Source organism: Boleophthalmus pectinirostris, unplaced genomic scaffold, assembly GCF_026225935.1.
Source record: "Boleophthalmus pectinirostris isolate CB_2022bp ecotype Guang Dong unplaced genomic scaffold, ASM2622593v1 HiC_scaffold_22, whole genome shotgun sequence".
NCBI classification, from domain to species: Eukaryota; Metazoa; Chordata; class Actinopteri; order Gobiiformes; family Gobiidae; genus Boleophthalmus; species Boleophthalmus pectinirostris.
In genome coordinates this window covers 24255129-24543486 of record NW_026571190.1, presented here as the reverse complement: position 1 = coordinate 24543486, position 288358 = coordinate 24255129, and the positions used below count along the sequence as shown (strand labels likewise).

The 288358-nt window shown below is 38.8% G+C and overlaps 14 protein-coding genes across 27 annotated transcripts; 6 read left to right on the top strand and 8 right to left on the bottom strand.

The window, feature by feature from the left end:
• The first annotated feature begins 1655 nt into the window (after window positions 1-1655).
• On the top strand, window positions 1656-16954 carry pex6 (peroxisomal biogenesis factor 6). Its single transcript, XM_020931451.2, is given in 21 exon segments — window positions 1656-1906; window positions 2877-3112; window positions 3961-4203; window positions 4679-4969; window positions 5090-5253; window positions 5724-5747; window positions 5749-5802; window positions 6220-6322; window positions 6867-7000; window positions 7202-7304; window positions 7724-7920; window positions 8677-8866; window positions 8951-9027; window positions 9294-9411; window positions 9794-9999; window positions 10102-10163; window positions 10499-10607; window positions 10759-10872; window positions 15251-15328; window positions 15901-16040; window positions 16292-16954. Coding segments are annotated over 21 exon segments (3021 nt in total). The 5' UTR covers window positions 1656-1665; the 3' UTR covers window positions 16429-16954.
• A 4377-nt stretch (window positions 16955-21331) lies between these two features.
• LOC110166092 (potassium voltage-gated channel subfamily H member 1-like) lies at window positions 21332-50066 on the top strand. The gene is made up of 13 exons (XM_020931289.2): window positions 21332-21404; window positions 22784-22907; window positions 24331-24437; window positions 24662-24790; window positions 27892-28010; window positions 31133-31525; window positions 33398-33577; window positions 34928-35177; window positions 37038-37237; window positions 38222-38474; window positions 42015-42211; window positions 48296-48769; window positions 49725-50066. Exons 1-13 carry the CDS (start codon window positions 21332-21334, stop codon window positions 50064-50066), a joined length of 2841 nt encoding a protein of 946 aa, XP_020786948.1.
• A 15196-nt stretch (window positions 50067-65262) lies between these two features.
• On the top strand, window positions 65263-77099 carry rcor3 (REST corepressor 3). 2 transcript variants are annotated; one of them, XM_055158056.1, is made up of 11 exons: window positions 65263-65555; window positions 68184-68318; window positions 69028-69080; window positions 69468-69629; window positions 69856-69980; window positions 70071-70149; window positions 70724-70939; window positions 71900-71977; window positions 72294-72351; window positions 72469-72710; window positions 75225-77099. In XM_055158056.1, the coding sequence occupies exons 1-11, from the start codon at window positions 65435-65437 to the stop codon at window positions 75285-75287; spliced, it is 1332 nt and encodes a 443-aa protein (XP_055014031.1). In that variant the 5' UTR covers window positions 65263-65434; the 3' UTR covers window positions 75288-77099. The 2 variants fall into 2 exon arrangements, with proteins under 2 accessions (XP_055014031.1, XP_020787066.1); XM_020931407.2 differs by having other exon boundaries at window positions 74145-77099.
• On the bottom strand, window positions 77099-82647 carry LOC129410315 (zinc finger protein 177-like). Its single transcript, XM_055158057.1, has 3 exons — window positions 82267-82647; window positions 80930-81050; window positions 77099-79613 (listed from the first exon to the last, which is right to left on the bottom strand). The coding sequence occupies exons 1-3, from the start codon at window positions 82400-82402 to the stop codon at window positions 78914-78916; spliced, it is 957 nt and encodes a 318-aa protein (XP_055014032.1). The 5' UTR covers window positions 82403-82647; the 3' UTR covers window positions 77099-78913.
• A 282-nt stretch (window positions 82648-82929) lies between these two features.
• On the bottom strand, window positions 82930-96203 carry tpcn3 (two pore segment channel 3). Its single transcript, XM_055158629.1, has 20 exons — window positions 95995-96203; window positions 94456-94544; window positions 94066-94180; window positions 93868-93996; window positions 92711-92827; window positions 91971-92089; window positions 91406-91507; window positions 90454-90580; window positions 89203-89410; window positions 87672-87816; window positions 86525-86710; window positions 86387-86451; window positions 86205-86292; window positions 84795-84864; window positions 84526-84690; window positions 84371-84425; window positions 84095-84185; window positions 83908-84021; window positions 83737-83843; window positions 82930-83419 (listed from the first exon to the last, which is right to left on the bottom strand). Exons 1-20 carry the CDS (start codon window positions 96067-96069, stop codon window positions 83298-83300), a joined length of 2289 nt encoding a protein of 762 aa, XP_055014604.1. The 5' UTR covers window positions 96070-96203; the 3' UTR covers window positions 82930-83297.
• A 6086-nt stretch (window positions 96204-102289) lies between these two features.
• Window positions 102290-108314, bottom strand: pgap4 (post-GPI attachment to proteins GalNAc transferase 4). 3 transcript variants are annotated; one of them, XM_020931455.2, is made up of 2 exons: window positions 108110-108314; window positions 102290-105861 (listed from the first exon to the last, which is right to left on the bottom strand). In XM_020931455.2, exon 2 carries the CDS (start codon window positions 105844-105846, stop codon window positions 104665-104667), a length of 1182 nt encoding a protein of 393 aa, XP_020787114.1. In that variant the 5' UTR covers window positions 105847-105861; window positions 108110-108314; the 3' UTR covers window positions 102290-104664. The 3 variants fall into 3 exon arrangements, with proteins under 3 accessions (XP_020787114.1, XP_020787115.1, XP_020787113.1); XM_020931456.2 differs by lacking the exon at window positions 108110-108314 and adding an exon at window positions 107676-108035; XM_020931454.2 differs by lacking the exon at window positions 108110-108314 and adding an exon at window positions 106726-107110.
• Window positions 108315-110327: 2013 nt separating this feature from the next.
• LOC110166275 (myelin and lymphocyte protein-like) lies at window positions 110328-118072 on the top strand. The gene is made up of 4 exons (XM_020931507.2): window positions 110328-110487; window positions 116567-116734; window positions 117311-117436; window positions 117859-118072. Exons 1-4 carry the CDS (start codon window positions 110398-110400, stop codon window positions 117931-117933), a joined length of 459 nt encoding a protein of 152 aa, XP_020787166.1. The 5' UTR covers window positions 110328-110397; the 3' UTR covers window positions 117934-118072.
• Window positions 118073-120776: 2704 nt separating this feature from the next.
• Window positions 120777-143686, bottom strand: sh3d19 (SH3 domain containing 19). 7 transcript variants are annotated; one of them, XM_055157990.1, is made up of 23 exons: window positions 143590-143686; window positions 135601-135640; window positions 135023-135063; window positions 134902-134947; window positions 133812-133914; window positions 133171-133282; window positions 131815-132753; window positions 130768-130827; window positions 130612-130671; window positions 130446-130499; window positions 128914-129021; window positions 128190-128299; window positions 126495-126535; window positions 125552-125759; window positions 125410-125478; window positions 124750-124890; window positions 124588-124651; window positions 124131-124261; window positions 123990-124045; window positions 123488-123717; window positions 122321-122364; window positions 122065-122246; window positions 120777-121938 (listed from the first exon to the last, which is right to left on the bottom strand). In XM_055157990.1, exons 1-23 carry the CDS (start codon window positions 143636-143638, stop codon window positions 121917-121919), a joined length of 2910 nt encoding a protein of 969 aa, XP_055013965.1. In that variant the 5' UTR covers window positions 143639-143686; the 3' UTR covers window positions 120777-121916. The 7 variants fall into 7 exon arrangements, with proteins under 7 accessions (XP_055013965.1, XP_055013962.1, XP_055013961.1 ...); XM_055157987.1 differs by lacking the exon at window positions 143590-143686 and adding an exon at window positions 142887-143033 and having other exon boundaries at window positions 130612-130668; XM_055157986.1 differs by lacking the exon at window positions 143590-143686 and adding an exon at window positions 142887-143032.
• fhip1aa (FHF complex subunit HOOK interacting protein 1Aa) lies at window positions 141137-173817 on the top strand. Of its 2 annotated transcripts, none has more exons than XM_055157994.1 (13): window positions 141137-141290; window positions 153393-153452; window positions 155717-155916; window positions 160032-160703; window positions 163083-163241; window positions 164018-164104; window positions 164942-165109; window positions 166031-166110; window positions 167089-167273; window positions 167876-168790; window positions 169554-169732; window positions 170809-170941; window positions 172146-173817. In XM_055157994.1, the coding sequence occupies exons 3-13, from the start codon at window positions 155812-155814 to the stop codon at window positions 172346-172348; spliced, it is 2886 nt and encodes a 961-aa protein (XP_055013969.1). In that variant the 5' UTR covers window positions 141137-141290; window positions 153393-153452; window positions 155717-155811; the 3' UTR covers window positions 172349-173817. The 2 variants fall into 2 exon arrangements, with proteins under 2 accessions (XP_055013969.1, XP_020787030.2); XM_020931371.2 differs by having other exon boundaries at window positions 141138-141290; window positions 170821-170941.
• Window positions 173818-177923: 4106 nt separating this feature from the next.
• On the bottom strand, window positions 177924-211937 carry fhdc1 (FH2 domain containing 1). The gene is made up of 13 exons (XM_055158709.1): window positions 211806-211937; window positions 199538-199608; window positions 193405-194565; window positions 191379-191440; window positions 189542-189644; window positions 189353-189438; window positions 188038-188138; window positions 186489-186559; window positions 185819-185926; window positions 185486-185556; window positions 184057-184174; window positions 183416-183580; window positions 177924-182054 (listed from the first exon to the last, which is right to left on the bottom strand). Exons 3-13 carry the CDS (start codon window positions 193837-193839, stop codon window positions 180057-180059), a joined length of 3318 nt encoding a protein of 1105 aa, XP_055014684.1. The 5' UTR covers window positions 193840-194565; window positions 199538-199608; window positions 211806-211937; the 3' UTR covers window positions 177924-180056.
• A 1920-nt stretch (window positions 211938-213857) lies between these two features.
• arfip1 (ADP-ribosylation factor interacting protein 1 (arfaptin 1)) lies at window positions 213858-230696 on the bottom strand. Of its 4 annotated transcripts, XM_020931381.2 has the most exons (10): window positions 230421-230696; window positions 228827-229170; window positions 222048-222149; window positions 221684-221771; window positions 220915-221016; window positions 219933-220045; window positions 218406-218627; window positions 217811-217968; window positions 217011-217185; window positions 213858-216232 (listed from the first exon to the last, which is right to left on the bottom strand). In XM_020931381.2, the coding sequence occupies exons 2-10, from the start codon at window positions 229166-229168 to the stop codon at window positions 216074-216076; spliced, it is 1461 nt and encodes a 486-aa protein (XP_020787040.2). In that variant the 5' UTR covers window positions 229169-229170; window positions 230421-230696; the 3' UTR covers window positions 213858-216073. The 4 variants fall into 4 exon arrangements, with proteins under 4 accessions (XP_020787040.2, XP_020787041.2, XP_020787042.2 ...); XM_020931382.2 differs by lacking the exon at window positions 220915-221016 and having other exon boundaries at window positions 230421-230695; XM_020931383.2 differs by lacking the exon at window positions 228827-229170 and having other exon boundaries at window positions 230421-230694.
• A 491-nt stretch (window positions 230697-231187) lies between these two features.
• fam193a (family with sequence similarity 193 member A) lies at window positions 231188-257230 on the top strand. The gene is given in 24 exon segments (XM_055158726.1): window positions 231188-231576; window positions 233364-233438; window positions 234713-234952; window positions 240610-240785; window positions 241299-241466; window positions 241586-241820; window positions 242130-242254; window positions 243164-243311; window positions 243883-243957; window positions 244036-244110; window positions 244180-244286; window positions 245932-246174; window positions 246236-246386; window positions 247018-247152; window positions 247419-247502; window positions 247504-247707; window positions 249218-249440; window positions 250259-250546; window positions 250967-251246; window positions 252157-252343; window positions 252963-253202; window positions 253432-254272; window positions 255288-255369; window positions 256417-257230. Coding segments are annotated over 24 exon segments (4683 nt in total). The 5' UTR covers window positions 231188-231369; the 3' UTR covers window positions 256511-257230.
• A 4323-nt stretch (window positions 257231-261553) lies between these two features.
• On the bottom strand, window positions 261554-269464 carry tnip2 (TNFAIP3 interacting protein 2). The gene is made up of 6 exons (XM_055158727.1): window positions 268928-269464; window positions 267652-268056; window positions 267029-267100; window positions 265590-265853; window positions 265102-265218; window positions 261554-263779 (listed from the first exon to the last, which is right to left on the bottom strand). Exons 1-6 carry the CDS (start codon window positions 269243-269245, stop codon window positions 263489-263491), a joined length of 1467 nt encoding a protein of 488 aa, XP_055014702.1. The 5' UTR covers window positions 269246-269464; the 3' UTR covers window positions 261554-263488.
• Window positions 269465-276137: 6673 nt separating this feature from the next.
• On the bottom strand, window positions 276138-278371 carry sfrp2 (secreted frizzled-related protein 2). Its single transcript, XM_020931294.2, has 3 exons — window positions 277873-278371; window positions 277254-277334; window positions 276138-276442 (listed from the first exon to the last, which is right to left on the bottom strand). Exons 1-3 carry the CDS (start codon window positions 278369-278371, stop codon window positions 276138-276140), a joined length of 885 nt encoding a protein of 294 aa, XP_020786953.1.
• Between the last annotated feature and the right edge of the window lie 9987 nt (window positions 278372-288358).

Here is a 288358-nt window from a genome sequence, read left to right as displayed (position 1 = left end):
CCGTCCAATCACAACGCACTCTGAGGAGTCCTGTCCAAACAGACGCAGCCTTGAAACAAAACCCAGCATCGCAACAGACAACAGACTGAACTAGAATTTTATGAATTTTAAAACAAATATAATATAATTTTGAGTGAAAGCGATGGACTGAGGAGGGACTGTTTAAAGCCAAGCCACTGTGGCCCCTTGAATTCTAAAATACATAATGAGTAGATTTTGCCCAAACAAGTGAGCAGACAATACTATTTTTTACCTGGGAAATTTTAGAGAATCGTCAAGTGTCACCACAACTACCAAAGTCTCAACCAAAATGCTCTGAAATTCTGATTTGAATAAAAAAAATGTTGCCTGGGATTCAGAATACTCCAGTACTTTCTGAAGATGTGAGCCTGGTCATCAGAATCTCCCAGAATTCAGATTGGCAACAGGATTGATTAGCCAATCAGAGAGATGCGTGGTCAAAACCAAAATATTGCTGCTTATTAGGAAAAAAAGGGGGGAAAAAAATCACAGGGACTAGAAAAAATAGCAGCTTTCCGCAGGTGCAATAAGATGTTTGTAAATGGTGACCAGTGATCTCCTTTACTTGACAAGCTTTGCTGAATAAAACAAATCTGTTTGGATTATCATGTTTGACCTGACTCTAAGCATGACAGAGCCAACCAATCGCAGTCCAGAATAAATTACACATGTATTTTTTTTTTGCCTTTGATTGATTTGTATAATTTATTGGAATAAAAACCTGATGGATGAGAATGCATTTGTTTTTTGTTTTGTTTTTGTTTGTTTTTTTCAAAATATTAATTTTAATAAGATCTGGTTACGAAGTGAAACATTCGGAAGTCATTTTAGACCACAATGTTCAGGTAGAGATAAAACAAAACTCCTTTTCTATCGAAAAAGAAAGCCTAATAATATTTGCACAATGTTACAAATTACTTTAGATTCCAGATCAAATCCACATTAAGTTGAAATCAAGCAAATTAAAACAAACTGAGAAATGCACACAAAGAAATCTTACCTACACCCTGAAAAATGTTCAGTACTCCTGAGTCCTGACCAGGATCCTGACTCAGATCTGAAGATGGGTCCAGCTATTTTGCCTGGTAAATTAAACACAATACGATGTATAAATTCTAAAAGGATTCAGCCTACAAACCACAATTTCCCAAATTTACCTCCTTTTCTCCCCATGAATGAGATGTTCCAGCAGGCGGCAGTAAAGCAAAGAGCTTGCCCGCCCTCCACAGCTGAGGAAGCCAATCTGAGTTGCCAAATATGCATTTTTATAGCGACTTTAGGCTTCTGTTTTGGAAAGTCACATTAAGATTTTGAGTGTTTTTTGAGGCTTGCTCTTTAGCAGCGCTTTCATACCAGAAAAGCGACTCTTTAGTTATTAAGTCTGTTACGTGATAATAAACTGTAATACAGTTTTACAGGCATTCATAGTTTGTGTGGCTTTTTAGCTGTCTAACGGAGTGATGAAATTAAAATATTTAGACTAAGACTAAAGACTAAGACTAAGAAGTTTATTTTTTGATTACTAAATCCGATGAAATATTTTTTATTTATTTTTTAAATGTATTTATTTTTTTATAGCGGTTTTTCAAAGGCTTGGTCCTTGGATTCCCTCAGAAAATCTGGCAACCCTGATCGTAGTCGGTGATGGCGGCGCAGGCGGAGTTGTGCGCACTGGACCCGTTCCCCACAGGTTTCAGTCCGCTAGACGCGCTTCTGCCCCGTGTAGAGCTCCAGACTCTGCTCGGCGAGGGTCATGAAGCGGACACGGACCTCCAGGTTGCGCTGCTATTCACTCCACACCGGGCAGAGAGCAGCAGAGCCCGGACAGTGTTTCTGCGAGCCGTCGCGACCGAACTGGAGTTGTGGAGAGGAGCAGGGGGCACAGGTGAGACAGAGGGAAAGTTGTTAAAAATTACGAATCCAATCTGTGAAATGAAACGTATTTTATCAGAAAGGGGTTTTAGGGATAGTCCAACCGCAAATGCGTATTTATTACAATCTGTGCAACATTAAAGTGCACTACAGCTTTTCTTATCTCCATGGAGATGTTATTGCTTTGCCTGAAAAGTTCCACAGAAGCCTGTGGGGTTACCTCTCCACAGATCTGACATGTAACTTGGCCAGATGATGTCACCCGCTTGCCTCCATGGAGATAGATATGTTTAATGTCATACTGTGGACTTTTCCAGGCAAAACAATAACATCTCCATAAGACAAGTAGGCATTTGACCCTCCACTAGAGAAGTACGTAGTTCACCTTCAAGTGTGTGGTCTCTGCAGTAAACATGTTGGATCTAGGTCTATATCACTGGTTTAAAATATGCTCAGTTGACTTAAAACGGGTGTGTCAAACTCAAATTCACAGAGGGCCAAAATTAAAAACCTGTGAAAAAGTTGCAGGCCAAACTAAATATTTATTGAAAATTTCAACAACATCTACATGTTTTCTCTTCTATCAAGATATGTAATGTTAAACCTTTTCGTATTAAAATAAATGTTTAATGCTTTTTTTTTTTAAACATTGAATCCAGAACAAGCATAATATAAAATAATAACAAAACTTTAAATAAATAATGTCTCTATAGCCTATCTGTAGCCAGTGGGCCAGCTCTAATACATATTTGATATGATGTCGTGGGCCAAATATAATTATATCACTGGCCAATTTTGGCCCCCGGGCCTGAGTTTGACATGTCTGACTTAAAAGCACAGACTATGCAGTCCCCTTAAGCTCCTGCATCAGTTTATATCTACCCATACTGAATGACACTAAATAAGAAATCTTTTTCACACAACCCAAGACTAAACCAGGAGTGAATCATATGCTGCCTGACTCCCCTGCTCTCTCTTTTCAGACAATGTATTGCAATTGTGGGTGAGTCCTCAGTTCCTCAGCCTACATTCAGACCTAGGTCCCGGTTCAGTCCAGATTCTAGACCCTGTTAGCTTGGACCAGGTGGTGCTGGGTCTCAGGCGGGGATCTGGACTCTGTCCCCAGGATCGGAGCCTCGTGTCTTGGCTGCTGCAGCGCTGTGGGCCCCTGACGTTGGTGGAGAGAGGAAAGCCACTCCTTCTCACAGACACAACACAGGTCAGGAGCAGTCTCAGGTTTTCTGTAGACTCAATGTCACCATCTTTTTGTGCAATAATCACACCCCCACTGCTCATGTACTACCAAAAAAAAGGCAGAAAATATTTAAATTGTTTTGGCCTATAGAATGTTGTGACACTTACCACCTTCTGCTGTTGTTTTAGTCTTTTACAGAACCTTAAGAAGTCACAGTTGTTTTGTATTGTAATTAGGGCTCCAATATATGACAATTAAATCTAATCAAATACTTGTATATAATTTAATGTCCTTTGCAAAGGACAAACAAAATATCAATTTTTTAAAACAGGAAAATCTTGTTGTACCTGTGGTTAACTGAAAATACTGAAAAATGTGCCAGATAAGATATTGACTTCCAAATATTGTTTTAGTCGTTATCCTGAGTTGACAAATACATTGATGTAATAATAATAATTTACTGGTCATAGTTGGCTCAGTCTCATAATGTTTTAACTTTCATTTTAACTAAGCTACTCTGTAGTTACTGAAGAGATAAATAACAGCTACAGTATATAACACTATATAACATATTTGAATGAGTTTTGTCTCATTTTGATTTTGTTTATAAAGGAAATAAATGCTGTTATTATTCTCTGCACTGGTATTTATTAAAATCAGGCAATGGCAAAGATTGAGCTATAGTATCAAAATCGGTATTGAAAGTGAAAAAGGTGCATTGGAGCTTTTTGAATTTATCATTCAAAATTTCTGTCTTCTCTCAAATGTTTATGCTCCTGGAGTTTTTTTTACAATGTGCACTCACAATACTCACAATTCTGTTTTTTTCCCCCAAAATCGTGTGGCTGTAATTGTACTTATGTCTTCCTTAGACCTTAGACTTCCTGGTTCTGGACTGCAGCCCTGTGTCCAGAGGGCAGGTCACTCCTCAGACCTGCGTTGTTCTGACCGACTGTTCTGACTTGCCAGACTCTCAACAGACGCCGCCTCCCTCGCCCTCTCAGCCAATCAAACTGTGTGTTTCTGACTTTGCGGTGTTGTCAGAGGGGCTGAGTGGGCGGTCTCTGCTGGAGCGGCGCAGGCTGCTGGAAGCGGGGCTTAATGGAATCCTACAGGTGGGCACTTGAGACTTTTTGAAGATGCAGTATGTGTCTGATGGGTGGTCTGTTAACCACTGATCTTCATGAAGATAATTTTACATTACTTGGAATGTACCACAGTATGGCATTGGACATATCTATATTGCATTTATTCATTTACAGGCATTTTGTCCTTTGGAAGACATGCATTGTTACTGTGAACGGGATTTAATTTAGTTTTATTAACTAATCCAATTTATTGAGTGATTAAAACCTGTAAAAATTAAAGGTGCGCTATGTAACCTTTTTGGTGGAAGGCACATTAACTCTTTGTCTCTTGTGACGTTTTTGTTTTGCCTAGAATATTACACTATATGGCATTAAAGTTATTTGTCGCTATGGAACCAGGTGACACACCAGGCCGAGTATTTGTTAAGCTTTAAAAACACCTTTAATTTGGAAAATGGAAACAAAGTAGGTGATGAATTTTTTCTTTCTCTCTCCCCCTCAGGCTATGGAGTGCCATGTGGATGTCCTGGTCTCCCCCCTGCTCCCCTTTCTACTTCCCTTTGACCACTCCCTGTTCCTCCCCAAACACCTGATGCTCAAACTCGGACTCTGTAACCATCAGTGGGTGCGTGTGTCATTAGGGGACGGGGTCAGGGAGCGCCTCGTCTCTGTGGCAATCGCAGATAAACTGGAAGTGGACAGTCAAGAGATGGGACTAATCTCAACAACACTGTGGTTCAATCTGAGCGAGGGAGAGCCACTTCCTGTCAACGCCACTTCTCTGCGAATCAAGGTACTGGAGGCTAACCACTCTGCCACAGTAACACACTCCACAGAGATCAGGAATCTAAGCCACAACCTCCTTACTGAGAGGAGGAGAGGGCTAACCACTCTGCCGCTCTACCCTCTTTAGCGCTGGGTTCCTGATTCAATTCCCGGGCGCTCTGAGACTCTCTCTCTCGCTGCATCTCCTCCATTCGCGTCTGAATTGCACCTTCAACCTGTGCACTCACCACTGTACTCCTGCAGTACTCTGAGCTACAACCAAATACTGACAGAGTACTTCCTCACACCCAGGTAAATACAGAACCTGTCTGTAATTTAAAGGTGCACTATGCAGAGTTGTTAAAATTGTTGACATAATCCATGCTAAAAATTGTATCAAAACTAGATATTCATTTGAGCAAGTATCAATACTAAAAGAGTCACATTCCAGGGATGAAAATGAACCTTTCGAGAATAGCTTTAGAATGACCTTGAACTATCAGAACAAATATAAGACCACATAGACTAGTATATGCCCATGGACCACTATGGAACATACCTGGATGACTGAGGGATTACACACATATACGGGCTCATGGTAAAAAAAAAAGAAAGTACAACTGCTGAATGAAAATGACATTCTATTGTGTAAAGAAAAAGTGTATTTGTTGTATTGTATGCGTTCATTTTGGTCCATAAAGATAAAGGACTGTGCACATAAATGTATTTTGTTGCTGTGATTGTCTCTCCGACTTTCTCTCTTCCTCCTCTGTCTTTGGTAGATTGGTATCAGTGGGAGACCTGATGGCTCCCGGTTCAGAACCACCCAGAGCTGGTCCAGTCCTCAGAGGGAGTCCTCAGGTACTTCTTGTCTTTATTCTGTTTCATACATTCCACTTGCCTGACCCTTCTATATTTTGTTCAGTCGAGAATGGTATAGAATCAGGATTGGACCATAGAGCATGAAAAACCTCCAACTGGTCCAACCATAGCTACTAATTTGTAGAACAAAACATATGACTTCTTTTACCTAAGGTAAATAAGAGTTTGGTGCTTTGATTGTTGATTCTAAAGAAATCTGTTTTTTCTCTTCTGTGCTGGTTTTTCACTTTTTTGTGAGCGATGAATGACCCATGTGTCTTTTTGATTGGTTAATCAGTTAATCACGCCCTATGGAATCAGGGAGACAGGATATAGTTCCAGACCCACTAGTCTTTGTAAAGTTTGTCGTTCTGGCTAGATACTGGTTCATCTGATTGTTTTCCTTCTCTCCTATAGGGGTGCTGTGGTGCTGTACTTCAGAGTGCAGAGGGTCTGTTCAGCCAAAGATGAGGTGACAGGACCATACCTGTCTGACAGGGACCACACCTCTCTCTACATGGTAACTATGGAAACTGTCACAGATTTAGAATCACTAATTCTGTAAGAGAAATGTAATTAAAATCTTAATGTGTATGAGTGTTGATAGAGAGTCACATTTGCATTCATGACCAGTAAAGGACCAGAGATGAGAAAGGGCCTGTGTTTTTAACACAAAAGAAAGGAAAAAACTTTGTTATTATAGAGTATTGTAGAGTAAAGTAGTTCAACTGAGACTAAAATAGCTGTTAACTTTAAAACTATCACTAAATTTCATGAAACTGAGCTTTAGAGCTTTGGGGATGCAGACAGCCTGATAATTACTCAAACTTATGTGAATGACACAAATGATGAGGTGATATCATGGCTAAAAGTGAGTTGGTTTTGTATCATGTAAGACCTGGATTAAATGTACAGCAGTTGTGTGTATTTAGTCATTTATTTTAAATATGTATTGGTGAAATAGTGCTTAGTACTGAAGCCTCACAGCCAGCAAGTCCTTGGTTTGATTCCCAGATTTTTCATCTATAAACAGTAAAAACAGATTTGTACCTTTTGTGTTTCAGGGTGTGGCCACTAATAGCCCTGCCCCCTTTGTCTGTGTGGGTGGCGCTTCTTTCTGGACTCGGGTGGACCCTCAGGGATTGACCCAGTCTGTGGAGCGTCTGTGTGAGATCATCAGCCCTCATTTTATACACAGGTCTGTCCTAAAGGAACTCTGGTTAACACTGGGTTAGACCAGGTTTAGTTCTTGGTTAGACCAGGTTTAGTTCTTGGTTAGACCAGGTTTAGCCTTGGCTTTAGCAGGGGGTAAGTGGATAGAGCAGTGGTTTAGGCAGTGCTACTTTAAGAGGAGATTTTGTATTGTTTATTTAAACCTCTTTTCCTCTTTCTTCGTCAGCTCTCTGGGTGTGTGCTCTGTTCTTCTCTGTGGTTCTAGAGGAATTGGAAAAATGACAGTGATCCGAGCTGCAGCGCACAGACTGCACCTGCATCTGTTAAAAGTACTACTACATCAGCTACTACATCAACTACTACTGCTGCTTTTGCTACTACAAATACTGCTACTAGAATTAACCAGTGTTGGGGAAGTTACTCAAAAAAGTAGTGTTTGCTTGTTACTCGTTACATCTTTAAAAAGTAATCCCTTACTTTACTTAGTTACCCTCTATGGAAAGTAACTTTTTTCATTACCAAATTTGTAGTAGTAGCGCGTTACATTATTTTTACCCCAAAACATGTTTAATATGAATCAAAAGGGTTTACTGTAAATATACTGTTTTAAGGTTATAAAATAAATGGCATAAATTAATTTAATTCATTGTTTATTTTGATATTTTTAAAATCAACCTATCACCATTCAAAATGTGTTATTGTGAGAGGCCTATGTGACAATCCTCCAGTTGATGTGTGTGTACTCTAGGTGGACTGCGTGTCTCTGTGCTCCGACTCCCTCGCCGCTTCCGAAAAGAAGATGTTGGCCATCTTGGACAAGGCAGAGGAAGTGTGCCCCTGTGTGGTGGTGCTGAGGAACCTACAGCTGCTACTAAGAGCCAGTGGAACTGAGCAGGGACGACTGCAAAGCACTCTGGGAAGACTGTTGCTGCGACTCTCCAACAGGTGAGGTCCAACTGTCCGAAAGTTTGAAGTATAACCCAAATGAAAGCCCTGTGGTTGTTGTTTTTTTTCAATAGTACATTTTAAAGTAAAATTCAATGCACTGGTAAATAATGCATTTGGTAAATAATTCCTGGAGTATGAACATTGGAGAGAAAACTGAAATATGAACTGAGAAACTAATACAATAATACCATGCATTTCAGAAGTGTCATGTTTAGACAGCTAATTTGCAGGTTCGACTAGGCCTTTTTTCTATAGAAACATAGGTTCTTCTTCTTTGCAAAGGACTTTCTACTATGTAAATGCACAATTGCAGCCTTTGCCAGCCTATTATAATAAGAGGTGGGTAGTACTCAGTACTCAGTCAATGAGGCCAACGTCCACAAGTGACAAAAGCTTTATTTTAAATGATTTGAAGGTTCGTGCTTCCTGCACTGCTTCTTCAGATATGTTTTAATTTCTTTTGTTTTTGTCTATCCTTTAAAGATACCAAATTTGTGCAATAACATTTAGTCCTTCAAATTAAATCACTTTAAAGTTACTCTTACTTGACTAGCACTTTTCACGTTATGCTACTTGAATAATTTATTTAGAAGTAATGTTACTCTAAAGTACAGTTTTTGGCTACACTGCCCACCTCTGATGACAGTTGCGGCAACAGAGATTATTAGATTGCTCTTCATTGTGGAGCCCTAATTTGAACATGCAGTATAATAAATGTATCTAATAATACTCATGTCCTCTTGATTCTCCCAGCAGCGTGGCAGTGATCGCGACCGTACCTCAAGCCACAGACCTCAGTGCTGCTGTAGTACCATTTTTCCTCCACCAGGTGTCACTGCAGAGCCCAGGGGAGGAGCAGAGGAGGTCCATGATCCAAGGACTGACCCAAGACCTCAGTCTGGGACCAGACGTAGACCTGGTCCGTCTCGCCAAAATCACAGCGGTAACTAAGGGAGGGCATCGGACACATGTAGGGAATCTGACACACAGGATGATAGGAGGACATCTGATATTTTCCTCTGTTCAGGGCTTGGTGTTGGGGGACCTCATTGCTCTTGTCGCTGAAGCGAGTCGAGAGGCGCGTCACAGACTTATACAGATCTGGTAAAGACATAATTGTGCATTTGTCTGCTATGTAGTTATAATCCATGACATCCATGGAACATTATCTTTAAATCACAATATTGATCTAAATAATTATTAATAAAAGAAACATGTCTGCTGACTTCCATGCTATAAAACATCGGTGTACAGTGGGACTTGACTGGGATTTGATTGAGAAAATATCAGCCATCTGATATATCAGTCTATCTCTTCTGGAGCTTGTTCTCATTTTTCTCAGTTCAGATTTTTCTCTTGTTTCTGCTCAGTCCTGGACACAGTGAGGAGGTTCTTGTTCTCTCTGGGCTCTGTCTCCAGGATCGGGACTTCAGCTCAGCACTCAGGACTCTGCAGCACTCCCAAGCCAAGACTGTGGGAGCCCCAAAGGTCAGAACTCACTCCCTCAGACCCCTTGGGTCTGTAATAGTGTTTAGATATTATGCTGCTGTGGATATGTGAACCCTGTGGTTAGAACTCAAATCAAGATTCACTGGATAAGTAACATTTTAAAACATGTTAATATTTTGTCTTTGGTGAATATATATATATATATATATTTTTTTTAAGACCAGTAAAAGGTAACATGGTGAACTGAATATGTAATTTATGAGCATAATTAATACCCCATAGAAGTTTCCCTGGCTCCTCTTCACAAAAGTCTTCAGTGGTCTAGCCTTCATCCCTTAAAGGGCCAGCAGCGTTTTTAACAGTGTTCATGTTTATGTTTTAGTATCCCATGTGTGTTACAGATGTAATTGTTTTCTCTCAGATCCCGTGTGTGCACTGGGAGGATGTTGGTGGTCTGCATGATGTGAAGACTCAGATCCTGGACACTGTATCTCTGCCTCTGACCCGACCAGAGCTTACGTCTCTGGGCCTGAACCGCACCGGACTCCTGCTGTATGGACCTCCAGGCACCGGGAAGACCCTCCTTGCCAAAGCTATAGCCACCGAGGGCACTATGAACTTCCTCAGGTACAAGACTGGGTTTAGAACAGGTTTAGAACTGGGTTTAAACCAGGGTTAGACAAGGTTTATTTCATAGGTAGATCTTATTTATGTTTTTTATTGCTTCAGTGTCAAAGGTCCAGAGCTGATCAACATGTACGTGGGCCAGAGTGAGGAGAACGTGCGCAAAGGTCTGAGACTCAACCAGATTTCAAAAACACATTTTGATAAAATATTTGTATCATGAAAGTGTATGCTTAAAAAAACTGGTGTAATGTGCTGTACTTTCATTGCACACTCATTGTGTTGTGATGTCCCTCTGAAGAGAGAGGGACTTGGGGCTGGGAGCAAAGGGTCTACTAAGGGTCAAAAACAGAAATGAAACTTATTTAACATATTAATACATTGTTTTTGGCAAATATAGCATTTTCAAACCATTAAGAAGCAACATGAATATGTTATGTGTTTGCAGTTAATACCCCATAGAAGTGTAATAGTCCCTCTCTAAATCCTCCTGTGTGTACAGTTTTTACACGGGCGCGTGCCGCTGCCCCATGTGTGGTGTTCTTTGATGAACTTGACTCTCTGGCCCCCTCTAGAGGACGCAGTGGAGACAGCGGTGGAGTTATGGACAGGTCTGTGACAAGGGAGGGCATCCTCTACTTGGGGAGGCATTTGATGCATTGAGATACAGGGGGCCTGGAGGGCTTCTGACTCATTCTTATTTTAATGGGAGGATATCTGAATCTCTCCTTGTGTTAATGGGAGGGCATCTGGCTGTTTCAGGGTGGTATCTCAGCTCCTGTCTGAACTCGACTCTCTTCAGTCGTCTGGAGTGTTTGTGATTGGAGCCACAAACCGGCCGGATCTGATTGACCAATCACTGCTCAGGCCTGGGAGGTGAGTACTACTAATACTACTACTGATACTGCTGCTACTGCTGCTGCTACTGATATTTTGCCTTGACCAACCAGTGCCGTCTGTTTCAATCCAGAACGATTTGTAACTGGACCATAGAGCATGAAAACCCTCCCTTCTAACACTGGGAGCCACTTTGTATCACGTCTACTTCTACTTAATTTACCTGAGATAAGAGTTTGGTGCTTTGATTGTCTTTGATGTAGTGACTTACTTGTAATGTAGTGTGTTCATATGCGGGAATTGTGTTGGTTAAGCTATGTGTTGAATGGTTTAGTACTAAAAATATATCAATAATATGAGGGGCACCTAAGAATTCAAAATGAAACCATAATAATCACAAACCTATCAATTATACCAGTCTGAAGGGGAAAAGTACCCAGTTAGGGACTACGTATTTAACTTTAAAAATCATTAAAACCAGAATTCTTTGGTGTGGTTTATTTGATCAAAACAGGCAAAGGTTAAGCATTTAAACAAATCAAAGTTCTCATTATGACATTCAATCAAACTGCTATACACAAAAGTTTAACACTGAGGTAGTGAAATACAGGGTTCAACTATAATCAGCCTAATGGTTTAACTTGCTATAATTATTAATCGTTCGATGTGGGCAGGGGAAGCAATTTTTATGTTAATGTGCCAACTTCAGCAAATTATAGTCACTGCTTGGGTCAGTGACCATCCCGCAGATGTCTGGGTTGTCAGGCAGTGTCTCAGGCCGGGTCACAGGCACAGAGGTCCGGAGGAGGCGGCTTGTGTGGTGATGGCATTCAAGGTCCCAGCGGCAGTTGTCAGTGAATCAGATGGCCGTACTCACATGCGTTTTGTTTTACCATGAATTCACTTTAGCTGGTGATGACATAACTGGTAGATTCCCTGTAAGAAACTATGTCATTAACATACGAAACATTGTCACAAATACAAGGTAATTGGCATGGAAAGCATTTGGTACACATAAAGATCAGCATGAATTATTATGCAGGATGTATTATTTAAAAAGTCCAAGCAATGTTATCACATCAGGAACATTGAATTTGACATGGGATTGGATATTTATTAGCGAGTTACTGATTTATGGTGAATTATTGATTTAAACCTGCCCATGGTTTGTGGCAAATAGCACCCAGTATTCCCTAGGACGCCACAATGTCTGACTGATAATGATATTAACAGAGGAGTGGGATATATCATTGTTCTGCTAACAAGACATTAGTTAATCTTAGCATTAATCTCAATAAAGTAATGTCTTTGAACCCCGATTAACTACTACACTACTTAAAGGACATTTGAGGTTACAGGGTCAGCTGCTGAGCTCATCAAGTTGTTTGAAAGTGACTCCTTTGATCTGTCTGCAGGAGTGGGGATTCTCTATAGAACCAAGTGTCTCTCTCTCTCTCTATACAGTATGTTTAGATTTGGTCAGTAGAGGGCAGTATGGTAGTACCGTGTTGCCATTGCCTTAAGCTGCAGATAGAGGACACAAGTTGTTTTGCTTCTCAGTATATGGACAGACCATGCTTCATGTGAAAAGCTCAAAACCTCCACAATTCATTGATTATTGATTGGCTGCCGATGGTGGAGTTTAGGTTGTGAAGATTGAGATCCGAGAAGCTCTTTCCAAATCTAACTCCTCCTTCCTTTTCCACTTCCCACTCCTTCACAGCTGAGTGGAGGTTCCTTCATTAGAGCACTCAGAGCTTCGACTTTTCTTACACTGGAGAAATGCACTTGCCGTAGCAGCCCTTAACGTTAAACTATATAAAATATGTAAAACATGAAGAAATTGAAATGCAGTACAGTAACTTGTAGACAGAATTGTGGTGATATTAAAGACCTATTGCACAATTAATTTTACGGTAACAATACACAGATAAAATCCATGTGCATTTTAGGTGCAGATTCATTTGTGCATAATAGCTACAAAATAAACACAAACTCATTCATCTTGCAGAGCCAATAAACGTGTATTTGATCTCAATGCTGTTTTCTGCGAAGAAGTAATAAAAGTGTGTTTGTGCATCCAAATAACAATGGAACTAAAGCTGTTGGTGTGTCTTGCACATCAGGCTGCTCTGATGATGCCACACCTCACTGCTTGCTCCAAACGGCACATGACGGCTCCTTCACAAGAACTTTCACAAGGATTAGTGCTTAGGAAAAGAAAGGGCGAAACAGGGCCAGAGAGTCCTGTTTATGGTTTAAGGTACAAGTATACTTTATTGTCCCTGAAAGGAAATTTTTCCTCTGGACTTGAACCATCCTTTATTGCCGCTGGGGCATCTCAGGAACAGGGCAGATCCATCACCATTATCTTGTTGCTAGGCTTGGGCAGGACTACCGTTTTAGACAGAGGATTGTACGTATGGTCATGGTATCAAACCCTTCTTGCTGTAAAGCGTGAGTGCTAGCCACTTAACCACTGTGCTGCCAAATCAAATGGATTTCAGCACTGAAACAGGCAACTCAAATGAGCGACTCATGTCAGTTGCAATCTGCTTTCTGAATGGATAATCCTCTTGAGAACCAGAAGACCAAATTGGAGCATAAATAAATGGGACATCAAAATCCAATGTTTCTGTAATTAAGAATATATCAGCATTACAATTATTATCACTATACAATGGAGGAAATAAGTATTTGATCCTTTGCTGATTTTGTAGGTTTGTCCACTGACAAAGAAATGAACAGTCTATTATTTTAATGGTAGGTTTATTTTAACATTGAGAGAAAGAATATCAAAAAGAAATCCAGAAAATTATAGAAAATATTTTAATTGATTTGCATTTCATTGTGTAAAATAAGTATTTGATCCCCTACCAACCATTAAGAGTTTTGGCTCCCGCAGACCAGTTAAACACTCCTAATCAAAGGTTTACTGTCTAAAGCAGACTTGGAGAAACTTATCCATCCGTTTGTCGGTTAGACTACTGTAATTGTCTGCTCATTGGTCTCTCCAAACGAGCTGTGAGACAGCTGCAGAACATCCAGAACGCTGCAGCTCAGATCCTTACTCGAACTAGGAAGTACGAGCACATAAGTCCTGTGCTCAGGTCTCTGCACTGGCTTCCTGTAGTCAGAGAATAGACTTTAAAGCAGCTCTGCTTGTGTACAAGTCTCTCCATGGCCGAGCACCAAAGTACATCTGTGACATGTTAGTGTCATATGAACCATCTCGCACTCTGAGGACCTCAGGGACCGGCCTCCTGCTGGTGCCCAGAGTCAGGACTAAACAAGGGGAGTCAGCGTTTCAGGTTCATGCAGCTAAAAGCCTGGAACAGTCTTCCTGAACATGTGAGACAGACTCTTCTGTGACGCTGTTTAAATCCAGGCTCAAAACATTTCTGTTTAACTGTGCATGTAACTGAAAGGTTTTCATTCCGCACTCTTCTCTCCAATTTATGTCTCTCTTTTTTAATTTTAATCTTCATGATTATTTATGTTTTGATTTGTTTTTATTATGATTTTAATGTATTTCTTATTCTGTAAAGCACTCTGAATTACTTTGTGTACGAATTGTGCTATACAAATAAACTTGCCTTGCCTTGCCTAATCAACTCGTCATCTGAATTAGACTCCTGTTTTAACTAGTCAGCTATATAAAAGACACCTGTCTACAGAATCAAGTCAATCAATCAGACTCCAAACTCTCCAACGTGGGAAAGACCACAGAGCAGTTAAAGGATGTCAGGGACAATATTGTAGACCTGCAGAAGGCTGGAATGGGCTACAAAACCTTAAGCAAAAGGCTGATGTTAAGGAAACTGTTGGTGCAATTGTTCGATAATTTAAGAAATACAAATGACCATCAATCACCTCATGAGGTTTCAGTGATCATGAGAACAATGAGATACGTGCCGCAATGGATTAAAATCCTGCAGTGTTTGTAAGGTCCCCCTGCTTCAAAAGGCAGATGTTCAGGGCGGCCTGAAGTTTGCTAATGAACACCTGAATGATTTTGAGAGTGATTGGGAGAAGTCTCTGGACCTAGAAAACCTTTGGAGGGAGCTGAAGCTCCAAGTTGCCAAGTGACGGCCACAGAACCTTAATGATTTAGAGATGATATGCAGAGATATATTTTCTTTAATATTATTTTTTGGATTTTCTTTTTGAAGTTCTATCTTTATTTTTAGACTGTTCATTTCTTTATCAGTATACAAAATTACAAAATCAGCAAGGGATCAAATACTTATTTTCTCCGCTGTATTTGATTTGAACATGTCTGCCTCATATCTGGAGACACAGATCATGTTATAGAATTTAAAATCTAAACTCTAGATACAGTTCCTTTAACCTATGAAATATAATGTTAATAGTTTAGGGATTAATTGTATTTGTATATCTTGTCTTTTCCTTGTAGGTTTGACAGACTGGTGTATGTGGGTGTGAATGAAGACCGAGGCTCTCAGCTGCAGGTCCTACGGGCCATTCTCAGGAAGTATGACACTTCTCATTTTAATTATGAGATGAATTATATAAGACTTGATCTTAAAATCTGCATTTTCATTCATGTGTTTATGTGTAAAATTTAAAAAGCCTATTTTCAAAACCAGTCTAGTGAAGAGACACATACTTAAAAAAACAATGAATGGTCTAAAAAGCCCCATTGTGGAACACTTCATCATATTAAAACAGAGTTAAAGCCCCACTGTGAAACATTTGTTTTTCTAATGTGACTAGTTCATTTTAAACCATTTGCAATGGTCCAAAGTTAATGCATCAGTTTTTTATAGCGCTTTTCTGGACACTCAAAGATGCTTTACAGAGCATTATTCATTCACTCCATAACTGGTGGTGGTAAGCTGCTATTGTAGCCACAGCTGCCCTGGGGCAAACTGATGGAACAATAAAAAGCTTTATAGAGTTAGACGATACCCAGCTGGCTTATTTTGACCTCAAGAGCTGCTTATACAATATATCTGTACGGTAGCAAGACACAGTTTGCTCAAATACATGGGAATAAATCAGGGCAGGCTTTTTAATATGAAACTACCATGCCCCGTCCTCCAGGTTCAACTTGGCACCATGCGTGGACCTAGAGGCCATCTTGGACCAGTGCCCTGGTCACATGACCGGAGCCGACCTGTACGCCCTCTGCTGCGACGCCATGACCAATGCCCTTAAGAGGAAGATTTGCCTCATTGAACAGAGTAAAACTAACTACAGTACAATTCTACCTTATTAGAATGACTGTTTAAAACAAATACATTGTTCTAACATGTGGCTGGTATATCCCCTTTCTTTCTCCTTTCTTTCTGTCTCTGTACTTCCACTCTCCTTTCCCCTCTCTCTCCTTCTCTCCTCTTCTCCTTCTATCTTTCTCCCTTCTCACGTTCTTTCTCCTCTCCCACCTCTCTCACCTTCTCTCACCTCCCTGTCTCTCTCTCCTCTCTCTTCTCAGAACTGGAAAGTGAGGACTCTGCATTGTGTCTTTCTATGGAGGATTTCTTCATAGCGGTGAAAGATTTTAAACCTTCAGTGCCTGAACGAGAACTTCAGCGATACAAGAACCTCCAAAAAACTCTATCTGAGTATTAAGGCCTGCTTTAGTCATGGTTTAAAACAAGATTATACCTCTTAAATAATTTCACAATTGTAACAATGAACAGATTTTGGTAGATGCCTGTTAACATTGTTTGATGTAAATATTACAAATGTAAATGAAAAGTTATTTATACTGATTTCAAACTTGTACCAGACTGAGTTTTATTGTATTCTAGTTTTATTTAACATTTTATTGCAAAATAATACAATCAAAACAAACAACACAATACAGACTGGTCAGAAAACACTGATACTTGACAAAGCAAGGTCAGGGACATTTGCTAGTTTCAAAAGTCCAAAGCTGTCCGTTTGAATCATAGATTGTATATAAAAATGGACATAGCTAACGCGCCAGCCTTCACGTTCCAAATAGGAAGTGTGCCAGGAGGCTCTTCCAGCTCCTTCTGACCATGGCTCCTATTGACTTACATTGGAATATTGTGGCCCCTCTCTCTGTAACTGCGGCAGTGAACCTCGTCATTTTAGTCTTAAAATGTTCTTATTAAATTGCTCTATATGATCCTGGTGTTTTTATTTCTTATTTTGTTCATTAAAAAATAGAGGGGGGCCCCCAAGGATTCAATGGAAAAAGTGAACAATAATGACGACATTATCAGTCTGGGATGGCTCTCGTTGAAAACGTTTGAATTCGCGGAATATCATGATGAGGCACCACAGCAGCGGAACACGCCAAAAATCACATTACATCCACAAAAAAGCACAGACATCTTCTCTGTCCACAAATGCACAAAGCACTTCTGCACCAAAAGGTGAAGAATACAGCTTACATCATTTTGGTCTTAAAATGTTTGCATTAACCCGCTCTACATCCTGGTTTATTTATTTGGTCATTTTGTCCGTCAATAAATTCGTGTTCCTAAATTGGACTCTGGGCTCTCCAAGTTTGCTATGGGGATGTCACATTCCCTTAACCATAAAGTGTATAAAGAAAAGGACTAAGCCATTGGTGCTTTGCGTAGTAATTTTAACCTCACCCATGGACAGGAGAGGAGGTTGATATTCAATGCCACTCTGAAAAGGGGAGAGACCAGTAGCAGAGGAAGTTAGAGTTATGCGCATACTCTTAATGTAAATGTGAACTACAGGATGAAGGGTTGAGACTGGCCACACAGTAGAGAGCAGACTCCAGGTCTTGATAGGTCCTTTTGGTTTGACCATTTGCCTGTTGATGGAAACCAGACGATAGACTGTGGTACAGTGGTACCCAGAGAATTCCTTCCAAACTTGGGAGATAAATTGGGGGCCCATTTGGAAACATTATCAGCAGGGATACTATGAAGACAGAACATGTTGCATCATGATATTATGGTGGCAATAGGTTGAGGTCTGAGCTGACCAGAAGATTTGTTCAGAGAACATACTGTTCTCAACCCATAGTGCCAGCATCTGTAGTAGACCACTAAAATCATGCCATAGGCTCGACAAGGTGCAAAAGGAGTTATGGGACCATTGCAAGACCTCACCGCACACAGCAGATGAAACATAGTCTGAAACATGATCCATTCCTGAGCCTTCTTCAGATTGGCTTCTACTTGCCAACAGAGAGGTCCAAGAACACATTACCAGGAGGAATGGTTGTCAAAGGGTGTGTGACACGATCTAATCCCACTGTGCACAAAATCCTACATTTTACCTGTTTTCTGCACTTTGATTGCTGTGTTTTGTGTGTTTGTTATGTGTCTTCTTTTTTTCTCTCTCTCTGTGGACTATAAAATAAGTACTCCTTACAATAACTACTGTGTGCAGCAGAAGATACGGGACTAAGCCACACCCGTAACCAAACCCCTGGCTTTTTCTATTGGGCGCAACTGCTAGACCCTAAAATATAAAAATGCCCTGATGCAGCTCATGTGAGGAGAGGAAGCATGGAGTAGGCTAAACAGTGAGACACCGGCACCAGAGAAGCAGAGGACGAGGAAGACGCACGGGCCACGGAAACGGGAGGCGCTGAATGAGATAGTCTATCTCATTGCCCTAATGCCCATGCTGCAGGTCCCGCTTCAATGGAGCCATTAGGGCAACATCATCTGCAAACACCAGAGATGAGATCCTGTGGTCCCCAAACCAGACCCCCTCTGGCCCCTGACTGCGCTTAGAAATTCAGTCGCAAATACAATGAACAGAACTGGTGACACAGGGCAGCCCTGGTGAAGTCCAACATGCACTGGGAACAGGTCTGACTTACTGCCAGTAATGTGAACTGCATTGCTCCAGTACAGGGACCGGACAGCCCTTAGAAAAGGGCCCCAGACACCCGGAAGTATTATATTATATATTGTAATGTAGCTAGTCCATTACATAGGCCTAGTGCCAGCTACCAGGTGATATTAATGACAGAAACAAATGCAAAGTTTTAAATGTTTATTTATTAAAACTGTAAGAAAATGAAATAAGTGCATTTAATTAAGTAATTGGGAGTGAAATTAATTATGCTTACCCTCTTCTGTTGTCTGTCTCATATGTTCTGGCTCAAAGAGTCCCCAGGGAGCCGGAGCACTTTAAGAAGATTCTGGCGCAGGTGACCATGTTGTTATGAGGAGGGGTGTACAAAGATTTTAGCTCTTTTCTATTATTAAAACAGTCAGCACTGTTTTTGATATGGTTAACTTTTACCTTCACTTACCTGTATTTTAAAATGAGCTCACTCAATTAAGGTAAAGCAGTAAAGCAGTTCAGGGAACAAGTACATTTTAGTTCTCTGTGATTTTACAACCTGGTACCCAGAAGCTATCCCTCAATCAAAGCCAGAAATGTTGCTAACTATTTATTATATCTGTTTTCTAGGGGGGGGGGATACCAAAGGAGGTTTTGACAGACTGTGGGACAAACTTTATGTCTAGGTTATTACAGCAGGTTTACAATCTCCTTGGGATTACAGGTATTGGGACAACCCCATACCACCCCCAGATGGACGGGCTAGTTGAGCAGTACAACCAAACACTGAAAAATATACTGCGTAAGTTTGTGTCTCACACAGGAGCAGATTGGGACCAGAGGTTGCTGTACCTGCTATTCACATACTGTGAAGTGCCACAAGCCTCAACTGGGTTCTCACCATTTGAGTTACTCTATGGACGCCAAGTAAGGGGGCCACTTGTCCTCCTCAAGGAGAACTGGGAGAAACCTAGCCTATGTGGTAAAAAATGAGGCAACGCCTGGAGGAAATATCATGGCCAAAATGTACTACTTCTCCTCCCCACCTCCAAAAGCACATTTCTCTCCAAATGTCAAAGTCCGTATGAAATCACCACAAGAGTGGGTAAGGTCAGATATGAACTTTATACGCCCGACAGAACCAGCGAGCGAGTGGGGCAGGCTAAGTACATCACCACCTTAGACCTGAGTAAATGTTATTGACAAGTAGCACTGGCTCCAGAGATCTGAGAGCTGACAACTTTCAGAACTGTTTTTGGTATGTACCAATTCTGAGTTATGCCATTCGGACTCCAGGGGGCACCAGCCATCTTTCAAAGACTTACGGACAATGTTCTGAGAGATGTTTCAAACTTTGCAGATGCATACTTGGACGATATGGTCATCTACAGTCAAACTTGGGATGAACTGACTCACCTGAAACGAGTCCTGCAGTGCATAAAGTCCGCTGGCCTAACCATCAACCCTCAAAAATGCTGTCTGGCTTGGAGAGATGTGGAGTATCTAGATTTTGTCATTGGAAATGGCAAACTCAGGCCCCAGGTGGGAAAAATGGAGACTATTCATTCTTTCCCCATTCCAGCCTCCAAGAAGAAAGTGAAGAGCTATGTGATTGTGCTTTCAGGAATGTAAAGGAGGCCCTAAACAACCACACCATTCTGCAGACCCTGGATTTCAATAAACCATCCTTTTGCAATCCAATGATTTTTATGTTCTGTCTTTTTAGCTCTGGTTCTCTCAACTTTCCAGTCTCTCCAGAGCTTTTTGAAACTGGGCCTCCAAAGCACTAATAAGGGGCTTGCTCATGACCATGGCATCTTCCAAATCTGAACCCCTCTACTCTGTTATATCCATCCTCTCAAACTGTCGAGTTTACCAGAGTTTGTTCAAGGGCTTTAGCTTGTCATCCAGCACTCGGCATATATTAGCAGTCAGCTTATCCCCGATTGAGCCGTTTTCATCTTGCTGGTCACTTGAAAGGCCCACATCCTTGGTATTGGCCATGACCTCATCTTGTTGCTAAGGACCATGGTTATTTTAAAAGTCATCCAGTGCAGAGCCAACGCATCACCCATGAGTGTTTTGTATATGTATATATTTGCGCATTCTTTCGTTAGAAATGATTGGATCGTTTTGTGAAGTTGATTTAAATGTGTATAAAAGTGCTTATGACAGCCACCTCTGCCTCAGTTTGCCCTGGAGCAGCTGTGGAGCTCAAAGCCTGTAGGATGGTTATTATTAAACCATCAATATCAGTGTCTGAGCAGAGCTGAGTCACACAATAATTTAGTGTAGCAACAAATGAACCACGTGTTGCTGTGGTTCTATTTTGTCTTTTGAGGAAAGCATTTGTTTGTGAAAACCCTGAGTTTGAGCAACTCCCTCACCCTCCACCCCATCTCTTTCCCTCTCTTTCCCTTTCTCTCTCCCTCTCTCCTCCTCTCTCTCCTTCTCTCTCAGGTTTGTTCTAGAGCTTCGTGCCCCGCCCTCGCCCTCTTGCCGTTACCATCTGCCAATCGGCTGCCTCCAGCTGAGCTCGCTCCGCTGCGCTCACGGAGGCAGGTACAGACGCGTGGGGCCGGAGCAGCAGCAACTTGCGCCGGTCTTAGAGGAAGAGGATGTGAGGAAGAAGATGGTGATGCAGACAGGGATGAGCAGGGGGAAGATGTTCATCATGATGTGAGGCTCGCGCTCCAGGGCACAGCGCGCGTGCGGCGTCAGGATGGCGGGAGGACGGCGCGGGCTCGTGGCACCGCAGAACACCTTCCTGGAGAACGTGGTGCGCAGGTCCAGCGGTGAGTGTCCGCGCACGAGACAGTGTGTGTGCGCGTGTATGGAAATGTGTGTGCGCGCGCGCATGTGTGCCCCTGTCTGTGCGCGTGAGTGCGTGGGCAGTGTGTGTTTGGGTGTGATGGAAGGGCTCGTGCGTCAGGAAACCGCACGTGTCACTGTCAAGATTCTGTTTATGAGTCTGGACCCAGTGGTCCCGGGTTTACACCTGTCTTGTCCTATTTCATTCTGGCCTGGTCCTGGCCCTGTTTTAATCCTGGTTCTTTCCAGGTTTTGTGCAGATTTAGTTCTCCGTTTCTTTAGTTAATGGTTTATTGTTTGTGTCCTAATTATGTGACATGCGACAGCACCGTAAATCCTCACAGGGTAAAAAACATCCAGTCATGTCTTCCTGCCACTATGCGTTTAACATCCGTTATTGAAAATATTTCATCATTTTAATTAATTTAATAAAAGGGGCGTGGGGAGGTCATGCAAAAACAACTATTTATAGAATGCTTACACTATTTCTTTTCCTTTTTGCTGTAGTGCGTATAAATCCTTTTAATCTAAATCAAATAATTAGTCAGTTTGATTGACTAAGACTCTAGGGCTGTACTGATGATACAAGTATATTAACTAGTAACTAATTACAAATACTCACATTGCTGTAATTGAGTAGAGTTTTTTAGTTTTATTTACTAGATCTTTAAACCTTGGCTGCTTTGGCATGCCCAGGCCAACATTGTAAATAAGAATTTGTTCTTAATGTTTTGACTGGTAAAATAAAGGTTAAATAAATAAATCAATAAAAACCTTTATACACCAACAAACACACTTAACATCTCTTATTAGACTGAGCTTAATGAATATGCAGATTGTGGTTTAAAATTATTAAATTCAGGTTTAAACTATTTAGTTGATAGAAAATACTGCTCTAAAATATAGCTAAAAATCTGTTAAATAGTACCATTTTGGAGCCAGTACTTGTATATTGGGTGCATTTTTCACCTTGTAACTGTGCTTTTACTTGAGTATGTGCGTATCTCTGTATTAAGGAATCGAGTCTACAGATACCGATACCGCAATGATGATGATGATGATAATGATGATGATGATAAAATCCATTCTTTATTTAGAGAATAGAATGTCATTAAATCATTGTCCTTTCTTTTATTTTTCCATGTGGCATATCCATGTATCCGTATATGATATCAATGTATCAGGACGTATCTTATCAAGCTCTGACTATCAGAACCTGTATAAGGATATGTATTGTATTGTGAGGTACTTGGCAATACCCATCCCTGCCATAGATCAATTAATCAACAAAACAACAGCTGACAAGTCTAAATCAGGTCTAAACCAGGTTTAAACCAGGGTCTTGTCTGTGTCTCTTTTCCAGACACAAACTTTGTGCTGGGAAATGCTCAGATCGTGGACTGGCCGATCGTCTACAGCAACGATGGATTCTGTAAACTGTCCGGATACCACAGGGCCGAAGTGATGCAGAAAAGCGCCACCTGCAGGTAACTGTCCATCTGACCCTCTCCTTTGCATTCTCTGCTCCATCCATCGGATGCGGATGACACAGATCTAATTATTCTGCCTCAGTAAACCCTTTATAATAATGCATTGGTTTTCTACAGCTCTTTTGTTGTTCCTATAGACTGTATAAAAAAGTCGACTATGGAGAATGATGTCACCCATAGCGTTCAGCTCCAGCCAAGTTAAGCCTATTGAGGCTAGCAGTCATGGTAGCTAATCTGGAGTTGAGTTTCGTATTTGGAAATTTGGGTGCATAACCAAAGGGGGAAGCAGGAGAGGGGTTCTTTCTCTTTCCTGCCTACCAAGCTCAAAATGCCCTGTTCCAGCTTGTGATGTCATTAACTGGCAGCCTTAAAGTATTTTTGGCCTTAATTGAACTGCTTTACTATACAGCACATTAGTATGACATTAAGTTATTGCCTTTTTACAATAGCTGTAGGTTGATTGTTTGGGAATTCTAGGGCTGCAGATTATGCAAAAGATTTAAATGAAGAGCAGCCATATGCTGGATTTGTGCTGGGTGAAAAAAAACTTGCAGATATGTTTTTGATGAGGAAACATTATGACATAGATTGAAAATGTGCATAATATAGGCCCTTTAAAGTTCACTCACCTTCAGCAGACTCCAATACCGTTTTACCAGTCTTCCTTCATTTCTCATAACAACCTGTGCTGAAGTAGCAAAGATGTAAAAACTTAAGTAAAAATGTATGCAGTGTTTCTGCTTTGAATGATACATTATTTTTAATTAAAAGGACTTCCCTGAGGACACAGATCTAGGGCGTTTGAGCATAGCTTTTATTTAATTTAAAAACAGGACAGAACAAATCCACAGGGAGCAAATGTGTCCTGAAGTTTACCTCAGGATCTAAAGTAAACTACAAGTTATGCAGTGTGTTAAAATAGGTAAGTTTTCAGTCATATTTGACTATGTTTTGCACTTTTCTTGAAGATATATGGTATATTGGTTTGCCTGTAATGTTCCACAATAAACCTTTGCATTGCTCAAAATACCTTAAAAAATATGTGTTCTTACTGTGAGCTTTAGAAAGTGGTTAGAAAGTTATTCAACCTCAAAGACATGTTTTTGATGTGATTTTAAGACATCAATTTAATATGACAGGTTTGTGGAGCCAATCCCAAACACAAAATAATAATTAGTTTCAACATTTGTGGATCATGAATTTGGATGTTTCTTATATTTTTATAATAGTAAAACCATGAGTCTCCCATAGGGTTACACAGGCCCCCAGAAGTCAACCTATCAGAGACATTCACAGACCAAAAGGGTGAATTTTTTGTGTTATGTTGAGAGTTGTGATCTTTCAGTTCATGTATGGAGAGTCTTTTAACTGAAATGTCATTTGTCAACAGTTCTTGTGTATTTTTATTTTTTGTGTTTAGTTTCATGTATGGAGAGTTGACAGACAAAGAGACCAGTGAGAAAGTGAGACAAACGTTTGAAAACTATGAGATGAACTCCTTTGAGATCTTAATGTACAAGAAGAACCGTGAGTACTCTTGCTACTACTGCTACTAGTACTACTACAATTACTACAACTACAACTGTTGTTACTACTACAGCTTATACTGCTATTAGTGATTCCAACAGTATGGAATAGATCCTGGACTAATGCATTTACACAGAATATGTGAGGATTTGTGAGATCTGAGTGTGTTTTTTTCTTGTGTTTTTGTTATACAAGAGATAGTTACACTTCCTGTTTTCATTTAGGTCTTCCTGTTTGGTTCTTTGTGAAAATTGCTCCCATCAGAAACGAACAGGACAAGGTGGTTCTGTTCCTTTGCACCTTCAGCGACATCACAGCCTTCAAGCAGCCAATTGAGGATGAGGCTACAAAAAGTAAGTAATAATACTTACTTGCTTTTAAATGTGCAATAGAAATAAAGTTTGACTTGACTGCTACTACTACTACTGCTGCTCCTACTACAGTGTCTCCTCTTGTATACTTTGGGGTATACAATTTTAGTAGTAGTCTTCTCGTATTTCAAGTTTTGAGATAAACAGTTGTGGTGATAGTAGTAGTACTGTCACAATAACTTGATTTTGATACTGAAGAATACACTCGACACTCAATACTAATTCTGATACCATGATAATAGTAAAAAACATTCTTTATTTAGGGGTCTGGTCAAGCAGTAACAGAGGGAAACAGGCAGATTTTTTACATTCAAATAGCTCTTATTCATAAACTACAGGGACTATTGAAATAAGTAAGGTATCAGAATGTAGGAAAGAGTTAGCACTCCAACAGGGTAAAGTTAACCCTGTGATATTCTTTCAAGTTGGTGACAAAAATTTAAAAACTCATGTCGGTAACGGAGGGAATGAAATATGCAGCACTTTTTGGGCAATAAATAAATTACATACGATAACTAGCGGTTCTCACTTACATATCCTTAACAGACTGGTTTGAATATTTGCTTCATATAGTTTTCTACCATATGGTACAAGATTAGGTTGAAAAACCTCTTACTTTTTGAGTAATGAGATTTTTTATTAAGAAAGGTCATGGTAACGCAGCGGAAAGTAACAGAGGGAAAATTGTGCAAGCAAGTAGAAGGTGCATGATTTTGCATAATTTGTCATCTTTTTTCTTTTGAATACTTTAATATTACTTCAAAATGAAAGGAACTATTTTTATAAAATATGTCAGTCCTTCCTAGCTAATTTTTATCATTTTAAATACTTTTTTTTTTTTTGAAAAATCATGTACCTTCATCAACAGTTCAAAGATCGAATAACACAAGATATGATGAAATACATCAATTTATTTACATGATTTGCAGGTCTTTGAAATTTGGGAAATAATTTTTGTTCCATGTTGCATACATGGTCTGTTTAAAATGTATGTAACTTTAGAACCAAAAATGGTACTGAAAAAAGGTAAACAGGTTCATAAACTATTATATCAGATGCATTAACTTGAATTTTTGGCCTTGCTGTATGCTTCTGCTTGACCAGGCCCTTAGACAATACAATGTGATTTTCAACATTAAATCATAGCAACTTCTTGGGTTCTTTTTAAAGACAGTACAGTAGGAGGTCTAGTTACTTTGTTGACATGTTTTGGCTCTAGCTAACCCAAAAAGTGAATGTGCATAAGAAGACAAAATGAATGTTTTTGGATTATTAAATCATAGTACGTTTATATTACCATGCAGTCTTATCTAGATAGTATGAATGTAATCCTTCAGTTGTCCTAGTCTGTTTGGTCTTATACTTGTTCAAGATCAGCTCAGAATCATTTTCATCCCAGCTGCTTCACACTTGGCCGCAAGCCACCTCAGTGCATGTTGCAGGTCCTCATTTATCAGGACAACATTATCTGCATACAGCAAAGGTTAGATTATCTGGTCTACAAACCGGACACTCTCAACCCCTGAAATACAATGAACAGGGCCGGAGGCAAAGGGCAGCCCTGGTTGGGTTCAACATGCACTGGCCTCTGACCTGCTGGCAACGCAAACACAGCTCTCAATTCTGATGTACAGGGGCCGTCCAGCCTTTAGCACAGGACCCTGGACCCCATACTCCTGGGGCACCTCAGAACTGGTCCAGTGTTCTGCACTCCTGCTGCTCATCCTGAATCTGAGGTTTGACTATTGGCCAGATTCTTCTCTGCAGTACCCTGGAATAGACATTAATGAGTAGACTGAGCAGTGAATGGTGTGGGGCAGTGCTTTCTCCTCCTCATATCATATGTTTTTTTGAGGCTAATAAATAGTCTTCCTCCATGGCCTCCTCAAACTTCTCCCAGCTTTGTCTTTTTGCCTCTGATCTCTCAGCAGAGCTTGATAGGACTCCTTCTTCAGCCTGACACCATCCCTTACTTGGTGTCCTGGTGTCCTTCACCGGGATTGCTGACAAGCACCAGAGACCTTACAACCACAGCTACGAGTGATTGCAAAAATAACAGAGGTGGAGTGGACTCCATGTCATGGTACACTTCGGTCTGCCAAGTCTGTATGACTTTCTCTTCTGCCAACACACCAAATCAGCTCTGCCCATCTCTTTACCCGAGTGTCCAAGACACATGTGCGAAGGTCAGATGACACATCAATAAAGTCGATCATCAACCTCCGACCTAGGGTGAGCTGATGCCACGTGTACTGATGGACACCCTTGTGCTGGGACATGGTGTTTGTTATGGATAAACTGAAACTACCACAGAAGTCCTGTAACAGAACACCGCTCAGGTTCAGATCAGGGAGGCCGTTCTTCCTGATCACCCCTCTCCAGATGTCGCTGTTGTTGTCCATGTGGGCAGTGAAGTCCCCAGTAGAACAACAGAGGCCCCAGTCAGTGTGCTGTCTAGTACCCCTCCCAGGTACTCTGCACTGCTGCTTGACCTGTAAGCTGACATCAGCCACACTGGAGGGTTTCCAAGCATGAACGGCCTTTTTAAGGTCATGCCACAGCATCTCAATTGGGTTCAGGTCTAGACTTTGACTAGGCCACTCCTTCACACCAGCAAGTGGACTTAATGGTGTGCTTTGAATCTTTGTCCTGCTGCAGAACCAAAGTGCGCTTCAGTTTGAGGTCATGAACTGATGGCCGGACATTCTCCTTCAGGATTTGTTGGTAGAGAGCAGAGTTCATGGTTCTTTCAATCACAGCAATCGTCTAGGTGCTGAAGCAACGAAGCAGAACCAAACCATGACACTACTACCACCATGTTTCACTGCTGGCATGATGTTCTTTTACTGTGTTAATTTTACGCCAGATGTTACGGGATGCACTCCTTCCAGAAAGTTAAACTTTTGTTTCATCAGTATCTACAGTATGTAGTTTTGATACTAGTCTTAGTATTAATTAGTATCTGATTTTCAATACTTTTGACAAACCCAAGTAGTAATAGTTTGGTATATTCCCAGGTTACAGTATAGTACCAGCGATAGTAGTAATTGTGGTAATAGTATTTTCCTCTCATATATTCTCAGGTTGGGGTAAATTTGCTCGTCTGACTCGTGCTCTCACCAGTAGTAGAGGAGTCCTGCAGCAGCTCGCCCCAGCCGTGCACAAAGGAGAGAATGTGCACAAGCACTCCAGACTGGCAGAGGTACAATACACAACACACACAACTTGAGATAGTCTTGGTCAGGACTACCTTAGCTGGAGGATTTGACATATTGTGCTTTTTTGTCTGCTATATAGTTATAATCTATGACACTATGACATGAATGGAAAAAACAGAGTGCCTGGAGGAAACCCACCCAGACACAGGGAGTATATGCAAACAGGCTGATGTTCTGACAGGGAGCAGGAGCTATTATTTTGTATTGATATTTTCATAATAAATATCAAGACTTTCATTACTACAGTATCATTACAAAGACTATTTAACTACAGTACTTTTAACTGCACCAATATGCGCAGATTGCCTGCACATCCACACATGGATTTACTCCCATTTGTACCAGTAGACGCACCCTAGACTAGAAGGCATATTCCTAAATGAAAATTTGCCACAACACCTTTTTGATGACCCTATGAAGTTATATTGATTTGAGAGGTTTTGAATGTTTGATTAAGTAGCCCCACACAGTTTTTTTTTTTTTTTCAAAGTCAAGAAATGCTTTTGGAGCAGTCAGTGACGTCCATTCTAATAGAATTCGTTAGAATAGAAGAGTTATAGACATCCATGTTGTGTCTATTATACTGGTTGGGTAGTATTTTAGTATTCAGTATTTTGGGTAGTATAATTTTTAAAGATTGATCTCTAAACTCTATGTAGGGTAGTAGTCATTTGGTCAATGAATCAGTCGATGGAATCTTAGTTGACCTAAATTTGTAATAGTCAGCTATTCTTTTCATTTGGATTTTGAGGATTCATATTGGACAGCAGCAGAAAGAAGAAGTAGATGAGTCGCTTAGCTTAAGATTTTGTATTTTTTGGTGTTTATATGCAAAAAGGCAGATTAAACTCTTCTTTCCTACTACTTTTTATACATATATAGATGTTTATACTACAGATACTGTGCTGTGTACACACTATCATATAGTTCTGGTTCATTCAACTTTAAGTGTATTTACTCGGTACTGTCTTTTGCTCTACTCTGTGTTTAATATTTAATGCATGAACTACTCACATTTAGTAAGGGAAGGGAGAGAGAGAGAGAGAGAGCAGAAAGCAAAGAGAGAGAGAGAAATAGAGGAAGGAGAGGGAGTCTTTCCTAGTCCCAGGTCCAAACACTTTCGGGAATACAGCTATAAACCAGTGCCACATTTAGACTCATGGGAGATGTACACCACAAATATTTCAGGGCAGATTAAACACAAGGCCAGGTTCAAAACCAGGACTAAACCTAGACTAGGACAACAACATATAGCAGCACTACCTTCCTTCTAAACAGAGTAGGATTATGCATTAATATTACCCCTACCCTATTCTGGATGAGTCCTCCTCTGTACCCTAGTCTTCTGTGGGCTCTGGCCCTACGGATTTGAACTTTATCTGCAAATGGATGCATACTTGACCTGGACATATCTGTGGGAATGGATCTCTCTTTCACTGTCGTCCTTGATGTTTCTCTTTTTCCCACTGGGCTTTTTTGAGTTTTTCCTGCAGAAGAAGGAACTAAGGATTGGAGTTCTGGGACATTTATCCATTTGCTTGTTTTCTATGAGTGTTGGTTAATCTGTCTGTTTGTCATTGACTAATGTCTGTTTCACTGTTGGATTTTCTTACTTCTGTTGCTTAAATCAATAATATTGTTAAGGCTATTAAATATGCATTATTTAACTTTTGTTCATGTGAAGCTGTGCCTTGAATTTTCCACTGTATAGCACTGGACTTATCTGACTTGTGTGTAATCAATTACAGGTGTTTTTATTTCTTAATAAACCCTTCCAGAAGCGACATGTTTAGAATTGATGTGCACACAGCCTGGTACTGATATCAATATTCTGTCCTGTTCATTTTAATATGACAGCAAAATAAAAACATTTATTCTGACATTTGTAGACAGCGCAGACAAATGGTTCTTGTTTGTTACATTTGCCAACGACACTAACAATAACAGTCAATATCTAACTTCCATCTCCAGTTTCTAAAGTTCACTGATGTCTGCAGGATTTGTGGAGTTTGATTAATTAAATCTAAAATAAAATTGTCAGACTGTTGTAAGCCGCTATATCTTTAGTGCATTATTACCCAGCATAACATTAGATTTAAGAAATTTTTATTTTTATTATTATTGTCATGGTCACGTATACTAATTTTGACGATAATCTCTAAAGTTAATTATCCATAGAAAACAGTGTTACTTGTTGTAGGCCTAACGTGAACCTGGTGTTAATCACATGAGGTTGGTTGTCAGCTGCCAAAACAGACCTGGTTTTTCATAGTTTTTATGTTTGGAGGCTCTCCCATTGAAAACGCACTGGAGCTAAGATAACGGAAGGGTACCTTACAATGCAGGTGTTCTGTTTGCAGACACTGGTAGGGTCTATTGTACTTTCAAAAACTCACTGTGAGCTGGGCTGCCTCTCCAAATCTGACCTGTAATATGGACATGTGATTGTCTCCAAGGAGACCAGGGGTTGCCAAACTTTTCAGCCTAAGACTCTCCAAAATAACACTGCAATAACCGCTGTACGTCCACTGCAGAATTAAATAGTCACTTAAAATAATGTAAATGTTATGTTTATTTAAAATAAAAACTTGAAGTTGTGTCTAACTCCAGCTATGTTCTGTTCCACCTTGTTATTTTTAATCTCAGTTGAACTGCTTTTACCACGTTTTTGTTTTGCCTGTCGTTCAGTTCAGTTTGCTACAGAAAGCCATCAATATCCTCTGATGCACCAAGAAAATAACAAGTTTCAACAAGGCTGAAACAACAACCATGTCTTCAAAGTTTCACAATTCCAGGGATGCAAATCATCCAAATGATTCTAGTGAAGGCATGTAGGGTCTAAAAACAGTGGACTACCTAGTGTATTACCACTTGTGTTTTCAGTCTGAGAGAAGCACACAGCCTAAATGTGCAGTATTTGTGTATTAAATGTGTGTGAATGAAACAGAACGCAACTACATGTTTGTTTTTGCTGAAAAACATATAACATATAATCAATCATAAATTAGCAAAGCTAAAACATCACAATGTAGACATGCAGATTGTAAATTCTTCTCTTTCTTCTTTCTTCTTCTATCTATACCTGACCTGTAGTTCCTGTCTGCAGGTTCTTCAGCTGGGCTCTGACATCCTGCCTCAGTACAAACAGGAGACCCCAAAGACGCCTCCTCACATCATCCTCCACTATTGCCTCTTTAAGACCACGTGGGACTGGGTCATCCTCATCCTCACCTTCTATACTGCTATAATGGTCCCGTATAACGTGTCCTTCAAGACCAAGCAGAACAACGTGACCTGGCTTGTGGTGGACAGTGTGGTCGATGTCATATTCTTGGTGGACATTGTTCTGAACTTCCATACCACGTTTGTAGGTCCTGCTGGAGAAGTGATATCCGACCCAAAGCTGATCCGAATGAACTACGTGAAGACCTGGTTTGTGATCGATCTGCTGTCCTGTCTGCCCTATGATGTCATCAATGCCTTTGAGAATGTGGATGAGGTGAGAGGAGAATGACTAGGACTAAAACAGGACTAAAACGGGATCAAAACAGGACTAAAGCACAACTAAAGCACGACTAGACCAGGATTAAACCAGGACTAAGCCAAAACTACATCAGGGCTAAACCAGGACTAACCATGAGCTAAAACACTATTAAACAAGGACTAAAACAGGACTAAGCAATAAATACACCAGGAATAAACCAGGGCTGTACCAGGACTAAAACAGGTCTAAATCAGGACTAACCCAGCCCTAAAATAGGTCTAAATCAGGACTACTACTTGTACTAAACCAAGAATAAATCCTGGACTATACCAGGACCAGGACAAGACCAAGATTGAACCAGGACTACTAAGAATGGACTAAAACTCGAAACTAAAAAGAACTAAATTACATCTTAAGGGCTAAACCGGAACTAAATATGGTCTGACTCAAAAGTAACCTAGAATTATTCCAGGCAAAACTGTCTCAGAGCAAAGTGTTTACTAGGACTGAGCCAGGACTAAACCTGCAGGTTGTGGGTTAGACTCCTCATCTCTCTGAGTGGAGTGTGTTACTGTGGCAGAGTGGTTAGCCCAGAGGTCCTATTGAAATGCACAGGAGCGGCTTTAATCTGCTGAGTGCTTGTTTTTATTATGTTGTCCCTAAGGTCAAACTGCTGTGGCACATTGTAAAGAGGAACATCTTTATTGAAAGATGAGATGGTGTGAGTGAGAGAGATGCTACCAAATTCAAAACCACAATGAAAATGGAAAAAACAACTCTTAGTTAGACTGTTAGACAATAACATTTTATGTTCAACACAAATAAACGTAGTTTCTTTAAATATACACTTATAGCTTTCATAGGGAGGGTCACCATCTGCTTGTCTCTGTGATGACATTATTGCTTTGTCTGGAATATTCCACAGTTCATCATTAAGTTCAAGTCAAAGGACACAAGTAAGAGATTGTTGGATTGTGTGAAATTAGCAGTTTGTTTTTTGCATATCCATGTGCAAGAGGCTAGCTAAGGAGCTAGCTATGGGTATGTGAGATGCTACAGGCTTTTTGCACTAAATGTGGCAACAAATGTGTGAAGACCTTGCAGAGGAAATACTGTGAGGAAATTAACCATTTGATAACCAACTGAAACATCAGAGCAGAGTAAGAATGTGACCTTTCCTGTTGTGTTAACCTGGTTCCCCTTGAACACTGTTACACAGAGGAGGGACACTTTTGGCCCTTTCCTCAAACTGCCCCAGTGACGCAGGATGTGCAGATGTTACCTGACCAGTCCTCCTGTTAAACTGCACTGAGACCTTTGACTGAGACACAAAAAAGTGACTGAGAAGCGCAGTGTAAATGTTGCAGCAAAACTGCAACAGCTTGAATTTCTCTGTCCAACATGTGATAGCACCAATATAGAGAATGTGTTTTCTTATGTCTTTGGTTCTTTCTTCATTTGAAACCTCCTCTGTGCGTCCTGCTCTCGTGTTTGTGAATGAGAGCATTGCTTACAGTGTTCACTTTGTTCAGAGCCAGTGCGGACTTAATAGTTGTATTGATTTCAGATGGAGCACATTTAGAGCACAGTGTTTGTATTGACACAGAATGGAACAGTGAATGAGCAGAACCATAAACACCACAGCCACTTTAGCCTAGAACTCTGAAATTAATGACATGTCTAAGAGGCAATGTTCTACAATTTGATGTATTCTCAGATGGAGGACATGGGCCTATATAACTCTTTGGGAGATTCACTGTTTTTGAAAGACTGCTTTAATTTTGCTTCAGTCCTGTTCTAGTCCTGGTTCAATCCTGCTCTACTCCTGGTTCAGTCCTGCTTTAGTCCTGGTTTAGTCCTGGTTCTGACTCAGATCTCTCTTCTTAGGGCATCAGTTCCCTCTTCAGTTCTCTTAAGGTGGTCCGATTGCTTCGTTTGGGTCGTGTGGCTCGTAAACTCGACCACTACATTGAGTATGGGGCAGCGGTACTGGTTCTGCTTGTGTGTGTATTCGGACTTGCCGCTCACTGGCTCGCCTGCATCTGGTACAGCATTGGGGACTACGAGGTACTCCTACAGCTCAACTACTCTGCAAGCACACAGTAGTAGTGCTAGTAATAGTAGCAAGAATGTATTCACTATTTGATGTAATCACTCATTCATGCAGGAGTGGTCTGTGATAGAAAAGATGCTCAACCATTTCTATTCAAACAGGGTTTAATAATAATGCATTAAATGCATGTATCTTTTTTTTTGGACACCCAAAGCACTTTATGTTGCATTATTCATTCATGTCAGTGGAGGTAAACCAAGCGAGGCTACAAATCTGTGTCACTGACCCCTCCCACCACCACCAACACTCACCCACCACATTCATACTTGGCAATGTGTCTTGCCATTTTTGCTCCACTTTTGGACCTAGTATTTTCAGGGGTCTTCCTTCCAAGTACTAACCCAGCCCAGCCCTACTTAGCTTTAGAGACCTGATGAGATCAGGCTTTGTAAAGGAGGTCTGGCCACATTTCTTCACCAAAAATAACTTCTTCACACCCTAACAAACACATTTTACTCTCTGTTTAAAATCTGCACCTCACTGTCTTGAAGTGTGATCAGATGATCAACAAGGACATTAAAAGCATGTGCACAGATAACTTTAGGTGTAGCAGTAGCTAGGTCTATAAGGTTAATCACAATCAAATCAAAATCACAATTTGAATGGACAATTAGCAAAGCGCCAAGGCTGCAATTTTTTTGTACGATCATTTCCACCACAAACAACAACATAGTCTGTTGTTTGGCCATACCAGCTTGTCAGAAAGCCTGATCTAGTCTCAGAAGCTAAGCAAGGAGGGGTCTGGTTAGTACTTGGATGGGAGACCGCTGGGTGCACCAGGTGCCACAATGGGGCACCAGTGGCAAAACTGTTGCTGTGTTCATAGGCAAGACACTTCACTTGCATAGTAAGAAAGTGGTGTGTGCATGACTGATGGTGCTCGTCAGAGGGGCCGATTGGCAGTCTCGCTTCCGTCAGTGTGGCCCAGGGCAGTTGTGTCTGTAATAGTGAATGAATAATGTAAAGCGCTTTGTGTGTATTTAAAGGTGGTAAACAATTAATAAATGTATTAATTGTATTCTGCATAAATACCTCTAACCCTGTAGTTTAGATTTGTGCATGTTATGTTCTGAAATGTGATTCTTGTAGTTCAAGTTCAGGTTGTGTTCAGTCTTTTCGCCAATTCAAAACTTTGAAGAGTTTCGAACTATTATTAAAACATAAATCGTAAGTCTATATCATTTCCAATGCTTGTCAGAGAACTCACAGTTAGGTATTTGTCCCAAATTGTTCCGGCCAAGCACAATTAGTAGCACTAGTAGCAATAGTAGAAGCATTTGTAGGAATAATATTTCTTTTTCCAGGTGATAGATGAGGAGCGTAACAGTGTACGCACAGACAGCTGGCTCTTCCTGCTCGGGGAGACAGTGGGTACCCCCTACAGATTTAATGTGTCAGGGTCTAACCGGTGGGAGGGCGGTCCCGGGAAGGACTCTGTCTACATCACGTCTCTGTACTTCACCATGACAAGTCTGACCTCCATCGGCTTTGGAAACATTGCGCCAAACACTGACGGAGAGAAGATCTTCGCTGTTGCCATGATGATGATTGGATGTGAGTCAAAAACAGGACTAAACCAAGACTGAACCAGGACTGGACCATGACTAAACTGGGACTAAACCAGGACTGAAGCAGGAATTAAACAAGAGGAAAACAGGACTAATTATTAATTAATCAATACATTTGTATAGCACCTTCTAAGACACCCAAAGCACTTCACAGTTTAGGAAAGTGCTTTTACAGTACAGTGCAGGACTAAACCTGGGCTAAAAAACAGGACTAACCCGCAACTAAAAAAGACTAAAGCAGGACTGAATCAGATTTTAACCAGGACCTACACAAGACTAAACTAGGTCTGAAAATAGATTAAAGTATGACTGGATACGGGTTAGACCAGAAGTTAAGCAGAACTCAAACAGTACTGAACAAGTACAACCCCAGGGATGAACCAAAAGTGAACCAGGACTAGATGTTGCACTACAACCAGTACTAACCAGGACTAAAACTGCACTCAATGCACCCTCACCTAGGAACCTTCAGTTTAATAAATGATGCTGCATCTCACCTCTGCATCAAAGATCAATACAATCAATACAAACAATCAGAACTGTCACAGTGACTGCAGCAATTTAACCCTGTCTCTTCTCTCACAGCAACTCAAAGAAAAGAGTTTGGGAGAAGGTTGGGGGTTAGATTCCCAAACTATGTAGGGCCTTTCTGTGTGTAAAGTGTGCATGTTCACCCATGTCAGGGTGGGTTTCCCGTGGTTATTCACATCAACCTAAGCATACACAATAATACTCCCACTAGGTACTCTTGACCGGGATCCTGGCTCAGATCTGGTCCTGTCAAGGCAAAAAATACCTGTTAACCTGTGTTAGCTTTAACTTTAGTCTGTGACAGTAATGTGACATGACAGGATGAGTGGAGAAATCCTGCTTGAAATATTTACCTCTACTCTCTCTCCCTGTGCTTCACTCTCCCATCTTTCTCTTCTATATGATTGGATGTGAGTAAAAAAAAGGACTAAACCAGATCAGCACCACAAATAAACCAAAACAGCACCAGAATTAAACCAGGACTAAACCTGGACTGGACCAGAACTAAACCAGGGCTATTTTTTGTCTCTTTCCCTTGATTCCCTCTCTCTCTACCATTTCATTTCATCTCACTTGAAGCCTCCCTTCTTTATTTTTCTCTCTTCATTCTCTCCCTTCATTCTCTCTCTCTCTCTCTCTCTCTCTCTCTCTCTCTTTCTCTCTCTCTCTCCATCTGTCCGTTCCATCCCTCCTGAAGTCTCTCTATCGTGGTCCTTGCTGTTCTCAGAGGAGGCCTGTCACTTAGTCCTGGTTTAATCTGAGCAGAACGTAAAAATACTTGTCCTACATGAACTCCACAGAGAGAAGAGGAGGAAACGTGAAAAGAGAAGAACAAGAAGGAGAAAGAGGAGGACAGGAGGAGGAGAGAGAAGAGAAGGAGGAAGAAGAGAGGAGAAAGCAAGAAGAAAGGAGGAGAGAAAATGGGGGGTAGAACAGGAAAGGAGAGATGAGGACAGAGAAGGAGAAAAGGGAAGAGTGGCAGAGAGGAGAAGGAGATGAGAAAAAACAGAGAGAAAAAGATGAGAATGAGAGAGTAGATAAAGAAGAGAGTGAGAGGAGCTAGACCATGAGAGAGAGGAGAGAAAGGAGTAGGAGAAGAAGAGGGGGGAGAAGGACAGGAAGAGGAGGAAGAGTGGGAAAGACGAGTAGAAGAGAAGGTGAGAGAAAGAGGAGGAGGAGAGAAGATGAAAGGGAGACAGTAGGCACACAAGAAATGGGAGAACACACAGGAATACAGGAGGATGGGAGGGCATCTGATACACAGGAATATAGGAGAACGGAAGGACATCTGACTTGATTTTTCTCTCTCTTGTAGCTCTTCTTTATGCCACCATTTTCGGAAATGTGACAACGATCTTCCAGCAGATGTACGCCAACACAAACCGCTATCACGAGATGCTCAACAGTGTGAGGGACTTCCTGACGCTGTACCAGGTCCCCAAAGGTCTGAGCGAACGGGTCATGGACTACATCGTCTCCACATGGTCTATGACGAGAGGCATTGATACTGACAAGGTACTAAACCAGGACTGAACCAGTATTAAACCAGGACTAAACCAAGAGTAAACCATAGCTAAACCAAGTCCCTAAAAGTCTTAGTGAGACTACATGGCCTTCTATAGTTTTTTTGCAGCCCTGGCCCCTGGCTACAGGGATGGCATTTGAAGTGAGGATAACTGTTAGACCAATCATGACATTCCTTATACCTCCAGACCCCACCCCCCTCATGACGTACTCTGATGGGACAGTCGGCTTTCTCATACACAGCAGCAAAAAACTGGAACATGGATCCAGCTGATCTTAAAACTTGCACTGACTACCACACTATCTCTCATGGGCTAAAACAATGGTTTCTGAGCAGCAGGCATGTCAACATTAGACTTCTTCAAATGTTTAAACATTCTGACTGATTGAACTATAGATGTATTGTGTAGCTGTAAATGTAGTGTGCTTAACTAATGACATTTGTCTTGATGGTGATGATGTTAATGAATTGTATTTTAGAGGATAATAATAATAATAATACCGATGAATTTGGTAAAGGTACATTTTAGAGGCTATTTGAGTATTTTTAGAAGATAATGATGATTTTGAAATTTTGTATTTATGGAAATTAGAATGAATTAATATTGATCATTTTAAATATTTAATGATGAATTGGATAGTGGTTATTTTAAGGAGACATTGTTACTGATGATATGTTTGTTCGTATGTAAATAGTTTCTTTAATGTATTTTGTACCTACACAAGGACTGCAGATGGAACGTAGCTTGTAGCTAAATCTGGCACAGAGCATCTTTTCTTTCCAAGATTAATGTTTTCTATGCACTGTGCTTATTTTAAATAATAAATAAATAAATCCCCAGACACTGCCCAGTTTAGCAGCTCTACTTGAAATGTGGTTTTGTTTAGGTGTGCACTGTCTCACTTTAACAAACTTTTCCAACAGTTCATTCGTGCATGACTCACATTGTTCCTGTTCTTGTGGTGTCTCTTCAGGTGCTACAGATCTGCCCTAAAGACATGCGTGCTGACATCTGCGTTCACCTGAACCGTAAAGTCTTTAAGGAGCACCCCGCGTTCAGGTTAGCGAGTGACGGATGCCTCAGAGCTCTGGCCGTGCAGTTCCAGATGATCCACTCCGCACCTGGGGACCTGATCTTCCATGCGGGTGAAAGCGTCGACAGCCTCTGCTTCGTGGTGGCCGGGTCTCTTGAAGTCATACAGGACGATGAGGTGGTTGCGATATTAGGTAAAGTCCTGATTTAGTCTTGGTTTAATCCTGATTTAGTTCTGGTTTGGTCTTGGTTTAATCCTGGTTTTGACCTGGTTTAGACTAGGTTGTTTTAGAGCAGGGGTCTCCAACCTGTAGCTCAGGAGCTACCAGTAGTTCTCCACCCCCTTCCAAGTAGCTCACCAAAGAGTTTCTGAATTCTATGTATTGTGGGTAATAAGTAAAATTGTATTAATTATGCGCATAATGTATAATTTTGATGTCTAACTTGATCCACCGATAAATGGATTATGGTTTAGAGAGTATACTGATCTGTGATTTGGTTTGTAGGTGTTTGATAATGATTTGATAATTCAAATTTATATTGTGATTGAAAACTCTTTTAAAATACTGTGTATTCTCTCTCCACACTGGTGATATCTTCTGACAGACACATTTTGACTGGTCACACACCCCCAGTACCATCTGTGGTCCAGTGTCTCCTGGGATCATGGTTTGTTACTCAGGATTCTGCCCTGGTAAAATTTGATGGTTAAATGTTCCCTCCTTGGGAACATTTGACTCCTTGTTGACATTTCTTTCTGGAGCTCAGTGTGTTCTACGTCATAAGAGGATATAATACTCCCTACACTAGAAGCATAGACAGTATCAGTGTGTCCCTGTCCATTATCACAGAGAGGGTTCTCAAAAGTATAAAAATTCTATGATAAAAGCCACTACAGAACATAAGTGGACGACTTAGGGATCACACAGATATAAAACTGCATGGTAATATAAAAGAAAATATTATGATTTAATGCTGAAAATATTTCTGTTACTATTACTATTACTTTTATCTAAACAAAGAGTTTACTAAAAAAAATATATATTTTTTTATTATCATCGTAGTATTGAAATCAGTATACCGTATTTTCCGCACTATTGGGCGCTCTGGATTATAAGACGCACATAGAATGGTCTATTTTTGAACTTTTTTCACAAATAAACCACACCGGACTTTAAATGAAACACAACAGTTACATGGCTCACTCAGACTTTGTTTGGCGCGTTCACGGTGACTCTATCAGAATTGTCCAATTGTGGCGATTAGGGAGGGTGCTGTCTGGAACCGCAGGATTGTTGGCGCGTTCGCAGTGACTCAGTTGTTCAGTTGTGGCTAGAAGTGGCACATTGCACTCGCTTTTTCGGTTTGTTGCTCCGTTCCATTCCTCGTCCACGTGGAGTGATGAGTGTGTCTGCGGGTGCTTTTCACTGCGCAGTTGATGTCTGTTTTTTGCGTGTTTGCGTGCGCTGGGGGTGGTGCGGCTTTGTAGTTTACTGAAGTCGTGCTGGGACACCTGAGTGGATTTGTGTATAGGGCGCTCTGTATTGCGGGGCGTGCAGTCCTTTTTTGATGGGGTTGGAGGCTTAAGTGCGCGCCCTCTGATGCGGAAAATACAGCAGTGTTAAAATATAGTTTGAAATGTTGGTATCATGACTAGTGGGGAAATTATACTTCTGTCTAAGGACTCGTCCAGTTTGCTCCTTGTTGACTTTTCTTTGTGGAGATCAGTCTGTCCTGCGTCATCAGAGAGTATAATACTCCCTACAATAGAAGTGTGGGCAGGCCTGAAAAGACAGGATCAGTCTATCCCTGCTATCCTATTATCACAGAGTGTTGAGTGTCCCTGTCTAATATCACAGAGTGTTGAGTGCCCCTGCCTACGGTCCTGGACTGATGTAAACAAATGATGAATCACCTGCCTCTGCTCAGGGCTCAGGAGACTTCTGTTATTTAACACCACAATCTCAGTGTTCCCTTTGGGATAACTCTATTTACCTAAAACATTTGTCCCCCCAGAGAGGTACTCCTCACAGGTACTTATGACTACTGTTGTCATGATACTAAAATTTCAAACTTGATTTTGATACTAAGGAGTAAACTCGATACACTATACTGTAGTCCATGGCCGTATACTAGTTTATATGGTCTTATACTACTAATATTCAGGAAAAGTTCATTTCTGTCCTGGGAAAATGACTTTTTGACTACTGATACTTGTTCAAATTAGTATCTATTGATACTAACATAGATTAGGATTTGATTATTGATACTTATGACAACTCTACTCCTGACAGTTTCTCCTAGGCTTTTTGTTTAGGTAGCATGAAGACACATGTGCCCTGTCATTTCCCAGTTCAAGTCATTCACCAAATTTACTCAGTTACTCACAGTTACTCATTAGTTTGACAGTATTTTCAATATTTTACCAGAAAGTATTAAAAATGTTCTATGTGTCAGTAGTAGCTCCATTCACTTAAGTTCATCAAAGACTGTTTCATAAGGGTTATTTTTAGATTAAGACACATCTCCTCTGTCACGTCACAGGAAAGAAAAGTCCATTCGCTCAGAGCTGTTTGGGGGAAGCTGCCACTACTTCTCTGATAAAAACAGAGGATTTTTAAACATCTGACTGGAACATTAAGTGATATAGGACAGAGACTAGGTTATTGATACTTTGCAGTTATATCACGCTGGTGGGGTTCTGCATGTATGTCTGTGGTGGAATGCTCAGCAGTTTCTATGGTGACACAATGCACACATTAAACACACATACACATTTTTTGGAGCCTGTGATCAATACGGGACATTCATAGTCCTGTTTAGATGTTTGATTTTCAACAAAAAAGGTGAGTGAGACTAACTGAAAAACATATAATGCAAGCTCTGGTGCCTAAACTTCCCATTCAAGTCAATGAGCCGAGCTCAGTGCCGCATGTCTCTGGATTAGCCTTTAGTGGCTCGGTACGTCCGGTGGCTCTCCTGCTCTCAGAACATGTGCAGTATACATGCAAAGGCACATACCACAGAGCGGTGCAAGAGTGGGGCCGAACATAAGCGATTAAAACGTTTTTAAGACAACTGAAGGATTTTGACCTTACAAACAGTTTATGATCTGATGCCACAAAATTCAACCTTTTTGAAAGCTGTAGGTGCCCTGTCATCCAAACACGAGCAGTTTGTGATTACATTGCGCTCTATGGGAAATATATTTAATGGGCAGGAGGAACCAGTAAATGACCACTAATCCAGCTTGAGACAGCTCTAAGCAATACTCTATCCATTTATTTTAATAGATCCAGGCTGTAATGTAATTTGAGAGTGTGAGCTGAGACTGTGCTAAAACAAAGCTGAGATTAAAATCTTGTGTAACAGAGTCTGTCTTCAGACAGAGCAGTGCCTCTAGTTAGCATCATACTCCCAGAGAATGTTGATGACTTTAGCTGAAAAGTATTAAGGAGCTAACTGGATTAGCTTCCCAGACCAGGATTGCCAGACTTCAGTGATCCAATCTGCAAAAGAGCGCATGAAAAAATGCCCCAAAATCTTGCTACTGTATTTATAAAAGTAGAGCAGACCCAATACAGACCCAATAGCCTTGGTGTTATTGCAATATTTTGAGTATTGCATAAGTCAGTATTAACACTTTTGCAAAGAATTAGTATATTGTGCAGACCTAGTATAAATAAATGTTGAAATAATTCTGCTCCTGCCTGATTAAAGGTGTTTGTGTCCAGGTAAAGGCGATGTGTTCGGTGATGTGTTCTGGAAGGAGATGACGCTAGCTCAGTCGTGCGCTAACGTCCGTGCACTGACGTACTGCGACTTGCACATCATCAAACGCGATGCTCTGCAGAAAGTGCTTGAATTTTACTCCGCCTTTGCCAACCATTTCGCTCGCAGCCTCCTGCTCACCTACAACCTGAGGAAACGGGTGAGTCTGGGTCTGGTCCGGGTTTAGATCTCAGTGGGGACTGCTTTAGAGACCTGGTTTATTCCTGGTTTAGACTAGGACTGAACAATATCGATACTAAAACTAACTTTAGGGATTGAGGGATTACACAAATATAAAACCAGATTGTAATATAAAAGGAAGTACTATTATTTAATGCTGAGAATGACATTCTTTTGTCTCAATAAAGAGTGTTTTATATTATCACCATCAGAATTGTCACTGATTAGCAAATCTATTCCTTAGCATCATAACAACACTACTACTGCTTAGTATGCAAGACAGCAGTGAGCTCTGTATCGTTTTTCTGTACCTCTCCCTTCTCTACACCCCTCTCTCCTTATTACACCCAAACTCCTCTCTCCATCCTCTGAGTGAATATAAATGTGCTCCACATGTTTCTAAAGGAGGCGATCGAACCGTGACACAGACATAAATCTGCTCATGCTCTTTACGGGGCCACTGGAGCTATACACCTGGGGGCAGTAGTATATAGTAAGAATGTATGGAGAGAAGCAGGGTAAAGGAGGGGGAGACATGTATGTGTGTGGGGGGTGAGAGGGAGTTGTGTGGAGTGGTGAATACACTTTATTGTTCCAGTATGGAAATGTGTCCTGTGCAGGTTAAACCTGTTACAAGTGGTTGGATGCATCTCCAGATCCAGAGCTAGTCTTGGTCCGGACTACCTTCCCTGGTTGATTTAACCTATTGGGTTGATGGAGGAAATGGGAGTGCTCGGAAGAAATCCACCCAGTCACATGTGGGGAGTGAAGGATAGGGAGAGAAGAAGGAGGAGGATGTATATGAGCAGAGACGATAATTAATTAAAATGTTATTCTCAATTTTCTCAATTTTCAGCTTCACATTGATCAATTACAAATTTCCGATTTAATTTGTATTATGTCTTATTAAAATCAAATCAAAATGGTTTTCTAAACATAAACAATACATCAAATCACTGGCATTTAAAGTTACAGTATTTAACTTTCTGGAGGTGGGATATCACCTGCATGATTCCATGGAGATATAAAGTTAAAACCATACTTCGGAACATTCTCCATGGGGATAGATGTGTTATGTGTTATGACATACTGTGGACTATTATAGCCAAAGTAACATTTCCATGGAAACAAGCCGAAAGGTTTGTGGAGATGTGTCCTTACGGCGAGTGTGCTTAATCTGTAAAGTGCCTTTTAGTGTCCTGAAAAGCACTATATAAATCATTTATTATTGCATGTTTTTCAGTGCCTAAACACAACCAACATTTAAATATGTAACACAAAAATATGATATGACATCAAATTTTCCGTCTGCTACATGCTCTTACTGAATGAGGGTTGTCTTTAGACATCTCCATTTAAAACCACAATCCATTCACTATTAGAAATTAATGTATGCTGATAAAAATTTTACTAATAGCCTAATATTGATGAGGTATAGTATATGAGGAGGGTTGGTGGGTGATGACAGGGGTATATAAGAGGGGTGTTTGTGACTTATGGGGGGGCAGATCACTGTCCCGTGTCCCATCTCTCCCCTGGTCTTAGCTCAAATCGATCTTCAGCTCCGGTTCTGCTTCACTGAGCGATAACCGTGTGACCTCCAGAAGACCCTCCCACCTCAGCGTATCCTAGGAGATAGCTCAGGAATATAAAATTATAAAATATAAAATAACTAGAAGCTCAATACCAATTCTGATACAACAATGAATAAACACTCTTTCTTTAGACAATAGAATGTCAATTTCAACAGAAAACAATAGTACTTTCTTTGATATTATATATACCATGTGGCCTTATAGATGTGTAATCCCTCAGCCATCCGTGTATGCGTATATTCTAGTTTATGTGGTCTTGTATGTGTTCTGCTACAGCTCAAGATCATTCTAAAGCTAATAAAGGACTTACATTTTTTTCACACTACAGAGTGCCGTGGATCTCTACATATTTTTAGTAACATTGCAAAGTAAAATGCTATCTCTTTTTAAATTCCTTTTGGCCAACTCCCAACAGGGCACCTGTGGATATTCATTTGACACTGATGCAATTATTTCTTCAGTTTTTTCATCATTCTAAAGCTATTAAGGAAAAGTTAATTTCTCTCCTGTGAATCTGACAAATTTGTATCTAATTTTAGTATTGATTATTATTTGATTTTTGATACATTTGACAACCGTAGGTCAGACACTAATGTTTATTTCACAGTTCATGGTCAATAACATCTGATATTTTTTTCTACTGTGTAAACTCAGCATTGAGACGGTTTTATTCACTTGTTGGGAGCTTCAGAGGAGAGGGTCCATCACATTCAGACTTCACAGTGCATTTGTATTTCACTCACATCTTTAATTTCACTCAAATAAATCATAATGTCACCTCTACGTGCACGCTGACATGCTCCTCGTGCATGCTCACATGCTCCTCGTGCACGCTCACATGCTCCACGTACACACTTTTATGCTGACTTATTAATCCATCTTTCACCAAAAACTGCATATTAACATGTTTAATAAATTTCACTTTCATATTCTGATGCTCTGAATACTCTGAATTGCTAACTACTCCACCTCACATCAAGTTTGTCAAATTGTTGTGCAGTGTTTTGTATCCTGCTAATGTATATTTACTCAGTATAGTCATATGGGAGCATGTGCAGCATAGTCTTATGGGCTGAGTATTGGACAGAATCTTGCTGCTAACCATAGGAAGGGTTTGAACAGGGGTGAGACATTGCAAGATTAGTCAAACATGAATGGATGACAAATAAAACCACTTGAGGCATGTTTTTGATGAGGAAACAATGTTATAATGTGGTAGAAAGCTCCAAATTATATCATCCATCAATCAATATGGCAGCACTGTGAGTTTAACCAAAACATTCTGAGTACAAAACAATGGAGAGCCTTCCCCATTCTTAGAACCCAAGATCCTGGCTCAGATCTGGTCCACTCCTCCTGACAGACTTAACCCAGAGAGACTGAAGGATGGGGCAGATACAGAGGACACTATAGTAGTCGTAGTAATAGTATTAGTAGCTGCTGTAGTAGTTGTGCTATTAGGTATTAGTGGCAGCGGTTCTGTTGTTTGTTAATTTATCTGCATGTTCACATTCAAGGACACATTTCCATTAAGGGATAATGAATTCCACCTTAACCTCACATACATCAGGCCCTGCACTCTCCTACTGTACATTAGGCCCGTGCACGTGGAGTAGGGGTGTGCACAGGGGCTGGTGCAGGATACATTAGCGCACATTAGCACCGTGCATGCTCGTCTTTCGTGCACGCTCAGCTGCTCGGTCACCTTGAGTTAGAAACCAGATTCAGCAGATCAGTCTGTCATTACTGTTGGAGTACGTGGGCTGGTATCTATCACACTGGGGGGACTTAAAACTATACTCAGACTCACATCACGGAGACCTTCCTCCGTTATAAAGACAAAAATCCATGACATAAATCCTGTATCATTACATCAACAACATGATTTGAAGTTTAGATTTGGTTAGTTTAGATATGGGTTAAAATGGTTTAGGTTTTGCAGGTAGTGACTATGATTCAGGTTAGGATCACATCAATGGAATGTCCCCAAGAAGCATGCTAATCCAACCTATGTGTACAAGTGTGTGGAGGAGCGCAGTAAAGTTCCTCGATCAATACTAAAACATTTGTGGTGTTAAACTCCCTCTTACTTTGATTTGAAAACGGCTCCTAAATTAATTGCTCTTTTGTCCAATTTAATTTGGTTCCTTCAACAAAAATACACCTTTATCTCACCTTAGATTAAGTTTAGTCCTTCACTCATTGATTCTGCAGAAATCCATAATGTTTTTCAGTCCACTGTGATATTGTTTTTCTTTGTTTTTTCCAATACCAATGGACCACGCGTGTCCCTGATTGGCTAATCCACCTGTCAATCATACCCATGTGAAAACTTGGACATTCGCTGGTGATCAGACTCTTCAAGAAATATTGAAGATGTGTGTATTCTAGACCCCAAGCAAAGTGAATACTTGTTATGCTGGCAAATCAAATAAGAGTGCTGTATAATATTATCACTCAAGAAGTCAAAAGTAGATTTCCAAAACATACTTAAAAACCAAGACAACTACTAATAACTACTTACCAATTAAAAAAAAAAAAGAAATGCCTGTTTAAGTCTAATCACTTGTTTTTATTGTACTTGAAACACATGTGAGCACTGTAAGTGGACACAAACCTGACTTATACATTTTCTGGTGGAGCATCTGTCACCTGCTTGTCTCTTTGGAGATGTTCTTACTTTGCCTCAAACTCTCTAAAAATTGAATAATTTTAAAGCAATAAAGACAAACTTGTGCAAGAAACCAAAAAAACAAAGTTAAATCTTTAAAGATATTGCTTAATAATAAACAACCATGTTGTTTATGTTGTTGCGTGACACTTCAGACTTCAGAGTGAGTTATGTGTGCCTCAGTAAGTCTGTATAACTCATCCCTCTGCTGTTATCCTCTGATGACCACAGCTTCCCCCGGGGAATAGAGTACAAAAAAGTCCAGGCAGAATTCATATGAGAGTCCTATTAAATTTAGTGAATTTTAGGCAATTTATTTATTAGTGGGTTTAGAGTACAAACAGCTTATGATTCAACCCTGAATGCTTTTGTTTTTCTTGTCAGATTTCACATGCCTAGGAGGCACTTGATACCTTTATTTTATCAAGTGGATAACAAATCGTCAGCATAATGTAAAGGGGTTAACTATCTACTCCTCATTTATTTGTCCCTCCTGGGTCAATTTGAAAAATATTACTGAAATATTACTAATATTTGTATGGAAAATTAAAATTTAATTAAAATCTGATTTTTGGAGCTTTAGAATTATTTAAATAACATGTAAACTGCAAAATCCAGTGCAAGTAATCAAAGGGACCAGGATCAGGAAGAAATTTGATGATTTTGTTGTTTACTTGTCATTTTAATGGTCTCATAATTCAGTGCATGTAACCGTAGCAACTTCTCTGCGTTACGTAACTGTGACGTGTGAATCTGAGCTTGTTTAAAAGAGGAATCCCTGACTGATGGGAATGCCGCAGGGCTTCATTGAAAAGTCCTGATGTGAAGACAGCTCTACTCCGGGAAAAACCTCTCATTCATAATTCACATGACAGAAGCTTTTTATAGACTCATAAAGACAGACTGACAGAAAAGACAGACTTATGTAAGACAAACCAGAGACCAGGGGTTTAACATAAGCTTTGATTTAACCTGGGTTTGTTTTGATCAGAATGTTGTAAATCTGCAGTGGCAATAAAGCACAATGAAGTTGGCTTTAACTTTATAAAAGTGAATACTTGCCTATCAAATACAGAATGATAACCCTTTATATTTTTGATACAGATTGATATTAGTCTGGTCCGCACAGCCACCTTTGTGTTTCAAGCAAGGCCAATCGTGATTGTGAGATTTGTTTTTGAAATTTGCGAAACTCAGACTCAAAAAGCTCATTGGTCACCTATCACTTCCAAGTAAAATACAGTTTATCTCAGACTAAGAAAGTTTAGTGCTTCACTCACTGATTCTGCAGAAATTTGCAATGTTTTCCAGTCCCTCTGTGACCCCCCCCCCTTCTTTTTTTTTGTTCCCATTACCAACGGACCATGCATGTCTCTGTTTGACTAATCCACCTGGCAGTCGAGTCCATCTTAAAACAGATTCACTGAGACCAGACTCACACTTTCAAAAAATATTGAAGTGAATATTAGTTATGTTATGAAATGGGCTGACCTGTTAAGTCTCACATAAGAATGCTGTATATTATCAGTCAAGGAGTCAAAAATAGATTTCCAAAGTGTACACCGCATTTATGCCCTCCTTCTTCTTCTCCCAAGCTATTCCGGACCATCTGTTGCTGCCTCCTGGTTTTTATATTTGCTTGCAGGCTAAGCCTTGGATGGATTCATACGGCTGACTATAAGGAGGGTTTGATTATGGCTAGGGAAATTGCTAAATTATGACATATAAAACATTATAACATGGTAGAAAAGTCAAAAAAAGTTGATTGAGACCATATTTGTTTTCTTTTCTTATCCAGATAGTTTTCCGTAAGATCGTTGATGTAAAGCGTGAGGAAGAAGAGATGCTGAAGAGGAAGAACGAAGCTCCTCTGAACCTGCCACCGGACCACCCTGTGCGCCGCCTGTTCCAACGCTTTCGCCAACAGAGGGAGGCTCGAATGGCGGCAGAACGTGGAGTCTCCGCCCAACTCTGTGACATCGAAAGAGGCATCATCCATTGTGAAGCCCCATCCCCGCAGATCCTCGCCTCTACCAGCATCGTCACAGTAACCGAACACCCAAACGAGACCGCACCCACCTCGTCCAATGCTCCGCCCATGAGGAATACCAGTCGCAGTACTCAAAATGGTGGGGTGTGTAAGACAGTGGAACCCCCAAAAGCAAAAGGGTGGGGGCGCTTCAAAGAGGCGGTGAAAGCGGAGTCATGGAGCAGCGTGTCCAAAGCTGAATCCATGGAAACACTCCCGGATCGGACTAAATCTCAAGACCAGGTTTCATTTATTTATTTATTTGAACATCTTAAAAAAGTGCATATGGCAGGTTAGGCTATTCATTTTACTAAATCACAGTTCACATATTTAAGAAATGTAATATTAAAACTTTTTTTTTTGTTTATAATTTTATTTTCTTGTCTAATTTGTACAACAGTTATAATTGGACGAATAAAAATAAATGATAACACACACAATTTTATTTTTTGCCATGCCAAAATGTCTTCTTTGTGCTTAAAATGGCCTTTTGGACATAATCTTTGGTGTTGATGACATAGAAGTAACTTAAACAAATTAGATTTTAGCATTGAAACTGGCCTAAATGAGAGATTCATGTTCATGAGGCTCATCCTGTTTTCTGATTGGATAATTGTCTTGAGAACCAAAACAATAAATTATAACATAATCAACTTGGCCCTCATGTCCAAAGTTTTTGTTATTAAGAATAAATCAGCTTTACAATGTTATCAGTTAGCAGAATCTTAGATTTGAACATGTTTATCTAGTTTCTGGAGACACAGATTTGTTGTGTTTTGGGAATTTAACATTCAAATCTTATAGGGTATTCATACTACAAATCAGTAAATGTGGCATTCAGTGATAATGTTGTCATCCACTTAGCAACCCTGGTAGTCTGGATATATTTTGGACCAGTGGAGCAAGTCCCCTGAATTTTTCTGTAAAGCCATTAGCTGCAAAAAGCTCAAATTATGACTAATCAAGAGGGGGTCAGCTGGCACCAACCCATTGCCCACATTTAGTTGAGGTCAGAGCCTTGTTAAAAGTCACTGTTCAGCGTGTAAACCTTTTGATGTTTTATTTTAAATTATCATTTGCACAATTTGTGCATTTTTCAAAATCATTTGTACAATTATTTGCAAACTTGACTGTTTTTACAGTAGTAAACAATTACATGGATTTTTCATAACTTTCACTTAACTTTTTCTTGGTTCAGGTTTCTCTGAAAAAGACAGACTCATGTGACAGCGGCATCACCAAAAGCGACCTGCGATTGGACAACGTGTGTGAGCCGCAAACACCACAGGAGCGCAGCCCGAATGCCACAGACGGGAAGAAGACTCTGACCAATGCCGCATCCGAGCAGCAGATGGTCCACGCAGCCTTCACCGAGCTCAAGCAGGAGATACGAGAGGACATGCAGGCTCTGGACAGACGCATGGGGGCGCTAGAGAACCAGCTCACCCAAATGCTGCGGTTGCTCAAGTCCAGGAAGTCCTCTGGATCCTTTTTCGAAATCTCAAGGCCGCCATCACCAGACTCCGACAGTTTCACTTAAAGGTCCTATATTATGCAAAATTTACTCCTGTGAGCTTTAAGCCATGTTATTTTTTGTTGTTACCTCATCAAAAAACATACCCAGAGTTGTGTTTTGTTCATTCACATGTTTGAGTAAATCTTAATTATTAGTCTGTCTACATCTCCAAATCTTAAATTCTCTGTTCCACCTTGTGATGCCATGAAGCAGTAGTTTTCAAGTGAACAGCTACCTTTTGCATTGTGTTCAATAAAGTTTGGCAGTTCCAGGACTGAAATCATCCATATGATTCTACAGTAGTGAAGGTGTATGAAGCAATTCCTGTTACTGAATTGTGTTTTCTGTTTGAGAGAAGAACCCAGCCTAAATATACAGGGTTTGTGTTTTAAACATGTGCGAATGAAACAAAACACAACTCGTGGCATGTGTTTGATGAGGACACAGCATATAACGTAGATCAGAAAATAGCTTAATATGGGCCCTTAAAAGAGCTTTTACTTTGCACAATTTTATTTTCCCTTCAACAATGAAGGTAAAAATTAAGATATTCTCAGAATGTCTAAAGTCTAAAAATTTTATTTTTGCACTTGGCCAAATCTTTCACCATTTGCGCCACATCTGAATGTTTCAAAGGGCTTATTATTTATTTATTGTATTATTTTTTAGCTATATTATAATGTTGTTTCCTATTCAAAAACGTACCCAGAGTTGTGTTTTGTTTCATTCACACATGGTTAACACACAAATTCTCCATATTTATCCTGTGTAGCTTTCTCACTACACTCTTAGTGTAGCTACAGTCTATATTATCAGACTTTTCCTTTTCTGATGATGATTTGATGATTTCTTTTCTTTTCCTTCTGAGTCTGTCTCTCCTCTCACTGCGTTCACAAAGGCTCCTGTGTCAGCGCTGCTCTGCCTCTTCTGCAGCAGCAGCAGGGACAGACAGTAGCTCCTCGCACACTGCCCTGCTCTTTTTATACACACTGCCCTCTCACGTCTTCTTTCTGGACACTCAAACTACATAGAAATGTCTCCACAGACCGTTTTCTGAGATAAAGTCTGAGAAAAAGATTGCGTATATCGGGAGTCACATTGCAGGTGTGTATAAGAGCGCATTTGATTAAAGCCGGTGTAAAGCCAAAAGCGATTCTGAAGTATTTAAAAGGTAATATCTTTGTCAGTCCTGGTTCTATCAACTTAAAATAAAAAGTGACAGGAAGAAAAAATCCCACTCTGTTAGAATATTTCAGCTGTAAGTCCCTACTGAGAGGTTTTCTTGCTGCATCTGAGGATGCTGCAATAACTGTTTTCCTTTTAGACCAAAATAATTGCAACACAGTGTGCATGGAGGGACACATGCATATCAACCACACACGTATCAAATCGTGTCACCAGTATCAAATGAGTCGATATTATATTGAATATCGTTGCATCTGTAGTGGTAATAGAGGAAGTGCTCCCCTGTGTTTTTAAACTCCATACATTTTCACCATAATAATTTTGATAATTTCAGCTGTGGACTTACCTATCTTTGAAGTTACAGCTATTGTTTTAGCCTCACTGCTTCAGTACCAGAGACTTTCTGTAGTACTCTCCACTGTAGTTACAACATTGATAAAATAAATATATAAATAAATATAAAAAAATAAAAGCATAATTTTAAAAATCCAGGGTTACTCAAACATGTGTGACTGAAACAAAACACAACTCCAAGTATGTTTTTGAGGAGGTAACAACATTTTAACATGGTTTAAAGCTCACAAGAGTCAGTTTTGTGGAATATAATCTCAAGCATCTGCCCTCTAAAGCAATGGCATCCAAAGGCAGTCTGAACATAGCATAACTGCTTAACTTTCTTCCATTTGCACTGTTTTATATTTATAAACAGTGAGGTCTGAATGACACTGTACCACTATGAACCTTCAAAGTGACAGTATAAATGAATTGAAAATGATTGATCAGGACTGAAAACCTGGGAGACTAAGGGACCTAACAGAGATCTTCTGTTTGATAGATATTTTAAGATTATCATTCATGTGAAAGTCATTGAGTGAAATTTTATCTCTTCCTTGGACTGCCCAATTTTAAAAAAATGTCAATCACAATTATTTAAAACTATCATTTATGTACAGTAAAAAATTTACCTTTAGAAAAAGAACAGATTTAATATCATTCATCATGTTTTCATGATTCCTTTTTTAAAGTTGTGCTATGTAACTTTTCTTTGTCAGCCTTCATGGAGTTACTGCTTTGTATGGAATGTTCCACAGTATAGTATTAAACTAATTTATTTCCATGGTTTCCATGGAGACATTAATGTTTCAAGTATTTTTTCAGCAATAAAAATACCTGTAAATTAATAAATAGCATAATTGGATAAGTTTTATGTCATACTGTGGAAAATTCCAGACAAAGCCATAACATCTCCATGGAGACAAGTGAGTCACAAATGAGGGACCAGCAGAAAAGGTACACAGTGCAGCTTTAAAGCCACTGTAGGCTGGACAAGTGGCTTTACTCCGGGATCTGAGGAGCTGTACAAATGCCCATATCATTCACAGCAAAAAGTTTTTTTTATTTTTTTTTTTATTTATTAATTAGAGCAATAACTGTAATAACAATTAAAATATGTACATTGATTGCACAGCCCCGTCTCCTACATCAAGTGTAGGTTATTACAGCAATTCTCCATGTTTGGTCTTCCACCGTTAACAGCACAACAAGGCCAAATGTTGAAAAAAACACTTAGATTCAAAAAGTCTTCCCAGAATTAGATTAAGATATATAATATCTTAAGTCTTCCATAAATAATAAATACAGATTAAGGAGGTTGTGAATTAGACTTCTGATCATTGAGTGGAGTGTGCATGTCCTGTCTGTGTTACTATGACAGAGTGGTTATCCTGTCTCCTCCTCTCAGTAAGGAGGTTGTGGGTTAGACTCCCGATCTGTCTGTACAGGGAGTCAGAATGTCCCATACTCACTGAATGTGATACCACTTAAACAGAGAATGAGGACTCTGTTTTCTTTAGACTTTGCTTCTTCAGCCTTAACTTTGAACTTTGCATCTGGAAGAACTATAGATTTTTTTTTTAGACATTTTTTCATTCACCAGTCTCTGATGTTGACTGACAAGCAACACATCTCTTACCTAAGAGCTGTACATTTAAAGAACATTTGCTTTGAAAACACTTGGATCATAAAATGGTCTTATTTCGTTTCATCAAACAGGAAAGATGAAAGACGATGGACATATTTGGCAATAATTTTGAAGGATTTATATTTGTCTTAAAGCAGAACTCTGTCACTTTCCTCTAGGGTTGTCAAAACCATCGAAAATCAGATGCCAATCATTAGTAAAACTATTATCGAAACTAGACCGATACAAAAAAAAGTGACAGAATTGGGCTTTAGAGACACTGAACACTGTGAAGAAGGAGGAGACGCCATGACGGTCCGATGAAGCAGATGTGAGTGTCTCTCCACTGTGAAGACTGAGTGGGAGCGCTGTAATCTGCTGTGTCTCGTGTTTTCGTCCAATACTAAAATGTATTTAATATATGCAATTGTTGCCATGTGAAATAACCCAGAACTCAGTCGCCACAAGCAAAAGGAAGATTGAAGCTGAAATGTGGACACAACCAGGGCTGTAAATAAGACTAAATGAGAAAAATAATAATAAAATAAAAATCAGTTCACATTTTAAACCCATCTAGGAGCATTAACATTTGACAGAAGATTAAAATCAGAACTTTAAACTAATCCAAGAATCGTATGTGTTTCAGAACATGTTTACAGAGTCCAAACTACAAGGTTAGCAACTTTTACACAGATTAAGACCCCTTGGAGTCACGGGAAGGGCATCTGACACACAGGGGCATTTCAAAACATGAACTGATCCAGTCCTGCTTTAGACCTGGTGTAGTCCTTGTCCAGTTCGGTTTAGACCTGAACTTAATTTCTGGGTCGCTATGGCGACTGGGTTCACATTGAAGCACTTTTGTGTGTTTAAATGTTGTTCGTCTTTGTCCAAATGTTGCATGAACTTAAATTGAGACTGCAACTTGTCCCAGAGGGTCCAGACTGGTCCTGCATGAACCGGACCTGTTCAGAGCCAGGGTCAAGACCTGGGCTAGACTTGGTTTACTTCTGGTTTAGTCTTTTGTTGACTCTGGATTTGAACTGACCCTTGACAGCATTATATTGATAAGTCAGATATGTTTGCTTCTGATAAGACCTGATTTAATCCTGGACTAGACCTGGACTAGACTTGGTTTAGTTTCATCCTGGGTTAGACATTGTTTAGACCTGGTTGAGACCTGTCTTGGACCTGGTTTAGTCCTTGGTTACACCTGGATTAAACTTGGTAAAGTCCTGGGTTGGTCCTGGTTTAGTCGCTTGTTGACTCCAAAGCCCTGATACCACTAAATTGAAGTCTAATGTGTTTGTATTATAATAAGTGTAATATTTATGTGTAAAATGTCAGAGCACTGCACAAAATCCACCTCCAATAAAAGATTTTCTACTTTTGACTTTGAGTTTGACAAAAGACGTGTTCGTGAGTCACTGCAAAAGAAAGAGTTCAAGGGGGTTCAGAATTCCTAGTTTTGATTCATTTAGATTTATTAGAATGTTACAGGACCAACTAGAAAAGCACTCAGAGAGCGCAGACCTCCGCCAAGGACTACCCCCATTTTTTATATAAATTGTGATAAAATCAGTCTTCTGGATCAGATCTGGATCAGCCTTTGGAATATGAAAGAGGATCCCATTGTCCATCCATGAGTCAAATTTCATGGGGTTTGGTCAATAATTAACCGAGATATTGAGAAACTAAATTTTTGGTACCATTTACCACAATGTTAACTAAAATTTCAAAGTGATCCAGAATGCAGGATTTCTTCCAGATCACCCCCAAAATGAAATCACTTCTTCCTTTTCACATTTCCAACAAATCCTGAAAATTTCATCAAAATCGGTCCATAACTTTTTGAGTTATGTTGCTAACAGACAAACAAACAGACAAACGCCGGCAAAAACATAACCTTGGCGGAGGTAAAAAATGGCACAATCATAAATAAATAAATATAAGAATAAATGTTGGAATGTATTATATAGATATACAATACATGAATGCATACATTTTACAGTTCTGAATATATTCATTTATACATGTATTTATTTTAAATAATGTTGTATTATTTATATATTATTTTTTTATTAATTTACTCACTTGGTTCCTCCCAGGTTCAGATAAGGGCTGAAGAAGGGATGGATCTCCTCTGTGAAGCAGCAGTCAGTGAATGAGTGCAGCAGACAAGTGGAGTTTGCATCATTGAAAAGCACCAGCCCCAGGCCAAAGGCCAAGAACTTGCCCACTGTCTGAGCCCCCACCCTGATGCCTTCCTCTGGTCTATGAAAGAGCACGCCCTTCTTTGACCTGATGGACCACCTGACCACACCCATATCTCAGTCCATTTGACCTTAACCCCACCCCAAGTACAAGCACCCAGAGAAGAAGAACTGCTGTGCTGAAATGTGGACCTTCTGTAGCATGTGCAGGACATGGTCTTTCCACTTGTCTCCACAGTAAACCTATTTATCCACAGACTGGACCAGCAGAGGACCAGCCGTGTCCAGGTCCAGGGTTGGGTCTGCAGGTCAGGAACCAGAGAAGGAGGGATGAGATCAGGAACCAGAGCAGGAAGGGACAGGATGCTGTCCAAAACCATCAAGAGGAACTCTGAAGAATACAAGCAAAGGTTGGAGAATGTGAGGAGCCAACAGAACTGACCCCAGTCTGTGTGATTTTGAAGAAAAATCTAATTGCAGTTTTTCTGACAAGTATTGTGATTTGTGGTTTGACATTTGTGCCAACTCAGATTGCAATTTTGATTCAATTCTAGTTAACTGTGCAGTACTAGTCTGCACTGCAAAAACAACTATTTGAAATAATAGCTCAAATCACCTACTCACCTGTGGTGCAGAGCAGGAGGTTCAGAAGGTTCATTTGAGAGGATAACGCGACTGTTTGATCTCAGTCCAGGTTTAGATCTGGAATAGTCAAGGTTTACTGTTGTAGGCTACTGTAGTCCAGTTTTAGTCCAGGTATAGCCTAGCTTTAGACCAGCCTTAGTCGAAGTGTGTGGTATTATCTTTAGTCCACGTATAGTCCAGTCCTTAAAGGACCACTCCTCCCATAGAAATGACAGCTGGCTGATCACACACGTCTGATCACTTTGGTTTAGTCCAGGTATTGTCCTGCTTTAAAGGCGCACTGTGTAACATTCCCAGTTTCTACTATGCTTGTCTACATGGAAATGTGTCTATAGTTTAACTGATCAATCCCTGGAGAACATTCATTTTCATTGTGAGGTGGGTCTTTTCTGCAAACACCTGGCCCGTAACATGGCCTGGTGGTTAAGTGTAATGCCATTCTGTGGAACATTTTAGGGAAAGCAATTACATCTCTATAAAGACAGGCAGGTGGATATCTCACCTGAAAAGTTACACAATACAGCTTCATGAAGAGTTTTAGTCCAGCACTTAAAGGTGGTTCGTCCTCAGATCTCTGACCACACAGGGCTGACCAGTATAATGAGTTCTGTGGTGATGATAGTCCAGGTTTAGTCCAGTTTTAGTCCTGGTTAAGTGTGGTTTTAGTCTTGCTTTAGTCCATCTTTTGTCCTGGTTTAGTCCAGGTTTAGTCCTCTGTAAATGCCTTTTCAGTTCTACTTCTCTCCCTCTTTCCCGCTCCCATTTACCATTTACTCTTTCTCTCTCTTCCTCCTCTCCTCTATTTTAACACCTTTTCCACTTGTCTGTGTTTTGATTTTGACTCAGACTGGAGGCTCCAGCGGCAGCCCTGATCTGACCCCGCCTCTCGCGCTCTGCATTGCGGCTCCGGACCAGATCTGGAACTACAGCTCCCTCTGCTGGACCTGCACTGCTCATACAGCGTAAAGAACAATGAGGGAAAATAAGGTACGGTTCGTATCACATCACGATATTATGTAAAATAAACTTTTCAGAGCTTCCTGCCATATTGTTTACTGTTGTTCCCTCCTTACTTTGTTCCCTGACACCTAAAGAAGTTTTAGGGAAGGAGTATCTCCAAAAGTGGAAAAAATACGTTGTTTTTGGCAAATATATAAAACAATAAATATGTGGTCTAAATATGTTATGTGTTAGTAATTATTACCCCACAAAAGTGTAATAATCCCTCTTTAAATAATAATATGAAAGGTTACAGCTATTGAGAAGCATTTATTTGTTTTTAGATCATCTATTATAATCCTGTTGTGTTATGAATTCAAAATGTTTTATCACGTTAAAGGAATTATGTAAATTTTCTGGTTTGTGACACTCTGCTCTGATTGGCCGCTTTTTCATTCTGGACCCGCTTACTGCCCTCTCTCTGAGTGCCTGATTTACCCCAATGAACTTTTCCATAACTTCTCCATAACTTCACAAAGACATATACTCTGAATCTCTTTGAATTCAGATGGCCATGATTGACAGATTAATTATGGCTGTTTACAAGGAAAAGAAGAAAAAATAAATAAAATTATCATAGGGGACTGAAAAACGTGTCGATTTCTGCAGAATTAATCATCAAAGCACTAAACTCTGAGGTGAGAGAAATGTAATTTTTGTAAGTGATAGGTGACTAATAAGCTCCGTCTTTTTCTTCTTTTTGTCACTGAAATGAACAAATCTGATTGGACAACTCTGTCATAGTTTGACCTGAGACACAGGGGAGGAGGAGGAGGGGACCAGACTTAGGGATCTTCTATAGGGAAAATACAAACAAAACCTCAGGCTACCAAAAGCCTATCTCTCCCCCTGTCCCTCACCCCCCTCTCTCCCCTCTCCCTGGCCCCCAGCACAGAGGCACAGAGTTTGATCCTGTTGTTGTCTCTCCAGCTGAACTTTCTGGTCTCTGGTTCATATATGCAGAGGATCGGGAGCGACGGGGGCAGAACTAACAAATGTGCGGGGTCAATTGGTAAGAACACTCCTCCTCCTCTTCTCCTCTCCTCCTTTTTTTCTTTCTCTCCTTTTCTTCTCAACTGTTGAACTTGGAACTTGACTTGTCTCACTCTGGCATGCTACAGATTCAGGATTTGTCTTTCTGTTTCTACGTTTTAAATTTATGTTTAAACTTTATCTAGTCATTTATCGTGAAATTTCTCTGAATTTCTTGTAAGAGATGTAGACTACAATTTAAGACCACCATCAGTCAGGTTTTTTTTTTCCAAGACGCTGTGTTACATTTAAAAGATTGTTTTAGTAGCTTCTCTTGGTTTTGGTGTGTAAACCTTAACTCTTTACTTAAAGCCACAACCTTTTTTTTTATTTTTTAAATGAACCCACTTTGAAATTCTTTGGATTCACATACATTCAGAATGCTGGGATTTTTTTTTGTCCTATCAATCCAATTTTTAAAATTTTAGTTTTCAGTTTGTCTGTTTTTCATTTTATTTATGATTTTTTTTTTTTTTTTTTTTTTTTTTTTTTTTGCAAATGGATTGGATCTCGGATTTTCACCTTTTTTTTTTTTTTTAATTTCTATTTGAAAATGTTGTTTTTTCCTTCCACACCAGAACCTCTCACTTATTGAACATTTGTAGGTAACAGGAATCTATTTAGTTGTCTACAGGTTTGTTTATTCTTTTATTTTCACTGCAATTACACATTACCACACGTGCACAGTGACCACACACTGGGAGCTTGTAGCTTGTTAGACTTCTTACACAGCTACCACCACTTTAACTTCTTAACCTTTATGAGTCTGCTCACTGGGTCTGGAAATTAAGTTCTCTTTTATTTTATTTTACCCCTTATGTAGATTATCATTCACTTTATTTTTTATGGTTTCCAACTAACAGTTAAAATCTGCTACTTAAATTTGGTAGTAAATGTTTAAATTTTTTCTGTGACAGCATTTTAGTGCTTTGGATGAACATTGTCTCAATTAATGTTAAACTTGATTTTGATGTAAAGCAAGGACTTGATACTAATTTCAGTACAGCAATTAGATTTTTTTTTTTTTTTTAAAGGACACGCTTTTTTACAGTAGGTATATGTCATGCATCAGTCGTTTCTTGAGTGTTACTATGTGGTCTTTGTTCTGATATAGTCAAATTTAGACTGAAAAATATTCCAAATTATGTGTGAGGCTAAGATAACAAGCTAAAACAGGATAGCGTTTAGTATTGCCACTGCTGGAGCGGGGAGCTGTTGTTTTGCTCTGGACAAAGCTCTGGCCTCAGTGAGACTAGATCCATCTGACCAGCACAGCACCGACCATTCTGGACTTTTCTCCCCCCCTCTCCTCTCTCTCCCCTACCTCTTTCTCTTCCTCTGCCCACTCTCTGCCCTCTCTTTCTGCTCGTGCCACTGTATTCTCTTGGTCGGGCTACTCTTTGGTTAAAGGTTGATGTAGGAACATTTCAAATTAGTAACCACATTTCCTTCATGCAGCCCCAGGGCAGCTGTGGCTACAGCGTGGGCTTACACCACTACAGGCGTGACACACTTGAATAACAGGGCTGCAACATTGTCTCCAATAATCCCGTTCTGTCGTGAATGTGAGGTTTTGTTTAGACTAATGATTTAAGGTCAAATTTTCAACATTAAAAAACAGTACCTTTATATTACCATGTGATTACTGGTCTGGTCTTGTATCTGTGTAGTTCCTCAGTTGTACTGTAGGCATAGTGGTCCATGAGCGTGGTCCAAGTCTTTGTGGTTTTATACAGCTTAAGATCATTCTAAAACTATTCAGAAAAGCTTCATTTCTGACCCACTTTGAGAAGCAAGTCAAGCCAATTATTATTTTCAGTGGTTTGTTCCAGAGTGTGTGGATTTTTATATTTTTTGGACAAAATTTGAAAATGTTGTGTTTATCTTCCACACAACTGAGTGATTAGCGCTTCAGCCTCACAGTCTGAAGGTCTTGGGTTCAACACCCAGGCTATCTCAATCTCAGTGGGGCTTTCCTGGTTAACTAGAAGTTAACAAATAAATCCTATCTGCATCCACTTGACCAGAAATAGAAGACAGATTGGTGTCAACTCTGGCAGAACATTATTAATACATCGCAAAAGAAAATGTAGTTCACCTGGACAAAGGTTTTGGAGTGTTTGGAGTATTTGGAAATATGAGTACAAAACCAAAGAGCCAGTCAGAAGCAATGAGGGTCAATAGCTGTCAAACCTGTTCAGGATCATGTAGATGAATTAAAAGGTGATGAAGAATGAGGAGCAGCAGTTACAAGGAGAGGGTCAGCATTTTATCAATACAAGTCAGTTAGAAACAAGTAATGATAATACCTGTTTTACCAGTGATGGCGATAGTAGTTTGACTTTTACATTGAATCTAACTGGGTTTGTGTTATTGTAATTCCCACAGGTTTCCCAAGGGGACGCTGTTGAGAAGCTGGCTCACCAAGTCGCGTCCCCGTCTGCTGCTGCTGATCGCCGGACTCAAGCGGCCTCAGGTCACGCTAATGCGCCGCAAACGGATGAAGCGCACCAAAGTAGCCAAGACCACGTAAGCACCGGTAAATATAAGACTACCAAACCAGAGCCACGTAAGCACCGGTAAATCAGGCCTATTGATACTTTGCAGTGGCATGATGCTGGGGGTTCTGAATGTATGTCTATGGTGGAATGCGCAGCAGTTACCATGGTGGCACAATGTACACATCAGCAAACACTGCCCAGCAACATTTTAAGATATACTCAAAAAAAAAAAAAGAAAAGAAAGAAAGAAAGGAAAATACAAAATGGATTTAAGCAACACATTTTCAGGAGTCTATTATCTATTTGAGTGTTCATGGTCTTGATTAGGTGTTTGAATTTCAACAACAAAACACTGAGAGTGACAAACTGAAAACTGTAATGCTAAGTCAGTTCTTTAAGGTCAGATTTTGTTAAATTAAAGCTCATATTAAAGTGTAACCTGATTAACAAAGCATCAGACAGAGCAGTGCCTCCAGTTAGCATCACCCCCCAGGGAATATTGATGACATAAGCTGCAAAGTATCAATACAAAACCAGGGCTGTAGTAGAGTGGTTCCCAGCCTAAGGGATGGAACCCTATAGGGGTGCCAATACATTAAAGGGCTCCCCAGAGCTTTGTCTAGTCAAAGAGTCAGTTTAAGCTTAAAAAAAGTGAATAATGGTTAAAAAAAAAAAAAAAAAAGTTATAAACAAATATATTTCTGTATAGTTTGTGAAAAGAGGGTCACTGACCATTGAACTATTTCTTATTTATTTGCCTAATCTGTATTTTAGGTTATTTTGATACCTCAGTCATACATTTAATAAAATAACTTTACACCAGTTAAATCCTTTTAAAGTGGAACTAAACACCTAAACTTAGCCCACAATTCACATTTTAGCTGCTAAACTGGGCAGTACCTGGAGGACTAAAGAACAGGTCTACAGGTATAAGGAGCAGTGTGATTGGTCTAAGAGCACTTGTCCACTGATCCAAAGGTTGGTGGTTTGAATCCTGCTCTCGACATTAAAAACAACAACAACAAAAAAAAAAACATCATTGGTTGAGTGGTCAAATCCACTGACCCACAGGTTAGCAGTGTGATTCCAGCTCCCATAAATGCATGCTGTCATTGTATCCTTGGGCAAGACATTTAACCCACCTCTCCCCCAGTGTCTGCATAGATGGGTGTATGAATGTGTGTAAATGAGTGAGTGGGTCCTTGTTGTGAAGTGCCTGGAAGGTGGAAAAGTGCTGTGACCATTTTCCACACTTCAGACTGGGATGTAACGATATCCAAATCTCTTGATACAATATTTTTACGATAAACATCTCATGGTACGATATTTATTGCAATATTTTGTTGAGGCTAACAGAACTGTGAATATGATACTTCTCTGTCATAATCAAAATAATTAAGATTTAAAGCGCTTTTTAAAAGTTATTTCATTATGTATTTTTTCATCTGAAACAGAGCAAAGGATCATGGTCTATGTAGTTCTGTTTTTTTAACTGTTGCTCCATCATAACAATGTATTTAAGCAAAGAAACTATTAATTCATTATATTGTAATGACCCACGATATTATTGTGACACTTTTGATGATACGATATCACAATATTTCAGTTATTGTTATTTCCTTAGTGTAGGGGCAGTGGCCCTATGCCACACAAGCCACTAGGATGCAAATTTTAAAAGGTAGTTCTGACACGTGTTTCCATATAAATGAGCCCAAAAGTCCAGTAAAAGCTCAAATATTCCTTTATTTTAGCATGAGCTTTGAACACGGTCAAAAGACTGTTCCTCATCAATTTGTAACACCTGGCATTGCTAATTAATGGTCTTAAATAGGCAGCAACCCACAGAAAACAAAGACATAGTGCCACACAGTGGCCGGAGGTGCATTTTGGCCGCTACACTTAGTTTTGCGTAATGTCATATAGTACTTGAATTAGCAAAGGCCACTGAAGAAAGCTGCAAATTTACCTAGTTTGATGTAATGATTAGAAACAGGAGACAATACTATTAAAACCCGATATACACAATTTAATAGAAAAAAAAAAGTTGATTAAAGGCCGCCGCACTCTAATTTTGGCTGGGATTTGCTTCTTCCTGTGTTCGCGTAGGCGAGACGTGACTTTGTATCTTTGTGTGCGATTTTGAAGGCACTGCGCTCCTCATGTGTGGTGTCAGTGTGACTCTGAGATGCTCTGTCATATCGTAATCAATCGTAACCACCAAAGAAACAGCCAAAAAACAGCGTCAGGGGCAGATGGAGTGACAGACACTGAGGCGCAAGATACAAACTCAGGAAATAGCAAAACATAATGAGAAGAGATTACTCACCACTTGTAAAGTTATACATTTAAACTGCATTATCTCATCCACATGATCCATAGATCCAACTGTCCTCTGAAAATAATGACAACCAGTGGACAAAACGGTGCTATTAATACAGTTTGAGGCATTCATAGAAAGTGAAAAGGCGAGAGTAGTTCCTCATGTGTGTCTGTTTACATCCACACAGTGCACGGATTTAGGTGAAGCTGCAGATTAGCAATACTGACTCTACTTCCTGTGTACTTTATTGTTTTATATGCTTTAAAAATCATGTATGTGAAGTATTGCACCACATTTCACAAATAATAATAACTCTGTTCTGACTTGTATCTAAACTAGAAGTGCAGTGCTCTGATCTTTTGAACACTTAAGAGTCTCAAAGTGAGTCGTTTTACTCTAGACAAGAAACAGCAGACGTGATCACGCTCACCACTTCAGTCTGTGGTACGCAGACATATCCCACTGCAGTTTCTGCGATCAGGGATTTAAAGGCTCATACGATTCTCCTCATGTCTGTGGTGTGTGCTTTTTGTTGCACGTTTAAAAATCGCTTAAGACCGACAAATACTGTAGTGTGTGGCGGCCTAGTGTTTAATCCCACTTTAAGTTCTCGTATCAAAAATAAAAATAACCTTTATCCAGCCCAGGTCTGATGTTCTTTTAACCCTGTAGAAACAGGATAAACCTCTGCAGATCCTCTCTATGTTTTAAACTGAGCTTGATTTGCCCTTTGACCTTTAAGGCTCATGTTGTGTACTCTCTCCCCTCAGAACCTGCAGCCGGATGCCCCACTTCTCGTGAGCGCTGTGTCTTCCGAATCCGCGCAGCAGAGAAAACGCTCCGCCGACATGTTGGATCAGAGTCCCGCCCCCTACGGACTAGCCCCGCCCCCAGGCCCCGCCCAGTCCAGGTCCGGTCCGGCCCACAGAGATCCAGACCCCCAGACTAAGGCCCAGATTGGGACCGAGCGAGCCGGGCTTCAGAAAGTTCGACTCGAGTGAACCCTCCTCAGAGCTGCTTCTATTCTGTGACTGTCTGTGTTTGTGCAACAATAAACTGTGAGCTCTCATGGACTCTGCCTCTCAATCAGATGCCCTGCCATCCTCCTGTATCCCAGTGTGTCATATACTCCCTCCATCCTTTATCTCTATAATGTTTAACTGAGATGTGGGCAGGTCAAATGTCTAAATGTCTACATCTGCTAATCTGCAGATGTTGTGGTGTGTTTGGTTGGAGAAATACTGAGAGAGAATGGAACTTGTCACTAACAGAAATGTTTAAGGAAAACATTATTAGATTTTCCTTTTTCTTATGAAAATACCAGAAAATGAGACATAATACTTGCTAGCTGGTTTAATCTGAAACAGTCTGGAATTAAAAGAACTGCATGTAGATCTGTCTTACAGTCTTAAAAAAAAGAAACTCAATCAAAACTGAACAGGGGTTGCCAGTGCCTTAACCTGCAGATAGAGAACATAAACACTTTTTTCACATACATGTATATGGACAGGCCATGCCTCATGTGAAAGCTCAAAACCTCCAGGATTCCCTCCCTGAGCTGCAGAGGCTGCACTAGCACTCATTCATGATAGGCTGCAGGTGCTGGGGTTTAGGTAGTGACAATTCAGATCAGAGAGAGTACTTTTAGGTTTAAAGTAATTGGATTGCATCAGCATTAAACCTGACAACCCAAATGAAAGACTCATGTGAGGCTCATTCTGCTACCTGATTGGAGAACCAAAACATCATATTATAACAACTTGACCATGTCCGGTGTTTTTAATTAATAGGTTCCTTTAAAAAAAAAAAAAAAAAAAAAAAAAAAAAAAAATATATATATATATATATATATATATATATATATATATATATATATATATATATATATATATATATATATATATATAAACACTACATTTTAATATAAACTGCATTTTTACCCCCCTTCTCAGACCTCATTTGATCCATGGAGTATGTCTACCTCTAGTGGACATTTGCAGTAATGCGGTGAGCCTGTCAAAGCTGTGGGAAACTAAAAACTCAAATAACATTAATTAAAATACATTCAGATCAAAGGTTATACTCTACATAATCTACGATTTAGCATTTACCACTATTTTAATGCATAAAATTATCGTAATTCATCTTTAAATGACGCTAACCGCTCTTTATCGTTGTTTGTGTAGTCAGCGGAGGGATACAGCACAACTCAAACCGAGCAACGGATCAGCCGTGCAGAATCCGCCCGCTGAGTAAATTAGACCCAGGCGTTAACGTGAAAAACAGGCTTAATGTGTCTGGTTAAATATTATAATTATATTAAAAAGGTTGAATGGTGGGTCTGTTGTGAGTACGTCGTGTTTGTTTCCCCCGGAACCGCTCTGGAGGCAGTGCGAGACCGCTCTCGCAGCGCCTCTCCTCGGTCACAGCCTGTCACCGGTCACTTCCAGTTCCAGGCAGCGGGTCCTGGCGCCTTCTCTGCCCCGGAAAAACAGCGTCGAGCCGCGGCCCCAGAGCACCGCCGAGCAACCGCCGAGATGCCCGGGATGATGGACAAGGGCTCCGAGTACCTGGGCAAGGGCCGGTCCAACGGAACCAAGAGCCCGTCAACGGCCTCTAACGGACACTGCACGGACGATAGCAGCGACGAGGAGCACGGTGGGTAGCCTCGGTCAGCAGCGGAGCCTCGGTCACAGAAAACAAGGAATTTACCGATTTTAATAGACAAAAGTTGGACTAGAATAGAGGTTTAAAACACAGCGAATCCGAGAATGAATACAGGTTTAAAGTAGGACCCAGCTGGACTAAACACTAACGCACATGGCATAACAGTTTATAATTGTGTAATAGTTAAAATAGAGTCTTCTGATCAACTGTAGTCATTTACAGTTGTATATTATTAAGCTATTCACGACTGTGTTGTATTACTTACTGTAATGTTTGTATAATACAGTTTTTATAACGTGAACAGAGAGCGGAGCCTCGATCTCTGACAGGGGTAGCCTCGAACACATGGTTACTGTCCGATAGGGAGCCTCGAACAAGGACTAAACCACGACTAAAGAGGAACTTGTCTAGGTGTAATGCAAGAACTATACCTACGATAAAATAAGACCCCAGAAAGACTAATCCAAGATTGTACTGTATAATTAATTACAATTATCATTTCAAACATAAGTTATAAGATTGTGTATAATGAGAAAGATGAAGCATAACATGTCTGATTGTAATAGCACAGTAATGTTAATAAGGTGGTTATAGCACAGTACCTGAAAAGCATAGATGGTCAGATATGTTTTTTCTTGTCCAGTCCATTCTAATATCTGATATTTGTCTTGCTGCACTGACCAATCCTGTAATTCAATCAATTTTTTGGAGCTTTCTCCCACATTAGTGCAATACAAAACAATGCTGCACAAATTTGATGTGTTGTGCAGTAGTTTCATTTGCAGGATGCACTTTGATTGTGTTGAGCTAGCACTCTGAAGGGGGATTGAGCAAGGAGAGGGGCAGACTCAGAGCATCAAAAACAAAACTTATTAACATATTAATCATGTTAATACATTGTTTTCTGCAAATATAGCATTTTCAAAACAATAAAAGGTAACATGGTGATCTACATGTGTTTGTGAGTTTGCAGTTAATACCCCCTCTTTAAATTATAGTAAAGTTCACCAAACAACTTTTCATGTTGTGCACACAGAAAGAGCCAAGAGAGCATTGTTACTACATTGTAATCTCACATTACTGTCTTAATATGATTTCAGAATATACTAATAGGAAGTATGGGGATTATTCTATACTTAGGGGTTCATTTCACTTTAGTAAAAAGTGAACAAATAGGTTTTGCTTGTAATTACATATTTTCAAAATATACCACAAAGGGATTATTACCACCATAAAGAATTATTTGACCATCTTAAACCTTTGTCATTTTTAAATTATTTATGTTTTAAAAGTGTTTAAATAGCTATTTTGTCAACTGGGTAATGGGCCATTGACCCTTCTTATTGATATGTTCTCAAAGTACCACACTTTTGATATCACATTTGTTTAAAAGGTTTTTTGTCCTTTTGGCACTGGCTGTAGTGTTTTTTTGTGACGGATTTAAAACGGGGAATTCTGAGCTGTTCAATCATCCTTTAGGCAGACTGCTTACCATGACTGATACTTATTTTCATGCATAACTTTAAAAATTACACATATATACATTGTTACTTGTACTTGGATAAATGGTTTTATTTGAGTGATGCCCTTTGTCATTTTTTATGCAAAACAACCAATTATTTGAGGAATGATGGCCCATAAAAGATCCAGAGTATATCCAGAGTACAGTTGACATTCTGCTGTCTATGATAATGTATTTTTATGTAGTATTTTTCAAATGTGTTTGTTGAAATCTATAATCTATTGAACATGAATGAAAAAGCTTTAACCCTATCCAATCCACTTTATTTATATAGCACATTTCACAAACAAACAGTTTGTGAAATGATTTTAAGTCTGGTTTTAGGCCCTACAAGCTGGACCTGGACCTCGAACCTCAGAGCTTGTGCGAGGGTGTAAATTTGGATGAGGTCCGAGAAATAACGTGGGGCCAGTCCATTCAAAGCTTTAAAAGCAAACAATAAAATCTTAAAATCAATTCTAAAATTAACAGGGAGTCAGTGCAAAGACACAAGGATTGGGGTAATGTGCTCTTTGGATAAAACAACAAAAATCTTTGTATCTGCTTCAAAAGCTTAAAAACATCAGTCACTAAATCTCATCAGTGTCATCTGGGTAATGCTGAGTTTATAATAGAATCTACAATAAGTGTTACCCAGTTGACAGGCTACTCTGTTGAGATTTTCTAACATTTTAGAGTTTTATGCTTTTATCACCCATATGATTGACCTCAGTATAGGACAAAGATACAGAATAAAGGACCCAACAGAGGCACTTCAATTTATTTGCTCAGAAGTACAGCCTATTTAGTTTGTCAAAGGGAAGGGCTTTGTGCAGTTGTGGACGGAAATATATCTGTTTTTTTTTCTCAACTGGATTTAACCAAAGTCGGATTTATTGACGTGTTCTGCTGTTGTGAAGCTACAACCAATCAGATATTTGTCATGATGTCCAGAATGATAAATGCTCTTCACCTATCAATAAGGCATTAACCAGGTTAGGGTTCTATGGAAACAACAAATGCTTAATGTATTATCTTTACCATGTTATTACTGTGCTGTAAATAACATTAATAAGATCGATATTGTTTTTATTTGTGCTTGTGTTGGTACTTTTCAGATGTGGGGATGAGGGTGGGCTCCGATTATCAGGCCACCATTCCAGATTTTGAACCAGGAGCCACAAAATACTCGGACAAAGAGAGTGGAGGGATGCTCGTGTGGTCGCCCTATCACTCCATCACTGATTCTAAATGTAAGACCACACACATGTTGGATATTCATGTCATGTCAATCATAGTCATTACTTGCATAACCATAACTTAAACCCTAAAATTAATCTGTTTTCTATCTGAATTTTAAACCATGTTATTTATCCAAAAATAAAAGAAATACATTAGGTTCGCACAATATACGATGTAGCTGCCCTGGTCGTTTTCATTAAAAAAGAGATGCTCATGTTCATGTCTTTGTTACCATGAAAACAAATATACTGAGATATTTCTGTCAGCTACATATGGGCCAAATGCAGAGGACAAATTTCTCCATGGGGACAATAAAGTGTACCTTAACCTATCACAAAAATATTGATATAGAAAATGTTGACCTATGACAGAATAATTGATATCGCAAGAAAATAAATATATCACAACATCTTACAGAAGTGTATTGGACAATGGACAAAAAAGCAGATTTTATTAATGATTTTCCTTAGGCTGGTCTTGTTTTTTTTCTTTTGTTAAGTTTTATTTTGACCTTCTTTGACTAGTAAATGAAGGCATTATGCATTTTTGTTTAATTATCTGAATTTATTGTGCCAAAATGTGTATTACAATATTGCAATAATATTGTTATCACAATACCAAACATAATTATTGAATATCAAATTTTTTTCTCATATTGTGCAGCGCTAATTTATATAATCGACCATTACCAGGTCCTCACGTGTCTCTGTCTCTTCACAGTGGACGAGTACATCGCCATCGCCAAAGAGAAGCATGGATACAACGTGGAGCAGGTGAAGTCCTTATTTCCTCACTACAAACAGTTGTATTTCCCTTCATTCACGCTGGGTTCAGTCATTTTCTGTAAAAAGTCCTTTGCCTTAGAGCAGTCACCAAACATGCACTTGTGTATTTCCTAGGATTATTGCATCACAGACAGAGATCCTGCACAGTTGTTAAAAAGGGGGTATTATGCAAAATGTCCTTTTCTGCGCTTTTTACCAGGGTATGACGACGCTCCCTCAGAGGTTTTATGTCATCCATGCACGTTTGAGTAATATATCTTACTGTGATAGCGCTCTGAAGGGGTGATTAAACCCTTATTTGCTGGCTCTGCCCTGGCTCAGTTCTTTGTTCATACCTGGTTTAGTCCCTGGTCTAACCTTGGTCTTTCTCCTCAGGCACTGGGCATGCTCTTCTGGCACAAACACAACATAGAGAAGTCTCTGGCCGATCTCCCAAACTTCACTCCCTTTCCAGACGAGTGGACGGTGGAGGACAAGGTTCTGTTCGAACAGGCCTTCAGCTTCCATGGCAAGAGCTTCCACCGCATACAGCAGATGGTAACTACTGCAAATACTACTTCGTAGTAAAAGTAGTAGTGCTTCAAACTTGATTTTACCATGGAATATACTCAATTCCTATTCTGATACCACAATGAATACAATAATACAAAAAATACAATAGAATGTGATTTTCAACATTAAATCATAGTACTTTCTTTTATATTACCATGTGATCTTATATCTGAACTAGATATTAAAGCTAGTACCATTTATGTACTTTCAGTTACCAGATAAGTCCATCTCGTCTCTGGTGAAGTATTATTACTCCTGGAAGAAGACGCGCTCTAGAACCAGCCTCATGGATCGTCAGGCCAGAAAGTTAGCTAGCCGCTCCAACCAGGAAGACAGGTACTTTTACTGCTAATATTGCTACTGCTACTATAACAGCTAGTACTAGTACATGCCTTCACTCAGTGTATGATTGTTTGTGTGTTTCAGTGATGAGGAAATGGAGGAGGCCAACCCGATCGAAGCCAATGACAGTGACTACGACCCCAACAAGGAGACAAAGAAAGAGGTGAGAGAAGAGAGAGATAGAGATGAAGGAGTGGGAGGGTGAGTGCGTCCAACAAGGAAACCCTCTAGGGTCCAGCTCAGCAGCAGAGCATATGATTGGGAAAAGGTTACAGCTTTAAAGATAGGGTATTACGCAAAATTTTTATTTTTTAATTTTTTTTTAGCTTTCTACCATGTTATAACTTTCCCTCATCAAAAACACAGCTGAAGTGGCGATCTCTCCTATTTGAACCATCCACATGGTTAGCTGTAAGATTCTGTCCATTGTTCAGCCCACACACCTACGTCATCCTTGTTTTCACGTGATAATTCTCCATAAATATACAAAAGAACAGTACAAAACAATACATTATAACTTCACAAACCTGATGTGATGTGCGGTAGTTTCTGGAGGCAGTTGACTGTAATGTGATGGCTCTCTGAAGGGGTGGGACTGAAACTTATTAATATTAATAATATGTTGTTTTGGGTGAATATAGCTTTTTCAAAACAATAAAAGGTAACAGAGTGATCTAAATGTGATGTGTTAGCAGTTAATATCCCCTCTTTAATGTTCCTATCTTTCTTTTCGTCAGAACCAGCCCGAGGCCCCTCCCCCAGGAGCTAAACTAGCCCTGGGTCGCAGAGAGCACCAGACACTTACGCACCGCCACCACCAGAGGGCGCGCTGCAGACCGCCCAAAGGCATGTACCTGACACAGGATGACGTGTTAGCCGTTAGCTGCTCCGTGTCCGCGGCAAACAGTCTGCTGAGGGGGCTGGACCTGGAGCTGGTGTCGCTAAAGAGACAGGTATGAATACTAATACTATTACTAACACTACTACTAATACTACTACTACTTTGGCATTACTGATCCCATGCATAACATTGTTTTTAATTGTTCTTGTACAGCCATTTTATGTGAGTATTTTATGTTGCCCACAGGGTACAGTACTGGGGTCATTTCTGTTTTACATTTTTATAAGCAACCTATCGTTACACATGTGATCCTCTCCATTTGGCATTACTATTATAACTAAAGGTCTGTTCAGACCAGAGCGTCAAAAAATGCCCTAGACACCTCTTTAGATGCCTTTACATTAGACGCCCCCGATGTGCATCTTGGAAGCCGTGGATGAATGGGAGAAAAATACTTGCCGCCCGGTCCCGGTCTTTTTCCGAAACGATGGCAGACCAGGCTGAGAGAGACTTTAGTGTTTTCATTATTACATAAGACCATCAGCGGTGGCTATCAGCTGGGTCCAGTCTAGTCCTGGTTTAGTCCTGGTTTAGTCCTGGTTTAGTCCTGGTTTAGTCCTGGTCTGGTTCTGGTGTTGTCCTCACGATCGGTTTGGTGATTCCGGCATATATATTTATACTCCGCCAATGTTTGTGGCTCCCGCTCTGGTTCTCTCTTTTTCTTCTGGATAATAACGTTGTTACGTCACTGGATACTCATCCCTGATTGGTTGACACGGTGTGTCTGACGTGAAAAGTTCAGCATGGCCCTGGACGCGCGTCTAGAGTGTCAACGCCAGAATGCTCAAGACGCACCACGTCGACACCAGATTTGCGCCTCGCTGACGCCAGAAGACGCGCCACAAAACGCAGGACACCCGAGACACCCGTCCACATAGACTTTACGTATAAACTGGATGCCTTGACGCTCTGGTCTGAACGGGCCTTATAATACTACTACTAATACTTTTACTGGTACTGCTACTACAACTACTACTGTTATATGTGTTTTAACTTGACTCCTATTTTTCAGGTGCAGAATGCAAAACAGATCAACAGTGGACTCAAACATGTTCTGGAGTCTGGGATTGATGAGTTTAGGCTCCCTGAGGTAAAATAACATCCAACAATATACATCAAAATAACTCAAAAATGTACTGATGAAGCTGTAGTGACCCATGTGACCTATAAAGATATTACCATTATTATGCTATTATTATTACGTATATAATTATATTATATATTATATGTGATAATGTGTTATTTATTCATTTATTTGACTGGAACAGTGCATGTTCATGGACAGACATGACACCACATGAATGTATATAAAATTATATATATATTATAGACAAAGGCTAATATCCATATGTTGTCCCAAAGTAAAGTGTGTAAAGCTAAAGCTCTTTACTGACTGCTGTGTGCAGAGTAATCAGAAGGTGAACGCTCGCTGGACCACAGATGAGCAGCTGCTGGCTGTTCAGGGTGAGTCCAGTCTGTTCCTACTCCCTCTTCTACACTCAGCATAAATGGCCTTTTTCCTACACTTCTGACAACCTTGTTACGCAGAAAAACATTTCTCCTTTAATGCTCTGTGTGCAGGTGTGCGTAAATATGGTAAAGATTTTCAAGCGATTGCAGACGTGATCGGTAATAAGACTGTGGGGCAGGTTAAGAACTTCTTTGTGAATTACCGACGTCGTTTTAACCTGGAGGAAGTACTGCAGGAGTGGGAGGCAGAGCAAGGAACCAGGGCTCCCAATGGAGACAGCGCCACCTGTGGAGAGGAAGGAAAGAACAGCACCCCTGCCTCAGGCAAAAGTACTGACGAAGAAGACGAAGAGGTGAGGGCGCACGGGCAGTGACTGATCCAACTCCTCCCTTTCCAAACCCATTCCTTTAATCATAATTTGTCATGAACATTCCCTGGGGGTGCACTGCTCTGGCTGAAGCTCTGTTACTCAACTTTAATCTGAGCTTTGTTTTAACACGATAATCTGCCACAAATATTAAATGTAAACAACAGAGCCATACTGGAAAGAGATGGGCAGAGTAGCCAAAAGTTGTACTCAAGTACGAGTTAACGTTACTTCAAAATATTATTATATAAATAGGAATATTTGATCTGTAATTTTAAGTTAATGTAATTTGAGGACAAAACAATACTCAATACATTGGTATTTTCAAAGAACAGACACAAAAATGAGAAAAACTATCATATCTGAAGGAGCACTGCAAGAAACACAAATGTTTAAATCTTTCAATACTGTCAGCAAAAAATGTTTGTCACTTGTAGACTTACAGTAGGAAGAGTTGCGAAAATGTTTATTCAAGTAAAAGTACTGTTACTTCAATAAAAATATTACTCAAGTATGAGTAAAAGTATGAAAAGCTACAAAAAGTTACTCAAGTAAATGTAACTGAGTACTATCCACTTCCAACCTGACTCACTCCAAATTGACATGTGTGGCACTCTGAATTGAGTTGTTGCACATTAATCTGGGATGGCTCTTGCTGAAAGCGTCCAGAAAACGCAGAACATCATGGTGAATCTGATTGGATTGAAGTGTCACAACAATAGAACAAGCTGAAAAATCTAATTTTTTATTAATCTAATTAAATTCAATTGAGAGAAAAGACATTTTCTGTCCGTAAATGCTCAATGCGCCTACCTGCTGCACGTGTCTTCCAAACACAATCATCCATATTGACGCAAAAATACGCTGAAGTTTTTCTGTCGGCATTGGCATTATTGTTTTGGTTTGTTGGGGCGCTTTGCTTTTGGCTTCCGCACAAAACTCAATGCTGCTCTGTGACTGGTCACCACAAATATTGAGAGAATCCATCTTGCTGTGCAAGGTTAATCCCTCTCTGCTGCTGGATTGCTACTGTTAAATACATCAGTCAAACATTGACTCTAGAAACATCCTTCAGTCTCCGCTGATGTACTGTTCAACTAAAGGTGAAATTGTTGAGATGTGATGACATTATTATATTATTTATTTTGAGCTTTAGAACTTGAGGATCAGTGCCCTCCGGTGGTGTAGTGGTGTACGCCTCACTCAGACTGTTTGCCGAATGTCTCTACCCTCTCTCTCCCCATTTCACGCTATAACTTTCTTGTCTAATAAAACCTTCGTGGTCAGAAAGTCTAGAATATAAAAAAATAAAATAAACAAAATAAACAACTTGAGAATCACAAACATATGCTTATTATGTAACGTCTCTCCCTCTCTGTCTCTCTCTCTTCCCTTTCCTTCTCTCCTCCTCTCTCTCAGGTCTCGTCTGGCGCGTCTCCAGCCGCTGCCTCCTCCTCCTCTCACCCCCCTCTCTCCTCCTCTTCCTCCTCCTCTCTTCACCAGCCTCCTCCTCTCCTCCGCCCTTCTCTCCCGGCTGCTCCTGCTCTTCATCGTCATCCTCCTCCTCTCCAGCAGCAGGCTCGCTTCCTCCAACCACGCTCCACCTTACAGCAGCCCCCGCCCCTCATCCGGCCCTCGTCCAATCAGCTGCCTCCAAGGCTCAACCCAAGACCGCCCACTACTACCTGCAGTACTGCCCCCGGAGCCACAGGGGGAGCCACGCAGCCACAGCAAGAAGCTCCTCCTTCACAGGCTTCAAACGTGCACTAAAACGCAACACCACCGCTGGGTCAAATGAAAACAGGGTCTCACTCACCCAGAACTCTGCAAAAACAAGTTAAAGCCGCACTGCGTAACTTTTCTGGTGGAGAGTGCAGTGCCTGCTTGTCTGTCTCCATGGACATGTTTTGCTCTGGATGTTCAACAGTCTGGCATTAAACTCGTATGTGTCCATGAAGAAGGAGATGATGCCACTAGATCATCACAGATCAGATCTGTGGAGAGGATAGCCTGCTTGTTGTAAGAATCCATGTTTTTCAAACAACGAAAACATTTGTAGTTGAAGAAATTCAAAATGAATAAGTAAAATATTCCAGGCAAAAAAACATCTCCATGGAGACAAGCAGGTGTCAGATCCTCTGACCCCTGAAAAGTTACATTATGCAGCTTTAAAATAAACAAGTCCAGACGATTATAGGTGGACATTTGGACAATGTTTGGTTGAAACTACATAATACAGTGTGGGCAAACGGTTTAGTGGGTCGAGATGTCCACCCTCTTACCGAGAGGTTATTAGTTCAGTCCCCATGTATTGCATACGAAGTATTGGTTTTGATCTCTGGTGTTACCTGGTTGGATATTTTTAAGTTTAAGCATTATTGTGACTTTTCTGCTGGAGGGTGTGCTACCTGCTTGTTACTGTGGAAATGTTATTGTTTTGTTTGGAATGTTCCACAGTATGGCATTAAATTTATATATCTTGCATTTATTCAATTACAGGTGGTTTTATTGCTCCAAACTACCTCGAAAAACATGTATACTACAGCGGGGGTCGCCTCTTAGCAGATCTGAGCTGTAACTTGGTGGCGTGACCTACTTGTCTCCATGGAGATTGATAAGTTTAATGCCTGTGGAACATTCCAGATGCTTCTGCATGGAGAATACCAGGAAGGTAAATAGTGCATTTTACACTATATCTACATCTAACCATATAAGGACATTTCCTTGCTTTGTGTATTTGACAATGCCCATTTTTGAACCATGTCAACATTATAAAATTTTTATATTTTTGGTTGATTAATAATTTTATTTTTGTTAAATCTGTGTTCCTACCGTCCCTTTAAATGTATAAAATATTTAATTTAAATTTTTGGAGCAGACATGATGGCTCTAGTGACTTGGACTTTTGGTTTGGTTTCTGAAAAATATTGTAAATATTATTTGAGATAAAAAATTTTAGGCTGTTCTAAAAAGCCTAAATTTTACCCAACGCACTTTTTTAGAAACTCTCCATGGGTGATGGTTTTGGAGTCACAAATTATTGACAACTGCAATGTGAATAAAAAAAATATAATGTAAAAATATAGTGACTTTAAAATGTTACTGTTTAGAGCTCAAATATTCTGCTAAAATGACCTTTTCTCTCATTAAACCTGTTCTAATGTGATAAAATATTCCGTAGTGGGGCTTCAACCGTGTTTTTTTTATTTTTTATGTAGTGTTCCCCTCAAAAACTTCCCCGGCATTGTATTTTGTTTCATTCACACATACTGTTCTACCTTGTGACATCATCAGGTGGTAAAACAGGGAGTGCTGGTCTTTGTTTTAAATTCTTAAAGGGTAGCTTCATCGATAGCTCTGAAATCTGTGATAATATTGCTATTGGATAAAATACCCTTTACTAATATAATTTTAAGATTCATATCAGCCAAATTAATGTATTTTTGAATGTATAACTTATGTTCAGGGGTTTAATGTCGTTGGTTTTCTGATTTTTATTTTATATTTTGTGGCTATTTCGGTCCTATTTTTAGCTTAAATCATGTTCCACTGTTCTCCTTCGTCACTAATAACACAAGTTGTATTCATTTCCTTTTTTGACTCTTGCATGTTTGAGTAATGCTTTTTGTAATTCAATTTTTCTTCCATGTTTGAGTAATTGTAACCAGCCTAAATGTTAGCAGCTACTCTTAGTAACCTGATTTAAGCTGCTTTACTTCTCAGTGCACCAGCAGATTGAGTTCTTAACCCTTATATAAACAAAACTGTACAACTGTTAAAAATAAATTTTCTATCATGTGGAAAAAAAACATTGGAAATGTATCTGTTAAAATCAGTAAATGCTAAAAAAAAAAAAAGTTTTCCTTTATTTTAGAGCGTGATCTTTTCAGGCTACTTAATATAAAATGTAATAAAACTGCTTTTGACAATTACATTAAAAATAATCAAAATTTGACCAATGATTGTTTGAGTAAAAAAATAATATATTGTTTATATAAAATGTCCCCACTAGGTTCTAAATGTGTTTAATGTATTTGTTTTTTCTGCATAAAAATAAATATTAAAGAAAAGTTTTGCCAATTTATTGCACTTCAAAACTGAGTTTGAAAATCTTAACATTTCAAGAACGTGTAAAGTTGTATTTAAAAGTCAGGGCATTACTGTTTTTATCTGTCTGTTCCTCACTCATTCTCGTAGTATTTTTGTAAATTTGAGCATTGTTTCTGGATTTTCGGTGTAAACGTGTCACTTTTATTTTTCAGGTCTGGTTTAAAACATTGTAAATGTGTCATGTGAAAGTGCTCTTATGGTTTCAGATGAACTCTGTGAAGTCAATGGAAAGTGGACAAAAATAAAACACATTTTGAGCCTGAATCTGACTTTTGACTTTTAATAAATAGATTTTTGAGTCAAATGTGGGCTCCTATATATTTGCAGAACTGACTCCTGTGAGCTTTTACTCATGTTATAATGCTGTTAGCTCCTCAAAAACAGACCCGGACTTGTGTTTTGCTTCGTTAACAAAACAATAATTATCAAAAAAATAATCCTAGATTATTAGGTGGTCTGCATTCCCCAAAGATCAAAATTTAAAATGAAATTATCCAAATGATTCTAGTAAAGTTGTATGGAGTTTAAACACACAGTGGAGCATTTCTTGTATTACCACTTAATGACATCTCGAGGATGAAGAATGTTTTCTGAAAAAAGAACACAGTCTATATATGCAGCAGGATTTATATGTTCAACATATGTGAATGAGTGAATCAAACAAAACAACTCCAGGTATTTTGATGAGGAAGGAAAACATAATAACAGATCAAACATAGTGCAATATTGGTGCTTTGGAAAAAAAAAACTGAGTTCAAATGGAACTGTAGCTGATCTTGACTTATTTACAGATGCCATATCGACTGTTTCCCTCTGTGCAGCATCACAATCACCATAAATAAGACATCTTTTCAGTCCAGAATAGACCCTGCTCTACACAGTCGTGAGGCAGGTCACAAGTAAACTGAAACATAACTGCACTAATACAAGAATACCATGCATTTAAGAACATGTTTGTAGAGGTCTAAACTACAGATACAACACGGTTGTTCTTAAGACAGGATAATTTGTTCTTAGCAGAGGACATTCTATTATCTAAATAATAGAGCAGACTTTGTGATTTTGATAAATTGTACAGCACTAGGAGACACTGCCTTAAACATCTGCATCTGATGTCAGAGATATAGAGAAGGTTTAACAGTTTTCTGTCTGTCCCATGTGTAAACTCTCCATCAGTGGCCTCAAAAACATGTCCACAAACTCAGCCAGTTTGGGTCAAAACATTACATAGATAAATTTATGTATGGTTTTAAATTTATGTTTTGTATTTATTGTTGTATGGCGACCTTGAGTGTCCAGAGAGGCGCCTAATAAATAAAATGTATTATTATTTATTATAAAATTATACTAAATTACATATAAATATGCAGATTTAAAAATTAAAACCATCAACCATAGTGTGTATAAAGACGTGAATAAGGGAGTCTGACGTCACCCACAGCATTTGGCTCCAGCCAGATGAAGCCAATCAAGGCCATCAGTTAGAGCAGCTAATTTGGAAAACTGAACAAAAGTATTACTGACTACTGGAGACAATCGGGAGCGAGGCTGTTGATGGTAAAACCCCTTCCCTCTTAACAGTGCTGTCAGTCAAACCTGTTGCTAATGCTAGGGGGAGTAACCTCGGAGAAAATAGGCACCTTATTGGTCTGATATTAATGAGATTAATGTGATTGATTAACAAACAAAATAGCAAAATAAAAACCCCAGGATCATGTAGAGTGGGCTAACACAAACATTTTAAGACCAGAATGATGAGTCTGACAGCAGTAGTTACAGAGATAAGGGGAACGTTTTTTCTTTAGAAAGTGAACTGAAGTCAGAGTCGATGGATCCAAATCACACCCATGCTCACTTTCTATTTGCCATGTGAAGGCTAGTAGGTTAGAAATGTCCATTATATATACAGTCTATGCCATCAATACATCATTACTCAAGTCCTGTCCAGCTCAAATTTCCCTTTATTGACGTATTTTAAATTTAAAACTTTTTGGTAAAGGTTTTCTTACAGGTGAATAGCTGTAAGGTTCCCCCCTTTGTGCGTTGTTCTGTGGTTTTTATCAGATTAGATTTTTTTCTCACGGACTGGATGCTTGTAAGGTCTCCCCCTTCTGTGTGTGTCTGTATTTCATATGTGACCTGAGATTAGACCTGGTGGTGCAGGTTTTCTTACAGAGTGAACAGCTGAAAGGTCTCTCCCCTGTGTGCGTCCTCATGTGTACTGCGATGTGACTTTTATGGGAGAAGGATTTGTGACAGACTGTACAGCTGAAAGGTTTCTCTCCGGAGTGAGTCCTCATGTGAGATGTGAGAGTGGAGTTTACTCTGAACACTTTGCCACAGAGTGAACAGCTGAATGGTTTTTCCCCTGTGTGAGTCCTCATGTGGATTTCCAGATGGACCTTTTGTGTGAACGCGCTCTCACACACTGAACAGCCGAAAGGTTTCTCTCCTGTGTGAACTCGGATGTGTTTCTGTAAAGCCTGTTTCGACGCGGAGATCTTTTTACAAAATGGACACTGGTATTTACTGGTTTTAGTTACTTCAGCAGCACTTGAGAGGTCTTCATCGCTCACAGAGGCACGAGCTCCAGTCTGTGGGTCTGAACAGCTGTAGGAAGCGCTCCACTCGTCATCGTCGTCAGTGTCAGAGGAGGACTCCATGCGTCCCTGTGTCTCTGGTTGGAAAAATGTCTCCTCTTCCTCAGTTTCCTCTTTGTGCTCAGTCTGTTCAAACTCTTCTGTTTTCACACACACAACGATAAACCCTGGGGCAGACCTGAAAAATAAAGTAAAAACACTATACTGACCTGTCACCATAGGAAAATCATGTGTTTGAAATAGCCACTTGAAATAAACTCCTGATTTGTGAGAAGGGAAAAAAAAATCATTATTTGAAAAAATGAAAGTAAAGGTTAAACAACTCAGAACAGGGAGTAAAACCTGTGTAATGCACTGTTTTAAGAAGTTAAATCTGCTTATACCAGAGTCCCACAAACTGAAAATGGCTCACTTGTAAAGCTGACAACATTTGGATGTCCATGGATGTTCAAGGCGTTCTTTACTTCTGTTTTGGTGATACTTTGTAGCTGATAACATCACACATCCAGGGAATATTGATAACTAATTGATAAGTGTTGGCACTGCTCTGTCTGAGGCTTTGTTTGACGTTAATCTTATATTTTATCAACTTATTTTAACACAATCTGACCAGAAATTGCCATTAAACAGCAAATTAACGCTTCTTCAAAGATTGTACTTGTTATTTTCCCTTTAATTGTCCTTGTACTGCCCCCCGCTGTCTGTGAGCCTGGTCCTGCAGCTGTTCAGCCTCTACAGTTATAAATGATCTGTTGTTATGCTAATATTTCTAACATGAACACAGAGCTTATGCCAACAAAAGCACAAATTCGATTTGATAAATGGAACACACATTCGATGTTTAACTCTGAGATTACTCTTAGATCAAACCTCTGAGGGTGACTGTATGCAAAGGACTGGTGTAATAGTGAAATGTAGAAATGGTACGTTAATATGTATTTTACAAAATGAAATGTATGATGTTGTAAATACCAAATGCTTTGCTCTGTTGTTGTGTGGTGTGAATGTGTGTGAGAGTGGACAATGTGAATTGTTCTTATTGCCGAATATAATTGCATTGTATAATTTACTTCTGTACATCATGGACTGCAGATGGAAACTGGCCATAATCCAGTGCAGAACATCAGTTTTTTTTTTTGTTTTTTTTTTATGAGCTCAATATCTCTGTACATTGTCCATTCAAATAAAGACTAAACTAAACTGACCTAAACTAGACTGGAATCCAGCATTATACAAATAAAACAGTATAGGTTTGCTTAAGGACACAACAACTGTTTCCACTGGCCTCAGTGATGCCCCACTCTGGTATCTACTATGGAACTGTGGAATTTGCAGTTTAACTGTCAGTTTGTGGATTTGTTGAACAATATTTGTGGATCATAAGTTTTAATTCTTTCAAAAACAGTAAATCTTGGACTGAGCTGTATAGATCCCTGCACTCCATCTGATTATACATTATACATAATTATACATAATGAAGATGAGTTTGCATACACTGGCAGCTGCTCTTCCTCTTCTTTGACGCTCCACTCCTCTTCCTCCTCTTTAATCTGAGGAGTCTCTGGGATTTCATGGTTCAGACCACAACCAGGATTCAGAGAGCGGGCTTGGACAGCTGCAGGAGACACAAGGAAGTGTGTGTAAAAAACAATACAATGACACAATGCAGGAGGAAGATGATGAAGAGATTAGAAGAGTTTCATTCAGACATGTTTAACACATAAATCCTGCATATTTAGGCCAAGTTTTTCTGTCAAACTGAAAACAAACATTTGTCCTTATGATGTCATGTGATACAAGAAGGGCTCCACTGTGTTCTTAAACTCCATAAACCTAAAATCATTTGTATAATTTCAGTCCTGGAATTGCCCATCTCTAATAAACAAATGCAAAATGTAGCTGTTAACTTGAATAACAAGGTGGAGCAGAGCATTTTGAGCTTTGGAAATGTAAGTCTAACAATAAAGGATGAAACAAAGACAACTCCAGGTATGTTTACAGTAGTAGGTAGTATGGCTAAAAGCTCACGAGTCAAGTTTAGGGCTGAGTATCATTAAGAAGTTGCCAATACAATACATACCTTGATACACAGGCCAAGATACAATACATATCTCGATACAGTGCACTGTCAATTCAATACGGTTCAATTAAAATAAAGGCTAAATCATGGCTGTGATACTAAAAGTCTTTGTTAAACCACTTCTTACGGAAAGTGAATATGAAACACACCCATTTTAATCATCAAAACAGTGAAAATGTGAAATGTGTAGTATAAATGAGTTTCCTTCCTCGAGACAAGCAACCAAACTGTAGCACTGTAACCAAATAATTTAGTAAAATATACCAAAAAAATACTGTTGACGATATATCAATACAGCAGCTCACGATATCGATACTGCATCATCACATTAAACGGTACAATATACTGATATTTAGATATTTTTGCACACCCCTAGTCAGTTTTGCATAATATATGACATTTAACAGTGAAAGTGCATCCCATACCCTAACATTTCCTATATTCTGGTGAATTTTAGATAAATTATTTTCACGACTTGATCTGATGTGTTTTTATTGTTAGTGCCAGAGCCCCAGAGGTTCAGATCTTACCTGTTCTAGTAGGTAAATCATCGAGAATCATCATCATGTTCATTCTTTCCTTTAATGCATGCTTTGTACTGACATTTTGCTCTAACTAACAAATAAAGTCCTCTCTCCTCCTCCTTCACGCTCCTCTGTGGTGATCTTTAACTAAATATTGTCTTTTATTCCCCTTCGCTCCATAGTCTGTTATGGTACAGACCCATCCCCGGGCCACGGCGCAGACTCACCCGCTCTGTGCAGCTCTCCTCCCGGCTTCAAGGCCTGGCCCAGAGGCTCCGGTCCGGTTCTGACCCGGCTCTGGTTCTCTTCGGAGCGACACGGCTCCTCCTCTTCCTTAAAGGCTCCCGTGTGGATTTGAGACATTTTTACAACTCGTTTTGAGCTCAAAGAGAAGCACACACCATGGAGTTATTAAAATGCCACCTCAGCCACGTGACTTCCTCCTGCAGCCTGCACAGTGTCGCCCCCTGCTGGGCCCTGTCTGTCTGATGATACAGATTTACATACTGTAGGCGACTTTGAAATTTACTTACTAGTAAAGAAGTTTTCTAGCAGTTTACTCCTACTTCTTCAATAATATTTTTACTGAAGTAGCAATACTCTTACTTGAGTAGTAGCAGTTTTGGTTACTCTTCCCTCTGTGACTAAGTCTACAAGTGATAATCTTTAAATTGACAATATTAAATGAATTCAGCATTTGTGTTTCTTTCACTTCTCCAGATATTAGTTTTTCTAATTTGCATGGTCTATCTTTTGAAAATATCAGATTTAGTGCAATATTGAATGTTTTGTCATTTATTTTACATTAACTCTAAATTATAAATCAGATGTCCCAAAGTGGAACAAAAAAAAAAAAACAAAAAAAATTTCATTTTAGTATATTTCTTGGTTAAAAAGTTACATAATGTGGCTTTAATCATTGTATTTTAGACGTTAAAGATTTTTCACCATGACAGTTGCTGAAACCATTTTAGGAGAAATTAAATAAACCAGAGGCCATTCTTATAACAAGGTAATAAACTTTATATCAAAATACAATATACATATGCTTTTAATCTGAAAGGACACTGTACAAAGAGAGGCTTTTGTTTTGAAAGGACTCATATAAAAATAATATTTTAGGTTTTTCCTGTGCTGAGGTCAGGTGTTCAGTCCTGGTTTAGCTATGGTTCAGTACAGGTTTAGCCCTGATTTAATCCTGGTTTAGTGCTCATTTAGTCCTGGTTCAGTTCTGGTTCAGTCCTGGTTCAGTCCTGGTTCATAAATTAAATGCTGGGTTGGAGAAGTTCCCGTTGGTCTCGTCTTCATTTTCATTGAAATCTTCAGGATCAAGGTCGTTCTCAAACATTCTCTGGATTAGAGCGTCTACTGTGCGGTACCCTGCACAAACACACAAGAGTCAGGACTAAACCTGGACGAACCTGGACTAAAGGTGTACTAAAAGTGGTCTAAACCTGTATTTATGCAGAGCTAAACCAATTATAAACACTCAAGAGTCAGAACTAAACTGGGTCTAAAAATTGACTAAATCTAGACTAAACCAGGTCTAAAAGTGGCTTAAACCTAAATTAAAGTAGGACTAACCAGGTTTAGGTTTACTAGTAGTAGTACTACTAATAGTGTAGTACTACTACTTCTACTTGTAGTAGTAGTACTACATTCCTACTTGCAGTAGAAGTAGTAGTCATAGTACTCACTCTTGGAGGCGATCTTAAAGAGCAGGGCTGGTCTCTTCTTTTGCCCATCCTCCTGTTCACTGTCTATCGTCTCCATCGAGTTCACCAGGTTCTGCTCCAACTTCTCCCTAAAGTACAAGACTGTGAATCCTCTGCTCCACCTGACCCTCCTCTGCATCATCCTGTTCTTACTGTTTTACTCCCAGTTGTAGTTCTTCAATCTTCTTCTCGACTGAGTTCTGAAGATCACTCTTTTCCACAGAATACTCCACAAAGAAGGCCTCCAAGACAAAAGCCACGAAAATACTACAATACAAATACTCAGATCAGAATTGCTAACTGCTATTGCTGCAAGCACTACTACTCCTGTTATTGTTACTTGATGATGATGATGACGACAGTGATGTGAAACAGGAGGAAGTACAGTCTCGCTGCAGAGTGTGTTGTGAGAGAGAAGCCGCTGCTCAACAGTGCCCCCATGAGTCAAGGATCGCTTTGAACAGAATCGTACTGGGTTTGAATAGGGATAGGGAGAGATTTTGCATATTTGCATATTTTGTACATTTTGCATAATACCTCCTATTAAAAATTAACAAGCTATGTTTTTCATATTTTTAAGAAAATCTGGCACAGCGCCTATAAATTGGAAGGATATCATGCCATTGGTTGACCATAGTGAGCTCCAGCAGCAGGACAAACGATGACACCACCTGGTCAACATGAGAACATACATCAGAACATACAACACATATACTAGTTCACTGAGTTTGGTTAAATAAAAGTGAAATAAGACATTAAATATAACTGGACCTGGTTGAAGTTGTTTTTGCAGTAGTTGTGGAGAGCGAAGGCTGTGTCCTTAAGGAGAGGGTTCCCACAATATAGCCGCTCAGGGGCCTCCGATTCTGGGCCGAAAAACTGGACTTTCCCATTAAAAAGCTCCATGCCCACCATTGCAAAGATGTAGTACACCACCTGAACCAGAGGACTATGTCAGATGCCCTTCCGGACAGCTCTATTCCATGTTCTCCCCGTGTGTCAGATGACCTCCCCGTGTGTCAGATGCCCTCCCTCCTCACCAGGATGAGTTGTCCAAATGTGAGGATGGCTGGTCCGATCCTGATCAGAGTGTTGATGATGGCTCGGAATCTAAATATAAAACATTACTGTTGAAATGTCTTTGTAAATATATATTTTTTAAATGTACTATTAGAAATAATACATATGGGATGCATTAATCTAACTTCTCTTCACAAAGCTGAAGTCATATGCAGAAGTGGGCAGTACTCAGTTACATTTACTTAAATAACTTTTTAAAGAATTTGTACTTTTCAGAATACTTTTTACTCCTACTTGAGTAATAAAGTTTATTAATGAAAGTTTTATTAATGGAACAGTACTCTTACTTGACTAAAAGTTTTGGTTACTTTTCCCACTGTGAGTAAGTCTACAAGTGACTGAAGCTCTACGCTGACAATATGAAATTATTTGAACATGAGCATTATTTAATGTTACCCTAACTCCAAATTATGAGAATATTAGATGTTCCTCAAGTTACTCTTACTTAAGTTCTTGGACCACCATTTTGTATTTCTACTTGAGTAGCATTATTTTGAAGTAATGTTAATATTACTTAAGTACAATTTTGGCTACTCTACACACCTCTTGTGAAATGACCGTTTTGTTTACACATATTCGTGATTTTGACTACTACAGTTTACTACACTTTATGTACAAAAAACATTTAGTTTAAATCCCAATGGTATCTCTTCTTAATAATGTTACATGAGTTAATATGAACTCATAATGGGTTAATGGTTAGATTCGTGGTGTCATACAAGAATCATGATGAACAATAGACTGCACAGCGTTCAGGGCCACTCAAATGAAGCTCGTGATGCTAACGGTTACAGGGGTGAATTTTGAGCCAGGCTATATCACAAATAGAATTTTTTTTTGACAAAATAGCGAATAAAAAAAGAAACAGGATGTAGAGCGGGATAATATGAACATTTTAAGACCAAAATGACAGGCCTCACAGCAGCAGTTACAGAGAAAGGGATGACAATACTCTAATGTAAATCAATCGGCGCCAAGGTAAGAAGAAGCCGGAAGTGCCTGCATGAGAACTTTCTGTTTAGAATGCAGCAGCTAGCGTGTTAGCTATGTCCATTTATATACAGTCTATGTAGTGTGGTCTTTTTTTTGGCAATTTTAGAGCAAACTAGTTAAATTTGCAGTTTTCTGGTCAGAAATATACACAACTGAGTGAGTTCTATCTCTACATGTAGTTGGTGACATCACAAGAGACTGTCCTGATTACAGCCAGGTGTTTTTGATTACAAACAGCTGGTTGTAAGGGTGAAGTTTGAAGTGTGGATACCTGTTAGACCACACTCACTGCTCCTTTTAAACCAGTTTAGCAGCGCTATTTGAAATGTCATTGTGGGCGGACTTCATGTATTTAGACTTTAAAGAGGAGCTATCACCTGTTAATACTGTCCACGACCCTGATGAGACGCAGCACTCTGAGGATGAAAACAATGTCCAGGATTTGTCTGCTCGTGTATCCACTGGCTGCACTCAGGGATAATACAGGGACAAATGCAAAAGCACAGAACAACAGTTAATAATGAACAAAACGTAAAACAATATAAGCACAGAGACTCACAGGATTTGAGAGCAGAGTTAGCGATAGTGGCAATGAGAGCAGCCACGACTATAATGGTATCAAACCTGAAAAACAAAAACAGGGTCAGAGGATGCAGAGGAGAGGGTCAGATGAAGCAGAGGATGTAGAGGGTCAGACCAGTTCCAGAAGTTGTGTCTGGAGAAGAAGGTTCTGGGCTCATGGACGTAGAGCTTGAGGATGATCTCAAGGAGGTACAGGGCCAAAAAGAACCACTCTGAGTTAGAGATGAGCGGGTTCTCCTCGTCCAGAGCAATGAAGACTGCGTTCACCAAAATGATCAGGTCAAAGAGGATAATGAAACCTCTGAGAGAGAAAAAAAATCTGCTTAAAGCGGAATAATTCTGCAAAATAGACTTTCTAGAGTTTTCAACCATGTCATATTTTTTTCTCTTCTCAGTTATTCACTCAAAGTTGTATTTAGAGTGATTCATGCATGTCTAAGGAATCTTTATTCTCCTGTGCTACAAGTGCACGCCTACTGCTCTGAACTTTGTTCTCCAATTTTATTTTCTTTGGTGATAAGCATAGGATTGTGGAGCATCACATAGTCATTTTGGTACAAATAATAAAAAAAAAATCCGCTACTTGCTAACGTGATATGCAACTATCCATAGGCGAGGCAAACAACTGCACAGCACTTTGTTGTGAGGACATTTACAGCAAGGTCAGCTCCCATTGGGCACCGAAGTTTCCTACAGCAGAGTCAGAAATGTTTGCTTTATTAAGTAATTTTACATCAATATTGCAATTAAAAATGTCCAAATAATAATGACTACATAATGATCCATGGGTGTCACAGATTATGACTATATAGTTGATAATATAGTAGATACAAGCACAATATGCATGTGACAATAAACCCAAGGTTGTGACATTATTTATAATAAATATATAATGTGGATTTGTTCAAAAATTTGGCCTAAAAAATATTTATTTTAGATTTTTGTGGTCATTGTAGGAATGCTTTTTGGCACTACAGCTTCTCAAATGGTGAAACTCACCAGCACTCAAACCATTTCTGAGACAAATGTGAACATAAGGGAAAAATGTATCCACAATCTTTGCAGCAATTTTATCCCACAAACTGGTCTGCACTCACCTCGACTGGACTCACCTCGACTGGACTCACCTCGACTGGACTCACCTCGATTGGACTCACCTCGACTGGACTCACCTCGACTGGACTCACCTCGACTGGACTCACCTCGACTGGACTCACCTCGACTGGACTCACCTCGACTGGACTCACCTCGATTGGACTCACCTGTGCTGGATGACGGAGCAGAGGAGGCGGCTGGGCTTGGACAGGTAGAGGGTGGGCCATAGGCTCTGAAGGGGGTGTGGCCTCTGCTTCAATGTGATGACCTCAATGTTCAACAGGTCAGCGAGTTGCACAAACGCCAGCTTACCTACAGAACAAACCTGAGTCTAAACAAGGACTGGGCCAGCCCTCAACCAAGACTAAACAAGGACTAAACCAGGACTGAACCACATATAAACCAGGACTAAACAAGAACTAAACTGGGTTTAAACTAGGTCTAAACTAGGAATAAACCAGGTCTACAACATGACCAAACCAGGTCTAGAACAGGACTAAACCAGGATTGAAACAGGTCCAAAAGAGGACTATCCATCCATCCATCCATCCATTTTCGTCCGCTTATCCGGGGCCGGGTCGCGGGGGCAGCAGCCTAAGCAGGGACTCCCAGACTTCCTTCACCCCAGACACGTCCTCCAGCTCCTCCGGGGGGACCCCGAGGCGTTCCCAGGCCAGCCGAGAGACATAGTCCCTCCAGCGTGTCCTGGGTCTTCCCCGGGGCCTCCTCCCGGTGGGACATGCCCAGAACACCTCCCGAGGGAGGCGCCCAGGAGGCATCCGGAACAGATGCCCGAGCCACCTCAACTGGCTCCTCTCGACGTGGAGGAGCAGCGGCTCTACTCCGAGCTCCTCCCATGTGACTGAGCTCCTCACCCTATCTCTAAGGGAGCGCCCAGCCACCCTACGGAGGAAACTCATTTCGAGCGCTTGTATCCGCGATCTCGTCCTTTCGGTCACTACCCAGAGCTCATGACCATAGGTGAGAGTAGGAACGAAGACTGACCGGTAAATCGAGAGCTTCGCCTTTCGGCTCAGCTCCCTCTTCACCACAACGGTCCGATACAGCGACCGCATCACTGCCGAAGCTGCACCGATCCGCCTGTCAATCTCACGTTCCGTCCTTCCCTCACTCGTGAACAAGACCCCGAGATACTTGAACTCCTCCACTTGAGGCAAAGACTCCCCACCCACCCGGAGAGGGCAAGCCACCTTTTTCCAGTCGAGAACCATGGCCTCAGACTTAGAAGAGCTGATCCTCATCCCAGCCGCTTCACACTCGGCTGCAAACCGCCCCAGTGCACATTGCAGGTCCTGGTTCGATGAAGCCAACAGGACAACATCATCCGCAAACAGCAGAGATGAGATCCTGTGGTCCCCAAACCGGACCCCTCCGGCCCCTGACTGCGCCTAAACAATTCTGTCCATAAATCAATGAACAAGAACCTTACCGGGAACCTGAGAGGAGTGTGATCCCCCTATAGTTGGAAACACACCCTCCGGTCCCCCTTCTTATACAGAGGGACCACCACCCCAGTTTGCCAGTCCAGAGGTACTGTCCCCGACCGCCACGCGATGTTGAAGAGGCGTGTCAGCCAAGACAGCCCCACAACATCCAGAGACTTAAGGTACTCAGGACGGATCTCATCCAATCCCGGAGCCTTGCCAGGGGACTAAACCAAGTCTAAACTCCGTCTACCTATGGCGCCCTTCTCCTCTGGGTCACAAACGCTCCACAGCAGCTCTTTATGGGCGTGGCTTATGTCGGGGCGAACTCGACGGACCAATCGGCTCCATCTGTCATGTGTAACCACAGGCTCTGCCCCCTCGACGCTCTTCTGTTGCAGTACAGCGAAGGCACGTGCCATTTTGTGTCTTTTGGCCCTGACCAGCTGCCGTACCTCCTCCTGAACACAACAGGGATAATTGAGTTAAAAGACCTGTATCCACTTTTTTCCCATGTATTTGAGCAAAATTTGTCTTGTCCCAGTACAGATTAGTGTCACAATACTAAAATCTGAAATTCCATTTTGATATTAAGGAATAGACTTGATACTTAATACCGATTCTGAATATCTCAATAATGGAAAAAATACTCTTTCTTTAGACAACAGAATGTGATTATCAACATTAAATAATAGCATTTCTTTTATATTACCCTGTGGCCTTGTATCTGTGTAATGCCTCAGTTGTCCGAGTAGGTGATCTTATACTTGTTTTGATACAGCTATAGATTATTCAAAATTATTCACAAAAAATGTATTGCTGTACAGATATATTGTATAAGCAGCTGTGTAGCAGTAGTAGTAGCAATAGCAATAGCAATAGTAGTAATGGTAGTAGTAGTAGTAGTAGTAGTAATAATAATAGTAGTAGTAGTACTGTATTTTCTGGGCTATTAGACGCGCTCTTAAGCCTCTAACTGCATCAAAAAACTACCGTGCGCCCCGCAAATCCAGAGCGCCCTATACACGAATCCACTTAGGTGTCCCAACACGACTTCAGTAAACCACAAAGCTGCACCACACGCAGCGCACGCAAACACGCACGGAGCAGACAGCGACCGCGCAGCGAAACATACCCATAGCCACACTCATCACTCCACGCGGACGAGAAACGGAACGAAGGAACAAACCGAAAAAGCGAGTGCAATGTGCTTTTCTGACCAACAACTGAACAACTGAGTCACTGCGAACATGCCAACAATCCAATCCAATCCGGTCCCAGACAGCACCCTCCCTACACATCACAACTGAACAAAGCCCAGAGTCACCATGAACGCGCCAAACAAAGTCCCAAAGTCCAAAGACCGTTCAATGACAGTGCATGTTACAATCCAGAGCGCCTAATAGCCCATAAAATATGGTAGTAGTGGTAGTAGTAGTAGTAGTAATAGTAGCAGTAAAAGTAAAAGTAGTAGCAGTAATAGAAGTAGAAGTAATAATACTACCTTGAGATGCTTCTTGTAGTTGTTGTAGACCACAGCGAGGAACACAGACATAAAGATGTAAACATTCACCAAGATGAAGACGATGAAGAAGATGGAGAAGATCGAGCTGGAGTTATATGCCGGCATCCTGGAAAAAACATGAGAGAAAATACTTTAAGCAATAAAACAACTGAGAGGAACACACAGAACCTCCTCCAGATCTCAGCCACGATTTTGGTAAGGAGTGCCAAGCTGGAAGACTGAGCATGTATTGGGTTGATATAGTGCATTTTTAATAGTTAATAATAGTTAATAATAATAGTTTAATATAGTTTAACGTAACTATGGTCAAATACAGACACAAGCAATCTGTTTAATTGTAGTATTTTGTATTTTTCTTTCTTATCTTTTCTTATCTTATAATATGTCCAAACTGTTGAATGTAGTGATGGTAGTAGTAATATGTTGGGCTGCCAATCAGTGGTTTCAATATTTATTAGATTACTTGTATAAAAATTCAACTATATTCTTCATTTCAATAATGCAATATGTTTTTGTGTTTCATATTGCTCATTTTTATAATGTACTATATATAATTCACTTGTAAACCACCCTTAAATCTTTCACGTCTAACCTGTGTTGCATGTAGGCCAATTAACCACAAAGCAATTTCTCTTGGGTTGATCTGTGATCACTGTTCCCCACAAAAGCTCAAAACCAGACTAAGGTCACCCCATTTAAGCAAACACCGTGGGAGGCTGTGGTTTCACTTTCAAGAAGTAATAATAATAGTATCTCACCTGATGGCTGTTGGCTGTGCTTTAGTGGCAGCATTAGTTGTAGCTGCAGTAGTAGTAGCAGTACTAGCAATATCAGTAGTACTAGTATCTTACATGACGTTGGCTGGTTTAGTGGTACTATTGTATTAGCAGTAGCTGCAGCTGTAGTAGTAGTACTAGTATTAGTATCTTACATGATGTCGGGGCTGTTGGCCGTGGTGACAAGAACGTAGAGGTCGAACACAATCTGGAGAAAGTTTGTGAAATAAGGAGCTCCATCTGTGGTCTTCAGGCCTCTGACAAAAACAAGCATTCAAATATATGTTTTATAATTTAAACATATGCATTTTATTGATTTATTTCTGTAGTGGGACTAAACACCTTAACTTCTAGAAATGCCTTTCAAATAAAGCTGCAAACTGGGCCACGCCTGGAGGGGAGTGAGAGAGGAGGAGAGGCGAGGTCTGGAGGTATAAAAACAGTATGATTGGTCTAACTCAGCAAACTCCACCCATGCAACCAGGTGTTTGTGATCAGAAACACCTGTCAGTAATCAGGGCAGTCTTGTGTGATGTCACATAGTTCAGTGCAAACTTTGACTTAGGCCTTTCTGACCAGAAAGTTGCAAATTTGCCTAAACCTGCCAAAAAATGACCAGAAACAGTAGGCTATACTATTACTATATACCCAGTTTAGTAGCCAAAAAATGGCATTAGTGTTTAGTTCCACTTTCATTACAACTGTAATTGTTTTTCTGACCGTTTGGAGAAGAGCTTGAGGGCCATGAGGGAGAAGATGAGGATGCTGAAGATGAAGAGGAGGAAGACAAGGAGGATCTGAGGAAGAGCGTTCCTGATGCTCCTGAAGGCTTGACGCAGCTAAAATGAATAAACAAACAAACAAAAGTAAAAAGGTGAGGAGCTCAGATTAGAGACACTGCTCCAAATGTAGGAGAGCAGCCAAGGCCTCTGGAGCCAAAGACCCAGTACACTAACCCATCAACCAGTTTGTACTGTTAAATAAGTCTCTCTAAAATAATATTACAGTCACAATCGAGCTAGCATTAGCCAACAGTTATTCAGTTCGTCACACTCACCTTTTTTGATGAAAATGAAACAATTAAACAGGATGGGTTAGCCTCAACTGTGGTGCATGTTGTTTGGTAAATCTGCATTTAAGGACATTGTGTTTTTTACCTGTCTCCGCTGATGCTTATGAGCAGCAGAGGTCTGAGGCTTGGTCTTAGTGGCGCATGTTTTGGCTGTTGTTTGATAATGTGTTCATTGACCCTGAGTATTACTTGTCTTCCTTTGGCCTGCTGCATTTAAGGACTATGTTTTTTCACCCATTTCCCCCCTGTAATGTTTACATCTGAGGACTCTAGTTCAGACTTGGTTTTAGAGGTGCACGTTTTGGCTGTTGTTTGGCGATGTGTTCGTGGACGCTGGGTGATGGCAGTGCTACTGTAATGTTGCAGTTAAGGACCCTAGGTTATTTACCCGTCTCCCTTCTGTGATGTTGACCAGCAGCAGAGGTCTGAGGACTCTCGACCAGCGCACTCCAGAACAGTCCAGCGCTCTGAGAGACCCATAGATCAGCATGTCCAGCAGGGTCAGCTGAGAAAGGAGAGACTGGCTTTAGACCTGGTTTAGACCTGGTTTAGACCTGGTTTAGACCTCCATTTTGACTGAGACCTCAATTAGAATAAGCTTGAAGTCAATTTTTAAAAGGCTCTGAAGACACGTCCTGCCGATCGATTAGTTAGCTAAAAAGGGTATGGGGCAAAAGATCTCTCATCTTATCTTCATGCACTCACCAGACAACACCTACACAGGAGTTCATGCAAAAAACAACTATTTATGCAGGAAAAAAATCACCTGAAAAAAATAAACTTGTGATTCATGAGTTTAATTTGCCTTTTTACATAAACACTAAAAAATAAAAAAATTTTAGATAACCAACTCACTCACTAACTTCTCCTTTCTGCTGCTGTCCCATATAATTCCTCATAATTTACATAAAATGATTAGTCGACTAATACAAATTACACATAAATACCTAAACCACTAAAGGACTACAGCCCTAGTTTAGAACCAGTTAGTGTAATACTTTATAACTGTGTTCAGGAAATTCAGGGGTCCAGTGAGTGAAAAGTCCATGAACAGTTGTCTAAAGTGACCCCCCCTCACTGACTGTGCGGCACATGTGGACAGAACAGAGCGGGGAGGGGCTGGAGGGAGGTGAGGGTGTGAGTGTTTGTGTGGATGTGGGGGGGCATGGAAGGGGGGGAGGGGGGATGGGGTACTGAGGAAGTGAGAAGAGCTGACGGAGCTGGACTCAGGGCATTTCTCAACTTCAGCCTCAGCAAAAAAAATGTGACTCAAATTGGACAAGAACTGAGCCGGACATATGCACAGAATCTGACACCGCAAAAATGGCAAATTATAGATATCAAGAGGGTGTGAGGTCAGAGCCTTGTTAAAAGTCTTTGTTGCATGCTCTTTTATTTATGCTTTATATACTACTAGTGCCACAGTACTTGGCATGTAAAAGTGGCATCTGACCTAACTGCTAACCTGAGGGAGAATTTTCTATCTATGAATGTCCATGAGCGCCCCCTACCACCAGAATGATGTCATACGTGAGCACCTCTTACCGTCAGGATGGCGATGATGCAAAGGTTTTTAGGGTCCTTCCAGAACTTGTCGCGTGGTATAACTTTAGCATAGTGCGTGAGGCGAGCGATGAAAACCAGAATACACAACAGTTCCACGGACATGGTGGCCTGAAGACAGGTGGAAACAAGTCAGATGGCCTCCCTGTGTGTCAGATGCCCTCCCGTGTGCAGACTCACCCAGAGCGGCAGAAGGACCACAGCTGGATCCTCAAACAGAGCCAGAGACAGATCCACCAGAATGAAGAAGTACACTGCCACCTGAAGGCCCCAATGGTTATACAGTATGTACAGCCTGAAAACAGAGACAAAAATATCCATAAATGTTTTTCCTGATCATTTCTGTTAGTGATAGGATTCAATCTCCTGCTACACTGATTCAAACCTCACCAACCTCAACAATATCTGCAGATTAATTATATCTGCAGATTAATTAGAGACATTTGACATCTTATTTTAACACAAGAGGGGTTTAGGAATGGGAGAGCATCGGACACACAGGGATATAAGAAGATGGAAGGGCATCTGCCACAGATAGAAAGGAGTATGGGAGGGCATCTGACACAATACCTGACAGCCTGAGGGGAGGAGTCGAAGAAGATATTTCTGTTAAACTGAGCATCGGACACAAAGATGGAGGCCAAGTCCAAATCCAGGTCCTGGAACAAAACCCACATTACAGGTGGCAAATTAAGACAAGCAGGTCACACCATCAGTCTAAGTTGCAGGTCACATCCGTGAAGAGGCAAGCCCACAAAGAATAAAAGTCCTTTTGACCAATTATATATATGTATGATGAAAAACTAAACGGGCCATATTATGCTATTGTCAGATCTGTTAATAATGTAATATTAATGGATTAATTCTGTTTCCTCATCAAAAACATGCTTGGAGTTGTGAATTATTTCATTCACTTCACAGAGCAAAATAATATTTAGGCTCTCAAACTAAAAGCACTCTGTTCCACCTTGTGAAGTCATGTGGTAATACAGGAAATGCTATACTGTGTTTTTAAACTCCACATGCATTTTGAGCTTTGGAGATGTAGACAGATTAATAAGAAAAGCTTAATCAAACATTTGTGAATGACACAAATCACAACCAGGTATTTTTTTATTTTAAATTTAAAATTTGTAATGAGGTAACAACATTCTTACAAGAGTAAATTTTGCATAGGACCTTTAGACCCTATGCCAGGAAGGTTACACAGTGCAGTTTTAAATAAGTCATATTTGCTGTATTCTTCCCCACATTGCCCTCATATAAAATGCAGCTTTAGTCAAAAATTTACTTGTCCGTTAAACTATAAAACAGAAAATGCTGACTCCATTCATTCAGATGCTGACTTCATTCAGTCACATGACACACTTTACTCTGATAAAACATAAACTGCAATGGGCTGGCTATGCATCAGTGGAGGTTCATTTAATGTACATTTTAGTGCATTTTTGTGAGTAAATGGACTTTATGGGTATTGTTAATGAATCAGAATAATGTTAGAATAAGTCATGACGATACGGTGCAAAATAAGACAATAATAAAATAAGCTAAATGTCTTGATTCCAAAAACATTGTCTAGATAAATGTAAATAGTTTAAACCATTTAAGTACAAAAATATGATAAAACATGCATTCAGTTGGTGAATTTTAAATAGGGCATTCAAACTGGACTTTTATACATTGCTAAATTAAAGAATTGTCATCATTACCTAACATGTAATATTAATCCAACTATTAAATACATTAACTAAACTTTAATTGAAAGTTGGAGCTTATATTTAAAGAATGGAGAAAATTGTAGATATCTGACATGTTACCAAACAACAGGATTTTATAAAAGTGATTAAAGTATAGATCTTGTCACATTTCTGTTTCTGAATGATGTAAGATCTTTGCAGGCGCAGGATTTTACTTTAAACACTGTGGTAGGATCAAAGCATAACTGGTTTAAATGGCTTTTCCAGATTTTATTACGTTTATGATAATGCAATGGGCAATAAGTCTAATTTTGCTATGCCAATATATGAACCTCTAAGACCCAGTGTTGCCCCGGTCCAGGTCGGTTCAGCCCCGTTAGCTCGATCCCTGCACAGCGGTGGATGCACTCACCTCCTCCTTGCTCTGCTCCCCACTCTCCCCCGCTGTCTCCGCCGCGCTCACGGGGCTCTTCTCCGGCTCCGACATCTCCGCAAAGTTCCCCCAAAACGACACCTACACTACCGCCCAGAGTAACCCCCGAAAAGAGCACCAAACTCGGACACGACCCACACTAAACCCCGCCGCTGCAGCTGGAAGTTGTTTCCTCCACGTCTCGTGTTTTTTCGGATGTTTCCGTGACAGAGTCGGCGTCAGAGCAAATCCACTGGAGGGGCGTGGGTCACCAGCAGGGGGGGCACTGCCATTTGAGAAATATTTTAACGCGGTGGAGTCATACACAGCAGATATGCTATCAAACACGTTTTTCTTTAACAGTATGAGGCTAATTATGTGTTGTTGTTATTTTTATCATTATTTTATTAAAATTATTATTATTAGCTGCAATAGTTGTTGAGGCTGTATGGTAGACGATACGCACACAAGACAATAATAAAAGGTTGAGGTTTATTAAAAAACAATAAGGCCTGCCACTTTTTGTAAACATTAAACGACAGCCTCTCGTCAAAAACACCCCTGAACAACATCGCTGAAAGAAGCAATCGGGCAAGAAATACCCACGCATCGGGCAGCACCAGAGCTGTAGTGGGCGTGGTACGCGAGGGTACACCATCCAGTACTGTCCTATAGAGACCTGAGACTTGAGGGACCGGGACTAAACCAGGACTAAAACAGGACCAGTGGCAGCTGGTGGTATAATTTTTGGGAGGGGCACCAAGGCCAAAATTATAAATATATATTATGAATAATATAAGTATTATATATATATAGTCTTTAGTATTATAACAAATACCAAAAACAGACATTTTGGTTACTATTGGATGAACAATATCGATCAGAGCACAATGAAGAGCCAAGCGCAAACTTTACGCAACAACACAACCTAACACGCCGCTCACACCCAGACCCAACAGAGGCTACGATCACAACATGAACACAGATGCCGCTCCTACAGCACATGGCAGAACAACCAGAGCAGCGTCATCGCACCCGCGAGCTCATTTACGCACTATTTAACTATTAACACTATAACACTCTTTACCTGTGAGGCTTCATGTTCAGATTTGCCGCAAACTAATGAAAACAAGCCTCTTACCTTCTCCAGAGACTGAAGCAGAGTGTTTCCTCTGTCCACTGTCCCACTGGTTCTGTCTCCAAAACTCTATTGTCCAATATTAAGAGATGAAACTGGTCCGTGACGCGAGGTCCAGGAGCCGAGTGCACAAGATGGTAGTAAAATTAGTCTTAATCCCACTTCCCACTTAAATCTGAAAATTACGGTCAGTCCATATCAGCACCGGACACCTAGTAGAATTATGCCTCTGCGCACTATGCTTAGGTCAAACTTTTACACCCAGAAACGAGCGGGCAAAGGTGGGTAGAGCAGCGAGCGACTGCCCTGGCCCCGGTGGCGACTGCCCCAGTCCCGGCAGCGACTGTCACGAGTCCGGGCGGCGACTGTCCCGGGTACCGGCAAAGAATGTCCCGGCCCCAGCAGCGGTAGCGACAGTCCCGGGTCCCGGCGGCGGGTCTGTCAGTGTCTTTGACTCTGTTCTCGCCATTTCCTGTGTGGAGCTTTAGGCTAAAGTAGCAGCTGCCGCTAATCGTGAAGCTGCTACGAGTTGACGCAGCAGGTTGACATGAGTGACAGGACAGTTGTCCAATCACACTACACTAAATAAACAGAGACTGTGATATCGTAAAGTTTGTGCCCTCAGCCCGAAGTGAAATGTGCCAATCAAAATCATTTTTCCATTCCATTCCATTTTCTTCCGCTTATCCAGGGCCGGGTCGCGGAGGCAGAGTCTAAGCAGGGACTCCCAGACTTCCCTTTCCACGCAACCTTCCTCCAGCTCTTCTGGGGGAACCCCGAGGCGTTCCCAGGCCAGCCGAGAAACATAATCCCTCCAGCGTGTCCTGGGTCTTCCCCGGGGCCTCCTCCCAGTGGGACATGCCCAGAACATCTCCCGAGGGAGGCGTCCAGGAGGCATCCGGAACAGATGCTCGAGCCACCTCAACTGGCTCCTCTCATCGTGAAGGAGCAGAGGCTCTACTCCGAGCTCCTCCCGTGTGACTGAGCTCCTCACCCTATCTCTAAGGGAGCGCCCAGCCACCCTGCGGTGGAAACTCATTTCGGCCGCTTGTATCCGCGATCTTGTCCTTTCGGTCATTACCCAGAGTTCATGACCATAGGTGAGGGTGGGAACGAAGACTGACCGGTAAATCGAGAGCTTTGCCTTTCGACTCAGCTCCCTCTTCACCACAACGGTCCGATACAGCGACCGCATCACTGCCGAAGCTGCAGCGATCCGCCTGTCAATCTCACGCTCCATCCTCCCCTCACTCGTGAACAAGACCCCGAGATACTTGAACTCCTCCACTTGAGGCAGGGACTCTCCACCCACCTGGAGAGGGCAAGCCACCTTTTTCCGGTCGAGAACCATGGCCTCGGATTTAGAGGAGCTGATCTTCATCCCAGCCGCTTCACACTCGGCTGCAAACCGCCCCAGTGCACATTGCAGGTCCTGGTTTAATGAAGCCAACAGGACAACATCATCTGCAAACAGCAGAGATGAGATCCTGTGGTCCCCGAACCGGACCCCCTCTGGCCCCTGACTGCACCTAGAAATTCTGTCCATAAAAACAATGAACAGAACCGGTGACAAAGGGCAGCCCTGGCGGAGTCCAACATGCACCGGGAACAGGTCTGACTTACTGCCGGCAATGTGAACACTGCTCCTGCTCCGGTCACACAGGGACCGGACAGCCCTTAGCAAAGGGCCCCGAACCCCATACTCCCAGAGCACCCCCCACAGGACACCACGAGGGACACGGTCGAATGCCTTCTCCAAGTCCACAAAGCACATGTGGACTGGTTGGGCAAACTCCCATGAACCCTCGAGCACCCGATGGAGAGTGTAGAGCTGGTCCAGTGTTCCCCGGCCAGGACGAAAACCACACTGCTCCTCCTGAATCCAAGGTTCGACTATCGGCCGGATTCTCCTCTCCAGTACCCTGGAATAGACCTTACCGGGGAGGCTGAGGAGTGTGATTCCCCTGTAATTGGAACACACCCTCCGGTCCCCCTTCTTAAATAGAGGGACCACCACCCCAGTTTGCCAGTCCAGAGGTACTGTCCCCAACCGCCACGCTAATTTGAAGAGGTGTGTCAGCCAAGACAGCCCCACAACATCCAGAGACTTAAGGTACTCAGGACGGATCTCATCCACCCCCGGAGCCTTGCCACCAAGGAGCTTTCCAACCACCTCAGTGACTTCAGCCAGGGTGATGGATGAGTCCGCCTCTGTGTCCCCAGTCTCTGCTTCCTCCTCGGAAGACGTGACGGTGGGATTGAGGAGATCCTCAAAGTATTCTTTCCACCGCCGGACAACGTCCCCAGTCGAGGTCAACAGCTCTCCCCCTGCACTGTAAATAGTGTTGGTGAAGAACTGCTTCCCCCTCCTGAGGCGCCGGATGGTTTGCCAGAACCTCTTTGAGGCCGTCCGATAGTCCTCCTCCATGGCCTCCCCGAACTCCTCCCAGCTCAGAGTTTTTGCCTCTGCGACCGCACGAGCTGCCACACGCTTGGCCCGTCGGTACCCATCAGCTGCCTCAGGAGTCCCACGAGCCAATAAGACCCAATAGGACTCCTTCTTCAGCTTGACAGCATCCCTTACTTCCGGTGTCCACCACCAGGTTCGGGGATTGCCGCTGCGACAGGCACCACAGACCTTACGCCCACAGCTACGAGCGGCCGCATTGACAATGGAGGTGGAGAACAGAGCCCACTCGGACTCCATATCTCCAGCCTCCCCCGGGATCTGGGAGAAGCTCTCCCGGAGGTGCGAGTTGAAAATCCTGCTGACAGAGGGCTCCGCCAGACGTTCCCAGCAGACCCTCAAGATACGCTTGGGTCTGCCAGGTCTTCCCGGCTTCCTCCACCGCCAGCGGATCCAACTCACCACCAGGTGGTGATCGGTTGACAGCTCAGCCCCTCTCTTCACCCGAGTGTCCAAGACACATGGCCGGAGGTCAGATGACACGACTACAAAGTCGATCATCGACCTCCGGCCTAGGGTGTCCTGGTGCCACGTGCACTTATGGACACCCTTGTGCTCAAACATGGTGTTCGTTATGGACAAACTGTGACTAGCACAGAAGTCCAATAACAGAACACCACTCAGGTTCAGATCGGGGAGGCCGTTCCTCCCAATCACCCCTCTCCAGGTGTCACTGACGTTGCCCACGTGGGCATTGAAGTCCCCCAGTAGAACAACGGAGTCCCCAGTTGGTGCCCTGTCTAGTACCCCTCCCAGGGACTCCAAGAAGGCCGGGTACTCTGCACTGCTGTTCGGCCCGTAGGCGGACACCACAGTGAGAGACCTGTCCCCGACCCGAAGGCGCAGGGACGCGACCCTCTCGTTCACTGGGGTGAACTCCAACACGTGGCGACTGAGCTGTGGGGCTATAAGCAAGCCCACACCAGCTCGCTGCCGCTCCCCACAGGCAACACCAGAAAAATGGAGGGTCCAACCCCTCTTCGAGAGGTTGGGTACCAGAGCCCAAGCTGTGCGTGGAGGTGAGCCCGACTATATCTAGCCGGTACCTCTCAACCTCCTGCACAAGCTCAGGCTCCTTCCCCCCAGTGAGGTGACGTTCCACGTCCCTACAGCCAAGTTCTGTGTCCGTGGACTAGGTTGCGGGGATCCCTGACCCCGACCGCTGCCTAGTTCACATCGTACCCGACCCCTATGAAACCCTCTGCGGGTGGTGAGCCCACAGGAGGGTGGGCCCACGTCGTCCCTTCAGGCTTCAAAATCATTTTTAAATAGTAACAATAACGGACTGTGCTGGGGGGTGGGGCACCAGTGGCCGCTAGGGGGGGCACGGCCCTCAAATGCCCCCCCTTGCCGCCGACACCGAGTCCCTTCGGGCTTCAAAATCATTTTTAAATAGTAACAATAACGGCCTGTGCTGGGGGGTGGGGCACCAGTGGCCGCTAGGGGGGGCACGGCCCTCAAATGCCCCCCCTTTCCGCCGACACCGTTCCGTGAGGACTTGAACCGAGGGCGCAGCGTCCGGAAAAAACAGATGTGGAAAGCGCAAAAGCAGCTGTGGCTCAAACTTCAAGGACTTGTTCCATGACTTCCAGAGCGCAGCGGGTCTCTGGACTCGCTCTGGCCGAGGAGGAGCGAAGGAATGTGGGGAAGAAGGACGGACTGTGACGTGGAAACATCTGGAGGACTAGGCTTACTACACTGGCTAGATTTCAACAGATTTGGTTCAAATTACCTCGAGAAAATATTAGGCCTACTGAGTGTTAAAACCACAGAATGTATGTTTGTAGCCAATAAGTGTCTAAAAATGTATAAAAAGCATGTAAGCATGTTTTTGTTTTTATTATTTTTGAATGTTTTTGTTTTTGCTCTGAAAACTGCACTGTGCGAGAGCTTGCACCTCCACAAATCTGGCCTGGAGAAGTGCCTCCTCCTGCTTGTTTCTATGGAAATGACCAAACAAAAAACAAAAAACGTAACGACTTTAAATTGAACTCTGGAATGAAAAACATAGAAATTGCTGTAAACTCAAACTCAATTTCTATATTGTGGACACAAATAAATTGAAGTTGCGCTTAACATTGAACATTGATGTAAGGAGCATTTTCGCCCTCTGCTGATCACAGTGCAGAAAGTATGTCCTGTAAAAAAAACAGGGCAGTGGGAATTCATTTTATCAGAACTAAACTAAATAAAAGTGTATTTGGAGAAACTGACATCATTATCCACGTGTTGGATCATTTTATTCATGCACAGATTGATATTCCACACGTTAGTAAAATACAAACTAAATATGAATGTAATATAAAAATAACAAAACAGATTCACATTAAAAGTATGAGATGTGTAAAGAGAGACAGATGTTCAAAGTTTTCCAACCAACAGGAATTTTATTTTGAAGATAAAAACTTTAGCAGTTGTCTTTGAAATATGACAAATTTCCTTTTCTACATTTTGTGTACATAAAGTTATTACAGGCTTAAAAACAGCATCAGTGATTAACAATAAATGATATGGTTAAAATACTGTATGACATTAAAATAAATATTTCATCAACAGCTTTGGATTCATTTTAAAATAAAGTGCTTTTTAATTGATTTAGGATTGGTAAGAATAATAATAATAATACGTTTTACTTTCCTATTTAAATTGTCAATCATAATGTCAAGGCAAAAATAACACATTAGGCCACATATTTTATAAAATAATTCTTCATTATAATATCTGACAATAATAATGTCACTGTGGACGTATGCTAAGCTAACAAGGCATTCATAATTTGATTAAAAAAAAAAAAAAAATTCCATAAGTTTCACTCTTAAACAATACAATTAGATAATCAGATAATATGATTAGCTAAAATAATTCTTTAGGCGCTGATTGGTTTTACACACAATAAAATTATAGAAAAATAACTTTGTGTCATATGAATGATTTGGAAGTTAACAGCATTCAGATAAAGACATATGTAAACAAATGGACCAAAAGACCAACCAAGTAGTGATGAACTACCCCAGAACTAAACCAGGGCTAAATCAGATGTAAACTAGGACTGAAAAAGGACTAAACCAGGATTAAAACCGAACTAAATCAGGTAATGTCACAAAAAACACCAAACTAACTCAGAACTAACCCAGATTTAACGCAGGATCAAGCCAGAAATAAACCAGGAATAAACCATGACAAAACCAGCTAAGGTCTAGCCCAGAATTTACCCAGGACTAAATCAAGTCTAAACCAGGACTAAAACAGATCTAAATTAAGAACCAAGATCAAACCATTGAAAGCACTTATTTTGAGTTTGATCATTTAGATTTTTTCTTATTTTATTATTTCACTATAATTTTAAACTTTTAAGGCCAAAATTTGGAATTTATGTCGTTCAAGCTTTTGGTCTTTGGTCCATTTCAAAGATACAGTAGAGTGGTGTCCAGCAGGGGGCAGTGACGAGCTCAGTTCCAGCAGATGGGATTGACCACAGCAGTCACAGGGTTATTCTGTGTCATTGTGCCTCACAGAGAGAGGGTCTCTGGTTTGGTCTCTGGTTTCTACAGACTAATTTAGGTAGTCCTGACCAGGATCCTGGCTCAGATCTGGTTCTGGACAGGTTGAATCCAGTGAACATTGAATGATGGGTCAAATGCAAGGGACACATTTCAAACAAAATAACAAAGTACACCTTAACTTACAGTAATATTAGTGTTGCGATGTGTGATGAGGATCATGAAGTCACTAAGCCTGTCACGATAATTACTATATTGGCTTATCGTTCAATGCATGATAGATGGGACAAGCATTTTTGGGGGTGAATATTTATTGTGTATACCTCTTTGCACCAGTGGATGATTTGGTTATTTTGTGGAAATGCATTAAGATTTAAGGTGTAGAGGATTCAATTAATTTCTATGACTCATAAAAAATTGCATCCTCCAGTTCAATTTTTTTAAGAATATTGTACATTTATAATAGTTTTTGTTTGCCTGGCAAATCCAGAATGATATCTCTGTATTTATATACAGGCTCATATCATCTGGTCCCCATGCCATCCATTGAGCCTCAAACCCAGTCAAACATGATTGCGCAGATTTGTTTTTCAGTGATGTATGTGAAACAAATGAGCTCATTGATCACCTATCATTTACAAATAAAATATAATTTATCTAATTTCAGATTAACAGATTTTAGTGCTTGGCTCATTGATTCTGCAGGAATGTACAATGTTTTTCAGCTCCTCATGATATTTTTTCCTATATGGACTTTATGTGGCTAATCCACCTGACAATCACGCCCATCTTAAAACAGGAGATTCACTGATAACCAGACTCACATTTTTGTAAATTATTTAAGAAGTTTGTATTTTGGATCCCAGGCAGGTTTTGGGGGGGATCATCCTGCTTTAGGGTATTTGTGTCAGTGTCATAAATTTGATTCAGTATTACTGTTTGTTACAGAATGTTAGGACTGGAAATGTGGAAGTTGTTTTGACAGAGGAGGAAATACCGGCTTTGAGTGTTGAGTGTTTGTTTGTCTAAAGCGGACATCCCATAATATTTTGTGAGGTGACGTCTCAATCTATTTGGCAACTGTGAAATGCACTATTTAAAGGCTCCATGCTATGCTATTTTCTGATCTATGTTATAATTTAGTTTTTCTCATCAAAACATACCTTGACTTATTTTGTTCATTCACACATGTAACACACAATCCTGCACATTTAGGCCAAACGTTTTCCTAAAAATGAAAACACTCTGTTGCACTTTGTGATGTCACGTCCTAATACAGGTAGTGCTCGACTGTGTTTTTGAACTCCATATACCTTCACTGAAAGCATTTGGATGATTTCAGCCTTGGACAGGGAGCCCAAACTCTACTGAACTAAAGGTATAAGGTAGCTGCTGTAGACTTAAAAAACTACCACTTCATGACATCACAAGGTGGAATAATAATAAAGGATTACTCAAACATGTGTGAAAGAAACAAAACACAACTCTGGGTATATTTTTTTTTACATGGTGTAATATATGACCTGTATTATTTCTGCCAACCTAAGGCACAGTGTGAATGGGCTTCACAGCAGTTTGGGCCGTAGGGGGTTGGGTCTGACTGAGGAGAAGGCCCCGATGTGAGTGATGAGGTTGGGTTCGAGGCTGTGGGCACGTTCCCCTGCCGCTCGAGCAGACTGGTACAGGACCAGGTCTTTGGCGTTCCCTTTAGTGCAGAATGCAGCGTCCAAAATATCCGCCACACGCAGAGATGAGTTACCAGGGAACAACATGCCAGGAGTGCAGCATTCGGTCGCTGGGGAAACCGCGTAAAGCTGAGGTGAAAAACGACGCAATTCAAGAAGGTAGTGACGGCCAAAAAGCTCTGCAACTGCCATAAAATACAATGTAAAGAAGAGCAGGTTAGCGCGAGAAAGAGAGAAGGCTACAGGGAGGCGTTTACAAAAAGGCAAAGCTAAGAGTAGAGTTGTAGCGAGCACTGAACCAAGACCAATCCACTCCAAAATGCGGTAAGGTTCAGGGTTGAAATAACGCTGCAGTCTCTCTGGATGGTACAGTTTAACGTAAAGAGAATTTCGAATAAAAGTGCGTGAAAGAAGGTTATAAACTACCTGAAAAAAGTCTGATTTTGGCAAAGCATCGTCCTCTAAAACTATAATGTTTTTAGCGTGTGTTAGCTCCCAGCCTTTACGTAAACAAAAGATGTAATCACGCTTCTCTTTTTCGAATGTGTTCACAAAGTCCAAATCCGTTTCACGTTCTTTAAAAGTGCGCCGAACAACTTTAAAATGGTTTCTGAGTAAAATAGCATCTTCGTTTTCCTGGTTTCCGTGTTGTACGTCACAGATGAGAAGGTCAGCGCAGTGTTGGAGCCCCTCACAGCTCAACAACATGTCGTGCAGGGTCTTCATCACCTGCAGAAGATAATGAAACTCTTTCGCTTCACTGCGTCTAGATGTCACAATTGTCACCAGTAAATTCGTCTGTTCAGAAAGTTCCGAAAATTCTGAGTTTTCTTTGGTTTTCCAGAATGTGAGTGCGTCTTGTCCACGGTGTAGGCTCTGTATGAGCACAGCTTCGCTCATGGAGTCCAGGAACAGAGGTTTGATGAAGTAGTAGGAGTAGAGCAGGCGGTGGCAGCAGAGAGGAAGCAGGACGCAGAAGGTGAGGACGCACAGACAAAAAGCCTGGAACACGACACTGGTGCGACGCAGGTACGGAGCCAGAAGAGGGCGCCATCGAGGCATCGGGAACGCATCCGACTGAAACAGAGGAGAGAGAGAGAGAGAGAGAGAGAGAGAGAGAGAGAGAGAGAGAGAGAGAGAGAGAGAGAGAGAATATAATCAAAACAAACAGAAAACGCACACCAAAAGAGAGGTGCAAATGCAAGGAGCAGCCAGACAAGAGTGAAAAAATGCATAGCACACTCAGATGGCCGATGTCTAAAAGGACTTTGGACCACACTGTGCTGTGGTACAAAGCAAGAAAAATATCTGATGAAGGCTTTTGTTGCCTAAATGTTATTTTGAAAATAAATACGCTTTTGGACATCGGCCATTTGAGTGTGCTATGCATTTTTTCACTCTTTACTGGAAAATAATGACACCGTTTTCTGAAGCTACTGTCAAAACATTATTTCCTTTTTGTTTGTTTATTCTGTAAACTTGGAACTTTGTGCCAGTTTTTGTTTCATGTGGATAGGCTCAGTTATTACTGATATATTAAACATAAATAATGTAATAATGTCCTTGATTCCAAGGAAAGATGTTTTTCTAAGTTTTTAGACAAAACATGCTTTTATTTTTTGTCTATTTTGGGACTAAAAAGTTATTAACTGTATATATAAACTTCAATATTTTGTGCTGTCTGACCTCGGACTGAGATTCATGAGCAAATTTTAATGTTGTATTCAAATTGCCTTCATCTCATGATTCTCTGAGCGGAGTCTGAACATAATACTACCACTAGCTGCTACTGCTACAACTAATACTACTACTGCTACCACTGCTACTCGTGCCACTGTTACTAGTACTGCTTGTAGTACTGCATCAAAAACTGTAGAAGACTGTAAGCAGTAGTAGTAATGACAGTATATCTGCAGCTGTTGTAATAGTATTTGTACTCACATATTCCTCGTGTGAGCGTCTCCTCTGAGCTTGTTTTGGAAACATCTGGGTTTAGTCCTGATTTAGACCTGATTTAGGCCTAATTTTGAACTGATTTAGAACTGATTTAGACCTGCTTAGTTCACATTCATGAACTGATTTAGCTTTGCCCTGCGCATTTTGCAATAAACTGTAGAAGTATGTCGAAAACTTCCTGGTACATTTGATTATCAAACCACGTTTCTAGAACGCACTGTTCTCTGATATAAACAAAGATTATAATGACTTATAACAAGAGAAGCTATTGTGGTAAGACCAGTTTGTTCAGAATCCAGGCTCTTCCCTTTGTACAAAGAAAAGTGATATAAACAATAATTAACCTAGAATAAACCAGGAATAAATCAAGAATAAACCAGGACTAAACCAGGACTGAACCAGGATTAAACCAGAAATAAATCAAGACTAAAACAGGTCTAAATCAGTACTAAACCAGTACTAAACAAGGACTAAAACAGGGTTAAACGAGGACTCAAACTGGGCCAAATCAGGACTTAAAGTTACACTGCAACTTTTCCAGCAGTGCTTGTCTCCACTGCTTGTGTTAGAGTTGAGTAAGATTTGTAAAATTGCAATTTATATGAAGACAAAAAAGAAAAGCAAATCACAGAGGTGGCTAGCCTGAAATATTCCACAGTATGCCATTAATTTTCTGTGTATCCAAGGATACAAGCAGTTGATGAAGTTACAGGTCAGACCCTGCTCGGAGTAAGAATGTATGGTTTTTCAAATAATTTTGAGATATAGCAGACCAGCACAAAAGTTATACATAGTAGCCTGCATCTTTAACCAGGTTTACAAAGCCAGGCTACACTTGGACTAAACTGGCACTAAACCAGGTCTAAATCAGGATTTAATCAGGTCTAAACCGGGATTTTACCAGGTCTAAATTGATGATTAAACCCGTGGGTTACCTTTCCTCCCTGTGACGTCAGCGCACAGTTGTCAGCAAACACGGCCCTCCCTCGCGCACATCATTTAAATCACAAAAATAATCCACAGTATAATCCCAAACTCCACCAAAAACACCCTTTAGTCCGGATCTAGACCGAGATCTGGTGCCGCGAATGGTCCATGAGCCTGCCTGGGCATGGCAGAGGAGCTGTGCCCGAGATCCGTACCTCTGCAACGGCCACAGCACGCACCGACAGCTGTCTGAAATACAACCAGGAGGAAACCAGGACCAGGACTGAACTAGAACTGAGCCAGGACTACAAAACCTAATACGAACAGGACTGTACCAACACTATGGACTAAAATTAGGTCTGATCCAGGAGGACCAAAATTGAAACTAAATGCGGACTAAAACCGGGCCATCGGCGCGTTCTCGCCGTTCTCAGGTTCGTACCTGTGCGGGGGAGGCCTGGAGGCAGCGGGGAGGATGTGGAGGGGTTGGCCGGGAAGGACCGCTCTGAGCCTGGGGAGAATCCTGGGAAAGTGCCCTTAGATGGTCAGGATCGGAGCCGGAATGCGCTACCGTAATGCCCAGTGTAAAGGAGTGCGTAAAAACCACAGAGTGTGTTAAAACCAGCGCTGTGGCATAACACCACCGGTACCGTAATACAGACTATGGTAATAACCGAAAAATACGCGAAACGAGACTGCACTACCGTAATATACCCAAGAAAAGAGCCCAAAAGAAAAGGAAACTAATTCAATGAAGTCCGCATAGCGACCGGACGGGGCAGCACTGAACCAAAGAAAGAGGCTGATAAGTCTTGATAGATTTTATTTAGGGTATTAGTCGTGGTTTAGTCCTGGTATAGTCCTGATATGAAACTGGTTTGGATCAGATTCAGTCCTGATTCAGACCTGGTTTAGTGTACTAGTTTTGCTAGTTTAGACTGATACAAACTATTTTTCCACATGGTACATTCATTTGACACAGTAGCTCACACATATATACAATATAGCAGAAAAAATTGCTGGTTATATCATTCAAAATAATTAAAGTAGTCAAAACAACAGACTTGTAAAAATAACAAGACTTCTCAAATGTTGTGCCACATATTTAAGTCTGTTCAATATTTTGGCTTATGAGAGGTGGTGAGGTAAAGACAAACCAGGAAAAGATCTGGTACAGTTCTTAGTCCCATTTTATTCTTGATTTAAATCAAATTACATTCTGTTAGTTCTGGAATAGATCTGGCTCTAGCTTGAAGTTTTTTTCATATTATGTTTTGGGTTGATGGGGGAACTTTGAGTGCCTGGAGGAAACCCACCCAGACACAGGGAGAATAGGCAACCACATAAAGACCCATGCAACCCAGAAGTCGAACCCCGAGCCTTGCTGTGAGGAGAGAGTGCTAGCCACTCCACCGCCGTGCCAATTTAGTCCTGGTTTAGTCCTTGGACCGCAGACTGAAGCAGGGAGGTGGACCGTGGCCCATAGCGAGCTGGTAGCTGTGATGGTTCTGCAGTTTTCCTCTCAAAGCTGTCAGTCCCAGCTGGACCTGAAGTGAGTTCCAGTCTAAAAGTAAACATGAAAGTGATACAGTCAGTTCTAAGTAAAAGCCAACACTTTGCCAACAAAGGCAAAACAAAGTTTACAGCTGAAACACAGCATTAACTAGTGAGGCGGTTAGAAAAACAAACATGCTAACTGCAGGCTAAGCAGTGTCTATTTGCCAATATCTGATGGAAAACAGAACTGACACAGCACAAAACCAGCAATCCACCAAAGGATATCAGGGACGGGGCTTGTGTCCAGGGAGGAGGAATTTGCGCTCGGGGGCGGTGCTTGCGCTCAGCTTAAACACACCTGAGGAGGTGACAGGTCCCGAGACCCGTCTCGGACCAGGTTTCAGACCCAGATCCAGTTTCACAGAAACTCGAGATGTTTTTATGAACAACTCATCTACTGAGGTGACAAGACTGAAGGGGCTGCCAAGACTAAACAGGGACTGGAGCTGGGCCAGGATCCCTGTGTGTCAGATGCCCACCCATCCTCCTGTATCCCTGTATGTCAGATGCCCTCCCATCCTCCTTACCGATTTTTACCCCACGTATTTGCACAAATTGTCTTGCCCTAGTACAGATACAAATAAAAATAAATGTTCTGTAAACAGTCTGTATTTAATTATAAAGTGTTATATTGTGGGTCAGGAAGTGCACATTAGCATGCTATTTTTTGTTTAGTTTTTTTTGTTTAGTTTTTTTTTACAGAGAATGAAACAGAATACTGGCTCTTCGTCAGCTGTCTGGTCTCCTTGGTAACCTTTAGTGACACTGAAATAAATAAACAAAAAACAACCAAACAAGTGTAAACAGTGGATTCTATGGAGCTGTTGTTTTGGTGTCACCTGCTTCTCTTGCGACAGGTGTCGTAAGCCCCACCCCCTCACATCCTTCTTCAGATCCCCGTGGAGACCAGCCTTAGTCCTGGTTCAGTCCTGGTTTAGTCCTGGTGCAGCAAAGGTCACGGACAGTGTCTAGTCGTACTACAAGTAATTTTGGGAATCTATCTGTAGAAGGCCAAACCTGAATTTATTTTGTCTCTTGTTGAACCTGGTTTTAGTCTTGATTTTGGATGCTTTTTGCATAGTCTCGGTTTAGTATTGGATCATTCCTGGTTTAGTTCTGGTTTAGTTCTGCTCTAATCCTGGTTCAGTCCTGGTTTAGACCCCATTAAGGGCCATGGCATCGAACACTGCAACTTTAGGAAACCTTCCGAGTGGACTTGGAATCTGCACAACTTTCCCTGACCTGCTGTACTTCCCTGAACTGGTGAGTGCTACTACGACTACTACTACTACTACTGAACAGTTTGTCATAGTGTATTTTATTTAATTTATGTAGTTTTTATAGTAAATATACATCAAACATGTCAATTTAAAGATGTTCAATGTGTAAGTAATGTTGAATATAAAACTTCATGTAACTGTGAATGAATTAAATGAATTACTGTCTTAAAAATGGGTGCTTATTTGACACATTCAGTTTAACTCTACAATGTACAGTATTGATTTAAAACATTTTTAGAGTGGTCTTTCAATATTGGCCAAGATCGAGTCTTTGTGCATGTTGTAGTGGCAGAAATGTGTTTACTCCTGGTATAGTCCACAGTGCTGATGCTGGTTTAGTCCTGGTTTAGGCCTTGTTCAGCCTTGGTGTAATCTTAGTTTATTCTGGGTTTAGACAATCCTATTTGAGTCCTGGCTCAGTCCTGGTTCAGTCTTGGTTTAATCCTTGTTGAGTCCTGGTTGAGTCCTGACTGAGTCCTGGTTTAGTCATGGTTTTCGGTCATAGTTTATTCATTCCCAGTGTTCTGTGCCTGTTCTCCATCTGCTGTTTCAACAATAGAACATAAAGAGGTATGATCTGAGTGAGGTAAACGTGCTATGAGTTAGAATACTTTGTCAGCATTAAGGTATAGTTACAGTATCTGGAATTCTGTATCTAAAACATATTTGACTGATAAAAATAGAGCCACCATTATAACACAACTGCAGTGTCACTGAGATGTGGCTACTAATCTACACCTTCGGCCCCTCCAACCACTCACTGAAACAACACAAACATATGTAGGTTAAGTGGGTGAAATGTGTATAAGGACACGACCTCAGTGTGCACTATTTGGACTTTAATGGACAACTTTGTGATTAGTATTATGTGCCCCTCAATTTGACCATAGATTTGTTTTTATTATTTACAATGTCAAAAAAGAAATGTTTTTCTATTCCCACTGTGCCCTTCTTTGGACCTTTTCTTAAACCTACTTTTAACCAAAGATCACCTTAATGCACAATAATGTACTAAAACCATTGCCATTTTAAAGGTTTACTGTGTAATTGTTTGTTCCATCACAGTACAAACTATATCTCAATGGAAACATCACCAGGACAAGTTATAGATCAGGTATGGGGAGAAGCAAGTCTGCTCACTATAAGACTGCATGTATTTGAAGGTACTTTTGAGCAATAGCTATATTGTGGAAGATTCCCGTAAAAAGCAATAACATGTCCATGGAGGAACATATTCCACCACAAACATACATAGTGCACCTTTCAGATTAAAGTTAACATATCTGTCTATCCATCATCTTGTCACTTACAGATGCTTGTCTCCATGGAGACAAAAACATGTGTTCAAAATATACTTTAGAAAAATGTGCAAAAAATAAACAACCTGAAGATGAAGAAGAAGAACCTGGATGTAATGAAGACTAAAAAACAAAAAACAGGACTAAAACCAGATAAAGTATAAATTTTAGTCCAAGATCTGAACCCGGTTCCTCTGAGGCTCCAGTTACACAGAAGAGACAAACCCACTGTTTACATTGTAAAACTGCAGCTGAGTATGGAATATCACTGTAAAACCGCAACTGTTAGGAAAAAGAAAAGATAGGAATTTTAAGGATCATCAGATGAGTGTGGTGAAGGACATTGGATGTTAAATCCACAAAGAAGCTTCGGAGACAATAACATGATGTTTATCAGTGTTGAGATCTGAGCACTTGGAGACACTGCCCACACCAATCACATTTATGTGATTTTGACTAAGCATGAGCTATATCGGAACAAGTATAAGAATACAGAGACTAGTTTACGCCATGGACCACTGTGGAACCTACGTAAACAGCTGAGGTATTACACAGATACATAGATAAGGCCACATGGTAAAGTATTACAATTTAAAATTACATTCAATTGTCTAAATAAAGAGTGTTTTTTATTATGATTGTGTACATACAGTAAGTGCATTTCCTTTTGGAGTACTTTCACTTGAGAGTCGCAGTACACTGGGGTTCTGTGAGGAAGGATGATTGACAGGTGGACGACAGACATGAAAGCGTTTACACAAGGGTCAGAGGTCACACAGGTAAGGGGTGGGGCTAATGGAGGGGCGGGGCTAAAGGTGACAGGTGACACTCATAAATAAGGCAGGAGCTGTCAGTCATGTGAGGTGTGTGTTACACAGACAGGTTAATACCTCATTATCCCAGGGTTCCAGTTCTACAGCCACAGCCTGCTGCAAATACAGCCAAGACACTTCAATTTACAAACACTTTTAACAAGGCTGTTGTATGCGCTGGTAGTTTTGTTGTGTTCAGTTTATTTGAACTGTTTGTAGAAAGACTGAAACAACTACTTAGAAAATTGACAATAATGTTTTCACAATACTAAAATTTCAAACTTGATTTCAATACTAAAGAATAGGCTCAATACTCAATATAAATTTGATACATTTCTTTAGACAATAGAATGTAATTTTCAACATTAAATAATAGTTTAGATTATATTAACATGTCTTATATCTGTGAAATCCCTCAGTCGTCCAGGTAAGTTCATAGTGGTCCAGTGACATATACTAGTCTACTCTATGCGGTCTTATACTGTATGGCAGTACAGCTCAAGATTATTATTAAGACTATTCAGGAATGGTTCATTTCTGTCATGTGAATGTGACTTTTTTAGTATCAGTACCTGCCCAAATGAGTATTTAGTTTCAATATTATTATAGTATTAGTAAATTTCAATACTTTTGACAATGTTAAATTACTAATCCTGTTCTGTGCAAACTTGAGATTTGGTCATTGCAAATTACGTAATTTCAATACAAATGTTATACATTTTAAAATAGGTTATTTTGAAAACGTATTACATCAGTTAATGGTCTTAGATATTGTGCGTTCTTAGTAATATTGTGCTTTATTTGTGTGTTTTGTTTTGTTTTTTTAGTTCATTTATGTGTAAAAAGGGAGAGAAATTACTTGAAACACTTTTAGTGAATGCATATTTTGCTGAAAGGGACTGGCTTTTGTCAATCATACTAATTAATTATGGACTAATTCTAAGGCCAATGCTGCAGTGTAAAGCCCCTTGTGTCACTAATCCATATTTTTAGTTACTGAGACAAAAAGTCTTATCCCCCTGAATCCTCCCCTCTCGCTCTAAGCCTCCTTTCTCTATTATAATCAGTTCAGTCAAACTTAGGCACTGGTTATCAATATATCCGTATTACCATCAATAATAAGATATGATGATATGCTTGTTCAGTACATTATCTCTACAGAATTGAGCCTCCTGCTGCCAGACCATCACCGGTGTTGCTGAACCTTGAGCTGGCAAGCCTTTACCCACAGCGGGTTTCTGCAGATTCACCGTTGTCTCTTATCATCTGTTTCTGATGATCTGCCGCTCACTTAAGTCCTCTGAAGCCCACAAACCGAGCTCCTTGGCCAGCTGCTTTTCTCAGATAAAGCAGTGGTTAAGTGACAACAGCCTCCAACTTAACACAGAGAAAACAGAGGCCCTCACCGTTGCCACAAATTGTGACATCCTCACCACTAAACAGCATTTAAAACCAAAATAAGTCTTGAATGTTTTTTGATGAGGTCATGGCCCTCAAACAGCTCTCAAATCATCTTATAAAAAATACTTTTCCAGCTGTGCAACATCTTTAAACTCCATACAATAAAAAGAGTTAGAGATTATACTCCATGCTCTTGTTTCCTCACGGTTAGACTACTGCAACATCCCCATACCACACCTATTCTAAAAATGCTTAATTGTCTCCCTGTTTGTATTGTGCTGTATTATATTGTAGACCTTTCAGACCCAACAAGGACAGGCCCCTGTGTGTATATAGTGGACTTGATCAAACCTTATAACTTGGCTTGGAGTCTCTCACCACCTTTTAAGTATCATGTAATCTTTATGTATTTTATGTTGAGTTGGTCACAGGGCTCTAAAATTGTCCTTTCTAATCAATATATAAAAGTGCCCTACAAATACATGAGTGGATCATCATTGTTTCATTCTTGCTCTTGAAAATCTAATATTTTATATACTACTAATATTTGCTTATAGTTAAAATTCATGAATGGACTAACAGCATCCCCTCAAAAATTTGTTGCCCTGCACCCAGATAAAATAATTTTTATAACCTCAGTTAACCTATCTCAAGAGGAGAATGCGCCATATCAAAATGCAGAACCTCATTTGTTAAAACTGCCTTTTTCTTTTGTCTTAATGATTCAATGAAACACAATGCCAACAGAGATTACTGCATGTGGCCAATGTAGAATAACATGGAATGCAACAAACAAAAAATAAAGTAAAAATAACTGTGTGCAAGCTGGCCTGATTTGGTAAATTAACAAATGTGTGATATGAAACAAATTAATGTGAGTTTAAAATGGGACAAAGGCCCACTTTGTCACACACACGCCCACTCAAGTCACGGGACAGGAAGTCCATTTTCCAGATACAGGCAACACAGCGTTATTAAAACATACAAAACTCTCCTTTGAGACAGTAGGGTACAATGACAGTACCTCAGTTCTCAAAAGAGGTCAGTTCCACACGGCTCCCTGTCTCACCAACAGACCATCACCGGTGCTGCTGAACCTTGAGCTGACGAGCCTTTACCCACAGCAGGTTTCTGGAAAACACACCAACCAAAGCTCCAAACTGCTCCAAACTTGCTCCAACTGCACACAGCTACAGTTTGACACCAAGCAGTCCTGGTAGCTCCTGGCAGCTCCTGGCAGCTCCTGGCAGCTCCTGGCAGCTCCTGGCAGCTTCTGGCAGCCCCTGACATTGACCACAAGGAGCTGTCAGCCGTAATGCACCACGATGCCCCAAGCAGCTCCATCCTCCCGTGGTGGACCTCCGCACAAGACACTATCTTGACTTCAGGCATCATCCCTGCAAACTCCACCTGGCTTAGGTGTACTTCCACCTGGAGGTGCGAAAAGTCCTGGATCCTCAGTTGCCTCATGAGGTGTTGTTGACTTCTCCATTGTCCCAAATAGTTCAACTGTGGTTTTCTGCTGATCGGCCTCAGCTGTTCCATCAACACGAACCTTTTTCTGTCTGGATTTCATAGTTCTTCACTGCCTCCTACTGGCCTGGATCTCACCATTCACACTAAATATGGGGAACCTGGCCCTATAAATTAAACAAAATGTGTGAAATGAAACAAATGAATGTGAATTTAAAATGGGGCAAAGGCCCACTTTGTCACAACCTTGATCAAGAATTCTTGACCTTGACAAAGCACAGTGGTGAAGTGAAAACTTTATTGTAAGGGCAGTGCAGCTGTGGCTTCAACAGTAGCTTACCACCACACAGTGTGGGCTGAATAATGCAATGTTAAGTGTCTTTAAAGGCGCTATATAAATCCAGTGATTTTAAACTTTTGCACGCATGACCAAAAACTGGCTTCTGGAAAACAAAGTCTGAACCCACGAGTAATGACGATATAGAGTATGTATGTGTATGTGTGTGCGTGTGTGTGTGTGTGTGTGTATGTGTGTGTATGTGTGTGTATGCCTGAGAAAAGAAGAGTGTATGTACAGGATGTGAAGGATGATGCTGTTGAATAGTTTTCATAGTGCGTGATGTATGTGTGGATTCATTTGTTTGTTGTTGTTAAATGAAATATGGAAGTATGATATTCAGGTCATACTTCAAGAAGAATCTCTCTTCTTGAAATTCTAACATCAACCTGCCCGGGGACCACAGGTGGAAATTTGCATGCTCTGCAACAACGTTTTGCTGTCATTATTTTAGTACTGCTTTTATTTAATAAAATGTAATTTTATTCTTTTACATTCTTGGTTTTATTGGTTACATCATTTTATTTTTATAATATCTTTTAGTATTTTTACTTGACCCCTGCACATGCAAATTTGCTATAACATGCACCCTGTTACACATACATAAAATCACACCATACCATACCAAAGCATCTTTGAGTTTCTTATGAACAGCAGTATAAAACATATGTATTATTATTATTATTATTATTATTATTATTATTATTATTATTAACTCTTTCTCTGCTTTCTGGTCCTCAGCTGTTTGGAGTCCTGGTCTGGATCCTGGTCGCCTGTACATACGTGGTCCCTCACAACCCTCAGGGCTGGGTCATGTTTGTGTCTGTCTTCTGTTTCGTCCTCACATTCATCTGGATGTGTGTGTTTGCCTGTGGAGGTCACCACAACAAGAGCAGCTGGGCCGCAGCAGTGAGTATTCGAATATATTACTACTGCTACGACTACTGCTACTACTACTACTACTACTACTACTACTACTACTACTACTATTACTACTACTACTACTACTGCTGTTACAAATAGTGTTACTACTGCTATTACTACTACTACTGCTGCTGCTGCTGCTACTGCTTCCACTACTACCACTACTGCTACTGCTGCTTCTACTTCTACTGCTACTGCTACTACTACTGCTACTGCCTCTCTATTTCTAATATGGAACTCCAAATTCACTCCTATAACTGCATCCCTCAGTGAGCTTTATTAGACTGGAGCTGAGCACTTTGGGTGACGTCATGCTCCCTCAGTCCTCTCCTTCATACAGTCTATGAAATGGACTTAATTTCAGTGAGTGGTGTGTTCCAGAGTTTACAGCTCTTATATGAAAAGACTAATTAAATGACATTCGCACTGAGGGATTTAACAGTTGTTGTAAGATTTCTTGTTTTAGTCCAGTTTTTTTTTTTCTCATATATTTCCCTGTAGGACTTTGTGTGCTCTGTTTTAGTCAGGCTTTAACAATACTTTTGTGAATACTTTCTGTAGGATTTTGTGTACCACTTCATCGCGACTGTGTTCTACCTGAGCGCGTCCGTGGCTCTGGCCAAGGTCACTCTGGACGCAAGGACTATTTCCAACTTCCAGGTGTACCAGCTGGACATCTCTGCTGTGGTCAGTACTTCACACAGGATCAGGACCTGTTTTAGTCTAGTTTAGTCCTGGTTTAGTCCAGATTTAGCCTGTATTTACTCCTGCCTTGTCCTGGTTTAATCTTGGGTTAATCCTGTTTTTGCCCTGATTTACTCCTGCTTTAGTCCTGATTTGACTCTGCTATATAGTCCAGGTTTAGTCATGGTTTAATCCTAGTTCAATCCTACTAAATTAGTCTTGGCTTTAGTCCTGTTTCAGTGGTGATTGATCATGATTCAAGTCTTGGTTTAGTCCTGATATAGTCTGGTTTTGATCCTGCATTAGTCCTGTTTTAGTCCTGGTTCAGTCCAGCTTTTGTCCTGGTCTAGTACTGGTTCGTACTAGACGTTCGTGATGGTTGACTCCTGGGTTAGTCCTGGTTTGATTCTATTCTTCTGTCCCAGGTCTTCTCCTACGTGACGACATTGCTGTACTTCATCCACACCATCTTGTCAGCCTATCGCTGGAAATCCTTTTGAAAAACCAAAAACACAAAACAGACATTAAATATTTCAACATGAAGGAGGCGGGGGCTAATGGCACCTCTGGACCAATCACACCTCAGACCTCAGGATCAACGCACCAATCCCTGCACAGTCTGACCACCAGCTGACTACACGCCGCCATCTGGTTGGTTATGTCACATCACATGATTTTCTCTGTACATTTTTCAGTTTTGTATTTTATAACTTTTATTTCTGGATTTTTTAAACTCAGTAAAAATGGGTCTGACTTTCTTTGACATTTTGTAAGATTAAAAAGTAATACAAATTGGACATAAATTAGATTTTTAGTACTTTATGGGAAAGATGATTTTGTAATTTTTGGAATGATTGGAGGTTAATAAATTAAACTGTATTGTAATGGATGGTCACTTGTATTTCTTTCTGTACAGTAAATTATAGCACAGGAAAGCGTGTTTAGTGAATATAGCATTTTTAAAACAATAAATTCAATAACTCATGTCATATTCTTGTCCTAAAAAGTGAATACATAGCTTAAAGTGGTTAGTACTCATCTCACCGTGACTGTATCACTGGTTTGATACCCTGACGGTTTGGTCTGTATGATTATATTTTTTTATTTTAAATTGAAATCCCATGGTAATGTGTTTCAGATAAAAAATAAATAAATAAATACCTCCACTGTTTTGGAGGAATATTCGAAAATATAAAAACATATTTTGATGAGTTATTTAACTTTTTTTCTTTGCTACAAAATACCATAAATTTTGCACCATTTATTTCATGTCTTTCGTTTCTATCTAAAATGCAGAAAGTAACAAACATAAAGAAAATGTTTTGACTAGTAGAATAGTCAAGATAAAATCAGTTTTTCACATTTATTTTGCCTTGAGCACAAAAGCACTTGAACAAAACCCAGTTGCATTTACCATATCATTGTCTATGAATTAGGTATGAGTGACCCTGTATATCCGCTGTAGCTCTACCACCGAGTCACATGTCTGAACACCCTCAGAACATTTAAATTTTAGGGTCTAATCTAGGTTTAGCCCACCTGTACCTGTGCTCAGGAAGTGCTGTATCTTCAATTTCTGAGTGTTGGACAGGTGAGTGTGGGTCGCTGTGGAGACCGACTTGGGGGGCGGCGTCATGAATATTTAATGAGCTCAGGTTAAACGCTGACAGCTCAAACACACGACACATTCACAGATAGATTAGACTAGGTTAGAGCTCAAACTTAATCTGACTTCAATTATCCTGAACCTGACACTGATGAATTTAATTGCTTGGCTCACACTAGATACCCTTCCATCCTCCATGCTCTATTGTTTCCTTTCATTATGTCTGAAAGTTTTTCTATCTTTTTATTAAGGCTTTTTTCAACCATGTTAAAAGTGCACTATATAACTTTTCTGTTTGAGGGTCCATCTCCTGCTTGACTCCATAGAAATATTTTTGCTTTGTTGTATGGCATTATTTACCTGTGGGAGGGAAGCTGGTAGTGCCACCAGGCCAAGTTGCAGATCAAATCCAAGGAGAGGCAAGCCCATTCACAGTAAATTTTGGTTTATACTACTTTACTATGAGAACATGTGCATCTATGCAGGCAATCCACATGGAAATGAACAGGATTCCCTGTCCCATGTCCATGCTCCTTCAGAGTATAACTGCTGCCAATGTTTTCTCTTTATTCTGGGCATATTTCCATATTGTCCATACTGATGTATAATCCAACTTTAAGAATGCATGTGTATCAAGTATTTCTGAGGAATAAAACCGTGGAACTGATGAAATGTTGCATATATACACTAAATTTATTCTGCATAAAAAGTGCTTACCCTGTAGTTTAGATCTGTACAAACATGCTCTGAAATGTGATTCTTGTATGTTTGTCAGTTCATATTTCAGTTTGGTTTTGTCAATTTTTCTGGACACATTTAAAATGTGAAGTTTGAACAGAACCCTGTTATTGAAAGATGAATCAGAAAAAATGCTGTTGTTACCCAAAAGCCCTACTGTGAAACAGTCCAACCAGAGTAATCACAGGCAAACTCAGCTCTGCTTTAGTTCTGGTTTACTCCTGGTTCAGTACTGGTTCAGCCCTGGTTTCATTCTGGGTTAGTCCTGGTATAGCCCTTGTTCAGTCCTGCTAGAGTCATAGGTTAATCATGGATTATTCCTGGTTTAGTCCTGTAAATTTTTGTATTATGCTGTGTATGCAGTCTTGTCTACAGACAATACTTCTACAAAGCTTTCCATGCTTTCCATGGATTTATTATAATATGGGTATAGAGTGTGGCTAATGGTGGTCAAAAATCCTCTACAGTCAGTCCTGGTTTTGTTCTGGTTCAGTCCTGGTTCAGTCCTGGTTTAGTCCTGGTCTCCTCTTATCAGTCTGAGGTGAGGAGGAATTGTGAAGTGTCCTGAATTAAACATGAGGCGAGGTGTTGATCGGGACAAAGATCAGCGCCAAGAAACACGAGCCATCCCTAAACACAACACTCACAATACTACAGTATACACGATAAGTACAAAGAGATAGTACTACGGATACACACTCACACTGCGGTAGTACACACAGAACAAATGACTGTTTAATGACAAACAAATGTATCTATCAAATATCTCAATAATATAGTAATAATTTAGAATAACACAGGATTATCAGTATGTATATCTCACTGTCAATCACCTTCTTACCTCAACCTCATACACTGTCACTTAAAACTTTGTTAATATATGTGTCATTGCAAAGAGAAAAAATAAAATAAAATAAAGAGACTGTAAACCATTTGTTCAAATACACAAATCCAAATCTGAGCATCAAGAGATTACTTGGAATACAACAAAGATCAATATTGGGACCAAAATATTTTTATTATATATAAATTACATTGTCAGCATAATCAATCTCCACCTCATTTTATTTGCTGATGATACCAACATTTTTTGTTCTGGAAAGGAAATTAAACAACTCCTTGTCACAGTAGAAACAGTAGACTATAAAAAAATTAAAAGATGGTTTGACATAAATAAACTCTCATTGGAACAGGTCTATGACAATACATTTTTTTTTAACAAAAACTGACCATAAATAGTATTGGCAATCTTATGTTATGTATATAAAATTTAAAATGTATGAGCCAGAGGGGGTTAATGAGGCAAAATATTTTGAAAAGATGATCATATGCGGTACAGTTCAGATAACAAAAAGGGCCAGATGATGGTGATGGTCTCATCCCTTTTAAGTGTAAAACTAAACATTATATGAATTCTGATGAGGATCATATTATGTCATAGTTAAGTAAAAAATAATCATAACTAAAACCAGAGAATAAGTACTTTTCTTTTACAGCCATTGCCTCCTTAATTACGCTAGGCAACACAATTGGTGATGATGCCGTACTCCCAGATGGGGGACGGGAGAGTTTTTCCATCTCTCAAACTGAAAACACTCTGTTCCACCTTGCGATGTCAATAATAATGTTAATACAGCAAGCACTGTACTGTATTTTCAAACTCTACACCTTTCATTAGAATCATAATTAATGAATAATTTCTGCCTGTAAGCCTATAACTTCTTTGATTTTTGATGCATCATAAGATAGAGATGTGGACTTTCTGTGACAATTTCAGCTGAAGAAAGAAGGGGAAAAAAAAGATTTAAAAAGGCACCAACTTATTCCAACGTACTGTAGATTGATTGAGAATAAAAATAGCTGTTAACTACCATTTGATGACATCACAAGGTGGAACAGAGCATTTTGAGCTTTGGAGATGTAGACAGCCTAGTAACACAGGATGAAACAAAACAACTCCAGGTATGTTTATGAGAAGGTAACATTATAACATGACTAAAAGCTCACAGGAGTCAGTTTTGTTTATTTCAACCAATGACAAAATACTTTGCATCTGACTGCGATGAGGAGCCGTCTTTGAAGGAGCAAAGTTAAAACAGTGCACTGGCACCACTGCTCACTGCTGCCCTCTTCTGATGACTAGTCAGCCAAGTCTTCCCTGCTGAAGGCATTAACACAAACATAAAGATTTATGTATAATCCACTTTGTACTTTTCAATATCAATTCTATTCCTCAAAGTTTGAAATTTTAGTATCATGACAACACTAAATAGCATTGACTACTCACCTGTTGGAGACAAATGCCCATGGGAATATGCCCTCTTTCCCATTGAGTCTTCCGTTGCTCCACTCTTCATCGAGGTGATGAGTGACGAAGATGCGGTCTCCAGCCTGAAAGGACAGATCTCCCTCTGTGTTCCCAGAGAAATCATACAGAGCAACTACCCACTCCGATCCAGACCGAGGAGACTATGGAATTAACAAGGGATTTAGGTTTATTACATCAAAAAAGGTGAACATCTTAATATAGAAGTGAAGGTTACCTGAGCTGGTGGGGTCACTTGATTTTGTGTAGTTTTAACCATGCCTAAAACATAAAAGTTGTACAAACAACTAGTACAAATATCATAACAATTTTGCAGCAATGCAAATGTACATCAAACCACATCTTTCATGGACAATGACAGTGCTTACAGGTACATTATGTAACTTTTTGGTTGAGGGCCCATCACCTGCTTTTTTCTATGGCTATGTCATTGCTCTGCCTAGAATGCTCCACAGTAAACAGCTAAACAGATTTACCATACATTTATTCAATTACAGGTGGTATTGTAGATCAAAAATATCTAGAAAAACAGGCATTCTCATTGAGAGCGTGAGCGCCTCTCCACATCTGACCTATAACCTGATCTGGTTTGGTCTCCATGAAGATAGAAAGATTTAATGCCATACTGTGAAACATTCCAGACAAAGCAATAACATCTCCATGGAGACAAGCATTTGACAGATCCTTCACCAGAAAAGTTGCAGAGTACACTTTTAAAGGTCAATCACTTGTAGAAAATTGGATGTGAAAACTGCTCCAGTCTATTCCCTAGTGTCTCTTCAGATGTTTACATTTGGACTGTAACTGCAGAAAAAATAAACTGGTAAAATAATGTACTACATGTGGTAAATACCAAATCATAGCCTAAACAAGTTCAGATTTCAAACACATTAGTGAAGTGTATATCTTATGTCTAAATATTTTCACAACTAAGGAGTTGCCCTGTGTGTCAGGGGCCATCTGATAAACAGCTGTTAATGAAATCACAACAAAGGCAGATTCCTGTCGTGCCGCACGGTTGTAATGGACAACAGAGTCACATACAATGAAACTGTCATCAGCACTGGATCATTATTACTGGCTACCATAAAGTCAAAATTGTGTTTCAAGAAGAGAACTCAATTAGAATGGCAAACAAATATTTTAAATATTCCTTGACAATAGATAACTGCACCTTTATTGGTTTACACTGTATTTTTACAATATATAAAACTGAAAAAAATAAATAAAATTAAGAAAGGTATTGTCATATGAGCCATGGTAACCAATAACATTTTGAAACAAAATATATCACAAAAAATTCCGCACTACTCCAAAAATAAAATAAACAAAAATATACAAATGATAAACATTGAGCCCCAAAATATATAATACATTCACGTACCAGGCAGTGCGATCTTGTTGGGCTTTGTGGGCTGTGGGCTGGGTGCTGGTGGCAGGTCTTGGATGATCTCCACAAAGTTGAGGGGGAAGATGCCGCTGAAGTCCCCTAACTGCCCCCGGGCCCAGTCCTGTCCCACGTAGGACTTGAGCTGGATCACGTCCCCCTCAGAGAAGCTCAGCTCGTCACTGTGCTCGCCCTCAAAGTCAAACCTGGCCACGCACCTTGGACCACTGCAACAACCACCGACAGGTAAAGAAACAGGTAATGCTTTCTTATAAAAACATATCTGGAGTTGTGTTTTGTTTAATTCACATATGTTTAACACACAAAGCAAGATTGTATTGTATTGTATACTTTTGAACTCCATTCACTTTCACTAGAATCATTTGGATAATTTTAGCTCTGGAACTGCCAGTCTCTACTGAACTAAAGTTAAATGGTAGCTGTAAACTTTATACCATGGCTTTAAGCTCACATAAATACATGCGGAAAAAAGCAGTACCTAACATTTGAAGAAGGCTTCCTGCCATTTCTTTCGGGGAGTCGTGGTGAGTTTTCCTATATAGAGGACACAATTACTTTATTAGTTTATTTTAATGAAAACATTTTTTATACTCTACTTTGATTGTTGAGAGAACCATACCAGGATTTTGGCATAGTTGATGGGGAAGAATCCTGTGGAGCCTCTGCAGGTCCCTTTGTACCATTCACTGTCCACCTGCTCCACCATAGTCACCACATCTCCTGCTCTTAAATCCAGCTCATCGGGATTCTCTGTAGACAGAATACAAAATGTTCATTCAAAGAGCAAACAATTTCTATGTAATATTCATTTCATTTACACTTAGATAATCAATTTACTAATAAAAAAGTCAGTCTCAAATAACACTGTAGTTGCATGCTTTTTTGTTTAAAATTAAACAACTTTCCATGAAACAGGACCATGAAAGATTAAATGAGCATGTTTTCTTAATCCATTTTGCAATCATGGTGACTACTGAACTTTCCTCCATAGATATCTAGAATTAAGTCTTTGTCCATGCTTTATTAACGCTAAATTAAGGTATAGTTTTTATCAAGTAGCATCTCATTTTCGATACCTGGATTGAAATCAAATAGAGCCTCCACTGTTAATCCATTGCCTGATGCTGTTTGCATACCACCCTGATGAAAACGCAAAAAATAAGTTACCATTTTGTAAGTTAGCAGCTCACTACCACATGGTAGAGCAGAGTAGTACCCATACTGATAATAGAATATACCTGTGTTTCTGAGAGATCTGAGGCTGACACTGGAGTGATGACCTTCATACAAGACCTATGCACCCTTCCTCTCCGGTCTCCCACTTGACACTCATACGTACTGGAGTCTATTGGATTTAGCAGCACGAGGACTTCATTTTTCTATAGCAAATATATGGAAAACAGTTAATGAAATGTTACAAAACAATTAAATGTATTTTGTATTGTATTACTTGTGTTTCAGTCTGATACCAAAATAACTGTTATGTTTTTGATTTTAGTAGAAATTTAAAACAATCCCTCAAATAAGTATTCCAGTGAAAAAGTAGGATACATTTAAAAAATTTGTTTTACCGCTGTGCTCAAATAAAGTACTTGTACTATTTTGTAAAAGTGATATTGGTGCATCCCTAGTATCTATGCTAGTTCATTGTAATATTATATACAACTGTAATAATTGTTGTTGAAAATGCAGCATGAAATAAAAATATATTAATAGATTATGCGTAAAGGTCAAGGGCTGGGACAACAAAATACTGGCACAATTGCTGTTCTCTTCCCAGGTACGATACATAAATATGTGTGTTCCAATTGTAGCTAATAGTTAATGCTAATTTATTATGGTTGGTGTTATGCACTTAGTTCAATGTAAACTAAAGGATACTATTTTTAAAAAATCACCTGAAATGAGAGCTCGCCAGTTCTGCGGCCATCGTAGTCAGTGGATGCAACTCCGTGTGGTACATGAAGCTGAAATGAAAAATCTAAAATCAAAATCTGTGAACAAAATAAACTCTATTATCACTATTAGAACATGTTTTACAGTGTATTTGTTGTAGAGGCAGTGCCCTGGATTAGGCCTAGGGGGCAGTAGTGGGTCTCTCTTTTGGGGCTTCTGTGGTTTAGGTGGAGCGTCCCAGGGAGAGGAGAGGGAGCGACCTGCAGCTTCCATACGTGGAGCAGGAGGTCTGCCTGAACCGGACCTCACCATGGGGGGCCGAGGGGGCAGGGTTTTACTGGTGGTGAGCCTCCTGGGGGAAATATGTTTAATGTTCAATATATGGTTGTTGGAAAAAAAAAAATTCTATATAAAACTGCTAAAAATGCGATTCAAGCCCATCGACAACCATCTTAACCAGTTTTAGGCAATTCTTTCCCCATTTCTATGTTATTATTATTATTATCTTTTTTTTTTTTTTTTAGTATATATATTTTTTTTTATCAGACAAAGAGGGTTTCCACAAACATGCATGTTCCATGGCTGTGAATTATAAAATGACAATGGTGAAAATGATTTTAAAATATTTTTAGGCATAGAATACTACTGACTTCCATGTCTAATTACATTTTTGTGAAATAATCTATATATTTGAAGAGGTTTAAAAACTTAATCTGGAGCTTGTGTAATATAAAGATCAGTAGACAATGTACACCAAATGACAAATTAAGGCAATAGATTACACAATATTATAATTATTTACAATTATTAACATCATTACCAAACAACAGTGAAATCCATTCAGTTTTCATATGGTATAAAAGAGTACCATTCCTCTAGTATGACACACATTAAGAAATTTCACTTTCTAAAAATGCCAATTAATAAGATTTAAAAAAACAAAAAACACTTTTCCATTTAGGGTGACATTTCTGAGTATAGAACTTAATTTAATTTACTGACATCTGATCTTAAAATTTATTCTTGAAATGTATATGTTTTTAGTTCTTATGAGTGTATTATGACCTGAATCTCCACCAGTACTTACCGTGGTGGTAGTGTTGGCTCTGGTGCAGGACTTTGGGACACCTAAAAGTGGACAAAGCACCTTTACAAACAAATATCCACAGCAAAACTCTACTCCACACCACACTGACACTAATACAACCCATAGCTTTCAATAGCAACTCAGGCTACAAGAGCTTCTTTGTTCAGCAGAATGGGAGAACAAGGTAAGCCATGCAAAACTCTGGAACTCTGTAAACTGATATTAGTTTGATGCCTAGGTATGCCCAAATACAGTTCACAGTATTGTGTCTGCAAGTAATAATTATTTTCCTAATAGATTAATATAGCAATGTCTCTTTTGATTATTAGTTAGTAGGCCTTTGAATATGAGCGTTTTACCAAATTTGGTTCAATTAAATTTATATGATGCTTGAGGACATCTTCGAGTATACACTACCAGTCAAAAGTTACTCACCCTCTCATTCAGTGCTTTTTTTCTGCATGTTTACCACTTTCTACATTGTTTATACATACAGACATCCAATATATGCTGCAACATATATATAGAATTATGACACAAAGAAAAAAAAAGTACCTCAACTAAGTATTTTTAGATTTTATATTCAAATGCTGAAAGTGGCCACCCTTTTGCTTAGTTGGTAGTGCTTGGTAGTGTTCCCTAAAATAGTTCTCGCTTCACAACCGAAGTAGGACCAAGTCATCGTTTTGCAAGTCTCAAGTAAGTCTCAAGTCTTTGAGCTCAAGTCCGAGTCAAGTCCCAAGTCAAATACAGGCAAGTCCAAGTCGAGTCTTGAGTCATTGGCCCATAAGTCCAAGTCAAGTCCAAGTCGTCTGCTTTGAGCTTCAAGTCATTTCAAGTCTTTAAACCAAAATACCAAATATAGCTTAGATTTCTGCAATTTATATGAATTTTAAAATAAATTTAACTTTAAAAATCATAGTATATTTAAATATGAGTATTTATAGAGTATATAAAAGTTGTAGATATAAATTTAGTTAATTTTTCCTTTCTAAATGTCTTGACAATATCTTAGTGTGAGTCATTACAGTTAGAATAGAAAGAATTCAGATTTAAAAGTGCTTCTCAAGTCTTCTCAAGTCACAGGCTTCAAGTCCAAGTCAAAAAGTCCTAAGTCTTAGTCCATTTTATCAAGTCGAGTCTCAAGTCCTAAAAAAAGTGACTCAAATCTGACTCGAGTCCAAGTCACGACTTGCAAGTCCCCACCTCTGCTTCACAGGGTCAAGAAATGCCAAGAGTAAAAGCAGGAGCAAAGCACTGATCAAAGCTGACTCTTTTTAGAAATCGAAAAGTTTTGTTTTATTGTGGCTAGATTATTTTTTGCTTACTACATTCCATATGTGTCCATTCATGGTTTTGATGCCTTTAGTGAGAATCTATCATTTAAATAATCATGGAGCTAAAGAAGAAACATACATGAAAAAAGGTGTCAAAACGTCGGACTGGTATTTCAGTGTGCTTATAGTCAAAATAGGTTTTTAATCAAAACCACAAAATTGTACACATTTGCAATTCTAATAATGACTGCTCTGTCTAAATGATCACATCTCATCTCTCAGTACATGTTTTGAATCTGTGCGTAGTCCAGATTATGATCATTCATTTACTAAAGTAGTTGATGATTACTTCAAAAGTCAACAAATTGTGATAAATTAATTATCTTACTTCAGCCAAACAGTATTGCATATAGATTACCTGAGATGGAAAAGAGGTGATTGAATGTCTGTTGACTGGTGGTGCTTTGAGAGCTCCCACGGGCTTCTGGACTGGGAGGGCAGGGGGGCTGTCCTGAAAACCATCTGAAACTAACAACACAGGTACTGAATTACCCCCTTGTCTTTACAGTTAACTTATAATAATAAAAGATTTAACTGAACAGCTTATTTTGAGCAATAAATTAGTGTAATTAAAAAGTAATGTAATAAAAAGCAACTTAATTTCGATACTAGGGAATGGACTTGGAATAGATACTCAAAACTGATTCAATACAACAATGATAATAAAAAACACTCTTTATTTAGACAGTAGAGTGTCATTCTCAGTATTAAACTGTAGCTTCCTTGAAATATAATACCCCCCTCTGAGAATAAGTGAAGAAAGAATAAATGAATGAATGCACATTATTTATTATGTAACTTATGCCAACAGTTTATGTATCGTCATTATAAGCTGTGAAAATAGTAGAACTTGTATTGGTGTTTTCAGATTCGAGAATACAATGATTTCCTTATTGGTCACATTTTACTTTGCCATGAAATATCCAAAAGGAAAACTCACAAATGTGGAACCTGATCTATTCTATCATTGACGAGACCCAAGAACTCACTGTATTTTAATGTCCTCTAAAACCCAGCCAAACAATGAACAAAAGTACGGCACTGAGTTGGAAAAACAAAAAATTTAAAAATCGTTAACTCACATGACCCACTTTTCCTGGGAACGATGATAGTGGTCGGTCTCCGGGTCATACTTTGTCTAGAGCCTGCATAGTTATCCATCTGTGGCTTTGGCTTGACAGCAGTATCATCTGAAATTTAAACAAAGTTATACATTTAAATGATTAAGAAGCAAGGTCAGCCATACACAGAGGTTCACATGTTTTTTCTTCAGTCCCAAGCCTAGATAAACAGGAATGTGTTAGTAAGTCTCTGACATCAAAACAAAATCACCAAAAATAAGTACCACAGACAGTATCACCAGGAAACCATATTAGATACAGAAAATGCAAACGTATCACTGAGAATTGTTCCACCAATGTAAGTAAAATATGCAGGGCTTAAAAAATGGCCTTCTTCTTTACACTAATGGGCCCGTTTCTGTTGTATGCATTAGTCTGTATGTGGACACACTTATGTCTGAAAGTGCATACGATGTAAACTTGCACTAAACCCAAGTTAATATTTGTGTATTTTTACAGTGGTAAGATGTATGGGCTGCAACTTGTTTATACTGGCCAAATAACATGGGGACAATATATTAATAACCAAGCTCCTGCATATTATACCTTTAAGATGAACTTCTGTTGATTGATAGATAGACTGAAATGTTAATGCTTTGTCTGGAATATTCCACATTATAGCTTTAAACTGATCGGTGTTGTATTTATTCAGTTACATTTGTTTTATTGCCAAAATATTCCTGTCACCTCTTCACAGCTCTGACCTGGAAATGAACTCAGCAACTTCATCTGTTTTTTTGGGTAGAAATATATATTTTAAATGCCATATTATAAAATATTCAAGGCAAAGCAAGAACATCTCCATGGAGACCCTCCAATAAAAAAGTTACATGGCGCATCTTTAAAATGTTGTTTCCTCATCCCAAACATACCTGGAGTTGTGTTTTATTTCATTCACACATGTTTTACACCCAAAACCTGCCTATTTAAGCTCTTCTCTCAAATAGAAAACACTCTGTGCCACCTTATGACGTCATGTGGTAATACAGGAAGTGCGCCACTGTGTTATTAAACTCCATTCATCTGCACTAGAGTCATTTGGAAGATTTCAACCCTGGAATCACCAATCTCTACTGACTAAAGGCAAAAGGAGCTGTTAACTTGAATATTACCACTTCATGACATCGCTAGGTGGAACAGAGCATTTGAGCTTTGGAGATGGGAACAAACTAATCATAAATAGTTACTCAAACATGTGTGAATGAAACAAAACACAACTCCAGGTATGTTTTTGAGGAGGTAACAGCATTATAACATGGCTTAAAGCTCAGAAGAATCCTTTTTGTGTAATATAGGACATTTAAATATGAATAATTTTGTCCATCCATCCTCCGTATACTTACCATGATATGACAGTTTATATGTCAATAACACTCACTTGAAGCTTTGGCCTCATGTGTTTTTGGTACACAATCAATGTCAGGATTTTCTGCAGCTTTAATATTTAAATATCAAAAATAATAATCTTGACCATGGTAGATATTAATACTCACTATTTCGCGAATATTCCACATATTCATAGTGGCTGTTTGTAGTTTCAGGAGTTTCTGTGATCATGGATTCATATAATCAAATTTACAAAATATATAGACTAGACCACTGGTTTAAATTTGGGTTTTGAGAATATAAAAAAAAAAAAAAAAACTATTGCTAACTTACGTGATGTATCGTCCTCAAATGTGTATGTGTCTTCAAACTCATATGCACTTTCTGAAGCTACTAAAAAGGGTCACATGTTGGAAATGTTTCATATTATAATGTGTTTATTTCTATGCAATAACTGTAATAACATTATTAGTGTTTGAGATTACTCACTTGATTGTCTGTCCATATACTCGTACTCACTGAATGGTTCGTCACTACTCACTGTGGTCGCTAGAAAATGTAAATGTTAAGTATAGTGAACTATTGATTATTATTGGTTTAAATTAAGTTATTTTATTAATTTTTTTTTTTTTTTAGATATGTGCTGTCACCTAATTTGAACTGGGGCTACACAATATAAGAAATACAATGACAGTATTCTAAACATTAATATTACAAAACTGTGTGCAGTATAAGTTCTCATGGTGCACTTTGAGCTTCTTATACATGTTTTTCCAATGTGTTTTTTTAACTACAAATGGCAAATAAACTAACCTAACCGTGTACCACTCCTGAATGAATGAGGGTTTATTAAATTGATCAATTCAAAATACAATATATACAATACAATACAATACAACAATATAAATTACTTACTAAAATTCAATTTAAAACATGTTCATCTAATTCTCAGAAATATCAGTTACCAGTTATATTTCTTTCCTATGATAGATTTTCATTATAGTATAAATTGTGCAGCCTTAAATTGAACTAAAGTCTCCATCATATTATCTCTCTCATCATCATCATAACATATCAAAACACCACTGAAAATGTGTGAGGACTAAAATACTAATTTTAATTTGGTGGAAATATTCTTGAATTCAACACAATAAAATTACTTTTGTCACAATACAAAAATTTCAAACTTGATTTCAATACAAAGGAACAGACTTGACTTGATTTTATCTTCATGGTATTGGAATCAGTATTTGTTATATGTTAAATCATGATATTTTCTTTAATTTGGTATGATCCATAGTGGTCCATGGGTGTATAATAGTCCATGTGATCTGATACTTGTTCTGATACAGCTCAAGATCATTCTAAATCTATTCAGGAAAGGTTCATTTCTGTCCTGTGAAAGTGACTTTTTTTAGTATCGATAGCTCAAATAAGTATCTACTTTCAAACCAATATTAGCAGTGATTCGTATCTGATTTTTTCTATACTTTTGATAATTGTAGTAGAAATGTATAAAAATAGACAGTCTCTCACCTGCTACATTATCCGTGCTGTCGTACAGTGGCTGTGCTGTGTAGTTGTTGTGGTTGTTTATATTCAGATTGGGTCTGAGTGGCTCTTTAGTTGGCTTAACCGGTGGTGTAGAGGGCCCTTTGGCAAAATCATCATCGTAAATACAATCCTCCCTCGTCAACTTCGGTGGCTTAGACCTATGCTGTGCCAATACTGCATCCAACTCCTCCTTTACAGAATTTGTTTTGCCCAGTGGTTTCTTGGCGGATTTGGGAGCCGGAGTTGGGGGTGAAGATGAGACATTCTCGTAGATGTCGTCAGCGCTAAATTGTGGTTTTACAGAAGGTTTAGCTGCTACCGGGGGTCTTGTTTTCCTCGCCACTGGTTGCGGCTTTATAGGCAGGGAAGCCTCTTCGGCTTGGTTTTCAAATGCCTGTATTCTAGCACGAAGACTATTTGCAGCGCTCATCTCGTCCACATATTCTGTTTCGGCACTAGATTGGTTAAAATTAGCAAGGTTTTCTTCTTTAAAGACTTCCAGTAATTCTTCTAGGTACTTATTGGAAGAGGCTCTGTCCGCTATGCAGTTTGAAGGGTCAGAATTTTCACTTAACTCGACCAAAGTTTGGGGTTCCGCTGGTAGAATAAGCAGCCTTTTGGATTTGATGCGAGGAAGTGGGACAGGATACTGGATAGAACTGGAAGTAGTAGTAGCAGTAGTAGTAGTAGTAGCAGTAAATGCAGTTGTAGTATCAGAACTAGTCTCTGTGCTGCTTGTGTTATTCCAATGAACAGTGACAGATCTGGTGTAGTTTGTCTGTCCAGTTGCGTTACAGCCTGAATCTGGGTTGCTATGGGAACTTGAAAATGTTAAATTCACATTAGTGGGTCCATCTGTGGCAGTGGATGATGTTTTGTTCTTTGGAGCAGATGGTCGTGGTGGTTTGAGGGGTTTTTTACCTGTAGGAAAAACATATATATAAGGAGTATATTCTCTAGGGTAGCAAGATTAATTGCAATCAAATCAAAATAGACATTTCAGTGGATTAGCAATTTTTATTATTTAAAAAATTCATTTCATTTTCTTAATATTCTGAATAAAAACTACTAACCCTGTAGTTCTGGTCTATACAAACTTGTTTTCTTGTATTAGTTTGCCAGTTCATAGGTCAATGTAAGTCTTTTTGTCAATTCTCCTTGATGCATTTACAATGTGAATTTCACAAAATTGCAATTAGATATTTCCCCCCCAAGTCGTTCAGCCTTAATCCTCTCATATTTATGTTGCTTTTGATTCAAAACGAATGTTCCATCAATTAATTTGTTTTGTTATTTGTATGTCGATGAAATTACATATAGATAATGAAATTAGCTCACCAGCAGTTTCGGTAGCAGCGGTAGCAGCAGCAGTAGTAGTAGTTTTGCAGGTCAGGTGACGAGGGGGTGCTACAGGTTTAACAGGGACTTCCTGGGTCTTTTGCCTTGGGACCTGATCAAATTGAAATCAGAAAGAAAAAAAAAGAATTGAGCTTAAAGGTCGCATATTGTGGAATTTTGTAACTCTAAGCTTTAATCCATTTTAGAATGTTGTTACCTCCTCAAAAACACACCTGAGTTGTGTTTTGTTTCATTCACATGTTTGAGTAATCCTGGATTATTATCTGTCCACTTTATGTCATGAGGCGGGAGTGAACAGCTACCTTTTACCTTTAGTTTACTAGACAATTCTAAGACTAAAATAAATGTTAAATGATTCTAGTGAAGGTGTATAGATTTAAAAAATACAGTGAAGCACTTCCTGTATTACCACATGACATCACAAAGTGAAATAGAGTATTTCCTGTTTGAGAGAAGAACTCAGTCTAAATATGCAGGATTTTTCTGATAAACATTGAAACAAAACATAACTACGGGTATGTTTTTGATGAAGAAAGAACATTATAACATAGATCAAAAATAAAGTAATACAGGCCCTTTATTAATGAAACATATTTTCCATAATTAACATAACAACCCACCTGAGGAGGAGGGGTGTGAGGGGCAGAGAAGACCAGAGGATTTCCTGGACTCACCCCACTGCAGTCCAGAGGTTCTGCTGAGAGGATGGTGATCTCTGGACGCCTACAGACACAAGACATGGATATTTTGCACCAGTGAACATCTGAATAAATGGGCTCTGTTCATGTTCTACAAATGACAAAAAAATTACAAAAATATCAAACATTCCCTTCTATATTTAGAATACAAAATATAAGACTATAATTTAATTCAGGTACAAATAACCCTAAAAGACTTGTGAACTGATAACTCAGATAACAGAACTGATAATGTCAACCCAATCTTTTGATTCCTCTGTAAGTGTTTTTGAGAAAGTTAGTGTTTGCTCTGGGAATTAAAAAAACGCCCTTCAGAGGTATGTGTAGAGGCCCGTATACCCATGGGAGGAAATTGTTTTTAAACTAAGTGTAATAGGAAATTAATTATAGTTTAACTTTATTTAGTCTCTGCCCCAGTGTCAGTTGATATCGGCTATCAGCAGATACTTAAAGCCAAAGTATCGATATCAGAACTGAAAAAGCTACACTAGTGCATCCCGATTTGAGTGCATAGTGTTTAATCTGGTTCTATAAGAACAGTATAATGCCTCATGGGCAGCTTTGTTCTGCATCATCATTTAGCTAGAATGTTAAAATCTTATCTTAATTTGTTTGAGATTGACTCCACAGACATGCCATATTCATTTCACGGCATGAAGTCCTTTTAACGGACAATTTGAGGTTGAATAACATCATCATTTTCTGATGCCATTTTGAAAAAGTATTTCCTTTTTCCTTCTACAATAGAATTCTGTCCTCCAGCTCATTTTTAAACTATAGGAATTCTAAAAATACAATACAACAATAGAATGATCTATGACCAGTGCATTTTGAACTGTTGTTCTGACAAAAACAAAAATCAAATATCATATTTAATATATGTTCATGAGAGTGCTCTATGCCAGACCACCATCTCTATTCTCAATACAGGAACATTTCACTTGTGAAAGTACATCTGTGTATTGCTGATTACAAACTAGCTAAATGTTGACCAAAACAACAGAGCAATTACCTTCTATGATTACCTCTGCGGTGCTCGCTCTGAGAGCTCGGTTTGGCTAGGAAGACAAAGAACATTTAAATAAAAAAATATGGTAATGTAAACTATTACCAACTTGTCTAGGCACACTTACTGCGTTTTATCACAGCTTTTATAGATGACAGTGGCCCCTGTCTGTTCAGAAAAGAGAATTACAAATTTGAATGACCCAATTTCACTTATGTTGTGAAATGTTGAGTCAACATGATAAAAATCTAAATTTTAGTCTGTCTAAAAGAAAATCATGATATTCATTTTTGTCCAAATCAAATTGTAAAATAATTATAGTTACACAATAAATACATCATGTCTTAATATATTGTGCTAATTGTGGATTATTAATGTATCATTTTCCCCAGAGAATGTTATGGAAGCTCAGTGTTTACATCCATTTCACCACAGCGACGTTCACTCTCCTGAGAGTAGAGGCTCTTATACAGTGTTAATGAGAGACAAACAGGAGGCTGATGTTAACCCTACAGTCACTTAACCACTATAAATTTGTTTTGGTTTAGTAGCTAGTACAAACATTTCAAACTCAATTTCAATACTAAGGAACAGACTAGATAGATAGACTAGAATACCAATGCCGATACCACAATGATAATACAAAATGTCCTTGAATGTCCTGTCTTTTTCAACTGTATGCACACAATCGATAAGTATTGTTACCTGGCTTGTGTGTGATCTGTCCTCAGCCGATTAGAGGGACCTAAAAAAAGGAGCAATTATCATGAAAGACAAACAAATTAGTGACAGTGAAAAGGGGGAAGGGGGAAGTGGAATACATTTTGCAAATATAAGTGTATTAGGTGATGTATTAGCAAAATTGTCAAAAAGGGATATGTATTATGGGTAAAACATGTACAAAAATATTTAATCCTACTAAATAATCTTATTTCACTGAGAACACTGATGATCTGTAAAAATGTTTTAAAAACCAAAAGGAAAACCAAGTATGAACAAGACAAACTATGTGTAATGAAAATATAATCAGACTGATATAATGAACATTATATATGGGCAAAATGTGAAACATTATATTTAATAGGTTTTGAACAAATTAAAATAAAACTTTATTATTGGATACACTATTTTATACACTGCTTAAAAATATGCTTTATATCATGCTTTCAAATAAGGATATAATGTGATATTTCTTCACTTGAAACATGGGAAAATACTGCAATTTTTAAAAATTTGTTTTAAAAAATACATTCTATTGTATGAAAAAATATTGTGATGTTGAAATTGATATTGCAAGCCTTTTCCTTATCCCTATTCTTCATTCATTCACAATTTAGTTTGATTTGATTTGATTTATTTATTGTATTGTGACAATACCTTTAAATAACTATATACGATACTCCAATTATTAGAAGTCACTGGTTCAGTTACAATAATCATTGTGAACAAGTTATACCAGAACCCAACCCTACAGGACTAACCTAGAGGAACAAGCTGCTCTTCAATAGTGATCTAGTCATCTCTTGCAAGAACGACTAATGACCTAAATATCTGAGGTGGAAATCAAACCTCATATGCAATGGGTAAAATCGAGTAAGGGATATTTTCTATTGATTTATTTTTTTTGTCCTCTTGTCAGTTCAATTTCCAATTCAATAAAAAAAAAAACATTCATACATACTTAAATAATTGTATAAATTTACTTATCATTCATACAGTGGTTCTACTAAACACTTTAAAGCGCTACTATGTCTGCCAAAACAAACCTGAGTTGACATAAGGGTAGGGCCTCTTTTTACACATGTTGTGCATATCATTGTAGTCTACATACATAACTGTAAAATACTGGACTCTACTTTTTGAGAAATCTACTCATTTTCTGCACGTGGAATCCGTCTCATCTTATTTTTAGGTTTAAGAAAGATGATTTCAGTGCCTAATAGGAGCCTTTCTGGTATTATTATCATAGCCTCTAGCCAAATAGACTGAAACTGAGACTTCAGTGTTGCACCTGTTTCACCTTTTAGTTGTTAGCTGTTAGCTTTGAGTTACTATTCAACGACAGTAACTCAGCCCGCTCTCACACTTTTAACACCTGCTCTTTATAAACACTAACTTTATCAAGCCAAGCCATGTTTAAATATGTCATTTTCCTACCTCAAAGCCCAGATATGAGGGAGTTTTAACAGCCAGTTATGTTACAGTTCCAATGTTGCTCTTTCTGCGTCATGGTGCAGACTGAACCAGTGACTGAAAAGTGGCACACAGCTGAGGACAGTGGGTGGGGCTTGGGTATCTGCTCACCTGTGTTTACCTGAGTGGCCAGTCTGTTCACCTGGAATGTGATCATGCAGGATACAGACGGAAACTTCACTACTGCTGAAGGGCAATGGTGTTTCTCAGTTAATCCAAGGTGGGTAGCTACATTTACTTCAGTAACTTTTTAAAGAAATTGAACTTTTCAGAGTGCTTTTCTAGCAGCATACTTTGACTCCTACTCTTGAGTAATATTTTTATTTGCGTAAGAGTGGTGTTGAGTGCTGTTATTCATACATACTTAATTCCACTGTGTTTGTTTAAGTCTTCAGGTGACAATTTATGTTGTACAATACAAAATGATTTGAACATTAGTGTTTCTTTCACTGCTCCTTTAAATATGATTTAGTTCTTCTCATTTTATATCCTCAGATTTTGTGCTTTATTTAATGTTTGTCCTTCTAATTACATTCACTTAAAACAATAAATCAGATGTCCTGACAGCTACAATTACTTATCTTGAGTGGTAGTTTTCCCAAATACTTTTTTACTCTTATATGAGTAAAGTCTTGGCCCACTTTCTACTTCTACTTCTACTAGAAATATTACTTTACTACTCTACACTGTTCTACTCACGTCTGCAAATAACAGATGTGAGAGACATCTCCTGACCAGCTGTTTTGGAATACTGCCTCTGGTTTATTTATACAACTTTTAAATGAATAATTCCCCATTCATTATTATTTACTAGATTCCCTGTATTTAAATTATACTTGATGTCTAGCCTTCAATCTGGTTTAATAATTTTGTAATCAATAATACAACTAGACACTCATTTGTGCAGGTAAAGATAAGATGCTCTTGAGCTGTATCAGAACAAGTATAAAAGTCATGTTAATATAAAAGAAATGTTGAAAATCACATTTATTTTTGAAAGGATCCATGATTTTAGTCTTCACTGTGGTATCAGTATTGAGTTTCGAGTCAAATTTGAGTTTTGAGCATTGTGACAACACTCTTATCAGGGTATTGATGCTACATGCCTGACCAGCTCCCTTTTGGTTTGGGCAGTGCCAGTGAAAAGCACAAGCACATGTGCTGAGGTCAGCTGTTTGGCCCCGTCTGACACATGTGGGCTTTACTCAGCAGCAGCACAACAGGTGGACAACAGCCACCACCGAATCAGTGCACACAGAGGCTTTCAGTCTCAACTTAGCTAATACCTATTTGACTTGTTTTGACTTTGATTGTGTACTTCACGCAAAACAAGGGAATGTTTTCAGTCTCATAAACTACAGGAATACAGAATTGCTTGGCCTAAATCAAACAGGAATGAAACAAAAAACAACTCTAATAGAGCAATGTTCTACCATGAGGGAAAGCACAGATATGCTGGATTTCCTAGTTGTAGCTAATTAAAGGAGCACCATGTATGCTAACTTTTCTGGAGGAGGGTCCACCACTTGCTTATCCCCACTGAGATGTTGGATTGTTCCACAAAATAGCATTAAACATATATTTCTGTTGAGTGCCACCAGACATTAGGCATCTAAATAAAGTACATCCTCTATATATACTGTACAACTATACTCTACTGCAGACAAGAGCACATTCATCACACACAGACAGGAAGGTGGTGTGGGTGATAGGCCTTTCACAATAATGACTATATTGATTTATCTTTCAATATATGAAAGCTGAAACAATGTATTCTTTGCAATAGTGGTGACATTTTTGCTATTATTATTATTTTGATATTAACTTTTAATGATACAGTATATTAAATTTGTTTACTGGGATTATCCTGTTTTGTGTCAGTGGTATAAAGTAGTTAAATATTATTGTTTATTGCAATATTTCTCTTCAGCAATATATCGTGCTTCAAAGTTTGTTATCATGACAGGCCTGGTGGGTGAGGAGAGGGTGTGTGCCCGGATGAGTGGAAAAGTCCTCTCAGAAGGTTACAATGAAAAACAAATAGAGTTCAAACTGTTAGGAAGGGGACAGATTTTGTGTATGACGCTGAACAAACATGATATAATATATTATTATAACATATAAGTGTTTAAGTCAGATCAATTTTGGAGTCAGGATTGCAGGTCTTTGTTGGAAAGTTAAACTATAGATAGAGGATGGGTTTCCTCCGGGCGCTCCGGTTTCCCCCATCAACCCAAAACATGTTACAGGTCTCCAGAACAGTTGATAGTCAAGGTCAGTTAAATACAATCAATCAATCTGTCCAGGGACTACAGGTGGAAATTAGCACTGATGCTACAACCTGATGTACAATGCATCTCTCCTGATAAGGTAAAATGCAAAAATTGTGTGCTGTCCCTGTCTCAAATAAATAAATAAATAAAATAGGTCTAAACTACACAATAAGCTGATAAAACTGTTTTAAATATATAAAAAATAATAATAAAAATAATAAAAAAATAATCATAAGAAAAAGGGAAATACATGTGTACTTTGTTAATATAACACCTTTGTTTTATCTTACCATATCATGAGGTTCAAAATTAGACATATTTCTTGTTTACCATGCAATTAATTAACAATTAAATATCTTAGCATATGTAATATAGACTGTGTATCACTACTGTTTGGTGCAAAAGGTTCCACAATCTGATCAAAAGAGAACAAGATATATTTTGTTGTTGTACAGTTTCTGTAGGCCACTTACTCACGTGTTTTTACATGGAACCAATTCATAATGTCGAATGTCTGCATAGTATATTGATTATAAAAGTGGTTTAGTCTGTTTGCCATCTTTCTTTGTATAAGTTTACTAATCTTGTAGCTACACTAGCGTGACCAGACGTCCCTATTTACCCGGGACAGTCCCAGTTTTGAGCCCTGTGTCCCTTGCCCCAGTGGATTTATCCAAAACCAGTGACTTGTCCCAGTTTTATACAAGAAACGTCCCAGGTTTCTCTATTTATGACCAGTTTGATACGTGTCAACAGTAAAGAGAGGCATAAATTGTCATTTGTATAGGTAAAATACAGAAAAGCATGTTTAAAAATGTCCAATACACAAAGAAAATGTGACTGTACTGACTCACATTAGAACAATTTTCCTTAAATACGCACTTCTCACAATTGTATTATTACCAACCAACCCAAACCAGGGATGTCCCAGTTTTTAATTTTGAAAATCTGGTCGTCTCAAGATACACTAAAGAAGGAAAAGCTATCTCAAGTTTAGTAAAGTAAAATTACTAACCAGTGTTCCGGGTGTCCCCTGTATTTCTGCGCATCTCGTTCTCCTCCTCAGACAACATGCTCCAAACAGCTCTACCAAACGCGCTCAGCTCAGGGGCCAAACATCCATCAGCAGCAAGCCCACTGAAATGCCCGTGGCCCACTTTGCTCCACTTTGTTCAGCAGCGTGGATATGAGGATGGGAGAGGGGGTGTGGTACTGTCTGGATCAACATGTGTCACAAGTTCTGCGCCCTTGACTTTACGTCTAAACTACACACGGCAAACAAAGAGAAAAACTGTCTAAAGTTTCCGGGGATTCGTAACCTTTTCCACTCTGCGACCCAACTTTATTCTCAGTAAAGAGGTAACTTGGGATCCATTCTCATATTAAATGCATTACGCCTGCATTATATGAGGCTACAACAGACGTGTAGTATGCTCATTCTTCCTGCAGATGGCGCCAAGATGCCATTGTTTGCTCGCTTACATAGCAATAACAACTTTTTGGACAAGTATTGAAAATTAAAAAAAAAAAAAAATACAATTGCATTTAAACATAATTAAAAAGAGGTCATAGTTTCCACGTTTGTCTACTGCGCAAAAGCTGCATGAACTAATGTATGCGTTGTGCTGGATACCAAGTAAACGCATAGGAAAATGAGACCCACACCAGATCACTCCACCTCTGAGCTCTCCGCGGGCCTGCCCTTACTGCACAGTGGGAGGAGCTTTCCACCGAGGATCAGTGCGCTTTTTCACCTACGTGCGCCACGGACCAGGTTAAGTCGCTTGGTTACTCGCTTATGTGAACACCAAACGGGGACTACTTTCAAAACAACCTACTCCAACTCGGATTTAAGTTGAATTTCAATGAAAACACTGGCACGGGCGCTCAAACTGCTGTGCGCCTCTGGATCTGACAGTCCAAGTTGAGGTAAGCTGACACAAGAAAGAAAACACCACGTAACTCCACCACGACGCTTTATCTTTTTTTTGCCAGATTTATTCATCTTTAAAGTTTCAATTTAACAGTTTCAATTTAACACTAGGCCTGTTTTCTTAGATACCCATGTGTTACGCGTTGTTGTTATGACAGTTGCTGATTGACATGTGCGAGTGGAGGAGGAGGGGGAACGCTGGGGTGGTCCGTCCGCTTCTGTCACCAGACACGCATGTTAATTGTTTTATTGCTTGGTCATCAGCATAACAAGGGCTATAAATGGACGTGTTAAAGCTAACAGTGGACTGTGATTTGACGTGTCCACTTTGTAACTACTTGTGTGTCTGCAGCAGCAGCAGCACAGGCCTGCTTAGTGACTTGACCCACCCTTTATGGAATCATACCACTCAAATTAACTCCAGACCGTATTCCCAAAACAAGTCTTACCCGCCTGTACTAACCTGCCGTGCCTCCAGCTTACTTCTGATTTAGTGTTGCCCAACATGTATTTCTATAGGGTGGCTACTTGCCCAATCTGCCTATGTGTCAAAAAAGAAAATCAAATAAATTATAGCCTCAGTGCAGGACAAATGACAAGTTATAAATCAATAAAAATAGCCTAATAGAAAAAGAGCTTGTTTTTTCTCTAAAGACGTGGCAGGAAGGCGCAACAGCTAATGCAAATAATGTAAACAGATACAATTAAATAGATACAGAACTCATTGTATCTTCTCACATTTGTCAAATTGTTGCTTTGTTTTTATTTACCTATTTGCCACATAGTTAACTTTTTCTACTTTAGTGATGGACAAACTCAGCAAGTGCTGTCACAAATATGATTATGATTCTAAGGAATAGACTCAATACTCGGGATGTAACAATAACTGAAATATTGTGATATTGTGTCATCAAAAGTCTCACAGTAATATTGTGGGGCATCACAATATATCGAATTACAAGTTCCTTTGCATTTTTTTTTAAATCGTAGCAACAGCTAATAAACATCAAGAAGTACATATCCCATGATTCATTTCAACGCAGACAACATGAAGATGTATGTTTTTTACTTGAACTCTTGGGATTATGATGGAAATAATTCACTCCAAAATTTTCTCAGAGTATTTTAAAAGCAAAAATGTATCCTATCTACAATTATACCAGCCATTTCTAAATATCGCAAGAAATATTGTACCATGAGATGCATATCATGATAATATCGTATCAAGAGATATGGATATTGTTAAATCTCCACTCAATACAGATTCTGAAACCACGATGATAATGGAAAAACACTCTTTATCTAGACAATATCTATCTAGAATGTCATTTTCAGCATCAAATAATAGTACTTTCTTTTATATTATCCTAATCTGTGTGGTCTGATACAGCTCAAGTTCATTCTAAAGCGATTCAGGAAAGATTAATTTCTGTCCTGTGAATGCGACTTTTTTAGTATTGATACCTGTTCAAATGAGTATCTAGTTTCGATACTATTTTTTTTAAAATCAATTAGTTTCTGATGTTCACTACTTTTGACTACCTTAAATTCAGCATATTTCCTTTCTAAATAGCCATAGGATCACAACTGACCTGATTTCCAAGATTTAGGCTTGGTCAGAACAGCCAGTGAACTCCTGAATACCCCCAGAGGAGCAGGGGTAAAGTTACCAGCAAACAGCATCAAAGTTTCATGGCCAGTCCTCTGGTGTCATTCCTGCACAGGTGCCCTCTTTCAGGTCACACAATCAATGTAACTCACAATCAGCTAATATTCACACAGTGCTTAGGTGTGGTTAGCATGGATAGAAACAGATCACAGCAGGACAATGTTTTGGGACCAGAGGAATTCATTTTTCTCTCAGGAAGCCTCACTACTATTGTTGTTTTGAAGTAGTTTTTGTATGATTTTAAGTGTTTACTTCCTATTCTTCTATTGTTGGTGTTGTCGATACTGAATACCAATTCCTATACCACAATAATAATAAAAAACAATTTCTTTAGAAAATAGAATGTAATGTAGGATGCTATTTTGTAAAATTATTGATATTAAAAACCTATTCTGAAAGATGCACGCATTGGGCTTCATTCTTGAAGCATTATTATAAACACATTTTTACTTCTGATACATTTTTGGCATTCACAAAACTTCTGTTCACCAGTCAGGAGCACTAGTAAGAGCAAAGATTCTGTCATTTTAGAATACTCTTACTGTAATAATGGAAAAAAATCTAATAAATTATAAATTATTACAACTTAAGTATAAAAAAATACACACAAACACAGAGCTCATCACCTCTCCCGATGACCAGAGCGCACTCATCTCCATGTGTCCCTGCCTCCATGCAATCCCACCCTTGCTATTGCTGTGACTTTAACGCGACCTGTGGAAAACGTGATATAAATGAAGAGTCATTGTGACTAAAGTTTGTGACTGAAATATACCTCCATGAGTGTGTTCATGTGTGATTGGACCTTTTTAATCGGAGATGAAGTTGTGAAACAGTGGGAAAGTGCTTTCACATATCGTAATGCCCATGCCCATGGTTCTCTCTCAACATTCTCTCAGAATCTAAAAGTTATAAATTATTTTAAAGAAAAAGGTCCAGTATTCTTAGATAATTTTGCTTAGGTCATTTACTAACCAGACATGAAGAAGCACCCTGACCAGATGCACATTTGGAGAACTGTGCTTAAAAATTTACAGTTTATTTTGGAAAGTAGTATCCTCCTCTACCGTTCCATCTCATGAGCTGATGTGGCTGCTGTGGTCACTGCACCAGTCTTAAAACTGTCCCTGAAATGGGTGTAGTTTAAATTTAGCTGGGCTCTGTCCACTTGAAACGTTTTGTCATGGAAATAAGTTTGGCGATCAGTTGTTGGCTCATGGTGTGGTGTTTGGGGCGAATGATGTGTGGTGTATGTGAACAAGATCGACTCAAAAGAAAAGTAAACTAAACTAAATCTATCGATTCATACAGACCAGTAATGTGTTAAAACAACATTCACAACTACAACAACTCATATTGTCAACTGTAACCAAAATATTTACTCAAGTAAGAGTACTTTTAATTAAATATAATTGTTATATATTACTACTTAAGAGGAGTAAAAGTATTCTTCTAGAAAAAGTTCTCAGACATTAGTTAAAAAAACTTGCAGTTATGCTAGGTGTGGCTGTTTTTGTGCTTTAATTACCACTTCACTTTATAACCATAGCGCTGAACTATTTCAAAGGCAATGACACGTGGTCAGTAAACTAGTTTTTTTTATAATTTTATTTGACCTTTATTCAACCATGTTTACATCATACATTCAGTCATCACTAATAGTATTAACCTAAAATCAAGAGAGCTATGCTGTATCACTGAATATACTTCAGATTATCCACAGTCTTGCAGTTTGAGCCTCCTTATCAAAGAATGCCGCTTTGAGATTTGCTTTATGCTTTCCTGGAATGAGAAGAATGTATGGCTAATTGGTCAACTCTGATGGCCGGTGAACTTTGGACATCAGTATCTGAAAGCCTGAAAATCACATCTATGCTCTGTTTTTATGTAGAATATTTACCATGTGAGGCTGTGAGTAATGATCATGCTAATGTCATTACATCTATGAGTCCAAGTCACAGGTTTCTCATTTGTCTGGCTGGTGGTGTGTGACCAACCTACGTATGGGTGACAAAATGTATTACAAAGATTCCATTAACACATGATGCACACTATACTTAACTATACTCAAGGTATATAATGTAATTTTTTTTTTATATTACAGTGTTGTTTCCTCATCTCACATGAGTCGGTTTTGTGTAATAGGACCTGTAATACTGAAGGATGATTTGTTTAGTTGTTTTAACCTGGTTATGCCCCAGGACTGACTAGTATGCAAACTAACTTTATTTGCTGACAAAATGTGTAAAAAAATCAATCAGACTTGTTTCCTGGTAATTTGATTGCATTGCCTGGAATGTTCCACAGTATGGCATATCTGTCCTGCATTTTGTAACTATAAGTGTCTTTTAATGCTAAAGAATGCCTTAAAATATGCCTTCTTATTGTGAGCTGGGTTTCCTCTCTAGAGATCTGACCTTTAACTTGACCTAATGAAGTCACTGCTTGTACTGTTGATGCAATAACATATTCACAGAAACAAGCAGGTGACACCCCCTCACCTCAAAATGTAGGTTTGTTTTCATACAGTAGTCCACGATCTGATATTTTCAGATTACTTCTGTGCACCATGCAGTAGGACTGTAGGCGTTTAGTTGATCAATCAGGCGATAGTGTCTTAGTCGATCATAACCTGTATTATAAGTGTTGTGGTTGAATTTTTATTGGACAACAGAGAAAAGGAGAAGATATTGAGTGGGTTAGCTGAAGTTTTAGGAGTGAATAATATGTATAACTTGCCTTTTTAAATACAGTATAAACACATTGTTTAGTACTTTTTTGTTTAATACCGGTACTTTAAAAATTGTTTTTGCATGAACTAATCTGCATCGTTGAGTCGTGGTCTTTGAGTGCAGTTTGGGACAGATACAAGGTAACATCACAGAGGTAATGAATAGTTTTGAGAATTGTTGCCATGCCCCCTTTTTAATTGAATCGATTGGCAAGGCTAGTTCAGCCAAATGCCAACAAAATCTACAGCCCTGTATGCAGCTGTACTTTAGCTTTTGTCCATTGTGAACTATTGAAGTAACAGGTGTTATAGATCTGGAAGCATGTGGCTGGCCGTCAGTCTGCTCAGCTGTCTCGTGATCAAGATTACCTCCCAGATGACCCCCAAACATCGCATCTCTTCCAATGTACAGTAATATCCCACAATAACCATTTGGCTACTCCTGGTTTTGGTTGTGGTCAATTAACTGGCAAACTCCTAATGAATATCACTCTGATGAAGGGCGAGAGTATGTGATGTTAAAGTTTTGTCAGACAGCCTTTAAAGTTGTCCAGTCCTGCTTAAAATGACATCAGTTGATAGTTGATTACATTCTGAGACGATGCATGGAAAAAAATTGTTCTTACTCGATCATATTGGGTTTTAAGGTCCGATGATTATATAGTAATTATATATCGGTGGTCAGCTAACCTAGAAGCGTTTATTTACCATGTTAGCATGTTGTTAGCTTAGCACGACTAACAGTGCAGTCTTGTTTTATAATCTCAAGGTAGAGTAAGCTGATAGAAGAATGCAGGTTGTAACTAAATCTTGCTGGACCACTTTTTAAGAATGAACTGAATGGAATGGAAGTAAACATAGCATTTAGTTTGTTACTCAGAAAGTGTGAACTTGTGGGGAAAAAAAAAAAAATAGAGAAAGCTACATCGTTTCTTTGCTAATTAGTAGTGATCTTTTTCTACTTATTCATGTTCACTTTTATAATTTTCCAACTGGAAACCATCTACATCATGAAAAATAAATTGGACTGTAGTGTACCCATGCAAAAAAGTAGGGTGACCAGATTTTCAAAATAAAAAAACTGGAGCATCCCTGGTTTAGGTTGGTTGGTAATAATAAAATTGTGAAACAAGTGCATAATAAAGGAAAATTGTTATCCACTCAGCACTAAAGTGAGTCAGTACATTCACATTTTCTTTGTGTTTTGGTCATTTTTAAGCAGCTTTTCTATATTTTACCTAAACGAATGAGAGTTTATGCCTCTCTTTACTGTTGGGAGGGATCAGATGGGTCAAAAATAGGGACACCTGAGACATTTCTTGTATAAAACTGAGACAAATCAATGGTTTTGGATAAATCCACTGGGACAGGGGACAAGGGGCTCAAAACTGGGACTGTTCTGGGTAAATAGGGACGTCTGGTCACACTATTCAGAACTAATAGAGTAATTAACATTGTGGTGCATTGTTTTCTAATTTATATTATTATTATATTATTGTATAAGCTACTAAATAACATCAGTTTTAAATTTACTTGTTTTAATCTAATTTAGAATTAATTAATTCTTCTACCTATTTTACTTCCTATGGATTATTTGTTTTTTAAAACTGAATGGAATAATGTAGTCCACTTCTAGAGATGGTTTAGCCCTAGTTTAGACGTAAAATAGTCCTGACTCCTGTTATAGACTTGATACAGATCTGGTGGTACACGGAAAGCCATATCTTTTTGTTGAGGGTAGTTGGCTCTATTAAACATTTATTTTCTTTTTAGGTTGTATACTGTATGCTTAAGCTACTTTTTTTTTTTGCATCTTCAGTATTCCATCCGGACACATGCAAACATCTCTTAGCTGGCTGGACACGATGCAAACGAGCCAAAGAGGAAGTGTGCAAAGATAGGATATACCTGCGCTAAATCTCTGACAGAAGCCCATTGTGCTCCTGAAGAAAGTGGTGATGTCATTGGCTCACATTGTGCAGAAAGCTACACAAGCAAACATTCTCCTGAGGGCGACACAGTGATCCAATGTACACACGCCAAGGTCATGTTGTCTGTGAGAGAACTTCAAACCTAAAGGACATCAAACATTAATCTGATGTGAACGTGTCATGTTTTAGAATTGCAGTCATATTAGTTATTATTTTGTTTGATGGGATGAAATTAATATTGGCGGCTATATTTGGATCATATTTACATTGTATATTTATGATGCTAGATTGAGACAATGTTGTACAGTGATGATCATAAAAGTTTGACTCATTATTTTACTGTAAGAGGGAACAGTAGTTTGTGCATTTTGTTGTAGGCCTTTTTCCTTCAAGTGAGTTATGATGAACACTATTTGTTAGGTTTAATTCGATTCAGCTATAACTGAGCAAAAAATCCTCCTAAAGCATTTTTGTAAAGCTTGTATGTTTCCCCCCAGAGTATATTGTAAAAGTTCCACTTTGTGACATCCTCAGACTGCACGCTGTTGACAATTTTGATAGATTTAAAGAACTACATCTTCTTTGTTTACTGTCCATGCACCCATGTCAATCTAATCCCTCATTTCGAGTTGTCCATGGTATTCGCAAAGGTCAATCTTGATTATGTTTTATTGCAATCAAAATAAAAGATGTTAATCTTTTACATATTAAACAAAATAGTAACATTTTATTTGCACCATGAAGGTGCCTTGTGTAACCTTTCTGATGAGGGCTCTGCCACCTTCTAGTCTTTATGGAGATGTTGTTATTGTTTGCCTGGAATGTTCCACAGTATGGCATTAAATGTGTCTATTTCCAAGGAGACAAGCAGATGGTGGCACTAAAGCAAGCTGAATATAACTGAATAAATGCAAGAGATAATTTCAGTGCCATACTGTGAGTTACACTGTGCACATTTACCAGTCACAGGAACCATCCTTTTGTGTTAATTTTTCACTAGTGTTTACTAAACCCTGTTTCTGATAAGGTCTGGGTGCTTTGAAGTCAGTAAAAAATACCATGATCTGAATGCTGCTTTGTATGCTGTGTTTGCCTATGCCAGTTTAGTGTTGTAGAAAACATTATTGATTGAGAGTTCCTCTACCTGTACAGTACATCATAGTGATCAAACATCTGTGAATCACTGTGCAGTCGTAAGTCTGGGAGGAAACCAGTTTGGAGCAGAATGGAAGATCCCACACACACCCTGTACAAATCCTTCATGCGACAGTATCAGTGAAAACCTGCAGACATGCAAAGCACAGAAACATGATCTGCTTACATAATCTGCTAAGCCAGTTAGCGTCTTTTTGCGCCGTCTAGCTCTGTTGTGAAGATGTCTATAGTTGCCTGTGTGTGGGTTTATATGAGTACAGGGGGAAATCATCTATAATTCAGTCATTATTTGCATTATGTTTTTGTTTAGCTTGCACTATGTAACTGTGCGTAGTCTGCCACAGAGTTGTAAACAGTATATAAAATCAGATACTAGTATCAAAACTGCTAAAACTAGTATCAAAACTAGATACTTATTTGAGCAGGTATCGATACTAAAAAAATCATATTCACTGTATAGAAATGAACCTTTCTGTTTAAGTATGAAATTAAACGTGACAATTTTGTATTTATTTATATGTTATTTATTTGTATATATTTATAATTGGTTACATGTAGGGTTTTATTTTAAATTGTATTCATTGGACATTGCAATATTGATCAAACACGCCTGGCTAGCCTAATTGAAATGGGTCCACTGACTTCCTGTTCAAAACTGTAGAACTGATTGACCCCTTCACAGCTCACTGCTCATTATGGCACTTAAAGGTCGATTTCACATATGTCCCTTTTAAACCTCTGTAATTTAAAGGTGCATTGTGTCACTTTTCTGGTGAAGGGTCCATAAAAAGCTTTTCTCTGTAGAGATTAACTGTATTTTATTTTCAGAATATATTCTAAGAAAAAGGATCTTCACAACTAGGGATGTAACGATATCCAAATCTCTCAGTACAATATTATCACAATATGCATCTCACAGTACGATATTTATTGCGATATTTTGGGGAGGCTGATATAATTGTAGATAGGACTCTTTTTTTGCTTTAAAATACTCTGAAAAAATGTTGGTGTGAATTATCATAATCCCAAGAATTTAACTAAAATACGTATTACTTCATGTTGTCTGCACTGAAATGAATCATGGGATATGTAGTTCCTGATGTTTATTAGGTTTTGTTACTATAAAACAATGCAATTAAGCAAAGGATTTTGTAATTCTATATATTGTAACACCCCACGATATTATTGTGAGACTTTTGACAAAAAGATATCATGATATTTCGGTTACTATTACATCCCTATTCTCAACTGATGAAACTGATGATTTAGGATAATTACACAGATACTGCCAATGGACAAGGGCCAATGGATAACACTGAGAATACCAATAAAAGTTTTTGATACCAAGAGAAACAACTTGTACAGTAATTAGGATTATGTTTCAGTATTGCATTTAGTATATTGTTATTTTATTAATGCACTTTGGATGTGAAACCAGCTCCTATTCTTCTTGAAAGCTGATCTGTGTACATGGGTAGGGTGTGACGTCCCTTGGAGCTGTTTGTCCAGACCACACCTGTGAACGTACAAGTACAACATGGGCGACATAACCAGAAACTAGTTATAAAACAAAAACAAGAATGGTGTGCTCCCTCTGGCTCAGCACTTTCCCTGGAGTCTTTTGGTTTCAGTTTGTCATTATCAGCTCAGGAGGGATGGCACCATGGAAACTGTTGGGGCATCAGCCCTAATGAGAAGTTCCCACTATAGTAAACTGGGTGACTCATTCTGTTTTAGTAGTGGAAGGATTTTGTCTAACGAGACTTGTGACACAGTATTTTATTTTAAATGCTTTTTAATGAATGAATGAATGACTGAATGAATTACAGTTTTGCATAATAAAAAAAAAGTTCTCAACAGTTCCCAAATTCTTTTCTCCCAAGACTGAAATCCAAATGACGGGCTTTTCTTGACTGACTTCTTGATTAGCTGTAATCTTTTTTATTTAAAAGACTGAAGCTGATCATAGGCAAAATCTGTTAAAATTTGCTTAATTGCACTCCCCTACTGGTAAATAGATGGTAGTATGTGTCTGTGTGTGGGTTAGTTGATCAGTATTGTATCATGTGCACTACATGTGTATCTAAACCTTTTTTATTGACTGAACTACATTCAGCTTTTTGTTTATAGATTGATAAATGCTTTGTTAATAGACTAGACTAGAAATTCTAAGTGATGGTGCAGTTTTCAAAGTAGCTAGTGTTCCGAAGCTACTCTATTTTTACAGTGTTGATTTTACTTTACCAATTGTCACATTTCTGTTCTTTCTATAGGAGAAATATTCTGTGTTTAAGGCCTAACTGGTTATGTAAAGAAGGAAAAATGAAATATAATGGTATTCTTAGCTTGTGTGTTTTGATGTGGGAGTGCTATTCCTGGTGTAACTGTAGGCCAAGTGTTGGTCATTTTCAGCATATGGATCGTTGTTGATATCAGCAGCATGAATTAGAGCTCCATTTAGGTCACCACCTCCATCATATACTACAGCAGTTGTTGTAGTATTGGTATTTTGCAATAGTAAGTAGATTAGCTTTGCATATTTGAGAGGTTTTAGGATTATTTTGTGTTACAAATCTTTGAGAACTTTATGAAAAAAGCTTAGCATAGACTCCATAACTACCACATACACACAGACCATCCACTGTCCCGTCTTACCAAAGAAATGCAGCAACCACTGAAACCATAAAACACATAGTAGTGTTTTCACATATAACATTAAATCTTAGGCTGTAGTTATAATGTCTTGTATGAGATGAGACAGAAATTATATTTTAAATCCAAAGTTATAAGCCTAGCATATAACATCACTATTTCTTTTTACACATTAACTAACTAAGAATCTTTGGACTTCGGTCACGATAACAAATTTTGAAGCTTGATAGTAAATATAGAAGTAAGTACAGACAATAAAATTGAAACTAATTTATGCCACAGTGGCGCAATAATCCAACAGCAGATTGAAACCACAAAAATATTCTAAATCTACAATATTCTTAAAAAACACAACTTGCAGTAAATAAACAGCAGAATGGGAATCTGAAATGAGTCATATAAATTATTAATTCAACCTTCTATGGCTCAGATCTTTTTGTATTGCCAAAAAATAACCCAAAATTTCCCACCAGTGCAAAGATTTTGAAATTATACACATGATAAGTACTGACCAAAAAACATGATTCTGGCTTTCATATATTGAATGATGAGTAGATATAGTCATTATTATGACAGAACTAAGCAGATCAAAGTTCAATTTTGTGATATTACTGTGTGACTGTTCTTAAAATAGTCTCTCTTGGAAACCCCGCAGCTGTGATATTGTGCAAACAGAGGGTGAGAAGTAGACAGATGGAGTGAGCTGTACGTGGGCAACTGCTGAGAGGACTCTTATTCTAGGCCTGGTTAAGGAAAATGTGCTAAATACATGTGTCAGTTTGTTGCCCTGAGAAGCCAAAAGGGGTCGCTCTCATTGAAAGTGAACAGGAAAAGACCCGATATCAGTCTAATACTTTGAGTGGATTTTACAACTCATTACTGACAAATCAAACCTAGAGAGAAAAACACTAAATCATCTTTCCCCTCCACAAATGCACGTGTAGCACACCATAGTCATAATAATTAGGGATGTATTTGACTAAAGAAATACTTGATTGACTAAAGACATGTCCTGCCGATCGTTTAGTTGACTAAAAACTATTATCCTTATATGACCCAAACTGCACTCACAAGACTACACTTGCACAGCAGATTATACAAAAACCTACTAATTATGTGGAAAAAAGTACTAGGAAACAGTTTAGTTGTAAGACCGGTTAAACTTGTGAATCGTGACTAAATAATTACGTCCTTAATAATAATCAACACTTATGCTGGTGGTTCTTTTGGACAGTTTGCTTCCTCTCAAACCCCTGATCTGTCACTGGTCTGATCCATCCAATTTATTCGATCCATTGTCAAGCTTAGGAGTGATAATTATTACTATATCAACATTCAATAAATGAAAACTGGATTTGGGGGGGCTCAGTATTTATCATGTGTCTTTGCACTTTGATATTTTTTAAGATTTGAGCTGTACTGGGCTGCTAACTTCTGTGACTCATTATACTGACTAACAAATGAGGTATTTAATTTGGCATTGTGTTTTTGTTTTGTTTTGTTTTTTGTTAGTTTTTTTTTTTACTTTTTTTTTTAAAAATTTTTAATAGGTTTGCTGGGATAATCCTGCTTTAGGGTTATAGTGTCAGGGGTATAAAGTAGTTTACATATTATTGATGATAATTTTTAGTAGCAATACATCACAAGTAAATGTATTTTGACTGAGATATTCGAGTTTTTAGCATTTTAATTATTATTATTAATTTAATTTAACCATTCATCTTTCACTTTGTTTCCCTTTAAAATAAATTGGAAAAAACACTTCTTGATGATTATTTGTGAAAAAGATTAAAATCTAAGCTGTCATCATATAGCACCACTCTGCAAACTCCTCCACAACATCTCCATCCAAGTTTGTAGCAGCTGACTCATGTCCTGTTATTTCCCAGCATGCCTTGCCTCTTAATGTCCACTTCCTGCTTTAATTCTCATACATTTTCCTTTACTCTTTCTCCAACAGGAGCAGTATGGCGACCCCCTCTACATAGCCATGTGTTGTGGTAAACATGATCCCACTAAGGTAAGGCATTACATGCATATTTCCCTTCTGTTGCATTCCTGTGTGTAACTGAAAGCAGATGGTGGCGATGGGGATGTTCCAGGAGCACAGGGGAAAGTAGATTTATAAAAAGGGGGTTTGGTGATTGGTTAATGGGATAAATTTAGGGGAAGGCACAGCTAATGTAATGATGTGGTGAGCAGCAGATATGAGTATGGACTTCCCAGGCTAATGGCTAGATCAAGCAAGTTCAGATGGCTTCTTATAGCTCAAAACAGAGTTTTTATAAGATGAATTTAAGGGTGCCCCCTGCTTGTTTCCATAGAAATTTTAATTAATTTCACCATATGGCATTAAACCTGTGTTTTTATTATTTTTATTATTTTAAAAAAAACAGATGTGACCCATAACTTGACCTGGTGGCGTCACCCACTTGTTACCACTGAGATAGATTTGTTTAATGCCATACAGTGGAGTATTCCCAGGCAAAGCAATAATATCACATTGTCATGTTTAATTTAGGTTTAATGTGAGAATAAATAATTATTGATTCTTTGATAGAAATTACTTTCAATCCTAAACCTTTTTCTACTTTACAAAGGTGTTTTAAAAAAATAATTTAGTTCTATTGTACAAACAATAAAGGGAACAGAGAAGAATCAAAACTGTATAGTGGTGAACAAATGCTATGTGGGAAAAATGCCTGGAAAAAAGCAAAAATATTTATACAATATTTCCCCATTCAAATGATTTACTACTGACAAATGAAAATACTGTAGTTTTCCTTTGTGGTTAACAGGAATCAATCTTTCCAGTATTGTCCTTTTTGGGAGAACATGAGTTTCTTTCAGTGAAAACAAAATGGTCACATTCCAAATTTCTGCACTGCATTTGCGAGTGCTGGAAATGATCTAAAAAAAAAATCCTATAAAACATGATCTGAATTCTGTTCCTAAAAGTGCAAAAACAGTCTGTACAGTCTGTACAGTAGCAGCTTTCCCACTCTAGGGTTGAGAGGTTCACACACATTTTCTGTTGTGCTCTTGGTGTTGAAAAATGTTTTGGTAATGAAAAAGATCAGGGGGGCGATGGAATCTACTTGGGCGTCTGAGGTATTTCACAGAGTTATTTGACAGCGCAGTCTCAAGTCCAGAGCACAGCAGGCCAGTCTCAGCCCAAGTGAAGTCATCTGACCTGTTATTGTCCACTCCACTGCATGCTTTTCATAGCAGCTGTGTGTTAGTGTGTGCGAGTCTGTCCTATATTATGCAAAACTGACTCTTGAGAGCTTTAAGCCATGTTAGAATGTTGTTCCCTCCTCAAAAACGTACTTGGAGTTGTGTTTTGTTTCATTCACACATGTTTGAGTAATCCTTTATTATTAGGCTGTTTACATCTCCAAAGCTCAAAATGCTCTGGTCCACCTTGTGATGTAATGAAGTGGTAGTTTTCAAGTTAACAGCAATATTTACCTTTTGTTCAGTAGAGATTGGCAATTCCAGTCCTGAAATATTACACATGCTTCTAGTGACGGTAGTGTTTTTTGTGGTTTGAGAGAAGAACTTGGCATAAATATGCAGGATTTATGTGTTAAGTGTGTGAACGAAACAAAACACAACTCCAGTTATGTTTGTGATGAGGAAACAACATTATAAAAGAAATCAGAAAATATTGTAATATGAACCATTTAAATTAGAGATGTCACAATGTCAAATTTAGTATTAGGAAGGGAGAATATGGGGAAAATATATTGATTTTATTACAATTCATACAGTCAAGTTAGTTAGAACTAAGTCACCGTCACATACAGTTGTTAAAAATATACTTTGAAAAAAGTGTATTCTTACTATGGGGGTACTGTGGATAGCGATAAGTGTCATACTGTGTAGAATATTCAAGCAAAGCAATTATGTCTCCATAGAGACAAGCAAGGGAAGGCCAGTTCATTTGAATTTGTACGCAAAGTAATTCAAAGTACTTTACAGAATAAGAAAGACATTAAAATCATATAGTTGCATAAACGATGTTTGGTCCTGACTCTGGGTACCAGCGAGAGGCTGGTCTCTGACCTCCTTAGACTGGGAGATGGTTCATAACATGGTGCTAGGCCATGGAGAGACACAAGCAGAATTGCAGATGACCGACACTCCACTAAAAAGTTGCATAGTGCACCTTTGAATTTGTTGCTCACTTAAACCTGACGGATGCTGAATCATTAATTTTTTAAGCATTTGTTCATCATGACATATCTCATTTTTATAATTTTGTGTATTTTTTCTCCACAGTGTTCATGTATCCTGTAGTAATGGTTTGGCAGCAGTGAGAAGCACCCACCCCCTGCCTGTATCATGGTGTAAGTGTGTGTGACCAGGTCAGAAAGATGGCCTCCATGGTTGCCAGTGGAAACCGAGATGGGCCGTCCGTGGTTCTGAACGGGGTGGACCCAGAGACATGCATGATTGTGTTCAAGAACCACTGGGCCCAGGTAAACACCACCATACAGCACATAAGAGTGAACACATGGTCAGAGCAGATCTGTGTAATCTCTAGAGGTTTGTTTAATCTATTTGAGGCACAGGAGCAGCCTGTCATTGCCTGATTTTGCACCTTTTTAATTTAACACTTTTAAATGTGTTTGTTCTGTGTGCTGTAGCCGTAAGTATTGTTAACCCTAAATATATTAATTTATATAATTGCATTTATTTATCATTTATTGTAAGAAACAGAAACAAAAACAATCATATTTAACCATAACCATCAAAGTTAACTTGACTCAGCTCTGCTTGATTTTCTTACAGTTATTAACATTTTAGTTTAAATACATAATGTTCATGGACTTTGAGCAAGTACAAAAAACTGTTTCTATTCCAAGAGTAAATTTGATGGAACAAATCTCAAAAATGTGATTTATCCAAAGTGCAGTATAGCAACTTCAGCGCTTGGGCCAAAGTATCAGTGCAATGACATCACCTAAATGTTCTTGACCTTTAACATCCACAGAACAAAATTCTTTTCACCCATTTCATTTAATGCAAATGTTACGGAGTTTTATAATTTAAGTTGATGTATCTTATGTATATCAACTTAAAGCTGAGTTCCCTGTATGTTTATTTTATATTTACTGGATCATGAAATAAATACAAAATTAAACAAACTATGAAAATGGAATACATTTTCTACTATATGTTTTTTAAAGAAGACATATTATTCTTTTCTTTGCAATAGTCATTCTGTAATACCTGTGGATCGGTACATTGCAAAAGGGCTACAAAACTTGGTGAAAAGCTCTTACAAGTTTATTGGATTGCACTGAAGCACTAGATCTGGAGTCATTCTGAAACACTTTTAATTGAGAGAAAAGCTGCTCTGTTCTGACTAATACTCGGCTCAGCCTGCCTTGTTCAGTGTGGTCAGTCCCAGTGGAATCTTGGCAGGGCTGTTCTGGGGCTCAGACTGTTGGCTCTGTGTGGCAGCTTGTGCCCTGTTCACCCCCCGGGCCGTGGCAGCCTGCTGGGCCAGTCCCGCACTGACACAGACACGACATGAGTCCCTGTGTGAGGTAGAGGAGCGTGTAACTGCTCTGTCTGGATTAAAGGCTGACGCTGTGGGCACTTGTTAAATGAAGGTTAACCCGACTGTGGTTTTATTAGAGCCCCACGAGACCAGGATGTTGGCAAAGGTTTTGGATGTTGAAATGTGTTGACTATGTTATTTCTAATCTATGCCAAATTACATAATTTAAAATCAGATAGAGAATGTCTTAAACATGCACCTTTTCTGGTGGAGGGTCTGCCGCCTACTTACCTCCATAGAGATAAACAGTTAATTAGAAGAGTTAAAGATGTATGAGATGTTGGTCAAGCGTGACAACCTTTACTACATCATAAGATGATTTTATGTCCACTGATGATGCTGTTGTTGTCATGTTTGGGACTGCAGCCCCGCAGGTGGAGGCAGAACTAGTGCTAGGTGATGCCACCTGGACAAGTTACATCTCTGAACTGTGGAGATGCCACCCACTCAACATAAGAATGCAGAGATTACACAGAGATTAAAATGCTTTTAAAGGTATTTGATAGCATTAATGTTACCACCTGTAATTAAAGTAGCCAGCCTGTCCCTCTTGTTTCCACTAGATGCTAGATGGTGAGGAAAGGGGGAACAGGTTTCACATCTTCCACCATCCAAATAATCTTGGATGGTAGCGATAAAATTTAGCTTTAATTGAATAAATACATGCTACAAGTGTTAAATGAAAAGGCTGTGTTAAAGACTTTTAAGATAATGTACATACACATGTTAGTAGGTTTTCTGATAAAATCACCTTACCATGCTTCAGCCAGCACTATTCTTCAGTTGCAGTAGTTGTTGTTCAGTCTCACTCCATAGAGTCTTATTTCGTCCTCAGATAACCTATTTGATAAGAGTCCACTTGACTTTGGTTTCAGGTTGGAAAGCCCTGAAACAGGAGGACTCTGCTGGTCATTGGTGTCTGGATCTGACTGTGTGCTTCATTTTTTATAGATTACTTTTATATCTCTGTTCTGTGTCTTATCTGCTGTTACAGGTTGTACACGCGGTGTATCGTTAGCACATGCAAAGCAATCAGATGCTTTGGCTGTGATAAACTAAAAGTATGAAAGTTGAGCTACATGCTGCTGAAATGCTAAATCTGAATACCATAACAATTGAGCATTTTTATCTTTTGGCTTCTCGCTTTGATAATTGGATGTGCAAAAAAAAAAAGCCAAACAGTGACACAATATGATAAATAGCCTACATTGGAATTTCTGGGCACACCCCAGGGCTCTGTCCCTGCTCTCTTATCTTTTCATATACTGTATGTATGCATGCAGCTTTCAAGGCTCAGCTATCTGTGCACGCTTCTGGTTATTACATCATTCTATTGTCTCGTATTAGCCACTGATAATGTTTTCAACACTATCACTGTGTACTAAAGTGTTACATTTGTATAGGCCTGGATTCATAGACTGAACATAAAGTATATATGAGGGTGGGCCATATTCAAATCCTGGCATGTGGCATATATACTACTGTAATTTATTGCCACACTAAAATTATTCTGATCAAAAATGGGCGGAACAGATTAAAACATGCCTCAGTCTGGTACATACAGCCTATAGCTGCAAATAATGATTATTTTGCTAAACAGGCTGACATTTAGCATTGATTGATTTATTAGTTGCTAGATTGAGAAAGGCTTTTGAACAGGGTAAATTATGCCCTTCAGTACACTTTACAGACATATCTCTTCTCTCAGATTGCATGTTTTGGAGTCTTTGTTATAATTCGGATAACCATAATTTAATTGCTAATCTAACATTGTGCTCAAGGATACTGCCATGATTGTGCTACATTTTATCAAAGTGTATTATATAATATGATATAGAAACATTGTATAGAAACAAAGTCATTCACATTTTTAAAGCCTGCAACTTTCAATGAATCCTTCAAAAAGACAACATTTACTAACCACTCTCCATATGGCTCTGTGTTGTGATCAATATGGCCACTGTTCAAAAGTGTTCAGTGAGCAGAATGGTTGACAGATTATCAAAGCTTCCTGTCTCCTCATTAGCGACCACAGCTCCATCAGGACTCCTATGTTTGTGTGTGGTGCATCGTCATGGCAGCAGGGGCAGCTCGGGGACAGTGGGGCTATTATAGTGGCTTTAGTTTCTACACAACAGCCACTGCCTGCACAAAGGCCTATTTGACTGCTGCGAGCATAGTGTGTTTATTCAATGTGAGTGGCTTTGTTTATAAAGGGCTCTGCGTGATCTATAGAAAAGTGGATTTATCTGTTTGAGGTGTAGTCTTCGTATTGTTATTTACCTTAAGTAGACAATACTGAAAGATAAAGAAGAGAAAGAACAATTATTTTTACTTGTTGTGTACTTTAAGGGTGTTTACTGTCTGCCACATGAATTTTTGCTTTTTAAAATTTTCTATCTAATAATCCAGTTCTGTAATGTAAATACTATTTCCTACCAATGTAACCTACTGCCTACTAGGTGCCTAGGTGGTATCGCGATCCTGAGGTTTTTTGTTGTTGATTGAGATTTTCCAACAAAGAAATTGTCTCATATAATTTAGATGAAGTCTTTGGCATGCTTTCTACCATTGGTTCAAGATTAAAAAAAAAAAAGTCATATCATGCATATAGGCGTCCATACCACCTTGTCAAATCCTTATTTTGTCTAATCTCAGAAGTTAAGCATATTTGGGCCTGGTTAGTACTTGGATGGGAGACCACTGGGAATACCAAGTGCCACAGTGGGGCAGCAGTGTCCGAGGAAATTGTTGTTGTGTCCTTAGGCAAGACATAATATGAATGTGCTGTGTGAGTGATTGGTGATGGTCGCAGGGGCAGATGGCACTGATTGGCAGCTTCCTTTCTATCAGTCTGCACCAGGGCAGCTGTGGCTACAGTAACAACTTACTATCATTGTAGAGTGACTCTGAGCTTCTGGAAAGAGCTTTACAGGGCTAATACATTATCGAGAAACACATTAAATACATTTCACATCTTTATGATAACACTTTGACAATGCTTAATTGTATCTTCTATTTGTGCAGGTGGTGAAGATTCTGGAGAAGCACGACCCCCTCCGTAACACCTCCTCCTTGAACGTCCTGAACCTGGGTTCTTCCTCTGGCGGCTCCCCCCGCTTTGGTGCAATCCCCGGAGATGAGGCCAGCGCAGTGCAGAACTATGTGGAGCACATGCTGTTTCTACTGATCGAGGAGGACTGTGGCCAACCCGGAGCTATGGGACCCATCCTGGAGTTCGTCATTATGGAGAATGTCATGGAACGCCTTTTTGTTTGGAGTCTACGCCGAGAATTCACAGATGATATGAAATTAGAACAGTTAAAAATGTATGAGATGTTGGTTGGCCAAGCACGTCAACCTTTACTACATCACAAGCCGATTTTACGTCCGCTGATGATGCTGTTGTCTTCCTGTTCAGGAACTGCAGCCCCACAAGTGGAGGCAGAACTAGTGCTTTTGTTGAATCAGTTGTGTTGCGTTTTGGCTAAAGATCCGTCTGTTTTGGAGTTGTTTTTTCACACCAGCGAAGATCAGGGGGCCACCAACTTCCTGATCTTCTCACTGCTCATCCCCTACATCCACAGGGAGGGGACAGTGGGACAGCAGGCCCGGGATGCGCTCCTCCTCATCATGTCTCTGTCTGCAGAGAACCAGAGGGTGGCAAAGCACATAGCGGAGAATACTTTTTTCTGTCCAGTAAGTTGGAGTTGGTTATTATCAGGGCTGCTGAGTTTTAAATCAAAATTAGTTGTCTTTGTCTTTTTTTTTCTTTCACAGCTCCACATAATAATAAATACATGCACAATAATTTGTTTTAAATAATCCATCAAAAGATTGTGAAATTACAGAATCTGAAGAATATTATTTGTAAAATTATACCAAATGATCTATATCTTGCTTCAAAAGCTTTAGAGCACCTCTCTCTTTACATAATTCCTTCAAAAGAAAACACACTTGCCTTTTAGTGCAAAGCAGTATAAAAATGAAACATTCAACATATGCAGCTCTAATAATAATTATTTTTTATTTAAACAGTTAATACATTTAATAATAATAGTATCTGATCACCATTTTTATGTATTTATTTTTGTATTGTCAGATATCTTTTAAGTTTTGCTCTAGGTTTAATTTTTGGTAAGATTTAAAAAAAAAAAAATTTTTTTTTCATTTAGAGTAGAAAATCTGGTGTTTCCATTGAGTTGAGTTGGTATAGCATTGACAGCATCTTATAGATTCTTAATGCAGGCATTCTTAAATAATTCATTGAGATTAGCTGTGTCCATGTATGTGGTCTGGTCATGGCGGCACCAAGCAGCATAAAAACACTACTTATATATTATTTACTTGCATGTTGGGTAAGTGTGGTACAGGAAGTCATAGCTGTATATCTAAAAATCATTAAAGATACACATTTAAAAGCTATACAACTAAAAAACATCAAAAATAGCTGTCTTCTACCATACATTAGTAGTCTCTTAGTAAGTATGCAGACTAGAATTTCCTCTCCCTTATAATAATAAATGCATAATTGTATTAAATAATCCATAAAAAGATTGTGAGATTACAGAAGATTACAGAACTTGAAGAATATGTAAATATATTTATATATTTTATATTTAATACTATAGAATAATAATTCATACCAAATGGAATCTTGCTTTGAAAGACTTAGAGCTCAGGAACACCTCCTTTCCTTATCAGCACACTTCCAAAACATGTTTAAACTTGTCACGTAGCTCATATTTTTCATAGATCACAGTTACATTAGGTTACATAATTCTCTCAAAAGGCAACACACCAGTCTTTCAGGCCAAACACTATAAATAAGTTTAAAGATGACACATTTGACAAAAGCACAAGGACTCCCATTACTAATGTGTCTGGAAGAGTCTAATGGAACCTACAGCACCATTACCTAATCATAAATGTTATTACCTGACTTAAATGGCTCCTAAATAGTTTTCATAAATTTAAATTATCCCTCTTAGTTGTACCTCTGTGTATCATTTCACACACCTTTTATTATGGTGTCTCAGTTAATGCCGTCATGTTTTCAGAGTAAATTGTTTTTTTCTGATATAATTCCAAATTCTATACAAACAAGGCAACACATTTCAACCATGTAGACCAAAATCCAAACATTTAGATTATTGATTTGAAGCTAATCTTGTATAAAAATAAACATATTCTGTCTTTATTTTAATGTGGAAAAAGGAAATAAAAGCAATGTGAGTCATATTTAGTTGCTGCCCACACACTTAATCCTGATGCTGTGGTGTACCGTATCAATGCAAATGATGTTAATGAATAGGATGCCAGCTAACATAATGCAGTTTCCTTTAGTGCTATAGATATTGCCTTCCCCAATTTACGATGATTATAAGTTTCATCGTTATAATTGACAGAGGCAGTGAACTAAAACAAAAAAACTAAAACTTTATGTCTTTCAACAGGTGTCTCTAAATAAAAATAGTAAGTAGTCAGTACATATGCTGACATTTGCTGCATGTCTGTTCATGCAGCTATAGTGTATTAAAAAATATTTTCATAGGAGCTCTTAGGCATCCACCTAATGGAGCAGATACCTCTCATTTATCACTGATGTCACACACAGGCTGATTCATGTTTAATGGTGCTCATACTTCACACATACTTCACACATACTAATATTCAACTCTAGATTTATGATTTTAGTGAAGTCCAGAGAACACGGTGAGAGCAAAAGTCAAGTAGAGATCAAGTTTATGTCATTGTGTAAATAGATAGAATTATAAGTGTAAAGTTATACCACTGACATATTCTATTAGACCTGTATTAAAGCTAAAAAAATATTAGCCATATATAGATTGTTACTCCAGAGATGTTTGTCTATATTTTGACACCACTGTTTAACTACTCTTCTATATATAGCAAAAGAAAAGAAAATTCTGTCAACTGGACAAAAGTTTTAGACTGAATACGTTTTATTACCCATCCAAATGAAGAAACTGAAGAAGTCACTTGGATGGGTGGTGAAATTGATACATTGAGAGCTTCCATATATAACCAACAGCAATGCCCTTTTTCTTCTCCCAGGTCCTAGCCACAGGTCTAAGTGGTCTGTACTCCTCTCTGCCCACCAAACTGGAGGTGCCCAACGAGGAGTGGCACTGCCTGCACAAAGAGGACTGGCTCCGGATGCCCGCTCTTGTCCAGTTCCTCAACTCTCTGGAATTCTGCAACGCCGTCATCCAGGTTGAACAGATTATGTGTTTTTTATGTCCTATAATTCACTTTATATTGTAAAATTGCTGTACATACTATAATATCACTGAACAAATATGTGTACGAATATAGTTGAGTCTTTTGTACTCACTTGGATGTTGTTGATATCTTAAATATTTATTCAGTGTAAAATACATACAGTAGTTCAAATGTAATTCCAACTTCATAGACTGTAATAATATTTGTCTGCTTTTAACCACCTTGGGATTTTGCTCTAATGCTTGTTTTTGGCATATATTTTCAGATATTTTACAGTAACTTTAAATTTTAACTATATATTATTTTTAGCATGTCTCACTAAACTTTATCTAAAGGTGCACTGCATAATTTTACTGGTAGAAGGTCCCCCACCTGTTTTGTATATGGTGGTGTTATAGCTGGAATGTTTTACTACAGTATGGCAATTAATGTATGTATAAATCACCAGACCAAGTCACATGTCAGATCTGTGAAGAGGTGGCCCCAGTGACAGTAAGAATGCATGTTTTCAAGAAATGTTTTCAATTAAATGACCCATAATGAAATCCACGCTAGAGAGATGTTTAATTCTATACTGTGTAACATTCTAGGCAAAGCAATAACATCTCCATAGACACAAGCAAGTGACAGATCAGAAAAGTTATACGGTGCACCTTTAAATTTCTCTTCTATAATATTTGTTTTAAATTGTGCCTTTAATCATCTCAGTCTGTACACATGTTCTGAGTGTCTTTAGCCTCTTTCTGAGCACCTCCGTCTGTTCCCAGGTGGCCCACGTGGATATCAGAGATCAGCTTGTCAGCTATATCTATAATGGCTTCCTCGTGCCTGTCCTCGCACCAGCACTACACAAGGTCAGGACTATTACAGCTGTACTACTACTACTACTACTCCTAATATTACTACTACTGGTTATTTATGGAGGAGTGAATCCTCTTAACATTTGAATATTGTTCTGAAAATATTGTAGGTTGTAAAAGACAAGTAGATACTCAAAAATACCACATGAATTATCAGTGTCAACTGTCTTTTGTGAAATGTTTTTGTTATTGTTGTTGGATTTTTTTCTTTTATTTCACCACAATATAGCAATACTTGCAACTATTAATCTGGGAAAAGATTATAGTGTGTTTAAAAAAAAAAGACACATCAGCATTTTTTTCAGCAATTACTTTATTGCAGTTACATCAATTTGACAAAGATATTCTACCAGAAATGTGTACTGCCATTAATGGACACCTACATTCTGATGTCTAAAAAAGCACATTTTTGGTTTCTCATATTGTCTGGTTATGTAATATTTAATAACTTCCTAGTTAAGGATCAGTGTGATAATTTTACATCTCAGCAGTAAGTAAGTGATATAAATATATTTAAACCGGGGGTAGTTTATAATCAGTGAAAGTGTTCATCCTTTTGCATTATGCATATATAAATTAGGGTTGTCAAAATGATAAAAATCAGATGCTAACTGATACTAACTAATATTGAAACAGAAATGAACCTTTCCTGAATAGCTTTAGAATATCTTGAGCTCGGTCATAATGAGTACAGGGCCGCACATGAGAGTGTTTATTATTGTGTTATCAGGCCAATTTCTTAGTTTTGAAATTGAGGTATTACCATGACAATAACAGTGACAGTCATATAAACGTGAAAATTCCATAGATGTGCTTTTCTTGTGTCCACAGATGACCCTGGAGGAGGTAATGACCACAACAGCATACCTGGAGCTGTTTATCAGGAGTGTGTCAGAACCAGCCCTGCTCCAGACCTTCCTCTCCTTCATCTTGCTGCATCGCTATGAGAATGTGCACATCTTAGATACGCTGGTCAGCCGCATCAATACGCCCTTCCAGGTACTGAACTACAACACTAACTAATAGGACCGTCAAAAGTATGTATTCAGTACTAGATTTAGTATTGATTAGTATTTGATTTTCTAAACTTCTGACAACCCTAGAACAGGCAATAGTGTGCTGGACTTGCTTACATGTTACAAAATCTTGTTTAAATATTTTTGCAGACTGAATAACTGATTTGTTAACACTTGACTGAGTAAATGACATTGTTTGCTCACACACACCTACTTCAACAAGAAGAACTAGACAGTATAGTTTTTTTTACATATTGGCTTGTTGCTGCTGCATTAAAGGAGGCCTATTATGCAAAATCAACTTTTCAGAGCTTTTAACCATGTTATAGCTGTTTCCCCTCCTCATTTACTCTCTCAAAGTTATATTCAGAGTGATTTATAAATGTTTGAGTAATCTTTATACCCTTGTATTCAAGATGTCATTGCTCCGATTGACTCACTTTTTACTGCCACCAGTACACGCCCACTGCTCTCTACTTGATTCGTTCTCCAGTTTTATTTTCTTAATCTGTTCTTTGTTGTGATGACATCAGCTCCCACTGAACACCACAGTTTTCCAATGTGGAAATCAGCTGAAAATCAGCTGACTTGTTTTTTTACTAACTCATTTTAGATCAATATAGTGATTTAAAGTCAAAATTATCATACAATTATCCACAGTTGTCTTAGATTATAACTACCAGACACAAGTACAAGTTATGAGTTAATATGATAATAATATAATACTAAATACTAAATGCTTTTTGATCTAACTCGACAACCCCATTATTCAGTATTCATTGACTTCTGTCCACAAAGTAAGTAGTAAAGTGTCATTCCAAACTGAACTTAACAGCATTTGCAGTGAATAGAGAAAGGATCAAACCTTTACAGAGCTTCATATGTTACTTTCTTTTTTCCACAGCTGGGCACAGTATCACTTGCACTTTTCCGCACCCTCATCGGCTTGTACTGTGAAGATGTCATGTTGCAGCTCATATTGAGGTATTGAGGCTACCTGGTGTGTTACCATCTGTGTTGGGAAGTAACATGCACCAAAAATACATATCAGAACACACATTTCTAGCAACTGTATTCTAGTACTTGCTTTCATTTGGTTTTGTTTGGGTTGATTCAGTTACTTTCCAAATATCAAAGGAATACATTGCAGTACTTGATCACAAAGTATATGCTTCAAACTTCACTGAATCAGTAAGGAAGATAGAAAACACCACTCTATGGTGATGTGTGATTTTTCCTTCTCTAATGAGTATTAGGAAATGCATAACAAAGGCTGAAACAAACATAAAGCCATTTTGAATTCTATGTTGCATTTCTACTCTATATATTAAAAGCAACTTGGTGTAAAAGTATTCCAGGTATTCAGAATGCAGTACTCTGATAGGGCATATATCAGAATACGTTACAAAACGCATTTTAAGGAGGTATTCAGTACTCTGTAAGTAACTAGGCCTGTCATGATAACAAATTTTGAAGTGCGATATATTGCTAAAGTAAATAAATATAGATGATAATATAGAAACTAATTGATGCCACTGACACAATAACCCAAAAGCAGATTTAAACCACAAAAAATATTATAATATTATAATATTCTTAAAAAAAAAAAACAAAAAAAAAAACATGAGCTGCAATAAATAAATTGCAGAATGAAACACTCAAGTAATTAATTTGTATCTATAATAAGTCACAGAAGTTATTAATAGATAGTCTTTTATAGCTCAAATCTTATCATATAGTCATAAAATAATACATTTCTGACTAGTTCAAAGAGAAGGTGCATGTGATAAATATTGACCCCCAAAAATATTGCCCCATTTGTGATATACTGAATGATATAATAGTAATGATCATAATAGGAAATACATTTTCAAATTATTCTTCACTGGTCATCATTTGCCCCTCACTACCCCATGGCCATGTTGTGGAATTAACAGGATGTCCCTCCTCTTTTCTTGGCAGATACCTGATCCCCTGTAATCACATGATGTTGAGTCAGAGGCGTGTGGTGAGGGAGAGAGACTGCTACTCTGTGTCGGCAGCTAAGATCTTAGCACTAACGCCGTCCTGCTGCTCCCCGGACAAAAGCCCTCCACCTTTAAGACAGCTTGAGTCTATACTGTTCTCCAAGGGCCCCGAGGCATCAGGTGATGAAGGAGACACACGCAGTAACAAGCAGCAAATTTTCATTTTCATGTCTGTTGAAACATGACCATGTGACATTTTCAAACCCTTATATGAAAAGGAGATAAAGCGGCATTTTCTGAGAACTCAAACTTAAAATAATGAAACTTAAAGTAGTCGACTAAAGAAATTCCTGGTCAACTAAAGACATGTCCTGCCGCTTGATTAGTCGACAAAAAAGGGGGCAAAACTCTCAAAACTTTAGTGTGTCTTGATGTATCTGATCCAAACTGTACTCACAAGACTACACCTGCATGGGAGTTAATACAAAAACAACTATTTGTGCAATAAAGTACTAGAAAACAATCTATTTAAAGACAGATTAAACTTGTAAATTTAACCTGCCTTTTTAAACATAAACGCCAAAAAAATACCTAACTCACTCACCTTAACTCAGCTTCTCCTGTTTGCTTTCATCCCATATAAATCACTGTAATCTAAATAAAAGTATTAGTTGATTAATGTGAATCTTGTTTGACTAAAACACCATCAACTGTTTAATCGACCACATGACTAAAGGCCTACAGCTCTACAACTGTAATAATCCAATATTTTTTCTCCTCAGACAAAATTGAAAGCTTCTCAGATGATGACGACGGCATGGGGAACTCCTGCAAAATCGGCTCAGAGATCTACCTGGATGTGAGCTACCTTCACTACCTCTACGATGCACGCCTCAGCATCAGCAGCTGTCTGCGGGCATGCCAGGTCTGGTCAGCACCCTATGACGGCCAGGACCCGCCGCCGGACAAGTTCCAGGCCGGGGTACTGGAAGAGCCGCTACTCAAAACCAAGCAAATTAATATTAAGAAAATCCAGCAACCAGTCCTGCCTAGGAGACCACCACCATCAACTAGTGACTCGACAGCTGCCATTTTGGAGCTGGAATGGGATGATAGTTACGATGCCTGCCCGGTGCAAAGTTCAGAGGTGACTGTGGAAGAAAAAACTGTTCTACCAGAAGTTGAGCCACCAAAACACATACAAGAAATGCGGCGAACGGCGATAATGCTTGTCAAAGATTCGTACATAGAAGAATCAGAGTTCCAAGATGATGTTATGGTGTACAATTTGGTCGCTAAAAAAGACAGCCAAGACGTAGAAAGAACTAAACAAAAATTATCTGAGTCAGAAGATTCAGCAGTGGTGGATATTAAAAAAGTGGTGAAAGGTAGTGACGTGAAAAAGGATTGTAATTCGAATCATAAAAGCTCCACATCGGAAATGGCGGAGGATCTGCTGGCCCAGTATGAGGACTTGATCCGGACTTTGGACCCAGAGGCAGGGGAGAAGACTGGGGGAGCGGAGGGAGAGGGGGAGAAAAGGGTGGAGGAGGAAAGAGATGATGGAGAGGAGGAAGAGGAGATGGATTTTAGTTCATTCGCAGCAGAGACGCCAGAGTCTGACAAACTGCAGTTTCCATTTGGGCCTAAGCTGAGGAGTGGGAGCACGAGTAAATGTCATTCAGTGCCGTTTACAGGTGAGTAATAGGCTACTGGATACTTCCTTCACTGGATCATTTAATTTGTATTAAAGGCATGCACACTGGACTCTCTCAACAATAGGCAGATTTTTTTTACACACACACACACACAAACACAAAGAAAGAAAAAAAAACAAAATCTAAAAGGGAAAAAAATCCCCAAGACATATCAACAGAAGTTTGTGTGATGGATGGAAGGGAGTTTGGGAAGAGGCTCCTGGGACCAGACTAGTGTATAATATGTTACCATATTAGCATGATCCTCTCCAGTGTATTCCAGGAAAGGTCCTCACGCTCTAAAAAAAAAACAAACTAAAAAGTTATATTTTATACCTTTAAGTATAAAAGTAAGTCTTTCCAGTGGAAATAGATAGAAGTTTGGTTTTGATTCATTTAACCATTGTCGAATAATTGTTAAGGGGGCACACCACTATAGCATACTTAAGTTTTTAAGAAGTTTTTAAGATGGATACTTTCAGCCAGAGGAGGCCACAGCCTTTTCCACTGTGATGTAATCCCTTTGAGGGATGCTACAAATGAATAAATCCTGACAGATCAAGCAGTGGATGTATTGATGATGTTAAAACATTTTTGCTTTTGCTAATACTAACTTTTATTACTTTTAAATAATATTACTCAAAGCAGTGGTCCATATATATTCTAGAAGATGTGTTTATTTTAACTTTTCAACCTAAAAAGTGTGCTGTGACTCAAAAAAGGTTGAAAACCTTTGCTCTAACCTGTGTCTGTGCTTCCCCAGGGCCGTTTATCAGTGTGCTTCTGTCCCGTCTGGAGAACATGCTGTCAAACTCTCTCCACGTGAACCTGCTCCTGACAGGCATCGTGGCACAGTTGGCAGCGTACCCCCAGCCGCTGCTGCGCTCTTTCCTCCTCAACACAAACCTGGTGTTCCAGCCCTCTGTGCGCTCACTCTACCAGGTAACAGAAAGACAATCTTTACTGATCCACAAGAGAAATTATTTGGACACAGTAGCTCACACATCACAATATATTCTAATAACAAAGAGCAACGGTAAAAATAGCAATAATTAATTCAAAATAAGTAGCAGAAATAGCAAGAGACTGGTATCAAATATTGCATAATTATACATATGTACATGCACAAGTAAAAATAATAATGATATACAGATACAGTATATAGTAACATGCACAGGTCTACTCACACAAACCACTAACAACTATTATAATGTTTCATAAGGAATTTGTCTCACAAAAACTGTTATTTTATATTGGCAAGCCTTAAAATCCCTTTGTTATTTTTTGTTCAATAGATACTGGCAATTTCTAGGCTGAAATTATAAAAATGATTCTAGCAAATGGAGTTATAACACAACCTACCTACATATTTTATTTATTGTTTCATTAGAGAGCTTATGTAAACCTATATTCACTCATCACACTCTGTTGTTTTATAATTAGAATTTTTGTTTTGACAAATTATTAGAAAGTAGAGTTTTGTTTTGCAGCTTTGTTCTGCAGCTTTTTACCAGTAGAGGGAGACATACAAATAAACATGACAGTGGAGGAAAGTGTACTGAAAATTTGTACTCAAGCAAAAGTACCGTTACATGTCTAATAATGTACTCGATTACAAATACTGCTGCCAAAATTGTACTTAAGTAAAAGTAGGAAGTACACATTAAAAATACTACTCAGAGTACTAGTTACAACTTACTTCTTAACACAGTTTTGAAGCATTTAGGATCAAGCTTTTATACAAAACTTGCTTAATTAAAAAGTGTGAATTAAAATTTAATTAATTAATTAATTATTGTTTTTTAGTCGCTTTAAACCACAATCTGCATATTCCCTGAACTCTGTCAAATAAGAGCAGGAGCAGAGCTGTTTTGTGTGTAGGTTTAGAAGAAAGCAGAGACAGCACAACTAATGTGACTGCACTATTTGGACTTGTACAATACTCAGTAATTACACAAAAAATCTACTCAGTTACAGTGACATGAGTATTTGTAATTAGTTGTGTAATTATAATTTAGTTTGTCCCCCAGGTTTTGGCCATTGTGAAGAACCAGATCGAGGAGCTGACTGTGACCAGGAAGGACTTCACTGAGATGATCACCACCGCCCAGCACTGGCTCCTGGCCCGGGAGACCACTTACAGAGCCACAGGTGCTCCTCACAGCAGCCACAACAGCCTCTACGCTACATGCTATTCTCATCTGGGGAAAAAAATGAATAAATAAATAAAAAAATATATATATATATATATATATATATATATATAGATATAGATATAGATATAGATATAGATAGATAGATAGATAAAAAAAAAAATTGTTTCTCACCTTCCACGGTGGTAGGTCTCTCTCACTCTCATTCAGCTCGGGTCCTCTACCAGAGGCCTGGGAGCTTAAGAGTTCTGCGCAGTATCTTTGCTGTTCCCAGTACTGCACTTTTCTGGACTGAGATGTCCATCGTTTTTCCCGGTATGTGTTGAAGCCACTCTTCCAGTTTGGGGGTTACAGCCCCGAGTGCTCCGATCACCACAGGCACCACTGATGCCTTTACTTTCCAGGCTCTCTCCAGCTCTTCCTTGAGCCCCTGGTATATATATATATATATATATATATATATATATATATATATATATATATATATATAATATATATAATATAGATATAGATAGATAGATAGATAGATAGATAGATAGATAGATAGATAGATATATAGATATAGATATATATATAAAAAATATAGGCTTCATAAATTTTTTGTGCCTTCACTGAGATGACATTCTATCTTAATCAATGTTATTACATACAGATACACACCTGCTCTAATCCCTGGAGGTCACAGGGATTTGAGAAGTTTTTACATGTCATTACAGGTTTTTACTGGTTTTACTGACTTCAAAAAAGCTTTAAAAGTTATTTGTAAAAGGATTAAGACTTGCTTAAAATTAATATTTGTTTAGCTGGTGTCATTTTATCTTTTACTTCAAATGCTATATGTGTGTGAATAAAACTCCAAATACAAATACTTATGGTCATGGAGATGTAGCCTGTAGCCTAGTATTCTAGTATAGTAGTTCCAGTATTTAGTCTGATTAATTGTATACTATGTGAAAAACAAAGAAGGTTGTAGCTTCCTAATCATTCACTAGAGACAGGATTAACAACTAGGACTAGGTTTTTGGACAATGCAACTCTTTCTAATTAGATGCAGACAGTTCACAGCAGTCTCATTTTAATTCTTAGAACTGTTTTTACAATATATCTGTGCTAAACAGCTACTTTAGCTCAACTAGGCCTACATGGACAAATATTGGGTCCATCCACTTCAACATAATAATGACTAATGTAATATTTTCCAGAAAACAAACGAAGTGCTGGCAACAGCTCCACTTCAGGCGAACCAGGCCTGCTCCTCCAGAACTCTCCTCCCCCCAAACCTAAGGCTATCTCCTTGGACCGCACGGAGGTCTTTGCTACCGTCCTCTTCTCTGAGTTCCTCAAAGAACTGGCCGCCATTGCTCAGGAACACTCTATCCTATCCTACATTCCCATGGAGGAATGAGCACGTCCATCTCACTTGTAAAAAGACTGATTTTGAAGAAAACTATTTTTAAGTTACAGAGTATTTATTTTTCCAGACTAGAGAATAACTTCAATATTTTTACATACTGTTCAGCTATTCATTTTGAGAGCAACATATTGAGCGGTTTACAATCTCCTTTGCAGCCAACCACCAAAGACAATTAGAAAAATCTATTTATTTAATCTGAACTTCAGGTTTGATTTGAAAACACCAGCCTCATTCGCACAATGAAATCTAATATTGATACTTAGCAGTAACATCATGCTGGGAGTGTTCTGCCTGTATGTTTAAGACAAAATGAGCAGTTCTCTGGTGACATAATGTACACGTGAGCAAACACTACCAAGAAAGTTTTAAGACTGTCTGAAAACTCAAGAAAAAATACGTCAAAAAATAACCTCACCTGTTGTAGTTCCAGCTACTTCAGCTAAAGTCTAACTTGAGTAACAGAGCTTCAGACAGAACAGAGCCTACAGGTAGCATCACACCCCCAAGGCAACATTGATGGCATCAGCTGCAATCACTGAGGCTGGTGTACGGATGAGGGCTGCTTTTAATTTTGGCAGAATTGTTTTATATTTGGTCATCATAATAATCTTGAATTTTTTTTGTTTTGTTTTGTTTATTTGGAGGGTAAGCCCCGCCAATTCTTGTCAACGTTGCACAATCCCTATATTTAATGGAAGCAGCCCAAACCATTTCTGTGCATTAACTGCATTTCTGTATTGTCTTTTTCTAAACTTGGGTGACTTAGGAGTTCCTCAAATAACAGCCTTGGATGTAAGCAACATCCCATAATACGAAGTGTCTTGTTGCACACATTGGTACGACTGATAAAACGCCCTTATGCCTTATTGCTCTGTACTTTCATTTACAGAAGAAGACTATGCAAATCCCTTGTGTTGGGTATAACACTATAACTAAAGTGTGTGTATTTTCAGAATGGGAATGGGGTATTTAATACGTTTCTATTGCCACATTTTTCAAATTATTGTATCTGTTATGTTGTCTTATGTTATTGTAAATAATAATAATAATGACCATCATATTCCATAGAAGTATGCTTAGTGATAAAGCGTGGTTATTTCAATTTACCTAAACAAAACCATGAAACTAGTGCATTCATTCTTGATTTAGTTTTGAAAGGGCAATAAAATAATATTTTCTACTGGGTAGTTAGGTTCAATTGAGGTGATTGTTTCCTTGCTCCTGTAAAAAATAATGCATTTTTTTATGGGGCAGAAAATCTTTTTAATGGAGAATAAAACGATCCAAACCCTAAGCCTGTAAAAGTAATGCTTTTTGTAGGGGTAAATAAGTTAAGTTCTTTTCTGTTAAGTTCCGTAAGGCCATTGGTTTGATTCTGAAATGTTGTTTCTATGTTCTGGATGTCTGAGAAGCACCAGCAAGCATTTGTCTTTGAATAAACCCTTTGGTTCAAAATGGTGCATGTGGGTGATGGTTTGTCTTTGCTTACAGTAGTTGCACGGCAAGTCAAATAAAATCAAAATAAGAGATTCAAATTTGGCAAATAAAGCCACTTGACCATTAAAGTGTTAGTCTTGAAAACCACAACAAAAATTTTAACATAAACAACTTAACCAATCAGAAAGCAGAATGAGCCTCACACAAATTTCTCATTTGAGTTGCTTTTTAAATTTTAATCCAGTTGGTTTAAAACCTAAAAGGACTCTCTGATCTGAATACTCACTATCTGAAGTCCAGCAGATTCACCCAATTGATACTCAGCTCAATGCGTGAATCCCGGGGGTTCTGAGATTCACATGAAGCATGGCATGTCCGTAAACTGAGAATGAGAAAAACGTCTGTATCAAGGTCCCCCCCAAAAAAACAACAACACATATGCTAATGCTTATTACCGGTCCTTGAGTGAAAATTTTTTAGGAATTGCTGCTGTATATGCAAATTAAGGCACTATCTATCTATCTATATATATACACACACACACACACACACACACACACACACACACACACACACACACACACACATATATATATATATATATATATATATATATATATATATATATATATATATATATATATATATATATATATATAATAAAATCTTTTTTTTTCTGCAGCTTGATGTCAGAAGCGCAGGTTATAATTTATTGTGTCCACAAGAGGTCGATGTTGGCCAACACAGGCCTAGCTTTGTGGCGTTTGCTTTCTTTTCTTTTGCTACCTCATAACTAAGCACTTGCTACAGCTTTATAAGTTTAAAACATGGATCTATTAAACTAACTGGTTTAAAATCAGTGCCTCACAGCCGCTGCCCTGGGGGTCCCGACCCTCAGGGCTGGTTTAGGCTACAGTATCACAATACAGTAGCAACAAACCAAATTCACCCGCAGGCTGGCGCACCCTGACCAAATAGGATGCCGTTGAGCAAGCGGGATCCTGAAGTAGGTTCCCGGGATGTCCAAGTGCTGCCGGATGAAGGGCCGGGGTTGTGGCGTCATCTCCAGACATGTTGGGTGTTTCTCAGTTCCCAGGATCCTTCCTCCAAAGACTCATTTGCAGTAGAGCCAAGTGTTTTATTATAGATCCATGGTCCTGCTCACAGCGCCTGGGAGTTCACATGGATCAGGCTCCTGAGACTGAGTTGTACAGTTTTATGGAGTATGGTTTAACTGTATCTGTCACTTCATCTGTCTGAGCTGTAGGAGCCTGTTGGAGAATGAGTTCCTCTGTCCCTCTGTAGTCTGGTGCAGTGGGTGAGCAGGAGTGTCCATGATGGAGAGCAGTTTGTCCAGTGTCCTCCTGTCCCTCACTGTGACAAATGTCTCCAGCTTTACGGATCAGTTTGTCAATCTGCCCAGTGTCCCTTTTACTGGTGCTTCTCTTCCAGGAAACCACAGCCAAGTACAGGGCGCAGGCCACGACACACTGGTAGAACATCTCCAATAACTTGCTGCACAGAATGAAAGGCCTAAGCTTTCTCAGAAAGTAGAGTCAACTCCTACCCTTCTTTTACACAGCATTACAGTTGTCCCTCCAGTCCAGTCTGCCATTCACCTGGACGTCAAGGTACTTGTAGCAGTCCACTAGTTCCATGTCAGGGTCCTAGATGGTGATGGACTCCACTGGTGTCCTATTCCTCCTGAAGTCAATCACCAGTTCTTTGATCTTGTCAACATTCAGTGCAGTTCAGTCAAATGGGTTGCCTTGGACCATTCCACAAAGTTTGCAATCAGTGTCCTATACTCCAGATCCTGTCCATCTCTGATGCACACAACCACTGCAGAGCAATCAGAGAACTTCTACAGATGGCAGGACCTGGAGCTGTACTGGAAATCAGAGGTGTACAGACTCAACAGAAACGGAGACAGGATTGTACCATGGGGGGCCCCTACATTACTGACCACAGTATCAGACAGAGTGCTCCCCCTCACACGTACTGAGGCCTGTTTTACAGGTTGTCAGTAATCCAGGAGACAATGGAGGAGCTGACACCCATCCTGAGCAGCTTCTCACTCATCAGAAAGGGCTGAATTGTGTTAAAGGCATTGGAGAAATCAAAAAACAATATCCTCACAGAACCCTTGACACTATCCAGGTGTGAGTGAGCCCGCTGCAGAAGACAGATTACAGCATCCTCCACACCTCAATGGCACTGATAGGCAAATTGTAGAGGATCGAGGGATGGTGCCACCGGGGGTCTGAGCTGAGCCAGAGCAAGTCTAATACTTTCATAGCAAGAGACGTCAAAGCAACTGGTCTGAAGTCATTAAGTCCAGATGGTATAGGCTTCTTGGGCACTGGCACAATGCAGGAGGTCTCCCACAGCACCAGTATCCTTTCAAGCTTCAGACTCAGGTTGAAGAGAAAGTGCAGGATCCCAGTGAGCTGTGCTGCACATGTCCTCAGCACGCCGGGGTTGACTTGGTCTGAGATGAACTTACTCCAGCTTTCTCCTCACCTTGTTTCGTTTACTTTGTCTATCCCTTGCAAATACAAGATTTTGTGCCTCTGTTCTTCCAGTGTTACTAACTATATAAAGACATGCTGGTGTCAGCTGAAAGCATTACAAACTGTATGATTAAAGGGCCCATATTAAGACACTTTCCGAACTATGTTATAATGTTTCCCTGTTAAAAACAGACCTGGAGTTGTGTTTTGTTTCATTCACACATATTTAATACACAAATCCTTCATATTTATCGTTTGTTCTTCTTTGAAACTGAAAAAAATTCCTATTCCACCCTGTGATGTCATGTGGTAATACATATACAGAATACTCCACTGTGTTTTTAAACTCCATGCACCTTCACTAAAATCATTTGGATGACCAGCCCTGGAATTGCCAATCTCTACTGAACTTGTAAAAGCATATTGAACTTTGGAGATGTAGACACACTGATAATAAAGATTTGCTCAAACTTGTGTGAATAAAACAAAACACAAGTGCAGTAACAACATTCTAACATGGCTTAAAGTTCACAGGAGTCCATTTTGTCTAATATAGTAACTTTGGTTGATATATCAGTACGACAACAATAAGGCAAGAGCTGGGCTGTCACTTTCTTTACGTGGTCTTTAACTACCAGCATTGACAGCATAAGAAACAATATACACCAAGGGTGACAGAAAAGTTTGTTAATAAAAAAAGGAGAGAACTAAGGTTTTTTGTAAAAATCTATAATGTGATGTAAAACAGTGATTCTTAGCACCCCTGATGTAAACTATATGTTTTAGTGAAATGAATAGTCTAACACTTTAAGAAGCCCACTTTTTTTTTTTTTTTGAAAATCAGCCTACCCCATTTTTAAGTGAAGACTCAAAACATGTGTCCATGGTTTACACAGCAACATGGTGATTTATTGAGGTCATAGGATCTTCTGAAACATTAGCAGAAACAATATTTGCAGCCATATCTTGTGACAATCCATGTAGCTTGCTTAAGTAAATACAGTGTTTTTCAGTGTACCAACCAGGCAGGGCACTGCAGTGTCCACTTTACATCACATGAATCACAATCAAGTATAAAACTAGAGTCTATACATTTCCACTGTACAAGATGATAAAACATTGAACATAAATTAAAGGTCACTTGATTAAGACATGTCACTAAGTGTGGTAGCAACTTTATATTTTACTGGCCTCCTTTGTCCCACGTGAGAGATGTTTAGACTGCGTTGCCATGGTGACTGTTTAGCCATAAGGAAGCAGTGCAGAGAGAGGTACAAGGGGAGGCCAGTATGCAAATGCCACATCGGCTATGGTTACGTAAAGGGCACAGTGTAAGGCTCTAGAAGAAAGCAGCAGGGGGCAGGCTTGATCTAGTGGTTCAAAGGGTAGTACTTGTAGTGGTATATCATGGTAAAGGGTAAACTCCGCAGTGGTGGTAGAAGTACTCAAGTAAAAGTAAAAAGCATTTCACACATTTTGAGATCTAATAAAGCTTCAAATGTAGTGATTTTGATAAAGATTTGTGCTGGATTTTCTTCAACGAAAACCATTGAATCAATGGATCTTCCTAGTTGTTTTTCTTTGTATGTTTTTTTTTTTTCTCAAACTACAAATATTTAAAAAATGAACCCCTCAACCTTTTCAGCAGGTCTCAAACTATAATGAAAAATACTTTTACTTTTCAGTCCTGTTCAAAAATGTAGTGGAGTTGAAAGTACAGGTACCCTCTCTCAAATGTAGTAAAGCCAAAAAGTATCCACTAAAAATATACTTAAGTAAAGTACAGATACCTGCAATTACTTTTAATCTGTAATGTTGCACCAGTGAAACTCATAGTATCATGTACTACAATAAGCCAATCTGTTTAAGAACTATTTACTCAAATTTTCAATATATTAAGTAATCTTTTTAGACTCTTTTAATCTTTAATCTTTTAGTCTTTTATGTCAATCCAGAGTCTTGAATTCAAATAAATGTAGAAATATTTTCATGGGTTTCAGCTGTTTCATGTGGGACATTTTGAGGACTTTTCACCATTCCAAAGATGCCATGACAACAGTCCTAATATTTCATCACTCTTAAACCTATGGATACTTATACAAAACATAAAATATTTGGACAGAAAAAGGTAATACAGTTATTTATAATCACCACACCATTGGTAGTTGAGTGGGTATTGTAACAACAGTAAAAAAAAAAAAAATCAACATATACAAACATAAGTATATGTGTACAGTCCATGTAGATTTTTGTCCTTTCTTTTGTAATAAATCTGAAGAAAAATGCACTTGATGTCTTGTTATATTATTCTTTATAATTTAAATGTCTTTTGGAGAAAGTTTGCAGTGGACTACACAAGCTGCGTCATGCGATTGTGTTTGTGTCCTCTTCATTTGCATAAAAGGAAAGAGGAAAGTAGAACAGCAACTTTATGAGGGGATGGTTGGCTCTGTGCCCTGACGCTACCATGAGACAGACTTTAGATTTTGTTATAACGTAAACATCTTTAGTCAGAAAAATACTATGTCTTTACAATATGTACATGATTAGCAGTGTTTTTATGTAAAAGAATGTAAGGCAGTCTAGCACTTGTGTCTGTCTACAGGTGAGGCTACATTAAGCTCTAAGGCCATGAGAACAAGTCAAAAGAAGTGGTCAGTACAGTAAGATGTGATTGATTGCACTAACTAACTAACTTCCATAACTATGAAGTAGTTCTAATGCTACTAACATCTGTGCACGAGGTACAATTTGTACCATAGTAGATTAAATCTACAGAAGAGAGACATTCATATACTGTGTAGCATATAACTGTTTACATTTATCATGCTGAAACAAATAAGAAATAAAATTGTTGCCATTGTACATTTCTTCAAGCTAAGAAGCAAGCACCAATTGGTGCCAAGATTTTTTTTCTAACATGAGATAAGCCAAAATACTATCATAAAATTATATATTTAATTGTTCATTAAAGGAATATACAAAGAATATAATTCTTGTAGCTATCTGTTTAATTTCTGTCTCCAGGCCTGGACAATGTGGGGCTGGCCTTATGCACATAGTCTGCTAGCTTATGGCTAAAAACAATAAATCATAGCCCAAATGTATTTACCAAAGTATTGTGTAATAAATAATAACAACTGTCTGGAATTCCATATACTGATCAGGTGAAGCAGGGACTTGTTAGTTGGCTGCTCAATGTTACCCCTTATTTGCATAGCAAATAATTACAAAAAAATAACATTGAGAGAACTTTTTGATTCATGTTTTGATTAATATTTGAAGAAATATACACTGGCAACACTGTTGTTAAAAAACAAACTGTGCTGATAAAAGGCCACTGATAAAACATTCTGAGGTATTAGGCCAAACAAATAGAAAACCAAGCTGCTCCTAAAGGACTTCAGACAGTGTAACAGCATCCAAGCACTACAAACCATGTGACCCTGAATGAAACAGTGAAAATGCATTAGCAACAGCCAGTGTTTACTTCCTGTTTATGTGACCATAACCACAAGCATGTTCTTTAAAGACTGCTAAGCAGGCAAAAAGACTGTTCATTGCCGTTTGTCTACTTTCCTTTTGAATAAAGGACTTTAAGTATTAGTATTTCAGTGCAATGTTCACACAGAATCATCCAGTCTATAATATACTTTTTGATTGGTAACTGGACAACCATTCATGCGTCTTTTGCATCATATGAGAAACAGTAGACCTATCTAGACCACAATAGTCCATATAAAGTCTGTTTACTTCCAGCTTGGTTTTGTACTCCGACCACTGGTCAAGTCTTTGGTTGGAATGGACTTTTCCGAAAAACTACTGGTCTTGCGCTGGTCCTCTCTTGAAGCAGGAGGGGGTGGGGTCTCACTTCGGTATGAGCTACGACTAGCTGCCTTCACACTTTGCACCCTTCTCAGTCCTGCAGTCTGAGGACGCTCCTCAGAGGATGAGGACTTGTTCTGTTTAGCCTGCTTTGCTTGAACAGAAGGAGTACGGGACGGAGTTGACGGCTCCTTCTTGCTCCTTGAAGAAAATGCCACCGTATTCCGTGCAAAGCTTGGTACTTCCGATGCACTCTTGGTCGTAGCTGGGCTATTGTTATCGGAATTAGCTTGCGTTTGAGTCTGTGCCAGTGCTCGCATTGTCGACCTACACATTTTTTCTTCAGGTTTGGGAATGTTGCGCAGTGGTTTAGCGCTTGGTTTGTGGGTGCTAGCTTTCCTGGGTGTGGACTCTCTTGTCCATCTTGACGCAGACCCTGTAAGACCTCTTTGAGTTTTGGACTCGTCAGGTGGCATGCTAGAATGACGAGGTGTTCTCGTAGCCTTCTCGCTCCGACCTCTCGCTGGCGTGCTTTGGTCTCTCAGCGTTCTGCGAGTTTCTGTACTTTCTGTTTGTCTGTCTCCTCTTCTGCTGCTTCCTGATCTTGTTAGCTTGCTAATAGGCACTACTCTTCTCATACCCTGGTTTTCATTGCTAGTTAGTGTTCGGACACCACGGCTGGCAACAGTATTCTTGCTACCTTTGGTGGCTTTACCTTTAGCTTGCTTTTTACTGCCTATTTGCGTTTCTTTGTCAGTGCTTTGCTTGCCCTCGGCTGTTTCAGCACTTTCTGTATCCCAGTCCTCTGTTTGGGTAACAAAGGTAGCATCAAAATCAACTCTGTTAGGGGCAGAGATGTCACTCGTTGACAGCTCATTTGGAGATTCTAAGTTTGACGACAGAGAACTGGGATCATGTTCTTGGTTTTTGCCGGTTCTGAAGAGGTCTGTCTCGGAGTAATCCAATGTAACTGAGCAGTCTGTTTCAGTGCAGTCTATAATATAAAACATTGGTGTCTTGTTGGAGACAGAGGGGTCCAGTGGAAGAGGCGTGTCACAAGTTGTAGATGAAATTGTACTGTCAAATTCCTCATTGTCTTTTCCAAATATTCCAGGTTTTTGAGGAGGATGTGTTTTTGCTTCTAAAGCTGCCGTTGGGGTTTTTTGGACTATTTTATTTCCAGTGTCCACATTCACTTCGTCATGTTCTAAGTCAGTAACAATTACATCCTCAGGTTTGACAAAATGCATTTGACTGCTGTTGTTGTTGGGGCTGGGGAGCTCAAAAGGTTGTGGCCCCCGCACTAAAGTGTGTTTCTCCACACTGACATTCATCTGTCCAGTAATAGTTGTGCTGGGGACTTGTGCAGCTTTCTGAAACACAGAAAATGGCCGTGGCAAAGCACTTCCCTCCGATACAGAGGAGTACTGATTATTGTTATTGTAAGGGTCTGCATTGTCATTTATCCTGGATGAGGAAAACCTAGCAAGCGGGCTAATCGGCTCAGTGTCTGCAAGTCTGTCCCAGCCCAGCTCCCGGTTGTCATCTTGGCCTAGCATCCATGGAGTGGTCCTTCTCTGGTGAGGCCTCCCTGAGCGTGGTAGGCTGTTGAACTTAGAACAATCATTGTCGTTGCGTCCGAAGACTTCCAGGTAGCCTTGCAGCTGGCGATCTGCTGTGCTGGTCATGGTGTGGCGATGGCGGCGGGCACTGGCGGAGCGGCTCAGAGGGCTATGGGGGCTCTGGGAGCGATGGAAAAACTCCAGCAGGCCCTCCTTGGTCAACATGTCTACATCAGTCTCACTGGAGCTGCGGCCGAAGCCCCCGCTCTGGTCAGAACCAGACCAGGCGCTGCGCCGCTCCTCCAACTCTCTCAGGCGGCGCTGACGTGCCGCCTCTTTCAGCTCTCGCTCTGTGTTGTCCTGAGAAGAAGACAAATCATAATTATTCAACTGCTAATTATTTTATTATCAGCAGTTTTTATGTATTTACAGTCAAGCCCAAAATTATTCATACCTGTGACAAATTTTGACTTGAAGTTACTTTCATTGAACCAGAAAGTTTTTTCTAGATTGGAAATGACACAGGCATCTCCCAGAAGAAAATAAGACAATGGACAAGACGCATCATTGTAGAAAAAAAAAAATCTCAGTTTTTATTTACATTTGAACGAAAAGTGGCATGTCCAGAATTATTCATACCCTTCTCGATAATCAATAGAAAAGCCTTTATTGGCTATTATAGTAATCCAATGCTTCCTATAGTTGCTGACGAGTTTTTGCACATCTCCACTGATATCTTTAGCAGTCATTTTTAGCAGTGAGCTCCAATGATTTCAGATTGGAGGGTCTATTTGCCCATCACCCTGATCTTTAGCTCCCTCCACAGATTCTCAGTTGGATTCAAGTCAGGACTCTGACTGGGCCACTCAAAACGATAATGTTGCTGTCTAATAAACATTTCTTCACCACTTTTGCAGTGTGCTTTGGGTCACTGTCGTGCTAAAATGTCCACTGGTGCCCAAGTCCAAGTTCCTCTGCAGGCTGCTTGATTGTTGTTGTTGGCCTTGGTGGTAATTTGTTTCTTTTTCACCTCTCTCACTATCCTCCTGGCCAGCACAAGTGTCACTTTTGGCTTCTGAACACATCTTGTGAGATTTTCCACAGTGTGGAACGTCTTGTATTTTTTAATAATACTTTGCACTATAGCTACTGGAACTTGAAAACATTTAGATATGGCCTTATAGTCCATTCCTGACTTGTGAGCAGCCACAAAGCGCAGCCGTAGATCCTCAGAGAGCTCCTGTTCACAAACCAACTGCAAAGACCTGCTGTTTTTCACCTGTTCAGTTGCTTAAAACAGCGCTTCCCAATGAATCAGGGTAATTAGGAAGTTTTATAACAGCTTGGGCTCTTTGGAATGGTATAGAACTTTGGATTTTTCCATAGACTCTGACAGTTTACAAAGGGTATGAATAATTTTGGACATGCCACTTTTTGTTCAAATGTAAATAAAAGTTGAGAAATTATTTTTTTCCACAATGATGCCTCTTGTACATTGTCTTATTATCTTCTGGGAGACGCCTGTGTCATTTCCAATCAAGACAAAACTTGCTTGTTGAATAAAAGTAACTAAGTCAAAATTTGTCAGGGTTATGAATAATTTTGGGCTCGACTGTAACTTATATACTTTGTATTTTGTTCAGCTAGAAGTTATATAATGTTTTCTGCACTAGCATACTGCTGATCCATGGTGATGGTGTTATGTGAGCAGCCGCACTGACCTTGACTGCCTTCTTGAACTTATGGCAGAAATCCTGGAAGATCCGGAAGCACTCGTCCAGCTTGAATGTGTCCTTGTCCTCGCAGAAGAAGTCAATGAGGCTGTTGCCCTCTTTGCGCAGATCCAGCCTCCGCCTCTTCAGGTCCTGCAGAGTCTGAGCTGCGCTCTGGGTCACAGCAGAACACAGGCAGGACTTTAACCACTTTATTATTAGGGTGTGTATGACAGGTTTTTACAATTCACTCATTTTGATTTAAACTGGTGGGATAATCCCCATTGTTTACACCACTCAAGAAGCCACTGGCAAAGAAAACTTGAAAATATTTTGAAAAATTACAAGTAGGGAGTTCTAAAGCATATGAATGACATTACGCAAGGGAGATTTCTGATCAAACTAAAAATTAAAAGTTACTCAAGTAAATGTAACTGAGTACTACCCACCTCTGCTAAGCCTTAAATGCAACCAAGCATTACCACAAAAAGGTCGAGACAAACACAGTCCTGTCTGCTTTTTTGATTCCTTACAAGCATTTTAGGCCCAAGGGCTTAGAAGTTTTATAAGGCATCAATCAATTCTGAGAGTCTGGATGAAACAAATGATATTGGCAGTACTACTTGGTCTTCATTATGAAAGAGTGTCACCTGCAGAAAGGGCTGGAGCTGCTGTTGGAGCTCTTGATCTCCCTGAACCTTCTCCTCCAGAGTTCTGATGCGGACGTACAGAGAGGAGAACTCTGTCTCTATGTTCTCCACTGAGATCCTACAAAAAGACAGGACAAGGGAGTGATGGTGTATTGGCGATAAGCAATATTGGAGGATTTACACAGATATCAGAATTGGTACAATATACTGTCCCAGTCTCTGTGTGCCCATGTCATTCCCAGTTTGTCCTGAGTACATCATATTTGTCTTTTTGAAGACTCATAGGTGAAAATATGAATTTATCCAAGATAAATAAACTTTGTTGTTATTTTTACTGGAGTTGGTGCCATGCAAGGACTTTTAAAAGATTAATATTGGTTATCGACCACAACAAATATCAAATACAAATATCAGCTCAGCTGACATATCAGCTCAAAAAAAAAAAAAAAAAAAATCATATTGGACCATCTCTATTATAAGGGGATATTAGCCAATTTGTAACAGAACACATTAAAACAAAACTATGCACACTGTCTCTGTCTCATTTAAGGAGTAGTCATGTGTAATTGTTATATATGTCACATAGCAAAGGTTCATTTAATGAAGTTAATCACATTTAATAGTAATATCTTAAATGGTGGAAAAACACGAAAGTGAAGAAAGTATAATTTTAATGCAAAATGTCACATGCCTGGTATACAATAATTCTGACAACAATCTAAGTTTCTCAATGTGATATTGTTAAAAGTACACAATGTAACTTTTAGCCACCTTCTTGTCTTTACGGAGTTGTTACCGCTTTGCTTTGGACATAAGCAGAGGATGCTACAGGTCATATCTGTGGAGAAACGTCCTCACTCACCATAAGAATATGTTTTGCAAGGTATTTCTGAGCAATCTAAACACTCCACGGTAAGTTGCACAGGGTACATTTAGGGATTACATCAAACAAAACACCAAATATACACTATACTTGATGAGATGAGGTATTCCTACATGTGAATGAGAAAGCCAAAGTCACTTCTCTGATGGCAGACTGTTATAGGCTTACATAAGAGACTGTAGTGCTGCGTGCTGCGTAAGTACATTAAACAGAGATGACCTTGTGATGTGTGGAGACAAACTGCAGCCTCACTGCAGTCCCCCTGTTACATAACCCCAGCCTCTATGCCATTGCCATAACATATTCTGCACGTTCAGCTGTTTGCAAATACTTTCTCCTATACCAAAATCAATAACATATTTAACATCTTCTGTCAAATATGTCTCTTGTTAATCTGTGAATTTTCTGTGGTGTTGTCAGACAAATATATCAGCCAGTGATCAAGCTTGCCTCTCCACAGATCTGACCTGTAACTTGGCCAAAATTGGCCATCTGAAAAGTTTTCATAGTCAATTCTATGGGAGGTAAATGAGGTTTGTAATATACCTGGCTGCACTCTGGACATCCAGGAGCTTCTCTGGAAACCTGAGTAGTTTCTCATCTTTCTTCTTTGCCTCCTGTGCGGGCAAATATAATCAGGGTCAGATAGGGTTAGACACTGAGTTCGACATTACTGCAGAATCTGTATTATCTAATGCTGCACTGGCCACTTTTGGCTTATGATGATGGTTTCCTGTCACCATCTCACCCAATTTCTACTCCAGTCCTACTCCTACATGTTTAAAATACATACTTCTTCACAGTTTTATTGCAACTTGAGAAGAACGCATCCGCAATAATCTTTTTGCCTTCCATATAAATGTATACACAGATACTGACCATGGCGACAAAGTGCAGCAGGTTCATGCCGGGCTTGTTAGCCTTGGTGTCTGCTAACGAGAGCAAGGAGGATAGTTTGAAGCCCACAGCATTTCCAGCGTATCCACCCTAAGGAGCAAACACATATCATAATTACACCACACCAACATGGCAACCACAATGCTGTAAGTCCTGGAAACATAGAGCAGGTGGAAAGACCTAAACCCCAATGATCACCTGTAACATATGTACAGATATTAGGAGACAATATGGGAGACTTTGGTGCATTTATTAATATATTATAGCTGTTGCAAGTGTTAACACCATGGTCATGAACAACAAGCACTAGATAGTTTTTATTCACACTTGCATACTTATTTAGAGTATCTGAACATCATAAAAAATTAATACGTTTCATTTATTTAAAATAAGTTTTTGGAAGTTAGTAGATAAAACTCGAAAAATCTGAATTATTTTTCCAATTGTGTATAAAGTGTATTATAGTATATATATATTTATTTAAACTTACTTAACAAAGTATTAAAAAATAGCAAATAGTTCTATAGCAAAAACAGAAAACATTCACAACTCAAATATAATAAAAAGGGATGACCCCTCCCCTTCTCAAGTTGCCACAGAAATCGTCAAATACATGATTGATTGTTGTATGTTGAATGTCGTATGGACTTACAGCATTCATGATATTCCCGGCCTGCAGCACCAGATGTAGAATTGCATGGAGCTCTTCACAGCTCATCAGCGCTATAAAAAACAACATATATATTTATTTATACTGTAATTATTAAGAGTTATCAGAATAGTATAAGTTCAAACTAAATTTGATACTAAGGAAAAAGTTTTATATGATTTTGATACTAATCAATACTAAAATTGATATCGAAACTAAATGAGCGGGTATTGATACTAAAAAGATACATTCACAGGACAGAAATGAATAGCTTTAGAATCTTGAGCTGTATTAGAACAACTATAAGACCACAGTAATATGGTGATAGTGAATAATATACACCCATGGACCACTATTGAACTGCATTTTGTATCATGATAGTGAATGAGTGAGTTAACGGAAGATTTGGTATTTTGTTATTTATATGTAAAAAGGCAATTCACAAGTTTAATCTGTCTTTTTGATCTTTTCTATGCCTAATTTTTTTTTTTTTTGCATTAAGCTGCATGTAGGTATAGTCTTGTGAGTGCAGTTTGGGTCAGATACACTGAAACGTGTTCTGAGAGCTTTTGCTTCACTCCCTTTTTAGTCGACTAATCGGCAGGACGTCTTTAGTCAACCACTATAGGCCTAGTTGGAAGTGTTATAGCGTGACATGCAATAATAACTCTTTTCTGTGATATTGTATGAAACTTAAGTCTGCTTATTAGATTTCGCATGTGACATTTACATGGGTATTGGATGTATGGGACTTTCCATTGTAATGCTATGGGATGTGAGCAGTTAGATGATGGTAGTAAATTCTGTTAGTGCCGAAGGATTTTTGGCCTGTGCTGTCTGGGTTATCTGAGATGTCACTATGGCTCAAATCACACCTGATGCACTAGTAGTAGTATCAAGTGTGAATGTAGTGCTGTGTCATTAATTTCAAGTCCTGTGATGATTTTTTTGTAATTTATGTGAGAGAAAATAAAATACTGTGCAAAAAGTCAAAAGTGTAGGGTCATGTTTTAAAAGTTGCTCAAACTGAAACTTGTTTCTTTTGTTTCAATCGCACGTTTTGCACACAAACGCTGCATATTTAGGCTGAGTTGTTCTCTCAAACAGAACACACTTTTAAACACCGTCACTAGAATAATTTGGATTATTTCAGTCTTGGAATTGCCAGTCTCTATAGAACTAAAGGCAAAAATAAAACATCAAACATACAAAATAACCATCAGAATGGGAGATATAATAGTAGATGGCCTAATAAACCAGCCAGGGTTACTCAAACATGTGATAATTAAACAAAACACAACTCCAGGTATGTTTTTTATGAGGTAACAACATTCTGACATGGCTTAAAACTCACAAGAGTCACTTTTGTGTAGTATAGGATGGAGGATATAAGTTAAGTGGCCCTACAGGTTACAAATCATGCAAGCAGTGTCATGCCAAAAGAGTGCTCAGTCACAGTCAGTATCCTGTTCCCTCCACTGCCTTGTGGGCGCTCTCCAGCTCACAGCTCATATAACTGGGTCACCTGGGTGATTGAGGCAGGCTGTATTACCTTTAGTGGCCACACGGATGACATTGATCTCGTTACTCATCACTGCACAGGAGGGGAAAAACTCTTCACGCAAAACCATGGCCTCAATACGCAGCTCGAACCTGCAGGGCCAAAGTACAGTTTAGCCGTTAACAATAAAATTACTATGGACTGTGTGATATGAGTACTACCACCTTTTGCAGAGGTGGTAGTACTCAGTTACAATTACTTGAGTAACCTTTAAAAAGAATTGTAGTTTTCAGAGTACTTTACTACCAGCATAGTTTTACTCTTACCATCCTCTTACTCTTAACATCCTTATTGAGGTAACAATACAATTACTTGAGTAAACATTTTGGTTACTTTTCTCATTGTGAGCAAGTCTACAGGTGATAAAAGCTTTATGTTGACAATATAAAATTATTTGAACATTTGTGTTTCTTACACCGCTCCTTCAGATATGATTTAGTTTGTCTAAGTTTGGTGTCTTCAAAATCTGAATCAATTATTATGGTTACTCCTGCTATGGTACTTCTACTTGAGTAATAGTATTTTGAAGTAAGGTTACCTTTACTTGAATATCATTTTTGGCTACTCTGCACTTTTGGAGGTTGAATTGTGTGTAGTGCAATTCAGACCATTACTTAAACTTGGTGAAAGACAATACAGCCATACCCTGAGACAGCAAACTGTAAGTGCGATATGGAGCTGCAGTAATCTAATGTCTTACAGCAGCGGAAGAGAGATTCGAAAGCAGCAATTGTACAAATGATATGTCAGGTTTTCTATTATATGCCGTGTCATCACAACCAAAAAGGAAAACCAGTGGCTGATAATGATTACTAGATACTGTTAAAGGTGCACTGCATAACTTTTCCAGTTGTGAAAAGTGAAAAGCTGTGAAAAGCACTTATAAATGATGAATGATTAAGACGCTCGAAATGTATAAGGTAAGTGAGTAATAACTTTGGACTGTTTAAATTGAACTAGCTCTTGTTTTCACATTTTAAGATCGTAAAAATTGGGTACAGTGCAGTTACGTGACCTGTAACTTGGGTATCCATACAGACAGAATATATATTGCCATAAAGAGGACCATTTTAGACAAAACTATGACAAATCCATGGAGACAAAAAAAGTGTCAACTATTCTAAAAGTTTCATAATGCACCTTTATGTCATAATGGACATCTATTTCAAAATGGCAAAAACATAATTATCTACAAATAATCTTCTTTGTGTTCATTGGATTTACTCTAATTCTTTTTGCCACAAAACCTGTCTAGTTTTCTTTTCCAATCCCTTCTTCAGACTCCCACACCTTAAACCTAACGTACCGCGGCACTTGGATCAGGAGGTACATAAAGGAGTCCACCAGTGCCAGCTTGTCCGAGTCGCCTTTGAATGACTGCAGCTTCTTCACCTGCTCACGAAAAAAAGACACAAACACATTACAAAACGTGACTGTATTAAAAAACACTTTCCTGTGACATTAGCCATGAAAAACTACAGAGGCAAGTCCAGACCTCCTCCACATCCGGCAGCAGCTTCAGCAGGTCTTTGAGTAACTCTGCGCCGTACGTTTGGCTCTCCCCTCGCCGAATGTCCTCTACAATGGCGCGATTAGACCTGAAAGAGAAGGTTGATTGCAGCTTTTGAATCCAAAGCAAAGTGTGTGAAAGTATGAGTATCTGAGAAATAGAAGCAAAGATTACTTACAGGGCATTTACGTAATTTTGTAACCTATGCTAAATGTCATATTCTCATCAGAAATATACTTGGAGTTGTGTTTTGTTTCATTCACAAATATTTAGCATAATCCTGCATATTCAGGCTGAGCTCTTTCAAACAGGAAGTGCTCCACTGTATTTTTAAACTCCATGCACCTTCACACTTAGAATCATTTGGTTTACTTTGCTTCATGACATCACAAGGTGGAACAGAGCATTTTGAGCTTTGGAGATGTAGACAGACTAATAACGAAGGGTTACTTAAACATGTGTGAATGAAACAAAACACAAATACGGTTATGTTTTTGATGAACAACATTCTAACATGGCTAAAATAAAGAGTTAATTTTACATAATATAGGCCCTTTAAGGAGTTCCATGTGAATGACAGCAATGTCTCAAGGCTGGATATATTTACTGTTTGAGTAACTTCTCTTCGGTGCCATTGTCCCATATAAATACTTAGAATCTAAATAAAATTATACATTAATGCAAATTTTGGTTGACTAAGACACTAATCGACTAAACAACTTAAAGTCACCATCTGTAATTAGACTGGCTGACTCACTCCTGTTGTATTCTCACATATCACTATTAGATGCTGCCTATGTTACTGCTGTCTGATAGAGTGTCTGAACAAAGTCCAGGTGAGGGGAGGGGCAACAAGTTTTGGATTTGCCATCTACTGGTTAAAAAAAAAATCTGATAAACTTGTTAGTTTTAAGGACTACAACACTAGTTACCCCATAAAAGTAATATCCCCTCTTTAAACAAATTTCAGATCTCATCGTAATTCAAAAAATGCAATTTGTTTTTCCAAAATTATACAGCCCTAACTCAAATCATATTGGTATTATTCTACATCTACAAAACAGAACAACCTTAAACACAGGCTCTGTTACTGAAGTGTCTGTACTGTGTCTGAGGTCTCACAGTCAAATGCCAGTGAAATTATGTGGGAGTGATGCAAATGTTTAAAACTTACTAAAGAACATCCTAGACTCCTAGTCTATTTAAGACAGAACACAACGCAGACTGGTACTAATCCATGGCATTTCCTAAACCTATTACACCAGAACAATACAACTGTTAAGGGATTGATTGATATCCAAAATTTCCACTATTTAACCACAAACTGTTCATTAGGGGTAGGGGTTCTGAATATGTTTATCTTCTATAGGGTTTTAATTGCTAACATATATTATATTTAGATCGCCCTGTTACCTTTTATGGTTTTGAAAATTCTATATTGGCTATATTTATGGAAAATTGCCATGTGGGAGCAGAGGTAACATAGGCTTGTGGGCTGACAACTGGACGGACTCGCAAAATTACTCAAACATGCATGGATGACATCTAAAATCTCTTTAGGCGTGTTTTTCGATGAGGGAACAATGAAGGTTTTTGATGAGGGAACAACATTATAACATGGTAGAAAGCTCCAATGTGTCCAGTGTGTTGCACAAATGAGTATCTAGTTTCTAGCGTATCAATTAGCCATAGTCATAGGAAAGTGTATAATAGAATTCAAAGCTCTTTTCATATATTACCGTTAAAAGATAATTATTGGTGCAGTGTGGATGGGAAACACTCGCACACTGATAAAATCTATAATAGTAAAGAGAGGACTTACTTCTTGAATTGCTTTAGGAAAATGCCCACATTCATCCCTCTCTTTGAGTCCAGGATGCTGATCTGTCACAGAGATAACAACACAGGATAATAGTGTTAGGTTTGTTGTAAACATGGGAACAATCTACATCATTTACATTGCAAATAAATAAACAAATACAAATCATATACTGCATATAGCACAGTCTATTGATGAATATACTTATGTTGATGCTGTTGGCTGACACATTGATTAAAGAACATATATTTAGATCACCATGTAAAATTTTACTGGTTTAAAAATGCTACAAAATGTTTAATACGTTCCACTTTTATTTTTGATACTCTGAGTCTTCCCTCCTTTAGCTCTCGATGCTAAGGCACTCCCACTTCAGAGTACTATCGCATTTCATTCACTGTGCTTTCTTCTAATGAACTGCACTTCGTATCAGGTTTGTGAAGTTGCAGTGTGTTATTTTGCATTATGCTTTTGTGTGTTTATGCATGGATAACATATAACACCACTTCAGACATGTTTTAGATGAGGGAACAACATTACAACATGGTTGTAAAAAAAGAAAAAAAGAAGCATACTAGACTACTTAAAGGGGATATATATGTATTAATATTCCTGGCATAGTTTTTAAAGAATTGATCAAAATAAAAGTAATTCAATTAATGACAATATTATTTGACTGGTTAAGTAGACTTATGCGGCATAAATAAAATGCATGGTTGATAGCTTAGACATTGGTTATCAGCAATAGACAATACATGAAAGGCACATACACTTTAGAAACACAAAGGAGCACTTTATAGAGGCATTTTTACAAGTTCACATTTGAATGGGAAATATTATATTATCATATAATCAGTTAGATTATCTTACCCTAGGAAGAACCTTTACAGCTAATGTAGGCCAATTACTGTAGTTTTGTCTTAGTGTCACTTACACAATACTGCTGCCAACTATATAACACCTAGTGACTCTTTTAGGTCCTGAAATTCCACCAGGTCCAGTCACCTCTTGTGTACAGTACATGCATTTTTAAACAGTTTGTAACAAAAGACATATTTATGGTTTTAAGTCCATACCTACATACAGCTGCATGTTTATTCAGTGTTGAGAAGTAACTGAGTAACCAAAAATAACGATAGTGATGATAAAAATATGACTATGATTATTTTTTTTATATTAGCTAGTATATATTAGTTGATTAATCATTGCAGCCTAAGATAGCAATACAAAATAAGATAATAGATAATAAATAAAGTAAAAATTGAGTTATTAATTTTGTTGATATTGCCCACCCCTAGTATAGATTATAACATTGACCAAATTGAAGATTAGACATTCTAATAGTAGTAGATGGATACAACAGGTTTTTACTTTCAGTGTACACGACACTACTCCCACAGGTCTACTCAGTCTCTTCACTTTGAACTGTTAACATACATTGCGGGGACTGAAGGTAAGTCACGTTTTATGTTTCAATGCAGTGTTTATGATGACGCAGATATGTTCCCATGATGACTGTGGACAATATTTACTGAAAGAGAAGCTGAAACTTAGCACCCATCGTTAATGTGTCCCTGTAGGGCCATATACAACAACAAGGGCAATAGAATACACTGTCAATGTCATTGTGGGGTTTACTATCAAATAGACTACTTACTGCCAAGTGTTTGAGAAGAAGAAACTGCAGCTTTATTGTACTGGCACATCTAGCCCAAAAAAGGGTGTTTTATTCTATCCATAAATAATTTTGTAAAAGCAGCTATTTGCTATAATCTTATAAAATCAAAGATGTTTTCAAACATGTTGTTGCTCTGTCATAGTTCAACATAAGAATGAAGAAGGCACTAGGTGGGCGGGGGTCACTGTTTATTTTGAAACATGTTCCTCATGCACGGATTTGTAGGAATGCTACTTTTTCTCATAAATTACATTACATTGTTGGATTTACGTACTGGCAGTTCATCCCTGTTTATTGTATATTGTGCGAATATTATGTGCAAACCTTGTATCTGATAAGCACTACCCTTACCTCATCTTTGGTGCTCTCCTTGAATGATCGGACCCTGGACACCTGCGTGGAGGACCCGGTGGGAGTGGTCAGTCCTCTGCTCCCTGCCTCCTCCTGCTGGCCAAACAGCTCCTCCACCGAGCGCACATCAATCTGGAACTGCTCCTGCTGCACCGCCATGGTCCAGATGTTTGGCTTCCCCCGCACCTTTTCCTCCGGGATTGTCTTCCAGAAAAAACTCCGCACACGACGCTTCTTCCGGCCGCCGTGGTTGCCCGGGAGCGGTGGTGGAGGCGGGGCTCCAGGCGGCGGGGGTGGAGGCAGGGGTGGAGCTGGTGGAACGGCATGTTTGGAAGAGTCGGAGGTAGTGGTGATGGAGGTGGAGGTGGAGCTGCTGCTGGCCTCACTGCTACTCTCTTGTTCCAAGGGTGTGGATGGGACACTCATAATAAGCATTGCAAGGGTCAACTCTTCACATTACTAATGTGTCCTTTAAAAAAATCATGGAGGAATTTTGTTTATTTTGAATGTCCAGGAATTGGGTAGAGTAAAAAATCCTCCAAACTTTTAAAGATTTGGTGTTGAAGATGAGATGAAGTTATTAAACAAGGACCTTTCATCACAGTTGACAATTATGCTTTAAAAATTTGTCTAACATAATACAAATTCGAATTTTTATTTGTATTTTGTATTTTTTTTTTACATTTTTGCCAGAGTTAGAATATTTTGATTGATTTCTATTTACATCCAAACTTGCACAAGTTTATGGTTGATTTCAAGTAATTGTTGTTTAATGTATGACCAAATTTTTGTTGACTTTTTCTGGTTCGAAATGTGAATACGCATCAGCGGCATTGTTTTTTAAAAATCATCAAATCATCAAATAAAAAATAATTTGATCTTTTGAAAACAAACATTTTTTTTTTTTATCCTTGGACCTTTACACTTCATCCATTCACCTTAATCTAATTTTAAAAACAGTTCCATAATCAACGCTAAAAAAACCTCAGAATGGCGCGAAACATCAAAACATCGGTTCCTATATCCTCCGAGAAGGTGAGTGTGCATTCATCTGGTCACGGTGGCGGCACCTTTGATTAAGCCCATGTCCTCCTCTCCGCTAGTCATCCACAGAGCAGCGGTCGGCCTTTGATAGTTACCTCCGGCGAGCTCTAGGGCGCACTGAAAACAACATGGGACAGGATTAGATCAGGGCACTCATGCATGTTGGTGGTGCAGGGACTAGTTAGTGTGAGGGGAAGTTAAGGGGTGCCACACATCTAAGCCAAAGGGGTGCTCAGTCAAATGGGGCTAACTGAGAGGGACGTGACAAATCCTATCTTTAAAATTTGAGTAGCTTTGAAGTGGAGCTGTGGGGTGTGAAGAGGTGAATGACATGTTGTAAGTAAAAAAAAAAGATGGATTAACTAACAAATTATTAAATTAAAATAAATACAAGAATGAAAAATGCAAATAACAAAACAATTAGTGTTAGAATTAGAGTTGTCAAAATACTCATTTGAGCAGGTATTGATACTAAAAAAGTTACATTCACAGGACAGAAATTAACCTTTCCTGAATAGGTTTAGGATGATCTTGAGCTTGACCAAATAGACTCGTGGACCACTATGGAAAATACCTTGACCACTGAGGGATTACATAGATATAAGACTACATGGTAATATACATACAGTATATAAGTATACAAGCATTATGATTTAATGTTGAAAATCACATTCGTGCCTAAAGAAAGAGTGCATCATTGCGGTATTGGAAGTGGTATCAAGTTTAAGTATCAAAATTGAGTTTGAAATTTTAGTATTGTGACAACACTATGAGGAAACAATGGAAAAAATACAGAATTCAATAAAGATTAGGGATTTACAATAACAGCCAACTATGTAAAGTAGGTTTTGGATAACTAGCATAGCATGTTTAGCTTAGTACTTCCTCACAGGTTATATCAAGAGTCTGTAATAATTTCATTTATATACTGTCATTCTGCTATTTTAGGTATGAGACGCAATCCTCCATTTTGCACTGTAGCAGCAGAACCATCAGCCACCTCAGACTCTCCATCAATTCCTCATCTTTCTCAAAATCAATGTCAATACCCAAAAAGAGAATTTTTTCCTAGTCAGTGCTGTCTGACTTCATTTGACTAGAGCACCTATAGGAGACAGACAGGCATCCCTATTCAAGCGAGGCAGTAGTCACAGCCCCTTATAGGCAGGCCTTGGGGCAGAGTGACTATGGAAAACAGTGTGCGCTCTTAGACGTATTGTCATTAGCATCATGCGCTGCCATAGAGACGGGTCTGTCGTGTAGCAACACCCTTGACCTCACAACTCAATGTGCCAAATAAGGCAAGGCAAATTTGGTGTGACTGTTTTGCGAGGCTGAGCTAAGAGAAAACAGAGAGGAGAGAAAGAACTTGGGAGAATGCCATGTAGTAAAGGCCACACAGACACAACCAGGACATGTGAGAGACACAGGTTAATCTGTATCAGGTAGATGTGTAGTTGATGTGTTATCAAAGATCATCACAGATCATTAGATTTACAGATTTTGTAGCATGATATATTGTGACAGAAAAATATTGCAATAAACAATAATATTGAGAATACCTTATGATATGACACTAGTGGTGGGTGATATGCCACAAAATTCATATATTTTAGATGATAAAATCATATCTTATAAAATTTGTGTTCTGAAATCATGGAAGAACCATTCATACACTCCATATTTGACTTCATACCCTTTCATACACTAAAGGCAAGGCATAGGTTAGCCTTAGCCTAAGTATCTTGCAGAAGGAAACAACAGTGATATGCACTGAAGGGAGCTAAGATCGAACAACAAACCTTTGGGGTCACACAAACACCAAGACCAAGTAAGAAAAAGAAAGAGTGAAAGCACTACATTTTACATCTACAACATTAGGTGTATTTTTTAACCTCAACTCTTACACTATATGTTTGTCAAAAGTATTAAAACTAGATATTCATTTGAACAAGTATCCATTCTTAAAAAGTCACATTCACAAGACAGAAATGAATCTTTCCTGAATAGCTTTAGAATAATATGCCCATTGAAAATCACATTCTATTGTCTAAATAAAGAGTGTTTATTATTATCCTCATCGCAGCAGAATGGGTATTACATTGTATTATATTGAGTATATAGTATCCCTTAGTAGTTTGCAATTTTTGTAATACTAGCCTTTGACTTCATTTATCTACCTGAATTCCTTCCCAATCACTATCACTCCAATATCAAACAATTTAGCTGGCCAATTTCACTGTCAATAGCACAAACAGTGATAGACGGTTCAAACCAGACCCCCCTTAGTGCTGGTGGAGCAACATGAAGGTGGGTGGGGGTCCTGGTTGTGTTACAGAACAACATATCAGTCAGTGGCTCCATCTGACAGCCCTGAGATGACCAGAGTGACCTGATACGGCACCAACAAAGAGCTCCATGGGACTTCTGACAAAAAACAGGACATAATGGATTAGATCTGTGAGGTTGAGGGTTCCATGCCTGAAGCAAAACAAGACCTGCTCATATTAGTGTTGTCCCGATACTAAAATTTCTAACTTTTAGGCAAGGCAAGGCAAGGCAAGTTTATTTGTATAGCACAATTCGTACACAAAGTAATTCAAAGTGCTTTACAGAATAAGAAATACACCATCTTGATTCTCAGTACCGATTCCGATACCACAATGATAAAAAAAATAACAACAAAGCACCCTTTATTTAGAAAACAGAATGCCATGTTAAACAATAGTTCTGATACAGCTCAAGGTGATTCTAAAGCTTTTCAGGAAAGGTTCATTTCTGTCTTGTGTTTTTAGTATCAATACTTGCTCAAATGAGAGTTTAGTTTCGATACTAGTTTTACTATCTGATTTTCAATGTTTTGCCAACCCTAGCTCATACACCTGATCAGTCACATGCATTTACAGTGGAGTTTCAATATCCATTTTGGATAATAACACCTTATGCACCTTGAAAATCTATTTCATTTGAATCATGATCTAATCCCTGTGACAAAATGGTACTTTGGTGATATCAGACAGAATGCCATTATTCAGTGCTTCACAGTTTGATGCAGATCTGTGCTAGAGATCGACTGATATGGGGTTTACATGACAGATACAGACTGCTGTAAATGCAGAGAAACTGATGGCCGATAAACTCTGCCAATATTTTGGGCTGATAAGGGGAGCATATTTTGATTATTTTTCCCAAAATTATATCATTTGAATTGACTACAACCTCATCCACAGTACTGTTTTACTACAAACTGGATAAGACAGCAGTATAGTAACAGTAACAGAGCTTCCTGTTGATTCATTAGTATAAAAAATACTGAGAGATATCATTCTGGATATGCCAGCATAACATAATTTGGACAGTAAAGAATAAAGACATTTTCACTAGCCCAATTCTTACACAACTCTTCCCTAGCCCTATTTCTCAGTACTGTCCCATTAGCTCACGATGCTGTCTACCGGATACGCTGCAGTTTCAATAATGTATGGAGCTGACGTCACGGATGGCCTCAAGTTCCCCACACCAGGCCCAGGCACGTTCACCCATCCTGGACTGAGTTGGGCCAGAGCCTCCTCATGGATAATTCACGATGGGGAGAAGAGCTAACCTCTCGCTGAATCATCTAGTTCTGGAAGGTGCTAGTGATGGGTAGACAGGTAAGGGCGTTAAAGTTTGGGGTTATGGAGGTCTGTCTGCTGGCTGAGAGTGGATTCTGGTTTGATGACAGTTTAGTCCTGAAGTGGACTGACAGGTTAGGCAGGACAGTGGCTGAATGGATAGCACTCATGCTATACAGCAAGAAGGTTCTGGGTTTGATTCCCAGGTTTCTGTGTGGAGTTTGCAGGTCAAATGCAGACAAATGCAGACAACAGACAATAAAGTGCACCCTTCCACCTCCATAAAGTTAAATACTGCAACTTTAACTCAAAAACACTCGTTAATATGAAATCACTAAAACTCTCTAATTCAACCTGAAATTCCCCATAATACCCACTCCCACCTTGATGTTATTGTTACATAATGCCCTCAGTTTTATAGTCTGTGGAATGCACGCCCCATGAAACTCCACGTAATCTTCTGCCAAGTGTCGTGTCCTTTTAGCTACATTTCAGATTTCTCCACACAATGGCCAGCTGACGGCACGCGATCGGAGGGCAAAATGATTTAGAGCAGAGGAAACAGATGTCAGGAACACGACCCAGACTGGCCCAGAGGAGGGAAAGCAAAGCCACATTCTTCACATCCACCTGCTGCTAACCTGCTGCATGCTAACCTGTACTGTGATGGAGGAGTGGGGGTCTTGTGGTCTACCTGCTGTCAGCCTTGGGCCATTCCCACTGGTATCAGCTAGCACACCCATATATTAATGTACCTGATGGACACTGTGATCACAAAAGAAAGTACCTTAACTATTTGTTTTTATGATTATGTATAGGCCGGAGGACAGATATGAATTCTATATAGTATATGTCACCAGAAATTCAAATTTAAGATGATTTGAATGGGTTTACACTTAGCAAGACCCAAAGCCCATAAAAATGGGCAGTTTCAACTTGTTTAAAAAGCTCTAACTTACAGTAGGCCTATCACAATAAACAAACTTATATTGCTGAAGTAAATATAGTCAATAAACAATAATATTGAAACTACTTTATGCAACTGACACAACAACCAAGAGCAGATTTAAACCACAACAAATATCTACAATATTGTTAAAAAACCATGGACTGCACTAGAATGAAGCACTTTAGTATGTAGTTTGTATCTGAAAGTGATTGCAAGTTATTTATTCAACCTATTAGGATTCAAATCATACAGCCAAAATTGTGCCAGTAGTGCAAAGAAAAAGTAAATAAACATTGACTCCCAGAAAATATCATTCCAGGTTTCATGTATTGAACAATAAGTCAATATAAAATTACAGGTGACAGGCCTAACTAACAGTAATATATTGACCCACGCTCTGAATTTTAGCTGTGGAAGCCATCAGATTATAGGCTCGTATCTACCATCTGCTGCTTGAGTGATGGAGGGGCTGCCAGCCTGGGGCCATTCTCACTGCTATCAGCTAACCACACCCACAATCACGTACCTGATGGGCGCTATGGTGGAGCAGCACGTCAAAAGGAAGATTCTTTGTAGAGTGCGGTTAGTGGCCCCTCCCTGAAGAGACAAAGGCCGAGTTAGGTTGATGCTTTCTGGTAAGGGATGTCATGTCAGTAATTGTCTGTCATAATAAAAGAAAGACAGACAGAACAAGGCTTTGTGTTGGAACATTAAAATCACAAGAAGAACTCATAGTCAAACAAGAAAAAAAGCTATAATATTTAAGACAAAAAATACATGATGGAACTACACAAAAGACAAAAGTGAAGTAATATCTGGCAAAAGACAAACGTGATATATATCTGGTCCAAAAAAATCTTTGAAATCCACTCATGTCACGTATATATCAGGTTTATTAAATGTAAGGAATGCTCAATTTACAAATAAATATTTTACTATTGGACAAAAGGAATTAAGGAATATGTTCATCTGTAAGTTATAACTTCATGTTTTGAGTTATGAAGAACTGTGTTGTTTTTTTCCAGAAGGCACTATATTGTGTGGGGTATATTTGTTGCATTAAAATCAATTAAAAATAGGGTAAAATTATCTACTTTCAAAAACTAGATTAAATTATAAATATGAAGTTGGATACACGAGAGAGGTAGCTAATTGTTCCTGACAGTCTTGTTTCATAACCATCATTAGTTTTTCCAGGTAAATCTGATTTCCCAATGGAGATTCCCCACCTCCAAACCTGTCACTTCCTTTGACTTTGGACTTGACGAGGCCTGTTAACTGTCAACAAGTAGGGCAGCACAATTAATTTAAATCAAATTGAAATTGCAGTTTAAGTGGATGTAATGGACAAAGCGCAAAGGCTGCAATTATTGAAGTAACCTACCATAATTACTGCCACAAACAGCCTTATTCTGCTAACCCTGTACTTTAGACCTTTATAAACAGGTTTCATATTTCAGTCATACTTCAGTAACTTTTCTGGATACAAATGTAATCGCAATCCTTGTCAGAAAAAAAAAAATAAATAAAAATATATTTTTCTCCTAAATCTTGCAGCCATATCAAGAAGTACCCAAGCTGGCCTGCACTCTAAAACAAATAAAGCTTTCTCATTTTCCAAAGTTAGAATGTTAAGGTCAAGATGCTACTGCAGTTGGTGGTCCCCTGTTGTTAACTTCTACTTCAATTTCCTGAGGGTCACTGGGTCCATCCTTCCGCTTCATCGTTACCATGGAAATGCTTGTTAGCAGGGTACTTATGTACACGCTCAACAGGTGGACGTGTTTGTTTCTCAAGGCTCATGCCCAGGTTAATCAGGACTTGTTCATGTACAAATTGGCTAAGTGAAATATTTCTTGATACGCTGTATTGATACTTCTGTGACAATAAAATATTTCGAAATAAATATAGACAATAAACTTGAATGAATTGATTTCCCCCTAAAATATTCTTTATGTACAGTATTGTTCATGAACATGTGATCAGACGCAATAGATACATGAAACACTTAATGAGTCATAGTTAATTATAAGTTATTTATTCAACCCTCTACAGTTCAAATCTTATCATAGTACAGAAATAAATCTAAAAGTTTCTCACTAGTACAAAGGAAAGTATCCACGATAAATATTGACCCCTAAAAACTCTTATACTTCCATCTGCTGTGTACATAGTAATTATAGTGAAAGGCTTCTATATTGGAGCAAAAAAGTTAGATTCTGACACTAAGTACACATTTATTCATTCATTTGCCCAAACTTGGATAAACTATAACCTTACAGTTGGAGTAGAAGACAAATCTATTACTAAAGTCATCTTAAGATTTACCAAGAGAAAGTATGATCCAGCTACGTTCTGTTTTCTAAGACATTGATTTGCCTGTAAAATCAGGTAACCTACATAGTGAGGTCAAAAGAAAATACACTTCCTGGTCTACTTCTACTTTTATGTAACAAGTGACTTAATATACGGAAAGGCCAGGATGTACCAAATATTTCTGAGTCTTTCAATGTTTGTGGCCTGGAGGACCACGCTAGGTCAATTATTTACTATCTTGACCAAAAGTAATGTTAAACTTGTATTTGTTGTATTTGTCTGGTAGAACTAGTATTGACTTCGGTGGAACCCCATCTCAGAACTGTTTACTTGTTTATTTTGCAAATAGATCTAATTGAGTCATAATAATACATTGTTTTTCCTCTCAACATTGTTTGGAGCACAGTAGAAGCCAGTATTGATTGAGGCTGCCTTCATAACAGTCAAATCCATATCACATTCTGTCTCCAATCTCCCGAGGAAAAGGCCATGTGTGAAACAAAAGGCTTAGAATGGCTCAGACACAATAGACTTGTTCTTTTAATGTGAGATGTGTGAAACCAGTCCTGAGCAGATTATTACATGTACTTGTTTCTCTTGTACTTGTTTCTCAGTGGTGAATTATAATGGAACTAGTGTGCTGTAGTAGCACATCTGGCACATGAAGCCTTCTCAAAGTAAAAAACAAAAAGAAACAAAAAACATCTACATAATCTTGCTTAGGTTCAGGTGTACTGTGTAACTTTTCTGTTTAACGTCCTCCACCTGCTTGTCTCCATGAAGAGGTTAGTGCTTTGCCTGGAATGTTCCCCACTAGTTTGGCGTAAAACATATCTATTCCCACGAAGACAAGCAGGTGAGTCCACAAGGCCAGGTGAGATCTCAGAAGAGGCGCACCCATACGTAAGAATGCATGTTTTTCCAAGGGATTTAGAGTTATAAAAACACCTGTAACTGAATAACTGCAATATTTTTAATTATATACTGTGGAACATTCAAGGTAAAGCAAAAACCATTAAGGCAAGCACGTGGAAAAGTTACATTGAGTACATTTAAAGCAGCTACAGGTAATAGTGAGAAATATAAGCCTTATTGATTCTCAAGTCTAACACATATACATAACCGTATCCAGAAAGGCCAGACCTTAGGCACTACTATCACCTGCTGCACTTGACGGATTGCCCTGGTACTAGGCCTATTGAAGGGTGGGTCACATACAGAATACAAAATCCGACATATAAAACTGCAAAAAAACATTTAAAAAGTGCATAAAAATGAGCTATACAGAAGATCTCAAAGCCTATGCCTAAATAGCAAATACAATATTGGCCAGCACAATTTTCAACAACTGGGCTCAAGCTATGAAAATAATTTCAGCCATAGTTAATGCCATTTGGGTTGTTAAAAGCCTCGACCATCAGATATTAAAACTAGTATTAAAACTAGTAGATATTTGAACAAGTATTGAGACAAATCAGAACAAGTAAGACCACATAGACTGGCATATGAGGGATTACACAGATATAAGACTGCATGGTAATACAAAGAAAAAGTACCAATACTATGCTGTAATGCTGAAAATCACATTCTCTTCTCTAAAGAAAGATTGTTTAAAATTATAATTGTAGTATTGGAATTGGTAATGAGTAATAAATATCTTCCTTAGTATCAAAATCAAGTTTGAATTTTTACTGTAGTATGATGACACTAATTGTTGCAACCAACTTTGTCAGTTTACTGTCTCCGCTAAACGTGCATTTTTTTAAATAATGTTTTCTATCCCACAAAATTTCCAAAGCCATATGCTAATCACAAATGGATATAGCTCATATTTCAGCAATTCCTCTGCTGTTCGTGACCCAAAACTCATAATTTTGGACTTCTTCAAGCACATTGTGAGAAGTAATTTACTGCCAAGCGGGATGATTACTTTCCACTCCAGTGTCCTTGGTCCTCCTGTGACTCAAATGGGCACACAATTCAGAAATGTAGCTATATTAAGATGCCAATCATCTTGAGACATCAAAGTTCCTGCCTGTGAGAAGATGTATCAGCAGTACTTAGCCTCTCCTTTTCTGTGCAAAGGTTGAAATGTAAATTCAAGTGTGTTTTTTTTTTTTTTCTTTGTAAGTTTTAGTTATCGTTATGGCCAAAATTCTAAATGGCCTACTTAAGTATAGAAATATTTGAGGTTTTCTGCTGTTTGACTAGATTACTGATGTTACTTCTTCAGACAAATTATGTTTGATGCAGTTTGAGGATTAACATCTAAGCCTTTAAAAATATATATTTTAATCTGTTTCATGGTGCAGTGCACACTTTTCATCACATTGAATGGTGAGCAAAGGGGTCTCATATGAAAAAAGATGTTAATACTCGACATTTCTATACCACTTTTTATAAATATATTTTTTATATTTATATTTATACTGCCCTACAAAAAGCAGAATGCAGGAACATCATGTTTGGTCAAAAAAGAGTTAATGTCATTCTGGGGTTATTTGAGATCTCCTTTATTATGTGAATAAATAAGAAAAATATTGAGCTCAAGTACAGTAACTGCCAAATAAAGGTCAAAGGTCAATTTTGAGTTCAATATTTTTCGCATACAAATATTTCTTCATTATGGCAACTAGTTCTCAAATTTTGGGAGCCTTACCTATTATACTTTTGTCTGGACAAAACAGAAACTTTGAAGTAATTTTTCTCAGTTTCATATTCGCTAGTTAAGGTCTTTTGCCTTTGTAGGGCAATATAGATGAATGATGATTTGTGTATTATTTTTTGACAACCCTTTTATGTGTGAAATAACAAAACAGTTGTTTTGAAGATGTGCAAAGTCCATATATTTTAATATTTAATATATATATAACAACTAAACAACAACTATAAAATCAGCAATATCCAGAACAATTGCTGATGTAACATGACTAGTTGCTAATCCAACCTGCACCTGACAGGTCTAAGCTGCCACTCGTGTTTCCGGAGTGCCACTGCCAGACAATCACAGCCTGCCTTGTCGCCTCTCAATCACTTGCCTTTCACATCATAGTGCTGCAGCTGACAAAAGGAAATTTTGTTTGACTACAGACCCGCTAATTAGTCGAGTAAAAGCAAAAGTAAATTGCATTTACAAGATCACCCCTGCACGGGAGTTCATGTAAAAATAACTACTCGTGCAAAAAAAAAAAAAGTACTGAGAAGCAATGTATTTATTGTATTTATTTTTTTCTGTTGTTGTATCATATAAATCCTAAAATCTATATAAAATGACTGGTCGTCTAATAAAAATTTTGGTTGACTAAGGCACCATTGAGTGAGTAATCGACCAAACAAGTAAAGGCATACAGGGCTAGAAACACATTCATATGCTGTAAATGCACCTTTTATCCCCCCTCCTTCATCTTTCTCTACAGCAGCTAATTCGTCCACCTCCTCAACCACCTCCATCCCCTCTTCTTACTTCTATAATATGTGCCAATGCTTACATTCATCCAGTAAACTATTTCACTCTTTTTGCAGTGTCTCTTGGATAAAATATTACTAATTTAATACAACTTCAGGCTGCCCTTGGGAATCCTTTCTAGCCCCATTGCTTCTACTGTTGAGGAAATGATTAATGGCATAGTACTTTATAGAATTAAAAGCCGGGCTGCCAAATTTTGTGCTCACAAATCATGTAGTTAGCTTACTCAGCTCTATACTACCCAGCTACTTCACACTATATTTAATGTTGTACAGTTAGGGTCTCACACACAGGAGCGGTTTGCCAAAATCCAAAAGGGGTGTTACTGTTTTGCTGGCAATGTTGCACAGTATAGCATTAAACAATTAAACAAATTCAATACAGTAATAGGTATTTTTATTGCTGACAAAACACCTTGAAAAACATGCATTCTTACTCTGAGCAGGGTCGCCTCTCCATAGATCTGACCTGCAACCCATTCTGGTAGTGGTGCTTGTTTTCATAGTGATGTCTAATACCATACTATACAAAATTCTTGAACAAAAAATCTACTTGCAAGTGGCAGACGCTCCTACAGAAAGGTTACATAATGCACCTTTAAAGCATAAATATTAGCCATTATTGTATAGACCTTTAAACATGATCTTGAGCACCTTTGATTGGCATGTAATGTTTCAGAACTTCACTCATAAGTATCTTTAAACAATAGACACCTTGTTCCTACAGATGCACTCCCTTTAACTGGTGACAGCATCTACTGGCAGCAGAGTGAATTACTAATGAAAAAGGGATAGTAACCTTTACCGATGTTATGCTAACAGAAGCACACTGTGTAATGAACATGAGTAGATGGAAGAAATAGTTAGAACAATCTGGCTATGTTTTAGCAACAACACAGTAGACCTCCAGACTTTTACTTGTGATGTAACAACCCTGGGAAATTCAAGATCGCGTGTTTTTTCATTGCCCCTAAGGATCTAAATAGGGTTCATCAAAGACGCAATAATACGACTCCACATATGTTTTTGGTGAGGGAGCATTGTTTTAACACGGTTAAATGCTCAAAAATTCTATTTTGCCTAATATGTGTCTTTAAATTAATCTTTGACAACATTGTTTTTTACTCTGTTTTGCCCGACCACACACGCCTATAATCATAAAGCCCTTCTCAGCAGATTACTGTAAATCTCCTAAATAGCTAGCTGTGTCTGAAATAAGGTTTTCAGACTTTACAGATTACAGCTGGCAGCTTCAAAATCCCAATGACTGTTTTGGTACGCAGCAATGAGGCGTAATATGAAAGAGTACATGAGCTGAAGGGCAGGTTGCATCTGGCTTGTTTACCCATACGCCACGGTGCAAGGATCCCGTCTAATCACACAAGCTTTGCAGTGCAAGCCTTCGCCACACAGACAACACCGCAGTATCCTCCCCTGAGCTGACTGGGCAGGGGAACGCCTCACATTCAAATCAGCACAGGTGGTTTTCATGCAATAATACATCTATGTTGACATTAAAGTACAATGACACATATTATCACTATGTCCAAAGGGTTTATTTATAGCTTACTGGGTCTTGGAATAGCATGTTTGTATGTAATGTTATAGGAACAAATAACTTAATCAATTTTTTGTGTTCAAAACTAGTGACAATGATGTTATACATGATGTCTGTAATATGGACAATCTTTATTTTTGGTTAGCAGCATAATAAAATAAGGAATTACAACTCCATGTAACTTGCTTTTTAATCATAGCTATCAAGATGATATATGCTAGGCTTGAGTACACAGTTTGACTTGTAAAGATGTGACCGTAATTAATAACAGGCTAAAAGCATATCACAGTTAACAGTTAACAGTTAACAGTAAAGTTTTTTTCTTTTGGCAAATTTCCCAACTTTAATTTACATTATGTAACCAGGCCACAGGAGATGAGAGTACTACGTACTACATACTATTTTTACATGATTTGTGATAAAAAACAAAATTGTGATCTGGCCCTCAGAAAATCATGATTTCTTTTTTGCATATGACCCATCCCTGCGTGAGAGGTAAACTCATTTCTGTGAATTCCCCATGTTGTTCTACAAGTCTGCATTGTTATCCCAGTCAATAGCACTATCTAGCCTCACCACAATAATACACTATAAAAAGTCTATTCTGTCACAGAGCTGCTAATAAAAAATACAAAGAGGTGGAAGGTTGAATGGGTGAAACAAAAGCCACTGGGGTGAGGTAACACAGAAGTCTGGACAGCGTGGGGCTGGTGTGGATCAAACCAGGACTGCAGACGCTCTGCTCTTTGGGTCCTTGTTCTCAGGTGATCAGTGTCTAGCCTGCAGCAGCTCCAGGTCTGCCTCTACTCAGGCACCAGTCTCCAGTTGTGGTCCCCGCAACATGAGAAGCCCCAGCCAAAGAGAGGCTTCACGCTAATGCCCCCTCCACTTCTCCCATCTGCTAAGAGTGGAGACAGGAGATGACAGACAGGTACAGAGGGGCAAAATCTGCACTGCACAGGGGAAAAAATTAACTTTCTTAAAATAAGGGAGTGGGGAATGAGTGAGTATTTGGTGCTGGTCAGAGGGTTCACTGCCAGCCCTGGACAGCTGTGGCAACAGCAGTAGCTTACCACCACTGAGCTGAACAAATAATGCAAACAATAGTAAAGAGACCTTCAAAAAGTGCTATGAGAGTCAAATGCATCCTTATTACAGACAGATGTGGACTGTAGTCTTCATGTCAAAAGGTGGATTAAATTTATATTTGACATTTGACTGCTTCTTCATATAAATCCAATAAAATAACTACAATAAAATAACTACAATAAAATAACGGATAAAAATTGGGTTTGGCTAATTGACCCATTGCTCAACTTAAAACAAGCCATGTATGCTAAATTCATCAAATGTAGAGGCGAGATTTATACTACAGGCCCTTCCTTCTTAATCAAAAAGAAGATAAGAATAAATCACAAGTTATTACCATCATAAGATGATAGTAGGTTCTCTTAATGGCCCTATTACAAAGTGAATGTAATGTGTGCTATCCACCTGTGGGCTTAAGTCAGATCAATGAAGCTTTGTGCTCACGTTACAGATGGTTTACAGCTGCACTGGCAGAGCCAGGTAAAGTGAGGGCTATCTGCACTTATATACACACAGGGGACAATTAAGACAGGTGTTCAGGTGGCCATAGAAACAACAGCTGGGAGACAAGGAATGCAAACTTGTTTACCTCCCAGTGTTTGCCCAAGGGCACCATGGCACTGTAAGTCTCATTAGAATAGAGTGCTAGACCTGCAAAACCCCACTTCCTGCCTGTTTACAGTCAGGGGTCACGTTACAGTTCAAACAAAAAAACAACAATATGTTATTGTGGACTTGGTTAAAAAGTAATAGTTTTACATCACTGGTCAGAAGGTTGTCAGATGTAACATTCAATTAAAGTAATGGACCTATTGTGAGAGGTAGAGAAGAAATGCACCTGCTGTGTCACTAAGATGAGGCAATTCAGGCTGCAATTACTACAATGAAAATATGTTTTATGAAGAACTTGATCTGATTTTTGTGACTCACTGGCCTTTTTTTAAATTTAACCAGGAAAGTCCCAATGACATTCTAAAGATCTATTTTTCAAGACATCCTGGCCAAGAGGCATCAATAACACCCACATAATAACTACATTTTATCTAGTCAATAATTTGAATTTGGCTGTTTGGCTGATGTCATTATTGGCATGTTGGCGCTCTGGTGTCACAGCAAGAACAGGGGACTGGGGACGGCAGTAGCTCAGATGGTAGAGCGTTTATCCACTGATTTGAAGGTTGGTGGTTCGAAGTGTATGTGGACACTGGTGTAATGTGTGTTTGAATGGGTGACTGGTTCCTTCTTGTAAAAAGCACTTGCCTTGCCTTGCCTTGAAGGTGGAAAAGCGCTGTATAAAAATGTGACCACGAAGGTCCCGAGTTCAATTTTGGGGAGGTGTGGATTTTGAAAGTCGTTTGCGTAGGATTCTCTGCTATGGTTTTATCTACCAAAAAACATATAAAATAGGGTCCCCGGGGCCAGGACTCCCCTGAAAAAGAGATTCTTAATCTTAGCGGAACTATAAATAAAGGTCAATAAAAAAATAAAAATATCCAATGTTATAAACAAAGAGCAACTGAAGCTACGATGCAAAGCAAGTACAACTTAACAAATTATTATCACTCACATCAAAGTAAAGCCACATTGTTTTTGTATGTGAATACCTGTGACTCAGAAATGTAGCAATATATAAGAATAACAAGGTAAAGTAAGCATGTTACTGCTTACCTTGGTTTTACGCAATGAGGCTAAATACTCAAAACACAGCATTTGTGTCGACTGTGTAAGGAAATTTGCTGCATTTGACCCATCTTTCAACAAGAGCTGCTGAGGCAACCTGCCAGGAGCAGTGGGTGGCCGCAATGCAGCCCCCGGGGACCCATCTCCAGATCTTCAGCCAAGATCTCAATCAGAAACTATAATGCTTGGAGCTGAAGGATTAGCTGCCTATTTGAGTTTGTATGTAATAGATTGACGGGGTAAACTGGAGCACCCAAAGGAGCCAAATTAACATAGGGAGTAAGGATGGGCAATATACTGGTTCCAGTATCGGTCCCTGTGATATCAGAACCTTTCAGGAGAGCGCAGTGCAATTTTCTGAAGGCTATTAAAAGATACGATATCTGACATATATAATGTGCATTGCAATAACAATATTAATGTGATATTTTAATATACTCTTTGGCACAGTTCAGTTAAATTAAAGAAAAAATACACATGCCTTGTGTAGTCCTACTCAAAATCTCATCCAGGACCAACTCACAATAAAGACCACTTGACTTGCTCATGAGTCGCCAAACAGTATTCAGCCCTGACCGCCTCCCACACAAATAAATCAGGTCTTCCCAATATCTTCTCCATTGGGGTGACGTCAGAACACTGAGTTTTCCATGTTAACTACAAGACACCACGGCAACCGTGTAACAGTGCCCCCCCCTCCCCCTGACCCAGCCGGGACAAGCCCCTTTCTAACGTGCTATTGTTCCAGTCACTTTGAATGGATGACCCTCTAATTCATCTGGACGTCAGGAGCAGTGCACAAAAGCCAAGGAAGCAAAGTCTAAGAGAAGTGCAACAAAACCACCCGAATCACAGTTATAAAGTTAAAATGTGTTCAGATAAATAGCGGTGGTTGGGGGTGGAATTACTGTCAGTACTTTACAATGACAACAACAGCTGGGCGACTTCACAGAAAATAAAGTCTGGTGGCAAGAAAATAGCTAGTAGGGTTGTCAAATGTTTTGAAAATCAGATACTAAACAATACTGAAACTAGTATCAAAACTAGATGCTCATTTGAGCAGGTATGAATGTTAAAAAAGTCAGATAACAGAATAGCAGTAATGATCTTGAGCTGTATCATAACAAATATAAGACGACATAGACTATAAACCCATGGACCTCTATGGAATATACTTGAATGGACAGAAATATAACACCACATATAATAATAATATAATAATATAATATGAAAGAAAGTACTATGATTTAATATTGAAATTCACATTCTATGAACTTTGTTATTTTCTGCTGATGGTTGGAGAGTTATTGCTTGAAATGTTCCACTGTAATGTAATGTTCCAATGTAAAATAAATCTATCTATCTTTAATTTCAAAGCAGGGTCACCTCGCCATAGATCTCACATGTTACTTAGCCTGGTCACTTGTTCTTCACCATGGAGATAATAAGTTTAATGTCTTACAATGGAACATTCCAGAAATAACATCTCTATGGAGACAGACAAGTTGCACAGTGCACCTTTAAGCAAGAGGCTATACTTTGCTACTGGTCACTGTGATTTGAAGCTGATGTTACAGTTACTGGTGAGCTGAATGCAATGGTGCTTAGAGTAGCCAAGTACAAGAAGAAGAAGTACAAAGTAGTGGTCCAAGAAATTACTCAAGAGTAAAAAAGTATTTGAAAAAACGATTACTCAAGCAAAAGAACTTAAAGGAGCAACTGTTGGGATGTAATATCTTACTTATAATTTGAAGTTAATACAATTGGAAGGACAAAACATTAAGTGATGCAGAAAATCTGGTATTTTCAAAGAATACAAAACAAAAAACAAGGACAAAAACACTAATGTTCAAATCATTTAATATTGTCAACATTAAGATTTTGTCACTACTCATAGTGGGAAGATTAACCAAAAGGTTTACTCAAGTAAGAGTAGTGTTACTTCAATAAAAATATTACTCAAGTAGGAGTAAATGTATGCTGCCAGAAAACTATACTAAACAATACAATTTCTTCAAAAAAATTACTCAAGTAAATATAAGTACTAACTGAGTACTACCACCTTTAAATAGGAGGAGTCTCATGCTACAAGAATCAAGGTTTATTGTTTTGAAATAGCCTGATATAGATCTAATCAAATTTAATACAAAATCCATTATTATAGTAGGCTGTTAGTTATTAAAAAATAGGCTATTTTTACCTAAATGCTTAGTAACCCATTATAACTAGGCTACATCCTGTTAGGCCAATGTAAACAGACTAGAGAATATGATTATGGTACAACCCCATCAGTATTCTAAATGTAAAGCATGAAACTGCAGCAGTAGGCCTAGTCTAAATAGTTAAAAATAAAACATTTCTAGGCCAGGTTATTTTTGCACTCTATGCTGTTAGTCAGTGCATTTAGCTTAACTTTATCATGGAAGTGAACTATGATAAGCACATTTGTGATGCTGTTGTTTACATTGCAAACACAAGTCATTTCATTTAGATCTCAAATAACTTCAAAATAATTCCACAATAATGCGTTTCAAGCACCTGTATCTTAAAACCAGCAAACAGACTACGCACTGCCAAGAAACATGCAAAGTCACATTTAGTCCGAAGTAGCTCACTGCAGCCAGCCCAGCACCACACAGTGACCGAGATGCTGCGGTACCGTCCAGCCCGGTCCAGCCTCTCTTACCTCGGGGATGACAGGACACGGCTCGTCGGGAAACGTAATCCGCTCCGACAACGTTAGGGTTAGTGCGGGATACTTTTCAGAGGAGAAAATCTGTGTGGGTGAGATGGGTTTGAGCTGCCCAGGTGAGCGGCTGGTCTGGTGTCCTAATGGGGCTGCAGTAGTCAAATAGAGCGGAGGGAGAGGGCAGAGGCGGAGGCAGAGGAGCCAGAGGAGGCGGGGGGACCATGGGAGGGACGCAGAGGCCGGGAGGAGGGAGGACAGAGAGGGGACAGGGCGGGGGGACAAGGCTCAATGCTGATTGGCTCAGGTGCGCACTTCTGACGCTCACGTAATAAGATAAATGCATAGATTGGATTAATATAGCGCCTTTCGAGACATACCAAGCACCGCCATTATTCAGTCACTCCATGGTGGTAAGCTAGTAGGCCCGATTGTAACCACAGAGCTGCTCTGGGGCAGATTGGCAGAAACGAGGCTGCCAGTCTGCACCTTCAGCCCCTCAGACCACCACCAAAACTCCTGCTCATACTACTTTCTCTGGTCACACTTTTAGTAGCTAGTACAACAAAGCATATCGATCTACTTATCTAGCATTTATTCAAATAAAGCTGACTATTCCTTAAAAAGATTGCATTCTTGATGTGAGTTTCCAGGATAGGCTCTCCACAGCTCTGACATGTAACTTAGCCTAATGGCATCACCTGCTTGTTTCCATGGAGACAGACAAGTTTAGTGCTGCAACTGTGGGACATTGCAAGCAAAGCCAACATCCCTGTGGAGAAGATGAGGACCCTCCACCAAAAAAATCCCACAGTGCACCTTTAAATGTCAAATTGACTTGAGTGTTTTAATTCAAATGTAACAAATACATGTGTGAATTTATATTTTGTGTATTAATGTCTTGAGTGGTTTGTGAAACATTTATTTTGAAACAAATGTGCTGATAAACAGTCTGTATATTGTGATTTGTGAGTTATACTGTGTCTAAAAAAATTCCCTTGTGGATCATTACCTCCGCCAAGGAGGTTATGTTTTTGCCGGCGTTTGTCTGTTTGTTTGTTTGTTTGTTTGTTTGCCTGTTAGCAACATAACTCAAAAAGTTATGGACCGATTTTGATGAAATTTTCAGGATTTGTTGGAAATGTGAAAAGGAAGAATAGATTTCATTTTGGGGGTGATCCGGAAGAAATCCTGGATTCTGGATCACTTTGAAATTTTAGTTACATTGTGGTAAATGGGGCCAAAAATTTTGTTTCTCAATATCTCGGTTAATTATTGACCAAACCCCATGAAATTTGACTCAGGGATGGACAATGGGATCCTCTTTCATATTCCAAAGGCTGATCCGGATCTGATCCAGAAGACTGATTTTATCGCAATTTATATAAAAAATGGGGGTAGTCCTTGGCGGAGGTCTGCGCTCTCTGAGTGCTTTTCTAGTTAAAGTTTGTCTAAGTCTAAGTCTACTTGCTAAATCTAGATGTTGTTTTTCTGTTATGAATTATTTTGCTAGTATTAGTTCACAGTACCATTGCATGCTTTAGATTAAACAAATATTTATTTAGTAGGTCTAATTAATCTAATAGACACAAATGCCCCACAATTTCCACTCACTATGTATGACCTAATAAGAAATAATGAATTTGGGTGGAACCAATGGTCTCAATCGTGACAACAGTAGTGTGGTTTTATAGGTACATGGAGTCCAATATCATAGCACACAATGATTCACTGATGTTCCTTCCTGTATGCTTGCTGTATGTTTATCTAATGATTAAGCATACGTGGGTGTGGCTTTGTTATCGCTATGAAAATTTCAAGGCGTTTTCGTACACCTGGATTCAAGTCAAGCAGATAAAGACAAACTTCTAACAAACGTACTGTACACATCTCCTCATATTACGGATCTATGAAATCCCAATGTAAACACAAGCAGAAAGCACAAAACAAAGCCATTTACTAAAAATGCCCCATTTTTATACTCCATTCAGCTACTATAAACTTAACCAGTGTCTACTCTGGCGCACATTCAAAACAAAACAAAAGTTTAGCTAAAGGTAGAGAAAAGGAGCCTTTATTTCCCCCAGCAAAATACACAACATTCAAATATTTTTTTGACTCCGCATAATTACAAAGGCAAAAGATATACCAGTTAGAACTAGCATGTCATTGTATTCAGAAAACACACACAAGGCCAAATGGCAGCATTGGTCTACATATCGAAAGTACAGACAAATTTACAAATATATATATATATATATCATATAAATCCATCTATTTCAGAGTAGAGTATTCATCAGATTGTTACACAAGTTTCACGCTCAAACTGCTAAGAAGTGTTGACAAAATACCACCATGCAGTATTTGAAAATATACTTTAGCCTAATGTAAGAACTATGTTAGCAGCTCAGGCTAAGAACGCTGGTCTCCTCATATACAAAAACAGTATTTTGGTTCACACATTATACTCTTTAAAATTTTGTCTTGATGCAAAAATATTTAACTGTGCAATCACGATAAATATCTTTGTAAAGATTAATATATTTTATAAATATCCATGGAGTGTTTTGTACAGAAGTGTTACGCTGTTTACTTTGTGCACATGTGTGTTTGGTCTGTCTGAAGAGTTGGTCCTGTAAACTGGTTAAGTGGGTGTTTTCTTCAAGTCCATAAAGAACAGAAATATAGCCCAACCAGCCACTTCTTTTAATCAGCAATTTAGTAATAATGGGGTCAATAAATGGAGCCCTTTAAATGCACTATAACCATAGACTTCTATTATATAGTCTATAACTATTATAACTTCATGAAGTACCATTTTCTATTGATTTGTCCTGTGGACTTTCAAAAAAGAATATTAAAAGTTTGAATGCTTGCCCAGATATGTGGTAACAAACACAAATTATTTTAAATAGGTTTTTGAAACTTTATAAACTATGAAGCATTTTGCTGAAAATTCTGTAAATTTGTTGTTTAGTTAACCCTCAGCAAGCTTTCAAATATAACAAATACTACATTTGAATTTTTCAAATATGAGGAATATGAATAGGAAATTTGCATCCAGAACCTGGAGAGGCCTTGACTGTTGAGCTCCATACCAATCATGTTTTCCTTACTGACACCTTGTGGCTGACAGTATTTCTTATTTGAAATGGAAGCTTTTAAAATGAATATTAATTTTAACATTTCAGACAATTTTGTTTTAACCAGTTAGTCATTTGAAATCAAACTCTTATGAGACACAACAACATGAGGGGGAAAAAACTGAATAATCTAATCTGGATGAAGTCAAAATGAATTAGAATGGCTGGCCAGGCTATGTTTGAGGGGAAGAAATTCTAGATATAAAGGCACATTAAGTCACATAAGGCTGGTCCTTCATTTTGTTTTGGAATACAAGACAAACAGCATAATTTTAGCATTCAGTCATTGTCCTATATATTCACAAAACATTTAAAAATTATTTAAAAATCTGTAATAATTTTGCATTTATCAGCTTCAGAGCCCTGTTTTTGGAATCAGATGATATTTGATTGTATGATTGGTTTTAAAGAGGGGGTATTTTACTTCTTGGGGTATTAACTGCTAACACATAACATATTGAGATCACCAGGTTACATTTTATTGTTTTGAAAATGCTGTAGACGTCTCCCTTTGCTCTGCATGCCAAGTCACTCCTTTTAGACCACCAACACTCACGCAGACGCCACATTCATACCAGGCTATGTGAGTGCCTTGCCAAAGGACACAATAATAGTTTTTGCCACTACATCCCCACTGTGGGCGCTGAATAGGGCATGGGAGGGATCACTATATTACTCAAACATGCATTGTTGACATTCAAACCCTCTTCAGGCTTGTTTTTGATGAGGGAACCACGTGAAAACATGGTAGAAATCTTAAAAAAAATACCCCCTCTTTAATAGCATTTTTGAACCCTGTAGCTGCCTGTAAAGAGCCAACATGTCAGTTAGGCTGGGTAATGACATTCATATGCTGGAAAAATAAAAATGCCATTTACAGTTTCCAATTTTGTTTACAAATTGCAGCATCTCTTTTTTAAACAAAGAATGTACAAAAAGTGCATTTCTATGATTTGAAGATCTTGATGTGTAAATATAACGGATTGTATGAGAGTTTTTGTCTTTAAAACATTCACAATTCTCAAAGGTTTCAAAGGCAGATCAAGTTGAAAGAAGAAGTGGCAGTTCCTGTAGTTTGTGTTGACTATGAACCCCACTTTGAGCCTGTGGAACAAAACTGAGGGTTTAGTGGCTCTCCTCTAGCCACGAAGGGCTGTCTCCTCCTGGCATTTTTAATTTGATGTGGAACTGCTTTAGTGTCTGTTCCAGCTGCTGTTGGTTCCCAGCGTAGTACGCAGCGATGGCGTTGTGAAACAGGATGAGCTGATTGTGCAATACTTTCACCTGCAATACAAGATACAAGTTCATGTTATATTTTGAGATCATTTCTTTTTTGTGTTTGCATACAGTTTATGCATTATTTAAGCTCATGTAATATTTAAAAGGCTTTGTTTAAAAGGTTTCTAAAAGAGGTGGTCTCAATACCAGATCATATTTCAGCAATATACAGTACTTGCTACTACCTGTGAAAATTTGCTTGATTTGTGAAAAATCTCTCAGTCGTTCAGGTAAAATTCATGACAAAGGAGAAATTCAATTTGTCAACTGGACAAAAGTTTTTTTTTTTTTTTTTTTTTTTTCATATTTTACTGAAAAACTTTTATCCAGTTGACAAACTGAATTTCTCATTTGCCATAGTTTGCTTGATTGTTAGACATTAATTATTTTACACTTAATTCAAACTTACACAGGTACATTTTTATTTCACACAATCATAATTTCAGCACAATATTATGTTAACTTTAAAGTGGTCTAAGTAGCTGAAGGTCTTCCATCAGGTTGTCTCCATGGGGAAAATAATTATTAGGTTATTGACGTTATTGAAGTTAAAGATCATATCTATGGAGAGGCGAGCCTACTCAGAGTAAGAATAAATGTTTTTAAAGTACACTGAGCTATAAAATCACCTGTGATTGAATTGCCACATAAATTAAGTTTAATACCATACAGTGAAACATTCCATACAAAGAAATAATATTTCCATGGAGACAAGCATGTGGCAGACGCTCCAACATAAAATATTACATAGTGCACCTGTAAAAGCTTCATTACAACATTTTACCTTGTTTTCCTCAAGAAACCTGAGCTTGATGGAAACATCGTTCCTCATCTTTTCATACTTTTCCCGGTGGATTTGGAACTGCTGCTGGGACATCTCGATCTTGGGCATGGTGGTGGCATCACGGGGCCCCAGGTTCAACTCCTCCAGGTCAGTGCGATACGCATCATATTCCACCCTGGTCACGAACAAGTTTCAGATAATTAGGCATGAATAGATAGGTAGAGTAGACAAAACTGTACTGTATTGTAAGTGAGAGTAATGTTATTTCAAAGTACAAAGAAGATTCCCAAAAAATGACTCAAGTAAGTATTTGGGAAACTACTACTCAAGTAAGAGTAACTTAAAGCGTAATGGTCAGGACATAACATCTGATTTAATTTGAAGAACTTTGAAACTCTGGTATTTTCAAAGAACAGGACTACATTATAAGTGATGAAGCAATGGAAGAAACACAAAGGTTTCAATTAGGGATGTCAAAAACTGAAAATCGAATACTAATCAATATTAAAACTAGCACTAAAAATCCTTTGAGCAAATTTCAATACTAAAAAAGTGACAGGACAGAAACGAACCTTTCCTGAATAGCTTTAGAATAGGCTCAGAACAAGTATAAGACAATATGTTGAAAAATCACATTCTATTCTCTAAACAAACAGTTTTTAATTATCATTGGGATATTGGAATCTGTATCGAGTATCAAGTCTATTCCTGAGTATAGAGTTTGAAATTTTTGTAACACTAGAAAATACTATTTCTTATGTATACCAAAAGTATATTAAAAATAAAACTGAACGCATTACCTGGCAATCTCATATTGTTTGATGTTGATCATGGTGTCTTCTATGGTCTTATCCACTAGTGTGTTCACGCTGGAAATGAAGAAGTTGATGGCTGCCAGCAGTGTCTCTCCATTTTTGGATAAAAGCTTTTGGGTCTCAGCATTGTAACCAAACTCCTCCTAATGGCATAAATTTATACAATTAGCCTTGACAAAACTAAAACAAGAACTAGGAGAACTTAGAATAAGCACTTTAATTACTTTGTTTACATGTAATTGTGCTATACAAATACATTTGTCTTGCCTATAAATTTTGGAAAAAGAAAATAGAATTGCTATTTATTTGGTCAAATATATAACAACTGAATAAACGTTGATTTGCTGCAAACATCAAATTGCTGCAAGTATTTAAAGAATTTCCTCTGCAGAGAACAAAATATCCAGTCTTTTTATTGAAAAGTCTCTACCTGGAGTTTAGACTTCTACAAACATGTTCTTAAAGTCATTGGATTCTTGTAGTAGTTTATATCAGTTCATAGTTCAGTCTTCTGCAAGTCTAACTGCAACACTTCTCCACATAACCATGAGTATGTACTCGACATAACAAGTGACCTTACGTGGAGTTCAGGCGACTTGAGGCTGAGGTCTGCGAAGGCGTCCCCCAGCTGCTTCTGTGTTTGCATGATCTGGGTGAGCTGAGCGGCCAGGGTCTGTGCCAGGCGGATCACCTGCTGGTACTTCCTCTTGTTATCCCGAAGAACCTCTATCTGCGCCTCCAGCTCCAGGTCCACAGTTTTGGAACCTTTGCCCAGCTTCTCCGACAGGATTTGCCTGGTGCACTGTAGAATTGTCAAACGTATCGAAAATCAGATACTACTCAATACAAAAACTAGTATCAAAACTAGGTACTCATTTGAATAGGCATCAGTACTAAAAAGTCACGTTCACAGGACATAAATTAACCTTTCGGGAATAGTTTTAGAAAGATTTTGAGCGGTGTTAGAACATACGCCCATGGTCCACTCTGGACCCTAACTGGATGACTGAGGGACTGCAACGATATAATAGAGTGGTTTTATGCCGACTGAACTTTTTTGCCTAATTACAAGTCTCTCAATCTTAGTTTAGTGAGATATGCTTCATCTTTGACATGGAAATTGTCAAGATCCAACAAACATTCAATCTTCTTCCTCTAAGATCATCCCCAGGGACACCAGCTATCCCTATTCTTATACTTACCCCAAATAATTAAGGCACAATTTGAAATCTGAATTTCCTCAATGTAGAGCTTGTTCCCACCATAGACCGTATATATGAATGGACACAGCTAACACGCTAGCCACCACGTTCCAAATAGGAAGTGCACCGGTTCTTCCAGCTCCTTCTGCCCCCGTCTCAAATTGTCTTACATAGGGATCTTCTCACCCCTCTCTGTAAGTGCTGCTGCGAACCTCGTCACTTTGGTCTTAAAATGTGCGCACTGACCCGCTCTACATGATCCTGAATTTTTCATTTTGCTATTTTGTCCCTAAATCAAGATATGAACATAAATAACAGACCAATCAGATGCCTTCATTCCCCGAGGTCGCTCCTGCTAGCATTAGCAACAGGTTTGATTGACAGCTAGTGCATTTTGTTGCTAAGTAAGCCCCCTTCCCGCTTTCCAGTGAGAAGGGCGGGCACATTTAATGACCTCAATCATGACTGGCTCTTGTGGTTGCCATGATACTCACAGTCAGCTTTCCAAATATGGAGCCTGGCTCCAGATTCTCTCCTGTAACCATTACCATCAGGAGCTTCATTTGAGTGAAGCTGAACACTATGGATGACGTCACACTTGCTTAGTCTACTTTTTTATACAGTTTATGGTTTCCACTTAAAACTAGCGTGGATCAGAAAGCAGAGGCCAAAACTACAGAGTCTCAGCTTCACAAAGAGCCATTTGTTTGTGTTCCAAACAGATTCAGTTAGAATTAAGAGTCATTTTAGTTAGATATTTTAAACTAGGCTGGAATGGTAAGGAGTTATCGATGATTGTTTAGTTTTTGTCGACAAAAATATTAGGCTACACAGGGAAACATAATACTATATAATAATACAGCAAGACTTAAGTAATAATTTAAGTATAAAAAACACATCATTACTTTATAAGTGTTGATGCTCCATTTTCGGACCAGTTCCAGTTTTTCCAGAGCTGGGTTCTTGAGGTCGTCTGAAAGCACCAGTGCTCCACTCTGAGGCTGTCCTTTCATTTGACCTGAACAATGGGAAATAATACAGTTATTAAGAATACTTTAAATGCTGGAGCGAATATTGTAATAGCTGTTTAATAGATTTATGTACAATTCATTACAGAAGAGAAATCATTACAATGACACAATCTTCAAAATGTCTCATAATTAGAGAGGACATTATGAATCTTTAATCAAGGTTTGTGGGACCGGGAAGTCGAAGAGTGGTGCCAGAGCTCACAAGGACAAAAGCTCCAAGAAAAGAGGATAAAGGATCCACAGCTGATATTGGAATTCTTTTAAATGTTGATAAGTAAATAGGAAAATCTATTGTATATCAGGGCGACAGTGGCTCTACAGTTAGAGTATTTGTGCACCAACCTGAAGGTTGGAAGCTCTGTTGCAGTGTCCTTAAGCAAGACAGTTCACCCCCCCACAGTATGAATGAGGTGTGTGTGTCGGTGGTGGCTGGAGGTGCTATTGGCACAGATTGGCAGCTTTGCTTCCTCTGCCCTATGGCAGCTGTGGCTACAGTAGCAACTTACCCCTAGTTTGTTTATTTGTTATTTCTGAAGAGGAGAATTTACAATAATGTTCTTCACTGATACTTAAGAGAAGGGATGGAAAAATATAAGATTGAGAGGTGGAATCCCCGTGTATAGATTGGATTGGTGTACATGCAAAGACTGAAGAACAATTAGATTATAAAATGAAAGAGGCATTTTAGATCAAGCGAGAAAGAGGCGACTTTATGTTAAAGCTAAAAGCTAATATGCATTAGTAGATTAGGGATGGTATTTCCTCAATATTGGTATATTACACCGGCCACAACAGCAAGACAAATCTCGGATATTGGCTCAAAAAATCCATTTCATACCATCCCTAATGTAAATACCTGTCTCAGCCTGACTACAGCTGGAGGAGCGAGCCAGGCGGCTTGCGGCCGCCGAGCTGGGAGCTACAGGCGTCACCGGAGAACAGGGTAGGCTGGCTGACCCTGAGAAATACATATTCACAATGCACAATTATGCATGCATCTTTGTGGTATAATGCCTGAATATAAGAAGGGATTTACATTCAGTAAATTGGTGCGCTTTTGTTGCATAAAAGTATTTTTAAAACCATGTCTTCTATGGAACCATTTGCATTTGAATTGTGGGAAAAGGAAGTGAGGATGAAAGGATGACAACAAGGAGATCAGAGGAAGCTATAATTACATTTAAATAGATGTGTATGTGATTCAAATTCAAATGTCCAGTCCAGTGAAAAACAATGGACAAAGTGTCAAATTCATGACACAAGGGAGAACAATATATTTCACCTCCACTGCTGTTCTGTAAGAGGAAATTTCAGCTAGTATCAATATTGTACTTAAAAAAATAAAAATAAAAAATCACATTCATGGGACAGAAATGAACCTTTCCTGAACAGCTTTAGAATTACCTTGAGCTATATCAGAACAAGTATAAAACCACATAAACTAGTATATGCCTATGAACCAGTATAGGGTCATTCATTCAAAATCGTATTTGAAATTTTAGTATCGTGGCAACACTAGTCCTTATAAACTAGTTACTATTTTAAATGAGTAGCTATTGTTAACGTGCATATTAACTATATTTCACAGTTGGGGTACATATTGACAGTATCTAAATTTTAGTCACCTTCTTTCACAACGGTGCCCTCTGCTGTTGAAGAGAAGCTGTTTGACTCAGACAGGTTCAGAGCACCAGGGCTGCCAGCATATGAGTCCTGAACACAAATGCAATGAAGTTTTGGTCAATAATGAATGCGCACTATACAAGGTACTGCATTTTATACTATATAGAGTATAGTATAGAGAATTCTCAAAACACTAGGTCACACTACATGATGTTATCCAATGTCCCCCATGACTGTTTCACTGTTTAATTTTTTTACTGCTGTGATTTGGGACTATACAAAATGATATATATAGACCTGCTTGCTTTATACATTTGAAAAGACTTGGTAATAAGTCAGGTGCTGTAAAGTAGTCATGGTCCTCACCCTCTGGAAGACCTGGTCTGGGCTCTGGTCCAGTTCTCCGTTGGTAGTGACTGGGATCTCTGCGGCTGAGCTCCTGTGTGCTTCCTCAGCCATGGTGCTCTCCTGCAACAGACAAACAGTCAGTCTTGTACTGTATGTGGAAGACATCTGACCACAGAGGAGAGGACTGCCATCTGGTGGACAGTGCCAGAGAAGTTTTTTCTTGAAAAAATAAAATCCCAGTAATACTATGAATATTAAATTAATAAAAGTAGAAGAAATACAACAGATTTAATAAAAATAAATGAATTCATTCTTTTGTCAGAGGCATATTCCAAATAAAAAAGTAACACTATGTTTCAAACAATTGTTTAGATTTTTTTTTTTTCTCAACCCATATTCAATGAGTTTATGTACATATTAAAATTAATTAAACATATTTTGAATGAGGGTTTACAGTTTTCATCAAATTTCATTTTGTGTTAGGAATACATTTTAGCTTGGAATTTTGGTAATTGAATAATGTAATGACATTGACATTATAACTCGAGTAGAACATAGTGCCAATCAAGGTCTCGGTCCACTTAAGTCCGGACTTTCAGTGTAATCAAACTCTAGTCCATTTTAATCAGACTGAAGCCTGTAGGTGTGAATATGCCCTTAAACAGCAAGGGGTCTTTAGTCTGAGAGGCAACTTCAAGTTGAATCAACCCAGAACATGGAGAACAATAAATAGTTTCTGTGCAGAGTTATGCTGTGGAGGAGTTTAAAAGGGAACTTTAAAGGACTGAAGGCATTCATTATTTTAAAGCATTATTATTATTTTTTATTAATTTATTTTAAATGCATTATTATTATTATTATTCAGTTTTTTCTACAATAGTGACAAATAAATTGACAATATTATGAACAATTCCCAGATGATTTTAAAAGCACATGTGACTACACCTCTTGTCCCAGTGTAAGATTATGAGATCAATATTGTGCTATGGAACAGATACAACACTCAGTCATGACAAGGTTGTGGAAGACTCTGGACTGGCTCAGGTGGTTTGGACATGAAGAGAGACAACAGTGTGCTGAGGGCTACTTTAGACAAAACAACACACGAATGATAGTTAGAAAAATGTATTGCAGCATAAATAAACATATAACAGTACATGTTGGAGCTGAACAATTTCTGGAAAATATCTTACTGCAATTTTTCTGACAAGCACTGCAATTTGCGATGTACGCTTTTAAAGTTAAGATTTTAAATGTGTCCAGCAGATTTGTCAAAAAGACTGACATATGAACTGACAAATTAGTACAAGAATCCCATGTTTCAGAATAATGGGTATATGGGTTAGCAGTTATTATGCAGAATAAGATAATAGGATATTTTATCCCTGTGAATGCCTTAGTACTGAAATAGTTTGGAATTTTTGTATTGTAACAGCACTAGCATAAATGAGTGCTAATAATAATAAAAATAATATTAATTTGTCAGTATCATGAGTTCATACATAAAGAGCAAAACTATTAAATCTAACGACACTCTTGCCCTGTGTTTGTAGCATACTGGGATGTTGCTCCACAGGGCCACTGGGTGGAGACAACATTTGTTTGGCAATAAAAAACTCGACGTGGCTCTCATCCCTGCCCTAAATACAGCTGCTCTTTTGCACTATGGACTTAAGAACTAGGACACCCACTCACAAATCACCTCAATAAAAGTTTACAGGAAGTCACTGTGGTCTAAAATAAGCACTAACGTATAAGCAACCACAGGCCTATAATTATAATGCATCAGTATGTTAACTCCGAACTGGTTGGAGTTGTCAAAAGTATAGAAAACCAAATACTAATCGACATCAAAACTAATATCAAAACTTCTGATATGAACAATTTGCAAAGATTTTTTTGGGGGGGGTTATATTTTCTTTCAGAATGAAAAAAAGGTTTCGAATGGCATCGCAAGATTCTATGGGCTGATGATTTGAAAAATAAAGTGTATTTTATTTTTTTTTATATTAAAATAGCTTTTTAATATAGAAGACACAATATTCTGCATATCTTCAAACCAGCAATTGCGATCTTATACATTTTTCGATACATGATTTCCCACCACTAGCTACTATGCCTATGTTATTAAAACAAAAACAATTGACCATTTATTTGCTTTATGATTGTTAACTATCATATAGTGTTTCCTGGTTGTGTAGGTTCAACTAACCCAGGACTGACGTAACAAAAAGGGAGTGTCGTGTGTTTGCATCTCAAAACATCTTTTACATGATATCAGCTATAGTGATCACAGACATCTCAACCTATAATAGCCGATAATGCGTTTAGTGTTGACATCTAGATCCCTGTGAACCTATGCATTCACGTGGAAGTGTCCAGTAACCGACTCATAAAAACTTTAAAGACACCTGATGCCCGCACACAGTCACACCAGCACAGCAGACATCCACTGTTCTACAACCAGGAACTGCCGATAACAAATAGAGCTGATAGACTGTGTGTTTAGTGGCTTGTTAAGACATGTCTGGTTAGTAATACAATAAAAATGACTAATGTAGAGAGTTTTATATTGTTTTCTTACATTATATTGTTGTCACTTTTATAGACAATAATGTAATTCTCAACACAAAATAATATTTGTTTATTATACCATGTTGTCTTTCACTAGGTATGATAAATCTTTTATCTACCTGTAATTATGTGATTCTTTCAGTATCAATACTTGCTTAAATTTGTTTCGATAGTAGTGTTACTGTTGATTAATATCTGATTTTTGATACTCTTGATAACTCAATCATCATTTTGTGTACCAATTACAAATACATATGTTACTGTAATTGAGTAGATTTTTGAGCAATTATACTTTTCCAATCATACAAGTACTGGATACAGCACAAGTCACAATAGTCCCAAGCCACAGTCGTCTCACCTGTCTCTACTCCTTTCTACACCGACAAACACAAACACTGCATTGGCGGCTCTGACTGGATAAAGCATGAAGATTATGAAGATTGTAATGTGAAATGATAAAATACAGCTTTAAAATTATGAAATTATGAACTAACTGTAGTATTTTTCATGTGTACTTTTTTACTTTTATTTAGGTACAATTTTGAAAACAGAGCATTTTAAGCCATGTAACTGTACTTTTAATTTACACATTTGCAGTACTCTTTCCCCTACTGCATGTAACCAATAGCGTCAAAAGCACCTTGTCATCTGCTCGGAGGTTAAAAACTCATTAACCTGATATCAGTTTTCAAGCACTGTTATTTTTTTGGCACAGCTCCAGCCTCTGTGTGCCCATGTGTTATTTCCACTTTGTCCACAGGTAATCATTTGTCTTTAAGAATAGACTAATGAGTGAAATAGGGCTGTAGTCAACTAAAGAAATTATTGTTCGACTACAGACATGTCCTGCAGATCGATTAGTTGACTAAACCCCAGTTAAATACATGGGATTTGCTAAATATAAATGATAAATATCAGTTAAAATCCATATTGAACCATCCCTAGTTGTGGTCTCAATATTTACTAACCCAACTATTACTACTACATTAAAAGTCTCAGTTTAGTAGTTGTATAGACCTAATTCAGTCACAGAAATAATAACTTATAACCTATTTTTCTCCAAATGCGCATCCCCATTTTTAATACTTTTAACCACATAACAAAAGCATAGTAACTATAAGGGATAATATGCAAACTCCATACAGAAAAGGTAGTCTTTAAGAGCAGTTACCATTACAACTTTTTTTTAAATTACCGGAGGCTATGAGGGTTAATTGTCTTGACCAACAACTTAATAATAGTATGAAGTATGTAAGTGCAGGGATTAACCTGCCAATCTTGGGTCATGTTAATCAAACCCAAGACATTTATAGAAATGTGTTATCATTTGGATGGACAGCTAAATAATGTCACAATAATACAATTTCAAACTCGATTTTGGTACTAAGGAAAAGACTCAATACCCAATACCGATTCCAATAGCACAATTATAATTAAAAAAACATTCTTTATTTAGACAACAGCATGCTATTAATTTCAACATTAAGTAATAGTATTTTCCTTCATATTGCCATGTGGCCTTAAATCTGTGTAATCCCTCAGTTGTGCAGGTAAATTCCATAGTAGTCCTTGAGCGTATACTAATCTATGTGGTCTTATACTTGTTCTGATACAGCTCAAGATCATTTTAAAGCTATTCAGAAAGATTAATTTCTGTCCTGTTTTTTAGTATTGATACCTGCTCAAATGACTACCTTGTTTTGAAACTTTTGACAAACCTTGCTAAAATTTATTCAGATTTTCATCATTGCAATAACACCCAAAAATAAAAACATCCTTCATCACCTATCATGTTATACTTTACCTATGTTCTATTTATTTTCATAATTGAACCACGTGACCTGGATTTGGGAAGTTCCAAAACCACACCCATGGGTTGAGGCTTGAGACCTGGCACTAACCCAGCTAATGGGACCAGTAACATATGGTAGAGGTAAGCAATGGTAGGAGCTAAACAGTAACTCCATTACAGGGGGGTATTATGCTAAATCAACTTTTTGGAGCTTTCTACCTTGTTATAACATTGTTCCCTCATCACAAACATGCCTGAACAGGATTAAGATATCATCCATGCATGCTCGTGTCATTTAACAATCTCTCCTTAACCCTCCTCACAGTTAGTAGTACGATCCTATGCAAAACTCAACTCACAAGCCTAAACCACCAATGCTCTCGAATGGAGAGGGGGGGAATCAGAGCAACAAACACAAAACTGAAAGCAATAAAACATGTTAATATGTTGTTTTCAGTGAATATAGCATTTTCTAAACAATAAAACATAACATGGTGATCTAAATATGTTGTGTTAGCAGATAATAGAAGCGTAATACTCATGCCAAGCTTTGTTCCATGGTTGAGAGACGGTTTCCTAGATACCACCTATACTATGATGTGGGACACAATGGAAGGGAAAAAACAATGAGCCAATTAGAGCCAATTTTGAGAACAGCCCTAATTATTTCTATTATTATTATTATTATTATTATACATCATCCCTCCTTAGCAAAGACAATAGCTTTTATGGAGAGGAACAGCAGTAGCCAGAAGAGTCACATTCCAGCGGCACAAAAAGTGAGGGAGACTGAGTTGTCAGGAGCTCAGGGTTTGAGCCAAAACCATGTGACCGGCAGTGAGCCTAAAAACTGCATGTGTGCAACTTACACAGGGGGACTATAGGAGAAGCTGTTATTCAAGCTACTTCTGTATTATGAAACAAAGGTAATTCCGCAGGTTTATAAAGCACGTATTGTGAGCAAATTAATACATTACTTTATTAAAAAACAGATATTGAACTCTAAGATAATTGTATTGAAATTGCAACTGCAAATTTCTGTATTCTTGATTTGTACAAGTATTCAGTAATTAGGGTGAAACTAAAAATACAAAAGGACAAAGTAAACAAAATCTTGTTTCACTAAAATGTATAATGTGAAATATGATTAATTTGCTGTCATCTCAAACTTTCATATTTTATAAATGAATTGTAAATGAATGTGTTAATATTTGTCTGCTCACTTTAAGGTACATGTAGATACTAAATGCTTGAATTTCAGCTCAGTTGTAATTCAGAATTTAGGTTATGCAAAGAATCCAATATCATATGCTCTGGCTTGTTCAAAATCCACTACAGTAGGAAACACATCCATGCTGACACAGCTGTACAACTTACAATTTTGCCTCAAACATATGAATACATATTAAATAAATAATTGCAAGTCATATATAGTTTCAACAGTAATTTCACATTTCAAGCAGGTATTGGCATAAAGCAGAGAACTCATAATGGGATAATCGTCTTCCCACTTCTGACACATCAGAGGACAATCAGTAAAAGCCAAAGAGATAAAAGGGAGTCATAATATAACAAGATATTCCTTAACCAGCTCACAAAGTACCACCACAGCTATGCACAACTGTAAAGGCCACAATCAGTAAAGCAACAAGTAGAAGTGATTGCCAAATATACTCAAAAATGCAATGTTTCAACAAAGTGATAGGGTATGAGTTGGTATGGTAGGCTTAAGAATTTGTTTATTTATTGCTGAGCTAGGTAGGGACAACAGCTATGTTAACAATTGTTAAGTAGGGACAACAGCTATGTTAACAATTGTTAAAAATCGAAAATCAGATACTACTCAAAACAAGACACTCATTTGAGCAGGTATACTAAAAATGTTATATTCACAGGACAGAAATGAACCTTTCCTGAAAAGATTAAGCAAGAACACTAGGGAAATGCCCATGGACCACTAAGGAACCACATGTTAATATAAAAGAAAGTCCAGTGATTTAATGTTGAAAATCACATATCGTCTAAAGAAAGATAATTTTAATTATCATTATGCTATCGTAGTTGTATTGAATATAGAGTGTCAAAATCAATTCCATCATTTATAAAACATTTTCAGTAATCGGGTTCTGGATTTAATAAGTCTGCAGTGAATCATATAGAGTAAAATTACATGGTAATGACAAGAAAGTCTTATTGACTAATCTAGATGGTAATTGGCCATGTAAAAAAAACATTTTTTTTTACATATTGCCCAGCAATAACAATAACATGAGCAGCACTGAGTACAGACCAGTACCATACCACAATGTTGAGAAATTGCTAAAAATCTAACTTTATAGGCAAAGAACCCACCACCGTAAGCAAGCCACAACCCAGACACTGACATACAGCCACCACGACTACAGATTGCTAGCCACCAACACTTGGTCACCTTGGTTTCCTCCTTTGAATCTCCACCCTCTTCTGGCGATCCTTGTGTTTCTCTGCCATCTTTGTTTACACTGTCAGTACTGCCTGCTCCTAATTCTCCACTCTCATTCTGATTCCTCTCTTCTTCGCGCTCATTTTCCAATTTTTTTCTGTCTTCAGTCTCTTCTCCACTATCTATATCCACTTCATAAAGTTCACTGGACCTGACCTCTGCACTATCATCAACTCTGGCGGCATTTTCTTCACTCATGCTCTGCTCTGCTCTGTCATTTTCCTCACAATCCATCTGAGGCTCCTCAGCAGAAGTCTTCCCCGATACGGCCTCAAGACTAACTTCCGACATACCTGGAAAAAAACAAGTTACAGTTCATAAATGGGTTCCAGTGTTATACCTTTACATGGATTAAGAGTGACAAAGGGCACATTATGTGTTATTCATTCATTTGTTCTACAAGTAGTTTGTTCAGTAGCAGATAAATATTCTGTGGACAGTGGGGTTTGTTTTAAAAATATATGTTGGCTCATCATGATAACAAATTTTGTAGTATGATATATACTGAAGAAGATATAGATAATAAACAATGAACTTGAATGCTATTACGCCACTTATACAATAACCCAAAAGCAGGATTTCCTTAAGAAAAATAAAATCAAATCTATACTTCTATTCTTGAGCAGAAATTGACCCTGCATGAATGGATTTGCGTGTACTGATGATGTAGACAAAGTGCTTTTAAGTGCTATGTCCTGTAATTTCTATCCCTCAGAGCAAAGTCATGAATAGAATTTGCACACCTATCATATGCATATTAATGTCTAAAAATTACAATAAATAGACCCTTGTGACTGCTGTTGTATCCCATAGGGTAAGATTTTCTGATAAACTATGCAACAGACAGTGTAAGCTTTATCAATAATGACTTTTGATATCATTATGCTGCTTGCTCAAATATCTTGAAATCAGTTGAAGTTCAATTCCTATTAGGCTATATATTTTTTTATAACTAACTATAACTAAGCTGACAGGCATGTTTTTGGATATGAGTATCAATCTGCATAGGCCTACATAAACTATAAATAATTACAGAGGGCATTCTTGAACCTTTGCACAAATACAAAGTGTGCATTCTTTTCTTCATTATATCCCGTCGTTCATGTTAATATCACAGATCCCTCTAGCAGACCTCCAAGAGCAACGGATAAACCTTTTGTCCAATGCACAAGGAACAAGTTTCTCTACTTTAGATAAACGGCCAGTCACTACCTGTTGCACCAACCACTGGATCGACAATCACGTGACCACCTTTATACACTCTATTCCACAAGTAATTAAAAATACACGACAGGACAGATTACATTTAGAACTGTACAACATAACAATTCATCAATTCATAAATGCGGCAATGCAAGTTGTGTTAGAACAAGGACGCTGTCTAGGAAGAGGAAGCTTGTTGTTGGACGTGACTGGATGATGCTAAAATCGCAAAAGCCCGCAATGATAAGACAGTAAAGATTAGTAATATGTGACCGTGGTTATTTATACTGCCTGAGTGATTGGGTTAAGTAAACGAGTAACGATCAAAAGTTTGGATTACCCGTCTTGGTCCGTGGCTAACTCTTGCACGCTAGCTGAGCCGCAGTAGTAGAGGCAGTACTCCGTCCGTGTTTTGCTGTGCAAAAGGGCGTATTCGCTTTCTACCGGGGCAGATCGCTTCACTCCCGATCATCAAATGGTGCATGTAAAACAAAGCCTGCTAATGTATCATCTGCGTCCTTTCAGCCACGCCAGACTTTCTGCTCGAACCCCGGAAAGACTGGTTCGCTGCGGGGCCCTTGGGTGTCATCCGTCAAACTACATCGCATGGATTGGCCAAGCTCGCACTCTCGTGGTGAAATCAGAGGAGTGCAGCTAGGTAAAGACGTACAAGGGTGTTCAAACTGTGGCTCTGGGGCTAAATGCGGCACGCCGCAATTTTTCTTTTGTTGTCATGCTGGATTGGCCCATATCATTATATATACAGAGTTACACACATATAAACCCAATGACACCATGTTGCATGGTGACACAGACCTTAAATTATTGTTCCATCCATAAAGGTACAGGGGCTCTGTCATACGTTAAATGAGCCTGTCTGAATGACTCAATTTGTTGATCGCATCCAGTCTTTGGCCCTTCGAATATTCACAACTGGACATGGGTGCCCAGTATCTTCACCTGCATATAGAGCTCACATAGTTAATAAAAAAGTATATTCCCCGTTCTTATTGGGTAAACTGGGGTTAAAGCAAAAAACTCAATGTCCCATGAGTCTCTTCGAGGGGCACGCTGAATGACGCCGTGACGCAAACCACGGCAGCAGCCCACCCACCTAGAGGCCATATTGGAATCTATGAAGTCGAGCTGCACTCTGGTGGAACTGTGTACCGTTTTGGGAGACTTCAAAACGTTTCCCGGTTTCCTACCCGAGTGATTTCGTCGGGCATTCGACCTGAGACATTCTTAAACCTGGAGGACAAGTTGTCTCACTGTGTTTGCGCGGAAAAATGAGTCCAACCGATGCTAAACGAGGAGCTAAGCGCAGGAAGAACAAGCGGGGCGGTGGCAGTAGCTGCAGTGCTGTCTGCAACAGCAGCAGTGCCAAGGCCCTGAGCTGTGCGGGGACAGCTACACCTGCCTCCGTGGTCAACTTTTTATCCCCTGGAAGCACGAGCAACGGAAATGTAGGCTCCATCACGGGCATCAACGGAGAGGTAAGAGCGCCAAGGCAGCTGTCCTGGTGGATGTCAGGAGGAGGCACAGACATAGCAGCGTTATCAACGACACAGATCTGCCTGGGCCCGACACTGGACTGGGACAGCTAACCCACAAACTCTGCTACGTAACTCTAAACAAACTCGCCAATCTCTTGTGAATTTATTATATGTGATGTGTTCTTTCACAACAGACAGTTTTGTCACACACACGGCTCAGTATGTAGGTAGAATTGCACTGTTGTGGTGTAAGAAACCAACCTAAACATGACGGTTTACAAGTCCTGGCCCAACGCTGAGTCGACTTTCGTTAGCTTAAGTTTCGAGCTAATGCGACAACAACTTTAACACAACTAACCATCAATTGTACAGTCTTTACAATGCACAGACACATACTCATTCTGTGTGTGTACAGGGTGTTCTATAAGTCCACCTTTGCTGTAGAAAGAGAGTTATTGCATACATAAACATTCTCATGGCTAATGCTAAGGCAGGTGTCCACTACTTGAGTCCCTTTCGGCCTCGCTGCTGTGTTGTCACAAGCTGCCCCTAATCTCGTTTTTCTAGCGTTTACATACCTGTTAATTTTAATATTTATTGTTATGTAAAGGAGCTTTTATTCTGATACAGTTTGCCTTTATCCTTCCATAACATTTAAACATTTTGCATCGTCAGTGGTAGCTATTCCTTTCCCAAAAATCCACAGACGTACTCTATAAACATCATATTTGCTCATATTATTTTAAAATTTGAATGTTATTAAGTAATCGGGCATAGAGATGAACAAAATACTCAAATCAACAGAAGGACAACTGTAAACAACAAGCTTTGCTAAACTAAACATAATTAAAAGTGGTTTAGTTCACAATATAGATCTTTTTTCTAATTGTCTTTGTTGTTCCTTGTTACTAATTGGTATATAGAAAGGGCCTAGGACAGTATATGAACAAAAATATATGAAGATAATCTCATGTCTCACAGAATAAGATCTAACATTTTGACAGTGTTTGGAGTTTTATGTTCTTAAAATAAATTAGACAGTGAATCCACTAGAGCTGGAACAAGTTAACAATAAGTCACATCTAATGGATTGATGAGATAATCATCAACAAATTTACTAATCAGGTAATTGTTATATGGACTGTATACATATTGCAAAACATGCATTGAGAGGAGATGTTTTATGACTGCGACAAATAAAAAATTACACCAAAATGACATGGGAAACATGTAGATTTAGTGCTTTTTAGTCTGTAAATATTTTACTCCATCTGGATGGCCTCAAGTGGCATCACTTGAAATTTTGTTAAAATCTCATATTGACTGACATATTTTTTGACAGAATAATAGCTCAGTTATTTATGTGGCTAAATAATCATTAGTAAAAACCATGTACAAAGAAATGGATTGAGGGAGTGTGACATCACCCATAGCGTTCAGCTCCAGTTAAATGAAGCCGCTGAGGCTAGCTAACTCCGTATTAGGAATAGGAAAACGCCATTATTATTTAGAACAGGTTTATACGAACATTTTAAGACAAAAATGAAGACCCTGACAGCGGCAGTTACAGAGAGAGGGACACCGTTTTTACAATACAAAGTGTCTTTGAACTGGAGTTGATGGAGCCGGAAGCGCACCCATGCTCACTTCATGTCTAGAACGCAGCAACTAGCTGTAGCTATATCCATATACTGTCTATGGTAGCAGCCATATAAAGCACATAAGTGACACCAACACTGAAGTCCAAGTTGGTTCAGCTTAACTTTATAGTTGTTTGTTTTTGTCAGGTCAATATGAACAACAGTGTGGCCCCACAGTTCACAGAAGGACCAGTAAACGCAGACTTCTCCAGTGTCCTTCAGGTAACATCTGCACTGCAATTAAGAACAATACTCACATTCATGTATGTTTTGATGTTTCTATGTTTGACTTTCAACTTGCAGTCATAAATTGATAATGTTGTTCATGCTAACTTAGTAATGAATTATTTATTGTTGTTAAGCACAAAAAACTAGTAAGTTCAAAAGGACAGTCTGCTTGTATTGTGCTACTGTTAATTCGTAACAGATGGTCGCAATGACAATGAGATTGGTCCCATAACATTTTGTGTTGAAAAAATGTAAAACTCTATCCATTCCTGAATAATTTAAGAATGATCTTAAACCATATCACAGCCACATGGTAACTTAGAAATTACAATTATTTGGAGTTGAAAATTACATTATGTTGTATTACAATTAGGACTGTTGGCATTTAGTTCGTTAATCAGCACTGGTGTGTTTGTCGACTAATTATTTTATTAGGATTATTAGATTTAAATGGGACAAAGGCAGAAAGGAGAAGGTATGAGTTAGAAAAAATTGAGGAGTGAATCATGGGTGTAATTTGCCTTTAAACTTATACACTTTCTTTGTATTTTCTGTATAAATAATTGCTATTGTGTAAACTCCACCCAATTGTAGTCTTTTTAGTATCGTTTGGGGCAGTGCAGGGTTAGCGATAATGAGAAGTTTTATAAGCTTTTGCAATTTTTATGCCACTCTCCCTGTACCTTTTCAATGACTAATTGATCGGCAGGACACTTGTTTAGTCGATGACTGCAGCTGTAATAGATGTGTTTATCAAGCCTTTTCCTTAGTATAGAAATCATTTTTTTGTGACCCCAATCAATTTTGTCCTTTATTTTAGATGAATGCAACTACATCTCTAAAGCTGCACTTTTGATTTATGTGCCCAAAAGCACACTATGAAGTATGTAATTATTTTATAATAACAAATATCAGTTTGGCCCTTGTAGTGTTGTCACAATAATAAAATGTCACATTATTTTGATACTAAGAAATAGACTTACACTGATACTAAAAATGTGATTTTCAACATTAAATTGTATTCAGTTAAATCAGTGGTCTGGGAAGGTTCCATAGGGGTCCATGGGCGTCTACTAATCAGTGTGGTCTTATACTTCTGATACAACTCAAGATCATAAAGCAATTTATTGAAGGTTCATTTCTGCCCTGTGAATGTTATAGTATCTGATTTTTGATACTTTTGACAACCCTTTCTTGCCTTTGCATTTAGTCCTCCTGTAACAAACATGTCAAAGTAACTAATACATATTTTTTCCCCTTTGCTGCAGACTCCATTCACGTTTGGTCTGAACCAGCGCGCACCGTACTCGGCTGGAGACCGCTGCCTGTTGTGCCGCTGTGAGAGGAAAGACAACACCTCGCCCTCAGACACTGGGACCTCTGGACAGAATGGCCCGGGACAGTCCAGTCCCAGCAGCTCTCTGCAGCTCCCCCTGTGGGTGTGTCCCGACTGTAGACGCACCGTGGAGAAGGAGGACCGCCACACCACTTTGGAGCAGCCCACGGGGGTGAGTCTAGGCTCACAGATCAGATCTGAAGGTCACTGAGTAAACACTGCCCTGTGGAAACTGTCATGTAGCTTATAAGGGTTTGTGACATTACATAATGGAGGAGCAGTGTGTTGTTCTTGCATAGAGAAGTAAGTTCAAGTTGTACATTTAGTGTAGGCTTGGGTACATCTGAATGATTTAGAGAAAAAATATCTAATAGTGTTTTTTTTGTTTGTTTGTTTTGGATAAATATTGTAATTGCAATTAGAGTTCAAGTTTATGTTTTTATAAGAAAATTCTGTTCAAAATTCAAAGAAGAAGTGAAAAAAGACTGAAATATAAACTGAAAAGAATTACATTTCAGGTAATATATGAACAGATCTAAACTACAGGTTTAGTAGTTCTTTGTGCAGAATATTGTGAAATTGTGCATTGTGAAATTGTGGTACTTCAGAAGTTGTAGCCCTTGCGATTTGCTAATTTGTGTCTATTCAAATTGTGATTTAATTTTTAATTGTGCAGCCCTAGGGATGGGTCATTATTATTACAGTATTGCATATTACAGTTTGCAAAGAACCACTGTTTAATTGCTGTCACATATGAATAATTCATGTAGATAATGTGTGTAAGGGGTAGATAAAATTGGTTGCCCTGGTATGAGGTCAGTTTAGTCCCAATGTAGACTTGGTTTGGTCCTGCTCCGCTCTAGGTTTAGTTCTAATTTAGTACCAATTCGGATATGGAGTTTGTGCACGTGTGAATGCACCTAACGCTATCTGCTTTTTCCCAAAATTCACACTTCACTGTGATTGATTAAACTCTTCTCTCACTCACTCAGGGCATGACAGAGGCTGACCAATAGGAGTGAGCAAAGGTCTCTGTGTTTGAACGATTTCTCCAGCCCAAATTTAGTGTTATCTGTTAATGTAGTTTTACATTTAAAGGCAATGTTGAAAGTAGACTAAACTCTCTGTAATTCATTAGAATTTTCCATTATCCTTGATGTTTTGTTTACTTTTAACATACACAATATAACATTTAAAGGACATTATGTATTACTTGTATTATTGACCTTTGAACATGGCCTGGTCTTGAGTAACTTTGCTTAGCAATTTCATGATTTACAACTTAAAATAATGCCTAAAAAACATACATCATTTCAGCTTCAGTGCTCTAATGCTCCATCTACTGGCAGCAGAGGGATTTACCACAGCTGAAACAATTAAACCAAGTAATAAGCATGAGGCAGTAATGAGCCTGATATGTCAAAAATGTTTAGAATGACTCTGGTGGTGATTTATGGACTGTGCAGGGCTTCCATCTAGGACATTACAGTCACAGGAGCTGTGGAAAAAGGACCTTTTACAGAGAATTATTTGATTACTGAAACAAGCATGGTTTTCAGCCTCAATTTAGCATAATTTGTGTCCTTTAAAGTGTCTAGAGAGCTTCTTTAGGTTGCCATCTTTGTTGTTCCAGTGGATGAGGTTAGGTCTTCATTATAAGGACATTGTTTTAAGCAACACAAAACCGTCTTTATGCTGCTTGGCCTTGTACAAGACTTTGGAGATGTGGAAAAATCTTGTGATTCAACCTTGCTCTATTTTTGCTGCTAGTCACATTTTCCTGTAGCTCATACTTTAAGTTTTAAGGTACTGAACATTTAAATTTTTTCCTCAGTAAGTAGCTATAACAGTGTTTTTCTTGACTCTAGAGCTGTGTAATTAATCATAATTAAGATTTAGTCATTGTTACTCATCAGCTATATGGTTTAGCATTTTAATAGAGGAGTCCACAGCCAGTCCTCTGTCAGTAAGAGTTCAGACTTTGGAGGAAGAATTGTGACTATTTTGTTAAATGACACAGATTTGAAAAAGGGTTGTGAAAAGTATTTTAAAAAAATCAACCGATGCAATCAATACTAAAACTAGTATTGAAAGAGGGATACCAATTTACCTTAAACAGATATTGATTGATAAAAAATGAAGATGACTTTTTTGTCATATCACCCAGCACTCCTTGGTTGCCGCCCCATATCCAAACAAATGTTATTATTCCAAACACAAAAGCTTGTCATTATGCCGTTACTAATGTGACATAAGTTGTTTCACACCCACATAGTACTAAGCTCAGAGCCGGCTGGTCTAATGGATGCAGCAGAGGACGAAGAATTAAAGGAGTTGGAACGGCGAGCGGAGCTGATGTCACCCAGAGCTCCGTCTTGTGTTTTCTACAGACATGGCATGACTCACTGCTCCTCAGACACAAAGTGCTATTATGGGATGGACCAGGCACTGTGCAGTAGGACTGAACAATACAATGTAAAAGTATCAATATCCCTCTGAAGCTCTGTTACTCAAATTAGCATTTTAATCTGAGCTTTATTTTAACATGATCTAACCAGAAAGAACTGACTTAGCTGTAACTACAGGTGAGCTGATTTCAGCTGTTAGGCATGTCCCTTTCAAATTTCAAAAGGCAAAGGGTTTGCAGTGATGTAAACAAAGCAAATGGTGGCAACTTTGAGGATTTGAATATAAAATATATTTACTTCACTACATAATTCCGTATATCTTGCATCATATATTCATCAACTATTACTTTGTATGAGCTAGTAAAGTGTTTGGTTATTATAAGGCTACATTCTCTGCAATTGCTCAGTCATAATGCAGTCATAGGCAGAGGGCAAATTTCCCAATTTTTCTTTCTTTTGTTGTGCTGCAGTGGGTCCTGGGCAGCCTTTCCTCTGGTCTCTTGATGTGTGGGCCTGGTACACTTTAGGCCCTGGGTTTGGTTTCCTCATAAACATATTGTTCTGTGCATCCGGACATCAGGGGGTAACTGCGGCTCTTCACATAAACGTACACGCTTTTCCAGACACGGCCTATGGAAACCTGCAAAGTTTCACCAAAGCATAATGTTTTGTTTTTTTTAGCTGGATGATACAAATAGCCATTTTCTTTTATCACTGCATTGGACACTTGGAATTTCTTAACCCTGACATTGCAAAACCATTTCAGGAGACTTTAATATCAAGAGGCTGAGGGTTTGCAGCACTGTCACCAAAGCTAAGTGTGGCTACTTTGAGTCTAAAGTATTAAAAAAAACATATTTAGTTGACTTGTATCACTGCTGTGAATTACATTCTACAAATAAATAATAAATGTGTCCTTGAATGTCCTTTTTAAAATGTTTTCAGCAAAGATATAGTTTTAAGGCTTATTATACCTATAGGGGAATTTGACCTCTGACAGATCAGTTTAGTTGATCTCATAAAATAAATTATTTTTTGTGGATAGAATGAAAGTAAAGTTGGCTAATGTTTAGGTTTTAATTTATGCTAATTGTAGATGTACAAATCCAGTTCTTTCAGTTGGACGAAGTTTGCTGTTTTGTATTACACTGACCTTGAACCTGGACACAGGATGCATGTAATCATTGCTTAAATGGCTACTTTGTTTTCTTCCATGTTTTGTTCACACTGCTGCCAGTAGATGGTGTACAAACCCCAGAACCTAGCAGAGGAAGTGCAGCTGATGCAAATAATGTGTATTTTCAATATATAGCCAGTATTTTAAAGTCTAAAAATATGCTTTTGAGTACCTTTGATTTAGCATTTCATGTTTAATGTCCAATTACAATAGCTCTAAACTATTGCGTATCTCTATGGAGTAAGAAAGCTGTCAAAAATATTCGTGCGCGTAAAATAGAAATCCGTGCGTATTTGGGAAATCCGTGCATATCTGGCTGTAGTTGCGCATAAAATAAATATTTTTAAACTCTCAAATGACTCCAGTCGTACATAAAATAGAATACGAATTGAAAAATTACGACGTCATGAATTACAATCACGAAATGAAAATTTACGATTACGCTTTCATCAGTACAAATACGAATTCACAGACGGAACTTTACCTGTCAAAAATACGTCATCACTTCACAGACATTATTCATCGAGCAGAAGAAACATCGATCAAGATCAAGACTGCGCATGCTCAAGTTTGTAGCAGAGGGTAAACACAGAGTAATAGCACAAGAAGCTACAACAGCGACCAACAAGTGGGTTAATTAAAATCTATTGTAAAAATGTCTTGAATTCGGGAACCGAACGCTGCTGTATAATATTGTGTAGAAACACCTCCTTTGAACGGGAAATTGCACCTATATGTTAGATAACATAGTGGTAGCCAGTTGGCTAACATCCGACGTAACGTTATCCCAGGGCTAATTAACAAATATCGGCGTTCTCTGTATGTTTAGATTAAAACATTCACGGCTACAGCCACAGCGAGCATCAGTCAGTCTTAACCTTCATCTCAGCTGCATTTCAGACAATGGGTTATACATGAGTTATAATGGGTTATAATTAGCAAATCCATCCACGTTACAGTGATGTTAAACTTACCGGTAAATACTGTAAACATACCAAAGTGTTGCCTGTAAACACGAACATTAATTGTTGCTGGAAGCTGCATTAAACTGTAATGTGTAACATTTCATTGGCTGTGACGTCGTAACCAGGACAGTTTGGTAGTGTTTGGCGTAAACTGGGACATTTCAGCGTCCCGAGGAACTTTTGGTGGCATTTCATGCAAGAAATGCAGCTGAAGTGAAGACTGACGCTGACACTGATGCTCGCTGTGGCTGTAGCCGTGAATGTTTTAATCTAAACATACAGAGAACCTGATATTTGCTAATTAGCCCTGGGATAACGTTACGTCGGATGTTAGCCAACTGGCTACCACTATGTTATCTAACATATAGGTGCAATTTCCCGTTCAAAGGAGGTGTTTCTACACAATATTATACAGCAGCGTTCAGTTCCCGAATTCAAGACATTTTTACAATAGATTTTAATTAACCCACTTGTTGGTCGCTGTTGTAGCTTCTTGTGCTGTTACTCTGTGTTTACCCTCTGCTACAAACTTGAGCATGCGCAGTCTTGATCTTGATCGATGTTTCTTCTGCTCGATGGATAATGTCTGTGAAGTGATGACGTATTTTTGACAGTAAAGTTCCGTCTGTGAATTCGTATTCGTACTGATGAAAGCGTAATCGTAAATTTTCATTTCGTGATTGTAATTCATGACGTCGTAATTTTTCAATTCGTATTCTGATGGATAAAATACACACAATATATTTTATGTACGACTGGAGTCATTTGAGAGTTTACAAATATTTATTTTATGCGCAACTACAGCCAAATATGCACGGATTTCCCAAATACGCACGGATTTCTATTTTACGCGCACGAATATTTTTGACAGCTTTCTTACTCCATATATCTCCGTGTATCTAACCTGAACAGCACTCACAAGACAACAGCTTCGCTGGAGTTCTTGCAATAATAACTATTTATGCAGAAAATTGTACTAGGAAACAAGATATTACTATAATGACAGATTACATATGTGAGTTTTGTCTTATTTACAGGAATACCAAATCTTCAGCTAACTCACTCACTAATTTCTACTTTCTTCTGTTGACCCAGCATTTAAATAAATAAAATAAATATTTAAATTAAATAATTGGTCAACTATACAAAAGACACTATTGACTGATTAACTGAATAAACAACTAAAGGCATACACCTCTACAAACAATGCATAATGTGTGATCTTATAAAATACTTAATGAGAGACCTAATGAAAGATGTATTGTGTCTGACTTTTCAGTGCCAGAACTTCCTGTTGCACATGCCTATGGGGAATGGAACCGTGACACAGGAAGTAACTCTGGGGGACAGACTGAGCAGCGCAGCCCCTCCTCTCCCTACGCTCCCCGCTCCGGACCTGTCTGCCCCCCTGTCCGCTGACACTGTGTGCAGCTGTGAGGCCTGCAATGAGAGGCGGTAAATATACTTTATGCTTCATACACTGAAATATTCACCAACACAAGAAGTCTCTAAATGTGTTTACTGTTATAGGGACTACAGTATATTATGATCTTTTCTGACCTGTGTTCCTCATCAAAAAAGTTCCTGAAGATGTGTTTCATTCATTCTGTTTTGATTCACACATACTATAAACCCAGCAAGTTCTTATCTCAAATAGAAAACAATCTGTTCCACCTTGTGATGTCATGGGGCAATAAAGGAGGTGCTCCACTGTGTTTTTAAACTCCATACACCTTCACTAGGATCATTTCAATTATTTTAACCATCACCAATCTCTACTGAACTAAAGGTAATAGGAGCAGTTCATGACATCACAAGCACAAGGTGGAGCCGATAAATATACTTTACAGAGACAATGTAAAATAATTTATGCGTGTAATCCAGAAGATAAAGTAAAATTAGCCTTGTTGTCTGAACCCCGAAACCATGCAGAAAACGTGCCCTCATGCTCTCCTCATCTTGTTTCAGGGAGATCTCTGCAGAGTCGGAGAGAGAATCCCAGCAGCTGCAGAACCACTGGTCGGAGGTGCGGTACCTGGTGCGATGTATCTACCGTCAGACCGGCACCCCTCTCGCAGACGACCATGACCAGCCGCACGAGCGAGACAAGGAGGGCATGAAGGAACTGGTGGACAGGTCAGTGCTACAACAGTTGGCCACTAGAGGGCTCCAGGCAACTACAAATGGCAGGGCGAGCGATTCAGAACAGTGATGGATGCTATTGTAGGAGTACTGAGTTGATTTTGTGTGTGCAGATTGTGTGAGAAGGACCCATACCAGCTCTATCAGCGTTTGGAGCAGCAGGCCCGGGAATATGTGCTGGAGATGAAGGTGCGCTTGCTGAAGCACCTGTCCGTGGGGGGGCCAGGGAGCAGTGTGGCTGTGTCCCAGGGCCCCCCTCAGGCACATCAGTTCATCTCTCTGCTGCTGGAGGAGTACAATGCCCTGTGTCAGGCTGCACGCACCATCAGCAGCTTCCTCCTCACTCTGGTATGTATGCACTCTAACATGGGTAAATGCATATGACAGGTCTGAGTACTTTTTCAATAAAACATAATTAACGTAATTACATTTAAGATTTGACATACATTGCTTGATTTCAGATGACATCACAACATTCGTCAGTCCAGTAATATTTTTTACAGTTAAAATTAATATTGTTAAACGTGATGAGAAATGAGATTATAACATAGATAAAAAAATAGTGCAACCCTTTAAAAGGTTTGCTTAGGGTTTATTTTAGGTGTAGGATTGTGTTTGCCTAATCTAATCCAGGCATGTTCCTTTATATTCCATCAGGAGAACGAGCACCTTCAGAAGTTCCAGGTGACATGGGAGCTGCACAACAAGCACCTTTTTGAGAATCTGGTATTCTCAGAACCCATCTTGCACAGCAGTTTACCTGCACTGGTTTCACAGCTTAAGTAAGACATCCTTCAGATTTTTTCCAACATAGTGCAAAGCATTTTGCAGCACAGTGGCAAATTTTAAAGAAGGGGTGTACTGCAAAATTTACTTTTTTGAGCTTTTTACCATGTTATAATGTTCCCTCATCAAAAACATTAAAAGAAGAGGTTTTAGATGTCATCCATGCCTTTTTGAGTAATTTAGCAATCTTTCCTCGGTCCTGTTCTGATGAAGGTTAGACTCGGAGTGAAAAAAACAAAACAAAAACTTATTACACATGTTAATATTGTTTTCAGCTAACATAGCATTTTCAAAACATGGTGATCCAAATATGTTGCGTGTTAGCAGATAATACCCCATATAAGCAAAATGCCCCAAAAAATAACAATTTGGCAATCATGTCCAATAAATCAGCGTTAGAATTGATTTTAACATGTTGATCTCATGGGTCATGTTTATAAAGTTTAAAATCAGAATGTTACATACAATCCTTTTAACATAACAAATAATCTCAAAGATAAATGTTGAGTCATCTTTATATATGGACTTGCCTGAAAGCTGAGTAAGTTTCTCGATACATCCAGATATCCATTGTTCAGTTACTCATCAGTCAGATGGTGGTAGTTGCAATTTCTCCAGCACCATCTGCCACGAGTAATGAAACTGGCCTAAAAGAACCTTCAAAAACATGGCATGTATGAGTGATTGAAATAATATAATACTAGTAATTATAGTTCTTCATGTGTTACAAAAATGCAAATATTATGTATTTACACAAGTATTATAATGTAAGAATGTGTGAGGATGAATGCTATGAAAGAATGAATGAATGCTGATCATATGGAAGTAAATGAATGAACATTTTTCAAATGTTTGTAATTTCTTTTGTTAAAAAAAACAAAAAAAACAAAACTACTTTCTTATAGGCATGGCACAGCTTCTCACGACTCTTACAGTGAGGACATGTACAGGGCCCTGTTGGAGAGGTACCAGCAGCTGCAGCAGGAGATGACGTCTGTGGCGGCACAGTGGCAAGAGTGTGAGAAGAGGATAGACGACTATGTAGATGAACAGGTAGGCAAAAAATGCACCATCTGACTGTAGGTTAGAGGCAGTGTACCCGATTTTGAGTGTCTTATAAACATGAAAAAAGCACTTCTAGTTTTGTTTAAACAGTTTACAGAGGTTCAAAATTAGTAGAGTATTAGTGGAGTAGCTCCACACATGTGTCTGTAGTAAAAGTGACTCTACTTCCTGTGTACTTTATTACCAACTTTTTATCCTTTGAAAATCATGTATCTGAAATATTGCACCACATTTCACAAATAATAAAAACACAGTTTGTCTTGTATCTAACTGATCTTTTGAACACTTAAAAGTCTCAAAGAGAGTCGTTTTACTCTACACAGTGTGTGGCGGCCTTAACGTTCTATTAACTGCCGGTTATAGCCAACGCTAACTTAGCCTAACCTAACTTCTTACCTCAACCTCGCTCTTGTACTTTGTCAGTTATAACCATAGGTCCATGCTCTGTTAGCCTCAAAACGACTGCAATCTCTTTTTCAGAAATTGTGTAAAGCCACTTTGGACACACTATGGATGCCATTGTAAATAATTTTGTTGTTCAATGTGTACTTTTTTGCAGCTTCTTTTTAAGGTTGAGGGCCAGAGTCTTACTTACCAAAGAACCGAACCTCATAAATCCCTGGTTAGCAAAAATGTAAGATTTTCAAAACAATATTACTTCTTTTTAGTTTTTTAGTTTTTCATGAAGTTGTTGTGCCATTCTTCCATTTAGACCTTAAAGGCCAAGCAGCGGATGCTAAAGGAGGACTGGGAGTTTTTCAAGCAGAGAAGATTTTTAGAGGAGCAGGTATAGAGCGGAGAACTCCAGTTAAGTGTAACTGGGCATATCATTGTGTCTAATGTGTCTTTCTCACAGATGCCTAATAAAAAGTCCAACTCTGGAGACAACTTTACAGACACTATGAGAATGCTCTCTTCACGTTTAAGTATTCCTGACTGCCCAAACTGCAACTATCGTAGAAGGTACAAATAATAAGATATGTATAAACTTGACTATTTAAGTTAAGATTCTGATACAGTAAAATAATTGCTTCAGAAATTGAAGTAAACTTTCTACATTTTATACGTATTGTAAATAGTGCTGTCATGCGATTAAAAAAATTGAGAGATTAATTAATTATGATCTGTAATTAATTAATCTAATTAATCTCATTTTAATCTCACCTAAAAATTGCTGAGAAAAGCCTTCAATTTGAGGTATTTTCATTTAAATTCATTATTACATTATTGTGGCAGATCAAAAGACTGATATAGAACAAAAAAAAGTGACTTTATAAAGTCATTTATTGTTTAAGAAATCTCTTCAAATTGGTTGTTGAGCCCAAGTCTCCATGAATAAGAAACTGTTTGTTGTAAAGTAGCAAAGACGAGGAAATCTGAACATAATAACTTTTGTCTACTTAAAGACAATAAAAAGTCCAGTCTTTCCTTAACCATATTAAAAATATTATTGATAGAGAAATGCTTTATATATGAGATCACTGGTTTTAGTCCTTGTTTTAGTCCTGGTTTAGACCTGCTTTAGTCCTACTTTAGTCCTAGTTTAGTCCTGGAATGGATTAATCCTGGTTTTAGTCCTGGTGTTATTTCTGGTTTAGTGCTGGTTTAGTGCTGGTTTAGTCCTGGTTTAGTCCTGGTTTAGTCCTGGTTTAGTCCTGGTTTAGACCTGGTTTTAGTTCTGGTTTTAGTTTTGGTTTTAGTTCTGGTTTTAGTTCTGGTTTAGTCCTGGTTTAGTCCTGGACTGGATTAGTCCTGGTTTTAGTCTTGGTGTTAGTTCTGGTTTAGAGGCGCACAGGAGGAAGCGCGGTTTACGCCGCGTACGCGAGAAAACACGATCCACACGCGGCTCACGGGAGCATGTCGGTGTCCGCGCAGTAACTACGGAAGGAAACGTGGTCCGCGCGTTCTCAGGTTGATGACGATGATGAAGGTGTGTGTTTGTGTGTGTTTGTGTTTGTGTGCGTGTCCCCTCATGTGGCAGGTCACTATAGGACAGTAGTGCAGACATCATGAGCCTATGCAGGTTGTTTTCACCAGTGACATTTAAGTTGTAGGCGATTTTATATTTGTTATTTTCTTTTATATTTCACGTCGGGAGAATAATTTCCAAGACACGAATGTGTTTTTACCTGTGCACTGCTGCCTCTGTTCTACTGGCTGTTCGACCTCGTCAATTGTGCGACTGACGCCGCAAACGTGAACATGACGTTTACGTCGCTCTTACTGCGCGCGTTTTTTTGTGGGTTTCCGGCAATGAGTGGAATTACCGAAATAAAAAAAATTATAAATGTGTTTTTTGTGTGTGTGTGTGTGTTGTTGTTGTTGTCCCAATAACACATAAAAACAGGTTTATAATAAAGCAACTCGCATACAGAAACACTAAAGTTAGAGATTAAAAATGAGATTAACGCGATTAAAAAACATAACGCGCTAAATATGACTGTAATTAATTAATCACAATTAACGCGATAATTTGACACCCCTAATTGTAAATATATTAAGGTAGTTAACTTAAAGGGAAAAAAAACTTTGAATGAGATGGTGTATCCAAAGTTTCGACTGGTAGTGTACTTGTAAAAACGATCCATAATCCTGATAATTTCTCCAGGTGTACGTGTGATGACTGCAGCCTCTCCCACATCCTGACCTGTGGCATCATGGACTCCCCCATCGCAGAGGACCTGCACATCAAGCTGCCACTGCAGGGAGAGCCTCCACGGGACTACCTGTCTGAGGTGCACCCCCCCAGTCTCTCCTCCGGCAGCTCAGCCTCCGGATCCAACTCCAGCTCCCCCATCACCATCCAGCAACACCCACGGCTCATCCTCCCAGATGGAGATCCCAACACATTGTAAGTCCTAATAACTCTAGGCCATTTAAAAAAAAAGTTATTTAATTTATTTCTTTTTTAGTATTAGCGATGATTATGAAGTGCTCCCCTTGTCCAGTAAATTCGGGGACATCTACCCTTTGAGCGGTTATGAGGACGGCAGCGTTGTGAGGTCTGTGAATGGGCTTCACCATGAGCTGAACGGGGAAGGAGAAAAGACGCTAAAGACTGTGGTGAGTACTGCTGTTAAAATACAAAAATTTTAAACTCAAGTGGAGTCAAGTGGAGTGGAATCTGGTCTTGTACTTGTTCTGGTACAGCTCAAGATCATTATAAAGCTATTCAGGAAAGATTCATTTCTGTGATTGTAAAATGTTTTGTATCAATACTAATGAGTATTTAGTTCGATACTACTTTCAGTATCTGATTTTTGATACTTTTGACAAGCCTTTTCGGGTAATTCAAGATTAGTCATGAATTTCCTTTTCTTGGTTCCTTATGTTGTGATCATGTGCAAATATGTGCTAATGTTTCCTTGTTCCATTTCTTATATTGTTCTTTGTTTTATGGTGCACCATAATGCCAAAGTTCCTAGTTATTATTGACAATTGCAAAGTCATTAGGTCCGAGGGCCACAAGCTGGTAAAGGGTTGTAAAGCCACGCAAAGCATGGCCACTTACGAATCAAGCGAGAAGCACAAACACTCACCTGAGACACAAATCAAGTCATGTATGTCACCTGCACACAAATAAGTAGTGCGCAAATCGAACATTATAATGGCAAGGAGGGATGATGAGTGCTCCGACGGCCGATCATTGCTGCTTGCAACTATATTTCTGATTCTGATTGTTTTCGGTCCACAGTCTCCTCACTTAACCAGCAGCAGCAGTTCGTCAGAGGGGGATGAGGAGGAGGCCGATGGTGGGGAGCCTCCAGGGCAGCAGAGGGAGCTAGGCAAAATTCACAGCCCCCCACCTTCATACAGTCATCAGCAGCAGGTATGACTAAATGTCTCATAGAAATTATACAGTATAGTTGTGTTTTGGAAATATCTGTACAGAATTACTATGACCAAAATTAAAAAGGCTGCATACTTTTTCAGTTAACATGGCCATTTTTATGTTTTTGTATATTTGCATTTTGATGCAAGATCAATTAAATAATTACAAAATAGTAGTCACTTGCTAATTTAAATTATTTATTTAGCTTTTCATGTTGCATAGTGCACCGTTAATGTACAATGCACATATTATTGAACCTCCAGGTAGCACCGGTACAGCATGCTTGTGAGTGCCACGTTTGCACTCAGGACCCTGGTTCTACCACGGTGGGCCCCGCCTCCTGCCTCCCCCCCTGGCCGCCTCCACAGTGCCCCCCCTGCTCCCCCTCCCACAGTGGGACACCAGTTCTTCACAGACCCCAAGACGCCCCCCACCCACCCTGCCCTACACCTATACCCCCACATCCACGGTCATCTGCCCCTTCACAACTTCCCCCGGCCTTTACTGCACCCCACCATGTACCCGCCCAGCCCGCCACTTTCACACAACAAGGTGAGCACAAAAAAAAAGTTTGTTTTCTGCTGAAATGAGAATCACATGTTATGTTCTGTTCTGATTTACTCATTCATGCTGTAGTTTGACATGTTTTCCACCAGAGGTCATATATGCTCTATGAGTCTACATTAATATGGTCTAACTATATGTCAAAAATAAAACAAATATTAACATGGTAGCATTAGGCCTAACAAATTGTACAATCAGGAAAATTATGAATAGTCTGTGATATTCTTCATTCATTATTTGTACAGCTTTGTATGTTCAGGAAATGACTGGTAGATTTGCATTCCTGTGATCATGACCTTTTTGGGAGATTACCTAGCTCTACCAAAACTCTTGCAACATATTTTAAATTATAATGAAAGTAGAGATCCTTTCATAGTCTGGTCACACCCCTCTTAGAAACCCCCCCCCACAATCCCCAAGTGGTACATTTCTGAATGGTAATTAACAAACTTTTTTCACATTTCCTCTTACGTCATGTTGGTATTTTTTGTCAGAGTAATGTTTTTCCAATTGGGGAAAAATGGTAGATAACATTTATTGCATATCTGACCAGTAGATCCTGTTGTATATTCTTGAGCAAGACACTTCCAACCTTTTCTACGCATGAATGTGCAAGAGATTAGTGCATAGTCAGAGCTGGGGCTCGGCGATATGACAAGAAAAAAAATGTAGTTGACAGATGACAGCTGATCCTGTGACATCTATTGGATCTACTTAAAGCTGACCTATTATGCAAACTGACTTTTTATAGCTTTTAACAATGTTGTAGTTGTTTCCCCTTCATTTACCAACTCAAAGTTGTATTTATGTGTGATTCATGCACGTTTGCGTAATCTTTATACTGTATTGAAGATGTCATTGCTTTGATCGTCCGTTGTTCATGCCACCAGTATATGCCCGCTGCTGTGTTCTAGTTTTGTTTTATTTTAGGATTCATAGGATTAGGAAATGTCACATAGTTATTTTGGAAAAAATCTACTACTCAGTAGCATGATCTGCAGCTATCCATAGGATATGCCAACAGCTGTGCAGCTTGTTGTGATGACATTTACAGTGACGTCAGCTCCCATTGGGCATGGAAGTCAGTGGACTTATTTCTGTTATTAAGTTGTATTAGATCAATGTGGAAATTTTAAATGTCCAAATTATAACAATTATTCACTAGTGTCGTAGATTATAACCATATAATAGACAAAAGCACAAAATGTCTTTTTTACTACTCTTACTGGTCAGCTCGAGTGAATGACTGGTGGATTTAACCAGTGACCATTTTTAACCTTCTATTTTAATTATGAGATGACTGTTTTGCATAGTCAGTCATTTGGTCTAGAGCAGCTATGTTTTGTAACTTCAGACAACCACAGGTGAATGAATGATGCAGTATATAAAAACTCTCTAAGTATGGTTAGCGTAATACTCATTCAGTATTCCAAACATGTTCAAAATATTTGAGCAACTGCATATGAAAAATTACTCTTTCCATCTTTATTTTATCTAGCCCATTCCTCCCACCCCAACATCCAGTCACTCGGCAGCGAAACAGCCCGCCTTCAGTCCATCCTTACCGGAGCACGTGTACCCAAACTGCTTCAGCGCGCCGGGGGGCACAGGGGACTGGAACAGCTCACTCCAATGCCTCTCTCTTAAGTTTGAGAATCTGTGGGACGCTGCTGTCATGAAGAGTTGGAACCCCTCTGTGCTGCTGCCCGACTCTTTACCAGGTCAATTCAATAAATTGTGCTTAAATATCGGATTAAATACATTTCAAGTCCATGTGAATTTATCTGGATAACTCTGAGCATTTAAAAGTCCTATGTTATACAACACTGATTCGTATGAGCTTTAAGCCATGTTGTAATGTTGTTACCTCATTTCCTGTTGTTTCATTCACACATGGTTTAGAAATCCTTTATTATTAGTTTGTCTGCAGCTCCACAGCTCAAAATGCTCTGTTCCACCTTGTGATGACACCAAGCGGTAGTGTACATTTAAATGGGAGGCATAGTTTGTACTTGAACCAAGGAAACAATAGCTTCCTATCTTAAAATATTTAACTAATGATGTCAAACAAAGAACAACATATTACTTCTCTTGGAGTGGAAACACATAAACAGTATTGGGTAAAGGGCAGAACCTTGTGGCACAACACAAAAATATAGCTAAAGAAAGACACATTTTCTGTAACTTTTGAATGAAAATGACTTGTTTTTTTTAAATGATTTCTATGGTAACAACAACATTCACTAACAAAAAAACTTGTAAAAATCATGCTGGTGCCTTGTCAGGCATGAAGTGAAAACCATAAATGAAATGAAATGAAAAAGGAGATGTCATCGAGAAGGTCGTGATTTGGAGCCCTGGCAACAAAGTAAAGAGTGACTACTTTGAATTTGAATATGAAATATAAAAAATATTTAGGTATTTAGTCCTAATACATCTGTTATGCATGTTCCAAAAAGCTTACTATAAACTGTTCTATCTCGATAAAATAAAAGATATAAAATAAGTTTATTGAAAGAATTTGTTGATACCCCCATAGGTGACATGCTGGGACCACCCATGGCTGACATCCCCCTCCCCCCAGCCTCACCTCTCGGCCCCCAGCCAGACCACTGCTCTCTCCCCACCCCTCCTTCCTCCTCCGTGTCCTCGTCCTCCTCATCCTCGTCGTGCTCCTCGACAGACGCCAAAGAGCAGAAGAAGAGCGGCGCCAAGAAGAAGTGTCTCTACAACTTCCAGGATGCCTTCATGGAGTCCAGCCGGGTCGTCATGGCAACCTCCGCCTCCACATCCTCCGTGTCCTGCACTGCCACCACTGTCCAGTCCAGTAAGTACATGGTGTTTTTACGAATAGCATCTGAACAGAAAAATCATTTTATTTACCTTATTGCCAAAGTTGCTGTGGGCGCTGCCATTGTGATTTGGGTTGTATTATTTTGCATGGGGCTGCCAGTCTTGACCACATATATGTTCGATACAGACTACAAAGCAGTTTGAAGTGTGCGGTGCCGTACTAGGTTATGTTGCTTTCCTATTCAAAAGTAATAAATTGCTTCATTTACATGATTCAAATATTTGTTGTCCTAGTGCCAAAATTGCACCCAAGGTATCTGAATAAGATAGTATTTAAAAATACTACTACAATATAACAGAATACAAAACATAGGTGCTTTCTTTGATGAATAATTTTTTTTTTTAAGTGAAAAATTAAATGTTGAATCTCTTATCTCACCCTTCCCTTCCCCAGATGATGTCTTTCACAGTTTGAGTAAAGAGGACCACAGACCTCCCTGTTCCAGTCCCAGAGGCACCTCCACAGGCCTGGGCTCTCTCCCCTCGCTGTCAGGCCCCACCCTGCTCCCAGCCCCAACCTCACACCTTCCCACAATGGCACCTCCTGCCTTTCCCAAGATGGCTGCCCCGGCCCCAGACTTCAGCGAGGCACACCATGGCCTGTGTCTCCCACCCAGTGAACCGCCAGTGTCCTCCACAGATGGGCCCGGCAGCACCCCACCCAGTGTCTGCAGGTAAGACATGCCCAAAAAACTCTACCTAACACGGATGCATTGGAAACTCTATTTTTGAGCCAGTGCTGTTCAGACGGACTCTAACATGGCCCATCTTTTCCACCCAGAGGTGATACTTCCCGGGCCCTAGTGATGAGTGCGGGTCAGTCAGCTGTTTGTCCCGAACAGGAGCAGCTGTCTGTGGTCGCCTCGTGTACCAGTAGAGGGTGTTAAAGCTTTATGTTTTCCACCATGTGTGTCAATATTGCTGCAAGCGAGAAGTTTTGCAATAGTTTTGAGTTGATAGTCGCTGCACTGATACGTTCTCAATCCTTCACACACGGACTTGCTCCTCTTATGTTCAAATAAAAAAATACTGAAGTACAGCAGACTTTATGACATGTTTGTACTGTACAGAGCAGGAGAAGAGCCAGGGACAGCATCCAGTGTGGTCACCTGGTTGTGCTGTTTGTAAAGGGCTTTGCTTCCTTTTTTTTTTTTCATATTCATCATTCATCATATTAGTAATTGGTAATAATGGATTGTTCCTCTATATCCCAGCCAGATTATCATCATCAAAGCTGTTGTTATGCTACAAATATTTTGTTTTTTATCTCCTTAAAAAATGTCAGTGACACAGTTAGTAAGCCAGTTCAAATCTCTCCTGAGTAAGACTGACATTGTCCCTGCCAATTACAAAAATGTGTCTGGTTGCAACAGGAAGGGCATCTGGTATATATAAAAAAAAAAAAACTGCCTGACAGAAAAGGTGTGCACTTAACATTTAGCACACTAGCAGTCAAAAGTTTGGACACACTTTTTTATGTATATTTCTTCTTTATTTCTGGGTACAATGCAGCATATATTTGTTTTATATTAATAGTATTTATATAAATAAATATGTATTTGTTTAAATGAATTGTCCTTTCAGTGATCCTGAATGCGAGGGCCATCGCTGTGAGGGTAACGGGGCTTACGAGCACCAGCCGTATGACGGAGAGGAGAGCCAGGATGAAGACAGCTGCTCCGAACACAGCTCCTCTACCTCCACCTCCACCAACCAGAAGGAAGGGAAGTACTGCGACTGCTGCTACTGCGAGTTCTTTGGACACGGAGGGGTGAGAGATTCATTTAGTGTTCATGCTTTTTCTATTTAGATTTCAACTATATTGTTTTGTTATATAAAAAAAAAAAAAGCAATTGAAGAAATACTGTTTAAAGGACATATTCTGCTCTATGCTGTAATGCTGTTTCTTCATTGAAAAGATGTGTTTTTTTTTATTCACTCATCTTTAACACACAAATTCTGCATATTTAGGGTTTTAGGCTTATTTAGAGTTTTTCTCTCAGACAGAAACACTCAGTTTCTTCTTGTGATGCCATGTGGTTAGACAAGAAGTGCACCACTATGTTTTAAACGTCATACATCTTCACTAGAATAATTTTGATAATTTCAGGCCTGGAATTGACAGTCTTTGCTAAAGAAAATCTAAAAGGTATCTGTTAATTTGAAAACCCCCTCCTCATGACATTACGTGGCAGAACGGGCATTTTGAGCTTTGGAGGTGTAGCTAATATCATTAACGACATGGTTTGAAGCTCACAAAGTGAATTTTGCGTAGTATAGGACTTTTAAGACACATCCACAAAATATGAAATATCATTGCTAATATATGCTGGGTTAAAGCATAAAATGTGTCCTTGGATACATTTGTAATTGCATATTTCCTCTCTTAGCCCCCAGCTGCTCCCACCAGTAGAAACTATGCAGAAATGCGAGAGAAGTTGCGTCTGCGGCTAACCAAGCGTAAAGAGGAGCAGCCAAAGCGTGAGGAGCAGGCGCCGGTGCTGGACAGAGACGGAGGGGTGGAGGACCACAGGCGGGTGGAGGACCTGCTGCAGTTTATCAACAGTGCAGACAGTAAACCTCCGTCCAGCTCTAAGGCCGCCAAGAGAGCCCGGCACAAGCAGAAGAAGGTACGGGACCCTAATCGTCAGTTGTATAAGTCGACATTAATGCTTTAGCGTCATAATGCAAAAATTTCAAACTGTGTGGCTGTGTGGCCTTATATCTGTGTCATCCAGGTAGGTACTGTAGTGAACTACTTACCAATATCTAGATAACTGATGACCTATACACCACCCCATCACAGACCATATTGTATATATTTGTGTATAAAATCTAAGCATGTGTCGTGTTCCCCAGCTGGAGGAGAAGGCCCGTCTGGAGGCAGAGGCACGCGAGCGAGAGGAGCAGCAGCTGCTTCTGGAGGAGCAGCGGCAGAGACAGGAAGAGACAGAGGCAGCGCTTCAGAAAGAACTGCTCCGCCTCCAGGAACTCCAACACCAGCGAGCCGTCAAGAAGAAGAAGAAAGACAAGGCCAAGGAAAACACAGCCCCCACGCACAACAACCCCCAGCCCCTCAAACAGACTGCCCAGAACGTGCTTGACAGCCTGCAGCTCCAGAGCCTCATCCGCCTGCCCGAGCCCAAAGCCTCTACAACCTCAATGCCCCCCACACTCCCCACGCCTCCCACAGCCCCCTGCCCTAAACGCACCAGCGACAAGGCCCTCAGCATGGACACCACAGTGCTTAGCTCCACCCTGCACAACAGCACATCCCCACACATCGAGGTGAACGGGAAAACCAAGAGCAAGCAGACAAAGACGACTCCCAGCGAGACGCCCGCACCCAAGAAGAGCCCAGAACCAGGGGCCAAGCTTACCAATGGGACCCCCTTTCCACCTGCAGACACCAAAGCTCCCCGCCTCCGGCCCCTAGAAGTTCCCCTGGTCCCAAATGCGGAGGTCAGACCCAACAACAGAAGCGCCAGTGGGAAGAGGCCACAGCAGACTGTGGTTCAGGTGAAGGAGGAGCGGGGCAGCCCACCCGTGAATCACCATTCCCCCTCCCCACCACCGCCTGCTCCAGCCCCCCCACATCAAGAGCAGAACGGGAAACCAGCCAGTGCAGAGTCTCCACAGCCCAAGTCCAAGAGCAAGAAGAACAAGAAGAAGAAGAGCGACAAGCTCAATACATCGATCGGTGGGTGAAATTAGTTTACAGAGAACTACTCTTGTATAAACATGAGCGTGGTAACTTTCAGCTCTCACTAGTTGAAAACTAAACCAACTAAACAAATGTGATCAAAATAACCTTTTTAATTATCAGAAACACATAATTCTGCTGAGACTTCCAGCTGTAAACTATTAAGCTACATAGTTTATACTTCATACATAGTTATTCCTCACTTTCCTAATGTTTTCCTAGCATTCTAATTATTCACCACAATGAGTTTAGAAGCACTTTTCACAAATTGCATTAGCCTGCTAACAACAACTAGGATGCTAACAGCACACGAGCATTACTTCCTGATTCGCAGACCATAAAAACGCAAAAATTTAATGCAGACAGCACACAGTGGCCTCATTTTGACATGAAGAGCTGCTTTTACAATATATCTGTACTGGCGCAAGACAAATTTCTCTTCCTCCCTCCTATAACATCTCAACAGTTACTCTTAAAGTTACCCCCAAATTTTCCCAAATACGTTTTTAATCTTGAGTATTTTCTTGGACCATAACTTTGTACTTCTACTTGAGTAATATTTAAACTTTACTTTTGCGTGAGTTCATTTTTGGCTTCTCTGCCAACCCTTTTTAAATGGCTGTGAAAAGAAATCAAGTCATGGAAACTTTTGTAGCCAGTGAAATTAAAAATAGTACAAAAATCAGATTAAGGTTTCATCATATTAATTTGAGCTTGTTGTGACCAGTCAATTGGCATTTCTAAAAAGAATTATTTCCAATTACATAACTCTCAAAACTCTACATGGAACATAAATTTATTTCCACTCACCGCTGTGAAAAGTTCAAACCGCGACTGTAAGCATATGACTCTGCAGGTGCTTCCTCTTTAGCACTAGGCTTCGCTACAAGTGTTAAAAATACTGCAAAACTTTGTGACTAACAGTTTGTTTTTGTGTCATGCCTACTTAAAAAAATCAAGTAAACACAGCATATTATTATGGTTTCTTACAATTCTGTATTTTTGTTTCCAGATGATGTTTTTCTGCCCAAAGACATAGACCTGGACAGCACTGAAATGGATGAGACGGAGAGAGAGGTTGAATATTTCAAAAGGTAGGCATTTTTTGTATTGTATTTTGTATGTTGTAGAGTATTGTTTATGTTCACAATACAAAAATGCGCAATGTTTTCAGAGTAAACTAAAGCTGTCCTCTTTCTAAAGAAGTTGACGTCATAGTGATTTAACACTGTTTCACATTCCTTGAAGATCTGATTACAATGCCGTGAATGTGTCTGTTGTAATTGGGACAGTGTCGACGTAGGCTGGGGTGACCTTGTTATTGTTTGGTTTTCGATTACATCACATAAACTAAATGGAGCCCTATCATGTTCAGTTGGATGAGGGCTGCATAAATGACTACTAATATGCTGGTGTTATCTTGTAGAAAATATAAAAAACATATATAGAAACATAATTAATACAAAAGCATTTAACATTTTGGATGTAGCCTTGGAATAAGAAAGGTTGCTTTCATTTCTTGGCTTTTTACCGTAATTAAGGAATTAAGTGTTTAAGGTGCTTGCCAATAAAATCAAAGATAAAAATGACCTATATAAGATTGTCATTGGGGTAGTTTGTGACCTTTAAGGCCCTAGTATGGATTCTTGTAGGCTTTAAGCCATGTTATAATGTGACCTAATCTTTCATTGAGTGTTGTGAGCATTTAACGTACACTCACAACAGTACACAATTGAAATATGATTTAATTCACACATGTATGGTCATGTTTGTCAATAATCATAAAAGTGGGATTTATTTTATTTTTGAAAATCTGAGTAAGTGTCATAGTTCAGTTGAGATTGGCAATTCCAGGGCTGAAATTATCCAAATGATTCATGATCCTGATGATCCTGTATTACCACATGACATCACAAGATGAAACTGTGTTATGTTCTGGATGACTGAAGAACCCAGCCTAAATAGGCAGGGTTTGTGTGTTAAAATGTGTCAGTGAAACAAAATCTCCAGGAATTACGCCCTTTAACCTGTTTTATAATGCATAGGAGGGATTTTTTTTCACATAGGGAAAGTCCTTTGTGAGTTGATATTTAAAGTATCCTCTGATCAAATGATGTCATCCTTTTTGTTTCTGTCTTCAGGTTCTGCTTGGACTCTGCGCGACAGACACGCCAACGACTTTCCATCAACTGGTCGAACTTCAGTTTGAAAAAGGCCACGTTCGCTGCTCACTGAGGTCGCGGGTCACAATCAGAACATTACTCCGCCCCCTCCCCTGGACTCTACCCCCTCTGTGCCCACTCCTCACACACGTGCTGCCTTGCTTCCCTCACGCGTCCAGACCTCCCACCAACACAACAAAACCCCCCGCGTGCTTCTGTGCGCTTTTAGTTCACCTGATTGAACAAGCCATGGTCGAAAATGATTTCTACCTGTAGTCAAACAGATGCTTATATTATAATGTCAGAGAGGTTTCCACACCAAAAAAGACAAATATGGAAACGTTAAAAAAAGATGTACTAAATGAAAGCTGTATTTGAGACACTGTGGCTTACTGTCCCGTGGTGCACCTGCCCCCCAGCACGCCCCCTCACCAGGTCTGACAGGGGCTCTGCTGCTCCTCCCCTCCTCCCCCCTCCATAGCACCATCCCATTTCACACACAGGAGGAAAGAGGAAAATACTTGACAATGTTCTTTTTTGTTTTGTTTTTAAGTTCTGTTTAACAAACTGTTGAGTAAAAATGTTCCAGTTCCACTTGTTTTCTTTCTTTTTGACCTGTAGCCAGCTTGTATGAGAATGAATTGAAAAAGCAGAATACTCACACTATCAGTCTGTTCTAGAGTGTATATTGTATTAACACTGAAGCCAAACTGGCTACTTTTAACATATTGTTAAGTAATATTAAATCTTGTCTTTCTTTTTTGAAAGATGGAATACAGTAGTATGGCAGGAGGTGTCTTGTGTCCAATATTTTTTTTTCTCTTAACATGGGAAATGGGGAACTAGCTTCTACCACTTAGATTAGAGTGGTGAGTGGTGAGTCTGCATTGGGCCCAAAAAGGTCTTAAGATTTAAAATAACAATCTTTTAAAATAACAATATGACACAAATATTGTCAGTTTAAATAATTGGATGTTTAAAGAGGGGGTATTGCACTAATATGGGGTATTAACTGCTAACACATAAAATAGTTAGATCACTATGTTACCCTTTTAAAATCAATGAAAGGTTATTTTCCAAAAACAACATATTAACAATCATCATGCATATCACTAATGGACCTATTTCACATCACATCAGGTTTGTTTTGTATCATACTTTTGTAAATTGATTGAAATTTGTCATCCAGGAGCACTGGTGGACTGAGCATTGGACATAATCTTATGGCTAACTGTAAGAGTGGCACAGTTACTGATACATGCATGGGTGATGACTAATATAAAACCTCTTCAGGCATGTTTTTGATGAGGGAATGTTATAACATGAGAAAGCTCCAAAAAAGTACATTTTGCATAATACCCCCTCTTTAAACTGTTTCAGTACATCTGGAGATGAATTAATCACAGACTTTACCAATGAAATCACAGAATTACAAAATAATAATTATAGATGTTGCTCAGTTGGAAGTAGGGTTAATTACACTGTAGAATATACTAGTACAACAGTATGCAGAATATGAGGCTGAAAATTAATCATGATATCAACATGATTAATGCTGATACCACGACCATCCTTAGTATTGTCATCCATTACTAATGAAAGACTGGATGAAGTGGCATACTCAAAAGTAGCAGTACTTCAAAATATTACTCAAGTAGATGTACAAAGTTGACGTCCAAGAAATAACTCAAGTAAAATAGTATTTACTAACTTAAAGTGTAACTGTTGGGACATAACATCTGATTTATATTTTGAAGTTAATGTAATTTGCAGGAAAGCTGAAAAAAAAAAAAATTTAAATGGAGCAATGTAAGAAACACAAATGTTCAAATCATTTAATATTGTCAGCATAAAACATTTGTCACTTGTAGAGTAAGAGTACTGTTACTTCAATATAAGTGTTACTCAATTAGTAGTAAAAGAATGCTGTTAAAAAAAGTACAATTTCTTTAAAAAGTCACTCAAGTAAATGAAATTGAGCACTACCCACTTCTGATTATCACATTAGACAATTATACGTGTATATATACTTTTGATCTCTCTGCTAGCCTATAGATTATAACGACTAGGACTTCACTTGAGAATGTGATTATTCAAATTGCACACCTATCACCACTACAGACTTAATTCATGTACGCTTAAACCCATTTTCAAATGTGAAAAACTTTCCCTCCAGTAGACAGAGGAGGAGGTTATGAAATTCAGTAGTTCCCCCAAGACTAAAGTAGGGCATATCTAGATGAGTTTATGCTTAACTTTCACTTTATATTTGAGTGTCTATGTAAAATAAGGACACAAAATATTCACCATTCATCAGAGGTGAAAAGTAGTCAAACATTGCACTCAAGTAGTAGTATCAAGTATCAGGCACTAAATGATACTAAAACTAAAATCAAAACTAGATATTAATTTGAGCAGATATTGATAATAAAACATGGACAGGACAGAAATTAACCTTTCCTAAATTGCTTTAGAATTATCTTGAGCTATATCAGAAGAAGACCACATAGACTAGTATGCACCCATGGACCACTGTGGAACCTACCTGGACGACTGATAGCTTTCACAGATATAAGGCCACATGGCAATATAAAAGAAAGTACTATTATTTAATGTTATAAATGACTTCTATTGTCTAAATCAGAGGTGTCCAAAATGTTTTCACTGAGCGCCACAGCTTGAAACATATTAAAAGCTGAGGACCAGACCAGTGGTTAATACAGTGTATCATTTAGATGGATGAATTTTACAAAGACCTTTAATAAGGCTTGAAACATACATTTGACCACATCACTGCAAATGCTGCACCAATCTGCCTGACAATCTTACACTCCATCCTTCCCTCAGTCACAAGATACTTCAAGTCTAAGTCCAGTTCCAAGTCTTAGTTCATTTTATCAAGTGAAATCTCAGGTCCTCAAAATAGTGACTCAAGTTCAAGTCCCCACCTCTGGCCTAGAGCAGCTCTTCTGACTGGACTCACTCATGATATGAATGACTGTCTGGCTGCATGTCCTCAATGATGCAATATGAGACTGACGGCAGAAGAGTTGGTGGTCCATGTAGGAGGAGGAAACACCGTCCAGAAAATGGGGTTTCCAATAGTGCAAGCTACTGCACACCTCTATACATATCTGTATCTTTGACATTGTAAATGCTGATTTATTTTTAAATAGAAAAACACTGGGCATGATGTCCCATTTATTTATGTTATAATTTGGTGTTTTTGGTGTAAATACCACCTGCAGCACCTACAGTCAATCATGAATTGGTGCTAGTGCAGCCTCTGCAGCTCAGTGAGGGAATTCTGAAGGTTCTGATCTTCTCCATATACTGATAATGAGAAAAAAAAATTGTGTGTTCTCTATGTGCAGGTTAAATTAGTACAGTTAAGTTAGTACTGTAAGAGCACAGGCTGCAGTTTCTTTAAATCTTTAAATTGAAAAGACAGATTCATTTACCTAAATATAAGCAGTCTCATACAGTGGTCCCCAAACTTTTTTGTCTCAAGTAGCCCCTAAGCTACAACACTCCAAGTACTGTATACTGTATATTATGTTGCAGTATTGCCTGCTGCATTTTTGTCCCAGCCCCAGACCTCATGTTAGCCCCATTTTAGCCCCATTTTAGCCCCATTTTAGCTCGTGCTACCCCTATGACATGAGCTCACTGAGTCGGGTAATGCCACAGAATACACCACATGCCCTGCAGGTTTATCACACACTGGAGTAAGTCTATTGTCAGCCTACAGGCTCAGGGATAACAGGTACTCATCCACAAAGGGAATTCCCTCTTAAACCTCTGTCTTGTTCTAACCTTCTGTTCTTCCCCTTAAACCGTCTTAAACCTTGGATATCTCTAATGATGTTATTGGCAATCTCTCAGCATTAACACCACACACACAAACAGTGGCACTATGGAGCCCTTTTGGGAAGTAAACAGCACTCCACTTTCAAACAACTATTATCTTGTTCTTTCTGGGACTTCCCACTGGAAGGCGGGAAATTCCCATTCTTTTTGGATACACAGAAGATTAAAGGCCCAAATGTGTGCACTACTTGGATTTGTAGTTTTAGCTCAAACTTTTTGCACTTAAAAGCAGACAGGAACTAAGTGGTCATGGTCACATGATGATGAGAGAGTCATCTGAAGTCCCCAGGTGGATCAGGAGCGGGTGACAGCTCTGTTCCGCTTGAATTTGGTGGGTGAATGTTCAGTGTGTTAGTGTGGGTGACACAGGGACTATCCCCTGTGCTGAGGCCTCTGTATCAGTGTATGTGTGCGTGCACATGTGTGTGGTTACACCACAGTAAGAAGTGCACCTTTTTAAACCTAAAAAGGAAGCAAAGAATTGTAGGCACTCTTTTGGAAGCACCCTACTGTGATATGCAAATACCACATTCACACTGTGTTGGAAATTGCTGGACTGTGAGGCCAGGGAATCATGTGAGATTTGACCTACTAAAGAGCCAAGAATGGTAGAAATGAAATCTGATCATCATATGATCAAGAGAAACTGGTTCTGAGCTGATGTGGGTGCATGGGATCCTCTTATACATGTGTATGTATAAAAATGTGTGCATGTGTAGGTGTGTGCATGTGTGTATGTGTGGGGGTGTGTGTAAGACTACTTTAGGGTTGTCCCTCTGATACCAACACAGTTTTCCAAGTGATTTAAAGGTGGTTGGCTCAAACAAGAGCTGGAGAGGGCCTGAAGGTGAAGGCCAGTGACCCCCAAACTGGAGGAGTGGCTACAACAGATCTCAAGAAATACATTATACAGTGACTATCACTCAGGCTTCACAGCAAGAAAGTTCCGGGTTCAATCCCAGGGTTGCGTGGGCCTTTCTGTGTGGAGTTTGCATGTTTCTCCCTGTGCCTGGGGACATCTTTGTCCAGCAAAGTGCAGCAATACAAACAGCAATGATACTTAAATCTCAAACTCCCAAGTCTTTCGTAGATAAACATTTGAGTAGGAAAAGTATGCTCTCTGAAAACTACTCAGAGAAGCAGAATTACTTAAAAATGTATTCAAGTAAATGAAATCAACCCACTGATCACACCGCTATTTAAAACCAAACCAAAACTATTTAAAACTCAACACAACAACAAAGACTTGGCAAATAAATCAGTTTTATTACAAAAATATATACCACTCGAACTAAGTGAAGTCTGTCAGTTCTTCTTAACATATTTATATTCCAGTTATATTGACAATTTCAACGTAATATGGCTTTAGAGGAAAAGGTAAACAATCACAAATAAAGTTAATATTTTAGAATAAGCTAAATAAATAATTAATACAATATATAATCTGTTATGAAAATATATATATAATTTACAAAAGTTATCAAATATACATAGCACCCCAATACATACAAGTAGAAGCTTATATTTTTTAAAGTGCATATGACAGGTTAGACTACTCATTTTACTAAAACATAGTCATCATTATATTTTGAGATTTCTTTCCTAGGTTGACAACTTTAATGAAAATTGTAATTATACTTCTTGGTTGGACATGGGCAGCAGTGTGTAAAGGCAAATCCATAACTTACTGCCATAGCTCGTCTAATTTACACCATAGTGATGATTAGTCTGATGAAATATATGACAACACCTTCAGATCTATTATTAAACATTTAAACTGTAAGTAGATGTGCTTTTTGTGCGTAAATTATTCCTGCATTTTGGATAGAATACTGTGTATAGACGACATCGAGGGATTCCTTTTTAGAATTGCTTCCTATAATTTTCAACTTTTTTTCAGTTTCTCTTCACAGACAGCCACTTGCCTCCCACCACCAGACAAAGTAATGATTAGGACACCTGCCGTATGCACTTTAAGTCTCTGTACAATGGCTGAATGTGACTGAAAGTGCAAGAGTCGCAATAGGAAACAATGAGGTATATGACATTTGGTATATTGCATTCACACCCATTCCCCCGCACACTATGTACAAACAACTCAAGGCTTTGATTTATCATGGTGGAACATACAGCCTTAATTAAGTTACTTGTGTTAAGGCATCGGGTGTAGCCTGTTTTCCCAAGTCGTGATTACTAATACTACCAATCTAGGTGATATCAAAGTTTTTTTTGTACTTGATAATCCATACTGGTTTCAGTTTCATGAGCTTTTGAAACAAGTGATAAATTGTAATCTCAGTCTTTGTTGGTCCTTAAAAGTCCTATATTACTTGAATTTGACTCTTGCGAGCTTTTAACCATGCCCTGGAGTTGTGTTTTGTTTCATTCACACATGTTTGAGTTTTAGTAGTCTACTCCAAAGCTCAAAATGCTCTGTCCCACCTTGTGATGTTATGAAGCGATAGTTTTCAACAGCTACAGCTAAACAGCCTTTTACCTTTAGTTCAATAGAGATTGGAAATTCCAAGACTAAAATTCTCCAAATCTAGTGAAGGTGTGTGGAGTTAAAAACCACAGTGGAGCACTGTGCTACCTCATGACATCACAAGGTGGAGTTAGCCTTATGCAGGGCTTGTGTCTTAAATGAAATAAACTCCAAATATGTTTCTGATGAGGAAACAACATTATAACATAGATCAGAAAATAGCGTAATATAGGCCCTTTAAACAAATCTGTAAAAGTTAAAATCCTACTGTATTTTGGTTGAGTGTCAATTTCAATATAACAGCCTCTAATCCCACACCAGAATAATTTCCAACTGATACTATGAGAACGATTCAAAATATTTTGTCTGGCTTGGTTTTAAAAATAACTACATTAAGATGTGTATTTATTATTAGTCACAAACACACAAGACATGCTAAACCTGTTTTACTGGAAATACAGACTATTTTGTAGCAAGAGCAGTTCCAGAAGGACATGTAGAGCTCAATTCAGAGTGCTACACAGGTTATATTTAAATAGACTAAAATAGAATTTTTGAGTGTATGTCTCCTCCACTCCATCCACTACATTAATGTAGGAAGGAAGCCTGCAGGGCACACAGTTATAAGGAGTAGGGTATGTTTGCGTAGTGCACTTCCTCACTGTTCTCAGGTGTGTAGTTTGAGTAAAGTCCTGCTCATATTCTGGCACATTCTTCCCAGTGGTCAAAGTACTGCGCCGCCTCCGTGTCACTGAATCGAGCCTGGCAGCGTGGGCATCGGAGCTCGGACTGGTCTGAGGTCCAGGGTGAGTTCTGTGGAGCAGTGGCACCAGGGGGAGGCTGCTGCTGCTGCTGTCTGTCTGCATTGTTCCTCACCAGATGCTCAGTGTCTTTGGTTCGTCTCGGAGCCATTCGGTGTCCAATGTGAACCCGACAAAGAGGAACTATATCCCGGTCTCTGTCTCTGGTCTCCCGTGCTACTGCCCCCTGTTGAGAACAAGAGGAAAGACATGTAACCAGCTGTACGCAAATAGTCTCCTGTATTCAATCTAAACTTTGTCCACCATCTTAGTCTCCACAACTGCCTATTTCTGCTTCCTATATACAAAACATATCCCTCAAATATTATTTTCAAAGGTGCACTATGTAACTTTTCTGATGGTAGGCACGCCATGGGATTATGTTATTACTTTGCCAGGAATGTTCCACAATATGGCATTAAACTTAATCTATCTATCTCCATAGAGAAAAACAGATGGCACAGTAGAAATTACAGTGGATCCATATAGCATTTCTGCAGAATTCCCAATTATTTAAATTTTAATATCACCGCCAGGATAAGGGACAGGTCAGATCTGTGCAGAGGTGACCCTGGTCATAGCCTGAATACAAGTTTTTAAGGTATTATTGAGATAACAAAAACACCTGTCATGAAATAAACGCAAGACAGATTTAATGCCATACTGTGGAATATTTGAACCAAAGCAATAACATCTCCATAGACTCAAGCAAGATACTCCCCACCAGAAGTTACGTAGTGCATACATACATCAGTATTTTCTTATTCAGAATACTTATAGCTCTAAGGTCATTCAGAGTATTAGCTAGTAGCCTCAATACAAAATGTAATTGCCTAATAATGTCACGCAATTAACTATAATCCAATAAAAAACAGTTCGGATTTCTTAGGTAATTTTGGTCTTAGTCTTGGTTTTACTTTTTGAGCTAAAACAAAAAGTAAAAGTAAGTAACACTAGCTCATAAAACAATACTGATAATGAATTATAACACAAACACAGTGTCTACTAGGGTTGTCAAAAGTACCAGAAAACATACTAATCAATATTGAAACTAATTACTCATCTGAGCAGGTATTGATACTAAAAAAGTCACATTCACAGGACAGAAATAAAACTTTCCTGAATAGCTTTAGAATGATCTTGAGCTGTATCAGAACAAGTATAAAACCACATAGAGCACACAGACTATTATATATGCCCATGGATCACTATGGAACATATCTGGACGACTGAGGGATTACATAGATATAAGACCACGTGGTAATATAGAAGAACTATTATTATAACTATATTTAATGTAAAAACACATTTTATTATCTAAAGAAAAAGTGTGTTTTATTATCACTGTGATACCAGAATTGGTATTTAGTATCAAGATGAGTCCTTAATATCAAAATCAAATTTGAAACTTCAATATCGTGACACTAATGTCTACTCTATGTCATGATCAACATCAGAAAATACTGGTCACTGTTTTTCAATTAGCTAAAAACTGATATTGCCTCTTACCTGTTTGTGCAGCTTCTGTTTTAGCTGTCGGATCTGCTCCTTCATTTCCTGTATCTGTCCTTGTGCCCTCTCTCGGTCAACTCGCTCCGATTTAAAGTCCTCTGTGTAGATCAACACCTGGACAGCAAACCAAATATAACTTATAACACATCTTTTGGTTTGATTTTATTTTTTCGTAGTTTTGCCCCAAAAATAGTAGTATGCGAGAGAAGGCTATTTTTGTTGGGAGAGGCAAGAGTTCAGACATAATTTATCACCCATTTAAAACTCCATCCTCAGACCGAAATCTAAACCAACAAAACAAGTATCTGATAGTTATAAGATCTGCATAAACGTTTATACAAAATGAGAAACTGTTGTAGTTAATGTTTCCCCTCAGACAGATATAAGGCAGTGTCCAACCAGCACAAGACCAGAACTGAAGAAGCCACTTGGATGAGTAGTGAAAAGTCTTCACTCTAAAACTTTTGTTATTTTCCCAAACCCACCTGCTGCTCCAACATCTGTATCCTCTCTCTGTCTTGTCTCCTAGCGTCCTCCATCTCCCTGCTCAGTCTCACACTCTCCATGATCTTGTCCTTCAGAAGACCATTGAGGCGGCTAATCTCCTGGTGGAGCATGGCGGAGCTAACAGAGCCCAGTCCTGGTACCACAGCCTGGCCAGCACTCTCCTTCAGCCTCTGGCACAGGCCTCGAATATAGTCCTCTCTACTGGAATCATACTTCTGCCACTGTGAGTTTAGGCTTTGAACCTAAAAGAATGACAATATATGCTCATTAATACAGCAATTTTGTTTTCATGGTAGGATTCTATTTAAAATAGTGTTGTCATGATACTAAAATTTCAAGTTCACTTTCGATACTAAGCAGTCAGTACCATCATATAGATCTGATACAGATTCCAAAACTACAATGATAATAAAAATGTGGTCTTATTCTTGTTTTTGTTCTGGCACATCTCAACATCATTCTAAAGCTGTTCAGAAAAGGTTCATTTCTGTGCTGCGAAAGTGACTTTTCTAGTACTGATACTTGGTCAAATGAAGATCTAAGTTCAGTTAGTATTGGAGTTAAATTACAGTTAACTGAACGATATTAGTACACAAAATTTACAGTTGGACAAATTACGGTAATGTTTAATACAGGGATGACTGTGCAATCCTAACTTCTTCCTCTATCTCTTACAGCAACACACAATGGACACGTTTTTGAATGATTTTTTTTTTTTACAGCTTTTGTACAGTAAGTGAAAGTCCAATCTGAGTAGTTTACAGGCAACTACTTTCATTGATGATTTTGGAAGTCTAATATGACTATTACTACAACAACTACTACTACTAATACTTTCTGTGATAAAATTATTATTCATTATAGAACTAATACATGGCCTCCGCTGCTGCTGTGTTATGTGATATTTTGAATATGAATATCTATCTTAGATATTAGATATCTAATATCTATTTTCAATACTAGTTTTAGTACTGATTAGTATCTGATTTTCAATACTTGTTGCAACCCTAGTAGGTACTAGTATAGGAGCCATCCTGATAAAAAAACAACTACTAAATCCCTTCAGTGCCCGACTGATATTGAATATTGTTGTTTTTGAGTGAGTCGTTGTGAAATATATTTTAGAAATGATGATACATAATAGTATAAAAGATACATGCAGGGTAAGTGGACTAACTGAGAGCTTGATGTTTGAGCTTTTACTTAATCTTAACAACAGGTGATACTGACTGAGATATTGCCTAATAAAAGCAATATTTTTTATTTAGTTTAACCATGCAAATACTATTATAAAGCAATTTTTACTTGTATTCCCTTTAGAGTCTGTTTAAATGGTGATGTTGATGTATAGGTTAGTTAGTACAACTTTTGTTTAATGCAGTTTATATAGAAGTATGTATCGTTATATCATTCTTACATAAGCCACGCGCTGCTTTAGCTGTTGGTTCTCCTGCCGAAGTCGCTTTATCTCTTCTGTGGTGTCTGTCTTCTGTAAGAAACACAAAGCCAATATATTAGGCTGATATATTTGTAACACATTAAAAATATACGAACATTTTGAAAGTTTTAAACTAAAATAAATTCCGATACAGAAGTTTAAAGTTTTACATATTTATTCATTCCTTGAAAAACTAGAATGTCTGAAGCTTTTTATCACTGATACAGTTTCTCTACTGTAGAATTTGTCCTGAAATAATTCTACTTTAGCAATAACAAATTTAACCTAAGTATACAAAACAAATATGTTGTTGACTGTAAACTGTCTGTCTATCCCCCACTAGTGTCTGAAGTATATAAACAGTGAATACATGTTGAAATAGTCATTTAACATAGTTAGGCATGGGTTTTAGGCAGGATTCCTTCCACATTTGAAGGATGTGGCATGGCAATGGTCCTCTGTTGTTATAGTAATTGACCAATTCAAATCAAAATATAATATCTTTAGCATGGGTCCTAACAAAATCCTTCAAATCAAGAGGGAATCATTTGCCTCAAACACATGAATACCGTGTTTATACATTTACAGTCACAATCACCTACCTCTCTCTCCTCTGTCTGCTGCTTGCCCTCCTCCTCCTTCTCTGGCTCTTCGTTCTCCAGCCCCCTCTCCTGGCTCCTCTCCTGGCTCCTCTCCTGGCTCCTCTCCAGGCTCCTCTCCAGGCTCCTCTCTTGACCCCTCTCCTGGACCCTCTCCTGGCCTCTCTCCAGGCGTGCCAGGAGCTCCTTGCACACCTTGACAGTGGCCCCCAGCTGTCCACGGAGCTGGTCGGCCTCCTCAGCTAAGGATGTGCACAGGACTGCTCTGGTAGCCTCTGACTGCTCCTTCTCCTGCAGGGCTGTGCGCAGTCTCTGAATCTCCTGATCTTTTTCATGTCCGGGCTCACACCGGACGTTCTCCAGCTCCTGCTCCTTCGCTTTGAGCTCTGCTGTGAGGGTCTGGATCTCCTACAGAAGGTGGTGGACAAGAGTTATAGCAATTTTGAAAACCTTTGATAATTATCTTGATAATAACTATGTGTAATTCCTGACTCCTGATCAAGCCTAGAATTTCCCTCACAAGGGATTAAATAAGGATAACTTTAATAAGTCTAACAAGACATACTTTGAGTGAAGTGAGCAATACAAATGAAAAGTCTTGCTCAGAGACACAATGATAGAAAATGCTTAGACAGGTTAGGGCTGATTACCCTTAAGTTGACGGTGCCCCCAGTATCTCATAATAGTAGGCCTATAACAGTTTGAGCCATATTTACTTTTTGTATTTCGTAACTAGTCAAATGGCTTATAAATTCTATTCTTTATTCTGCACTAGGACAGTTATAATGTAAGTACTTTAGACCAGCGACTTGTACATATGCTGTGTAGATTTGTCAAAAGTCTAGAGAAAAGGATTTATTACATATGGCGATGAATTATTTCATATATCCAACTGACCTTTATATTGCTAAGAAAAAAATATTTTAAGCAGTTTACTATCTATCTAAATGCTATGCATCCACAGCATTTAGAAGTACACTTTTTATTAAAGCACATAAACATTCTACTTTACAATAACATTTACAACAATGAAACCGAAAACAAACAATAATTACTTTAATTATAATAACTGTACTTATATTTATTGTTTTATTTGCTTTAAAACTAGATGTTTGTCGAGTACAAAACTAGATCAGGTCAAATAGGCTAAATGGACCACCCAGACCTGCTGCACCATCGGCGCCTCTCGTTATTACGCACAACTTTACACCCAAATTTCCAACCTTATAAATATGTTACATTTTTATCCCCACCATACAGACAACTCATATAGCTTTACCTCCGCTTGTCTGGTCGTCTTAAGTTCAAACTCGCTCCTCTTTTGTTTATGTTTACAGATTTCTTTACACAAGTTCTCCAGCAACGACATGGACGGACCCAAGACCACCGGCTCGTTATCGCCCACGGTCATGTATGTCCTCTCGTAGCGGGCTAACCTCGTCTTCAGGTCGGCTATGATGTTATCCTTAACATAAAGCTGTTTATTTAGCAACTCCATCTCCTGTCGCGTCTCGTGGTACAAGGTGTTGAGCGTGTCGTAACTCCGCTGTTTACTCTGTAACACCTCGGTGTCCGTGCTCAAGCTAACCGCGTCCATGGTTAACGAGTTTGGTCAAAATTGACGGCAAAAATGTTTGAGGTGTTTTTAATCAGTCCCTCATAGTCGTCTAGTCTTGTGACATGTAACCGAGGAGGAGGCAAGTCAGACACGAATAATATCCCCCTTGAACAGCGCGGGGATTTCCTACTAGGGAACTTCCCCGCGGACTTTTTCAGCCTCGTCAAACTGCTTTCAAACATAGGCAGACAGACGCCATTTTGAGCTAAAGTGTTTTTTAATCCTCTTTTGACACACTCCTTCGTTTAAAGTCTGTTGGCATAAGCGCCCCAATGTAGACACCAAACAGTAATTTAGAAACGAAGGCTATTACTTTAAACAGGCTCAAAGTGAAACTTGGTGCTGCCTTCAAGGGCGTTGGTAAAAAAAGACACACTTCAGAATTTGCATCAGTGCTTGGTTTTACTTTGCATGATTCAACAAAGGCAGTGACACCTGCACTGCACAGGGCACGCACGTCATTCATTTTTTTTTGTTTTTTGTTTTGTTAAATCAAGTTAATTTCTTAAAAAGGTTTCATGCAGTGTTATGTGTCAATGCAGTTTTCTAATGTATATTCTCTTTTGGGCTGATGGGCTGTAATCAGTAATCAATCACCAAATGGAGCATACCACTATTTCTTCTTCTGCTACTACTACTACTACTAGTACTACTAGGCTACCACTACTCCTATTTTTAGTAATTATCTTATTGATTGTTACTGTTTATATAACCAATAATGGTTAAAAGAGCTGTATATTGGCCTAGCTTATATGTAACCCCAAAGCTTGTACATAGCCCATTATATTCATCAATTCTTTAGCCTAAATTTAGTTTTATGTATTACAAAACATATAAAATCTATCATGGAAGAAGTAGGTCAGCAAGTCCACATCAAAAGTTTCACTATTCTCATATGTTCCAGTAGACATGTTGTAATTTTCCTTTAATTATTCACAGGGCATTCATAGTTCCCCTCATCTCTTCTGTATTTGCATTGCCGTTACAAATTCCTCTTTGCACAGTGCCCTCTGTCTCTTCTGATCCCGGCGGCATGCATTTTTCCCATTGTATTGAAGGCACCACATGATGTCACTCAGGCCTGGATTGCACATTTATGGCCACACCACAATAATCCCTGTCTGTGCTGTTGTGCAAGTATATGATTCATAAACAGACCACTTGGACATTTCTGCTTTCTGAAATATAGGGAAACACTGCACTTGTTACTGTAATAATTGACTAATGTTGACATTTTTCTCATGTGCAATTTCGATTTTGTGAATGGGTTCTGGGTGAACTTAAATTGCACCGGTATAGCTCGCTGCAGGGGAGTCCCATGTAAAACTGTAGCAAAACGGACGAAAAAATGTCCCGGAATAATTTGAATATTAGTCACCTGTGCTAGGAACAGGTGAGTCATGCAGGTATGTATGTAGTACTGCCAAATCACTACCACTACTGAACCGTTCTCTACGAGTGATTCATACTTCATTCACCTTGTTTCAAAGTGAGTGAGAATGAGTGATTGAAGGTCAGAAAGGTTGCACTACCACCACAAAGAGGGAGGTGAGTGAATAAATTATGCAAAGGTTTCCCAAAAGCTCCCAAACAGATCAGTTATTATTATCATTTCTACATACCAGAGGTGGGACCAAGTTGTTGTTTTGCAAGTCTCAAATAAGTCTCAAGTCTTTGACTGCAAGTCCGAGTCAAGTCCCATGTCAGATACAAGCAAGTCCAAGTCAAATTTCAAGTCACTGGCCCATAAGTCCAAGTCAAGTCCAAGTCATCTGCTTTGAGCTTCAAGTTATTTCAATTTTTTAAACCAAAATACCAAGTATAGCTTAAATTTGTGCAATTCATGACTTTTAAACTAAATTGTACTTTAAAAAAATCATAGTATATTTATATATGAGTATTTATAGTGTATATAAGAGTTGTAGAAATGTAAAATCTTCCTTTTTAAATGTTTTGACAAGATTTTAGTGTGAATCATTACAGGCGGAATAGAAAGAATTCAGATTTAAAAATGCTTCTCAAGTCACAGGCTTCAAGTCCGAGTCAAGCCCCAAGTCACTGACCTTTGAGTACAAGTCGAGTCCCAAGTCTTAGTCCATTTTATCAAGTCAAGTCTCAAGTCCTAAAAATAGTGACTCAAGTCTGAGTCCAAATCATGACCTGAAGTCCCCACCATACTGGTGATATAATCTACTGCTACATTTCCTGGGTGTGTGAAGCTAACTGAAAGCACTACTCTGTTTAACACAATATGACCACAACAGGTGAGATGATTTGTGATCTCAAACAAGTCTCTCAGACATAAAATTACAGTTTCAGTGTAGCTAGCATTGGCAAACAGCTTTTCAGTTAGTCAGTGTCACTTTTTTATGGAAAATCAAACTCCTAAACAGGAACGCTTGTATTCATCACCAGTTCCTGTTTAAGTCCATTTAGTATTTTTCTGGAGTTTATATATATATTATATATATATATATATATATATATATATATATATATATATATATATATATATATATATATATATATATATACTATTTTAAAAGTTACTTGGCTGTTTGCCACTGTGTGCGTTGTGTCACTATGGTAACTGCTGAACAGTCCATGTGATGTCACTGCAGAGTATCAATAGAACATATTTTCTTTTGGGGCTCTCTCAAATGTTTCAGGTGATAGTCTACAGTCTGCCTGTCTCCATGAATCTCTTATTGTCTTTTCCGGAATGGCATTGATCGTGCATTTATCAATTACAGATGTTTTTGTTCCTAAAACATATCTTGAAAAAAGCATTTTCACTGTGAGAAGGATCGCCTCTCCACAGATCTTATTTAAATGTGCGTACATACAAACAAGTTATGAACATGACTTTCCAGGTTTGTCATGATAAATACTATATTGGTTTACTGTTCAGTACATGATAGATGGAACAATTATTTTTAGGGTCAGTATATATTGTGGGTACTTTTTGTACTAAAGGGGAACTTTTTGTTATTTTTTTGTACTTTTATAAAGATTTGAGATGTAGAGGGTTGAATACATAACCTCTGTGACTCATTAAGTGTTTCCTTTATTTCTTGTAGCTCGTGTTCATTAACAATACATAAAGAATAGTTTTTTGGGGAAGTCCTGCTTTAGGGTGATTGTGTCAGTGACATAATGGCATTCAATATAATTTTTTCTTCAGCATATATCATCACACGTCAATATTTGTGATTGTGACCTACAAGTTTGCGATCTATGAAAAGATAACTTGATGTGAAAATGTATGTACAAAAATCGGAATTTGGCTTGTTGGGGCTGAGAAGAGGCAGAACGAAGCAAGTCCGGGGAAGTTTGTGTTCATTCCTACGTACACTTATAGTACGAAATTTATGTACATTTTTACAAATAGGCCCTCTAACCATTAACAACCGGAGACATCTGTTGTTTGCTTCCAAGATAGTTTTATGCCATTCTGTGAAACATTTCAGACAAACAAAAACAACTCCATGGAAAGCAGCAGGTGGCATATCCTCATTTTGATCATTTCAGCATTCAAATGGAGACTTGGTCTCTGTTCTAGCAATGTAGGCCTGTATGCAATTATAAACAAGTAGCACTGATGTTATTATTAATGCTGATGTTTTGCCAATGATGTATTTTGGGGATGTGATTTTATATTAATCTTAATAGAATCAAATCTCAGTTACAACAGGCACCATTAGCAAATCACAAAGGCTGCAATTTTTGAAGTACCACAATTTCCCCACAAACAGCTAAATTTCCCCTTTCTGCCTTAAAAAACTGCTAACCCTATAGATCTCTACAACTTTGAACTGAAATATAATTCTCTTGTAAGTTGTGTTACTTGTCCATTCATATAGCAGGCCTTTTGTCAATTCTTTGAACATCTAATTTCAATGAAAAACAAAACAAAAACATAATTAGATATTTTTCACAAATGATTCAGCCCTAATGTATTCTGATATGTGATAATAGATAGTTTATAATAAGGATAGCTTTGATTGCCTCAAGCTTATACAATCATAAAGATACTCATTCACTGAACCCAGACATTTTATGGTATGCATTTTGAGGAACGACTATTTTAGAATTTTCAACAAAGCCACAATATGCACCTTTTGGTTTCAATTTCAGAATTCTATTTCCCGAAGCTCTGCTTTTACTGTGCTTGGCCTCATTCTCACAGACTTTAATGAATGAGGGTTTCCCACAGAGATCAGGGTATTTTAAATGTACCATGACTGAAAAAAATATTTTTTTCTGTCAAAGAACAAATCACAAAGGAACCTAATGAGAAAGAGTTAAAGGCATCAAAGTAAAGGTAAAAAAAAAAAAAGAAAAAAGAAAAAGAAAAAAAAAGAACAGTCAGTCCTTTTTGTGCGAATAAAGAAACAATTTTTTTGAGAACTGATTTTTGTTACCTCCTTGTCAAAATCTGATTTTGTCAGATTTCAGAAGCTAAGCAGGGCTGGCCTAGTTAGTACTTGGTTGGGAGAGAGCGCAGTGAATATCATGTCCCACAGTGGGGCAGTTGTGGCAAAAATTGCCATTGTGTTCTTAAGCAAGGCACTTTACCCACATTGCCAAGTATGAAAGTGGTGAGAGTGTTGGTGGTGGTCAAAGGGGCTGATGATGCATACTGGCAGCCTTGCTTTCATCAGTCTGCCCCAGGGCACCTGTGGCTACAGTATAGCTTACCAAGTATGGAGTGAATGAACAATGCACAAAATTGTAAATCGATTTTAAGCGTTTAGAAATGTGCAATATAAGACTGATGGTTTATTGTTACTAAAACTGCTTGAACTACCGCAATAACTACATGCATCAATACATCCTTACACTGGTATAGCAAAGTCTTGTGTGAAAACGCGCTCGGCTGTTTTTTCATGTTCTGCGTCTGCTCAAGGCATTTGAGTACATTTGACGCTAGGTGGCGCCAATTAGCAACAAATACTTCGTTTTTTAACTTTCAAATTATCGGCTGGTTTTGGTCTCAAGTTAGAGTCCCGTTTCCAACAATACTGTTTTCTATCAATGTATCAAACTAAAACAAATTAAAAACATATAAAAAATGTTATTGACAGTTAGTTCAATCTCATATGTTTCATTTGATAAGTTACTCACTAAATAAACCATAGGGGCTCAAAAGGATCATATTTCCCCCCAAATAACATATAAACTCTCCCACATTAGTCCTTTTTATTAACTTTACACAATATACGATAATAATATTTACACAGTAAATACTTTATATTACACACACTTGATTATTTGTGTTTCATTAAAACATTACTATCAACAAAGGTGTCTGGTATTCACTATTAAACCACAACAACAAAAATCATCAAAATCAACCATAACAATGACAAGAAATTGAAAGAGTGGAGTAGAAAAATATCCTTGTAGAAAAGTATGCAGTGTAAGTACAAAATGCTCACAAAGAAAATAGTCATTTAAGCGTTGTACAGAAAGAGAATATAGCCCGCTATCTCTCATGTTGGAGAAAATGGTAGAAAAACAAAATATTACTGTCTTTGACACACTTCAAAAGGTTCACTCACCTAAGTATAAACTTCCCTATGGGACATCAAATGGGTCACTGACCAATCACCTATCAGGACCTTACATCAGGGCTCTCAAAGTACTGAAAAGTACTGATACTGAGGGGGAAAAAAAAAAAGAAAGAAAATTTTTAAGCTTTTCTGAACAGTTTAAATTTTGAGCTTTATCAGAACTAGTATAAAATCTCATGGTAACATGAAGAAAGGACCATTATTTGTATTTGAACATTACATTCTATTATTTAAAAGAGAGCATTTTTGTCTCTGTGTTACTGTAATCAGCATCAAGTATGGAGTCATTTCTTTTGTACCACAACTGAGGTTGAAATTTTAGTATCATGACAACACTGGCTTACATAATAAGATTTTCTGTGAGACTCATTTGACAGAATGCAGCACTTTTGATGATCATTACTAACATTAAATATTGTTTTTTATGGTTTGCTAACTGTAACAAAATCTAACTGACACTCTGGCCAAATGTGTCTGTTCTTTCAGACATTGCTTTGTGCTGACATGGGTCATTTGGACTACTTCTTAACAAGACAGCATCATTCTGTCCCAGTTCCCTGCTTTATACAGCTGGACAGCTGGATATCACATACTTGCATATAATTTTGGGTAAAATGTTTTTTTTATAGACTTTTTAGATTCTTATGAAATATTAGACTATTCCTTTGTTACCACGTATTAACCTGACTGAGTTCTCTTCATTCCAGCAACAGGCTATGAAGCGTTTGAACTATGAATATAAACCTAAGCTTACTAATGCACTGCTGACCTGAAGTACCTATGCAAGATAATGAGTTCAGATTTTGATTTTTAAATGCCGCTGAATTTCTCACATTGAATTTTTAAGTATATGTTTACAACACCTTAAATATTCAGCACATATATTCAGCACATATATTTTCAAGCCCGCAAATTCAGAGTGTAAAATTCACTGTGAAAAAATTTGCAGCAAAGATCCAAGATGCCAAGGCATACGCAATTGATTATGTGCAACTGAGGAGGACAGAAGCAGCCTGTTTCCTATTGATCTTTCTCTTCTATGGGCGGGGCTTAGTTAAGGAATCAAAGATATCAAATATAGATCTCAAAATATATGTGCTGAATATTTAAAAGTATTTTTTTTATTGTTATTTTTAAACATTTTATTTAATAAAGTGAAATACAAGAATGAAAATTATTCATTCTGTATTTCAACTGGTTAAATGCATCTGTGAGTAATTCCACGGCATTTAAAATTCAAAATTTGATCAAATGATCTTCCCTAAGTACCCCTCTGACTTGACCTTTGATCTGCTCTAACACTGCAGTTTTCGGATGCTGCGGGAGATCCTCTTGAACTCGCGCTGCCCCTTCTGCCAGCGTTTGAGTGAAGTGATGACCAGATGCCCGTCCATCTTCTGGCCCATGACCAGGTATGCAGCGTTTATGTCATTCATCTCCTCACAGATGCACTGCAGCCCATCACGCAGCCAGAGCACAGTTTTACGCAGGTCCCTCTCTGTCACGCCGTTCATTTTGTAGATGGTTCGACTCTTGGTCTCCGGGACGATCTTGGTGTCCCCATTGATGTAGGAGATCTCCTTCACCTTGATCTTGAGAGCTGGGGTGGCAGAGAAGAAATTTTTCAAATATGTCCTCATAGTTACTCCCAGTCGAAAGTTTGGACACACCCTCTCATTATTCCCCAATTATTTTTTTCTTTATGTTTATAGCTTTCTACATTTATATACATACAGAAGACATCAAATATATGATTAAAGATATATGGAAAAAATTACTTTAATAGTTTGTGTTTTTATATTCAGATTCGTCAAACTAGCCACCCTTTGCTTTGTTGACATCACTGTAATCCTCCAGCCTTCTCTCAATGAGCTTCATGATAAAGACTCCTTAAATGGTTTTCATTCACAGATGTGCCTTGTCAAGGTTGAAGAATGCCAAGAGTGTAAAGTAGTGGTCGAAGCAAAATTAATTAAGTTTTTGTTTACTACATCCCATATGTGTCCATTCAGTTTTGGTGCTTTCACTGAGAACCTACATAGTAAAGTATACAGTAACTAGTATACAGTCCAGTGGTTTAAAATAGTAATGAAAATAATGAAAAACTGAAAAAAGAGTCCTCCAAACTATATATATATGTTGTTGTTGCCTCTTACAAATGTTATACTGTTGAAAATTCCAGCCAAACCAATAATATCTCCATGGAGACAAACAGGTGGTGGACCCCACCAGAAAATTGTAGTGCACCTTTAAATAGCTCCTAATATTCTTGTGGTTGTTCTAGATAAAAAAAAATATTGCTACTATATGCTACTTTTTACACATCCTGCTGCATAATACAACAAATTAATTAGCTCAGTAGTAATATACCTATACCTCTTGAAAAATCAATATACAAATTTGATACTCACCAAAGTCATTTTTACACAGGTTGTCTACAATCTCATTGTCATTTTCGTCCGTTTCCTTGCAAGCATCGCACACTCTGGGAACTACAGATCAAACATACAGCTTTATTCAAAATAAAGTTATTACTACAAAATCAACAGTTTTGTCAGTTCATAAAAGCTTTTTTGAGAAACTCGAATTATTACATTTTTATTTGCTCTTGTACCAGAATGATAAAACTATCACCCACTATGCACTAATGGTATGATAAGAACTAGTCAATCATTTTATCAACAAATTAGCAGTCAGACCACTCAGACTTGTCCTAGTTTGTGTCTAATTTTAGGCCTGTTTATTCCTCTCTTAGTCCTGGCTTAGTGCTGGTCTAGTCCAGGTTTATTTATAGGTTTAATCCAAGATTTTTGCGATTGCAGCCTCAGTTACAAATATGAATTTTGAATTATTGTCATCATTCATGACCACAATTGAAATGTGTAAATATAGTATATCAATGGGAATTTTAACATGATAATAACAAGTACTATTAGCTATATATTTGCATATTAAAAGTTATTATTTTCCCCATTTTCCCTAATAATTTCAACCATAAATTAACCATAGTTTAAAACATCTCTAGCCTACCTTCTTTGGTGGCAGGCACAACCGTCCCTAGACTGGCTGGTGGAATACACAAATCATTATCTAGAGGAAAGCGTTCACACTCCAGCATCTTGGGCCAAGGAAACCCAAAGGCGGACATGACGGGCGCACAGCCATTCCTCACGCTCTCACACAGGGACCTGCACGGCTGAATGGGCTCATCCAGATCGTCCAAGCACACCGGAGCAAACAGGGAGCAGAGGAACTTTCTCGTGTCCGGATGGCATTGCTTTTGGACCAACGGGATCCAGGAAGAAGCCTGCTGCAGCACCTCATTCATGGTCTCGTGTCCCAGAAGATTCGGAAGACGCATTTCAGTGTATTCGATGTCATGGCAGAGGAGCAGGCTGGTGGGAATTGGCTTACAGTGGTTCTTTTTGTAGAACAGATCATGCTGTCCGAAGCTGTATAGGCCGTGGATGGCTTGGGTGTAAGGTAAAGTGAGGAGAAGGGTGAGGGCCAGACTAGCGTGGATCTCCATGGTGACTGGCTGGTCTGGGTTCTGATCGTGTTGTGGACTACTGCTGCTGCTGGTGCCACAGTTTTCTTCATGTCTGGGAGGAGTCCAGGCCTGCACACACTCCCAGGATCAAGTGACTGTGGACAGATGGACCCCCCTCTCTGCTCCCCCTGCACCTCATGAATCCTGCTGCTGACAGAGGCTTTACACACACACGCTTTGGGATAAATTTAGCGTCTGGTATGTTGTCACTACCAGGATTTTTGTACTTACACTACACTTACATTATCGGTCAAAAGATTGGACATGCATTATCATGTATTTTTATTCTTTATTTCCATGATTAATTGCGTCGTAGATTCTTACTGAAGGCATCAAAACAATGACTCGACACATATGGAATGTAGTAAACAAAAATTACACTAAAAATAACTCAAAACGTGTTTTAGTTTAAAAATAGCTGCCATTTGCTTTGATCACTGTTTTAAACTCTTGGCATTCCTTGACCCTGACATTGCACACCTGTGAAAACCATTTCAGAAGACTTCATCATCAAACTCATTTAGAGCAGGCCAAGGGTTTGCAGCACTGTCAACAAAGCAAAGGATGGCTACATTGAGAATTTAAATATTAATCAATGTTAACATCTTGTCATCTTATCAAAAACATAGCTGGAGTTCTGTTTAAAAACACAGTGGAGGTCTTCCTGTATTTTTACATGACGTCACAAGGTGGAGGGAGTGTTTCCTGTTTGACAGGGGAACTCAGCATAAATATGCAGAATTTGTTTGTTAAACATGTGTGAATGGAACCCTGGGTATGTTTTTCATGAGGAAGAAATGTAAAATGGGCCCTTTAAGGAGGGAAATGCTCTGTTTCTTGTTTGTTTGTTTGTTTTTGTCTTATAAACAAAAAATTGTTTTGTCTTATAAACAAAAATGAGTTTTGCCCCAGTGCAGCAGCTGGTAGGGAAACCACTTTGATCTGTCTTCATCTAATTATGTTTAATTGTGTGTAAAATTGTTTTTATTGTCAGGGAACCAGGAAGTAACACTGGTGCATTTTTAGCATGCTAGTTGCTGTGATAGCAAAAGAATGACTAAGATTCTACCTCAAGATTTAAAGATGCGGTTTTAAACTTTTAACCATTGAAAATGTTGTTTGCCACTCTAATGTAAGTCTGCAGTAGTCTTGGATGCTGAACTGATCCAGGTTGGTTTGGTCATCTCCCAAACAAAGGTAAACATTCCAAATCCTGTACATCAGTGACTGAAACCAGGGCACCCTGTGGCTTTGTCAGACGATTCATATTCATTGGTTAATTTCAACTCTTCACTAGGAGTTATCTGTTAGAAGCATATTGACAATAGCTGTGCTGCTAATTTGCCTTTTTAAGATGCTCCACTCCTCATCGTTGCCATGACGTCAGGCAACTATCCAAGCATTAAAGTTTTGAGAATTTGTTCCCATACATACATTATATTGTGCAATAATTTCAAGTTAATAATTTAAAGATACAATACAACTTTATGAATGTTTAAGTGGGCAAATTCACTTGAACCAAAGCTCATGCAATGGATAAGAAGTATTTAAAATTTCTTACTTTATTAACTTTAATGTGCACTATGTATCTTTTCCTGTGGAGGGAATGCCAGCTGTTTCTCTCCATGGAAATATTACTTCTTGGCAATAAAAGCAAAATAGATTACTTAAATGCGATACACTGGGACATTCAGACAAATCAATAAAAACTTAAACAGATGGTGCACCCTCTGCCAGAATAGTTACATATTGTCCTTTAAATAATAATAACCTTTTAAAATAATTATTCACCCCTGCAGCAGGATGGGTGCATTGTATACTGTACATTTTTAGTTGTCTACCTTGTTATATAAAGTTATTTCATCAAGTCAAACAGTGTTATTGCGGGAGCTATATGCATTGCTATCCAAGAAGTGACAAAGATGGGTTTATAAAGGCAATAAATAATCATAACAACCCCACCATAAGTTTTATAAACATATTAGACATCAACTATATGATTCAAGATATCAAGATATATGGAATTATGTAAACAAAAAAGTGAAATAACAAAGCTATTTTATTAATTTTATTTTATTTATTTAAAGCTCACAGAAGTCATTTCCGTGTAACATAGGACCTTTAACCAATCCTGGAAGTTACCATGGTGCCTTCCTCACATGCAACCCAGTGCCCCCTCACACAGGCCTCATCCTGCGGAGTTCACGCGGGCCGATGCTCTCTCCGACCGAGACTGTAAATACTTGTGTGGTGTTGTCACTGGGGGCATTTATCGGCGTGCACTGGAGCGTTCATTTTCCATCATTAGGCGTCTGCTGGTGAGATCCGCAGGGGAGGATTGCGGCGGTGGACCTGGTGAAATATGGTTTGTCCCGGTTTGAGAGGTAGACCCCTCCCTCCTCAGAGCGGGGCTGAAACCCAAGCCGTAGCGGATACAGGAGTCCCCCACAGCTGCTGTCTGCTCCACACTACTCTAACCCTGCCCATAGATGCTCATTCATTCATACATCTACTACGTCAACATAAGACTCCCTGTGAGGCTTATAAAAGGTTGTGTAGTAAGTATGAGTCCAAAAGTGAAACATGTAGTACTGACATTTTCATTGTTTTATTGTGAATCACCAGTTGCAGCCAGAGGTGGCTAGTATTCAGTTACATTTACTTTACTTGAGTACCTTTTTAAAGAATTAGTAGCCTACATTTAATTTAGCATACTTTAAATCCTACTCAGTAATATTTTGATTGAGGTAAAAGTATTCTTACTACATGTAACAAAAGCTTTATGTTAACAATATTAAACTGAACATTTGTATTTCTTATACCCAGGTCCAGGTCTACAGGGAAGCAAAAATTTACAACACAACCTCATTTCAGATAGTTTGCAGGTGCGTTTTAGGTGAGTAAAATAATGACACTTAATTGTCTTTACACTCCTTTGATACTCAGAAGTTGCTCTGGGCCTGGGCCTACTTGCTCTGCTCCTTCAGATAAAATTTTGTTTTTCTAATTTTTGAAAATAGCTTTTTGTTCTAAAAACATGTTACAGACTCTGTACCTGATTTTTACTGTCATTAAAAACATAAGCAGTTAATTTTAAACATTTTGCAAGTTCCTCACTGACACTGATCCAATTACTCACTGCATGAGTTTTAATCACATTTCACAACTTTCAGAGGCTGGAGTGGATGCCCTGGTAATTGTAACAACAACTACCATGTTAACAGAAACATACCTGGAGTTATGTTTTGTTTCAATCACACATGTTTGAGTAATCCTGGATTATTAGGTTGTCTACATCTCTAAAAGTGCTCTGTTCCTCCATTTTTGGATTCAATACTTTAGGTAAAACGTAAGTGATTGCTTTTATTTTGAATATAATCACAAAAAGTCTCTGATATCTGCTGGTTCACCATGAACTGAAGTAATTTCAATGAGGCTAAAACAATAGTTGTAACTTCAAAGATAAGCAATTCCAGGGCTGTAAATTATTCAAATGATTCTAATGAAGACACATAAAAACACAGTGGAGCAATTCATTTTGTGATGTGGGGAAATAATATTATAACACAGATCAAACACAGTGCAACATAGGCATTAAGCAACGAGTCTGAGAACAAAATTAAAGTAGACAAACACTGGGGCAGTTCCTGACACTGAGCGAGTGTTAAAGGTTTACAGCCGCTCTGCCCATTATCCCGTTCTCTTCAAAGTCCTGCTGCTGTTTAAGTGGCACAGACCCCGTTAACCTGTCACATGGGGTCACAGCCTGACCCCTGTCCAGAGATGTGCCCACTATAAACACTGTGCTGTGTGGTTATCCCATAGCATGTGGGACAGCTTCTCTCACACCAAAGCTGACAGAGGAGCGCTGAGGCTCGGGGGTAAGCTGATCCTGACCAACTTCCCTGACAACACTTCAAATGAGACACTGCACGCTCCAGCTGTATCCACTTCTTTAACCAACTTGACCTATTTCTGACAGTTTCCATAACAAATAGCTAAATGTTTGGGGCTTTGACACTTTTTATGTTTGAAAAAACTTTAATTATGCTCAATTACGGTTTTATTCAGTTCTTTTTCTTCGGCATGTAACAACGACAATGACAATGACAAAGGGGTGGCACGTGGCTGGGTGAAGAGCACACTTGCTTCACATCAAGAAAGTCTGGGGTTCAACTCCTGGTCAGCAGCGTCTGTGTGGAGTTTGCAGGCTCTGCCTGTGTCTGGGTGGATTCCTCCAGGCTCTTTAGGTTCAATTGCCAACCTAAAACATGCACATCATGGAAAATCCTCCAGCTAAGGTCTTGACCAAGACTAACTCAAGATCTGGAGATGGATCCCTGGTTGCTGTAAGTGGTCCGCTGCTCCTGACAGTTTGACAGGTCCCACACGGGGAATCAATAAAATATGTAACATTTGATACTCCACTGTAATCAGCAGCCTCCCAATAGAGGCCACAGTTAGTGCTGTGAATGTGCAGAAACAAATGCTTTTATAACCCTTTTACCTACAGTATGTATCAGCACGCTATATCCACAGGGAGCCACTGTCCGCCCCTCACATGGCTCCAGCTCTAATGAGCTTGTTAACACAATCATATTTGTGCGCTGACATTTGGGTTGGAATTCATCTGATCAGAGGAGTAATCCCATTACAGTGCACTCTCATATAGATTATGGCTGCTTCTGGGACGTCATGAACCCTTTGTACTTTGTACTGGCCCTGCATGGGCCCATTCTGTATGAATGGATGCACATTTTGTACATTCTGTTTTTGAAGGAATACAATCTAAAAGGAGGGCAGAGCATCAAGCTACCATCTGTAATGGGATTTGCTAGCCCGCCCCTGTTGTATTCTCATATATCAACACTAGATGCTGTCTACATTAGATGCTGTCTGATAGTCCAGGGCCACATCTCATTTCTCTTTCCTTGCTTACGTCTACTTCATTACTCTCCTTGATTAGGCAGGAAATGGGTGACAAAGTTCCACCTACAGAGGAGACACAGGGAGGAAAGAAGATTTAAACTTCTCACTGAGACTATTAAAGTTTGATATTGTTATCTGATGCCTTGCCTCCTGAAGCCTCCCTCATGTTTACTCCTTCATACCATGGCTGAAAAATGGAGGATAGAGGAGAGGAATCAAAGGAGAAGGAAGCGAGGAGAGAGAAATCAGACATGGCCCAGGTGGGTGAAGGGGAAAAGGTTTCACATCTGCCATCCACTGGTGAAACAAATCAAATAAACCTACAGATGGTAAGGTATATTTTCATTCAGATTTACTCCAGAAACTTGCTCCTACCATCAAAAGTTTTGTTTTGTCTGAAAAAAAAAAGTACAAATGCTAATGCAAATTTCAGGTCTTAAGCAAAGCCACAAACTGACCGATAGCTTTTATCACAATTAAAATTTAGTTCTTCTTCTTCTTCTTCTTCTTCTTATTATTATTATTATTATTAATAATAATTTTATTAAATCATTATAAAGTTAGCATTCAGACACAAATACCTCTGTTTGTAAATATGTCCTCCTAAATATGTCCTCCAGTGAAGTTCTCACTCACATTTGTGATAAGTTGTCACTGATTGACCGCCACTAGTGGAGGAACGATTGATTGAAAGGGCTTAAATGGCTTAAAAAAACAAAAAACAAAACATAGATAAAAACAGATACATGTTTAAAGGTTGTTGGGCTGATATAATGGTATCCTGACCAGATGATTAAAAATTGGTGCTATAAAACGCACACTTTGCTCAGAGTAAAGACCTCCAAACATAAATGCATTGGAGGCAGGTTTATGTTACACCACATCCAGGTGTCAGTGTGACAAACAGCCGTGCCCTTTCACCTGTGGCTACTGCTGAAGCCACAAAGGCTCTGGGCACCAAAATGTGAGGAAGTGTTCAGTGAATGGCCCGCTCCTGATCTCTTCTCCATCTGGAGATGCTCCCCTGAGGTTCATACAGCCTCCATTCACACGTTTCTCACATTAGAAACACAGACACATGTTACTTTTTAAGAGTTGTGATTGCAAGTAGGAAGGTGAACTTGCAGTGTGTTGTGAAAGCACTTCCCTCTTGAATCTCAAAGATAATGAGGATTAACAAAACATACATATGCAAATGTTATTTTGGTCATGCAGTGTTAACAGGTACCAAAATGTGGACAAGTTAAAGTAGGACTGTCCCTGGCAACTGTCATAGATGGTTTAGTGTACACAGTTTGTGTTGTGAAATCTAATCTGACGTAGCTGTGTGGAGGTGGAGGGCTGAGGGGAACTGAAAGGCAGTCCTGAAGGCAGTGGGTTAGCACTGACCCCTGGTGACCCCAGAATACCAGACAGTGGCTGAGGGGTAAATAAAACTCTGACATTCACTCACAACAAGGACACATTCTGTACAAGGGTCCCCACCATGACAGGCTCTGGCCAGGCTCAACCAAAGCCACATCAGCCTGCACTCACCTAGAGCCTCAGAACCAAAACAGCCCTGGTGCCAACAGTTATTTTACAAAACACTAGTGTGATCCTGACAGCTAAAGAATTATACGTTCTGATCCTGTGTTGACAAATATTAAACTGGAAATGTCATCTATGAAGGAGGGCTGTATGCTCTTAAGTCGGTCAATTGGTCCATGGAGTCTTAGTCAACTAATATTTTCTATCACAACACATTCTGCGTGCATCCCATTAATGAAACTACTGCACATCACATCAGGTTTATGAAGGTGTGCTGTACTGTTTTGTTTCCTGCTTTTGTATATTTATGGAAAATTGCCGTGCAGGAGCATGCATGACGTAGGCTTGTGGGCTGAGCATTGGACACAATCTTACTGCTAACTGTAAAGAGGGCTTGAATAGGGCCCCGGAGAGATAATTAAGGTTGTTAAATTACTCAAACATGCATGAATGACATCTTAAACCTCTTCTGGCATGTTTTTGATGATGCTATAATGTGGTAAAAAGTGCCAAAAGGTCAATTTTAGCATAATACCCCCTCTTAAATAATAATATAAGATGTATAAATAAGGTCTACCTGGGTTTTAAGTGAAATCACCAGCACCAGCCTTCTAATAAAGAGAACACCATGAAAAAAAGTGAAGCGTGAATCCTTCCTCTGCGGTTGGACTCCGAGGGAATCTCCAGCTCTTTATGGCCCTGGGTTCTCTTCAGGGCGTCTGATGACTGCAGCTACTGTGTGTGCAGCTATAATAGCACAGGGCCCATGGAACAGGCCTGGAGGAGAGCCCCACTGAGCAGGAGGAAAGCACCTCACCCTAGACTACATTACAGATGCTCTAAACTGGCCTCACTTTAACTACGTGATGGATCCCCTTGACGCACAGGCTTTTCCAACCTCAAACCTTCACAAACCTCTCCTTTAGAGACTTAGTAGGTAACCTTTTAGCCAAATAATACACTAAAATAAATACATATTTTTTCACTTTGGCTATTTTGACTGTATTGAAAAACAGAAAATATGGGTAACACTTAATTTTAGGGTACACTTATTAATGTCTAACTACCTGCTATTTGACATAGTTGTAGATGGTTAATTTGTCATTAATTAGTGTTTATTCAGCCTTATTAATGTCTAATTCCCCATAAGTTTATTCTGCTCTTATTTAGACATTTACAAACACTTTCCTATTGATACACTCCTTAATACAGTTTATTAGTATGATACTAAGCCATTTTTGTCCATTAATTGTTTTGTAAAACTGTCTATTCATATATGAACAATTAACATGCATGTCACAATACATGAAATGTGAAGAAGAGACCATTTTAGAAAAGGGACCATAGTTCATTTTAATTTGTGTCAAACTCGTCACTATTAACTACAAAACATCACTTTAGAATGGAAAACATATTTAGAGCTTAATGATTAAATTCATGGCTTGTTGGACTGTAATAACACCTAACAGAGAGTGTTTCATTACTCAAGAGTAAGCAAAATTTATTAAGTGCAAATAAGTAAAAACTAAATTTCTTGTACTGCTAGTCCTTAATAACATGCTTATTACCAAAAGCTTATTAGAATCATAATTCATGGACAAAAATGTCCTAGTATCATAGGAATAAGCAGTAATAAGGAGTATATTAATACGAAAGTGTTTGCAAATGTCTAACTAATAGCAAAATAAATTTATGGGGAATTAGACATTAATAAGGGCTGAATGAATACTAATTAATGACAACCATCTACAACTATGCTAATTAGCAGGTATTTAGATGTTAATAAGTGTAAAATAAAGTGTTACCAAAACATGCATTCTTACTGTGAGCTGGCTTGCATTACCACAAACCTGACTCTTATGCGGATCATGAGGGGTATGCCTAAAAAGTCAACAATTTCACAAAAACATTAAATAAAAGCAATACTCAACCTTATACTGAAAATTAGTTTACATCTGACCCATCTTTCAATACCACTGAGGCAACTTATCATGTCTCGATTTTGAGGTAATCTTGGTCAAAAGTACTTTAGCTATCTATCTGTTCTATCAGATTTTCGCTGACCTTTGCAACAAAACAAACAGAAGAGAAGATTATAACAAAAAACAAACAGAAGATTATAAAAGTCATTGTTTATTTTGAAACTTCTGTGACATAACATCATTGCCAGTATTGTTACATCTTCACTGCTCTGTTCTTATGTGTGCAACAATAAACTATTCTGCATATTTAACAGACATGTGCTTATATGTCTTTGTAAGTCCATCTCTTTAGTCCATTTTTGGCAGAGAGGGTACAGAGATCCTCAGAGCGGGCCCAGGACCGCAGCCCAAAGCCTGGCTGTGTGTGCTGTGGCGGGCCTCCAAGAGTGACGTATGTGGATCAGCTCACACATGCACTCACTTAGGCTAACTTAATTCATGCTCACTGTGTGGGGTTTACGGCTGCTGGTACCACTGGAACTGTACACAAGAAACATAAAACCTGTACCCTGTAACCTGTTTGTTTTTTTGTTTTTTTTTTTTTTTTTATTAGTGGCTTTTACATGGTGAATATATGAATTGATAGATATGGAGACTTGGTTTGTGTACAAAGATCTTACAAAGGTGGTCCAGCTGAGGACAGGATTGATTTGGGATCAAGAGTTTAGATGAATCAAGCTGTGTTGATAATAATATTTACTATATGTCATGATCTAAAATACATACCAAACTCTTTTGTGAGCAACTGAAAACCCAATCTCACTTAGCAAATCTAGAGGCTATAAATAATTTTCTCTCCTCAATTAGCAGACCTCCGAACGAAATTGTACCGGAAAGATGGCTCACCATGAGTTTATGTCCTGACTTTGGGAATAACAAGGAGACTGCTGCTGGAGGAGCACAAGGCCCATAGTGTTCATAGTAGTGTAAATATGTGTAAACAGTAGTGTAAATATGCAGAATAGCTTTTGAACCCCTGTAGACCTGGGCCTGATCTACCACCATCTTGGAAACGAGCAGTGATGTCAGTGATTCATAAACTGAGTAAGGATAGACCTTTGTGTTACCATCCAATATTGATTATCACATATTTACCACAATACTAGCTAAGAGGGTTGACATAAATTCAAGATTTGACAGACACTGACAAGCTGTACTTGTCTGCACTAGACAGACTCACGATAATATTAATGTGCTCTTAATAAAATGAAAAACACACAATCTGTAACAGTTAGAACCTTTCACCAGGGCTTCTTTAACTATTCCAGACACTGTCAGCTCAGATATTCCCCAAGCAGAGTGAGTGAAGAAGTGGACTGGAATCATCTAAAATTTCCTTTGGGGAAACAAAAAAAAAAAAAAAAAAAAAAAAAAAAAACAAGAGCAAAATTTCAGACATTACAAAGGAGACAAAGGTGGATTAGCCCTGCCATATCTATAAAGTTATTAAAGCAGCCCGCTGAGAGTTCTGACTGGGTGGTGTGATGCTTATTGGCTAAAAGGAGAGTTGCTAAATGGTGTTTCT

Bases quoted from the DNA above. Each gene is read 5' to 3' on its own strand.
- LOC110166092 (XM_020931289.2), top strand. From the start codon at position 21,332: ATGGCGGGAGGACGGCGCGGGCTCGTGGCACCGCAGAACACCTTCCTG. The intron at 21,405-22,783 runs GTGAGTGTCCGC...TCTCTTTTCCAG, and splicing joins CGTGGTGCGCAGGTCCAGCG to ACACAAACTTTGTGCTGGGA. The intron at 24,791-27,891 runs GTAAGTAATAAT...ATATATTCTCAG, and splicing joins TGAGGATGAGGCTACAAAAA to GTTGGGGTAAATTTGCTCGT.
- rcor3 (XM_020931407.2), top strand. From the start codon at position 65,435: ATGCCCGGGATGATGGACAAGGGCTCCGAGTACCTGGGCAAGGGCCGG. The intron at 72,352-72,468 runs GTGAGTCCAGTC...CTCTGTGTGCAG, and splicing joins GCAGCTGCTGGCTGTTCAGG to GTGTGCGTAAATATGGTAAA. The intron at 72,711-74,144 runs GTGAGGGCGCAC...CCTCTCTCTCAG, and splicing joins CTGACGAAGAAGACGAAGAG to GTCTCGTCTGGCGCGTCTCC.
- LOC129410315 (XM_055158057.1), bottom strand. From the start codon at position 82,402: ATGTCTCAAATCCACACGGGAGCCTTTAAGGAAGAGGAGGAGCCGTGT. The intron at 81,051-82,266 runs GTGAGTCTGCGC...TGTCTCCTGCAG, and splicing joins AGGAGAGCTGCACAGAGCGG to CTGTCCAAGCCCGCTCTCTG. The intron at 79,614-80,929 runs GTATGCAAACTC...TTTATTTTTCAG, and splicing joins GAGGAAGAGCAGCTGCCAGT to GTCTGCCCCAGGGTTTATCG.
- tpcn3 (XM_055158629.1), bottom strand. From the start codon at position 96,069: ATGTCGGAGCCGGAGAAGAGCCCCGTGAGCGCGGCGGAGACAGCGGGG. The intron at 84,865-86,204 runs GTGATAGCTCCT...TTTTATATTTAG, and splicing joins GTCGTGGACAGTATTAACAG to ATTCCGAGCCATCATCAACA. The intron at 84,426-84,525 runs GTCCAGTTATAT...CATGTTGACCAG, and splicing joins GCAAAAACAACTTCAACCAG to GTGGTGTCATCGTTTGTCCT.
- pgap4 (XM_020931454.2), bottom strand. From the start codon at position 106,770: ATGTTTCCAAAACAAGCTCAGAGGAGACGCTCACACGAGGAATAT. The intron at 105,862-106,725 runs GTGAGTACAAAT...CCTCTGTTTCAG, and splicing joins GACGCTCACACGAGGAATAT to TCGGATGCGTTCCCGATGCC.
- LOC110166275 (XM_020931507.2), top strand. From the start codon at position 110,398: ATGGCATCGAACACTGCAACTTTAGGAAACCTTCCGAGTGGACTTGGA. The intron at 110,488-116,566 runs GTGAGTGCTACT...TCTGGTCCTCAG, and splicing joins TGCTGTACTTCCCTGAACTG to CTGTTTGGAGTCCTGGTCTG. The intron at 117,437-117,858 runs GTCAGTACTTCA...CTTCTGTCCCAG, and splicing joins AGCTGGACATCTCTGCTGTG to GTCTTCTCCTACGTGACGAC.
- sh3d19 (XM_055157986.1), bottom strand. From the start codon at position 142,977: ATGCTGTTTGCTGGTAACTTTACCCCTGCTCCTCTGGGGGTATTCAGG. The intron at 135,641-142,886 runs GTCAGTTGTGAT...TCCTTTTTTTAG, and splicing joins GCCTAAATCTTGGAAATCAG to GTCCCTCTAATCGGCTGAGG. The intron at 129,022-130,445 runs GTGAGTATTAAT...TTTAAATTTCAG, and splicing joins TGTGGAATATTCGCGAAATA to ATGATACTGCTGTCAAGCCA.
- fhip1aa (XM_055157994.1), top strand. From the start codon at position 155,812: ATGGCCTCCATGGTTGCCAGTGGAAACCGAGATGGGCCGTCCGTGGTT. The intron at 167,274-167,875 runs GTGATGAAGGAG...TTTTCTCCTCAG, and splicing joins CAAGGGCCCCGAGGCATCAG to ACAAAATTGAAAGCTTCTCA. The intron at 168,791-169,553 runs GTGAGTAATAGG...GTGCTTCCCCAG, and splicing joins TCATTCAGTGCCGTTTACAG to GGCCGTTTATCAGTGTGCTT.
- fhdc1 (XM_055158709.1), bottom strand. From the start codon at position 193,839: ATGCTTATTATGAGTGTCCCATCCACACCCTTGGAACAAGAGAGTAGC. The intron at 189,439-189,541 runs GTCTGGACTTGC...TTTCGTGAGCAG, and splicing joins TGCTGCCGGATGTGGAGGAG to GTGAAGAAGCTGCAGTCATT. The intron at 182,055-183,415 runs GTCAGTGCGGCT...TCTTCTTCTCAG, and splicing joins AGTTCAAGAAGGCAGTCAAG to GACAACACAGAGCGAGAGCT.
- arfip1 (XM_020931381.2), bottom strand. From the start codon at position 229,168: ATGTCGGAAGTTAGTCTTGAGGCCGTATCGGGGAAGACTTCTGCTGAG. The intron at 221,017-221,683 runs GTGACTAAAATT...TGTATTTCTCAG, and splicing joins GGGCACCGTTGTGAAAGAAG to GGTCAGCCAGCCTACCCTGT. The intron at 218,628-219,932 runs GTAATGATGTGT...ACAATTCTACAG, and splicing joins GGAGCATCAACACTTATAAA to TGCACCAGGCAAATCCTGTC.
- tnip2 (XM_055158727.1), bottom strand. From the start codon at position 269,245: ATGGACGCGGTTAGCTTGAGCACGGACACCGAGGTGTTACAGAGTAAA. The intron at 267,101-267,651 runs GTAGGTGATTGT...TGTTTCTTACAG, and splicing joins AGCAGACAGAGGAGAGAGAG to AAGACAGACACCACAGAAGA. The intron at 265,854-267,028 runs GTAAGAATGATA...TCATTCTTTTAG, and splicing joins TAAAGCAGCGCGTGGCTTAT to GTTCAAAGCCTAAACTCACA.
- sfrp2 (XM_020931294.2), bottom strand. From the start codon at position 278,371: ATGGAGATCCACGCTAGTCTGGCCCTCACCCTTCTCCTCACTTTACCT. The intron at 277,335-277,872 runs GTAGGCTAGAGA...TTTGATCTGTAG, and splicing joins TGTGCCTGCCACCAAAGAAG to TTCCCAGAGTGTGCGATGCT. The intron at 276,443-277,253 runs GTGAGTATCAAA...CTGCCACCCCAG, and splicing joins CCTGTGTAAAAATGACTTTG to CTCTCAAGATCAAGGTGAAG.